Source organism: Mobula birostris, chromosome 11, assembly GCF_030028105.1.
Source record: "Mobula birostris isolate sMobBir1 chromosome 11, sMobBir1.hap1, whole genome shotgun sequence".
In the NCBI taxonomy this organism is placed as follows: Eukaryota; Metazoa; Chordata; class Chondrichthyes; order Myliobatiformes; family Myliobatidae; genus Mobula; species Mobula birostris.
In genome coordinates, this window is record NC_092380.1 from 47238299 (window position 1) to 47526656 (window position 288358).

The 288358-nt window shown below is 48.6% G+C and overlaps 2 protein-coding genes and 1 pseudogene across 12 annotated transcripts in view; 2 read left to right on the forward strand and 1 right to left on the reverse strand.

Moving 5' to 3' along the window:
* Nucleotides 1–35050: 35050 nt before the first annotated feature.
* Nucleotides 35051–35348, forward strand: LOC140205497 (protein transport protein Sec61 subunit beta pseudogene; annotated as a pseudogene).
* A 7225-nt stretch (nucleotides 35349–42573) lies between these two features.
* Nucleotides 42574–200551, forward strand: LOC140205058 (uncharacterized). 3 transcript variants are annotated; one of them, XM_072272179.1, is made up of 8 exons: nucleotides 42574–42634; nucleotides 77810–77975; nucleotides 79922–80055; nucleotides 81209–81343; nucleotides 88698–93269; nucleotides 182198–182296; nucleotides 189342–189420; nucleotides 195429–200551. In XM_072272179.1, exons 2-8 carry the CDS (start codon nucleotides 77848–77850, stop codon nucleotides 195715–195717), a joined length of 5436 nt encoding a protein of 1811 aa, XP_072128280.1. In that variant the 5' UTR covers nucleotides 42574–42634; nucleotides 77810–77847; the 3' UTR covers nucleotides 195718–200551. The 3 variants fall into 3 exon arrangements, with proteins under 3 accessions (XP_072128280.1, XP_072128279.1, XP_072128281.1); XM_072272178.1 differs by lacking the exon at nucleotides 42574–42634 and adding an exon at nucleotides 57664–57810; XM_072272180.1 differs by lacking the exons at nucleotides 42574–42634; nucleotides 81209–81343 and adding an exon at nucleotides 57664–57810.
* A 28286-nt stretch (nucleotides 200552–228837) lies between these two features.
* The window catches only part of LOC140205059 (excitatory amino acid transporter 2-like), a 351029-nt gene continuing 291508 nt past the window's right edge, over nucleotides 228838–288358 (reverse strand). For 8 of the 9 annotated variants that reach the window (XM_072272184.1, XM_072272188.1, XM_072272185.1 and 5 more), the window contains 10 exons: nucleotides 274179–274325; nucleotides 272770–272922; nucleotides 264878–265128; nucleotides 261490–261655; nucleotides 254486–254612; nucleotides 252122–252355; nucleotides 249360–249554; nucleotides 245577–245711; nucleotides 238414–238642; nucleotides 228838–234527 (listed from right to left, as the gene is read on the reverse strand). In XM_072272184.1, the coding sequence (XP_072128285.1) occupies nucleotides 234453–234527; nucleotides 238414–238642; nucleotides 245577–245711; nucleotides 249360–249554; nucleotides 252122–252355; nucleotides 254486–254612; nucleotides 261490–261655; nucleotides 264878–265128; nucleotides 272770–272922; nucleotides 274179–274325 (1712 nt within the window). In that variant the 3' untranslated portion in view covers nucleotides 228838–234452. The remainder of the gene's footprint in view (nucleotides 234528–238413; nucleotides 238643–245576; nucleotides 245712–249359; nucleotides 249555–252121; nucleotides 252356–254485; nucleotides 254613–261489; nucleotides 261656–264877; nucleotides 265129–272769; nucleotides 272923–274178; nucleotides 274326–288358) is intronic. The other variant, XM_072272189.1, reaches the window with a different exon arrangement.

A 288358-nucleotide genomic window follows, 5' to 3' on the forward strand; every position in this document is an offset into this window, starting at 1 on the left:
TACAGGGAGAGTGATGCGAGGGGGTGTGGGTTCGGGAGATTGATGGTAGGGGGAGTAGGTACGGGGAGAGTGATGGGACGGGGATTAGGTACGGGGAGAGTAGTGGGAGTGGGTACGGGGAGAGTGATGGGGGGAGTGGGTAATGGGAGAGTGATGAGGGAGGAGTGGGTACGGGGAGCGTGATGGTAGGGGGAGTGGGTACAGGGAGAGTGATGGGAGGGGAGTAGGTACGGGGAGACTGATGGGAGGGGCAGTGGGTACGGGGAGAGTGATGGGAAGGGGAGTGGGTTCGGGGAGACTGATGGGATGGGGAATAGGTACGGGGAGAGTGATGGGAGGGGGAGTGGGTACGGGGAGAGTGATGGGAGGGAAGTGTGTACGGGGAAAGTGATGGGTGGGGAGTAGGTACGGGGAGAGTCATGGGGGGGAGTGGGTAATGGGAGAGTGATGAGGGGGGGTGGGTACGGAGAGTGTGATGGGAGGGGGAGTGGGTACAGGGAGAGTGATGGGAGGGGAGTAGGTACGGGGAGACTGATGGGAGGGGCAGTGGGTACGGGGAGAGTGATGGGAAGGGGAGTGGGTTCAGGGAGGGTGATGGGAGTGGGAGTGTGTACAGGGAGAGTGATGGGAGGGGGAGTGGGTACAGGGAGAGTGATGGGAGCGGGAGTGGGCATGGGGAGGGTGATGGGGTAGTGGATACGGGGAGACTGATGGGACGGGGACTGGGTGTGGGGAGAGTGATGGGACGGGCAGTAGGTACGGGGAAAGTGATGGGAGAGGGAGTAGTTAAGGGGAGAGTGATGGAGGACGAGTTGGTACCGGGGGTGTGATGGGAGTGGGAGTGGGTATGGGGAGAGTGATGGGAATCGGGGTGGGTACGGGAAGTGTGATCGGGGTTTGGATACTGGGAGAGTGATGGGAGTGGGTGTGGTACGGGGAGAGTGATGGGATGGGGATTGGGTTTGGGCAGAGTGATGAGAGTGGGAGTGAGTTCGGGGAGAGTGATGGGAGGGGGAGTGTGTACAGGGAGAGTGATGGGACGGGGAGTTGTTACAGGGAGAGTGATGGGAGTGGGTGTGGTACAGGGAGAGTGATGGGTGTGGAGCAGGTACGGGGAGACTGATGGGAGGGGGTGGGTACAGGGAGATTGATGGGAGGGGGAGTAGTTACGGGGCAAGTCATGGAGGGGGGAGTGGGTACGGGGAGAGTGATCGGAGCGGGAGTGGGTACGGGGAGAGTGATGGAGGTGGTGTTGATATAGGGAGAGTGATGCGAGGGGGTGTGGGTTCGGGGAGATTGATGGTAGGTGGAGTAGGTATGGGGAGAGCGATGGGACGGGGAGTAGGTACGGGGAAAGTGATGGGAGTGGGAGTGGGTTTTGGGAGAGTGATGGGATGGGGAGTGGGTACAGGGAGAGTGATGGGACCGGGGACTGCGTACGGGGAGTGTGATGGGAGGGGAGTAAGTATGGGGAGAGTGATGAGTGGGGGAGTAGGTACGGGGAGAGTGATGGGACGGGGAGTAGGTACGGAGAGAGTGATGGGTGGGAGAGTGGGTTCGGGGAGAGTGATGGGATGGGGAGTGGGTACAGGGAGAGTGATGGGACCAGGGACTGCGTACGGGGAGTGTTATGGGAGGGCGAGTGGGTACGGGGAGAGTGATGGGAAGGGAGTAGGTATGGGGAGAGTGATGGGTGGGAGAGTAGGTACGGGAGAGTGATGGGAGGGGGAGTGTGTATGAGGAGAGTGATGGGAGGGGGAGTGGGTACGGGGAGAGTGATTGGAGGGGAAGTGGGTACAAGGAGAGTGATGAGAGGGGGAGTAGGTAAGGGTAGAGTGATGGGAGGGGAGTAGGTACGGGGAGAGTGATGGGTGGGAGAGTAGGTACGGGAGAGTGATGGGAGGAAGAGTGTGTATGAGGAGAGTGATGGGAGGGGAGTGGGTGCAAGGAGAGTGATGAGAGGGGGAGTAGGTAAGGGTAGAGTGATGGGAGGGGAGAAGGGTCGAGGAGAGTAATGGGTGGAGTAGTAGGTAGGGGAGAGTGATGAGAGGGGCAGTGGATATGGGGAGACTGATGGGATGGCGAATAAGTTCGGGGAGAGTGATGGGAGCGGGAGTGGGTATGGTGAGAGTGATGGGAGGGGGAGTGGGTACGGGGAGAGTGATGGGTGGGGAGTAGGTACGGGGAGACTGATGGGAGGGGGAGTAGGTACGGGGAGAGTGATGGGAGGGGGAGTGGGTATGGGGAGATTGACAGGAGGGGGAGTAGGTACGGGGAGAGTGATGGGAGGGGGAGTGGGTACAGAGAGAGTGATGGGAGGGGGAGTAGGTACAGGGAGAGTGATGGGAGGGGGAGTGGGTACGGGGAGAGTGATGGGTGGGAGAGTAGGTACGGGAGAGTGATGGGAGGGGGAGTGTGTATGGGGAGAGTGATGGGAGGGGGAGTGTGTATGAGGAGAGTGATTGGAGGGGAAGTGGGTACGGGGAGAGTGATGGGAGGGGGTGTGGGTACGGGGAGGGTGATGGGAGGGGGAATAGGTACGGGGAAAGTCATGGAGGGGAAGTGGGTACGGGGAGAGTGATGGGAAGGGGAGTGGGTACGGGGAGAGTGATCGGAGGGGGAGTGGGTACCGGGAGAGTGATGGGAGGGGAGTAGGTACGGGGATACTGATGGGAGGGGCAGTGGGTACGGGGAGAGTGATGGGTGGGGGAGTGGGTTCGAGGAGAGTGATGGAGTGGGAGTGTGTACAGGGAGAGTGATGGGAGGGGGAATGGGTACGGGGAGAGTGATGGGAGCGGGAGTGGGCATGGGGAGAGTGATGGGGTAGTGGATACGGGGAGACTGATGGGACGTGGTCTGGGTGTGGGGAGAGTGATGGGAAGGGCGGTAGGTACGGGGAGAGTGATGGGAGAGGGAGTAGTTAAGGGGAGAGTGATGGGAAGGGGAGTGGGTACGGGTAGAGTGCTGGAGGGCAAGTTGGTACCGGGGGAGTGATGGGAGTGGGAGTGGGTATGGAGAGAGTGATTGGAATCGGGGTGGGTACGGGGAGAGTGATCGGAGTTTGGATACTGGGAGAGTGATGGGAGGGGAGTAGGTACGGAGAGAGTGATGGGATGGGGAGTGGGTATGAGAGTGATGGGAGGGCGAGTGGGTACGGGGAGAGTGATGGGAAGGGAAGTGGGTTTGGGCAGAGTGATGGGAGGGGGAATAGGTACGGGGAAAGTCATGGAGGGGAAGTGGGTACGGGGAGAGTGATGGGAAGGGGAGTGGGTACGGGGAGAGTGATCGGAGGGGGTGTGGGTACCGGGAGAGTGATGGAGGTGGTGTGGATACGGGGAGAGTGATGGGTGTGGGTGTAGGTACGGGGAGAGTGTTGGGGGGGAGTGGGTATTGAGAGAGTGATGAGAGGGGGAGTGGGTACGGGGAGCGTGATGTGAGGGGGAGTGGGTACAGGGAGAGTGATGGGAGGGGATTAGGTACAGGGAGACTGATGGGAGGGTGAGTGGGTATGGGGAGAGTGATCAGAGGGGTAGTAGGTACGGGGAGAGTGATGGGAGGGGAGTAGGTACGGGGATACTGATGGGAGGGGCAGTGGGTACGGGGAGAGTGATGGGTGGGGGAGTGGGTTCGGGGAGAGTGATGGAGTGGGAGTGTGTACAGGGAGAGTGATGGGAGGGGGAATGGGTACGGGGAGAGTGATGGGAGCGGGAGTGGGCATGGGGAGAGTGATGGGGTAGTGGATACGGGGAGACTGATGGGACGTGGTCTGGGTGTGGGGAGATTGATGGGAAGGGGAGTGGGTACGGGTAGAGTGATGGAGGGCAAGTTGGTACCGGGGGAGTGATGGGAGTGGGAGTGGGTATGGGGTGAGTGATTGGAATCGGGGTGGGTACGGGGAGAGTGATCGGGGTTTGGATACTGGGAGAGTGATGGGAGGGGAGTAGGTACGGAGAGAGTGATGGGATGGGGAGTGGGTATGAGAGTGATGGGAGGGCGAGTGGGTACGGGGAGAGTGATGGGAAGGGGAGTGGGTACGGGGAGTGTGACGGGAGGGGATGTGGGTATGAGGAGACTAATGGAGGGGGGTGGGTACGGGGAGACTGATGGGAGGGGGATTGAGTACAGGCAGAGTGATGAGAGAGGGAGTAGGTACGGGGAGAGTGATGGGGGTGAGAATGGGTACAGGGAAAGTGATGGGAGGCGGAGTAGCTACGGGGAGGGTGATGGGAGGGGGGGTCGGTACACGGAGAGTGATGGGAGGGGGAGTAGGTAGAGGAGAATGATGGGAGGGGAGTATGTACGGGGAGAGTGATGGGAGGCGGAGTGGGTACGTGGAGAGTTATGGGAGCGAGAGTAGGTACAGGGAGACTGATGGGAGGGGGAGTGGGTTCTGCGGGAGTGATGGGAGGGGCAGTGGGTATGGTGAGAGTGATGGGAAGGGGACTGTGTATGGGGAGAGTGATGGGTGCTGAGTAGGTACGGGGGATGTGATGGGAGCGGAGTAGGTACGGGGAGAGTTTTCGAGTTGGACTGTTTATGGGGAGAGTGATAGGAGGGGAGTAGGTATGGGGAGAGTGATGGGTGGGGAGTAGGTATGGGGAGAGTGATGGGAGGGGGAGTAGGTACGGGGAGAGTGATGGGAGGGGGAGTGGGTACAGAGAGAGTGATGGGAGGGGGAGTAGGTACAGGGAGAGTGATGGGAGGGGGAGTGGGTACAGGGAGAGTGATGGGAGGGGGAGTATGTACAGGGAGAGTGATGAGAGGGGGACTAGGTACAGGGAAAGTCATGGAGGGGGTGTGGGTACGGGGAGAGTGATGGGAAGGGAAGTGGGTATGGGGAGAGTGATCGGAGGGGGAGTGGGCACGGGGAGAGTGATGGAGGTGGTGTGGATACGGGGAGAGTGATGGGAGGGGGTGTGGGTTCGGGGAGATTGATGGTAGTGGGAGTAGGTACGGGGAGAGTGATGGGACTGGGAGTAGGTATGGGGAGAGTGATGGGAGGGGGAGTGGGTACGGGGAGAGTGATGGGAGCGAGAGTAGGTACGGGGAGACTGATGGGAGGGGGAGTGGGTACGGGGTGAGTGATGGGATTGGGAGTAGGTACGGGGAGACTGATGGGAGAGGGAGTGGGTACGGGGAGAGTGATTGGAATCGGGGTGGGTACGGGGAGAGTGATCGGGGTTTGGATACTGGGAGAGTGATGGGAGGGGAGTAGGTACGGAGAGAGTGATGGGATGGGGAGTGGATATGAGAGTGATGGGAGGGCGAGTGGGTACGGGGAGAGTGATGGGAAGGGAAGTGGGTTTGGGCAGAGTGATGAGAGTGGGAGTGGGTTCGGGGAGAGTGATGGGAGGGGGAGTGGGTACGGGGAGTGTGACGGGAGGGGGTGTGGGTATGAGGAGACTAATGGAGGGGGGTGGGTACGGGGAGACTGATGGGAGGGGGATTGAGTACGGGCAGAGTGATGAGAGAGGGAGTAGGTACGGGGAGAGTGATGGGGGTGAGAATGGGTACAGGGAAAGTGATGGGAGGCGGAGTAGCTACGGGGAGGGTGATGGGAGGGGGGGTCGGTACACGGAGAGTGATGGGAGGGGGAGTAGGTAGAGGAGAATGATGGGAGGGGAGTATGTACGGGGAGAGTGATGGGAGGCGGAGTGGGTACGTGGAGAGTTATGGGAGCGAGAGTAGGTACAGGGAGACTGATGGGAGGGGGAGTGGGTTCTGCGGGAGTGATGGGAGGGGCAGTGGGTATGGTGAGAGTGATGGGAAGGGGAGTGTGTACGGGGAGAGTGATGGGTGCTGAGTAGGTACGGGGGATGTGATGGGAGCGGAGTAGGTACGGGGAGAGTTTTCGAGTTGGACTGTTTATGGGGAGAGTGATAGGAGGGGAGTAGGTATGGGGAGAGTGATGGGTGGGGAGTAGGTACGGGGAGAGTGATGGGAGGGGGAGTGGGTACAGGGAGAGTGATGGGAGGGGGAGTATGTACAGGGAGAGTGATGAGAGGGGGACTAGGTACGGGGAAAGTCATGGAGGGGGTGTGGGTACGGGGAGAGTGATGGGAAGGGGAGTGGGTATGGGGAGAGTGATCGGAGGGGGAGTGGGCACGGGGAGAGTGATGGAGGTGGTGTGGATACGGGGAGAGTGATGGGAGGGGGTGTGGGTTCGGGGAGATTGATGGTAGTGGGAGTAGGTACAGGGAGAGTGATGGGACTGGGAGTAGGTATGGGGAGAGTGATGGGAGGGGGAGTGGGTATGGGGAGAGTGATGGGAGCGAGAGTAGGTACGGGGAGACTGATGGGAGGGGGAGTGGGTACGGGGAGAGTGATGGGAGGGGCAGTGGATACGGGGAGATTGATGGGAAGGGGAGTGGGTACGGGGAGAGTGATGGGTGGGGAGTAGGTACGGGGAGAGTGATCGAGGGGGACTGTTTATGGGGAGAGTGATGGGAGGGGGGTAGGTACATGGAGAGTGCCTGCCAGCCAGCCTCACTGACTGAATGCATTGGATGAGGAGGCCAGTACTGGAGAGACAGTAATGAAGGAGTCTGCTGTTAGTGACTGTGATTAGGAGAAGTTCCATCACGCTGGGGGTGGTGGTGAACCTTTGGAATTCTGAACTTGGGAGGGATATGGGTCTCAGTCATTGAATTAATTCTGTAGACAGAATGCTCGACCCTGTGCAATTATAGAATCAAGTGATCTGGGAAAATATTGCCAAGTTAAGTCAGTCATGACCTTAATGAATGGTGGAATGGTTTGAAAGGCTAGATAGCAAAGTCCTCATCGTATTTTTTAATGTTTTTATGTAATGTTGTGTCAGATGCTGATCTCGAAGCCTTTGCTCTTATCATCTGCAGTTTACAAAGAGAATGGATTGTGAGGCGGTGCACTTGATATTGGGAAGGGAGCTGGATAGTTTGAGGCCTGCTGTTCTGGTTCGTGTATCCTGCCTCCCCTTGCTCCACAAGACGGGCGAGAGCATTTCAGGGACTGCTGAGAGACTGCTTTGACCATCAGGATTGAACCTCAGGCAGCACGTGTATGTTAGGAGTGGTGAATGTAAAGTTTGCAGCACATCTCACTGTATCAGGGTCAGGGAGCAGAAGGGTGACTGAATATTCGGGCTGTCTTCTGGTTGGTTGGGATGGTTGCTCGGTGACAGACCACAGCATGCTGGGAGGAGGCGGGTAATGAAGATTCACTCTGTGACCTTGTGAAGTCTTTTTTATTTCAAAAATAAACTTTAATCATATAAAATATAAACAAGAAATGCAAAACAGTGTGTGGCATTATTTATATTCATAATGTCTGTACATCCACAAGGTCGTCTGGTGTGTACATTCAAAGTGTTTTCTGATCTGTACATTCCAGGAGACCATAGGAGCAGAATTAGGCCATCGAGGCTGCTTCACAACGTCATCTGGACTGTACGTTCACAGTGCCGGGCAGTCTGTACAGTCAATGTCATCTGCTCTTTACATCTACAGTGTCGTCCATTCTGTACATTCGGTATTGTGCAGTCTGAATGTAATGTGGTCCTCTCTATATGTACACAGAGTCATCAAGTTGTTACATTCTGTGTGGGAAGCACCAGTGCCACTCCCATAGCCTCTCAACAACTTTTGCAAGCATATTGCAACAGGGCATAGCCGCTCCATGTCCGGTGGGGGCAGGAGCTCAGACTGATCTTCAGACAACACTGAGCCTGACGGGAGAAACTACCTCCTCCTGAAGCCTTCAACTTACTCCTGACCCTCTATAGCAGACATGAAACACCACCCTCACCTTTGACCTTTGTCCACCAAGGCCTCCAGTGGATTGCTGGTTACCTGGAGGGCAGCTCCTCCCTTGCTGGCTTGTCCAGGTAAAGATCGTTTCCTGAGTAGCTGCTAGCTGCTCCACCACAGTACATGACCCTTAGAGTTGCAGAGCAAGTTATAGCAGTGCTGGCACACAGTGAGCACAGCCAATGGCACCCGTGCACAGTGCCCGAGCAATAAAGTGATTAACTTGTGGGATGGTTGCTCCATTGTAGTATTGGTTGCTCCATGTGAATATTAACGAGGAGATGCGCAGGGATTGTAGTGCCACGTGAATATTAACGAGGAGATGTGCAGGAGACATTGTAGTGCCACGTGAATATTAACGAGGAGGTGTGCAGGGAGTCACAATCGGAATCAGATTTATGAACACTGACAAATGTTGTGAACTGTGTTGTTTTGTGGCAGCAGTACAGTGCCAGATATAAAATGAAAAATAGTAGGAAAGAGGAATATTGAGATAATGTTCAGGGGTTCCAAGCCATTCAGAAATCTGACAGCAGAGGGGAAGAAATTGTACCTAAATCATTGAGTATGGTTCTTCATGCTCCTGTATATCTCCCCCACTGATAGCAATGAAAGAACATGACTCCCACCGAAAATGCAGACACTTTCCAAAAGGTGAACCCAATTATCTCTATCGCCCCTTGCTGTTTCAGGACAACAGCCAACACATTGGGTGCGGTCAAAGTGCTTCTGTGGTTTAGCCCAGCAGTGGTAGAGCGCTGCCTTACAGCCGCAGTGACCCTGGTTCGATCCCGGTTTGGGGTGCTAATGTGTGGGGTTCGCACATTCTCCCTGTGACCGCGTGGGTTTCCCCAGCTGCTACCGGTTTCTCCCATGTCCCAAAGGCAATGTAGTTGGGAGGTTAACGGGACTTTAGTGAGTGGCAGAGCCCAGGAGAGACATGACGGGAGATAAAATAGTACGCTGAGGGTCTGGCGGTTTGAGCTATATGACTGAAATCACCAACTTCATAACCAAGAAGCCATTCTGTCGGAGAACCCATTCCATCATTTGATGTCAAAATCAGAATCAGGATCAGCTTTATAATCACTGACATATGCTGTGAAATCTATTGTTTTTGCCAGCAGAACATTCATCATCAGGTGCCATGCCCAGTTTGAGCTTTGACATATGTAAAAAAAACTGTAAGTTACAACAATAAATAAATTGTGCAGAAGATGAATAGCAAGGTAGTGTTCCTGGTGTTCCTGGAATATTGAGATACCTGATGGCAGAGGGGAAGAAGCTGCTGGTAAAACATTGAGTGTGGGCCTTCAGGTTCCTGTTCCTCTTAGCCAGTGGGAGTAACAAGAAGAGGGCATCTCCCAGATGGTGAGGGGCTTTAGTGAAGGATATCACTTCCTTGAATCAGCCCCTTTGAAGAAGTCTCTGATGGTGGGGAGGCCGTGACTGCGATGGAACTGGCTGGATCTGCAACCCTCTGTGGCGTTAAAGAACAGAGGAGGGAGTCGCGGGGGGGTGGTGCAGTGATGGAAAATGCAGCTGCGGAGGTGAACAGAGGCCGCGCATCACTGAGTGACAGAGGTACGCGGGCCTAGATCTGAGAGTGTGGGCTAAGTGGTGAGACGAGCTGAGCAGGTTCTCCACCTCAAAGGGACATTGTTCCCCTGTGCTCCTGCCTCACCTCTCTGCAGAGCCCAGCATCCACACGCATCAGCTCATGGCCACCCGCTCACTGCTGCGGGGTGCCAAAGCAGACTGAAATAATTGCGCTTAGCAACGGGCCGTTTTCCTTTGCAATTTCAATATGAATCCAACTCTTGTTCATTTAGCTGATAGAAAGGAAGCACTAAGCAGTCATTTGTTTATTGACTGGAAACTATTCAGTCTTGTATATCATCCCGGCGGGAACAAAGTGCTGTTTCTGAACAGCATGATAAAGCACAAATCTGACTTTGTGAGATCACTGTAAATATTATACAGGGTTACTACATAAAACAAACAGCACTTCCAGGATTTCCTTAATAAACAAGCCCCATTTATTTCTGCAGGGCTGATCTCGGCTATAGTCAGAACTGCCGGTGTCAGACGCTGCAATGAAAACGATTACCCTGGAGACGAGAGAGACTGTAGATGCTGGAATGTGAGACAGAAGCAAAGCTGACGGGCAGCACCTGTGGGGTAGCGAAGGAGTTGTCAATGCCTTGTGTCGAGACCCTGCATCAGAATTGTTACCTTTATGTCCGCTGTATTGGTTCTGCAGAGTTTACGTAGTCCATGATCAAAGGGCACAGAATGAGGCCCTTCGGCCCACCATGTTGATGCTGACCATCAAGCACCTGTCCACACTAACCCCACTCACCACCACGTGTTCCACAGCCTTCTATAGTTTGGCGAGTGAAGTGCTCATTCAGGTTTTGTCTCAGCTGCCTGAGGAAGTAACAGAATACGTACAATTACTGCATTTAAAAAGTACTCGGACAAGTACACGGACATGAAAGCTTTCGAGGGATCTGGGCCACTCCACATGGTTAGGCAGCTCGTTGGGCATGGGCGAGCTGGTGAAAAAGCCCGATTCTGCGCTGTGCGACTCCGTTACTCTACAATGTTGTGAGAGTCTCAGCTTCATCAGCACTTGTCCACCTGGGTGGCCCTGTCACCCTCAGCCGGCCCCTCTCTGTGGTAACTCAACATGAACTGAGCTGATTTCCAAGCCCTGGTGACTAGGACATCCCCTGGTCAGAGAACCACAGTGCTACATACCCACCCATCACACTCTGAAGACAACATTGCAGCCCATCCAAGACCTCACTTTTATTTTATTTCCATATCTTCCTTATCAGGAGGCCGTTCAGCCCATTGACCATACCAGATCATATGGATAGATAACACATCAATCCCAATTCCCTCTCATATACCCCCCGCCAGCTCCACCCTGATTCCTGAGCCAAACTGAGGGCAGTTTACAGGGGTCAATACCAACTCACACGTCTTTGGAATGTGCGAGCAGAGCCCTCAGGGGTCACAGGTAGAGACGTGCACACGCTGCAAGGACAATGGCTGAGGCAGGATCAAACCCGGGGTCTTTAGTGCAGGGGGGGCAATGGCGTTACTGTGCTACACCAGTGGAGACAAGGGTCTCAAAGCATCCTTGGCTGTTCTACAGCCCCATCATGGGAACAACAAACTCAGGCACCATGAGGTGTGCATACAGAATGTGTGTGCTTCTCCACATGCGGAGATGCACTCAGATAGGCTTTGTTTTACCTGGATCCCTGATAATCTCCTCCCACAGTAATCTCCAGCAGTGGGGCAGCAGTTAGATGATAACTATCATCTTTCGATGATGATACACAACCGCACACAAGACCATAGAGTCCGTGGACATCCAATTCGTAGAAATCACAGTGCAACCATCTCTTGGGGTTTATAGAATAATAGAATGGGGCCCCTTTGGCTATTTTTTTCGAAGCTGACCATAATGCCTATCTCATGCAATATGCATATATCTCTCTACACATTTCCTTATAAGACCATAGGGTATACGAGCAAAATTAAGTCCTTCAGGCTTTGAATTTGCTCTGTCATTCAGCCACAGCTGATTTTTATTCAACGCATTTTCCACTTTCTTCCTATAATTCTTAAACCCCCTACCAATGAAGAACCTATCAAGCTCTGCCTTAAACATACCTAATGACTTGCCCGCCACAGCTGTCTGTGGCAATAAGTTCCACAGATTCACCTCCCTCAGGTTGAAGAGGTCCCTCCTGATCTCAGTTCTAAAGGGAAAATCCTTTATTCAAAGCTATGCCCTCGGAACTTAGACCCTGCTACTAATGGAAGTATCCTCACCATGTTCACTCTATCCAAGCCTTTCAGTATCTGGTAGTGTTCACATGAGATTCCCCCCCCCCCCCCAGTCTCTGAACTCCACTGAGTACAGGCTCAGTAGGCCTAGCAATATCAAGCACGCACTGCCCCCCCCCCCGCCCATACATGAGGTCTTTCATTCCTGGGATCATTCTTGTGAACTTCCTCTGGACCCTTGGCAGGGCCAACACATCCGTCCTTAGATACAGGGCTCAAAGTTGCATTGATATTCCATAGGAAGTCTGGTTGATGTTTTATAAGGCCTCAACAATACTGTACATCCTTGTTTTTATATTCCAGTCCTCTTGAAATGAATTTTAACGTTGCATTTGCCTTCTTTACCATTGACTCAACCTGAAAATTAACCTTGAGGGAATGCCGAACCACGGCTCCCAAGTTCCTTTGCATCTCAGATTTCTGAATTCTCTCTCCATTTAGAAAATAATCTATACCTTTATTCTTTGTAGCAAAGTACATAACCCCAACCTTCACTATACTGTTATTCCATCTGCCACTCCTTTGCCCACTTTCCTAACCACTTTCTGCAAACTCCAATAGCTCCCTCCATTCATATTGGTATCCATGGTAAGCTTAATGATCATCCAGACCATTAATCTACTAAGTGAACAGTTGCTGAACCCTGCAGAACTCAAATGGTCATCAACAACCAAGCTGGAAAACACCCCTTTATCCCCTTTCTGACTTCTTCCAGTCAGCCAACCCATGCTTGTATCTTGCCTCAACATCTTAGGCTCTTATCCTTATCTTAGAAAGATAGAACATAGAAACATAGAAAACCTACAGCACAATAACCATATAACAATTACAGCACGGAAGCAGGCCATCTCGGCCCTTCTAGTCCATGCCGAACACTTACTCTCACCTAGTCCCACCGACCTGCACTCAGCCCATAACCCTCCATTCCTTTCCTGTCCATATAGCTATCCAATTTCACTTTAAGTGACAATATCGAACCTGCCTTCGCCACTTCTGCTGGAAGCTCGTTCCACACAGCTACCACACTCTGAATAAAGAAGTTCCTCCTTATGTTACCCCTAAACTTTTTGCCCCCTAACTCTCAACTCATGTCCTCTTGTTTGAATCTCCCCTACTCTCAATGGAAAAAGCCTATCCACATCAACTCTGTCTATACCCCTCATAATTTTAAATACCTCTATCAAGTCCCCCCTCAACCTTCTATGTTCCAAAGACTAAAGACCCAACTTGTTCAACCTTTCTCTGTAACTTAGGTGATGAAAGCCAGGTAACATTCTAGTAAACCTTCTCTGCACTCTCTCTATTTTGTTGACATCTTTCCTATAATTCAGTGACCAGAACTGTACACAATACTCCAAATTTGGCCTTACCAATGCTTTGTACAATTTTAACATTACATCCCAACTCCTATACTCAATGCTCTGATTTATAAAGGCCAGCATACCAAAAGCTTTCTTCACCACCCTATCCACATGAGATTCCACCTTCAGGGAACTATGCACCATTATTCCTAGATCCCTCTGTTCTACTGCATTCTTCAATGCCCTACCATTTACCATGTATGTCCTATTTTGATTAGTCCTACCAAAATGTAGCACCTCACACTTATCAGCATTAAACTCCATCTGCCATCTTTCAGCCCACTCTTCTAACTGGCCTAAATCTCTCTGCAAGCTTTGAAAACCTACTTCATTATCCACAACGCCACCTATCTTAGTATCATCTGCATACTTACTAATCCAATTTACCACCCCATCATCCAGATCATTAATGTATATGACAAACAACATTAGACCCAGTACAGATCCCTGAGGCACACCACTAGTCACTGGTCTCCAATCTGACAAACAGTCATCTGCTACCACTCTCTGGCGTCTCCCATCCAGCCACTGCTGAATCCATTTTACTACTTCAATATTAATGCCTAACGATTGAACCTTCCTGAATAACCTTCTGTGTGGAACCTTGTCAAAGGTCTTACTGAAGTCCATATAGACAACATCCACCACTTTACCCTCTCACTTTCCTAGAAACCTCATCAAAAATTCAATAAGATTTGTCAAACATGACCTTCCACACACAAATCCATGTTGACTGTTCTTAATCAGACCCTGTCTATCCAGATAATTATATATACCATCTCTAAGAATACTTTCCATTAATTTACCCACCACTGACATCAAACTTACAGGCCAATAATTGCTAGGTTTACTCTTAGAAATGTAGGTCCCTTACAGTCAGAAACAGGTGAATTGATCATGGGGAACAAGGACATGGCAGACCAATTGAATAACTACTTTGGTTCTGTCTTCACTAAGGAGGACATAAATAATCTTCCGGAAATAGTAGGGGACAGAGGGTCTAGTGAGATGGAGGAACTGAGGGAAATACATGTTAGTAGGGAAGTGGTGTTAGGTAAATCGAAGGGATTAAAGGCAGATAAATCCCCAGGGCCAGATGGTCTGCAACCCAGAGTGCTTAAGGAAGTAGCCTAAGAAATAGTGGATGCATTAGTGATAATTTTTCAAAACTCTTTAGATTCTGGATTAGTTCCTGAGGATTGGAGGGTGGCTAATGTAACCCTGCTTTTTAAAAAAGGAAGGAAAAAGAAACCAAGGAATTATAGACCAATTAGCCTGACATCAGTGGTGCAGAAAATGCTAGAGTCAGTTATCAAAGATGTGATAACAGCACATTTGGAAAGCGGTGAAATCATCGGGCAAAGTCAGCATGGATTTGTGAAAGGAAAATCATGTCTGACGAATCTCATAGAATTTTTTGAGGATGTAACTAATAGAGTGGATAGGAGAGAACCAGTGGATGTGGTATATTTGGATTTTCAAAAGGCTCTTGACAAGGTCCCACACAGGAGATTAGTGTGCAAACTTAAAGCGCACAGTATTGGGGGTAAGGTATTGATGTGGATAGAGGATTGGTTGGCAGACAGGAAGCAAAGAGTGGGAATAAACGGGACCTTTTCAGAATGGCAGGCAGTGACTAGTGGGGTACTGCAGAGCTCAGTGCTGGGACCCCAGTTGTTTACAATAAATATTAATGACTTAGACGAGGGAATTAAATGCAGCATCTCCAAGTTTGCGGATGACACAAAGCTGGGCGGCAGTGTTAGCTGTGAGGAGGATCCTAAGAAGATGCAGGGTGACTTGGATAGCTTAGGTGAGTGGGCAAATTCATGGCAGATGCAATTTAATGTGGATAAATGTGAGGTTATCCACTTTGGTGGAAAGGACAGGAAAACAGATTATTATCTGAATGGTGGCCAATTAGGAAAAGGGGAGGTGCAACGAGACCTGGGTGTCATTGTACACCAGTCATTGAAAGTGGGCATGCAGGTACAGCAGGTGGTGAAAAAGGCGAATGGTATGCTGGCATTTATAGCGAGAGGATTTGAGTACAGGAGCAGGGAGGTACTACTGCAGTTGTACAAGACCTTGGTGAGACCACATCTGGAGTATTGTGTGCAGTTTTGGTCCCCTAATCTGAGGAAAGACATCCTTGCCATAGAGGGAGTACAAAGAAGGTTCACCAGATTGATTCCTGGGATGGCAGGACCTTCATATGATGAAAGACTGGATCGACTTGGCTTGTACTCTCTGGAATTTAGAAGATTGAGGGGGGATCTTATTGAAATGTATAAAATTCTAAAGGGATTGGACAGGCTTGATGTAGGAAGATTGTTCCCGATGTTGGGGAAGTCCAGAACGAGGAGTCACAGTTTGAGGATAAAGAGGAAGCCTTTTAGGACTAAGATGAGGAAAAACTTCTTCACACAGGGAGTGATGAAACTGTGGAATTCTCTGCCACAGGAAACAGTTGAGGCCAGTTCATTGGCTATATTTAAGAGGGAGTTAGGTATGGCCCTTGTGGCTAAAGGGATCAGGGGGTATGGAGAAAAGGCAGATACAGGGTCCTGAGTTGGATGATCAGCCATGATCATACTGAATGGCGGTGCAGGCTCGAAGGGCCAAATGGCCTACTCTTGCACCTATTTTCTATGTTTCTATGTTACTAATCATTTTAAAACAATGGAACAACATGAGCAATACACCAATCATCTGGCATCATTCCCATTTCTAATGACATTTGAAATATTTCTGTCAGAGCCCCTGCTATTTCTATAGTAACTTCCCATAAGGTCCTAGGGAATATCCTGTCAGGTCCTGGAGACTTATCCATTTTTATATTCCGTAATAGCACCAATACTTCCTCTTCTTTAATCATCATAGTTTCCATAACTTCCCTATCTGTTTCCCTTATCTTACACAATTCAATATCCTTCTCCTTAGAGAATACCGAAGAAAGGAAATTGTTCAAAATCTCCCCCATCTCTTTTGGTTCCACACATAGCTGGCCACTCTGATTCTCTAGGGACCAATTTTATCCCTCACTATACTTTTGCTATTAATATAACTGTAGAAACCCTTGGATTTATTTTTACCTTACTTGCCAAAGCAACCTCGTATCTTCTTTTAGCTTTTCTAATTTCTTTCTTAAGATTCTTTTTACATTCTTTATATTCCTCGAGCACCTCAATACAGGCCTTTCAGCCCACAAAGATGTGCCATATAGGTCCCTTACCCATAGCCCTCTATTCTTCTAAGCTCCATGTACCTATTTGAAAGTCTTTTAAAAGACCCTATCGTATCCGCCTCCACTAACGTTGTCAGCAGCCTATTCCACGTTCTCACCACTCTCTGCATAAAATACTTACCCCTGACATCTCCTCTGTACCCACTCCCAAGCACCTTAAACCTGTGCCCTCTTATGGCAGCCATTTCAGCCCTGGGAAAAAGCCTCTGACTATCCACACGATCAATGCCTCAAATGCCTTCTGTGTAGAAGCCTCACATAATAGCAATTGCTCAGTGCCATTCCTTCAAGGAAAGGCTTCAATTTGGAGACCCCAGCACATACCATTCCTTTGCTCATGCATAATGAGATCCCAGAACATACCATTCCTTTGCTCATGCATAATGCCAGGCCAATGTGGCTGTGCGTCTCCTGTAGGGCTATCAGGAAGTGCAGAGGACGTGACAGCAGACTGGGAACCTGAATGCTGGTCTTCTCATCACTATCTAGATTAAAGTCTGTCACGAGCCTTGTGGCCCATCAGGCTGGTGCTTATGCTGATTTCCGTGGAGTGAAGCGACTGAGAGTACAAATCTCCCCTCCCACACCCCCCCAACCCCAGATAGGACACCAGTCTATCACGAGGTTAACCTCCAGCACTTTTGCCGGTACCCATTCTCAGCTAGGTAGACTGGAGCATTGTGTGGTTAAGTGCCTTGCTCAATGACACAAGCGTTGCCCCGGCCGAGGCTCGAACCCACGACCTTCAGATCGCTAGTCCAACATCCTAATCACCCTAACATCACTGCCTGGTTCGGAAATTGCACCATCTCGGATCGCAAGACCCTGCAGCGGATAGTGAGGTCAGTTGAGAAGATCGTTGGGGTCTCTCTTCCTGCCATTAGAGACATTTACACCACACGCTGCATCCGCAAAGCAAACAGCATTATGAAGGACCCCACACACCCCTCATACAAACTCTTCTCCCTCCTGCCATTTGGCAAAAGGCACCGAAGCATTCGGGCTCTCACAACCAGACTATGTAACAGTTTCTTCCCCAAAGTCATCAGACTCCTCAATACCCAGGGCCTGGACAGACACCTCTATTTATTTATAATTATAAACCTACTGCCCTCTATTGTGCATGTTGTCTTGTTTATTATTTCTTGTAATGCTTGCACTGTTTTGTGCACTTCATGCAGTTCTGGGTAGGTCTGTAGTCTAGTGTAGTTTTGTGTTATTTTTTACGTAGTTCAGTGTAGTTTTTGTATTGTTCGTGTAGCACCATGGTCCTGAAAAACGTGGTCTCGTTTTTACTGTGTACTGTACCAGCAGTTATGGTCAAAATGACAATAAAAAGTGACTTGACTTCACTTGACCACATGCCACACATCGCTATCTAGATCCATCCAGTAACAAGTTTGCATTGCTCACAGCAATGGTCAAGATTAACTAGAACATTTTATCTTATGTCTTAAAAGTTGCTGGTGGAATGCAGCAGGCCAGGCAGCATCTATAGGAAGAGGTACAGTTGATGTTTCGGGCCAAGACCTGAAACGTTGACTGTACCTCTTCCTAGAGATGCTGCCTGGCCTGCTGCCTTCACCAGCAACTTTTATGTGTGTTGCTTGAAATTCCAGCATCTGCAGAATTCCTGGTGTTTGTGTTATCTTATCTCTTGTCACTTTTGTACTTGGTAGTAGACTTTTCTGCCTCTCTGACAACAGGATGTGGCTTCTGTAGATGGGCTGGGGAGTTGCGGGTGGGGGAGAAGACGAATTGGTAATGCTTCTTCATTTACTGAGCTGGTGTCAATGGTCCAGGAGAATTTTGTCACTGGTTGAATCAAAGAGTTGCCATTGTTCTCCAGTGAATGTCTAACACCCCACTGATGGATGGAGGTGGCCTAAATACACAAGTTACTTTTGCAATGAACAAAAGCAACAAGCCTCTTCTTTTTCTCTCTCGTTTATATTCAGCGAGCGAAGGGTCCTGGCTGGGCTGGCAGAGATGCAGTATGATTAAAGAATATCTATAGACGAGCTCTACAGGGAGAGGCCGGCTCCCTTCCAAACTGGTACAATCACATCGAAAGAACTTTTGTCCTGCTCCAGCATTTTATCATAGCAGGAATACTGTGCACTGAACCTCTGACTGGGCATTTCCGTTAGGCTGAACAGAGCTCTGTGCAGCAAGTTAGTCTAAAGTCAACCAAACCTGCGTGGATAGGACATAGAGTATAATAGAGTACAGCACAATACAGGCCTTTCCCACCCATGATCCATAGCAAACACAATGCCAAATTAAACTAATGTCACAAAGATTCTAGCAGATAAACCATGGAGAGCATTCTGACTGACTGCATCACTCACTGCCTGGTTTGCAAGCCCCAATGCACAGGATCAGACGAGACTGCCGAGAACTGTGGCTTCAGCCAGCTGCACAAGGAGCATAGGACTTCCCACCACTGAGGGCATCTTCAAATGATGGTGCTTCATTTAGGACTCTCACTGTGCTCTCTTCTTCTTCTTTTTTTACTTTTTTTATTGCAACACCAAAAAATTACATTCAATACAACCAGTTGCCAATTATATTTTGACTGTTTAACCCAGCCACCCCCCAACCTTCATCACCATCCCCCCTCCACCTCTTTCTCAACCCCACCCCCTTCTCCACCCCTCTCTCCCCCCCATCCCTCTCCCCTCCATCAACCAACTGAATAGTAGTGCATACACAGACAAAACATTCCTATTTTAACAAAAGATCTTTTAAGTTAGATATCAAATTTGTCCACATTAAGATTGTGTTTGGTCGTGCATCATTTACTCTTGCTGATGAAAGCTTCAGATAAGAAATGTCCAAAAAGTTCCGAAGCCAGTGAGTATTTGAAATATCACGGGGAGGTTTCCAACGCTGGACTACAATCTTCTTAGCTGCAATCAGGCCTGCCAGCCAGATTTTGCATGTTTTTTCCGTAAGGGAAAGGTGGGAGTCATCATTTAGAAGATGTACAGTGGGGTCCATTGGTAATTGTACCCCTGTTAGTTCTGTCAGAGTACTGATAACCTTCCCCCACAAATCAAAAACCCCTGGACATTCCCATACAACATGTATAAAAGAGCCAATGCTCCATGGAGGCAAAATGAGCAATAAGGGTCGGGAACCAGTCCCATTTGATGTCTAATTCTCGGTGTTAAATATGCTCTATGACAAAATTTCAAGTGTATGTACTGATGATTTGGGTTTTTCGAAGCGCCGGCAGCATTATCCCAAATCGCATCCCAGTCTAAGTCTTGTCCCAATTCAGATATGTCTCTATCCCAGGCTTTCATTCCTGGTGACTATGCTCTCTTCTCATTACTACCACGGGGGAGGAGACACAGGAAACCGAAGACCCACACTCAACAATTTAAGAACAGTTCTTCCCCTCTACCATCAGATTTCTGAACAGCCCACAAACCCATGAACACTGCCTCACTAATCCTCTCTTGCACTTGGTACTTTTTCTTTATTATTACATTTTAATTTTTTTGTCCTGCCCTGCCATAAGACAGCAAATTTCATGACACATATCAATGAAAATAAACCTGAGTCTGATTCTAAATCCCCTCTGCCTGCACTTGATCCATATCCTTCCATTCACCTGCATGTATCTGCTTCCCCTGCGACTCCAGTCTGCCCGATCCCGACACCTACCGCTCTCTGACTGAAAACCTGCGCCGCACATCTCTTTAAAACTTGCCCCCTTTCACCTTAAATGTATGTCCTCTTCTGCCCTGGGATAAAGATTCTGACTGTCTATTTCATAACTTTATATACTTTGATCAGGTCTCCTCTGAGCCTCTGACACTCCACAGAAAACAATCCAAGTTTGTCCAATCTCTCATTATAGCTCATAGCTTCTAATCCTGCTGAGCCTTTACTGAAGCCTCTCCAAAACCTCCACACCCTTCCTGTGAAGGGGCAACCAGAATTACATACAATACTCCAAGTGTAGCCTAACTGAAGTTTTATATAGCTGCATTGCAACATCCTAGAATGTTCCATGAAATCCAAGCTGAGCTTGCGTCCAGATTACATCAGATTGCAACAATCTTTTGGGATTGTTTTAAACAAAAATCATCCACTGTAGCTGGTCCAAGTGAGATTTAAACAAGTTGGAGGATGTGGTGGTGGATGAGGGAGCACAGTGGTATCATTATCTGAAGATCCTCGTTTTATGGGTGGTGAGGTTGTTATCAAACTACTAAGAGATTTACGCAGTTATGTCATTATATAAGCTGCAGAACTGTAGGGATACAGGTGGTGTTGCCACTGTGTTAACTAGAGAATGATAGATGTTGTGGTATTGCGGGAAGAAATTATATCGATGTTAATTATATTACCTTATTTTATGTAAGCAACCGGAAATTACTTACAGTGGTGGTTATCCATCATATCCGACAATGCCAGGAAATCTTTGCAGGAGAGTTTTTAAAGTTGAAAACCTGCTGCACTAGGGCAGTTCCACTCTCTTGACCTTGGAAGTCCGGGTCCAGTGCTATGAGTAGTTGGCACAACTGGGGTCTCCCTTGGTTACTGTGGATGACCATGACTTCTCTTGTGCCTTGCCGTGCCCTTCGCTCTCCATCAAGCGAGGCAGAACCACCTTCCTGGCCGTTGAATCTCAAAGTAGATCTCATTCTCCCAGTCCGCCAGAGCTTGCTTACAGAGATGCCTTTTAATATAGTATCAGACCAATTGGGCCGAATGGCCTGTTTCAGAGTTGTGACTCCAATATTATTCAAACAGGCAGAGTTAACAGTTATGTGGTCTCTGAATACCAGATATGTACAGTGATACAAGGCATTATTATCATTATAACTGGGATTATACAGTATGTAGATTAAATATCATACAGAACATCAAAGCATCAGACACAATGATATCAATATGTACTGTATTGCAACAGGTAATTGGGCCATTGTGAGATGCCCCCAGTGTGTAGTTCACTGGTAGAACCTGGGGGAGAATGGCGAGAGTAAGAAATAAGACGAGTGTAAATGGGTGACTGATGGTCAGCACAGGCCTGATGGGCCGAAGGGCCTATTCCCCCCCCCATCACTCTATGGGACTGTAACTCTAAGTATGCGCAAAATATCTTCATATGTGTAATTTGCATCAGATTTCCAAGGCTGAGAATCAAAACAAAACCTGCAGACGAAGCAGATGCAAATGGTGCAGAGGATGACAGGAGGTTTCCACGGTTTGTACACTCAGCCAGCTCCACCGTCAAGGACATCGTCTGTCATTAGGGACCCTCGCCACTCGAAACCTGCCTTTTCCCACTAGTACCATCAAGGCTGATATACAGGAGTCTGAAGACACACACTCAATGTTGCAGGAACAGCTTCTTCCTCACTGTCGTCAGATTTCTGAACGACCCATAAGCTCATGATCACTACTTCACTCTTCCACTTTTGCGCTATTTGTGTGTTTTAACTTTTTGTAACTTATCATAGAACAGTACAGTGCAGTAGAGAGCCTTTGACCCATAACCTTCAAACCTACTCCAAGATTACATTAACCTTTCTCTCCTACGTTATCATCCATTTTTTCATCCACGTGCTTATGTAAAAGTCTTCTAAATGTCCCAAAACCTCTACCATCACTCCTAACAGTGCATTGCTCACACCACACTTAACCCTTGACATCATTCCATGCCTTCCTCCGACCATCTTAAAATGGTGCCCTCTCATATTAGTTATTGCTGCCCTGCCAAAGAGATGCTGGCTGTCCTCTCTGTCTACGCCTCTTATAGTAATGTTTTTATCCCTTGCACTCTACTGCTGCCCCGAAACATATTTCATGACCTATGTCAGTGATGATAAATCTGATTCTGACATCTAAAGTAAAAACAGGAGATGCTGAAAATACCCAGCAGATCAGGCTGCTTCTGTGGGAAGAGAGACAAATTAATGGAGAGTCTTCATCCAGAAAAGATTAACGACTTCACTTCTCACAGATACAGACTGACCTGTTGAGTATTTCCAGCACTCTCTGGTTTTGTTTGAGTTTTTCATGCACCTTTAAACTCACTCTTGTTGCTTTTCTGCTATATTTGATCCTTCGTCCTCTGTGTGGTGTCTGTACGTGTCATTGCTGCACAACACCGCTCTGTTCTCCTCCTACCTTCACGCACTCTGATGTCAACTTCAGAGTCAAAGTTCTAACAGTTCTAACAGTTATTGTAGGTTTCTAACCAGGAATCATGGCACCATTACAGACCTGGACTGCCAGTCTTACAGATCTTTTTTCCCATCTCCTTACAAACTAGAAGAATGCCATTGGGCCCATCAACTCTAAGCCAACTCCATAGCCAACTCTCATAGTCGCTTTCCCCACTTCCTCTCCTATAACCAAGTCTCTCTCGTGCCACCATCAACTCCTCCCTCATTGTCCCACCATGTGCTTTAGACCAGAATACTTCACAGTCTTTGGAGTGTGGAAAGAAACCCGAGCACCTGGGAGAAACCCAGACGGGCAGCGTCAGAGTTCGGGGTCAAACCTGGGTGTCCGGAGCTGTCAGGAAGCTGCTGTGAGCACTGCGCTGCCTGTTCAGTTTGATCCTTGGGGACGGAAGATGCTGGTGCGGGGGTTGTGGAGAACCCTGACAAACACTTGGTGACTGACACTTTGTTCCTCTGACGATGTTCCATGAGAAAGGCAGGAGCCTCTTGCTTACAAAGAGCTCCTTTGTAACCACAGTGTTCATGATGCAGCCTTGGTGTGGAGGCAAACAGCACGGCAACTTTACTCATGTCAGTGCTTCCCAGAACGCAGAACTACCACTGAGTAGATATTCAACCAAGTAACAGATCAGAGGTCACAGCCATGACCCACCCAGAAGTATCACCAAGGAGTCCTGTGTCAAAACATCTTTCCTCAAGGAGATTGTGTACCCTTGAGGAACTAGCACTCTGTGCCTTCATTTCAGTCCTAACTGTTCCAGTACTCAGTAGCAAACACGCCATCCTTGAGCTCATATCAGACTCCTGAATGACTTTTATTACCCCATTATTAACCTATAAAACCTCCCATATCCCCCCATCCCCACACCTCGCCACAATCCCAACAGAGGCATGCACTAACTTCTAATGCCAAGCTATCAGGCTTCCCCCATGAGGTTGGCGCAGTGGCACAGCTGGTAGAGCCCGTGCCTCATGGGTCCGGAGGACCAGCTTCAATCCTTTGAGCAAGAGTGCCGTGCTAAGTGGTGCTTAAACAATGCTGTCTTGCCTCCTGAACTACAGATGCTTGAAATCTGAAATCAAAACAGAAAATGCTGCTAACACCCAGCAGGTCAAGCAGCATCTGTGGGAAGAGAATTAGAGTTAATATCTTAGATTGGAGACCCTCTACCTTGCCCCTTCAAGTTTCTATATTTTTCAATCAAGTCCTGCCCCCCACCCCCACTCTTCCTATAAGACACCCCAGCGATCCTGGTCACTGCGGGAACTGGATCATGTCGTCTTTGGTCATCAGAATGTATGCAGTCTTTGGTTTTCATTCCTGTAAATTTGATCCCATCTTTTTTGATCCCAAAAGAACACATCAGCAATAGTTCTCAAAGGTGCCCTCAGTGTGAAGATAAGGCTTTGTCTTCAAGCTCTTCACCCAGAGAGTGGTGACTATCTGGAATGCACTGCCCGAGAGAGCGAATGAGACTAGATCACTGACAGCATTTAAAAAGTTTCTAGACAACCATTTGAGCCACTTAGACGTAGAGGTATGGGCCAAGTGCTGGGCGATGGGATTAATAGGGAAAGGTGGGCAGCATGGAATGACTGGGCTGAATGGCCTTTGAATCATTCTCAGTGATTCAGTGATGGTCACTCCTGGCTATGCCACTCGAGCAGGTAGATCTTGCCACAGAGCTTTGGCAAGGGTAGGGTCATGCAGAATTTTGCCTCCATCTACTCCAGACTCAGTCAGACCACCATCTCCCTCAGGCCTCATCCAGTTCAGTCACTGGTGCCACCTGTTGCGAGATACTACCCCCATTCCTGAGTACGTCCTTCTCTGCTGCTGGTTGCAGTCGGTATGGAGGAGTTCTGAGGAAGGGAGTCAGCAGGGTAGAATCAGCCCATGTTTGCATGCTGGGAGTGATACTTCACAGGACTTTGTGTGAGTGGTGAAAATTCCTACTATCCACCAGCTAACCTTGGAACAGGACAGCCCAGAAGTTGTCACTAGCTGAAAGCAACAACTCATGAAGTGTACCAGTGCCACATTGTTGTCTGCCAAGTCTCTGGGACATCTCACCAAGACTTAACATTGCTAAGGCACAGACAGTATGCTCAAGCAGAAAGTGGCATAACAGCAATGGGATGATCTCTTGTGCTAGTCACTCAGGAATAAACGTTGTCCAGCAGCTGGAACTCTTTCCTATGTTTTTCCAGACAGTCCCATGGGAATTGTTCTCACCAACCAGTGGGAACAGCAAGTAAAACCACTGCCTCACATCCCCAGTGACCTAGTTTCAACCCTGTTCTCGGGTGCTGTCTGTGTGGAATTTGCACGTTCTCTGTGATCATGCGGATTTCCTCCAGGGGCTTTGGTTTCCTCCCATAACCCTAAGACTTAAGTTGGTTGGCCAGTGTAAATTGCCCTGTGTGTGTAAGCGAGGGGCTGAGCCTGGTAAGAAGTTGGTGGGAATGTGGGGAGAATAAAATTAATTTTAGAACTGGATCGTTGCTTCGTTATGTGCCGTATCGTATGACATGGGCCATCATAGTCTTTCCATGTCCATGATTGTTCTTGGCAAATTTTTCTACAGAAATGGCTTTGCTATTGCCTTCTTCTGGCCAGTGCCTTTACAAGACAGGTGACCCCAGACATTATCAATACTCTTCAGAGATTGTCTGCCTGGCATCAGTGGTCGCATAACCAGGACTTGTGATCTGCACCGGCTTCTCATACGACCTGTTCCCATGGCTTCACATGACCCTGGTCAGGTGCTAAGTAGCACTACACGTTGCCCAACGATGACCTACAGGCTAGTGGAGGGAAGGAGCACCTTACCCTTCCTGTCTCCATCCTGCCATGCTAAGTACAGGACAAGCGTAGATATTAATAGTCACTGACTTGGTGGGTACAACTCTAGAGAGTAAAAGGGAGCTTAATTTACTAGCTGAAGATAAAGCTCTTGGTCTAGAAAGCAGCATGAGATAAAGCAGAGGCAAGGTGCTGTTAAGGGGATTCTGAAAGATCACAGCAGTGAGATGGACCATAAGACCATAGGAGCAGAATTAGGGGCATCCTTCTATTCAGCATCTGTACCCTTGGGTCCTGGACTCTCCCACTGTTGGAAACATCCTTTCCATGTTCTATTTAGATCTTTCAATGAAATTCCCTTACATCCCTCTAAACTTCAGCAGGTACAGACCCAGAACCATCGACTGCTCCTTATGTGTTAACCTTTTCATTCTCGTGAACTTCCTCTGGACCGTCTCCAATACCAGAACATCCTTTCTTGGACATGCACCAAAAACTGCTCACAGTCCACAGTGGGATGCAGTTGGCCCAGGACAGCTGACCATTTGCTCAACAAAGTGGGACAAACCAGACAGGGCAGCTTATTACCCCATTACTCACGATTTGACTTTGTCACGCAGAGAGGAATGACACTGGGGAGCAAGTACCAGAGTGGGACGACAACCAAAACATGGTAGAAGATCAGAAATCTGGTCCACAGTGGTCATGGGGAAGGATCCATCTTTGTTCCCTCTTCTGTCTCTTCCACATTGGTTCAGGTGAGGACCATCATCTTAAGCAGGACCTCTTCTTCTTGGTTTCAGCTTGTTGGCCCCTTCAAGATTCAGAGTGCTCCCCAGGCATACGTGAGTCAGTACAGCAAGATTGACATTCGATACTGAATCATGGTCTCAGCAACAAGCACAAAATGCTGGAGGAATTCAGCAGGTTAGACAGTATCTATGGACAGTATCTATAGACAGTATCTATGGACAGTATCTATTAAACAATGTCTTTTAGACAGTATCTATTGGACAGTATCTATAGACAGTATCTATGGAGAGTATCTATTAGACAGTATCTATTAGAGAGTGTCTATTAGACAGTATCTATGGACAGTATCTATTAGACAGTATCTATGGACAGTATCTATGGACAGTATCTATTAGACAGTATCTATGGACAATATCTATTAGACAGTATCTATGGACAGTATCTATTAGACCGTATCTATGGACAGTATCTATGGACAGTATCTATTAGACAGTATCTATGGACAGTAGCTATGGACAGTATCTATTAGACAGTATCTATGGACAGTAGCTATAAGACAGTATCTATTAGATAGTATCTATGAATGCTGGAGGAATTCAGCAGGTTAGACAGTATCTATGGAGGACCAAGATGTATTACCAGAACTGGAAAGGAAGGAGACAGAAGCCAGAATAATTAGGTGGGGGAGAGGGAGAAATGCAAACTGGCAGGTGACAGGTGTGAATCTGTATGTTGAAGAGCCGCAAAGCAGCAGAGATTTCTGCACAAGGGTGGCTCAGTTGGGACTGAAACTCCAGATATGGTCTCCCAATGCTCGGCAGGTCCAATTCCATTTAGCAATCAACTTTACGTTCCAGTTGAAGTATGACACATGCTTCCTGTGCTGTGCAATGGAAATTTTAGTGGAAGACTTGAACACCGATGACCATATGAATATGCTAATAAATAGGCTTGACCCTTTATTTGAAGGGGGAAAAGGATCAGATTTATGAGGTATTTTCAGACTTTGACAAAATTTATTGAGACAATTCTAAAAATATGGCTGATTATATTATTGTTTTTGAACAAAAGTACAGTTGCTTGCGTAAATACAAAATGGAACTTCCTGACACTGTATCATCTTTTAAATTGTTGCCTACTGCTCAGGAGTTCAGGAAACAAAGATCAGATTATATTTCTATTCTAAAGCAGATAATTGACAGCTGTGAGTCATGCTAAAAGTTTGGAAAGCCCAAACCCAAGCCTACAGGTGGTCTGCCACTAGCAAGTAAGTACAATGAAACAGTAGCCATAGACCTACATGAACTGGAGCAAGGAGTGTGGTATCTCCACATCATTGAAGAGTTCACATGTTTCAGTTCTGGTAGCATCGTAAATACAAAGAAACTCTCAGAGACAGTAAAACACTTCATCCATTCCTGGATAAGTGACAATAGGCCACCTCAGAAAGTATTCAGTATTAATGATAGTGAATTTAACAATGATGATTTCAGAGATAGAGCAGAGAACTTTAACATTGAAACAAAGACAGCAACAAAGCATGGAGTGACACAATCAAACACTTACTGAAATAATGCTGAAGGTAAAGAAAAGCAAAGACTGTGATTGGAACAGTCCTGGACTGTGCCCTTTTGGTGAAGAATGCCATGCACAATGTTCATGTCTATAGCCCATATCAGCTGGTGTTCGGCCAGAATCCAAACCTTCCCTCTGTACTGGTTGACAGACCACCTGCTCTGGAGGACACTACTTAAAGAATGAGTAGGTTGGGGAACATAGAAAACTTGCAGCACAATACAGTCCCTTCGGCCCCCAAGGCTGTGCCGAACATGTCCTTAACTTAGAACTACCTAAGCTTTACCCATAGCCCTCTCTTTTTCTAAGCTCCATGTAGCCATCCAGGAGTTTCTTAAAAGACCCTATCATTTCGGCCTCCGCCACCACTGCATATTCCACGCACTCACCACTCTCTGTGTAAAAAAACTTACCCCTGATATCTTCTCCGTACCTACTTCCAAGCACCTTAAACCTGTGCCCTCTCATGCTAGTCAGTTTAGCCCTGGGGAAAAGCCTCTGACTATCCACATGATCAATGCCTCTCAATATCTTGTACACCTCTATCAAGTCACCTCTCATCCTCTGTCGCTTCAAGGAGAAAAGGCCGCGTTCACTCAATCAATTCTCATAAGGCATGCTCCCCAATCCAGGCAACATCCTTGTAAATCTCCTCTGCACTCTTTCTATGGTCTCCACGTCATTCCTGTAATGAGGCAACCAGAATTGAGCACAGTACTCCAAGTGGGGTCTGACCAGGGTCCTATATAGCTGCAACATTACCTCTCAGCTCTTAAAATCAATCCCACGATTGATAAAGGCCAATGCACCGTATGCTTTCTTAACCACAGAGACAACCTGCACAGTAGCTTTGAGTGTCCTATGGACTCGGACCTTTGTGTCATCAGCAAATTTTTTAACTCATCCCTCCACTTCCTCATCCAGGTCATTTATAAAAATCACAAAGAGTAGGCGTCCCAGAACAGGTCCCTGAGGCACACCACTGGTCACCAGCCTCCATGCAGAATATGACTCATCAACAACCACTCTTTTTTTTCTGTGGGCAAGCCAGTTCTGGATCCACAAAGCAATGTCCCCTTGGATCCCATGCCTCCTTACTTTCTCAATAAGCCTTGCATGGGGAACCTTATCAAATGCCTTGCTGACATCCATATACATTACATCTACAGATCTACCTTCATCAATGTGTTTAATCACATCCTCAAAAAATTTAATCAGCCTCATAAGGCACAACCTGCTTTTGACAAAGCTCTGCTGACAATTCCTAATCATATTATGCCTCTCCAAATGTTCATAAATTCTGCCTCTCAGGATCTTCTCCATCAACTTAACAACCACTGAAGTAAGACTCACTGGCCTATAATTTCCTGGGCTATCCCTACTCCCTTTCTTGAATAACGGAACAACATCCACAACCGTCCAATCCTCCGGAACCTCTCCCATCCTCAATGATGATGCAAAGATCATTGCCAGAGGCTCAGCGATCTCCCCCCTCGCTTCCCACAGTAGCCTAGAGTACATCTTGTCCAGTTTCAGTGACTTATCCAACTTGATGCCTTCCAAAAGCTCCAGCACATCCTCTTCCTTAATATCTGCATGCTCAAGCTTTTCAGTCCACTGCAAGTCATCCCTGCATATTTCAGCTCTGCTTGCATCAAGGAAGGGTTTCACTGAAGCCAAGTGTTCAGAGAGAATTCGAAGAGCACTGAGGGCACAGATCCGTCCTACAAATGACAAATTTGACACAGGGGACAAAGTGTCTTACAAAAGAGCAGACTGTACAGAATAGAAAGGTCCTGGAGTTGTCTTTGGTCGGGATGGAGCTGCGGTGTCGGTGAGACATGGAGGTACATATGTGAGAGTGCATCATAAAGCACAAACTGAAGGCCATCAGAACGACAAGGAGAATAACACAAAAAATGAAAAGCATTTACCTGATACACGGTCACACAGCACAGACAGGGATGAGGAGAGTGCAGCTAAGGACCCAACAGAGTTGCCCAACAGTGGCACAGACAGTATGGAAGAGAGTGCAGCTGAGAACTCAACAGTCTTGCCTAAACAGAAATTACCGCATGTGCAAAGACAACACTCTTAAAACAGGACAAACTGAGATTTGTAGACCAAAACACTGGTATCTCATACAAAGCCGAAGTCTTAGAACGAGTGGGCAAAGTCACTAGGAGAAACAAAAGTTGGAACAACTCGAATGACCTAGAACCAGCCACAGTCACTGGCACTGCAGGACCAGTCGACATGTCATGTGTAGACAGATTTCATATTCAATCAAGTATAGGTGAGGCTGGACCATCTGAGAAATATCAAGATGAAGATGCCCTAGTAACTAAGGAGGTGTCGTTTGAATCTGCAAAACAGAATGAAATCAGTAGTTGAAGATATAATGGAGTGTTTGAGGATGCCAGAGATATTGGCCAAAAGACTGTGTCCACAAGTTGGGTGTGTACCCTGAAAGAAACTCTGACGGGAATTACATCAAAAGCATGCTGGTGGGCAGAGGTTTTGAGGAACGGAACATAAAAGAACTCCAAAAACACTCACCAACTGGTGCATCAGAGTCTCTCCGACTAGTTCTCACAGTGATTTGTCAGAAGCATTGGCAACTCCATTGCATGGACATAAAATTTACATTCTTACAGGGAATGGAGCTGTCATGTGACATTTACATTGAACCCCTGCCTGAAGCCAGAAGTGAAGGAACACTGTGGAAATCAAAAAGTATGTGTATGGTGTAGCAGATGCATGACTCTACTGGTATAAAAAGGTTAAGGAAATAACGTTGAAAACAGGTGGAAAGATGTCACAAGTGGATCCAGCAGTTTTTTATTGAAAAGATTCAGGATATCATGTGATTGGAATACTTGCCTGCCATGTAGATGACTTCATATGGCGAGGTTCACAAAATTTTGCCGCAGCAGTTATCCCTTAGCCTTTCAGGTTGGTCGGGAGGAACATGACAGATTCTGCTGTGTAGACAACCTTGCTGTTGACGGAACTGTACAACTGAACCAAGAAGTCTTCAGAACCAAGGAACCCACGTGCCACACAACAGGACGCACCCTTCAGTGAAGCTGAAGTTGAGCAGCTTAGGTCAGATTCTATGAGTGGCAAGACAGAGCAGATCTGACATCATGTTGGATGCCTGCAACTTGGCATCCAGCACAAAAAATTCCACAGTGCAAACTTTACATGAGGCAAACTAGATAGTGCATAGAATTCAATCTGAAAAAATAGTCTTGAAGGTTCAAGAACTTGGAAAAGATGGCTCACTATGGCTTGTTGTGATGCCTCACTTGGAAATCTCCATTGTACTGTGGGGAGAAAAGGGAAGATTTTCTCCTCTCTATTGGCAATCAAAAAGGATCTGAAGAGTTGTACGGAGTACGCAGGCAAGAGAAAACCTTGCAATGTCTTATGGCATGGATAATGCTGTTTATCCAACCACATTCTATTCTGAGCTTCTCCATGGTGACCCAAAGAAGAACGGTCTACAATTAACTTGTGTCGCAGACTCTTTGTTTGATGCCATCAAATCCACCATGTCAGTTACAGAGAAGGGGCTTCACCTAGAGATAAGCAGCATCAAAGAACTTGTCCAAGCGCTGAAATTCATCACGTGCTATGGTCAACTACTAAGGAACAACGAGCTGACTGTTTCACAAAGAAGGGAGCTCCAGCTCTTGTGCTGCTAAAGGCATGCAGTGAAGGCATTTGATACCTTCAGAATTGTATTAACTTCAAGGGTTAGAATTAATTTCTGTATCCTAATGGACATTTGAATTGTCTTTACATTTTTTTCAAATTAATTTTCTTTAATATATACATAAAAAGGATGGGAGATTTTTGAGCTCTGTTCATTTGGACTATATAAGCATTTAGTACACATGGAACGCTCTCCCTGTTATACAGTCCTGACCCTCCAGGCAGACTATGGCCTTTGTCAGAGCTGGGGAGCAGCCAATACCTGCCAAAAGAACATCTGCAGGCATTCTGACCTCTGCAAGGGACTGGCAGCTGTTGGTGGACCTCGAAGGGCAGCTGAATATCCCCAACCATATCGCAGCCACCACCCTGCGACCAGACATTGTCCTAGTGTCTGAGTCTACTAAGCAAGTGGTGCTGCTGGAGCTGACAGTCCCATGGGAAGATAGCTTGGAAGAGGCCTTTGAAAGGAAGCTCTCCAAGTACACAGCACTGTCAACAGGCTGGATGGAAAGTGAGGTGTCTCCCAGTGGAGGATGGTTGTAGGAGATTCGCAGCCCGTTCCTTAGCTAGATCCTTCAGCATTTTGGGCATCGAGGGAGAGAAGAAGAGGAGAGCCCTCCGCAGTACCACCCATGCGGCAGAGAGGGCCTCAAGGTGGCTGTGGCTCAAAAGAGGGGAGCCATGGAGTCATAAGTAGTTAGCCATCTGGACACAAGCTGGGGTCTGATCAGCCCCGGCTGGGTCACCTGGAGGAGGTTGTATGATGTTGAAAGACCCGAAACACCCGATGATTCCAGGAACATCACTGAAGGTGTGTCCAGAGGCATCAATAGATGTATATACTCAGGACAGGTATAGAAATAGGAGAAGTTTAGAGGGATATGGGCCAAATGTGGTCATGGAATTAGCTTAAATGCTCAAAATGGACAATTTGGGCTGATGAGCCTGCTTCCGTGCTGTGTAACTCTGTGAAAGACCCAAGGCATTGATATATTATTCCCCTGTAGCTTCGGTTTTGATTACTAATAATCAAAGATCTCTCTTTTTTCAATTATTTCGGGGTACTAGGCAGGGATGTCCTCTTAGTCCATTATTATTTGATATTGCTCTAGAACCTTTAGCAATTGCTATTTGAGATTCACCTAATATTCTTGGTATTACCCGTGGGAATGAGTTACATAAGTTATCACTATATGCAGACGATTTGTTATTATATATTTCCAAACCTGAGAAATCCATTCCTGCAGTTTTACCCTTGTTGGCTCAGTTTAGTCATTTTTCTGGTTATAAATTGAACCTTAATAAGAGTGAACTTTTTCGGCTAAATATGCAGGTTCCAATTTATGGATGTTTACCATTTAGATTGGTTACCCACTATTTTACTCACTTAAGGGTTAATATTACAAAAAAAGCTAATTTTTTACCTTTAATTGATCAGATTAAACATCTGTTTACTAAATGGTCACCAATGTCTTTGTCATTGATAGGTTGGATTAATGCTATCAAGATGATTATTTTACCTAAATTCTCATATTTATTTCGAGCGGTGCCAATCTTTATTCTGAAATCCTTTTTTGATAATGTTGATTCTAAAATTTCTTCATATATATGGCAGAATAAAAATCCTAGAAAAGGTAAATGATATTTACAGCAGTCTAAAAAGGAGGGAGGTCTGGCACTGCCGAACTTTAGATTTTACTATTGGGCAATTAATATTCGATATTTAAAATTTTGGACATGGGACTTGAACATAATTTCAAGTCCACATTGGGTAAATCTTGAATGTAAATCTGTACAAGAGTTTTCACCGGGTTCCACTTCGCTTCCCTTTGCTCTTTCTAAATTGCATAAACAAATGGATAATCCAATAGTTAGATATACTTTACGAATATGGTTTCAATTTTGAAAATTTTTTGGGTTGAATCAATTCATTCTAGCAAGCCCTATTACATCTAATTTTTTTCCAACCCTCTATTATGGATCAAACCTATTTGCCTAGATCCCATTTCTTTAGATATTTACAGATTAGAAACTTTTTAAATACTGTTCTTCCTACCTTTCCGAATCTATATCCAACAGATATTTTGGAAAAAGTTTTAGATTTAAACCCTTTTCAGACAAAGCATAGCCTTTGTCATCATGCCATGGCTGAATCTTTATGCACTGGAGCACGCCAGGGACAAGGGAGGGGAAATATGTATGTTACCGGGGGTGGAGGAGCTTCACCATGATCCAGATAAAGAGTCTCGACCTGAAATGTCGATTCTCAGTTTACCTCCACAGATGCTGCCTGACCCACTGAGTTCCTGCAGCAGTTTGTGCGTAGCTGCACAGCAGCCCGATGCGAGCACCATCACCTCAGCCCTGTGTGCACTTTGACAGCTTTCTCACAGTACTGCAGCATGTGTGGTTACAGGTGGGAGGCTGTGAAGCTCAGTAGTATGATCTCTGCTGAAGCTGCCAAAACCAACACTAGACATGTCTTCTTTACGCTCCGTGCGCTACAAATTGACTGGCAGTGGTATTTGTGTGGACACCGCATAGATGTGTCGATGATACACTTTGCATTAGAAGTGCTTTGACAGTTTGAGTATTTATACAAGTTTCAACCTAAGCCTGGCCTCAGTCCATTTGGAGAGGTACAGTGAGGCCCCTTCATTGCAGCCAAGTGCTCTTGTTTGTGGTTTCCTTGTTAACACATTGAACTACAAAGACATGGTGTCATAGTCAAGACCACTGGGGTCTTCAGTGTTGTGTACTGATGATCCTATTTGAAGGTCAGCTTCAAACTTACATTTGTTTTCGATTTTGGCTCTCTTTGTAGGGATCCTTAAAAGTGACCCTGTGGGGCTCTACAGGGTGTTGTTCTGGTCAGCACATTACATGAAAGATGTGGTTACATTGGAGAGTGCACCAGGATGTTTTGTATGCCTCCAGCATTTTGTGTGTTTTACTCTAGATTTCCAGCATGTACAGAATCTCCTGTAATCTCCTGAATATTTCCTGGATTGGGGGACTGTAGTTATGGGAAGGGATTGTTTTCCCTAGAGTGAAGGAAGCTGAGGGGTGGTTTGATTTAAGATTGGGAGCGATACAGGTAAGGAAGATAGTCAGAATTTTTTCCTCATGGTAGAATCTCAAACACAAGAGAGCGAGGGTTTAATGTGAGAGGACAGAGCTTTAAAGGGGATTTGAGGGGTCTGTTTTTTACACAAAGGTGTGGTTGATATCTGGAATTCATTGCCAGAGGAGGTGGTGGAATCAGATACAATGATGCACAAAATTCTGGAAGAACACAGCAGGCCAGCAGCATCTGTGGAAAAAAAGTATAGTCGATGTTTCAGGCCAAAACCCTTCAGCAGGACTGAAGAAAAAAGGCTGAGGAGTCTGACAGCAGGGAAGCAGTGAGAGAGAGTTTCACCGAACACGTAAAGAGACAAACACGCAGACACAGACTTAAACCTCCTTAAAATCCAACATTTTAGATAACGCAAAGAAAGTGTAAGCAGATCAATCAATCTCTATTGACAACTATGATCACTTGGAGGTCATGTGGATTGCTAGCAAGGTTTGGTGAAGAGTTCAAAAGGATTTTCACATGAAGATTCACATTCATGTTTTCCATCTGTACCGTACATTGAGGTACATCAGCAGTTAAAGTATCTGTTAAAAAAACTCTTGAAGGACCAGCGGCTGTGGATCCTGCAAACAGCAATGTTATTATGCCTGGAGCAGCAGCAAGCACAACAAATGTTGGTGCTTCCAGCCAATCACCTGGTAAAGCTGTGGCTCCCTGGGCTGCTGGTGCTGAATCAACAGTGAGACAGAGCAAAGGTAGCCATACTGAGGTGAGCCGAGCTGGTCGAACCATCCCGAAGGGTTCTGGGGCAATGTGGCAGTTCCATACAGAGGATCCTCCCGGGCTAAATGTTGGGCCTGTTCCAGTACTTGCTATGAGCCTCCTGTTAATCAATTCAGTTTTTTGTACAGCACATCTGGGGCTAATACACCTATTCATAGAGCTAACTTCAGCAACCTTCTCCAGAATCGACTTAATGTTTTCATTCATCCTGGACCAAATACCCATTTTTCATGAGAACTGGTTTTTGACACGTTACATCCTGCATTTCCTTATCTAAATTGAAGTGAAAATCCTCTAAAGTCTGTGTGTGACACCTAGGTCCTTTTCCTATTTTCAGTAAGGAGAATTGCTGCCATAATGTTAGATTTCTGAAGTCTTTTTAGAAAGTTTCTTTCCGAACTTTGCTTCATATTTTTGTAAAGCAGATTACTAATATTCTCCATTACAGAAACAAGTCTCAGTCATAGAAATGGATGAGCTAGCCTTTACTTATCCCTTGTTTTATACCTTCAAAGTCACCAAATTATGAAATAATTGAAGATGAGAATGAGTATTCAACTATTAGTTTCTCTCTCTTTCTGGCTATCCATCCCATAGGATGATGATGGTTCTTTTCAGTCAGTTAGTGGGGTTGATGATACCCCACCCCTCAGAAAGGAACAGCGTGTGCGTGAGTGGATTTTAGGTGAGTAGGGGGTTGCACAGGTCCAGACCCACCCTCTCAACATCCCCTCCCGGATCCAGTGGCATAGTGGGGTCCAAGCCGGCTGGGGGAAGTTCTGTTGCAGTGAATGGCCTGACCGAACTTCGATGCAAGGGATGCCCTTTCTGTGCTTCACGGCATGTGTTTGCTAGATGGCCGTTGACCCTACGAGAGGGTTCATCCACCCTTTGACAGGTCTTGTTTTTTGTCCTGCAGGGTGTCTAGCCACCCTCCTCACCAGGCAAGCCTGGTGGGGGAGCCGGTTTAGTCGCTAACCACCCGACCATGCGACAGGTGGTACTGAGTTACATGGTACCAGTAGCACTCAGGCGAGTGACCTGACTAACAACTATTAACTATTAGTTTAAAGCAACATTGAATAATGAAGCTTAACTGCTTCAAATCAGAATCAGGTTTAATATCATCAGCATACATCGTGAAATTTCTTAACTTTGCGGCAGCAGTACAATGCAATACATAATTATAGAGAAAAATACTGTGAATTACAGTAACTACATATATAGTAGTTAAATTAAGTAAGTAATGCATAAAATGGAAATTTAAAAAAGTAGTGAGGTAGTGTTGATGAGTTCAATGTCCATTCTTTGAACATTTAAATCTTTAAACATTTCAAAGGTACACACGCCCAAGTGTCCTGTCTTTCAGACACAATGATACGGCCACAACACCTCATGTTACGGCCATGTTGCATGGAAGGAGGTCATTCAGCCACTGGGTTTGCACCGATCATGAACCCATTTACTCTAAGGTATTCCATTCTCCTCGCATCCTCAACAACCCCACACCCCCAGATTCCACCACTTAGCCTCACACATAGGCGATTTACAGTGGCAATTTAACCTTCCAACTAATCTCACAATGCTTGAAATTGGGAGGAAATTACCAATACACCTGGGGAATTACACGTGATCACATGAAGAACTCAGTCAGCACCTGAGGTCAGGATCGAACCCGGACGTCTGGAACTGAGAGGCAGCATCTCTGCCATATATCTTACGATTCCCCTGTCCATTCGTCCCTCCCCACTGATCTCCCTCCTGGTGCAAGTGGAACAAGTCCTACACCTGCACATTTGCATCCTCCCTCATCTCCATTCAGGGCCCTAGACAGTCCTTCCAGGTGAGGTAACACTTCACCTGTGTGTCTGTCGTCATCTACTCCCAGTGCGGCCTCCTCTATATTGATGAGACCCAACATAGATTGTGGGACTGCTTTGTCTCGAACCTTTGCTCTGTCCACAACAAGCATAATTTCTGCCACAATGCAGCCATTCCTCTGTTGAAGTAGTGACACCTCACATTCTATCTAGTAGCCTCCAACCTGATGGCATGAACATCAACTTCTCCAACATTCGGCAATTTCTTTATTCCCCTTCCGCCTTCCCTCTTCTTCTACTCCCCACTCTGGCCTCTTACCTCTTTCGCTCACCTGCCTATCTTGTCTCTCTGGTGTCCTTCCCCTCCCCTTCCCTTTCTCTCATAGTCTATGCTCCTCTCCTACCAGCTTCCTTCTTCTCCAGTCCTTTGCCTTTTTCCACCTATTTTCTTACTTCATTCCCCTCCTTCATTCAGCTGGCTTCACCTATCACCTTCTAGCTTGTCTTCCTTCCTGTCCCCCACCACCCTATTCTGGCATTTTCCCCCTTACCTTCCAGTCCTGAAGAAGGGTCTCAGCCTGAAATTATTAACTGTTTATTCACTTCCATAGATGCTGCCTGTGCTGCTGAGTTCCTCCAGCATATTGTGTGTGTTGCTCAGGATTTCCCAGTGGCCAGCTATGTCCACTCCAGGCTCATCCCCATTCTGATATATTGACACACGGCCTCCTCTACTGCCAAGATGAAGCCACTCTCAGGTTGGAGGAGCGACAGCTCATATTCCTCCGACCTGATGGCATGCTCATTGATTTCTCCCCCCCTTCCACTTCTCTTCGTTTCCATTCCCCATTCTACACCCCTTTTTGACTTTGTCTTTTCCTCACCTGCCTATCACCTCCCTCTGGTGCCCCTCCTCCTTCCCTTTATTCTATTCTCCACTTTCCTCTTGCAACAAATTCTTTCTTCTTCAGCCCTTTACCTTTTCCACCTATTACCTCCCGCCCCCAGCTTCTCTCTTCATCCCCTCTCCCCCATCCACCTACCTGGTTTCCCCTGTCAATTTCGTTTTTCTTTTCATAAGACCATAAGACAAAGGAGTAGGAGTCGGCCATTCGGCCCATGGAGTCTGCTCCGTCATTTTATCATGAGCTGATCCATTCTCCTATTTAGTCCCACTCCCCCGCCTTCTCACCATAACCTTTGATGCCCTGGCTACTCAGATACCTAATGGCATTTTTACCCTAACAATAGAACTTGAACTTCAACTACCTCAAAAACATTGACTGCCCACTAGTTCTTTTCTTATTTACTCAGATTTTCTATTCTCAGAAGCAATTCAATTAAACTATCAAACACAAGCTCCGTCTCTGAACCGATAAAATGCCTTGGCCCAAAACACCAGCTGTTCATTTCTCTCCATAGGTGCTGCTTGGCCTGATGAGTTTCTCCAGCACTCTGTGTGCGTTTCTCCCTCTCTGAAACCATTTTGCCCTCCCTTGTCATGCCATTCTTCCCCAAACCCTTCTCTGCTACATACACAATATGCTGGAGTGTGGCCAAGTGGTTAAGGTGGGAAATGAAAGCTGGTGTTTTGGGCTTTATCGGCTCAGAGATGGAGATTGTGTTTGATTGTGTTTGAATTTTGAAAACTGTCTAATAATGCATTCAATATTTGTGTTTAGAACCCTGGGCAGTAGTCCATGAAACACAGGGTTTCCGCAACTTCCAATCAGTAATTCCTCCAGTACTTTTGATTTGTAATAGTAAATACGTTGGGTCTCTTGTTGTTATTTCTCATTTATTTTATCTCCTGTTGTGATAACAGAAGCAAAATATGCTACCCTGCAATGAACTGTTGTTGAGCTCATAAAGAAAGCTGATGGTGCAGCACCATGAAATCAGCCAAAAGGACATCTCAAGCAGAGCTAGAGCTGAAAGAAGCCAGCCGGGTTCCCAAGGGAACAGGGCCCTCGCTACACAGTTGAAATTAGCTTGCTGTGCTGTGGCTGGAGAAGGGCATCGTAACATGTTGTGTCTAAGTATATACAAACAGAAGTATTAGTAGCAAGAGCAGTGGCTTGGCTCTTTAAACCTGTCCCTACCATAATCTGTCCATAACCTCCTCATTCACCTGGTCACTCCAATCGAAGGAGACTGAGCTATGCAAGGCACCCCACCCCTATTCCAACAAATTTCCACAGAAGCACCATCGAGTGTGTCCCGTCTGGCCGCATCGTTGTGTGGTATGGAAACTGTGCGTAACAGCGCTTAAGACCCTAAAGAGGATAGTATAAACCACCGAGAGGATTACTGGGGTCTCCCTTCCTCCTATTTAGGACATGTGTCTGGAGCGTTGTATTCAAAAGGCATGAAACATTTTTGAGGATCCCTACCAACCATCACACAATCTATTTGACTCACTATTGTGCGGAAGAAGGTACAGGAGTATCTGCACTAGGACTGTCAGACTGGGTAAGAGCTTCTTCCAGGAGGCTGTGTGACTGATGAATACTCTGCCACCACCAAGGTCTCATCACTACTTCTTATTTACCGTACTGGTTACAGGTTACAGGTGTTGCATACTTCATTTGGAATTATATTTTATTAACATATTTGTGACAATATGTGTTGTGGCTAGGTGCTGCGTGTGATATATGTACTGTGGGCAAGCCAAGAACTTTTTTTCATTTGCTGGTATATACAGTTTGTATATGTTCCTTAAAGTTGTTATAGACAGGGGTGGTAATGGGGACAAGCTCCCACTACCTATTGAATGCTCCCAAAGGCAGGCAGCTCAAATAGCCTCTGACAACCAAGTCCAGCTCCTGGCCTTTGCATGTGGCTTAGCCTGGCAGAACTGCTTCTACTGACAGGAGAAAGGACAAAAAGGCAGGTTACTAGCTCCTTCGAACCAGTTGCTTCGGGCAGATGGGGTTCATTAGCCGTGGTTGGCAGCTCATCTAGGAGAAGGAAAACTCTGATCTCAAATCTCTGCTGCCTTGCGGCGATACCCGCTCATGGGGAGGGCTTCAGGAGTAAACCCTGAGGGAAAACTCTGGAGCTGGAGTCCCTGAGGGAGTCGTATATTGAGTTCAATGCTGACTGGCAACTCCTGCGATGCTGCTGGTGCCAAACTGTATGGGTCTCTGCCGTTCCTTTGGCTTCATCAGATGTGTGGAGAGGGGGAGCTTGCTACATGGGCAACAGCTCGCTGTCCAGCTTGTACTGCCCAGGCTTGTGCATCTGGACAGTTAGGAGACAATATCCATGGTCAGCTCTGACTGACAGCAGCCCTCACCTCACCTCAATCACAGTTTGTATCGTCTGATGAGAATAAACATGAACCTGAACGAGCTTGAACTTATCGTTCCTCATCTAATGTTGGTAGACGAGCCTTGAGACTGCAGATACGGGACTCTGGAGCTACACATTATCTGCTGTAGTTCAACTGCTGACTTCATCCAACATATTGCTTGTTGCTTAATATGGATTGGTGCATCTTCAAGCAGTGTCCCGTGAGATCAACTGATGGCTGCCAGCTTGTGAGATGGTGGACATGGCAGACAGCTGCTGCTGATCTTCCCGTAAGCATGTTGTTAATTTCCATTGTCGGCTGTTCTCCAACATGTCAGTCAGCAAATGGGAAAAGACTGAGGAAGAATCATCCCTTCAATCCACACTCCCCAACGCAGCTGGTAACAATGCCTGCACAGACTCACCAAGGCAGCTGGTAACAATGCCCGCACACACTCACTAAGGCAGCTGGTAACAATGCCCACACACACTCCCCAAGGCAGCTGGTAACAATGCCCGCACACACTCCCCAAGGCAGCTGGTAACAAGGCCCACACACACTCCCCAAGGCAGCTGGTAACAATGCCCACACACACTCACCAAGACAGCTGGTAACAATGCCCACACACACTCACCAAGGCAGCTGGGAACAATGACCGCACACACTTCCTAAGGCAGCTGGTAACAATGCCCACACACACTCACTAAGGCAGCTGGTAACAATGCCCACACACGCTCCCCAAGGCAGCTGGTAACAATGCCCACACACACTCCCCAAGGCAGCTGGTAACAATGCCCACACACACTCACCAAGACAGCTGGTAACAATGCCCACATACACTCCCCAAGGCAGCTGGTAACAATGTCCACACACACTCACCAAGGCAGCTGGTAACAATCCCCACACACACTCAACAAGGCAGCTGGTAACAATGCCGACACACACTCACCAAGGCAGCTGGGAACAATGCCCAAACACACTCCCTAAGGCAGCTGGTAACAATGCCCACACACACTACCCAAGGCAGTTGGTAACAATGCCCAAACATTCTCACCAAGGCAGCTGGGAACAATGCACGCACACACTCTCTAAGGCAGCTGGTAACAATGCCCACACACTCCCCAGGGCAGCTGGTACAAATTCCCACACACACTCACCAAGGCAGCTGGTAACAATGCCCGCACACACTCCCTAAGGCAGCTGGTAACAATGCCCACACACACTCCCCAAGGCAGCTGGTAACAATGCATGCACACTCTCCCCAAGGCAGCTGGTAGCAATGCCCGCACACACTCCCTAAGGCAGCTAGTAACAATGCCCATACACACTCACCAAGGCAGCTGGTAACAATCCCCACACACACTCAACAAGGCAGCTGGTAACAATGTCCACACACACTCACCAAAGCAGCTGGTAACAATCCCCACACACACTCAACAAGGCAGCTGGTAACAATGCCTGCACACACTGTCAGTGGGCTGAGAGAGTCTGCCAGGAAGAAGGAGAGAGCTCCCAGATTCATTCAGAAAACTGAAGACCTGGGGCAGGAGGCAGATGGGGTGAGGATGGGTGCGGTTCCAGAGACCACCAGGACTATCAGTGAAAAGCCTGCCAGGAGGTGTTTGAGATTCTGATCGTGGACACACACACACACACACACACACACACACACACACACACACACATATACGTGTACATATGTACCCTTAATGCATCCACACCCACTTTCCTCCAATCAAACTTAACCTGTCTAAGCAACAGTATAAAAAAGTCTCCCTCTTTAATGTGATGCCATCTTGTCCTTAAAGAATACCATTCCGACTATTTATTTTGCAAGTAAATATATTCATTGCAGTTCATTAAATATTTCTTTAAACATTTACAGCCATATATTTTAATCTATTTAATCATTTAAGAATCTTCTTTTTTACATATATCAATTCCAGTGCATGAATAAAGTTCATTCACATGACGATCTTTCTTCATTACCATGTCAATGTTAGGTTGTTGCACAATACAAAGGAAGACGTTTCAAAATATTTTTGCCCTGAATTGATCTTGCATGGATTCCTGGAAACTACTCGGGATGTGTGGAGATCAAAGTTTGGCACAAGTATTGCTGTAACTTTTTTTAAAACCTGACTAGTTGTTGGTTTAATACTTAACACTGACTATCTCACTAGTACTTTTGTAAAAACATTCAATCTATCTTCTACCTAAGTATTTTTGTTTATAGTTATCGGGGAATCTTGCTATTGAGGAAAGCCACCCTGTTCATAGGAGAAGAAATAATGACTGCAACTCTTCAAAAATTGTTGATTTGAAGGAGGTACACAAAATATATTTTACTCTGATGGAGAGAGTGAGAGAGATTGAGAAATAGGAGATGGAGAAGGGGAGGTTAATGAGACAGAGCGAGAGAAAGATTTGAGTGGGATACTATTGAGAGAAGGGGAAATAGAGGGCAAGTGTGTGTGCGTGTGTGTGTGTGTGTGTGTGTGTGTGTGTGTGTGTGTGTGTGTGTGTGTGTGTGAGAGAGAGAGAGAGAGAGAGAGAGAAACTGTTATCACAATGGTGGGGCATTGGGAGCAAGGGTGGACCCAAATGCAAGACACATCTTGTGAGGTTACTTAGATTTAGTTTATTGCTCATGCCAGGAGAGCTAGGCAGGAGCTGGAGTGGCAAACTGGACAAGGACTCAGGACTACTACTAGGCTGGGACTAGGAGTCTGGGCTAGGACTCAGAATTGGATTCCAGAACTAGAGGAGACATGAAGAGGCTAGGGTATGGACTCCGAGCCAGAGACTAGGCAAGGACCCAGTACCTGGGTCTTGCCTCGGGCTCAGACCCTAGAACCAGCCATGGACATGACACGGGCTAGGGAGAGGAGGAACATGGAAAACAGAGCCTCGGTCTCGGGGAGCAGGTACATGTAACCATGGACACATACACAGAACACAGAGTTGGGACCCCTCCTTGGGTACAGGACATAAGGCTGGGACTCATGACCTCTGCGGGGCAATGGCAAGACGGCCTGACTTACCCCATGGAGGCGAGGACAAGACAAGGCAAGACATGACCCCCTGTGGGGCAATGGCAAGACAGCCTGACTTACCCCATGGAGGCTAGGACAAGACAAGACAAACACCAAAGAACAACACAGTTCCTATCTAGCTCTGGCGATAGAACTAGACCGAGGTGCAGGGGAGGGCTACAGACGAGGGCTAGAGGCGAAAGGGGCAGAGAAGGGATTCAGACAGGGTGGCAGGACAGGAATCACAGACTGCCAGGGCCAGGACTTGACTAGGTACTTGGATGCCGCCAGGGCCAGGACTTGGACTTGGACGTGGTACTTGGAGGCCGCCAGAGCCAGGATGTGGTACCTGAATGCCGCCAGGGCCAGTACTTGACTTGGTACTTGGAGGCCGCCAGGACCAGGACTTGGACGTGGTACTTGGATGCCGCCGGAGCCAGGACATGGTACTTGGAACCAACAGGTAGTAGCGAGCTCTAGACTCGGCCCAAGAACAGTAGACAGCGGCTCCTGATTCTCTCCAGTGGGTTAACTGACTTACCCACTTTGATGAAGAAACTTTGCAGGCTCGATTCGGCGAGGTAACTGGACAGGGTTGCTCCGGTGAGGAAGGGCAAATTACCGGCACTCGCTTCGGCAGAGACTAAGCTTGCTCCGGCCAGATGACATCGGCACACCGTACTTTTGATGACCTTGCAGACGCTCCTGTGCCGAACGGCTGAAAGCTGGAGACTATAAACTACCGGTTCAGCCGAGCGTTAATTGCCTCCGATCACCAAAGCCGAGGGACACGGGAAAACAGGGAATCAACAGTCCAGATCGTAACATAAACAAGGTAAATTTAAAGGGACCCCGATCCGGACCGTGACAGTACCCGCTTCCCAATGGGAGCCTCCAGGCGACCAACAGATTTGCCTGTATTATCGATGACCTGGGTGGTGGGTGGGGGGGATTTGGCCAGCGGGCAAAACAGAACAACAACACCTTGACTTTCAGGCTGACAAGAGTTTGGAAAAAACAGTTTGTGTCTGCTGGGTCCATGTTTGGCGAGAGCGTTCTGTCACAATGGCGGGGGCATTGGGAGCAAGGGTGGATCCAAATGCAAGGCAGATCTTGTGAGGTTACTTGGATTTCGTTTATTGTTCGATATCAGGAGAGCTAGGCAGGAGCAGGAGTAACGAACTGGACAAGGACTCAGGACTACTACTAGGCTGGGACTAGGAGTCTGGGCTAGGACTCGGAATTGGATTCCAGAACTAGAGGAGACTTGAAGAGGCTAGGGTATGGGCTCTGAGCCAGAGACTGGGCAAGGACCCAGTACCTGGGTCTTCTCGGGCTCGGACCCCAGAATCAGGCAAGGACATGACATGGGCTAGGGAGAGGAGGAGCATGGAAAACAGAGCCTTGGTCTCGGGAGAGCAGGTACATGGAACCATGGACACATACACAGAACACAGAGTTGGAACCCCTCCTTGGGTACATGACATAGGGCCAGGACTCACACATATAACAGAGAGCTGGGACCCCTCCTTGGGTACAGGACATAGGGCCGGGACTCACACATATAACAGAGAGCTGGGACCCCTCCTTGGGTACAGGACATAGGGCCGGGACTCACTCACAGAACAGAGATCCGGAACCCCACCTTGGGTACATGACATAGGGCCAGGACTCACACATATAACAGAGAGCTGGGACCCCTCCTTGGGTACATGACATAGGGCCAGGACTCACACATATAACAGAGAGCTGGGACCCCTCCTTGGGTACAGGACATAGGGCCGGGACTCACTCACAGAACAGAGATCCGGGACCCCACCTTGGGTACATGACATAGGGCCGGGACTCATGACCCCTGCGGGGCAACGGCAAGACGGCCTGACTTACCCCACGGAGGCGAGGACAAGACAAGACAAGACATGACCCCCCACAGAGCAATGGCAAGACAGCCTGACTTACCCCATGGAGGCGAGGACAAGACAAGACGAATACCAAAGAACAACACAGTTCCTATCTAGCTCTGGCGATAGAACTAGACCGAGGTGCAGGCGAGGGCTACAGACTAGGGCTAGAGGCGAGAGAGGCAGAGAAGGAATTCAGACAGGGGGGTAGGACAAGAATCACAGACCGCAAGGGCCAGGACTTGACTAGGTACTCGGATGCCACCAGGGCCAGGACCTGACGTGGTACTTGGATGCCGTCGGAGCCAGGACTTGGACTTGAACTTGGTACTTGGATGCCGTCGGAGCTAGGACTTGGACGTGGTACTTGGAGGCCGCCAGGGCCAGGACTTGACTTGGTACTCGGATGCCGCCAGGGCCAGGACTTGACTTGGTACTCGGATGCCACCAGGACCAGGACTTGGACTTGGACGTGGTTCTTGGATGCCACCGGAGCCAGAACTTGGACTTGAACTTTGTACTCGGATGCTGCCAGGGACAGGACTTGACTTGGTACTTGGAGGCCGCCAGGGCCAGGAAGTGGACGTGGTACTTGGATGCCGCCAGGGCCAGGACTTGGCCTTGGACGTGGTACTTGGATGCCGCCAGAGCGAGGACGTGGTACTTGGGTGCCACCAGGGCCAGGACTTGACTTGGTACTTGGAGGCCGCCAGGGCCAGGAAGTGGACGTGGTACTTGGATGCCGCCAGGGCCAGGACTTGACTTGGTACTCAGATGTTGCCAGGGCCAGGACTTGGACTTGGATGTGGTACTTGGATGCCGCCGGAGCGAGGACGTGGTACTTGGATGCCACCAGGGCCAGGACTTGACTTGGTACTCAGATGCCGCCAGGGCCAGGACTTGACTTGGTACTCAGATGCCTCCAGGGCCAGGACTTGGACTTGGACGTGGTACTTGGATGCCGCCGGAGCCAGGATGTGGTACTTGAATGCTGCCAGGGCCAGGACTTGACTTGGTACTCAGATGCCGCCAGGGCCAGGACTTGACTTGGTACTCAGATGCCGCCAGGGCCAGGACTTGACTTGGTACTTGGATGCCGCCAGGGCCAGTACTTGACTTGGTACTTGGAGGCCGCCAGGACCAGGACTTGACTTGGTACTTGGATGCCGCCGGAGCCAGGACGTGGTACTTGGAACCACCGGGTAGTGGAGAACTCTAGACTCGGCCCAGTACCAGTAGACAGTGGCTCCTGATTCTCTCCGGCAGGTTAACTGACGGACCCACCTTGATGAGGAAATTTTGCAGGTCGCTTTGGTGAGGTAACTGGACAGTGTTGTTCTGGTGAGGAAGGGCAAACTACCGGCACTCGCTTCAGCAGAGACTAGGCTTGCTCCGGCCAAATGACATTGACACACCGTACCTTTGATGACCTTGCAGACGCTCCCGCGCCGAACAGCTGAAAGCTGGAGACTATTAACTACCGGTTCAGCCGAGCGTTAATTGCCTCCAATCACCAAAGCCGAGGGACACAGGAAAACAGAGAATCAACGGTCCAGATTGTAACATAAACAAGGTAAATTTAAAGGGACTCCAATCCAGTCGATGACAAGTGTGTGTGTGAGAGAGGGAGAGAGAGATAAAGTGTGTGTGTGTGTGTGTGTGTGTGTGTGAGAGAGAGAGAGAGAGAGAAAGGGAGATAGACAGGGAAATGTGTGTGTGTCTGTGTCTGTGTGTGTGAGAGAGAGAATGCATGTGTAAGTGTGAGAGGGTGAGATTGAGAGAGAGAAAAGGGAAAGGTAAAAGAACGAAAGGTGAATGAAGGATAAGAGCAAAGCAGAGCAGCAGTGAGGAATTGGGACAGACAGCAAGGATGAAATGAAAGAACCAAGAGGAAGATGAAAATGCATGGAGAGTACCAGGACAGCGGGGCAGAGAGCTCAAAGGATACAAGGAGCAATAATGCTGCACTTCTTCAAATACTTCTAGTTTGTCAAATGTGACCTCTCTTTTATGAACCTACATCTGATCAGATAAGTTTTCATGATATTTTCAGTCTTCAGGGGTTTTCCAAAAACAGATACTTGTATCATATTTCTCTTATCCCAGGTTTCCTTCTCTCCACTTTCTTAACTATCTGAGAAAAGTGCACAACTTTCTAGTCTAAAACATTTTGCTCCCAAAGGAGATATGTGTAAGCATATAATTAATGCATCTGCAATATTCTCATCCGCTTCCCTTAATATCCTGACATGGATACTGTCTGATCCTCAGGGGCTCCTAATTCTTTTGGTACCATAATTTTCTATGACTACTTTTTGTATTGAGACAAGTTTTGTTAAGTGCCTATCCTTGGTCAGATACTAATTTCTCAGGATGTCCAGGCTGCTCTTCTCTCTACTGATACAAAACAATCATTACCTCTGGCACCGTTCTGTTCTCTCTATACCCATGACTGTGTGGCCAGGCATAGATCAAATGCCATCTATAAATTTACTGATGATACAACCATTGTTGGCAGAACCCCAGAAGGTGGCAAGAAGGCATACAGGAGTGAGATTTACCAGCTAGTTGAGTGGTGCCACAGCAACACCCTGGCACTCAACATCAGTAAGACCAAAGAGCTGATTGTGGACTTCAGGAAGGATAGGACAAAGGAACACGAGTGATCAGAAATGGAGAGAGTGAGCAGTTTCAAGTTTGTGGGTGTCAAGATCGCTGAGGATCTAACCTGATCCCGACATATCGATGCAGCTATAAAGACAGCGGCGATACTTCATCAGGAGTTTGAGGAGATTTAATTTGTCACTAAAACACTCAAAAACCTCTACAGATATACCACAGGAGCATTCTGACAAGCTGCATCACTGTCTGGTACGGGGGTAGGGGGCTTCTGCACCGGATCGAAAGATGCTACAGAAAGTTGTAAAACTAGTCAGGTCCATCATAGGTACTAGCCTTCATAGTATCCAAGACACTTTCAAGGAGCGATGTCTCTGAAAGGTGACATCCATTGTTAAGGACCCCATCACCCAGGACATACCTTCTTTCCCTTGTGACCATCAGGAAGGAGGTACAGAAACCTGAAGGCACAAACAAACAATTCAGGAACAGCTTCTTCCCCTCAGCAATGCAATTCCTAAATAGACATCGAAAACCTGAAGACAAATAATAATAATAATAAATACTTTATTGATCCCAAGAGGAAAATTCTTTCGTAACAGCAGCAACTTTTAAAAACACACTTAGCAGTGTGCAAATTTAACTAATAATAAAGTACAGAATAATAATGTACACAATAATAATTTACCAATGTGCAATAATAATGTGCAAAATAATAAAGCAGAGATTATTATACTGTGATGTGTGTTCTCCTGTTGCACAGAGATGAACTGTTGGATATGCTTATTGCATATGGTAGAAAGATTTTCTGTAACAATCCTTGTGACAGCAGAGCTGAATGAGTTTGTTTGAAAGGGTGTTCCACTGCTTATTGACAAGGTCATAGTGGATGGGCCAGATTGTCCATAATGGATAACAGTTTGTTTAGTGACCTCCCCACCACTAACCACTAACTCAGAAGTGTCCAGGTTGCAGCCTCATTTTTTTTTATAATTTCTGTTTTTGCACTATTTTAAACTTAACTAATATGTGTATATATATATACATACATACACATACTTACTGTAATCGATTTACTTATTTGTTTTTTCACTATATTGTCATGTATTGCATTGCAGTGCTGCTGCTAAGTTAACAAATTTCATGACATATGCTGGTGACAATAAACCTGATTCTGATTTTCTTGGTTTTATTTATAATATTGCAATATTCTGAGGGGGTCAGTTGCTCTTAAATACTTGGTTACTTTATTTATAATATATTTACGTTCACTCTATCTCCATTGCAACGTTTTGAAATTCCTCGTGTTTCTGACCAGCTTTGAGATGGCTGTACTTGTTGCTCTTCAAACGTGATTGTGTGAGGGGACTAGGAAAGTATGATGCAGACCACGTATGAATGCATGGGACATTTTAAGAGTCATCGATGGATACAGCATTGGAAAAGGCCTTTTGGCTTAAGATCCGCACTGACACGAAGCACCCATTTAAATAATCATGTCTGAACCTATCTTATTCCTCCCATGTTTTCAACATCCTCTCTCTCCAGATTCTACCACTCACTAATGCACCAGGGACAACTTGCTGTGGCCAATTAACTGCTCAAGCCAGACATCTTTGGGATATGAGGGGAAGCTGAAGCATCTGGAGGGAACACATCGGGCCTCAGGGAGAGCATGCAAACTCCACACAGAGAGCATGTGGTCAGGGTTGAAGTGGAGTCACTGAGGCTGTTAGGCATCAGCTCTAACTGCTGTACCACTGTTGTTAGTAATCTATGATTCCTCAGCAAGGATTAGTTGATGCACTGTTAATCGACTAGCCTCCCCTGTCCCAGAGTCCATGGGTTAAAGAGGGCGAATGTCTGATCAACAGAAAAAGACTCTTTTGCATCAAAGTGAACACAGATCTCTACAAAGTGATCTAAGTTAATTACAAATATAAAACACAAAATAATTGATTGCATAAGTATTCACCCCCTTCAAATCAGTATAAGTAGATGCACATTTGGCAGCAAGTACAGCCTTGTGTGTGTGGATAGGTCTCTATCAGCTTTGCACATCAGGACACTGCAATTTTTCCCCATCCTTTACAAAGCTGCTCAGGCCCTGTCGGATTGCATGGGGATCATGAGTGAACAGCCCTTTTCAAGTTCAGTCACAAATTCTCAATTGGATTGAGGTCTGGACCCTGACTTGGCCACTCCAGGACATTAACATTGTTTTTAAACCATTCCTATGTAGCTTTGGCTTTATGCTTGGGATCATTATCTTGCTGGAAAACAAATCTTCTCCCAAGTCGCAGTTATCTTGCAGACTGCGTCAGGTTTTCCTCTAGAATTTATATATTTTGCTGCATTCATTTAGTCTGATGGCCAAAAAGCTAAATGTCGATTTCATCAGACCATAGAACCATCTTTCATCTATCTTCAGAGTCTCCCACATGCCTTCTGGCAAACTCTAGCCGAGATTTCATGTGAATTTTTTTCAAAAGTGGCTTTCTCTTTGCCACTCTTCCATAAAGCTGTGACTGGTGAAACACACAGGCAACAGTTGTTGTATGCACAGTCTCTCCCATCTCAGCTACTGAAGCTTGTAACTCATCTAGAGTTGTCACAGGTCTCTTGGTAGCCTCCCTCACTAGTCCCCTTCTTGCAGTCACTCAGTTTTTGAGGATGGCCTGCTCGAGGCAGATTTACAGCTGTGCCATATTCTTTCCATTTCTTGATGATTGAATTAACTGTTATTCAGTGACTTGGAAATTTTCTTGTATCCACCTCCTGACTTGTGCTTTTCAATAACCTTTTCACAGAATTGTTTAGAATGTTCTTTTTCCTTCATGACCAATTGGCTGCACCAGTAATGATTTGGTGTGTCATATTAAAGAGGTGGGGGTTATATTTGTAACTGATCTATAGATCACTTTGTGAAGATTTGTCTTCACTTTGACACAAAAAAGTCTTTTTCTCTTGATCAGTGTCAAAAAAGCCAAATTAAATCCACTGTGATTCAATGTTGTAAACCAATAAAACATGAAAAGGGGGGTGAATACTTTTTGTAGGCACTGCATATATGAAATAGTTCATTTAAATAAGTAATGCAAAAAATTCATGAGTAGTGTTCATGGATTCAATGTTCATTCAGATGGCAGAGGGGAAGCCTCTGTCTGTGAATCATTGTGTGTGTGCCTTCAAGCTCCTGTCCCTCCTCAATGAGAAGAAGGTACAGTATGTTCGGGGTAATGGGGATTGTTAATGATGGATGCCGCATTTTTGAGGCTTCACTCAAAAATGCAACAGAATGCAGAATTTTGTGTTACAGTTTTCGAAAAAAGTACCAGCACATGTAGACAAATAGGGTGCAAAGGCTACATTGAGGTTGATTTGGGAGATGGTGAGCTTTCATTGTGTGGGATTAGTGTAGGAAAGACATCACAGCCCGCATGCACGAGGTGGGTTGAAAGGAATGTTTTCTGTGCTGTACGATTCTATGAGCCTATATAACAAGGGCAGTTCTTGCTGAGACTTAGCCAGGGTGGAGGATCATCATGTAGAAAGTGAGTGCCCAGTAGGTATTTGTCATACCTAACTCAGTAACATCCTGCACAAGCTATTACAATACCATGCAAACAAACGTCACCTTGATAGTAATCATTAGTGGGCTCCCACACCTTAATACACTTACAGTAAACTTCAAAAAAAACTGTTGACTTCACCGTTACCTTGGCAAGTGGGAGCCACACCTCTAGGGTGGGATGGCCTGACTGATTTAAAGGTAGGAGGTGTTTGGATGTGTCTGACTACACTCCTGGGTATCAGAAGTAGCCGTTCACAGATAATCCATCAAAGGAAGGAGCTTTACAGTCATGACTCACCCTCTGCCTGCGGTGGTTGGTGGCGTTGAGAGACTGCTCACCTGCTCTGCACGTAAGGTTATAAGATCTAGCAGCAGATTTAGGCCATTCAACTATAGATGATTTTCTTTCTCTTTTTCTCAATGCCATTCTTCTGCCTTCACCCTTACTGTCAAGAGCCTATCAAATTCCTGCCTTAAATACACCCCAATGATCAGGTCTCCATGACAACAAATTCCACAGATTCAACACCCTATAGCTGAAGAAATTTCTCCTCATCTCAATTCTAAAAGGATGTCCCTTAATTCAGAGCCATGCTCCAAGTTTAGTCTACTCTATAAAAGGCTGGCCTTGTTGGTTCATTGTGTGGTCCTTCCCATCAGGTTCAAACTTTCTCTGCTGTCTGGTGGTCAGATGAATTCTGTCCTGACGTGACTGCCCATATGGTCTGTCAGTTACAAGAATTCCAGCTCCGAGCGGGTCAAGTGAAGTTTGAGTGATTCAGCTGTGTGATGACTGTCAGGGGTTCTGAGGGAGTCCCCCATTTGTGAAGAAGCTTTCTCTCGGATCAGCCATGCAGAGGCACTGCAGAGGGCTTGGCTGGGGTTATTGTAGGACCCTCACTCTGGAGGCAGCATCTCTAGGAAGAGGTACAGTCGACGTTTCAGGCCGAGACCCTTTGTCAGGACTAACTGAAGGAAGAACTAGTAAGAGATTTGAAAGTGGGAGGGGGAGGGGGAGATCCAAAATGATAGGAGAAGACAGGAGGGGGAGGGATGGAGCCAAGAGCTGGACAAGTGATTGGCAAAGGGGATATGAGAGGATCATGGGACAGGAGGCCCAGGGAGAAAGAAAAGGGCGGGGGGGAAACCCAGAGGATGGGCAAGGGGTATAGTCAGAGGGACAGAGGGAGAAAAAGGAGAGTGAGAGAAAGAATGTGTGTATAAAAATAAATAACGAATGGGGTACGAGGGGGAGGTGGGGCATCAGCCGAAGTTAGAGAAGTCAATGTTCATACCATCAGTTTGGAGGCTACCCAGACGGAATATAAGGTGTTGTTCCTCCAACCTGAGTGTGGCTTCATTTTTACAGTAGAGGAGGCCGTGGATAGACATGTCAGATAAGTGCCAGGAGGGAGATCAGTGGGGAGGGATGGGGGGGACGAATGGACAAGGGAGTTGCGTAGGGAGCGATCCTTGCAGAAAGCAGAGGTGGGGGAAGGGAAAGATGTGCTTAGTGGTGGGATCCCTTTGGAGGTGGCGGAAGTTACGGAGAATAATATGTTGGACTCGGAGGCTGGTGGGGTGGTAGGTGAGGACCAGGGGAACCCTATTCCTAGTGGGGTGGCGGGAGGATGGAGTGAGAGCAGATGTGCGTGAAATGGGGGGGATGCATTTGAGAGCAGAGTTGATAGTGGAGGAAGGGAAGTCCCTTTTTTTAAAAAAGGAGGACATCTCCTGGAATGAAAAGCCTCATCCTGAGAGCAGATGCGGCGGAGACAGAGGAATTTCGAGAAGGGAATGGCATTTTTGCAAGAGACAGGGTGGGAAGAGGAATAGTCCAGATAGCTGTGAGAGTGAGTAGGCTTATAGTAGACATCAGTGGATAAGCTGTCTCCAGAGACAGAGACAGAAAGATCTAGAAAGGGGAGGGAGGTGTCGGAAATGGACCAGGTAAACTTGAGGACAGGGTGAAAATTGGAGGCAAAGTTAATAAATTCAATGAGCTCAGCATGCATGCAGGAAGCAGCGCCAATGTAGTCATCGATGTAGCGAAGGAAAAGTGGGGGACAGATACCAGAATAGGCACGGAACATAGATTGTTCCACAAAGCCAACAAAAAGGCAGGCATAGCTAGGACCCATACGGGTGCCCATAGCTACACCTTTAGTTTGGAGGAAGTGGGAGGAACCAAAGGAGAAATTATTAAGAGTAAGGACTAATTCCGCTAGATGGAGCAGAGTGGTGGTAGAGGGGAACTGATTAGGTCTGGAATCCAAAAAGAAGCGGAGAGCTTTGAGATCTTCCTGATGGGGGATGAAAGTATATAGGGACTGGACATCCATGGTGAAAATAAAGCAATGGGGGCCAGGGAACTTAAAATCATCGAAAAGTTTAAGAGCGTGAGAAGTGTCACGAACATAGGTCGGAAGGGATTGAACAAGGGGTGATAAAACAGTGTCGAGGTATGCAGAAATGAGTTCGGTGGGGCAGGAGCAAGCTGAGACAATAGGTCTGTCAGGACAGGCAGGTTTGTGGATCTTGGGTAGGAGGTAGAAACAGGAAGTGCGAGGTGTGGGAACTATAAGGTTGGTAGCAGTGGATGGGAGATCCCCTGAGCGGATAAAGTCGGTGATGGTGTGGGAGACAATGGCCTGGTGCTCCTTAGTGGGGTCACGATCGAGGGGTAAATAAGAGGAGGTATCCGCGAGTTGTCGCTGTGCCTTGGCAAGGTAGAGGTCAGTGTACCAGACTACAACAGCACCCCCCTTATCGGCGGGTTTAATAATAAGGTTAGGATTAGTGCGGAGGGAGTGGAGAGCAGAGCGTTCCAAAGGAGTGAGGTTGGAATGGGAACAAGGTGCGGTGAAGTCCAGCACCTGCAGAATTTCTGTTCTCTGGATCCATCCTGTTTGCTTCCCGGAGATGGCGAGATGCAGGGCCAACACTGCCAGACTCCATTGTACCCCTTGTCTCCCTGCTCCCCCTGTGAACATTCTCTGGACTCAGTGCCCACTCCTCCACTAATGATTCAGCTCCTTTGTTCTCTCTGCACTCTGGCCAGTGGATTGGATCATCATATTCTCCACAATTGGTGCTGTCCTCACCCGCATCTCCTTCACTTACTGATCACCCCCGCACACCCCATCTCACCCCAGTCAGTCCTTCCAGATGAGGTAACACTTCACCTGCAAATCTGCTGGGGTCATTTATGGTACCCAGTGCTCCCGATGCAGCCTCCTCTACATTGATGAGATCCATTGTAAATTTGAGGGCCATTTCATAGATCACCTCAGCTCCATCTGCCTAAAGTGAAACTCCCTGGTAGCCAAACATTTTAATTCCGACTCCCATTCCTGTTCCAACATGTCAGTCCATGATGAGCCAAGATGAAGCTGCCCGCAGGGTGGAGGAGCACACCTTATATTCCGTCTGGGTAGCTTCCAACCTGATGGCATGAATATCAATTTCAAATTCTGGTTTAAAAATTTCCTCCCCCTCTCCTTCTTCCATTCCCCATCATGGTCTCTTAGCTCTTCTCACCTGCCTATCACCTCCCCCTGGGACCCTTCCTCCTTTTCTTTCTCCTCTCCTATCAGATTCCTTCCTCTCCAGCCCTTTACCTTTCCTACTCACCTATCTTCACCTATCACCTTCTGGTTATCCTCCTTCCCCTTCCCAACCTTTTTATTCTGGTGTCTCCTCCGTTCCATTTCAGTTCTGAAGAAGGGTCTTGGCCCAAAACATCGACTGTTTATTCATTTCCATAGATGCTGCCTGACCTGCTGAGTTCCTCCAGCATCTTGTGTGTGTTACTTTGGATTTCCAGCATCTGCAGACTTTCTGGTGTGTATCATGTACCTGTCCAAGTACCGTTTAAATATCACTAACATACCTGCCTCAACCACATCAGTGGCAGCTCGTTCTATATAAATACCATCTCTGGGTGAGAAAATTACCCCTCAGGCTGCCCTTCACCTTCTCTCCAATATCAAACAGCCTCTGAAGAGGCCTTCAGTTCTGGTCCTGGGGTAATTCATGTCAGTGCCATCCTGAGACTCGAGTAGTGATCACCTTCTCCCAATCTCTCACCACCCAAGCTTTGAATCCTGTAGCATAACCCTGCTGCCCATTTCATTAAAGCATACTTGTACACCGGGTTAACATCCCTTTTTAACCTCTCTGGCTCAGGGCCCATCTTTGATTAGGCCTCTGAAATTGCTTACCTCCATACAGTTGACGAATAAACTCTTCCAGCTTGGTACAGATATCGGGGTTATGGTTGGTTGTTTGTCCATCGTTGACATTGATGAGGACCTCGACACCATTATGATGGTGTCAAGACTAGCGCGTGATTTGGATTTAAGTGAGGGAGAGTTGCACAGCGTCAGCCTCACTGTCTCTTCCAAATTCCCATCTGGATCCAGTGGCAAGACAGAGTCGAGATGGCTAGAGATGGGACTAGGCGCAGTGGATGACCAGGACGTCTTCTGTGTCTTGTCCTGCTCTACACATTCCACGACGCTTGCGTTTTGATGACAAACTCTGCCATCTTCATCAGATGGTGGAGCTTGTCATTGAAACGTTGGTCATAATCGATACCTGTACCTGGCTGGAAGCCCGAGAAAAGTTTATTCGTCATATATGCTGGGAAAGCGTTGGATCTTCTCTCTGTCCCGATGATTTTGGAAATGCTGGAAAGGCTCAGAGTACACCTGTGGAGAGTGAATCAGAGTTAACATTTCAATTCCAGCTGAACCTTTTCTGCTTTTGAGGCATTCCCCCGCCATGTTACTCACATGGTGAGGCTGCACTGTAGTGGCTTGCTTTCATCTCTTATTGCCCCCGATTCTGAACGTGAGGGTACATTTCTGTTCCCAGGGGGTTGTCCTCAGCTCAGAAGAGACCCACAGCCTGGAAAATTGTGGCTACAGCCTGAGTAAAGGCAGAGCGAAACAACCTGACAACCTGGAGCAGACAGAGCGAAACAACCTGACAACCTGGAGCAGACAGAGCGAAACAACCTGACAACCTGGAGCAGGCAGAGCGAAACAACCTGACAACCTGGTGCAGGCAGAGCGAAACAACCTGACAACTTGGTGCAGACAGAGCGAAACAACCTGACAACCTGGAGCAGGCAGAGCGAAACAACCTGACAACCTGGAGCAGGCAGAGCGAAACAACCTGACAACCTGGAGCAGGCAGAGCGAAACAACCTGACAACCTGGAGCAGACAGAGCGAAACAACCTGACAACCTGGAGCAGGCAGAGCGAAACAACCTGACAACCTGGAGCAGACAGAGCGAAACAACCTGCCAACCTGGTGCTCGGAAGAGGAAGAACAAGCTTGGTGAGAACTCCCATTGATCATGATCAGTGTGTGGGTGTCACCTGCAAGGCTGGTGTTGCCTATCACCGCCTTGGTGCCCAATATCTCCTGCGACAAGTTCAATACTATCAAATAATTGTGTTGAGAATACTTAAGAATCAAATTGGCGTCCCAACTGGACTAAGGTAACTAACTACGACACTACTCCTACAAAAACAGCAGAGCACTCGACACATTCCAGCAGCTTCGTGGTCAGTTCTTTTAACACCAGTCTTTCGATTATTTTAGAGATGAACTCAGTCATCTGTTGTGGGACCTGACTCCACATTAATGCACGTGTCCGGATCACCCATCCAGTGATGTCGGAGGAAGACTGAGTGAAGCTCTCTCCACTGCTGCATGCAGGGGAGTGTCTGCTCTTGACCTTTCTAAGAGGTCAAGAGCGGTCACAAGGCTGTTTCTCTACCATGAAAGGAAGTCCATGACCCTGAAGTACTGATAGGACCTTGGAATCCAATACAATAAAACAACAAATGAACCCGATGTAAAGTAGATATCCAGGCATGCTCGCCGTTTTTAACGTTAGCACGTGTTAACTCAGCATCAGCAGGCAGACAGGTGTGTATACCTGTGGTGTATTGCTTGATAGATCTCTGCTGGATGTCCAAGTTCCCTGATACTGTTCTTGTTAAATAGTCAGAATTTGTTTTGGCTGCTGTGTATAAAGAGAAGTGTGTGTGTTTGTGAGAGAGACAGACAGACAGAGAGACAGAGAGAGAGGGAGAGTTCTTATTTTGGTGACTGTAAACCTTACATCACACCCTCCTTCCCACCCCTCCCTGCTCCCTTCAGTCAGAATAAAACCAAGTTTAGAACAAATTCAACTCACTAGAGGACAGTGTAGAGGAGCTGGGGACTGAGAAATCATTCACACTTCAGTTTCTCAGCCTGGAAGCAAGGGGAATCTGCTGACAGCTTCAAGCATGCTACACTGGCTGTTTATGGGAGCTTTGGGATCATTACTGGTGGCAAATTCCTCCTGCATTCAAGGTAGGTGACTCCTGGCTGTAGACTTACCAGAGAAAACACCTTTCCCTTCCTTTTGAATGGGGAGGGTAATGCTGTACTGTTGGGGGAGGCTGAAGAAGTGACAGCAGTGCATACTTTTAATTACCTCAGTTGTTAGTAAACTTCATTGCTTTCTTGTACTTACTTTGCAAATGTTTTGCAAATTATGGAAGTTGATTTCAATGGATCTATTAACAAACTCCTTCGAACAATGAGCAGTTCAGAGCAAGCACGGCGGGTGATGAACCTGGCAATGCTGACAGGACAGTGAATGTTCGATCAATATTCGAATGTAAAAATGAAGAGAAGATGTGCCAAAGGAAATTGTGGTAAACTAAAAGATGTTCTGTGCCTCAGAGGCTCTTTAATTGTGGTACGATCAATGCTTGAGAAAATGTTACCATAGAACCTGCAGAAAATTTGGCAACTTCTCGATTAACGCCCAGGAAACAATTCAGAGTCGAGTGAAAGGGAAAATGACAAATAGTCCACCACTCCCTCATGCTCTCATTTCTAGGGATTCAGAACGCCATCACCTTCCACACGAAGTATGAAGTAAATACCCCTGCCCCTCACTACCTTTTTCTGAAAAAAAGTGTGGTGTTTGCTTTTTCACCCCTTTCCAACATACTGAGGAATGGCCCCTGTAAACATGTCCATTTCTGTCTGCGATCCCCTGGAATATGAACTGTTGGATTTGAACTGGCCTTTTCCCCAAATCTAAGCAACCTCGCCCTGATTGCCCCAGGGAACGAAGGAATATCCCCTATCTCCATTGGGCAGAGGGAGGACCGGGCTTCCCTAACCTACAAGAAAGGAGTTTGTCATGGCCCAAGCCGGGCTCAGGGGTAATGGTAGACTGAAATAGGATTTAGAACATCGACCGATATGGGACCCTTTGCCTCCAAAGTTGTGCCACCCTTTTAATCAACTCCCTAACTCCTTAATTAATCTAAACCTTCTTTCCTACGCAGCTCATAACCATTCTTTTTTTCTTTTACCCATGTGGACATCTCTTAAATATCCCTGGTGTTCGTCTAACACCACCCTGAGCAGTGCCTTCCAGGCAGCTACCACCGTCTGTGTAAAAAAAACAACCACCTTTTACATCACCCCTACATTTTCATCCACTGAGCCAAAAAGGATGTCCTCTGGTATTAGCCATTGCCACCCTGAGCAAAAAGCACTGTCTCCCCACTCTGTCTTTGCCTCATGATCGTATACACCTCTATCAAGTCTTTTGCTGCAAAGAAAAAAGTCCTAGTGTGCTCAGCCTTTCAGATGGACAGGCTGCAATTCTGAAGCCGATCTTGCTGCTGTCCATTCAGCCATTGGTTCTCCAGCACAGGCGTGACGCTGGTTACTGGCAAGGCTTTAACGTCAGCATAGTCAGTAAGTTCCTGTAAATAGTTAAACCCGTGGCTGAACTCCTGGTGATGAGTAAGAGATTACTGCCCCCTAGTTTACTGGTGGAGTTGCTAACCTGCTGCTGCTGCTGTTTAACCTCTGATCGTTTAAATGTTTAAATCTGTTTCACACAGTGATTGGTTAGTGTGGCCATGACTTTGCTGGTGGTCCCCAGACTCTCAACCTCATTTCTTCCCAGTCTCTCCTCTTCAGAGGTGGGAAAACAGCAAGTCATTCTGAGGGTGCAGGGCAAGATCAGCAACTTTGATATGGCTGTTGAGGTGTATAAGATCATAGAGGCAAGGACAGAGTGTTGGGACAATGTTTTTTGCTCAGCATGGCAATGGCTAATACTAGAGGACATCCTTTTTGGGTCAGTGGATGAAAATTTAGGGGAGATGTCAGAGGTGGCAGTTTTTTTTTACACAGAGTGATAGCTCCCTGGAATGCACTGCTCAGGGTGGTGTTAGACGAACACTAGGGATATTTAAAGCTGTTCAAGGCAAGTCCACTGTGCCCAGTGCAGCATCTCCAAAATCGTCCAGCACCCTGGGGTCTTAGTAGGGATGTGTGTCCCACCGGGATTCTTGGACACTGCTCTGGAAGGACGGCAGCAGCCGCGGGGGATTTGGGATCAGCTCAGCTGCCTGGCCGTTGCTGCTGTTTGTCAGGGTAGATATTAATGTGGGTTCCAGCCAGCCTTGCGCCATTTGTCCAGCAGCACAATACACTGGGACCCTTTCTTTCCACAGCTGAATGAATAATCTCCTCTACCCACCCACCTTTCCCCCTTGGCTGGACTCGTCTCCCCACACCTCCTTATTCCGGCTGTTACCACTTTCTTTCCAGTCCTGAAGAAGGTCTCATCCGGAAATGTTGTCTGCCCATTTCCCTCCATAGACACTGCCTGACCTGCTGAGAGTTACTGCCATTTGTGTCTGTTACTCTAGATTTCCAGCATCTGTAAAATCTCTTCTGTCAAAGTTTTCCAGAGTGGCTTTGTCTGGGAATACCGTGTAGAGCAATCCCACCGCACTTATCTGAGAGTGATGATGGATTACATCTCAGAAGGTAGCTACATATGGTACACTATTTATGTACGTGTACATACACTTAAGGACAATGTGTACCATGTGGTCTGATGTCTGATACATTATTGCTCCAGCCACGCCTGGGAGCTGGTTGTTCTTCACCTTCAGTGAAGGATATTGGTTAGAAGCTCATACTGTCACTGCCTTACTAGAAGATGCTACATTGGTGACAAGGACTAAACTTTGCTTTGAGGAAATAACTAGAATCAATCAGAATCAGTCAGGTTGATTGTCATGGACATACAACATGAAGTTTGTTGTTTTGTGGCGGCAGTACAAAAAGATAGTGTTCACGGGTTAATTCAGAAATTCAGAAATCTAATAGCAGGAGGAAAGAAGCTACTCCTAAAGCATTAAGCGCGTGTCTTTAGGCTCCTGTACCTCCTTTCTGATGGTAGCAATGAGAGGAAGGCATGTCCTAGGTGATGTTGGTCCTTAATGATGGATGCCACCTTCCCGAGACACAGTGTTTTGAAGATGTCCATGATGGCGTGGAGGTTTGTGCTTGTGATGGAGCTGACTGTCGACACCCCTCTTTCAATGCTGTGATTTGAGGCATCCGTATCAGGCAGTGATGCAATAAATCAGAACACTTTCCGTGGGATATCTGTAAAAAATTGCTTGAGTTGTTGGTGTCATGCCAAATCTCTTCAAACTCCTAATGAAGGATAGCCATTGGGAATCCAGGGGGTGTGAAAGGAAATGGAGTTTTTTTGACTGGACAGCAATGCTACAGGTTGTGGGCATGGAGGGTGTTAACAAGCCAGGAGGAAACAAGTGGCCAGGAACGCCCATAGGTGCCCCCTGGCCTGCTGACTTCCTCCAGCACTTTGTGTGTGGTGCTTGGATTTCCAGCGCCTGCAGATTTCCTCTTGTTTGGGGTATGAGTGGTAACTAGTTTGCTCTGTACAGGGAGTGAGTGAAGGTGCTCTGAATGAATTTCCTGAGGGAGGATACAGAATGGAGCAACTCATCAGTGCAGCTCATCAGTTATAGCCCCAGCGACCCAGGTCTGATCCTGACCACCAGCTCTGTCCGTGTGGAGTTTGTAGGTTCTCTCTGTAGCTGAGTAGTTCTCCCATTTCCTTCCAAATTCCAAGTGTGTGTGGAAAGGTTAATTGGCCACAGGCCACTGGCCTCGAACTGAGAGGCTCAATGGCCTCCTTCTGTGTCCCTCCAAGAAGCAATATGACAAATGGAAACTGTGCAGACCGCAGGAGAAGTTTCTGATGAGGATGTAAGAACGACTTTGAAGGGCCATTGTAATCCTGCACCCTCTGAGATTTCCGAGAGCTGTGTACTTGATATGTGCAACCAGGCACCAGCAGAGAAGAGTTAGTGATACATTGTCAGGTTGCAGACACAGGCAGGACCACCACTGCACAGAATCCAGCGGAATCATTGGACCTGAGGTTTGAAGAGGAATGTGGAATTCTACAAGCTAGGAAAAGGTATTGTGGAATGGGAAACAGCTTCACTCGGGACATGACCCAGGAGCAAAACGGTTTCCTCTCTGCGGCTGGAACCTGTTGACACTGCAAGTGCTTTGGCACAGGGTGGTGGCTCACATGACAGCCAAAGAGTTAGGGTTCAGCAACCATCCTCGAGCTCAGGATATCCTCCAAGGTGGCTTATCTACTGCCAGTGAGGATGACTGTTCACTACGTTGGTCCTTCAAGAAGGCAACTGCCGAGAATGGGTGGGCGCTTCCATGCAGGTTAGTCAGGGCATGGATTAGTATCTTTGGGGAATGATACACATGCTGGAAACTGAGTGCAGAGAGGAACCAGGCCTCTCAAATGGAATGTTTTGCAGAGGGATATTGAAATTGCTGGATAATTAAGACCATAAGAATATAAGGTATAAGAGCAGAATTAGGTTTCTGCTCCCCCATTCAATCATTGCTGATTTTAATTTCCCTATCTCAATCCGATTCTCTCACTTTCTCTCTGTAACCTTTAACCCCTTTATCATTGAAGAACCTATCAGCTCTGACTTAAATGATGGGCTCCATAACCCTCTATGGAAAAGAATTACACAGGTTCACTACCCTCTGGCTGAAAATTTCTTCCTCATCACATCTCATTCCTTCATTCTGAAGCTGCAGCCTCAGATCCTAGACTCTCCTACTGCTAGAAACATCATCTCCGTGTCCACTCCATCTGAGTGTTTCAGCATGTGGTGGGTTTCAATAAGCTCCCCCTCATCCTTTGGAGGTCCATCAAGTGGAGACCCAGGGGCATCAAGTGCTTCTCTCACGTTAAGCAAAGTGAGGGCAGAGAACAAGATAAGTTAAGTTAAATCAAATCAAATTCAAGTTTAATCATTTAACCGTACATGAATACAGCTGAATGAAACAGTGTTCCTCTGGGGCCAAGGTGAATAACATACACAGCACGTTCAAAACAAAAAAAAGGGCAAGTTATGCAGGCAGTCAGCTTGGACAGAACCCTTGATTGCCTGCTGTCTGGATCCAAAAATGGCCACTTTCACCAGGCCCAGGAACCAACTGGCCAGGAGATCTCCTAACCCACCCACCCCGCCTCCCCCTCCCCGCACTAGGTGACCAAAAACCAGGAGCGTGAGGCCATAACTCGGAGTATTTCCCCTTCACATAGTCAGATTGAGGCTGCAGCTTCTCACACTCTGCATATACATGGTACACTGACTAGGCCGTGTGTGCTGAAGGCAGATGACGTTGTGCTGTGTGGGAGACTGGAGATCCTGCTTCCGGATCAGTACACTGTAGCTGAGGAGCAGCCACAAGAGGCTGGGAGGGCCCTGGTGGACACTGGAACATGCCCAGGGAGGGAAGGTCAGAGCGACAAAAGAGAAAGGAAGGAAGGGAGTCTCAGTCAGAAGCTGATGCACAACGGCACGTGCATGAGGGCAAGAAGGCAGGCAGGAAGCAAACTCTGAAGATGAAAGATAGACTGCAGATGCTGGAATCTGGAGCTCCCACAAAATACTGGACATATTCAAGGGGTCAGGCAGCATCTATGGAGGAAAATGATAGTTGACGTTTCAGGTCAAGACTTTTCATCTGGAACACCGACTGTCATAGAGTCATAGTAGACTGCAGCACAGAAACAGGCCCTTCGACCCATCTAGCCCATGCCAACCTGTTTCTTTTGCCTAGTCCCATCTACTCGCACCTAGATCATAGCCTTTCATATTCCTCCCATTCAAGTAGCTATTCAAATGTCTCTTTAAATGGTGCAATCAAACCCACTCCTACCACCCCTACTGTCACCCTGTTCCCAACCTCAGCGGAAAAAGCCAGCATGTGTTTACCCTACCTATACCCCATATAATTTTGTACATCCTTGTAAGACTTCTCCTCATTCTCCTAGGCTCCAGGGAATAAAGTACTCACCTGTTCAACCTTTCCCTATAGCAATCCTCAAGTCCTGGCAAATTTTCTGGGCCCTCTTTCAAGCTTTCATGTAGGTAGATGGCCAGAACTGCACACAACACTCTAAATTTGGTCTCACCAACATCTTATACAAAGTCAATATAACCACTATATTCAAGGCTCTGATTTATGAAGCTCTTCTTACCACCCTGTCTACCTGTAACACCACTTTCAAGGAATTATGGATCTGTATTCCCAGATGCTCTTGTTCAGTGCGGTACCATTCACTCTGTAAGCCCTACCCTAGCTTGCCCTATCAAAGTGCAATGGCACACATTCGACTGTTTGTTTCTTTCCATAGATGCTGCCTGGCCTGCCTTTTGGGTATTGCTTCAGGAAGAAAATTTTGTTAGGAAATTGTTATTATTGTGCTCAGGAACAGAAATAGTCAACTAGTTAATGATTGAAAAGAAACGAACAGTTATTGTTGTTCGTGGTCTATTAACAGAAGTATGAAGATGGGTGGGCGTACCTTTAAGAGCAATGAATGCCACGTGATATCACTTTCCTTGCATCATTGCATGAGCCACTGCTGTTTCTCAATTATTGTTGGACATCACAATTATTATTTGGCTAGAGGTTCTGTCTCTTTCCTTGCTTTACTAGGAAGCAATATAGAAGAACATATGGGCACTACACCACTAAGACCAAGGGTCAAACTGGCTTAGAAACTGGGGAACTCTGCTGTGTGTTCCCCAGGCATCAACTGTGTGTGCTCTGCCTTTGACTGGTAACTGCCAGCTGAACCCTGTAATTTTTCTCAATGCTTTTGGTCTCACACACTGCTCCTCTGTCCCTCTCTCTGCAAAGTCCAGGGAACTAAAGAACACAAATATGTCCCTGTCCATCAGAATTCTGACACTGTTCTTCACTGTTGCCATAAGCACTTCAGTCCGTCTGGAGTCTTGACTTAAGCCTCAGCTGTGTTGGAGCTCAGAAAACTGACTGGAGTTCACAAAGCGTTCCAGGACAGACTCAACGCAGACAGAATCCAGCCTTGGGTTTCAGAGAAGTTCACTTCTGAGCTTATACTGAATCTGTGAAACCATGGAATATTTCAAATTCTCCTGTATGTGAGTGCAGCCACCCAGAACAGATCCCACAAATATGAAGGAAATACATGGTCTTCCTGAAACAAACATCCAGCTAAGAGTGTAAACTTGTGGGTTGTTATACTAGTTGCTCTCCAGCTACTCAGGAAGATTAGTGAACATTTCAATCTTTCAGTCCAAGAAGGTTTCACAGGACCTCACAACGTATTCAGGGAACCATGACCAAAGTGCAAAAAAAATGCTGGAAGAACTCAGCAGGTCAAGTAGTATCTTTGTAGGTAAAAGATGTAAGTCAACATCTCAGGTCAATGCAAGTCCACTGTGCCCAGTGCAGCATCTCCAAAATCCCTCAGCAGTGGTCAGTCCTCCCCTCCCACAACAGGCTGGAAGTGAAAGCAGAATTGCCTCCCACATCAACACTTCAAATCATCTAAATTTTCCAAAGGGTTAGTCCATTTAATGAAATCATTCCTGTTTTCATATCATTTTTCAAACTCATTGTCAAAATGTTTAATATTTACTTTTAAAACAGAGCCAAAAGGACAGACACAGAAACTTGATAACTGGAGCCCATGGGAGAGGCAGATGCTCTCAAGGTTTCGAAATATGCTTCCATTTTGGGAGGGCACCTGTGGTTTATTTTGAACCCAGATAATATAAAACACACAGGGAGACATGAGAAGACAGAGCAGATTGGATGCAATTAACTGGTTTACTGAACTCTCCAATGACCCTATACCGATGCTCTATGCCATACCCTTATGTAGACCACTTTGTTTTTCCTTTTTTCACATCAAAGAGTGATTTAGACATACATATGATTTATAGATTTTTACCTATTCAAACATTTTCTAAACCACTTCAGTGATCTCAATGAAACTTGTTGGCACTGTATCCATCTGTTGATAAGGAAAGTGTTGCTTATTGACTCAGTTTAGTAGAATCTTGTGCCTCTACGTCTAAAGCCTCCATTGGATCAACCTCTGGAACGCCCTAGTAAACACAGAACTCTTTGACGTCCTCATCCTGGACTCTCCCTGGAGCTATGTGATTCACATACATGCTTCCAACTTGATCTATTTTCACCAGAGTTACTCCTGGTGATATATTCTTCACCCACCAGTCCAATGGGCCGTTGCCAATCACTGGATTTGCCAGGTGTTGTTAATACACAACTCCACCATTTTCTTTCAATTCTTTCTTTCTATGGCTCAAATCATGAACTCAACTTTGTTCAGAATTTCCTACCTATTGGTAACTCAGCAGGGCTATAATAGTTTCCATGGAATCATGGAGAGACACATCATGGAAAAGGGCTTTTGTCCTCTGAGTCCACCCCAACCGTCAACCACCCGTTTACATTAACTCAACGTTAATCCAATTCTCTCCACATTCTGTCATCTTCTATCACACACATACACACAAACTCACTCCCACACACACTCACACTCACTCCCACGCACACGCACACTCACTCCCACACACACTCTCAGCAATTTAAACAGCTAATTAACTTACTGAGGGAGGAAATCTGTCACAGGGTGATAATGTCCACTGCACACAGACAGTTCCTGAGGTCCGGACTTAACCAGGTTCTCTGACTCTGTAAGGCACCATCTCTACCACTGCACCACCCTAATTCTGAAATGCTGGTGGGACAGAAAAATGTTGGCTGGTTGATGTCTCCTTGGCATCTCTAGTTTCTTCAGCTATTCAGTAATTCTCACTGATCATTTGACTCTGTGACAGAAGCCTGTATGTGACACAATTTTGCTTCATGAAGCACTCAGACTGAAATATGCACAACTGGAATTAATGAAGTTGGAAGTTATGTTTTATTTGTAAATGATAAGGTGGGGGGGGGTGCTTGATCTGAGGTTAGTTCTTCTACTAAACCATGATATGTGAAAATGAATCTCTGTTCTTTGAGAGTAAGCTCTGTTATAGTACGGGACTGAGCACAGAAACACAAAAACCTTACAGCACAATACAGGCCCTTTGGCCCCATAATGCTGTGCCAAACGTACTTACTTCAGAAATTACCTAGGGTTACCCATAGCCCCCTATTTTTCTAAGCTCCATGTAGCCATCCAGGAGTCTCTTAGAAGACCCTATCATATCCGCCTCCACCACCGTTGCCGGCAGCCCATTCCACACACTCACCACTCTCTATGTAAAAAAAATTTACCCCTGACATCTCTGTACCTACTTCCAAGCACCTTAAAACTGTGTCCTCTCGTGCTAGCCATTTCAGCCTGTGGAAAAAGCCTCTGACTATCCACACGATCAATGCCTCTCATCATCTTATACACCTCTATCAGATCACCTCTCATCTCCGTTGCTCCAAGGAGAAAAGGCCGAATTCACTCAACCTATGCTCCCCAGTCCAGGCTATGTCCTTGTAAACCTCCTCTGCACCCATTCTATAGTTTCCAAATCCTTCCTGTAGTGAGGTGACCAGAACTGAGCACAGTACTCCAAGTGGGGTCTGACCAGGGTCCTATATAGCTACAACATTACCTCTCGGCTCTTTGTCTTCTATGTGCAGACCAATTCTGGATCCAAAAAGCAAGGCCCCTTGGATCCCATGCCTCCTTACTTTCTCAATAAGCCTTGCATGGGGCATCTTATCAAATGCCTTGCTGAAATCCATATACACTACATCTACTGCTCTACCTTCATCAATGTGTTTAGTCACATCCTCAAAAAATTCAATCAGGCTCGTAAGGCATGACCTGCTTTGACAAAGCCATGCTGACTACTCCTAATCATACTATGCCTCTCTAAATGTTCATAAATCCTGCCTTTCAGGATCTTCTCCATCAACTTAGCAACCACTGAAGACTTACTGTTCTATAATTTCCTGGGTTATCTCTACTCCCTTTCTTGAATAAGGGAACAACATTGGCAAACCTCCAACCCTCCAGAACCTCTCCTATCCCCATTGATGATGCAAAGATGATTGCCAGAGGCTCAGCAATTTCCTCCCTCACCTCCCACAGTAGCCTGGGGTACATCTCATGCAGTCCCGGTGACTTATCCAACTTGATGCATTCCAAAAGCTCCAGGACATCGTCTTCCTTAATGTTTCACCATCACCTAATTTGAATATATTAAGTGACCATTTCCCTTCTTACATTAATCATTGCAGGTTCTTTGAAAATACATTTCACCTTAAACCCAATTTGAGTGTATTAAGTGACCTTCTCCCTTCTCGCAGTAATCAATGCACATTCTTTGGAAAGATCTTGCTAACAGTTTCCATTTCTAAGGCTTTCTTCACTGCAGTCTTGACCAATAGTGCTGTCACCTAGGAACCATTTATCATCTTTATCTAATTCTGCTCAATTAACTAAACCTCAGCCCTCCGCTATCCTGTTCACATTGCCAGAAAATTCAGAGAGAAGCTTCTGTTCTCTCAACACCACTAGGATGACAACTCTGTGTCCCCACTTGATAGAGCAGAAATCTATAAACAAGTTACCCCGATATGCGTGGCAGGGAACATGTTGGAGCCTATTATTCTTCTCAGGGTCGGTACAGAGTTGTGGCCTTACAGTGTTCAGTCTGCAACCCCACAGTGTTAAACACACTATTCAATCTGACGTGTCTGTGTGGAGATGCTATGTTCTCTCTCTAAGCATGAGTCACGCTATTCAATCTGACGTGTCTGTGTGGAGATGCTATGTTCTCTCTCTAAGCATGAGTCACGCTATTCAATCTGACGTGTCTGTGTGGAGATGCTATGTTCTCTCTCTAAGCCTGTGAGTTACCCCCAGGTACTTCAGTTTCCTCCCATGCCCTAAAGACATACATATTGAGAAGTTAATTGGCCACTGAAAGTTGCCCCTAGCGTGCAGATGAGTGGCAGATTCTAGAGCAGGGTTGAAGACAATGCAGAAATGAAACAAAATGCAGAATAAAAAATGAGATTAAATAAAAAAGAGAATGCAGAATGTTTAAAAAATGGAATGAATGTAGGATTTGAATAAACTGGTGGTGGATCTTCAGCGCTGACTTAATGGGCCAAACATCCTGATTTCATGTTGTATCTTTCCAGGAGCTTGGCACATCAACAGCTCATATCATTGATCATAGTAAATTTTAATGACTTTACCCGCTACTTGTCTGATAGAGTCCAACTTATTAAAGGGCTTTCTCATAAATCTGTTTTTGTTCGGTCTCCTTATGCGTCTGCTTAGCTACCATAGTTACTGTGAATAGAAAATCTTCTTCTGATGTCATTAGTTGCAATGTGTGGAAAAGTAGACTCCATGTGTCTGAATTCTCATATGGTAACTTTTCCACACATCTAGTCCAGTTGGTTCAACCTTTTTTAATTAGATTGTGATAAGAGAATACAGTAGTCTTCAAGCAAAAATGGGTCATTATAAAGGAAAGGGAAAGTAGAATAAATGAGTAAGAAATATAGAAACATACTGTAAAAACTTCACAGTATGTAAAATGCAGAAAAGGAAAACAGATACAAAATGTTGGAAGAGCTCAACAGGTCAGGCACGTCATCAGAAGATAAAGATGAGAAAAATCTGATGTGGGTCTCAGACTGAGCCAGGAGAAACCATATTGGAGGATAAAGAATTGACAAAGAAATTATCCATGCATTCTGTGTCGGTCTTCAGGGAAAAGACTTAGAAACCCTTTTGGAAACAGTGGGGTAGAGCAGGTCAGAGTGAATTAGGAACCAAAAGGAACTAAATTAGTGAGAAAATATTGTGGAAATTATGAGGACTGAAAGAGAATAAGTGCCCTGAACAAGATGAGCAGGGTTTTGACTATGGAGACGATGGACACACTGGTTGTCATCTTCCAAAATTCCGGAGATACCAGACAGTTCCCACACATTGGAAAGTAGCAAATGCAATCCCAACGTGTAAGGAAGGAAGGAGAAAGGGAGATCAGGGATCTATAGAGCAGTTAGTCTGAAATGTTGGAGCCTAATAGTATTCTTTTCAAGTTCAACTTCAAGTTTGTCAGTCAACCATACACAAGAGTCCAGCCAAACGAAACAGCATTCCTCCGGGGCCAAGGTCTAACACACAGCACACTGCACACACAATACATATCGTTATGATGGCAGAAAAACATACACTCACAAAATAATTGAGCCCAAGTCTCTGGGCGTCTCGGCCTGTAGATTGATGGTGCATAGATCTTGTCCTGGAGCCATGTGTCTGCAAGAATGAACACGTAGCAGTTCCTCATCATGCAGTTGTGCAGCCGCAGATGAACGCAACCCAGCCTGTCTTCCACCGAGCAAAAACTGGACAGCAGCACCCAGAGGAAAGGCCAGCCTCCAGCCCAGCACGGACTCCATCACTCTCCCACACCCCCTCCAGTGTCTTCTTCTGCAAAGAGCGACTCCGTGGCATGAGGGCCTGATCCATGCAATAACCGAGGCCACCCGGCTCCCTGACCATCCGTCTCACCAATGAACCAGTGAACCGGACTTGTAGTATTCTACATGGCCAATATCCAGCTGTGTCTTAAGAAAAACATCCAAGTCAACCATTGTCACCGTTTGTTGGGCCGCATAGTGCCTCTGGTGCCTTCCTCCTTGTAGCGGGCAACGGCACGGTGTGTAACAAATTCAGCTCCACTGCCATCGAGCAACTCACCAGTCTGGCAGGCCTGCAACATTTGACATTTGATATTCTTAATATCCACAATATCTTGCAATCGCACAAAAGATGCAAAGGACGAACAATTACACCTTTGTTTGAGCCCGGAAAGACCAAAGTGACCAAGTGCACCGCCATCTTCCCTGAGGTGTCTTGCTTCCATCGTAGGCCTTTGGGCACTGAGCCAATGTGGGGCCTCCTAAAGAAATCCACCTCACCACAGAACCAGCACATTAAGGTTATTAGCGCACTGAGGCAGAACAAGGCAAAACAATAGCAATGCAGAATAAAGTGTAACGGCTGCAGAGAAAGTGCAGTGCTGGTAAACAAGAAGGTTCAAGGTCATAACAAGGTCGATTGTAATGTCAAGGCTCCATCTTATCATACTAGGGAAACTAGGGAATGATTTAATGATCATTAGATCAGGATAAAGACTATCCTTGAGCCTGATGGAATGTGTTTTCAGCTTTTTGTATCTTTGGCCTAATGGGAAAGGACAGAAATGACCATGACCGGGTGGGTGAGGTCTTTGATTTTGTGGGGTGCTTTAGTGAGGAAGCAAGCAGTGTAGACAGAGTCCATGGAGGAGAGGCTGCTTTCCGTGATCTTCTGAGCTCTGTCCATAATTCTCTGCAATTACAAGCAGTCATGAATTTGTGGATGGCTACATACGTGAAACCAGAGACCTTTACAGGTAGCATCGTGGTTAGCGGAACATCTTACAGCAACTGGGTTCAATTCCTGCCGCTGCCTGTAGGAATTTGTACATTCTCCCCGTGACTGTGTGAGTTTCCTCCGCGTGGTCTGGTTTCCTCCCACAGTCCAACGACGTACCAGTTGGTATGATAATTGGTCATTGTAAATTGTCCTGTGATTAAGTTAGAATTAAATTGGAGGATTGCTGGGCGGCGAGGCTCAAAGGGCTGGAAGGACCTACTCCATGTTGTAGCTCAATCAATCAATCAATCAATAAATAGTTCTGAGTACATCTTGTGTTCAGTGCTCTAGTGCTCTTCTGGACTGTGAACTGAATGACAAGCTCACTTGTTGTTTCCTCAATGAATGAATCTTGCCAATCACAAACAAGAGATGCTGGAAAGTAAGGAGGCATGGGATCCAAGGGGACATTACTTTGTGGTACCAGAACTGGCTTGCCCACAGAAGGCAAAGAGTGGTTGTAGACGGGTCATATTCTGCATGGAGGTGGGTGACCAGTGGTGTGCCTCAGGGATCTGTTCTGGGACCCCTACTCTTTGTGATTTTTATAAATGACCTGGATGAGGAAGTGGAGGGATGGGTTAGAAAATTTGCTGATGACACAAAGGTTGAGGGTGTTGTGGATAGTGTGGAGGGCTGTCAGAGGTTACAGCGGGACATTGATAGGATACAAAACTGGGCTGAGAAGTGGCAGATGGACATCAGCACAGATAAATAGGATGGCAGAATATATTGTTACTGGTAAGACTCTTGGCAGTGTGGAGGATCAGAGGGATCTTGGGGTCTGAGTCCATAGGACACTCAAAGCTGCTACACGGATTGACTCTGTGGTTAAGAAGGCATATGGTGCATTGACCTTCATCAATTGTTGGATTGAGTTTAAGAGTTGAGAGGTAATGTTGCAGCTATAGAGGACCCTGGTCAGACCTCACTACTGTGCTCAATTCTGGTCGCCTCACTATAGGAAGGACATGGAAATCATAGAAAGGGTGCAGAGGAGATTTACAAGTATGTTGCCTGGATTGGGGAGCATGCCTTATGAAAATAGGTTGCGTGAACTCGGCCTTTTCTCCTTGGAGCGACGGAGGATGAGAGGTGACCTGATAGAGGTGTATAAGATGATGAGAGGCATTGATCGTGTGGATATTCAGAGGCTTTTTCCCAGGGCTGAAATGGCTAACAAGAGAGGGCACAGTTTTAAGGTGCTGGGGAATAGGTACAGAGGAGACGTCAGGGGTAAGTTTTTTTTTATAAACACAGAAAGAGGTGAGTGTGTGGAATGGGCTGCCAGTGGCAGTGGTGGAGACAGAAATGATAGGGTCTTTTAAGAGGCTCCTGGATAGGTACATGGAGCTTAGAAAAATAAAGGGCTATGGGTAAAGCCTTGGTAGTTCTAAGGTAAGGACATGTTCAGCACAGCTTTGTGGGCTGAAGGACCTGTATTGTGCTGGAGGTTCTCTATGTTTCTATGTTTCTATGAAATCCAGAGCAACACGCACAAAATGCTGGAGGAACTTAGCAGGCCAGGTAGCACCTGTGGAAAAGAGTAAACCGTTGATGTTTAGGGCTGAGACCCTTCATCAGGACTCAACCAATCTAGCTTGTGTTTTTTCTTAAACACACAGGATCTCTCACCTACGTTTTTGTGCATTACTTTAATATCTGGTGGGTGAGGTGAAAGGTTGACTGTTATTAGTGTTCAGAGGGATATGCGCATCCCCGTATACAAAGCATTGAAAGTTAGAGTATAAGTACAACAATAAATAAGGTAGACATATTTTATATAGGTCTTTATTTCAAAATAACTTGAGTGCAAGAACAGAGGTGTTTTGCTCCAGTTGGTGAGAGTGAACATGGTAAACTGACCAGATTGTACATTGGCCTCGCATCCTGTCCTAGTGCAGAATGTACTTGTGATAGACGGTGTACAATGAACATTCACCAGTTTGATTCATGGGAGTGTTGGTTTGTTGCAAGAGGAAATATGGATCCTGAGCATTCTTAACAGTTGAAGCACAAGCAATGATCTAATGAAATCATCTTTTTTATGGGTCTTAACAATGTATAGATATCTGGATAATGTGTCTTCTGGCAGGGATATCCTGATATGAAGTCACAATCCCAGAATGAAGGGCTGGACATTCAGGATGGAGATGGGAGGAAATCTCTTCACCTCACAATTTGTGAGTGTTAGAAGATTTTTATATGTTAAGGAGGAGTAAAATTGCAGCCAGGACTTGTTAAGAGGCTGGGCAGGGGTTAGAGGATGAATGGCCTTCTCCAGCTTTTATTTCTTATGCTGCAATGTTCTCATACTGTGCATTTCTGATGCCCAAGAGGCTATCTACGGTTGCTTGCATTGGCCATACAGTCCCAGTACCACAGGAGCCAGTATAGCTGATCACACTGTCCCATTACTATAGGATGCAGTATAGTTGCTCACATTGTCCCATTACAGACTCAGTACTACAGGAGCCAGTATAATTGCTCACACTACACACATCAAAAATGCTGGTGAATGCAGCAGGTCAGGAAGCATCTATAGGAAGAGGTACAGTCGACGTTTTGGGTCGAGACCCTTCGTCAGGGTCTCGGCCCGAAACGTCGACTGTAAGTCCTGTCGCAGGGTCTTGACCCGAAACGTCAACTGTACCTCTTCCTATAGATGCTGCCTGGCCTGCTGCGTTCACCAGCAACTTTTATTTGTGTTGCTTGAAATTCCAGCATCTGCAGATTCCCTCGTAATTGCTCACACTGTCCCATTACGGTCTCAGAGTCCCATTACAGTCCCAGTACTACCGGAGGCAGTATAGTTGTTCACCCTGTCCCATTATGGTCCCACTACTACAGGAGCCAGTATTGTTGCTTACGCTGTCCCATTACTGTCCTAGTACTGTAGAAGCCAGTATAGTTGCTCACACTGTCCCGTTACGGTCCCACTACTACAGGAGCAAGTATAGTTGCTCATACTGTCCCATTGCAGAATCAGTACTACAGGTGAATATAATAGCTCACACTGTCCCATTACAGTCCCAGTATCACAGGCACCAGTATAGTTGCACACACAGTCTCATTACAGTCCCGGTAACAACAGGAGACAGTATAGTTGCTCACGCTATCCCATTACAGTCCCAGTACTACAGGAGCCAGTATAATTGTTCACGCTGTCCTATTATGGTTCCAGTACTACGGAAGCCAGTATAGTTTCTCACATTGTTCCATTACAGAGCTAGTACCACAGGAGCCAGTACAATTGCTCACACTATCCCAGTGCTGCAGGAGACAGTAGAGTTGCTCACACTGTACCATTATTGTCCCAGTACTACAGGAGCCAGTTTAATTGCTCACACTGTCCCATTACAGACCTCGTACTACAGGAGCCAGTATAATTGCTCTCATTGTCCCATTACAGGACCAGCACTATAGGAGCCAGTATAATTGCTCATACTGTTCCATCACAGCCCCAGTACCACAGGTGCCAGTATAATTCCTCACACTGTCCCATTACAGTGCTGCAGGAGCCCCTATAATTGCTCACACTGTCCCATTACAGTCCCAGTACTACAGGAGTGAATATACTTGCTCTTACTGCCCCATTATGGTCCAGTACAACAGGAGCTTGTGTAGTTTTCACTCTGTCCCATTACGGTCCCAGCTCTATGGGAGGCAGTATAGTTGCTCTCACTGTCCCATTACAGTCCCAGTACTGCAGGAGCCAGTATAGTTGCTCACACTGTCCCATTACAGTCCCAGTACTGCAGAAGCCAGTTCAGTTGATCTAACTGTCCCATTACAGTCCCATAACTAAGGGAGCCAATATAGTTGCTCACACTGTTCCATTACAGACCCAGTGCTACAGGAGCAAGTATAAGTTCTCACACTGTCCCATTATGGTCACATTGCTACAGGAGCCAGTATAGCTTTCATAAGCAAACACGAGGAATACTGCAGATGCTGGAAATTCAAGCAACACACATCAGAGTTGCTGGTGAACTCAGCAGGCCAGGCAGCATCTCCAGAAAGAGGGACAGTCGATGTTTCGGGCCGAGACCCTTCGTCAGGACTAACTGAAAGAAGAGCTAGTAAGAGATTTGAAAGTGGGAGGGGGAGGGGGAGGGGGAGATCCAAAATGATAGGAGAAGACAGGAGGGGGAGGGATGGAACCAAGAGCTGGACAGGTGATTGGCAAAGGGGATATGAAAGGATCATGGGACAGGAGGCCCAGGGAGAAGGAAAAGTGGGGGGGGGGGGAACTCAGAGGATGGGCAAGGGGTATAGTCAGAGGGACAGAGGGAGAAAAAGGAGAGAGAGAGAAAGAATGTGTGTATATAAATAAATTACGGATGAGGTACGAGGAGGAGGTGGGGCATTAGCAGAAGTTAGAGAAGTCAATGTTCATGCCATCAGGTTGGAGGCTACCCAGACGGGATATAAGGTGTTGTTCCTCCAACCTGAGTGTGGCTTCATCTTTACAGTAGAGGAGGCCATGGATAGACATATTTAATTCCACATCCCATTCCCATTCTGATATGTCTATTCATGGCCTCCTCTACTGTAAAGATGAAGCCACACTCAGGTTGGAGGAACAACACCTTATATTCCGTCTGGGTAGCCTCCAACCTGATGGCATGAACATCGACTTCTCTAACTTCCACTAATGCCCCACCTCCCCCTCGTACCCCATCTGTTATTTATTTATATACACACATTCTTTCTCTCTCTCTCCTTTTTCTCCCTCTGTTCCTCTAACTATACTCCTTGCCATCCTCTGGGTTTCCCCCCTCCCCCTTTTCCTTCTCCCTGGGCCTCCTGTCCCATGATCCTCTCGTATCCCTTTTGCCAATCACCTGTCCAGCTCTTGGCTCCATCTCTCCCCCTCCTGTCGTCTCTTATCATTTTGGATCTCCCCCTCCCCCTCCCATTTTCAAATCTCTTACTAGCTCTTCTTTCAGTTAGTCCTGATGAAGGGTCTCGGCTCGAAACGTCGACCGTACCTCTTCCTAGAGATGCTGCCTGGCCTGCTGCATTCACCAGCAGCTTTGATGTGTGTCGCATAGCTTTCATACTGTCCCATTACATTCCCATTACTGAAGAAGCCAGTATAGTAGCTCACACGGTCCCATTATTGTCCCAGTACTACAAGAGCCATTATAGTTGCTCACACTGTCCCCATGCAGTCCCAGTACTATGGCAGCCAGTATAGTTGCTTACTCTGTCCCATTACAGACCTAGTATACAGGAACCAGTATAATTGCTCACACTGTCCCATTAAGGTCCCACTAATACAGGAACCAGTATAGTTTTCATACTGACCCATTACATTCCCAGTACTGTGGAAGCCAGTATAGTTGCTCACACTGTCCCATTGCAGTCCCAGTACTATGGGAGCCAGAATAGTTGCTCACATTGTCCCATTACAGGCCCAGTACTACAGGAGCCAGTACAATTGCTTACACTGACCCATCACAGCCACCACACTACAGGTGCCAGTATAATTCCTCACTGTCCCATTACAGTCCCAGAACTAAGGGAGCCAATATAGTTCCTCATACTGTCCCATTACAGACCCACTACTACAGGAGCCAGTATAGTTACTCACACTGTCCCATTACGGTCCCAGTACTGCTGGAGCCAGTATATATGCTCTCACCGTCCCATTACGGCCCTAGTACTACAGGAGCCAGTATGGTTTTCATACGGTCCTATTACGTTTGCAGTACTACTCGAGCCAGTATAGTTGCTCACACTTTCTTATTACGGTCCCAGTACTACAGGAGTGTATAATTGCTCACACTGTCCCATTACGGTCCTAGTAGTACGAGAGCTAGTATCATTGCTCACACTCTCCCATTATTGTCCCAGTACTACAGGAGCCAGTACAGTTTTCACACTGTCCCATAATGCTCCCAGTCCTGCAGAAGCCAGTATAGTTGCTCACACTGTCCCATTACGGTCCCAGTACTACAGAAGCCAGTATAATTGCTCACACTGTCCCATTATGATCCCAGTACTACAGGATCCAGTGTAATTGCTCACACTGTCCCATTACAGTCCTAGTACTGCAGGAGTCAGTATAGTTGTTCATGTTTTGGCACTGCAATTCCCTTACCAGTGGTCATCCACGGTTGCTTAGTCCAGGTCTTGATTTGGTTTCTTTATATACTGACTGCCATCACCCAGTGTGAGGAGGTCTCACAGACCTGTTTGCTGGAAATGAGCACAATCACGAGTGACCTGCTGAAATGACATGGAATTGGAGATACACAGTAGTGATTGAAACATACAGTGACAAAGAACAGGGTCATTGCAATTGCCCAGAAATCAACTGCAAAATGAAGAGAAATTGAAAATAAATTTAAAAATAGAGTTGCTGGGCAATTATATGCAGGATAATGTTTGAAAAAGGCAGAGATTATTCATCTTTAGTTATCCACTATTAGGGGTATGCATCAATTATCTATGGACAGTATGTATCTGAGATAATCCAGCTACAATGAAGCATCAGCGCAGTATATCCATGTGTACCTGAGATCATTTTGAGCCTGGGCCAGTTCTGGGTTCGTGTGTAGCTCAGGTGCCTGTACTTAGAGATGATAGGGTGAAGTGGTTGGGCATGATCAGGAGCAGTGAGCCTGACACAGCCTCATTTTGTGCTTCCAGATGTGGAAAGGGACAGCAAACACCACGAGGTTGTTCATATGGAGTTAAATGGTCGCTACCAACTGGATTTCAAGGCTGCAGCGAACCTCTGCCGTTCCTGCGGGGCCACCTTAGCCACACTGGAACAGCTGAAAAGGGCGCACGCAGTAGGCTTTGAAACGTGCAGGTAAGCAGGGCTCAGGGTGGAAAAGGGAACCATCTTTGTATCAGGATAGCGCAGTCACACCGACCCCTGCTGGTGAACGAAGGGATTGTCAGTGACAGCTTGTGAAAAGCAGCAGGATTACTGGACTGTGCCAAGCATACACGAGAAGATTAGCAGCTCCGGCATCACGCAGTTCCTATTGGAGTCAGAGAGCTGTACACCATAGAAACAGATCCTATGTCCCACCACACCTACGCTGACAATCGTGCCTACCTATACCAATCCAACTTGCCCGCACCAATTCCAGGTCCTTTTATGCTTTGCTCATCATCCAGGCACTTGCCAAAACACTTCCGACTGTTCCTACTTCCCCCTGACCCACCTCCCACCGCCTGGCTGCTCATTCCATATAACAGCTACTCTTTATGAAAACCCTGACCCTTCAGATCTGCTTTAAACCTCCCCCCCTCATCATTAAGGACCCTCAACGTGTGGGACATGCCCTCGCTTCATTAGTACCAATGGGGGGAGGAGGTTCAGGAACCTGAAGCTCACACACGAGGGAGAACAGCTTCTTCCTTGTTGCCATCACATATCTGAATGGTCCATGAACCCACGCACGCTACCGCACTATTCCACTGTCACATTACATATTTATTTATTGTATTCTATAGTCATAATTTCAGGTCTCGCACTGAACTGCTGCCACAAAGCAACAAACTTCAGGGCATAAACTAGTGATAATAAACCTGGCTCTGATTCTGATTAAACTTATGGCTCTTAGTCCCACCCGATGGGTTAAGGTTAGGCTTAGGCTCCCTCACTGGGCCCAACCTAATAAACAGTTTTCGCGCTGAATTGACAGCTCCTAAGTAATGGTCACACCAGATGGGAGGAAACAGTCCCAAAGAGTGCAGAGGGGTTTTTACCCTACCATGCCTCAACTGTGTGCAAATCCAGAGAGAGACATAAACACAAGGTACCTCAGTTGCTCTGCCTGCTTCAGCAACTCCATCAGTCATCGTCCCCCTGCATTTTATAGATCTTATCAGCACAGCGGTCTGAATCATCTCAGGCCCCTTCCCTTAGAGTTACAATAGCAACTGTTTCACACGCTCAGTTCCTGGCGCTGTACTTAAAGTGAAGGAGGGAGTTCAGCATCTGAATGGAGCCCTAAAATCCCTTGTCATCATGATCGGGGGGGGAGGGAGGGGGGGAGAGAGAGGGGGCGGGGGGGTGGAGAGAGAGAGGGAGAGGGGAGAGAAATGGAAGGAGAGGAATTAAGAGGTGGGGAGAGATGAAAGATGGTGTAAGGAAAAGGGGGAGTGAGAGAGGGAAAAGAAAAAAGAGGGGGAAAATAGATGAGGGGGAAAGGGAAAGAAAGAGCGAAGGAGAAGGATAGTGAGTGGAGGAGAGGGGCAGGAAGAGAGAGGGAGGTTGAGGGTGAGAGAGAGAGAGAGAGGAAGAAATAAGGAAGAAAATATTGAACAAAGAAGAGAAGGGGAGGGGGGGGAGAAAGAAATAGAAATTTCAAATAGTAATTTATTAAGCCCATCTCCCCTACTGGGACATAGGGTGCTGTCAGTATCTGGTCAGAATCCTCTGTCCCGGGTCAGTCTATCATGTTAACCCCTGGTATAATCCATCTTCTTGCTGCCAGCTTCAAGGTCACATCGCCAGGTGTTCTTTGGCCAACCTCTCTTCCTCTTCCCATGTTAGCATTTGCCTGGTGATGTTGGTACATGGCTTGTGCAGCTGACAATGTTACCCTAACTCTATTCACACGCTCAGCCCTTCCCCCCATTTGGCAGTGCCCACGTGCCCCAGCGCCTCAGGTTTCCGTGGCGTCACATGGACTGAGGGTTCAGTTGACAGATGAGGGGCGAGGGATGAGGGAGGTGGGGAAGGCTGTGGGTGAGTTCTCCACAGTGACACTGCATTAAGTGCTGCTTTGCCTTGTTGCTCAGGTATGGCTGGATCCAGGAGCAGTTGGTCGCCCTCCCTCGGGTGCAAGCTCACCCCTCCTGTGGGAAAAACATCACCGGGGTCCTCACCATTTCAAGACCACTGAGCTCAAAGTATGACGTCTTCTGCTATAAAGGTGGGTGATGACTTTTCCGCAAAGGTATCTGAAGGGGAAGCTCAGCTCATCGTCAAAAGGGAGCTGAGATAGATTCCATTATGAAATAGCCTGGTGGAGTGACTCACTGATTCCAAAGAGATGGGGCGAGAGGGCTCCGTTTACAAAGGGATTTAATGTAAAGGGAATGAGGGGGGAGAGTCATTTTAAAGGGATCCAATGAACAGGGTCACTGGTTATTAAGAGTTTTGTTTGGGGGCACTCACTCATTATAAAGGCACCTGTTAAAAGAAAATCCTTCTTACCACAGATCCATTGCAGACTGTCCTGGTGTACAGGGGTCTGATAGGGCCATTCTCTCACTTTAAAGGGATCTGATGCAGACACTCCCTCACAAAGGAGGGATACAACAAGGTGACTGTTTCAGGATAGAGAGGGAGGAAGAGACAGCATAAAAGGATGTGATGGGGAGAGGGGGTGTAATAGTGTGATGGGGGTCGTGTTGGGGAAACATTCTCCGTATTAGTGTAAAGCTATTGAAGATCTGTTCTCAGATGAATAATAATTATTCACCCCTTCAGAAATGTAAGCGGCTCATTCTGTGTGTACTGGGAGGCAGGGGGCCGAAGCAACTCTGTGCACGTGTGTATCTGTACGTGTGTGCAGAGTGCGCGTGTAAATTTGTGTGTGTGTATATTTATGTATGTATATATCTGTGCATGTGTGTGTGTGCGTGTGTGTGTGTACGTGTGTGTGTGTGTGAGTGCATGTGTGTCTGTGTGTATGTGTCAGTGTGTGTCTATGCGTGTGGCTTTGTGTGTGTGCCTGTGTGTGTGTGTGTGTGTGTGTGTGTATGTGTGTGGCTTTGTGTGAGTGTGTGTCTGTGTGAGTGTGTGTGTGAGAGTGTGTGAGTGTGTGTCTCTGTGTGTGTGAGTGTGTGAGTGTATGTGTATCTTTGTGTGAGTGTGTGTCTGTGTGTGCGGGTGTCTTTGTGTGAGTGTGTGTCTGTGTGTGTGAGTATGGGTGTGCCTTTGTGTGAATGTGTGTGTGAGACTGTGTGAGTGATGAGTGGGGTGTAGACTTGGTGTGGGTAGGGTCGGAGGTGGGTGTATTGGGCTTGTGGGCAGACTGGAGTGTGGATATCAACACTGAACAGTGATTTTCTATCATTCAGATGACAAAAACTGTACCTTGGAGAATTCACCTACAGACATATCTACTATTCCACCCCACCCAGCGGAAATTGGGAAACAGAACTTTCCAACCCTCTCACAGAACAGGATGTCCACCAGTTTACCGACCGTCACAGGTACCTCCGGAACTTGAACATCTCTTTCAGATATTCCTGATTCCCGTTGCCTGTGACTGCCGAGCATGGTGGATTACGGAAGTCTGTCATTCTTTCCACTATTATGTAGCACATCTAAAATTTCATTCACCGCATCTTGCCAGTCTGATGCAGATTTGAAATGTACAGTATGAGGGGGGAGCCACAAACAGAATGGTCCAAAATGATCTGCTGTGTGTAATGGACATTGTTAATCGTTTAGAGACAGGTTCATCTGCTATGTGTACAGTGGAGAAGATATGTACAGGTACCTCTGTGTGTGTGTGTGTGTGTGTGTGCACGCGCACACATGTGTGTTTGTCACTAAGGAATATTCCCTTTCAACAGTACCATCCCATCATCTATATTGATTAATAATATCCATTAACCATGTAACAGATCACATTCATCTATAATGTAAAGAGACACATCAACCTGCTCACTCTGATTCCCCCATGTATAAATACTGGTCAATATCAACCCTAGCTCTTCTGTGACATGTATAATAGACGACTGGCCACTATGATCCAACACTGATCTGTTGTGTTGGTATGTACACTCACAATGGCATGCAAAAGTTTGGGCACCCCTGGTCAAAATTTCTGTTTCTGTGAATAGTTAAGCAAGTAAAAGATGACCTGATTTCCAAAAGGCATAAAGTTAAAGATGACACATTTCTTTAACATTTTAAGCAAGATTACTTTTTTATTTCCATCTTTTTCAGTTTCAAAATAACAAAAAAAGAAAAGGGCGTGAAACAAATGTTTGGGCACCCTGCATGATCAGTACTTAGTAACACCCCCTTTGGCAAGTATCACAGCTCGTAAACGCTTTCTGTAGCCAGCTAAGAGTCCTTCAATTCTTGTCTGGGGGATTTTTGCCCATTCTTCCTTGCAAAAGGCTTCTAGTTCTGTGAGATTCTTGGCCCGTCTTGCATGCACTGCTCTTTTGAGGTCCATTGTGGATTTTGGGGTGTGTTTAGGATCATTATCCTGTTGTAGAAGCCATCCTCTTTTCATCTTCAGCTTTTTTACAGATGGTGTGATGTTTGCTTCCAGAACTTGCTGGTATTTAATTGAATTCATTCTTCCCTCTACCAGTGAAATGTTCCCTGTGCCACTGGCTGCAACACAAGCCCAAAGCATGATTGATCCACCCTCCCGCCCCATGCTTAACAGTTGGAGAGCTGTTCTTTTCATGAAATTCTGCACCCTTTTTTCCCCAAACATACTTTTGCTCATTACGGCCAAAAAGTTCTATTTTAACTTCATCAGTCCACAGGACTTGTTTCCAAAATGCATCAGGCTTGTTTAGATGTTCCTTTGCAAACTTCTGACACTGAATTTTGTGGTGAGGACGCAGGAAAGGTTTTCTTCTGATGACTCTTCCACAAAGGTCATATTTGTGCAGGTGTCGCTGCACAGTAGAACAGTGCACCACCACTCCAGAGTCTGCTAAATCTTCCTGAAGGTCTTTTGCAGTCAAACGGGGGTTTTGATTTGCCTTTCTAGCAATCCTATGAGCAGGTCACTCGGAAAGTTTTCTTGGTCTTCCAGACCTCAACTTGACCTCTGCCATTGCTGTTAACTGCCATTTCTTAATTATATTACAAACTGAGGAAATGCCTACCTGAAAAAGCTTTGCTATCTTCTTGTAGCCTTCTCCTGCTTTGTGGGCATCACTTATTTTAATTTTCAGAGTGCTAGGCAGCTGCTTAGAGGAGCCCATGGCTGCTGATTGTTGGGGCAAGGTTTGAGGAGTCAGGGTATTTATAAAGCTTTGAAATTTGCATCACCTGGCCGTTCCTAACAACGACTGTGAACAAGCCACAGCCCTAACAAGCTAATTAAGGTCTGAGACTTTGGTAAAAGTTAACTGAGAACTCAAATCTCTTGGGGTGCCCAAACCTTTGCATGGTGCTCCTTTCCTTTTTTTCACTCTAAAATTGTACAAAACAAAAATAACACACTAATCTTGCTTAAAATGTGAAAAGAATGTTTCATCTTTAACTTTATGACTTTTGGAGATCAGTTCATCTTCCACTCACTTAGCTATTCACAGTAACAGAAATTTTGACCAGGGGTGCCCAAATTTTTGCATACCACTGTAGGCATGCAGACTTACAAAGACTGTAGGTTGTGTACAACAGTTGTACAGACACACCATGTTAGTGGTTTAGTGTCAAAGGCAACGTTGCCTCACGGTGATTGAGTCTGTGTGGCAGAGAGAATGCAGGTATCATGTTTGTGAATAAAGAAAATGAGAGACATACAGCAATTGCACCTGTGTGGTTTCTTTGGAAGGATTAGCAAGGAGCTTCAGCAATGATAGGGTCTATGTAATGAAAAATACAAACACACAGTGACTGACGTTTGTGTGTAATGAGCACACTAGGTTCAAAGGGATTGAGTTCAGTGAAATGAGTATTACAAACACACAGCGAAGTAATTAGTCTGTAGTAGGAACTACAGGCACACAGTGATAGTGGTTTGTGTCTAGTGGGAACTACAAGCACACAGTTATACTGGTTTCTGTGTAGTGAGTACAATAGACACACAGTGATAATGGTTTCTGTGTAATGAGTACAACATACACGCACATAGTGATTTGTGTGTAATGAGTACAACAGTCACACAGTGATGGTGGTCTGTGTGTAATGAGTACAACAGTCACAGAGTGATAGTGGTTTGTGTGTAATGGGAACTACAGTCACACTGTGAGTGTGGTTTGTGTGTAATGGGTACAACAGAAACACAGTGATAGATTAGATTAGATTATGAAGACACACAGTCCTCTTTATTGTCATTTAGTAACGCATGCATTAAGAAATGATACAATATTTCCTCCGGTGTGATATCACAAAACACAGGATAGTGGTATGAACTTAGGGGCATTTATAGATGCACAATGATAGTGCTTTCTACATAGTTTCTATTACAGACGCACAATGATTATAGTTTTCTCTGTCCTAGGCACTAGAAGCACACACTGATAGTGGGTTGTGTGTAGTGAGTATGACAGACGCACAGTGACTGTGGTTTGTAGGTAGTGAGTACTACAGAGCCATAATGATAACGACGCACACAAAATGCTGGAGCAACCTAGTAGGCCAGGCAGCATCTGCGGGAAAGAGTACAGTCGATGATTCAGGCTGAGACTCTTTTCAGGACTGGAGAAAAAAGCTGAGGTGTGGCTTTAAAAGGGAGAGAGAACCACCAGGTGACAGGTGAAACCTGAACAGGGAGAGGTAAAGTGAAGAGCTAGGAAGTTGATTGGTGAAAGAGGCAGAAGGCCATTAAAAAAAGAAAAAGGGGAAAAGGGGACGGGCAATAGTAAAGGGCAGGGGCTTTACCGGAAGTTGGAGAAATCAGTGTTCATCCCATCAGGTTGGAGGCTACCCAGATGAAATATAAGATATTACTCCCCCAACCTGAGTGTGGCCTCACTGCAACAGTAGAGAAGGCCATGGGTCGACTGGGAGTGGGAAGTGGAATTAAAATGGGTAGCCATGGGTGATCCCACTTTTTCCAGCAGACGAAGTGTTGGTGCTAGGCGACATGGTCTCTCAATCTACATTGGGTCTCCCCAATATACAGGAGGCCAACCCAGGAGCACAGGACACAGTAGGTACACCAACAGACTCATAGGTGAAGTGTTGCCTCGCCTGGAAGGACTGTTTGGGGCCCTGAATGGTAGTGAAGGAGGAGGTGTAGGGGCAGGTGTGGCACTTGTTCTGCTTGCAAGGATAAGTGCCAGGAGAGAGATCAGTGGGGAGGGATGGGGGGGACGAATGGACAAGGGAGTTGCATAGGGAATGATCCCGACAGAAAACAGGAAGTGGTAGAATCCCATTAGAGATGGCGGAAATTGTGGAGAATTATGTGCTGGACGCGGAGGCTTGTGGGATGGTGCATGATTCCTCTTCCCAGTCCCATTCTCCAGCATTTCTGTGTGCATTGCTTGAATTTCCAGCATCTTCAGATCTTCCCTTGCTTGTGTTGGATTAAGGCAAACAATGATATTGGTTTGTGTGTCACAATAGAGTGCTGGGAACGGACCCAATTGCAAGACACAGACACTGAAGTACAAGGAACAGGACTTGACTAGAGTAGGGACGTGACAGGATTCAGGCAAGGAGCAGGAACAAGAACGCAGAGCTGGGCTAGGGAAAGTGGAACCAGGACTAGGAACCATGGACTAGGAGACAAGGCTTGGACTCCGAGCCCGAGACTGGACAAGAACTCAGAACCTGGGTCTTACCTCGGGCTCTGACCCCAGAACCAGGCAAGGACATGACATGACTTGCGGCTGGGGTCTAGGGTCTTGAGCTTGGCTGCGGGATCCTCGAGGCTTGGGATCTTGGGTCTTGAGCTTGGCTTGGGGTCTTCATCTTGAAATGCAGAGGCTGATAACTCGGAGTCTGGAGCTGAGAGACAGACTGGGAACTGAACATCATCATAGAGCCAGGACTTACCCTTCAACAAGCCAGGACTCATCTTTAACACAACACAAACATGAGACAGGACAGAACATAGACAGAGCCGGGACTTACCTTACGACAAGCTGGGACTCAACTTCATCTCCACACCAAGGTGGGACAGATCTCTCCATCAGGTAACGGCAGAACGGCCAGACTTACCCAACAGAGGCAAGGACAAGACAAGACAGATCCCCCCGCAGGGCAACGGTAAAACAGCCAGGCTTACCCCACAAAGGCAAGGACAAGACAAGACAGATCCCCCTGCAGGGCAACGGCAAAATAGCCTGGCTTACCCCACAGAGGCAAGGACAAGAAGAGACAAACACCAAAGAACAACAGACAGTTCCATCTCTGCTCCGGGGACACTTTGAGTCTCAGTTTGGCCAGCAACCTCAGCTGGCTACGGAAACAGCTGAATCCATACCACAAAGACCACTCCAATGAGTGGCAACAAGGATCTGTGAAGCAGTGGTCCTCCAACCAGGTCTGGAGATCACAAATGTTTTCACTAGCTTTCCATCAGCAAGTTGTTCCAAGGGGAACTGACAAGACAAACCAGCAGCCCACACTCAATCCCAAGGCTACTTATATTGCAAGGCCAAAGATGGGAATCAGATGCCTACGATTAAGTCAAACAAGGGACAGCTGGAAGACCCAGAGTCCTGAGTCCACGGACCAGACCGTGAACCCGAATGCAGATTTCATGGACCGGACCATGACAGTACCCCCCACTATGGGAGCCTCCGGGCGACTGAAGAGGCTCTCCAGGACTAAGGACAACTTGGGCGGGTGGGTGGGAGGTTTCGGCACTAGGGAATCCTAGATGGCGAGAGTTCATCTCCGGTGTCTGTGTCGCTGGGTCCATGGTTGGCTGGTTCGTTCCGTCTCAATAGGGTGCTGGGAACGGACCAATTGCAAGACACAGACACTGAAGTACAAGGAACAGGACTTGACTAGAGTAGGGACGTGACAGGATTCAGGCAAGAAGCAGGGACAAGAACGCAGAGTCAGGCTAGGGAAAGCAGGACCAGGACTAGGAACCATGGAGTAGGAGACGAGGCTTGGACTCCAAGCCCGAGACTGGACAAGGACCCGGAACCTGGGTCTTGCCTCAGGCTCGGACCCCAGAACCAGGCAAGGACATGACATGGCTTCAGGACAGGACGTGGCTGGGGTCTAGAGGACTGAGCTTGGAAACAAGACAAGGCTCAGACTCCAAGCCCGAGACTGGACAAGAACTCAGAACCTGGGTCTTACCTCGGGCTTGGACCCCAGAACCAGGCAAGGACATGACACGGCTTGAGGCTGGGGTCTAGGGTCTTGAGCTTGGCTGCGGGATCCTCAAGGCTTGGGTTCTTGGGGCTTGGCTTGGGATCTTCAAGGCTTGGGTTCTTGGGACTTGGCTTGGGATCTTCAAGGCTTGGGTTCTTGGAGCTTGGCTGCAGGATTGTCAAGGCTTGCAATTGGGTCCGTTCCCAGCACCCTATTGTGACAGAATGAACCAGCCAACCATGGACCCAGCGGCACAGACACCGGAGATGAACTCTCGCCATCCAGGATTCCCTAGTGCCGAAACCTCCCACCCACCCGCCGAGTTGTCCTTAGTCCTGGAGAACCTCTTCAGTCGCCCGGAGGCTCCCGTAGAAGGGGGGGGTACTATCATGGTCCGGTCCGTGAAGTCCGCATTCCAGTTCACGATTTGGTCCATGGATGCAGGAGTCTGGGTCTTCCAGCTGTCCCTTGTTTGAGTTAATCATTGGCACCTGATTCCCATCTTTGACCTTGCAATATAAGTAGCCTTGGGATTGAGTGTGGGCTGCTGGTTTGTCTTGTCAGTCCCCCTTGGAACAACTTGCTGATGGAAAGCTAGTGAAAGCATTTGTGATCTCCAGACCTGGTTGGAGGACCACTGCTTCACAGATCCTTGTTGCCACTCGTAGGAGTGGTCTTTGTGGTATGGATTCGTCTGTTTCCTGGGCCAGCTGAGTGGCTGCTAGCCACTCCAAGCTAGGTAGGGATCAGGCTATTTCCGTAGCCAGCTGAGGTTGCTGGCCAAACTGAGACTCGGAGCTTCCCTGGAGCAGAGATGGAACTGTCTGTTGTTCTTTGGTGTTTGTCTCTTCCTGTCCTTGTCTCTGTGGGGTAAGCCAGGCTGTTTTGCCGTTGCCCTGCAGGGGATCTGTCTTTGACCCACAATGTTGTGTCGACTTTTTAACGCACTCTCAGATCAATTTAATCCTTCCCGCCTAAAAGCCCCCCACTTTACTAATGTTATGTGCCTATTTAAGAGTTTCTAATGTCTCTAATAATCTGCCTCTACCACCACCCCTGGCAGGACATTCCACACATCCACCACTCTCTGTGTGAAGAACTTATTTCCCCATGACTTCCCTCCAATCACTTCAAATGCAAACATTATGTGTGCACTAACTATTTACGCCCTCAGAAAAAAGGTCTCTGGCTATCCACTCCTATCAATGCCTCATATCATCTTGTACACCTCCATCAGCTCACCTCTCATCCTCCACCTCTTCAAAGAGAAAAGCCACAGCTTGCTTAACCTGTCTTCAAAAGACATGCCCTTTAGATCATGCAGTGTCCTAATAAATCTCCTCTGCACCCTCTCTAAAGTTTCCACATACTTTCAATAGTGAGAGGATCAGCACTGAACACAATACTCTAAATGTGGTTTAACTAGGGTTTTAGAGAGCTGCAATATTACCTTGTGGCTCTTAAACTCAATCCCCTGTCAACAAACCATACAAATTCTTAACAACCCTATCAGCTTTTGTGGCATCTTTGAGGGTTCTATTGAAATAGAAACTAATTTTTGTGCTCTTCTTTCATTTTAAACAGAGCGAGAATCGACAACAGTTCCATTGGCAGAGGACCGTGGGATTTTTACTGGCACCACAGTGCGAGCGGATGGACCCTTTGCACCAGTGCAGACTGATCCCTGGTCTACCTCAGTGCTCCCACTATCGGAAGCATTCACAGAATCGGCTTCCCCCAATGTGCGGCTGACCAGACTAACATCCACCACAGCTCCAGGATTGACAAGGAAAGCTATCCTCTCACCCACAAGGCCAGAACATCTGTTAAACAGCCTCTCTGGATCTCCAAGTACAAGAACGAACACCACAGAGGTGGTGGACGGCTCAGAGTCTGCTGCAGGGGGAGAGCCATACACTGAGTCAGCAGGCCAGACTCCATTGACCTGGGATGACCACATGACAAAACTTACCTCAGGGACAGACATTCCCTCCATTGGGACGACTGGTCTACCCTCTTCTCCATCTCTGCTTCTCGACGACAGCCTACAAGTTAGCTTTGGCACCGAGGCGGAACTGCAAGCCAACCGTGTAACAGAAGTCCCATTTGCTGCAGAGTTGCAAAGCGAGCCAGAGGTGGAATTTACAACCATCAGGAGCACCACTCCTGCTTCCCCTCTGGCCTCAGACAACAGCCCTACACTTGCTGCAGCCCAAGAAAGGGAAGGGCACCCTGAGTTCGTCAGTGAAGTGCCATCAGTGAAGTATCAATCAGATACAGTCTTATTGACCACGGGTAGAACCACTCCCCCTTCCCCTCCCACTGCACGTGTGGACAACAGCCTCAGAAACAACACGGAGGTATACAAGCCCAAGGATGAATCAGAGAGTTTGGATTTCAGGGATTTCTCAGAGTATCAGCTCAGTACTGAAGGTGATCCTGAAAGTGCTTCTGGTCTTTTCACGTCACAGGCCCCTGAAACCACAGGCAGACCAACAACAAGACAACACCTGCATCAGGACAGGAAACCCTCAATCACAGTGACTCCAAATCCATCTGAACTACCTGAGCAAAGTGCTAGCAGCACTGGGATTTCTGACATGGAGGTCCTCCTGGATCACTGGCCATCTGGAACACCAGGCTGGATGGAAATTCCCTCCAGTTCAATATCCCCTGAGTTCACAGTGGAGAGTGGGAGTACTCCCGAAAGCTTAGGGCCTACTCACTTCTCCTTTGACTTAGCACCTGTTACCGTGCTAGATGCAACGTGGACACCTTCCAGATCACCCTCTCCTGAGCCCAGGGACCCACCTGCAGACAGTGGGAGTACTTCTGAAAGCTTAGGGCTTACTAACCTCTCCTTCAACCCTGTGGTTGTCACTGTGCCAGGTGTTACATGGGCATCTTCCAGCTCACCCTCTTATGAACCCAAAGACCCACCTACAGACAGTGGGAGTACTTCTGAAAGCCTAGGGCTTACTAACCTCTCCTTCAACCCTGCAGCTGTCACTGTGCTAGATGCAACTGGGGCACCTTCCAGCTCACCCTCTCCTGAGCCCAGAAACCCATCTACAGACAGTGGGAGTACTTCTGAAAGCTTAGGGCTTACTAACCTCTCCTTCAACCCAGTGGCTGTCACTGTGCTAGATGCAACGTGGACACCTTCCAGATCACCCTCTTCTGAGCCCAGAAACCCACCTACAGACAGTGGGAGTACTCCTGAAAGCTTAGGGCCTACTGACTTCTCCTTTGACTTAGCACCTGTTACCACGCTAGATGCAACGTGGACACCTTCCAGATCACCCTCTTCTGTGTCTAGGGGCCCACCTGCAGACAGTGGGAGTACTTCTGAAAGCCTAGGGCTTATTAACCTCTCTTCTGATTCAGCGGCTGTCACTGTGCTAGATGCGACGTGGACACCTTCCAGATCACCCTCTTCTGAGCCCAGAAACCCACCTACAGACAGTGGGAGTACTTCTGAAAGCTTAGGGCTTACTAACCTCTCCTTCAACCCTGTGGCTGTCACTGTGCCAGGTGTTACATGGACATCTTCCAGCTCACCCTCTTATGAACCCAAAGACCCACCTACAGACAGTGGGAGTACTTCTGAAAGCTTGGGGCTTACTAACCTCTCCTTCAACCCTGCAGCTATCACTGTGCTAGATGCAACGTGGACACCTTCCAGATCACCCTCTTCTGAGCCCAGAAACCCATCTACAGACAGTGGGAGTACTTCTGAAAGCTTAGGGCTTACTAACCTCTCCTTCAACCCTGCAGCTGTTACTGTGCTAGATGCAACGTGGACACCTTCCAGATCACCCTCTTCTGAGCCCAGAAACCCACCTGCAGACAGTGGGAGTACTTCTGAAAGCTTAGGGCTTACTAACCTCTCCTTCAACCCAGTGGCTGTCACTGTGCTAGATGCAACAGAGGCACCTTCCATCTCACCCTCTTCTGAGCCCAGAAACCCATCTACAGACAGTGGGAGTACTTCTGAAAGCTTAGGGCTTACTAACCTCTCCTTCAACCCTGTGGTTGTCACTGTGCCAGGTGTTACATGGGCATCTTCCAGCTCACCCTCTTATGAACCCAAAGACCCACCTACAGACAGTGGGAGTACTTCTGAAAGCTTAGGGCTTACTAACCTCTCCTTCAACCCTGCAGCTGTTACTGTGCTAGATGCAACGTGGACACCTTCCAGATCACCCTCTTCTGAGCCCAGAAACCCACCTGCAGACAGTGGGAGTACTCCTGAAAGCTTAGGGCTTACTAACCTCTCCTTCAACCCAGTGGCTGTCACTGTGCTAGATGCAACAGAGGCACCTTCCATCTCACCCTCTTCTGAGCCCAGAAACCCATCTACAGACAGTGGGAGTACTCCTGAAAGCTTAGGGCCTACTGACTTCTCCTTTGACTTAGCACCTGTTACCACGCTAGATGCAACGTGGACACCTTCCAGATCACCCTCTTCTGTGTCTAGGGGCCCACCTGCAGACAGTGGGAGTACTTCTGAAAGCCTAGGGCTTATTAACCTCTCTTCTGATTCAGCGGCTGTCACTGTGCTAGATGCGACGTGGACACCTTCCAGATCACCCTCTTCTGAGCCCAGAAACCCACCTACAGACAGTGGGAGTACTTCTGAAAGCTTAGGGCTTACTAACCTCTCCTTCAACCCTGTGGTTGTCACTGTGCCAGGTGTTACATGGGCATCTTCCAGCTCACCCTCTTATGAACCCAAAGACCCACCTACAGACGGTGGGAGTACTCCTGAAAGCTTGGGGCTTACTAACCTCTCCTTCAACCCTGCAGCTATCACTGTGCTAGATGCAACGTGGACACCTTCCAGATCACCCTCTTCTGAGCCCAGAAACCCATCTACAGACAGTGGGAGTACTTCTGAAAGCTTAGGGCTTACTAACCTCTCCTTCAACCCAGTGGCTGTCACTGTGCTAGATGCAACAGAGGCACCTTCCATCTCACCCTCTTCTGAGCCCAGAAACCCATCTACAGACAGTGGGAGTACTTCTGAAAGCTTAGGGCTTACTAACCTCTCCTTCAACCCAGTGGCTGTCACTGTGCTAGATGCAACTGGGGCACCTTCCAGATCACCCTCTCCTGAGCCCAGAAACCCATCTACAGACAGGAGCAGTACTCCCAAAATCTTAGGGCTTACTGACTTCTTCTTTGACTTAGCACCTGTTACTGTGCTAGATGCAACAGAGGCACCTTCCAGCTCACCCTCTCCTGAGCCCAAAGACCCACCTACAGACAGTGGGAGTACTTCTGAAAGCTTAGGGCTTACTAACCTCTCCTTCAACCCTGTGGTTGTCACTGTGCCAGGTGTTACATGGACATCTTCCAGCTCACCCTCTTATGAACCCAAAGACCCACCTACAGACAGTGGGAGTACTCCTGAAAGCTTGGGGCTTACTAACCTCTCTTTTGACTCAGCGGCTGTCACTGTGCTAGATGCAACAGAGGCACCTTCCAGCTCAACTTCTTCTGTGTCTACGGGCCCACCTGCAGACAGTGAGAGCACTCCTGAAATCTTGGATCTTTTGGATCAAAGCACGGGGTTAAGTAGTGAGTTAAGTCTGGCTGCCTCAGCCTCTGCAGAGACGTCTGTCCCATTTGGAGAAAGTGGGAGTACACCTGATGTACTGAACTCAGAGACACAGGAGACTGCAACGAGATTTTCCCGAGAGATTACCATAAATATTGAACTGCTGACAGAGCCCACCAACCAACCTCCTGACATTAACACGCCGAAGAGGACGTTCGACCCCCCAGTGGGATCCACTCTGCAGGCTGTCGGTTTTGACCTGACCTGGTCTGTGAGACCCCCTGACCAGTCCTCTGCTGTTGCCATGCCCTTTGTCACTACCCAGGAGCCACTGACTTCCACTCTGCCTCCTTCAGCGGAAGGGCCCCCCACTGTCCTATCGACCACTGCCAAGAAGAAGGGCGTGCTTGAGATGGTAAACCAGATAGAGACCTCTCCACACACCACAGTTCAACCAAAACACACCAGTCCTGAGCTGTCGGGCACCACCAAAGTCTACTCCAACTCTTTCTTTGGACCAACCACTTCATTACCTATAACAACCAGCCAGGAGTACCAAGTGTCATCCTCTACAGTGGGACAAAATCAGAAAGGTGAGCTTGCCTTATGGAATCACTGAACAATAGGCTTGTCTGTTGCCCCATACAGTCCATTCAGCATAGTCTTTTGACTACTGTTATTTATTTAATTATTACCTTGGTATTTCTGTGCTGTAGAGTTCTGTTTCACTGTAGGTAGTTTTGCTAAGAATGCAGAATATGTTCCTAAGAATCCTCAGGCTACTGAAAGTAATGTTAAACAGGACAGACAATGTACTAGGGGAACTCAGGCAGCACCGATGGAGGGGAATAAACAGTTGACGTTACAGGCTGAAGCTCTTCACCAAGACTGGAAATGTATGAGGCAGAAGCTGGAATAAGAAGGTGGAGGTAAGGTAAGGAGGATAAGCCGGTAGGTGATAGGTGAGACCAGGTGAGTGGGAAGCTGGGTGGCTACATGAGGGAGGATGAAATGTAAAGTTCAGAGGGGATGGCTGGAAGAGATGAAAGGGTGAAGAAATCTATTAGGAGAGGATATTGGACTATGGGGAACAAAGGGAAGTTGATGGGCAGGTGAACACCCCAGAAGGGGTGAAGAGAGGTGTAACCAGAATGAGAATTGCCCCCCCCCCCACTTCTCACTTCATTCCTCCTCGCCCACCCAACCACCCAACCACCTTCCCTCTCACCTGGTCTCACCTCTCAGCTGCCAGCTTGCACCCCTTCCCCTCCCCCCACTTTCTCATTCTGGCTTCTGCCCCCTTGCTGTAGAGTCCTGATGAGGGTTCTTTGTCCGAAGCATTAACCTCCCATTTCCTTCCTTAGATGCTGACTTCCTCCAGTGTATTTTACGTGTGTCTTAAGATTTCCAGCATCTGCAAATTCTCTTGTGTTTATAATAGGATAGGCTGCAAAGTGCAGATTTATACAGGCTTTCCAGTCCGTTAGCCAGTAGGGCTGGTCGTTACCATCTGAGGGGAATAACACTCAGAGTGATTTTTGGCAAGGTATACATCTCTAGAGTTAGAAAATATGTGACAGCATTGCACCAGTGGTAGCTTTATGTGTGCTATCATGCAGTTTATAACACTACCCTAAAATAAGCATTTCTGAAAAGTGGCCAATATAAAGTACAACATATATATTCAACCGAATGACATTTTGTCATCAACATTGAAATTTGTCACAATGATAGCTGAGTTCAAGCACTTTTCATCAAATGTTGCTATAAAATTCTACATTGAAAACTATGTCATTGGTGGCACTGGCAGTACAGTGCCCAATTTCAGTAGAGTGATTCATTTCATTTTTAGAAAACTATTTGTTTTTTATTTTGGAAAGGTCAATAAAAATTCTAGGGCACATATAATCACGTGGATTTGTAGAGAATTTATTCAGAAATTCAAATAAGTTATCACTTTTTGTGTATATTCCATATTGACATCAGTACAGCAGAAAATGTTACCCCCCCCCCCCCCAAAAGGTAAAAAACCTCATTTGGAGAGATTTCTGGAGTTTTATCAATGTCATGATATTTTCCATATTGTTGCATCAAATCAAAACAATGTTAAGCTTTTGTCATAGCATATAGAATTACAGTACAATAATTCAAATGTGGGGTTCCACACAGACATAACCTAGGCCCCACTTGGTTGTAAAATGAATATATTTAATCAAAGACTTTGTTTTCCATACTTTCATAACTTATTAATAATTATAATAATTTTTTAAGTCTTCCACATCTTCCACATCTTCATCTAAACTTTCCACACTCTGAGGTGGATGTCTGGTTCTCACAGTCTGCCAGTCTACACATGTCAGTACACCTGAGACCATTTGCAACACACATACATCTTGGGAGTGAACATTTTTTTGGACAGTTACAGGCCAGTAGATCCAGGATGGCATTGGGTGCTGGCTGGCCTTCCATCCAGTGCACCAACAACTGTTCAGCTTCCTCTTCTCTCTCCATCTTCCATCCTCTGCCAACAGGGCTTGGCACTTGTGGGTCCTTCTCCAAACATCTTCTCCATATACCAGCCTGGTAGTTGGCTCGCTGTGCATGTTTTGTTAAGCAGTCCTCACATGGTGGGAGTTGATGACTTTCGATTTCACCTTTTTTGGCACAGAAAAGGTGATACCTGAGCTCATTGACCTTGGTCAGGGGTCCCCAACCTTTTTTGCACCGCGGACCGGTTTAATATTGACAATATTCTTGTGGACCGGCCGACCGGGGGTGGTGTTCAAGTAGGGTTAAACTCACCTCAACGTGTCTTTTACAGTTACGGTTTCCAACTTTCTCACTCCCAAATAAGGGACAAAAGTAGCAGTCAAATCCCAGGACACTTTACCCCAGGAAAGACTACCATGACCACGAAGCCTTGCGCGGGCACCTGTGTGCGCATGCGTGACGTGCACATGTGATGTGCACATACGAGTACGTGCTGACTCCCCCCCCCATAAATCGATTTTGCCTTCATCATCCCGACTATACTGTACATACATTATTTCTACTTTATATAGGCTGTGTATTTATCATATCATTCCTGTTTTTACTATATGTCAGTGTTACTTATTTTCGGTTTTATGTGTTATTTGGTATGATTTGTTAGGTAATTTTTGGGGTCTGGGAATGCTCACAAATTTTTCCCATATAAATTAATGGTAATTGTTGCTTCACTTCACACCATTTCGGTATGAATGGTTTCATAGGAACGCTCAACCTTAGCAGGGTAAATATGGGACAAACCAATTTAGCCCAATATACGGGATGTCCTGGCAAATACGGGACAGTTGGCAACCCTATGTTCAAGTTCAACAGTGTGTGACAGGGGATAAGGAAAGGTGCAGCTGACTCATATCTTTTCCTCACGGCCCGGTGCTGGTCCGCGGCCCGGTGGTTGGGGACCGCTGACCTTGGTGGTCGATGCTTTTGGGGCATACAGGAGACATGTAAATGCCTCCAGTTTGTCCATCAGTTATGGGGAGAGGGCCCATTCCTGACCCAACTCTAAGAATGTGTCCTGAGTTTCCCTGTTGCTGGTTTTAGGACACTTGTCTTCCCTTTGCCTGCAAAAGCGCTTACAGTGTCACATCCTGTATATGCGTGCAACCCGATGAGAGCCCTACAAACCTCAATGCCAACAGTGGCAACAACCTTCCCGATATCTACAAGCCTTGTACGGGTTCCAGTGCCACACTTCTGGAACAATGGGGCCTCAATCTTGTCACAAAATGCTAAAGAAATGATAAAGACATCTAGGTCTTCTGAGCAGATCACTACAAATTGGTATCCCTCTCTTGTGGCATGGGCAGCAAGGAGAAGTAGGCGGCCATCTGCTTCTTGTTGACACTGAAGAGCTGACACCTCCTCACTGTCTTGAAATGTGATTCTGTAACATTTGTCATTAACAGTTGCATACAGAATCTTCTCCTGTAGCTTTGCTCTGTACTCAGCCTTCCTCCATTCATGGACTATGAAGCTAATGAGACTATTTTTGTTACTGACTTTGGTCAGGAAGCTCCTCCACTGCCTCACCATCTGTGTGCCTGTGATACTTTGCAACTCATGACCTGGCTCTTCACCCCGTAGAGATCTTTCACTATTCTTGATAGAGATCTCCTTGTATGTGTTGAACACAACATCTATTCTGCTACTCTGACTGCCTTCCCTCAGAGCCATACATAGTCATAGTCATACTTTATTGATCCTGGAGGAAATTGGTTTTCATTACAGTTGCACCATAAATAATAAATAGTACTAAAACCATAAATAGTTAAATAATAATATGTAAATTATGACAGGAAATAAGTCCAGGACCAGCCTATCGACTCAGGGTGTCTGACCCTCCAAGGGAGGAGTTGTAAAGTTTGATGGCCACAGGCAGGAATGACTTCCTATGACGCTCTGTGTTGCATCTCGGTGGAATGAGTCTCTGGCTGAATGTACTCCTGTGCCCAACCAGTACATTATGTAGTGGATGGGAGACATTGTCCAAGATGGCATGCAACTTGGACAGCATCCTCTTTTCAGACACCACCGTCAGAGAGTCCAGTTCCATCCCCACAACATCACTGGCCTTACGAATGACCCCACAACATCACCCAGAATTGTTGTGGCAACATCTCTGAAAGTAGCTTGATCACCTCTCACTCTTTGGACCAAGTTCATTCCATCAACCACTGTAGCAGTTTCCTGGGAGTTGCTCTTCTACTGCTACATTTTTCTGCAAGGTTGTGGCTAAAGTAGCTTTAATTGTCTTTCTCAGTGATCCTTCTGGTGTGGACAGGGCCCAGGGCAATGGTCCAAGGGGATGAGAGAGGATATCCTCCATACGTAGACTGCGCCCTTGTGCCATCACTATGATGCGTCCAGACAAAGACCTGTCTGCTTTCAAGATGATCGCCCTCCCATTTGATTTCACTTCTCTCTTCTTACACATATCACTGAATGTTTTCAGCTTGTTGGTTTTCATTGAGTCATGGAACTTCTTTGCTGGTGGGTCTTCCCCTCGTCTATCATCCTTGAAGGTGGCATATCATTGCTCACCAATCTCATATGCCTTCATCAGGTCGGAGGCAGTGTCCTTGGGGGCTGCCTTTGCCGTAGAGATGCTAATGGGTTGACCCATTCACGTATGAGGCTAGCCACTGCTGAAACTGCTTCCTCATCTTGCTGGATTCTTGGCCGCTGTAGCTCTGCAAGACAAAGCTCTGATTTGTTGCCTTGCACCATCTCCCTTAACTGTCCCAGGAACACACTGCGGTGCTCAGCTGTTATGTAGTAACGCTTGATAGCTCCAGCATTCAGGTTGAACCATGACGTGCCTCCAGGAGTCTATGTGTCTTTGTTCACTGTGGCTTCAATAGCCTGGTCCACAGGGATCTGCCCAAAGGGGTTGTTACTTGACAGCTGCACTGAGAGTTGGCCTGTCTTGAAGGCCTCACACACAGAAGGGTTCTTCTCTGGGAGGTTCATCATCTGAGCAAAGTAAGGGTCAGGTACCTGGCATAATTCATCTTATCATAGGCAAAGCACCATAGGATCACAGAAAGATACCACCACTGCAATGCTATCACATGTTTTCTAGCGCTAGGGGTGTATACCTTGCCAAAAATCACTGTAAGAATTATGCCCCCCAGCTGGTACCGGTGGCCCAAATTTGGGGTCCTGGCTCACGGACTATTCTCAATCACACTTTAACCAATGCAGTTCTCATAATGTTATTTAGTGTTCATCATTCGTGTTACACAAACATACTTTTGAGCAGAACTACCTGTAAACACCATCTTCATTGCTGATGATGATAGCTTTCAATTCATAATGATCAGTAATTCAACCCCTTCTCCTATTGTTGTAAAATCTTCTGTTGCTGTATTCCATAAAAAGCATTCCATCTGAATGCATTAAGGCTTGGAGTGCTAACTGTTCTGCACATGACCACAGGAAACTGCGGAAAGTTGCAGATACTGTTCAGCAGATCGCAGAAACCAGCCTCTGCTGCATGGATTCTGCCTGCACTTCTTGCTGCCCAAGTAAAGCAGCATCATCAAAGATCCCCCCACTCCAGGCATGGACTTTTGCTCTTCTCCACTCCCATTCGCCAGAAGATACAAAAGCCTGAAAGCTTGTACCGCCAAGCACAGGACAGCTTCAATGCTGCTGTATAAGACAACTGAATGGTTCCCTATACAATAAGTTGGACTTATATCCTCACAGTATACCTCATAATGATCTTTCACCTTACTATTTACCTGCACTCCACTTTCTCTGTGGCCATTACACTTCATTCTGCATTCTGTTATTGATATATTTTGTTCTGCCTCAATGGTCTGTGTAATGAATTGATCTGTTTGTACACCCAAGTAAAGCAGCATCATCAAAGATCCCCCCACTCCAGGCATGGACTTTTGCTCTTCTCCACTCCCATTCGCCAGAAGATACAAAAGCCTGAAAGCTTGTACCGCCAAGCACAGGACAGCTTCAATGCTGCTGTATAAGACAACTGAATGGTTCCCTATACAATAAGTTGGACTTATATCCTCACAGTATACCTCATAATGATCTTTCACCTTACTATTTACCTGCACTCCACTTTCTCTGTGGCCATTACACTTCATTCTGCATTCTGTTATTGATATATTTTGTTCTGCCTCAATGGTCTGTGTAATGAATTGATCTGTTTGTACAGCATGCAAGACAAGCTTTTCACTGAACCTCGGTCCGTGTGACAATAATAAACCAATTCAATACATTTTATTTCAATTCAGTTCAATTCAATTCATTCATTTCATTTCAATGCAATTTAAAGCAAATGCATCTTCCTGCAGAGCCTGCATTCGACACTTCCCTTGTTCTTTAAATGTTGCTGAACACCAGCCTTCTGGTTCCTGCTGTAACTCCTGCCACCCTGACCTCGTTCTTCACTCCTGCTCACTAACGACCCTCTCCTTCACAATCAGCTCTATCATTACTCACATATGTCAAGAATCATGTTGCTTTGTGAAAGCAGTACAGTGCAAGAAATAAAAATTACTAAAAGTTACAATTAAACAATCAATAAATAAATAAACAAAAGCTGCAAGAGAGGAAGAGCGAGGTAGTCTTCATGGGCCATTCAGAAACCTGATGGCGGAGGGAAGAATGAGTCTTCAAGTCCCCGTGTCCCCTCACCAATGGTGGGAACGAGCATTTCCAAGTTGGTGAGGGTCCGCAATGGCAACCTTCCTCTTCAGGAACTGCGGTCTCCACTCCCTCCCTAATGGATTTCTCTACAGTTGTTTGTTAATATTGTCCACCAGACCCATACCTCCACTCCTTGGAAATACTGCTTCTCCTACAAGAACACATGGAAATAGAAGCAAGAATGGGCTCAACCCCTCAAGCCAGTAGCTGACCCTTCACTCCTCGTTAACCCCGATGCCCCTCCCCAACCCTACACTCATTAACCCTGATCCTACTCCACCACCCCTTCACTCCTCATTAACCCTGATCCCCCTCGCAACACCTTCACCCCTCGTTCACCCCGATCCTCCTCCCATCCCGACACTCATTAACACTGATCCCCCCCATCCCAACACTCATTAACTCCACACCTCCTCCCCATCCCCTTCACTCCTCAATAACCCTGATCCTCCTTAACCAGCCCTTCACTCCTCGTTAACCCCAATTCCCCACATATTCACTCCTCATTAATCCCGATCACTCTCCCCCTCACCTTCACTCCTCATTAGCCCCGATACTCCTCACCTTACCTTCACTCCTCATTAACCCTGATCCTCCTCACCTTACCTTCACTCCTCATTAACCCTGATCCTCCTCGCCAGCCCATCACTCCACAGTAACCCCGATCCCCCACATCTTCACTCCTCATTAACCCCGATACTCCTCCCCCACCCCTTCATTCCTCATTAACCCCGATCCTCCTCCCGTCCCCTTCACTCCTCATTAACCCCGATGCTCGTCCCCTCCCCATCACTCCTCATTAATCCTGATCCTCCTCCCCTCCCCTTCACTCCTCATTAACCCCGATCCTCCTCCACTCCCCTTCACTCCTCATTAACCCCGATCCTCCTCCCCTCCCCTTCACTCCTCGTTAACCCCGATCCTAGTCTCCAGCCCTTCACTGCTCATTAACCCTGATCCTCCTCCCCTCCCCTTCACTCCTCATTAACCCCGAACCTCCTCTCCACCCCCTTCACTACTCATTAACCCCGATCCTCCTCCCCTCCCTTTCACTGGTCAGTAACCCTGATCCTCCTCCACCAGCCCTTCACTCCTCGTTAACTCCGATCCTCCAAATCTTCACTCCTCATTAACACCGATCACCGTCCCGCTCACCTTCACTCCTCATTAACCACGATCCTCCTCCACTCACCTTCACTTCTCATTAACCCCGATCCTCCTCCCCTCCCCTTCACTCCTCATTAACCCCGAACCTCCTCTCCACCCCCTTCACTACTCATTAACCCCGATCCTCCTCCCCTCCCTTTCACTGGTCAGTAACCCTGATCCTCCTCCACCAGCCCTTCACTCCTCGTTAACTCCGATCCTCCACATCTTCACTCCTCATTAACACCGATCACCGTCCCGCTCACCTTCACTCCTCATTAACCCCGATCCTCCTCCCCTCCCCTTCACTCCTCATTAACCCCGATCCTCCTCTCCAGCCCTTCACTCCTCATTAACACTGATCCTCCTCCCCTCCCCTTCACTCCTCATTAACCCTGATCCTACTCCCCTCCCCTTCACTCCTCATTAACCCCGATCCTCCTGCTCTCCCCTTCACTCCTCACTAACCGTGATCCCCCTCCCCTCCCCTTCACTCCTCATTAACCCTGAACCTCCTCTCCACCCCTTCAGTACTCATTAACCCCGATTCTCCTCCCCTCCCCTTCACTCGTCAGTAACCCAGATCCTCCTCCACCAGCCCTTCACTCCTCAGTAACTCCGATCCCCCACATCTTCACTCCTCATTAACCCCGATCACCATCCCACTCACCTTCACTCCTCATTAACCCCGATCCTCCTCCCCCACCCCTTCACTCCTCATTAATCCTGATCCTCCTCTCCAGCCCTTCAATCCTCGGTAACGCTGATCCTCCTCCACCAGCCCTTCACTCCTCGTTAACCCCGATCCCCAAAATCTACACTCATTAACTCCGATACTCCTCCCCTCCCCTTCACTCCTCATTAACTCCGATCACCCTCCCCTCCCCTTCACTCCTCATTAACCCCGACTCCCCTTCACTCCTCATTAACTCCGATCACCCTCCCCTCCCCTTTGCTCCTCATTAACCCCGATCCTCCTCCCCGCCCCTTCACTCCTCATTAACCCCAATCCTCCTCCCCTCCCCTTCACTCCTCATTAACCCCGATGCACCTCCCCTCCCCTTCACTCCTCATTAAGCCCTATCCTGCTCCCCTCCCCTTCACTCCTCATTAACCCTGATCCTCCTCCCCCTTTCACTCCTCATTATCCCCGATCATCCTCCCCTCCCCGTCACTCCATATTAACCCCGATCCTCCTCCCCTACCCTTCACTCATCATTAAATCCGATCCTCCTCCCCTTCCCTTCACTCCTCATTAACACCGATCCTCCTCCACTCCCCTTCATTCATTAACCCCGATCCTACTCCCCTCCCCTTCACTCCTCATTAACCCCGATCCTCCTCCCCTCCCCTTCATTGGTCAGTAACCCTGATCCTCCTCCACCAGCGCTTCAATCCTCGTTAACCCCGATCCCCCACATCTTCACTCCTCATTGACCCCAATCCTCCTCCCCTCCTCCTCACTCCTCATTAACCCCGATCCTCCTCCCCTCCCCTTCACTCCTCATTAACCCTGATCCTCCTCCCCTCCCCTTCACTCCTCATTAACTCCGATCCTCCTCCCCTCCCCTTCACTCCTCATTAACCCCGATCCTGCTCCCCACCCCTTCACCCTCATTAACCCCGATTACCCTCCCCCTCACCTTCACTCCTCACTAACCCCGATCCTCCTAATTGACCCAAACTTCCTCCCCCACCCCTTCACTCCTCATTAACCCCGATCACCCTCCCTCTCACCTTCACTCCTCATTAACCCCGAGCCTCCTACCCTCCCCTTCACTCCTCATTAAACCTGATCCTCCTCCCCTCCCCTTCACTCCTTATTAACACCAATCCTCCTCCCACCCTTCACTCCTCATTAACCCCGATTCTCCTCCCCTCACCTTCACTCCTCATTAACCCTGATTGTCCTCCACTCCCCTTCACTCCTCATTAACCCCGATCCTCCTCCCATTCACTCTTCATTAACCGCGATCCTCCTCCACTCCCCTTCACTCCTCTTTAATGCCAATCCTCTTCCCTCCCCTTCACTCCTCATTAACTCTGATCCTCCCCTCTTCTTCACTCCTCATTAAATCCGATCACCCTCCCTCTCACCTTCACTCCTCATTAACCCCGAGCCTCCTACCCTCCCCTTCACTCCTCATTAAACCTGATCCTCCTCCCCTCCCCTTCACTCCTCATTAACCCCGATCCTCCTCCCACCCTTCACTCCTCATTAACCCCGATTCTCCTCCCCTCACCTTCACTCCTCATTAACCCTGATTGTCCTCCACTTCCCTTCACTCCTCATTAACCCCGATCCTCCTCCCATTCACTCTTCATTAACCGCGATCCTCCTCCACTCCCCTTCACTCCTCTTTAATGCCAATCCTCTTCCCTCCCCTTCACTCCTCATTAACTCTGATCCTCCCCTCTTCTTCACTCCTCATTAACTCCGATCACCCTCCCCACCCCTTCACTCCTCATTAACCCAGATCCTCCTCCACTCCACTTCACTCCTAGTCAACCCCGATCCTCCTCCACTCCCCTTCACTCCTCATTAACCCCAATACTCCTCCCACCCTTCACTCCTCATTAACCCCGATTCTCCTCTCCTCCACTTCACTCCTCTTTAACCCAAATCCTCCTCCCCTCCCCTTCACTCCTCATTAACCCTGATCCTCCTCAACTCCACTTCACTCCTCATTAACCCCGATCCTCCTCTCCGACCCTTCACTCCTGATTAACCCAAATCCTCCTGCACCAGCCCTTCAGTCCTTATTAACCCCGATCTCACAACACATCTTCACTCCTCATTAACCCCGATCACCCTCCCCTCCCCTTCACTCCTCATTAACCCCGATCCTCCTCCACTCCCTTCACTCCTCATGAACCCCAATACTCCTCCCCTCCCCTTCACTCCTCATTAAACCCGATCCTCCTCCTCTCCCTTCTCTCCTCATTAACCCGGATACTCCTCCCCTCACCTTCACTCCTCGTTAACCCCGATCCTCCTCCCCTGCCCTTCACTCCTCATTAACCCCGATTCACCTCCACTCCCTTCAGTCCTAATTAACCCCGATCCTCCTCCCTTCCCATTCACTCCTCATTAACACAGATCCCCCTCCCCTCCCCTTCACTCCTTATTAAACCCAATCCTCCAAACCTCCCCTTCACTCCTCATTAACCCCAATCCTCCTCCCCTCCCCTTCACTCCTCATTAACCCCGATCCTGCTCCACTCCCCTTCACTACTCATTAATCCTGATCCTCCTCCCCTCCCCTTCACTCCTCATTAACCCTGATCCTCCTCCCCTTTCACTCCTCACTATCCCCGATCATCCTCCCCTCCCCTTCACTCCTCATTAAACCCGAACCTCCTCCCCTCCCCTTCACTCCTCATTAACCCCAATCCTCCTCCCCTTCCATTCACTCCTCATTAACCCCAATCCTCCTCCCCTCCTCTTCACTCCTCATTAACCCCGATCCTCCTCCTCTCCCCGTCACTCCATATTAACCCCGATCCTCCTCCCCTACCCTTCACTCATCATTAAATCCGATCCTCCTCCCCTCCCCTTCACTCCTCATTAACACCGATCCTCCTCCACTCCCCTTCATTTATTAACCCCGATCCTCCTCCCCTCCCCTTCACTGGTCAGTAACCCTGATCCTCCTCCACCAGCCCTTCACTCCTCGTTAACCCCGATCCCCCACATCTTCACTCCTCATTGACCCCAATCCTCCTCCCCTCCTCCTCACTCCTCATTAACCCCGATCCTCCTCCCCTCCCCTTCACTCCTCATTAACATCGATCCTCCTCCCCTCCCTTCACTCCTCATAAACCCCAATACTCCTCCCCTCCCCTTCACTCCTCATTAACCCCGACCCGCCTCCCCTCCCCGTCACTCCATATTAACCCCGATCCTCCTCCCCTACCCTTCACTCATCATTAACTCCGATCCACCTCCCCTCCCCTTCACTCCTCATTAACCTCGATCCTCCTCCCCTCCCCTTCACTGGTCAGTAACCCTGATCCTCCTCCACCAGCCCTTCACTCCTCGTTAACCCCGATCCCCCAGATCTTCACTCCTCATTGACCCCAATCCTCCTCCCCTCCTCTTCACTCCTCATTAACCCCGATCCTCCTCCCCTCCCCTTCACTCCTCATTAACACCAATTTCCACCCCCTCTCCTTCACTCCTCATTAACCCCAATCCTCCTCCCCTCCCCTTCACTCCTCACTTACTCCGATCCTCCTCCCCTTCCCTTCACTGCTCATTGAGCCCAATCCTCCTCCCCTCCCCTTCAGTCCTCATTAACCCTGATAATCCTCCCCTCCCCTTCACTCCTCATTAACTCCGATCCTCCTCCCCACCCTTCACTGCACATTGACCCCGATCCTCTTCCCCCTCCCCTTCACTGCTCATTGACCCCAATCCTCCTCCCCTCTCCTTCACTCCTCATTAACCCCGATCCCCCCACATCTTCTCTCCTCATTAACACCGATCCTCATCCCCCACCCGTTCACTCCTCATTAACCCCGATCCTCCTCCACCTGCCCTTAACTGCTCATTAACCCCGATCACTCCCTCACATCTTCACTCCTCACTAACCCCGATTCCCCCACATCTTCACTCCTCATTAACTCCGATCACCATCCCCTCCCCTTCACTCCTCATTAACCCCAATCCTCCTCCCCTCCCCTTCACTCCTCATTAACCACAATCCTCCTCCCCTCCCCTTCACTCCTCATTAACCCCGATCCCCCCACATCTTCACTCCTCATTAACACCGATCCTCCTCCCCTCCCCTTCACTCCTCATTAACCCTGATCCTCCTCCTGCACCCCTTCACTCCTCATTAACCCTGATCCTCCTCCCCTCCCCGTCACTCCTCATTAACCCCGATCCTCCTCCCCTCCCCATCACTCTTCATTAACCCTGATCCCCCTCTCCTCCCCTGCACTCCTCATTAACCCTGATCCTCCTCCCCTCCGCTTCACTCCTCATTAACCCTGATACTCCTCCCCTCCCCTTCACTCCTCATTAACTCCGATCCTCCTCCCCATCCTTCACTGCACATTGAGCCCAATCCTCCTCCCCTCCCCTTCAGTCCTCATTAACCCTGATACTCCTCCCCTCCCCTTCACTCCTCATTAACTCCGATCCTCCTCCCCACCCCTCACTGCACATTGACCCCAATCCTCCTCCCCTCCCCTTCACTCCTCATTAACCCCGATCCCCCCACATCTTCACTCCTCACTAACCCCGATTCCCCCACATCTTCACTCCTCATTAACCCCGATCACCATCCCCTCCCCTTCACTCCTCATTAACCCTGATCCTCCTCCCGCACCCCTGCACTCCTCATTAACCCTGATCCTCCTCCCCTCCCCGTCACTCCTCAACCCCGATCCTCCTCCCCTCCCCATCACTCTTCATTAACCCCGATCCTTCTCCCCTCCCCTTCACTCCTCATTAACCCCAATACTCCTCCCACCCTTCACTCCTCATTAACCCCGATTCTCCTCTCCTCCACTTCACTCCTCTTTAACCCAAATCCTCCTCCCCTCCCCTTCACTCCTCATTAACCCTGATCCTCCTCAACTCCACTTCACTCCTCATTAACCCCGATCCTCCTCTCCGACCCTTCACTCCTGATTAACCCAAATCCTCCTGCACCAGCCCTTCAGTCCTTATTAACCCCGATCTCACAACACATCTTCACTCCTCATTAACCCCGATCACCCTCCCCTCCCCTTCACTCCTCATTAACCCTGATCATCCTCCCCTCCCTTTCACCCGTCATTAACACCGATCACCCTCCCCTGTCACCGTCACTCCACATTAACCCCGATCCTCCGCCCCACCCCTTCATTCCCCATTAACTCCGATCCTCCTCCCCACCCCATCACTCCTCATTAAACCCGATCCTCCTCCGTCCCTTCACTCCTCATTAACACGGATCCTCCTCCCCTCACCTTCACTCCTCATTAACCCCGATCCTCCTCCCCTCACCTTCACTCCTCATTAACCCCAATCCTCCTCCCCTCCCCTTCACTCATCATTAACCCTGATCCTCCTCCCCTCCCCTTCACTCCTCATTAATGCTGATCCTCCTCCCCTCCCCTTCACTCCTCATTAACCCCGATCCTCCTCCCCTCATCTTCACTCCTCATTAACCCCGATCCTCCTCCCCTCCCCTTCACTCATCATTAACCCTGATCCTCCTCCCCTACCCTTCACTCCTCGTTAACCCCGATCCTCCTCCCCTCCACTCCTCATTAACATCGATCACCCTCCACTCCCCTTCACTCCTCTTTAATGCCAATCCTCTTTCCTCCCCTTCACTCCTCATTAACTCTGATCCTCCCCACTTCTTCACTCCTCATTAACTCCGATCACCCTCCCCACCCCTTCACTCCTCATTAACCCAGATCCTCCTCCACTCCACTTCACTCCACATTAACCTCAATCCTCCAACCCTCCCTTTCACTCCTCATTAACCGTGATGCTCCTCCCCTCCCCTTCACTCCTCCTTTTCCCCGATCCACCTTCCCTCCCCTTCACTACTCATTAACCCTGATCCTCCCCCCCTCCCCTTCACTCCTCATTAACCCTGATACTCCTCCCCCTTTCACTCATTAACCCCGATCTTTCTCCCCACCCCTTCTCATTAACCCCGATCCTTCTCCCCTCCCCTTCACTCCTCATTAACCCCGATCCTCCTCCACTCCCCTTCACTCCTTATTAACCCCAATACTCCTCCCACCCTTCACTCCTCATTAACCCCGATTCTCCTCTACCCCACTTCGCTCCTCATTAACCCAAATCCTCCTCCCCTGCCCTTCACTCCTCATTAACCCCGATCCTCCTCACCTCCACTACACTCCTCATTAACCCCGATCCTCCTCTCCGACCCTTCACTCCTCATTAACCCCAATCCTCCTGCACCAGCCTTTCACTCCTTATTAACCCCGATCTCACAACACATCTTCACTCCTCATTAACCCCGATCCTCCTCCCCTCGCCTTCACTCCTCATTAACCCCGATACTCCTCCCCTCCCTTTCACCCCTCATTAACACCGATCACCCTCCCCCTCACCGTCACTCCCCATTAACCCCGATCCTCCGCCCCACCCCATCACTCCTCATTAACCCCGATCCTCCTCCCCTCACCTTCACTCCTTATTAACCCCTATCCTCCTCCCTTCCCCTTCACTCATCATTAACCCCAATCCCCTCACATATTCACTCCTCATTAACTCCGATCACCCTCCGCTCCCCTTCACCCCTCATTAACACCGATCCTCCACCCCTCCCCTTCACTGCTTATTAACCCCAATCCTCCACACCTCCACTCCTCATTAAACTCCTCCCCTCCCCTTTACTCCTCATTAACACTGATCCTGCTCCCCTACCCTTCTCAGTAACCCCAATCCTCCTCTCCGCCACTTCAATCCTCATTAACCCTCATCCTCCTCCCCTCCCCTTCACTCCTCATTATCACCGATACTATTCCCCTCCCCTTGACTCCTCATTAACCCCGATCCTCCTCCCCTCCCCTTCACCCCTCATTAACCCCGATCCTCCTCTCCCCCTTCACTCCTCATTAACCCTAATCCTCCTCCCCTCCGCTTCACCCCTCATTAACCGTGATCCTCCTGCCCTCTCCTTCACTTCTTATTAACCCTGATCCTCTTCCACTCCCCTTCACTCCTCATTAACCCAGATCCTCCTCCCCTCTCCTTCACTCCTCATTAACCCCATTCCTCCTCCCCTCCCCTTCACTCCTCATTAACAGCGATCCACCACATCTTCACTCCTCATTAACACCGATCCTCCTCCCTCACCCCTTCACTCCTCATTAACCCTGATCCTCCTCCCCCACCACTCCTCATTAACCCTGATCCTCCTCCCCTCCCCTTCACTCCTCATTAACCCCGATCCTCCTCCCCCACCCCTTCACTCCTCATTAAACCCGATCCTCCTCCCCTCCACTCCTCATTAAGCCCAATCCTCCTCTCCTCTCCTTCACTCCTCATTAACACCGATCCTCCTACCCTCCCCATCACTCCTCATTAACCCCATTCCTACTCCGCTCCCCTGCACTCCTCATTAACCGCGATCCCCCCACCCCTTCACTCCTCATTAACCCCGATCCTCTTCCCCTCCCCATCACTCCTCATTAACCCTGATCCTCCTCCCCCACCCCGTCACTCCTCATTAACCCCGATCCTCCTCCTCTCCTCATCACTCCTCATTAACCCTGATCCTTCTCCCCTCCCCTTCAACTCATTAACTCGAAACACCCTCCCCTGGCCTTCACTTCTCATTAACACCGAACCTCTTCCCCTCCCCTTCACTCCACATTAACCCCGATCCCCATCCCCTCCCCTCACTCCTCATTAACCCCGATCCTCTTCCCCACCCCTTCACTCCTCATTAACCCCAATCCTCCTCCCCTCCCCTTCACTCCTCATTAACCCCCATCCTAATCCCCTCCCCTTCACTCCTAATTAACCCTGATTCTCATCCCCTCCCCTTCAACTCAATAAGTCCGAACACCCTCCCCTGCCCTTCACTCCTCATTAACCCTGAACCTCTTCCCCTCCCCTTCACTCCTCATTAACCTCCATCCTCCTTCCCTCCCCTTCACTTCTCATTAACCTCCATCCTCCTTCCCTCCCCTTCACTTCTCATTAACATCGATCCTCCTCTTCTCCCCTTCACTCCTCGTTAACCCCGATCCTCCTCCCCTCCCCCTCACACCTCATTAACCCTGATCCTCCTCCCCTCCCCTTCACTCCTCATTAACCCTGAACCTCTTCCCCTCCCCTTCATTCATTAACCGCGATCCTCCTCCCCTCCCCTTCACTCCTCATTAACTCCAATCCTCCTCCCCTCCCCTTCACTCCTCATTAAACTCAATCCTCCTCCCCTCCCCTTCACACCTCACTAACCCCGATCCTCCTCCCCTCCCCTTCACTCCTCATTAACCACGATCCTCCTCCCCTTCCCTTCACTCCTCATTAGCCCCCATTCTCCTCCCCTCCCCTTCGCTCCTAATTAACCCTGATCCTCCTTCACTCCCCTTCACGTCATTAACTCCGATCACCCTCCCCTGCCCTTCACTCCTCATTAACCCCAAACCTCTTGCCCTCCCCTTCACTCCTCATTAACCACGATCCTCCTCCCCTCACCTTCACTCCTCATTAACCCCAATCACCCTCCCTTCCCCTTCACTCCTCATTAACCCCCATCCTCCTCCCCTCCACTTCACTCCTAATTAACCCTGATTCTCATCCCCTCCCCTTCAACTCAATAAGTCCGAACACCCTCCCCTGCCCTTCACTCCTCATTAACCCTGAATCTCTTCCCCTCCCCTTCACTCATTAACCGCGATCCTCCTCTCCTCCCCTTCACTCCTCATTAACCCCAATCCTCCTCCCCTCCCCTTCACTCCTCATTAACCTCCATCCTCCTTCCCTCCCCTTCACTCCTCATTAACCCCGATCCTCCGCCCTTCTCCTTCACTCATCATTAACCCCAATCCCCCCCACATCTTCACTCCTCATTAACTCCGATCACCCTCCCCTCCCCTTCACTCCTTATTAACCCCAATCCTCCACACCTCCACTCCTCATTAACCTCCTCCCCTCCCCTTTACTCCTCATTAACACTGATCCTGCTCCCCTCCCCTTCACTCCTCATTAACCCTGATCCTCCTCCCTTCAAATTCACCCCTCATTAACCGTGATCCTCCTCCCCTCCCCTTATCTCCTCATTAACCCCAATCCTCCTCCCCACCCCTTCACTTCTCATTAACCCCGATCCTCCTCTCTGACACTTCACTCCTCATTAACACACATCCTCCTCCCCTCCCCTTCACTCCTAATTAACCCTGATCCTCCTCCCCTCCCCTTCACCTCATTAACTCCGATCACCCTCCCCTGCCCTTCACTCCTCATTAACCCCAAACCTCTTCCCCTCCCCTTCACTCATTAACTGTGATCCTCCACCCCTCCCCTTCACTCTTCATTAACACCGATCCTTCTCCCCTCCCCTTCACTCCTCAGTAACCCCGATCCCCCTACCCTCCACTTCTCTCCTCATTAACCCTGATCCTCTTCCCCTCCCCTTCACTCCTCATTAACCCCAATAATCCTCCCACCCTTCACTCCTCATTAACCCCGATTCTCCTCTCCTCCAATTCACTCCTCTTTAACCCAAATCCTCCTCCCCTCCCCTTCACTCCTCATTAACCCTGATCCTCCTCAACTCCACTTCACTCCTCATTAACCCCGATCCTCCTCTCCGACCCTTCTCTCCTGATTAACCCAAATCCTCCTGCACCAGCCCTTCAGTCCTTATTAACCCCGATCTCACAACACATCTTCACTCCTCATTAACCCCGATCACCCTCCCCTCCCCTTCACTCCTCATTAACCCTGATCCTCCTTCCCTCCCCTTCACTCCTCATGAACCCCAATCCTCCTCCCCTCCCTTTCACCCGTCATTAACACCGATCACCCTCCCCTGTCACCGTCACTCCCCATTAACCCCGATCCTCCGCCCCACCCCTTCATTCCCCATTAACTCCGATCCACCTCCCCACCCCATCACTCCTCATTAACCCCGATCCTCCTCCGTCCCTTCACTCCTCATTAACACGGATCCTCCTCCCCTCACCTTCACTCCTCATTAACCCCGATCCTCCTCCCCTCCCCTTCACTATCATTAACCCTGATCCTCCTCCCCTCCCCTTTACTCCTCATTAATGCTGATCCTCCTCCCCTCCCCTTCACTCCTCATTAACCCCGATCCTCCTCCCCTCACCTTCACTCCTCATTAACCCCGATCCTCCTCCCCTCCCCTTCACTCATCATTAACCCTGATCCTCCTCCCCTACCCTTCACTCCTCGTTAACCCCGATCCTCCTCCCCTCCACTCCTCATTAACACCGATCACCCTCCCCCTCACCTTCACTCCTCATTAACCCCAATCCCACCACATCTTCACTCATTAACCCCGATCCCCCCATATCTTCACTCCTCTTGAACCCTGATCACCCTCCCCCTCACCTTCACTCATTAACCCCGATCCTCCTCCCCTCCCCTTCACTCCTCATTAACCCCGATCCTCCTCCCCACCCCTTCACCCTCATTAACCCCGATTACCCTCCCCCTCACCTTCACTCCTCATTAACCCCGATCCTCCTAATTAACCCAAACTTCCTCCCCCACCCCTTCACTCCTCGTTAACCCCGATCACCCTCCCTCTCACCTTCACTCCTCATTAACCCCGAGCCTCCTACCCTCCCCTTCACTCCTCATTAAACCTGATCCTCCTCCCCTCCCCTTCACTCCTCATTAACACCAATCCTCCTCCCACCCTTCACTCCTCATTAACCCCGATTCTCCTCCCCTCACCTTCACTCCTCATTAACCCTGATTGTCCTCCACTCCCCTTCACTCCTCATTAACCCCGATCCTCCTCCCATTCACTCTTCATTAACCGCGATCCTCCTCCACACCCCTTCACTCCTCTTTAATGCCAATCCTCTTCCCTCCCCTTCACTCCTCATTAACTCTGATCCTCCCCTCTTCTTCACTCCTGATTAACTCCGATCACCCTCCCCACCCCTTCACTCCTCATTAACCCCGAGCCTCCTACCCTCCCCTTCACTCCTCATTAACCCCGATCCTCCTACCCTCCCCTTCACTCCTCATTAACACCAATCCTCCTCCCACCCTTCACTCCTCATTAACCCCGATTCTCCTCCCCTCACCTTCACTCCTCATTAACCCTGATTGTCCTCCACTTCCCTTCACTCCTCATTAACCCCAATACTCCTCCCACCCTTCACTCCTCATTAACCCCGATTCTCCTCTCCTCCACTTCACTCCTCATTAACCCCGATTCTCCTCTCCTCCACTTCACTCCTCTTTAACCCAAATCCTCCTCCCCTCCTCTTCACTCCTCATTAACCCTGATCCTCCTCAACTCCACTTCACTCCTCATTAACCCCGATCCTCCTCTCCGACCCTTCACTCCTGATTAACCCAAATCCTCCTGCACCAGCCCTTCAGTCCTTATTAACCCCGATCTCACAACACATCTTCACTCCTCATTAACCCCGATCACCCTCCCCTCCCCTTCACTCCTCATTAACCCTGATCATCCTCCCCTCCCCTTCACTCCTCATTAAACCCAATCCTCCTCCCCTCCCTTTCACCCGTCATTAACACCGATCACCCTCCCCTGTCACCGTCACTCCCCATTAACCCCGATCCTCCGCCCCACCCCTTCATTCCCCATTAACTCCGATCCTCCTCCCCACCCCATCACTCCTCATTAACCCCGATCCTCCTCCGTCCCTTCACTCCTCATTAACACGGATCCTCCTCCCCTCACCTTCACTCCTCATTAACCCCGATCCTCCTCCCCTCACCTTCACTCCTCATTAACCGCGATCCTCCTCCCCTCCCCTTTACTCATCATTAACCCTGATCCTCCTCCCCTATCCTTCACTCCTCGTTAACCCCGATCCTCCTCCCCTCCACTCCTCATTAACATCGATCACCCTCCACTCCCCTTCACTCCTCTTTAATGCCAATCCTCTTCCCTCCCCTTCACTCCTCATTAACTCTGATCCTCCCCTCTTCTTCACTCCTCATTAACTCCGATCACCCTCCCCACCCCTTCACTCCTCATTAACCCAGATCCTCCTCCACTCCACTTCACTCCTCGTCAACCCCGATCCTACTCCCTCCCCTTCACTCCGCATTAACCTCAATCCTCCTCCCCTCCCTTTCACTCCTCATTAACCGTGATGCTCCTCCCCTCCCCTTCACTCCTCCTTTTCCCCGATCCACCTTCCCTCCCCTTCACTACTCATTAACCCTGATCCTCCCCCCCCTCCCCTTCATTCCTCATTAACCCTGATGCTCCTCCCCCTTTCACTCATTAACCCCGATCTTTCTCCCCACCCCTTCACTCCTCATTAACCCCGATCCTCCTCCACTCCCCTTCACTCCTCATTAACCCCGATTCTCCTCTCCCCCACTTCGCTCCTCATTAACCCAAATCCTCCTCCCCTCCCCTTCACTCCTCATTAACCCCGATCCTCCTCACCTCCACTACACTCCTCATTAACCCCGATCCTCCTCTCCGACCCTTCACTCCTCATTAAGCCCAATCCTCCTGCACCAGCCTTTCACTCCTTATTAACCCCGATCTCACAACACATCTTCACTCCTCATTAACCCCGATCACCCTACCCTCCCCTTCACTCCTCATTAACCCTGATCCTCCTCCCCTCGCCTTCACTCCTCATTAACCCCGATACTCCTCCCCTCCCTTTCACCCCTCATTAACACCGATCACCCTCCCCCTCACCGTCACTCCCCATTAACCCCGATCCTCCGCCCCACCCCATCACTCCTCATTAACCCCGATCCTCCTCCCCTCACCTTCACTCCTTATTAACCCCTATCCTCCTCCCTTCCCCTTCACTCATCATTAACCCCAATCCCCTCACATATTCACTCCTCATTAACTCCGATCACCCTCCCCTCCCCTTCACCCCTCATTAACACCGATCCTCCACCCCTCCCCTTCACTGCTTATTAACCCCAATCCTCCACACCTCCACTCCTCATTAAACTCCTCCCCTCCCCTTTACTCCTCATTAACACTGATCCTGCTCCCCTACCCTTCTCAGTAACCCCGATCCTCCTCTCCGCCACTTCAATCCTCATTAACCCTCATCCTCCTCTCCTCCCCTTCACTCCTCATTAATCCTGATCCTCCTCCCTTCCACTTCACCCCTCATTAACCGTGATCCTCCTCCCCTCCCCTTCACTCCTCATTAACCCCCATCTTCCTCCCCTCCCCCTCACTCCTCATTAACTCCCATCCTCCTCCCCTCCCCTTCAGTCCTCATTAACCTCGATACTCCTCCCCTCCCCTTCACTCCTCATTAACCTCGATCCTCCTCCCCTCCCCTTCACTCCTCATTAACACCGATACTATTCCCCTCCCCTTGACTCCTCATTAACCCCGAACCTCCTCCCCTCCCCTTCACCCCTCATTAACCCCCATCCTCCTCTCCCCCTTCACTCCTCATTAACCCTAATCCTCCTCCCCTCCGCTTCACCCCTCATTAACCGTGATCCTCCTGCCCTCTCCTTCACTTCTTATTAACCCTGATCCTCTTCCACTCCCCTTCACTCCTCATTAACCCTGATCCTCCTCCCCCACCACTCCTCATTAACCCTGATCCTCCTCCCCTCCCCTTCACTCCTCATTAACCCCGATCCTCCTCCCCCACCCCTTCACTCCTCATTAACCCCGATCCTCCTCCCCTCCACTCCTCATTAAGCCCAAACCTCCTCTCCTCTCCTTCACTCCTCATTAACACAGATCCTCCTCCCTTCCCCATCACTCCTCACTAACCCCATTCCTACTCCGCTTCCCTGCACTCCTCATTAACCGCGATCCCCCCACCCCTTCACTCCTCATTAACCCCGATCCTCTTCCCCTCCCCATCACTCCTCATTAACCCTGATCCTCCTCCCCCACCCCTTCACTCCTCATTAACCCCAATCCTCTTCCCACCCTTCACTACTCATTAACCCCGATTCTCCTCTCCTCCCCATCACTCCTCATTAACCCCGTTCCTCCTCCCCTCACCTTCACACCTCATTAACACCGATCAACATCCGCCTCACCTTCACTCTCCATTAACCACGATCCTCCTACCCTCCCCTTCACTCCTCATTAACCCCAATCCTCCTCCCACCCTTCACTCCTCATTAACCCCGATTCTCCTCTCCTCCCTTTCACTCCTCATTAACCGCGATCCTCCTCCCCTCCCCTTCACTCCTCATTAACCCCGATCCTCCTCCCCTCCCCTTCACTACTCATTAACCCCGATCCTCTTCCCCTCCCCTTCACTGCTCATTAACCCCAATCCTCCTCCCCTCCCCTTCACTCCTCATTAACCCCTATCCTCCTCCCCTCCGATTCACTCCTCATTAACCCCAATCCTCCTCCCCTCCCCTTCACTCATCATTAACCCTGATCCTCCTCCCCTACCCTTCACTCCTCGTTAACCGCAATCCTCCTCCCCTCCCATTCACTACTCATTAACCCCGATCCTCCTACCCTCCCCTTCACTCCTCATTAACCCCAATCCTCCTCCCACCCTTCACTACTCATTAACCCAGATTCTCCTCTCCTCCCCATCACTCCTCATTAACCCCGTTCCTCCTCCCCTCACCTTCACACCTCATTAACACCGATCACCCTCCGCCTCACCTTCACTCTCCATTAACCCTGATCCTCCTCCCCTCCCCTTCACTCCCCATTAACCCCAATCATCCTCTCCTCCCCTTCACTCCTCATTAACCCCGTTCCTCCTCCCCTCACCTTCACTCCTCATTAACACCGATCACCCTCCGCCTTCCTTCACTCCCCATTAACCCCGATCCTCCTCCCCTTCCCTTCAATCCTCATTAACCCCGATCCTCCTCCCCACCCCTTCACTCCTCATTAACCCCGATCCTCCTCCCCTCCCTTCACTCCTCATTAACCCCAATCCTCCTACCCTCCCTTTCACTCCTCATTCACCCCGTTCCACCCCCCTCCCCTTCACTCCTCATTAACCCTGATCCTCCTCCCCTCCGCTTCACCCCTCATTAACCGTGATCCTCCTGCCCTCTCCTTCACTTCTTATTAACCCTGATCCTCTTCCACTCCCCTTCACTCCTCATTAACCCCGATCCTCCTCCCCTCTCCTTCACTCCTCATTAACCCCATTCCTCCTCCCCTCCCCTTCACTCCTCATTAACAGCGATCCACCACATCTTCACTCCTCATTAACACCGATCATCCTCTCTCACCCCTTCACTCCTCATTAAGTCCGATTTCTCCTCCCCTCCCTTTCACTCCTCATTAACCCTGATCCTACTCCCCCACCACTCCACATTAACCCTGATCCTCCTCCCCTCCCCTTCACTCCTCATTAACCCCGATCCTCCTCCCCCACCCCTTCACTCCTCATTAACCCCGATCCTCCTCCCCTCCACTCCTCATTAAGCCCAAACCTCCTCTCCTCTCCTTCACTCCTCATTAACACAGATCCTCCTCCCCTCCCCATCACTCCTCACTAACCCCATTCCTACTCCGCTCCCCTGCACTCCTCATTAACCACGATCCTCCTACCCTCCCCTTCACTCCTCATTAACCCCAATCCTCCTCCCACCCTTCACTCCTCATTAACCCCGATTCTCCTCTCCTCCCTTTCACTCCTCATTAACCGCGATCCTCCTCCCCTCCCCTTCACTCCTCATTAACCCCGATCCTCCTCCCCTCCCCTTCACTACTCATTAACCCCGATCCTCTTCCCCTCCCCTTCACTGCTCATTAACCCCAATCCTCCTCCCCTCCCCTTCACTCCTCATTAACCCCTATCCTCCTCCCCTCCGATTCACTCCTCATTAACCCCAATCCTCCTCCCCTCCCCTTCACTCATCATTAACCCTGATCCTCCTCCCCTACCCTTCACTCCTCGTTAACCGCAATCCTCCTCCCCTCCCATTCACTACTCATTAACCCCGATCCTCCTACCCTCCCCTTCACTCCTCATTAAGCCCAAACCTCCTCTCCTCTCCTTCACTCCTCATTAACACAGATCCTCCTCCCCTCCCCATCACTCCTCACTAACCCCATTCCTACTCCGCTCCCCTGCACTCCTCATTAACCCCGATCCTCTTCCCCTCCCCATCACTCCTCATTAACCCTGATCCTCCTCCCCCACCCCTTCACTCCTCATTAACCCCGATCCTCCTCCCCTCCACTCCTCATTAAGCCCAATCCTCCTCTCCTCTCCTTCACTCCTCATTAACACCGATCCTCCTCTCCTCCCCTTCACTCTTTGTTAACCCCAATCCTACTCCCCTACCCTTCACTTCTCATTAACCCCCATCCTCCTCCCCTCCCCTTTACTCCTAATTAACCCTGATCCTTCTCCCCTCCCCTTCAACTCATTAACTCGAAACACCCTCCCCTGGCCTTCACTCCTCATTAACACCGAACCTCTTCCCCTCCCCTTCACTCCACATTAACCCCGATCCTCCTCCCCTCCCCTCACTCCTCATTAACCCCGATCCTCTTCCCCACCCCTTCACTCCTCATTAACCCCAATCCTCCTCCCCTCCCCTTCACTCCTCATTAACCCCCATCCTCCTCCCCTCCCCTTCACTCCTAATTAACCCTGATTCTCATCCCCTCCCCTTCAACTCAATAAGTCCGAACACCCTCCACTGCCCTTCACTCCTCATTAACCGTGATCCTCCTGCCCTCTCCTTCACTTCTTATTAACCCTGATCCTCTTCCACTCCCCTTCACTCCTCATTAACCCTGATCCTCCTCCCCCACCACTCCTCATTAACCCTGATCCTCCTCCCCCACCACTCCTCATTAACCCTGATCCTCCTCCCCTCCCCTTCACTCCTCATTAACCCCGATCCTCCTCCCCCACCCCTTCACTCCTCATTAACCCCGATCCTCCTCCCCTCCACTCCTCATTAAGCCCAAACCTCCTCTCCTCTCCTTCACTACTCATTAACACAGATCCTCCTCCCCTCCCCATCACTCCTCACTAACCCCATTCCTACTCCGCTTCCCTGCACTCCTCATTAACCGCGATCCCCCCACCCCTTCACTCCTCATTAACCCCGATCCTCTTCCCCTCCCCATCACTCCTCATTAACCCTGATCCTCCTCCCCCACCCCTTCACTCCTCATTAACCCCAATCCTCTTCCCACCCTTCACTACTCATTAACCCCGATTCTCCTCTCCTCCCCATCACTCCTCATTAACCCCGTTCCTCCTCCCCTCACCTTCACACCTCATTAACACCGATCAACCTCCGCCTCACCTTCACTCTCCATTAACCACGATCCTCCTACCCTCCCCTTCACTCCTCATTAACCCCAATCCTCCTCCCACCCTTCACTCCTCATTAACCCCGATTCTCCTCTCCTCCCTTTCACTCCTCATTAACCGCGATCATCCTCCCCTCCCCTTCACTCCTCATTAACCCCGATCCTCCTCCCCTCCCCTTCACTACTCATTAACCCCGATCCTCTTCCCCTCCCCTTCACTGCTCATTAACCCCAATCCTCCTCCCCTCCCCTTCACTCCTCATTAACCCCTATCCTCCTCCCCTCCGATTCACTCCTCATTAACCCCAATCCTCCTCCCCTCCCCTTCACTCATCATTAACCCTGATCCTCCTCCCCCACCCCTTCACTCCTCATTAACCCCGATCCTCCTCCCCTCCACTCCTCATTAAGCCCAAACCTCCTCTCCTCTCCTTCACTCCTCATTAACACAGATCCTCCTCCCCTCCCCATCACTCCTCACTAACCCCATTCCTACTCCGCTTCCCTGCACTCCTCATTAACCGCGATCCCCCCACCCCTTCACTCCTCATTAACCCCGATCCTCTTCCCCTCCCCATCACTCCTCATTAACCCTGATCCTCCTCCCCCACCCCTTCACTCCTCATTAACCCCAATCCTCTTCCCACCCTTCACTACTCATTAACCCCGATTCTCCTCTCCTCCCCATCACTCCTCATTAACCCCGTTCCTCCTCCCCTCACCTTCACACCTCATTAACACCGATCAACCTCCGCCTCACCTTCACTCTCCATTAACCACGATCCTCCTACCCTCCCCTTCACTCCTCATTAACCCCAATCCTCCTCCCACCCTTCACTCCTCATTAACCCCGATTCACCTCTCCTCCCTTTCACTCCTCATTAACCGCGATCCTCCTCCCCTCCCCTTCACTCCTCATTAACCCCGATCCTCCTCCCCTCCCCTTCACTACTCATTAACCCCGATAATCTTCCCCTCCCCTTCACTGCTCATTAACCCCAATCCTCCTCCCCTCCCCTTCACTCCTCATTAACCCCTATCCTCCTCCCCTCCGATTCACTCCTCATTAACCCCAATCCTCCTCCCCTCCCCTTCACTCATCATTAACCCTGATCCTCCTCCCCTACCCTTCACTCCTCGTTAACCGCAATCCTCCTCCCCTCCCATTCACTACTCATTAACCCCAATCCTCCTCCCACCCTTCACTACTCATTAACCCAGATTCTCCTCTCCTCCCCATCACTCCTCATTAACCCCGTTCCTCCTCCCCTCACCTTCACACCTCATTAACACCGATCACCCTCCGCCTCACCTTCACTCTCCATTAACCCTGATCCTCCTCCCCTCCCCTTCACTCCCCATTAACCCCAATCATCCTCTCCTCCCCTTCACTCCTCATTAACCCCGTTCCTCCTCCCCTCACCTTCACTCCTCATTAACACCGATCACCCTCCGCCTTCCTTCACTCCCCATTAACCCCGATCCTCCTCCCCTTCCCTTCAATCCTCATTAACCCCGATCCTCCTCCCCACCCCTTCACTCCTCATTAACCCCGATCCTCCTCCCCTCCCTTCACTCCTCATTAACCCCAATCCTCCTACCCTCCCTTTCACTCCTCATTCACCCCGTTCCACCCCCCTCCCCTTCACTCCTCATTAACCCTGATCCTCCTCCCCTCCCTTTCACTCCTCATTAACCCCGATGCTCCTCCCCTCCCCTTCACTCCTCATTAACCCCGAACCTCCTCTCCTCCCCTTAACTCCTCATTAACCCCGATCCTCCTCCACTCCCCTTCACTCCTCTTTAACGCCAATTCTCTTCCCTTCCCTTCACTCCTCATTAACTCTGATCCTCCCCTCCCCTTCACTCCTCATTAACTCCGATCACCCCCTCCCCTTCACTCCTCATTAACTCCGATCACCCTCCCCACCCCTTCACTCCTCATTAACCCAGATCCTCCTCCACTCCACTTCACTCCTCGTTAACCCCGATCCTACTCCCCTCCCCTTCACTCCGCATTAACCTCAATCCTCCTCCCCTCCCTTTCACTCCTCATTAACCCCGATGCTCCTCCCCTCCCCTTCATTCCTCATTTACCCCGATCCTCCTTCCCTCCCCTTCACTACTCATTAATCCTGATCCTCCTCCCCTCCCCTTCACTCCTCATTCACCCCGTTCCACCTCCTCACCCCTTCACTCCTCATTAACCCCGATCCCCCACCCCTTCACTCCTCATTAACCCCAATCCTCCTCCCCTCCACTCCTCATTAAGCCCAATCCTCCTCTCCTCTCCTTCACTCTTCATTAACACCGATCCTCCTCCCCTCCCCATCACTCCTCATGAACCCCATTCCTACTCCGCTCCCCTTCACACCTCATTAACCGCGATCCCCCCACATCTTCACTCCTCATTAACCCTAATCCTCCTCCCCTCCGCTTCACCCCTCATTAACCGTGATCCTCCTGCCCTCTCCTTCACTTCTTATTAACCCTGATCCTCTTCCACTCCCCTTCACTCCTCATTAACCCCGATCCTCCTCCCCTCTCCTTCACTCCTCATTAACCCCATTCCTCCTCCCCTCCCCTTCACTCCTCATTAACAGCGATCCACCACATCTTCACTCCTCATTAACACCGATCATCCTCTCTCACCCCTTCACTCCTCATTAAGTCCGATTTCTCCTCCCCTCCCTTTCACTCCTCATTAACCCTGATCCTCCTCCCCCACCACTCCTCATTAACCCTGATCCTCCTCCCCTCCCCTTCACTCCTCATTAACCCCGATCCTCCTCCCCTCCCCTTCACTCCTCATTAACCCCGATCCTCCTCCTCCACCCCTTCACTCCTCATTAACCCCGATCCTCCTCCCCTCCACTCCTCATTAAGCCCAAACCTCCTCTCCTCTCCTTCACTCCTCATTAACACAGATCCTCCTCCCCTCCCCATCACTCCTCACTAACCCCATTCCTACTCCGCTCCCCTGCACTCCTCATTAACCCCGATCCTCTTCCCCTCCCCATCACTCCTCATTAACCCTGATCCTCCTCCCCCACCCCTTCACTCCTCATTAACCCCGATCCTCCTCCCCTCCACTCCTCATTAAGCCCAATCCTCCTCTCCTCTCCTTCACTCCTCATTAACACCGATCCTCCTCTCCTCCCCTTCACTCTTCGTTAACCCCAATCCTACTCCCCTACCCTTCACTCCTCATTAACCCCGATCCCCCACCCCTTCACTCCTCATTAACCCCAATCCTCCTCCCCTCCACTCCTCATTAAGCCCAATCCTCCTCTCCTCTCCTTCACTCTTCATTAACACCGATCCTCCTCCCCTCCCCATCACTCCTCATGAACCCCATTCCTACTCCGCTCCCCTTCACACCTCATTAACCGCGATCCCCCCACATCTTCACTCCTCATTAACCCTAATCCTCCTCCCCTCCGCTTCACCCCTCATTAACCGTGATCCTCCTGCCCTCTCCTTCACTTCTTATTAACCCTGATCCTCTTCCACTCCCCTTCACTCCTCATTAACCCCGATCCTCCTCCCCTCTCCTTCACTCCTCATTAACCCCATTCCTCCTCCCCTCCCCTTCACTCCTCATTAACAGCGATCCACCACATCTTCACTCCTCATTAACACCGATCATCCTCTCTCACCCCTTCACTCCTCATTAAGTCCGATTTCTCCTCCCCTCCCTTTCACTCCTCATTAACCCTGATCCTCCTCCCCCACCACTCCTCATTAACCCTGATCCTCCTCCCCTCCCCTTCACTCCTCATTAACCCCGATCCTCCTCCCCTCCCCTTCACTCCTCATTAACCCCGATCCTCCTCCTCCACCCCTTCACTCCTCATTAACCCCGATCCTCCTCCCCTCCACTCCTCATTAAGCCCAAACCTCCTCTCCTCTCCTTCACTCCTCATTAACACAGATCCTCCTCCCCTCCCCATCACTCCTCACTAACCCCATTCCTACTCCGCTCCCCTGCACTCCTCATTAACCCCGATCCTCTTCCCCTCCCCATCACTCCTCATTAACCCTGATCCTCCTCCCCCACCCCTTCACTCCTCATTAACCCCGATCCTCCTCCCCTCCACTCCTCATTAAGCCCAATCCTCCTCTCCTCTCCTTCACTCCTCATTAACACCGATCCTCCTCTCCTCCCCTTCACTCTTCGTTAACCCCAATCCTACTCCCCTACCCTTCACTTCTCATTAACCCCCATCCACCTCCCCTCCCCTTTACTCCTAATTAACCCTGATCCTTCTCCCCTCCCCTTCAACTCATTAACTCGAAACACCCTCCCCTGGCCTTCACTCCTCATTAACACCGAACCTCTTCCCCTCCCCTTCATTCCACATTAACCCCGATCCTCCTCCCCTCCCCTCACTCCTCATTAACCCCGATCCTCTTCCCCACCCCTTCACTCCTCATTAACCCCAATCCTCCTCCCCTCCCCTTCACTCCTCATTAACCCCCATCCTCCTCCCCTCCCCTTCACTCCTAATTAACCCTGATTCTCATCCCCTCCCCTTCAACTCAATAAGTCCGAACACCCTCCACTGCCCTTCACTCCTCATTAACCATGAACCTCTTCCCCTCCCCTTCACTCATTAACCGCGATCCTCCTCCCCTCCCCTTCACTCCTCATTAACCCCAATCCTCCTCCCCTCCCCTTCACTGCTCATTAACCCCGATCCGCCTCCCCTCCCATTCACTGCTCGTAAACCCCGATCCTCCTCCCCTCCCCTTCACTCCGCATTAACCCCAATCCTCCTCCCACCCTTCACTCCTCATTAACCCCGATTCTCCTCTCCTCCCTTTCACTCCTCATTAACCGCGATCCTCCTCCCCTCCCTTTCACTCCTCATTAACCCCGATCCTCCTCCCTCCCCTTCACTCCTCATTAACCCCAATCCTCTTCCCACCCTTCACTACTCATTAACCCTGATTCTCCTCTCCTCCCCATCACTCCTCATTAACCCCGTTCCTCCTCCCCTCACCTCACTCCTCATTAACCCCGATCCTCTTCCCCACCCCTTCACTCCTCATTAACCCCAATCCTCCTCCCCTCCCCTTCACTCCTCATTAACCCCCATCCTCCTCCCCTCCCCTTCACTCCTAATTAACCCTGATTCTCATCCCCTCCCCTTCAACTCAATAAGTCCGAACACCCTCCACTGCCCTTCACTCCTCATTAACCATGAACCTCTTCCCCTCCCCTTCACTCATTAACTGCGATCCTCCTCCCCTCCCCTTCACTCCTCATTAACCCCAATCCTCCTCCCCTCCCCTTCACTGCTCATTAACCCCGATCCGCCTCCCCTCCCCTTCACTGCTCGTAAACCCCGATCCTCCTCCCCTCCCCTTCACTCCGCATTAACCCCAATCCTCCTCCCACCCTTCACTCCTCATTAACCCCGATTCTCCTCTCCTCCCTTTCACTCCTCATTAACCGCGATCCTCCTCCCCTCCCTTTCACTCCTCATTAACCCCGATCCTCCTCCCTCCCCTTCACTGCTCATTAACCCCGATCCTCTTCCCCTCCCCTTCACTCCTCATTAACCCCAATCCTCTTCCCACCCTTCACTACTCATTAACCCCGATTCTCCTCTCCTCCCCATCACTCCTCATTAACCCCGTTCCTCCTCCCCTCACCTTCACACCTCATTAACACCGATCAACCTCCGCCTCACCTTCACTCTCCATTAACCCCGATCCTCCTCCCCTCCCCTTCACTGCTCATTAACCCCGATCCTCTTCCCCTCCGATTCACTGCTCATTAACCCCAATCCTCCTCCCCTCCCCTTCACTCCTCATTAACCCCTATCCTCCTCCCCTCCGATTCACTCCTCATTAACCCCAATCCTCCTCCCCTCCCCTTCACTCCTCGTTAACCGCAATCCTCATCCCCTCCCATTCACTACTCATTAACCCCGATCCTCCTACCCTCCCCTTCACTCCTCGTTAACCCCAATCCTCCTCCCACCCTTCACTACTCATTAACCCAGATTCTCCTCTCCTCCCCATCACTCCTCATTAACCCCGTTCCTCCTCCCCTCACCTTCACACCTCATTAACACCGATCACCCTCCACCTCACCTTCACTCTCCATTAACCCTGATCCTCCTCCCCTCCCCTTCACTCCCCATTAACCCCATTCCTCCTCCCCTCACCTTCACTCCTCATTAACAACGATCACCCTCCGCCTTCCTTCACTCCCCATTAACCCCGATCCTCCTCCCCTTCCCTTCAATCCTCATTAACCCCGATCCTCCTCCCCACCCCTTCACTCCTCATTAACCCCGATGCTCCTCCCCTCCCCTTCACTCCTCTTTAACGCCAATTCTCTTCCCTTCCCTTCACTCCTCATTAACTCTGATCCTCCCCTCCCCTTCACTCCTCATTAACTCCGATCACCCCCTCCCCTTCACTCCTCATTAACTCCGATCACCCTCCCCACCCCTTCACTCCTCATTAACCCAGATCCTCCTCCACTCCACTTCACTCCTCGTCAACCCCGATCCTACTCCCCTCCCCTTCACTCCGCATTAACCTCAATCCTCCTCCCCTCCCTTTCACTCCTCATTAACCCCGATGCTCCTCCCCTCCCCTTCATTCCTCATTTACCCCGATCCTCCTTCCCTCCCCTTCACTACTCATTAACCCTGATCCTCCTCCCCTCCCCTTCACTCCTCATTCACCCCGTTCCATCTCCCCACCCCTTCACTCCTCATTAACCCCGATCCCCCACCCCTTCACTCCTCATTAACCCCGATCCTCCTCCCCTCCACTCCTCATTAAGCCCAATCCTCCTCTCCTCTCCTTCACTCTTCATTAACACCGATCCTCCTCCCCTCCCCATCACTCCTCATGAACCCCATTCCTACTCCGCTCCCCTTCACACCTCATTAACCGCGATCCCCCCACATCTTCACTCCTCATTAACACCGATCCTCCTCCCCACCCCTTCACTCCTCATTAACCCTAATCCTCCTCCCCTCCGCTTCACCCCTCATTAACCGTGATCCTCCTGCCCTCTCCTTCACTTCTTATTAACCCTGATCCTCTTCCACTCCCCTTCACTCCTCATTAACCCCGATCCTCCTCCCCTCTCCTTCACTCCTCATTAACCCCATTCCTCCTCCCCTCCCCTTCACTCCTCATTAACAGCGATCCACCACATCTTCACTCCTCATTAACCCCGATCCTCCTCCCTCACCCCTTCACTCCTCATTAACCCCGATCCTCCTCCCCTCCACTCCTCATTAAGCCCAAACCTCCTCTCCTCTCCTTCACTCCTCATTAACACAGATCCTCCTCCCCTCCCCATCACTCCTCACTAACCCCATTCCTACTCCGCTCCCCTGCACTCCTCATTAACCGTGATCCCCCCACCCCTTCACTCCTCATTAACCCCGATCCTCTTCCCCTCCCCATCACTCCTCATTAACCCTGATCCTCCTCCCCCACCCCTTCACTCCTCATTAACCCCGATCCTCCTCCCCTCCACTCCTCATTAAGCCCAATCCTCCTCTCCTCTCCTTCACTCCTCATTAACACCGATCCTCCTCTCCTCCCCTTCACTCCTCGTTAAACCCAATCCTACTCCCCTACCCTTCACTTCTCATTAACCTCCATCCTCCTCCCCTCCCCTTCACTCCTAATTAACCCTGATCCTTCTCCCCTCCCCTTCAACTCATTAACTCGAAACACCCTCCCCTGGCCTTCACTCCTCATTAACATCGAACCTCTTCCCCTCCCCTTCACTCCACATTAACCCCGATCCTCCTCCCCTCCCCTCACTCCTCATTAACCCCGATCCTCTTCCCCACCCCTTCACTCCTCATTAACCCCAATCCTCCTCCCCTCCCCTTCACTCCTCATTAACCCCCATCCTCCTCCCCTCCCCTTCACTCCTAATTAACCCTGATTCTCATCCCCTCCCCTTCAACTCAATATGTCCGAACACCCTCCACTGCCCTTCACTCCTCATTAACCATGAACCTCTTCCCCTCCCCTTCACTCATTAACCGCGATCCTCCTCCCCTCCCCTTCACTCCTCATTAACCCCAATCCTCCTCCCCTCCCCTTCACTGCTCATTAACCCCGATCCGCCTCCCCTCCCCTTCACTGCTCGTTAACCCCGATCCTCCTCCCCTCCCCTTCACTCCTCATTAACCCCAATCCTCCTCCCACCCTTCACTCCTCATTAACCCCGATTCTCCTCTCCTCCCTTTCACTCCTCATTAACCGCGATCCTCCTCCCCTCCCCTTCACTCCTCATTAACCCCGATCCTCCTCCCCTCCCCTTCACTGCTCATTAACCCGGATCCTCTTCCCCTCCCCTTCACTCCTCATTAACCCCAATCCTCTTCCCACCCTTCACTACTCATTAACCCCGATTCTCCTCTCCTCCCCATCACTCCTCATTAACCCCGTTCCTCCTCCCCTCACCTTCACACCTCATTAACACCGATCAACCTCCGCCTCACCTTCACTCTCCATTAACCCCGATCCTCCTACCCTCCCCTTCACTCCTCATTAACCTCAATCCTCCTCCCACCCTTCACTCCTCATTAACCCCGATTCTCCTCTCCTCCCTTTCACTCCTCATTAACCGCGATCCTCCTCCCCTCCCCTTCACTCCTCATTAACCCCGATCCTCCTCCGCTCCCCTTCACTGCTCATTAACCCCGATCCTCTTCCCCTCCTCTTCACTGCTCATTAACCCCAATCCTCCTCCCCTCCCCTTCACTCCTCATTAACCCCTATCCTCCTCCTCTCCGATTCACTCGTCATTAACCCCAATCCTCCTCCCCTCCCCTTCACTCATCATTACCCTGATCCTCCTCCCCTACCCTTCACTCCTCATTAACCCCGTTCCTCCTCCCCACACCTTAACTCCTCTTTAACCCCGATCCTTCTCCCCCACCCCTTCACTCCTCATTTTCCCAGATCCTCCTCTCCTCCCCTTCACTCCTCATTAACTCCAATCCTCCTCCCCTTTCCTTCACTCCTCATTAACCCCGATCCTCCTCCCCTCCCCTTTACTCATTAACCCCGATCCCCCCACATCTTCACTCCTCATTAACACCGATCCTCCTCCCCACACCTTAACTCCTCTTTAACCCCGATCCTCCTCCCCCACCCCTTCACTCCTAATTAAACCCCATCCTCCTCCACCTGCCCTTCACTCCTCATTAACCCCGATCCTCCTCCCTTTTCCCCTTCACTCCTCATTCACCGCAATCCTCCTGGCCTCCCCTTCACTCCTCACTAACACCCATCCTCATCCGCTCCCCTACACTCTTAATTAACCCTGATCCTCCTCCCCTCCCCTTCACCTCATTAACACCGATCACCCTCCCCTGCCCTTCAGTCATCATTAACCCCGAGCCTCTTCCCCTCCCCTTTACTCCTCATTAACCGCAATCCTCCTCCCCTCCCATTCACTACTCATTAACCCCAATCCTCCTACCCTCCCCTTCACTCCTCATTAACCCCAATCCTCCTCCCACCCTTCACTACTCATTAACCCCGATTCTCCTCTCCCCCCATCACTCCTCATTAACCCCGTTCCTCCTCCCCTCACCTTTACTCCGCATTAACACCGATCCTCCTCTCCTCCCCTTCACTCCTCATTAACCCCGTTCCTCCTCCCCTCACCTTCACTCCTCATTAACACCGATCACCCTCCGCCTCACCTTCACTCCCTATTAACCACGATCCTCCTCCCCTCCCCTTCAATCCTCATTAACCCCGATCCTCCTCCCCTCCCTTCACTTCTCATTAACCCCAATCCTCCTACCCTCCCCTTCACTCCTCATTAACCCCAATCCTCCTCCCACCCTTCACTCCTCATTAACCCCGATTCTCCTCTCCTCCCCTTCACTCCTCATTAACCCCGTTCCTCCTCCCCTCCCTTTCACTCCTCATTAACCCCGATCCTCCTCTCCGACCCTTCACTCCTTATTAACCCAGATCCCACCCCACATCTTCACTCCTCATTAACCCCAATCACACTCCCCTTCCCTTCACTCTTCATTAACACCGATCCCCCTCCCCTCCCCTTCACTCCTCATTAACCGTGATCCTCCTCCCCTCCCCTTCACTCCTCATTAACCCCAATCCTCCTCCCCCACCCCTACACTCCTCATTAACCCAGATCCTCCTCCCCTCCCCTTCACTCCTCATTAACCCCGATCCTCCTCCCCTCCCCTTTACTCATTAACCCCGATCCCCCCACATCTTCACTCCTCATTAACACCGATCCTCCTCCCCACACTTTAACTCCTCTTTAACCCCGATCCACCTCCCCCACCCCTTCACTCCTCATTAACCCTGATACTCCTCCCCTCCCCTTCACTCCTCAATAACCCCGAACATCCTCCCCTCCCCATCAGTCCTCATTAACCCTGAACCTCCTCACCTCCCCTTCACTCCTCATTAACCCCGATCCTCCTCCGCTCCCCTTCACTCCTCATACACCGCAATCCTCCTGGCCTCCCCTTCACTCCTCACTAACACCCATCCTCATCCGCACCCCTACACTCTTAATTAACCCTGATCCTCCTCCCCTCCCCTTCACCTCATTAACACCGATCACCCTCCCCTGCCCTTCACTCCTCATTAACCCCGAACCTCTTCCCCTCCCCTTTACTCATTAACCGCAATCCTCCTCCCCTCCCATTCACTACTCATTAACCCCGATCCTCCTACCCTCCCCTTCACTCCTCATTAACCCCAATCCTCCTCTCCTCCCCTTCACTCCTCATTAACCCCTTTCCTCCTCCCCTCACCTTCACTCCTCATTAACACCGATCACCCTCCGCCTCACCTTCACTCCCCATTAACCCCGATCCTCCTCCCCTCTCCTTCAATCCTCATTAACCCCGATCCTCCTCCCACCCTTCACTCCTCATTAACCCTGATCCTCCTCCCCTCCCCTTCACTCCTCATTAACCCCAATCCTCCTCCCCTCCCCTTCACTCCTCATTGACCCCGATCCTCCTCCCCTCCCCTTCACTCCTCATTGACCCCGATCCTCCTCCACCTGCCCTTCACTCCTCATTAACCCCAATCCCTCCCACACATTTTCACTCCTCAGTAACATCGATCCCCCCCACATCTTCACTCCTCATTAACCCCGATCACCATCCCCCTCACCTTCACTCCTCATTAACCCCGATCCTCCTCCCCCACCCCTTCACTCCTCATTAACCCAGATCCTCCTCCCCTCCCCTTGACTCCTCATTAACCCAGATCCTCCTCCCCTCAACTTCACTTCTCATTAACACCGATCCTCCTCCCCTCCTCTTCACTCCTCATTAACCCTGATCCTGCTCCCCTCCCCTTCTCTCCTCATTAACTACGATCACCCTCCCTTCCCCTTCACTCCTCATTAATTCCGATCACCCTCCCCTTTCCTTCACTCCTCATTAACCTTGATTCTCTTCCACTCCCCTTCACTCCTCATTATCCCCGATCCTCCTCCCTCTCACCTTCACTCCTCATTGACTCCGATTCTCCTCCTCTCCCCTTTACTCCTCAATAACCCCAATCCTCCTCCCCTCCCCTTCACTCATTAACCCCGAACCCTCCACATCTTCACTCCTCATTAACACCGATCCTCCTCCCCCACACCTTAACTCCTCTTTAACCCCGATCCTCCTCCCCTCCCCTTCAATCCTCAATAACCCCGATCCTCCTCTCCTCCCCATCAGTCCTCATTAACCCTGAACCTCCTCCCCTCCCCTTCACTCCTCATTAACCCCAATCCTCCTCCCTTTTCCCCTTCACTCCTCATAAACCCTGATACTCCTCGCCTCCCCTTCACTCCTCATTCACCCCAATCCTCCTCCCCTCCACTCCTCACTAACACCCATCCTCATCCGCTCCCATTCACTCCGAATTGACCCTGATCCTCCTCCCCTCCCCTTCACCTCATTAACACCGATCACCCTCCCCTGCCCTTCACTCCTCATTAACCTTGAACCTCTTCCCCTCCCCTTTACTCCTCATTAACCCCAATCCTCCTCCCCTCCCCTTCACTCCTCATTAACCCTGATGCTCCTCCCCCTTTCACTCATTAACCCCCGATCCTTCTCCCCTCCCCTTCACTCCTCATTAACCCCGATCCTCCTCCACTCCCCTTCACTCCTCATTAACACCGATCCTCCTCCCCACACCTTAACTCCTCTTTAACCCCGATCCTCCTCCCCCACCCCTTCACTCCTAATTAAACCCCATCCTCCTCCACCTGCCCTTCACTCCTCATTATCCCCGATCCCTCCCACACATCTTCACTCCTCAGTAACCCCGATCCCCCCCACATCTTCACTCCTCATTAACCCCGATCACCATCCCCCTCACCTTCACTCCTCATTAACCCCGATCCTCCCACCCCACCCCTACACTCTTCATTAACCCAGATCCTCCTCCCCTCCCCTTCACTCCTCATTAACCCAGATCCTCCTCCCTTCTCCTTCACTCCTCATTAACTCTGATCCTCCCCTCCCCTTCACTCCTCATTAACTTCGATCACCCACCCCACCCCTTCACTCCTCATTAACCCAGATCCTCCTCCACTCCACTTCACTCCTCGTCAACCCCGATCCTACTCCCCTCCCCTTCACTCTGCATTAACCTCAATCCTCCTCCCCTCCCTTTCACTCCTCATTTACCCCGATCCTCCTTCCCTCCCCTTCACTACTCATTAACCCTGATCCTCCTCCCCTCCCCTTCACTCCTCATTAACCCTGATGCTCCTCCCCCTTTCACTCATTAACCCCGATCCTTCTCCCCACCCCTTCACTCCTCATTAACCCCGATCCTCCTTCCCTCCCCTTCACTACTCATTAACCCTGATCCTTCTCCCCTCCCCTTCACTCCTCATTAAGTCCGATTTCTCCTCCCCTCCCTTTCACTCCTCATTAACTCTGATCCTCCTCCCCCACCACTCCTCATTAACCCTGATCCTCCTCCCCTCCCCTTCACTCCTCACTAACCCCGATCCTCCTCCCCCACCCCTTCACTCCTCATTAACCCCGATCCCCCACCCCTTCACTCCTCATTAACACCGATCCTCCTCCCCACCCCTTCACTCCTCATTAACCCCGATCCTCCTCCCCTCCCCATCACTCTTCATTAACCCTGATCATCCTCCCCCACCCCTTCACTCCTCATTAACCCCGATCCTCCTCCCCTCCACTCCTCATTAAGCCCAATCCTCCTCTCCTCTCCTTCACTCCTCATTAACCCCGATACTCCTCCCCTCCCCTTCACTCCTCATTAACCCCAATCCTCCTCCCCTCCCCTTCACTCCTCATTAACCCCAATCCTCCTCCCCTCCCCTTCACTCCTCATTAACCCCTATCCTCCTCCCCTACGATTCACTCCTCATTAACCCCGATCCTCCTATCCTCCCCTTCACTCCTCATTAAACCTGATCCTCCTCCCCTGCCCTTCACTCCACATTCACCCCAATCATCCTCCCCTCCCCTTCACTCCTCATTAACCCCGATCCTCCTACCCTCCCCTTCACTCCTCATTAACCCCAATCCTCCTCCCACCCTTCACTCCTCATTAACCCCGATTCTCCTCTCCTCCCTTTCACTCCTCATTAACCGCGATCCTCCTCCCCTCCCCTTCACTGCTCATTAACCCCGATCCTCCTCCCCTCCCCTTCACTCCTCATTAACCACAATCCTCCTCCCACCCTTCATACTCATTAACCACAATCCTCCTCCACCCTTCACTACTCATTAACCCCGATTCTCCTCTCCTCCCCATCACTCCTCATTAACCCCGTTCCTCCTCCCCTCACCTTCACACCTCATTAACACCGATCACCCACCGCCTCACCTTCACTCTCCATTAACCCCGATCCTCCTACCCTCCCCTTCACTCCTCATTAACCCCAATCCTCCTCCCACCCTTCACTCCTCATTAACACCGATTCTCCTCTCCTCCCTTTCACTCCTCATTAACCGCGATCCTCCTCCCCTCCCCATCACTCCTCATTAACCCTGATCATCCTCCCCCACCCCTTCACTCCTCATTAACCCCGATCCTCCTCCCCTCCACTCCTCATTAAGCCCAATCCTCCTCTCCTCTCCTTCACTCCTCATTAACCCCGATCCTCCTCCCCTCCCCTTCACTCCTCATTAACCCCAATCCTCCTCCCCTCCCCTTCACTCCTCATTAACCCCGATCCTCCTCCCCTCCCCTTCACTGCTCATTAACCCCGATCCTCTTCCCCTCCCCTTCACTGCTCATTAACCCCAACCCTCCTCCCCTCCCCTTCACTCCTCATTAACCCCTATCCTCCTCCCCTCCGATTCACTCCTCATTAACCCCGATCCTCCTATCCTCCCCTTCACTCCTCATTAAACCTGATCCTCCTCCCCTGCCCTTCACTCCACATTCACCCCAATCATCCTCCCCTCCCCTTCACTCCTCATTAACCCCGATCCTCCTACCCTCCCCTTCACTCCTCATTAACCCCAATCCTCCTCCCACCCTTCACTCCTCATTAACCCCGATTCTCCTCTCCTCCCTTTCACTCCTCATTAACCGCGATCCTCCTCCCCTCCCCTTCACTCCTCATTAACCCCGATCCTCCTTCTCTCCCCTTCACTGCTCATTAAACCCGATCCTCCTCCCCTCCCCTTCACTCCTCATTAACCACAATCCTCCTCCCACCCTTCATACTCATTAACCACAATCCTCCTCCCACCCTTCACTACTCATTAACCCCGATTCTCCTCTCCTCCCCATCACTCCTCATTAACCCCGTTCCTCCTCCCCTCACCTTCACACCTCATTAACACCGATCACCCACCGCCTCACCTTCACTCTCCATCAACCCCGATCCTCCTACCCTCCCCTTCACTCCTCATTAACCCCAATCCTCCTCCCACCCTTCACTCCTCATTAACACCGATTCTCCTCTCCTCCCTTTCACTCCTCATTAACCGCGATCCTCCTCCCCTCCCCTTCACTCCTTATTAACCCCGATCCTCCTTCCCTCCCCTTCACTGCTCATTAACCCCGATCCTCTTCCCCTGCCCTTCACTGCTCATTAACCCCAATCCTCCTCCCCTCCCCTTCACTCCTCATTAACCCCTATCCTCCTCCCCTCCGATTCACTCCTCATTAACCCCAATCCTCCTCCCCTCCCCTTCACTCATCATTAACCCTGATCCTCCTCCCCTACCCTTCACTCCTCGTTAACCGCAATCCTCCTCTGCTCCCATTCACTACTCATTAACCCCGATCCTCCTACCCTCCCCTTCACTCCTCATTAACCCCAATCCTCCTCCCACCCTTCACTACTCATTAACCCCGATTCTCCTCTCCTCCCCATCACTCCTCATTAACCCCGTTCCTCCTCCCCTCACCTTCACACCTCATTAACACCGATCACCCTCCGCCTCACCTTCACTCTCCATTAACCCTGATCCTCCTACCCTCCCCTTAACTCCTCATTAACCCCAATCCTCCTCCCACCCTTCACTACTCATTAATCCCGATTCTCCTCTCCTCCCCATCACTCCTCATTAACCCCGTTCCTCCTCCCCTCACCTTCACACCTCATTAACACCGATCACCCTCCGCCTCACCTTCACTCTCCATTAACCCTGATCCTCCTCCCCTCCCCTTCAATCCTCATTAACCCCGATCCTCCTCCCTCCCTTCACTCCTCATTAACTCCAATCCTCCTACCCTCCCCTTCACTCCTCTTTCACCCCGTTCCACCTCCCCTCACCTTCACTCCTCATTAACCCTGATCCTCCTCCACTCCCCTTCACTCCTCATTAACCCCGATCCTCCTCCCCTCCCCTTCACTCCTCATTAACCCCGAACCTCCTCTCCTCCCCTTAACTCCTCATTAACCCCGATCCTCCTCCACTCCCCTTCACTCCTCTTTAACGCCAATTCTCTTCCCGTCCCTTCACTCCTCATTAACTCTGATCCTCCTCTCCCCTTCACTCCTCATTAACCCCGATCCTCCTCCCCTCCCCTTCACTCCTAATTAACCCCGATCCTCTTCCCCTCCCCTTCACTGCTCATTAACCCCAATCCTCCTCCCCTCCCCTTCACTCCTCATTAACCCCTATCCTCCTCCCCTACGATTCACTCCTCATTAACCCCGATCCTCATATCCTCCCCTTCACTCCTCATTAAACCTGATCCTCCTCCCCTGCCCTTCACTCCACATTCACCCCAATCATCCTCCCCTCCCCTTCACTCCTCATTAACCCCGATCCTCCTACCCTCCCCTTCACTCCTCATTAACCCCAATCCTCCTCCCACCCTTCACTCCTCATTAACCCCGATTCTCCTCTCCTCCCTTTCACTCCTCATTAACCGCGATCCTCCTCCCCTCCCCTTCACTGCTCATTAACCCCGATCCTCCTCCCCTCCCCTTCACTCCTCATTAACCACAATCCTCCTCCCACCCTTCATACTCATTAACCACAATCCTCCTCCCACCCTTCACTACTCATTAACCCCGATTCTCCTCTCCTCCCCATCACTCCTCATTAACCCCGTTCCTCCTCCCCTCACCTTCACACCTCATTAACACCGATCACCCACCGCCTCACCTTCACTCTCCATTAACCCCGATCCTCCTACCCTCCCCTTCACTCCTCATTAACCCCAATCCTCCTCCCACCCTTCACTCCTCATTAACACCGATTCTCCTCTCCTCCCTTTCACTCCTCATTAACCGCGATCCTCCTCCCCTCCCCATCACTCCTCATTAACCCTGATCATCCTCCCCCACCCCTTCACTCCTCATTAACCCCGATCCTCCTCCCCTCCACTCCTCATTAAGCCCAATCCTCCTCTCCTCTCCTTCACTCCTCATTAACCCCGATCCTCCTCCCCTCCCCTTCACTCCTCATTAACCCCAATCCTCCTCCCCTCCCCTTCACTCCTCATTAACCCCCATCCTCCTCCTCTCCCCTTCACTCCTAATTAACCCTGATTCTCATCCCCTCCCCTTCAACTCAATAAGTCCGAACACCCTCCCCTGCCCTTCACTCCTCATTACCCCTGAACCTCTTCCCCTCCCCTTCACTCATTAACCGCGATCCTCCTCCCCTCCCCTTCACTCCTCATTAACCCCAATCCTCCTCCCCTCCCCTTCACTCCTCATTAACCCCGATCCTCCTCCCCTCCCCTTCACTGCTCATTAACCCCGATCCTCCTCCCCTCCCCTTCACTGCTCATTAACCCCGATCCTCTTCCCCTCCCCTTCACTGCTCATTAACCCCAACCCTCCTCCCCTCCCCTTCACTCCTCATTAACCCCTATCCTCCTCCCCTCCGATTCACTCCTCATTAACCCCGATCCTCCTATCCTCCCCTTCACTCCTCATTAAACCTGATCCTCCTCCCCTGCCCTTCACTCCACATTCACCCCAATCATCCTCCCCTCCCCTTCACTCCTCATTAACCCCGATCCTCCTACCCTCCCCTTCACTCCTCATTAACCCCAATCCTCCTCCCACCCTTCACTCCTCATTAACCCCGATTCTCCTCTCCTCCCTTTCACTCCTCATTAACCGCGATCCTCCTCCCCTCCCCTTCACTCCTCATTAACCCCGATCCTCCTTCCCTCCCCTTCACTGCTCATTAACCCCGATCCTCCTCCCCTCCCCTTCACTCCTCATTAACCACAATCCTCCTCCCACCCTTCATACTCATTAACCACAATCCTCCTCCCACCCTTCACTACTCATTAACCCCGATTCTCCTCTCCTCCCCATCACTCCTCATTAACCCCGTTCCTCCTCCCCTCACCTTCACACCTCATTAACACCGATCACCCACCGCCTCACCTTCACTCTCCATCAACCCCGATCCTCCTACCCTCCCCTTCACTCCTCATTAACCCCGATCCTCCTCCCACCCTTCACTCCTCATTAACACCGATTCTCCTCTCCTCCCTTTCACTCCTCATTAACCGCGATCCTCCTCCCCTCCCCTTCACTCCTTATTAACCCCGATCCTCCTTCCCTCCCCTTCACTGCTCATTAACCCCGATCCTCTTCCCCTGCCCTTCACTGCTCATTAACCCCGATCCTCCTCCCCTCCCCTTCACTCCTCATTAACCCCTATCCTCCTCCCCTCCGATTCACTCCTCATTAACCCCAATCCTCCTCCCCTCCCCTTCACTCATCATTAACCCTGATCCTCCTCCCCTACCCTTCACTCCTCGTTAACCGCAATCCTCCTCTGCTCCCATTCACTACTCATTAACCCCGATCCTCCTACCCTCCCCTTCACTCCTCATTAACCCCAATCCTCCTCCCACCCTTCACTACTCATTAACCCCGATTCTCCTCTCCTCCCCATCACTCCTCATTAACCCCGTTCCTCCTCCCCTCACCTTCACACCTCATTAACACCGATCACCCTCCGCCTCACCTTCACTCTCCATTAACCCTGATCCTCCTACCCTCCCCTTAACTCCTCATTAACCCCAATCCTCCTCCCACCCTTCACTACTCATTAATCCCGATTCTCCTCTCCTCCCCATCACTCCTCATTAACCCCGTTCCTCCTCCCCTCACCTTCACACCTCATTAACACCGATCACCCTCCGCCTCACCTTCACTCTCCATTAACCCTGATCCTCCTCCCCTCCCCTTCAATCCTCATTAACCCCGATCCTCCTCCCTCCCTTCACTCCTCATTAACTCCAATCCTCCTACCCTCCCCTTCACTCCTCTTTCACCCCGTTCCACCTCCCCTCACCTTCACTCCTCATTAACCCTGATCCTCCTCCACTCCCCTTCACTCCTCATTAACCCCGATCCTCCTCCCCTCCCCTTCACTCCTCATTAACCCCGAACCTCCTCTCCTCCCCTTAACTCCTCATTAACCCCGATCCTCCTCCACTCCCCTTCACTCCTCTTTAACGCCAATTCTCTTCCCGTCCCTTCACTCCTCATTAACTCTGATCCTCCTCTCCCCTTCACTCCTCATTAACCCAGATCCTCCTCCACTCCACTTCACTCCTCGTCAACCCCGATCCTCCTCCCCACCCCTTCACTCCTCATTAACCCCGATCCTCCTCCCCTCCCTTCACTCCTCATTAACCCCGATCCTCCTCTCCGACCCTTCACTCCTTATTAACCCAGATCCCACCCCACATCTTCACTCATTAACCCCAATCACACTCCCCTTCCCTTCACTCCTCATTAACCCCGATCCTCCTCCCCTCCCCTTCACTCCTCATTAACCGTGATCCTCCTCCCCTCCCCTTCACTCCTCATTAACCCCAATCCTCCTCCCCCACCCCTACACTCCTCATTAACCCCGATCCTCCTCCCCTCCCCTTTACTCATTAACCCCGATCCCCCAACATCTTCACTCCTCATTAACACCGATCCTCCTCCCCACACCTTAACTCCTCTTTAACCCCGATCCACCTCCCCCACCCCTTCACTCCTCATTAACCCTGATCCTCCTCCCCTCTCCTTCACTCCTCAATAACCCCGAACATCCTCCCCTCCCCATCAGTCCTCATTAACCCTGAACCTCCTCCCCTCCCCTTCACTCCTCATTAACCCCAATCCTCCTCCCTTTTCCCCTTCACTCCTCATAAACCCTGATCCTCCTCCGCTCCCCTTCACTCCTCATAAACCCTGATCCTCCTCCGCTCCCCTTCACTCCTCATTCACCGCAATCCTCCTGGCCTCCCCTTCACTCCTCACTAACACCCATCCTCATCCGCTCCCCTACACTCTTAATTAACCCTGATCCTCCTCCCCTCCCCTTCACCTCATTAACACCGATCACCCTCCCCTGCCCTTCACTCCTCATTAACCCCGAACCTCTTCCCCTCCCCTTTACTCCTCATTAACCGCAATCCTCCACCCCTCCCATTCACTACTCATTAACCCCGATCCTCCTACCCTCCCCTTCACTCCTCATTAACACCAATCCTCCTCCCACCCTTCACTACTCATTAACCCCGATTCTCCTCTCCTCCCCATCACTCCTCATTAACCCCGTTCCTCCTCCCCTCACCTTCACACCTCATTAACACCGATCACCCTCCGCCTCACCTTCACTCTCCATTAACCCTGATCCTCCTACCCTCCCCTTAACTCCTCATTAACCCCAATCCTCCTCCCACCCTTCACTACTCATTAATCCCGATTCTCCTCTCCTCCCCATCACTCCTCATTAACCCCGTTCCTCCTCCCCTCACCTTCACACCTCATTAACACCGATCACCCTCCGCCTCACCTTCACTCTCCATTAACCCTGATCCTCCTCCCCTCCCCTTCAATCCTCATTAACCCCGATCCTCCTCCCTCCCTTCACTCCTCATTAACTCCAATCCTCCTACCCTCCCCTTCACTCCTCTTTCACCCCGTTCCACCTCCCCTCACCTTCACTCCTCATTAACCCTGATCCTCCTCCACTCCCCTTCACTCCTCATTAACCCCGATCCTCCTCCCCTCCCCTTCACTCCTCATTAACCCCGAACCTCCTCTCCTCCCCTTAACTCCTCATTAACCCCGATCCTCCTCCACTCCCCTTCACTCCTCTTTAACGCCAATTCTCTTCCCGTCCCTTCACTCCTCATTAACTCTGATCCTCCTCTCCCCTTCACTCCTCATTAACCCCGATCCTCTTCCCCTCCCCTTCACTGCTCATTAACCCCAATCCTCCTCCCCTCCCCTTCACTCCTCATTAACCCCTATCCTCCTCCCCTACGATTCACTCCTCATTAACCCCGATCCTCCTATCCTCCCCTTCACTCCTCATTAAACCTGATCCTCCTCCCCTGCCCTTCACTCCACATTCACCCCAATCATCCTCCCCTCCCCTTCACTCCTCATTAACCCCGATCCTCCTACCCTCCCCTTCACTCCTCATTAACCCCAATCCTCCTCCCACCCTTCACTCCTCATTAACCCCGATTCTCCTCTCCTCCCTTTCACTCCTCATTAACCGCGATCCTCCTCCCCTCCCCTTCACTGCTCATTAACCCCGATCCTCCTCCCCTCCCCTTCACTCCTCATTAACCACAATCCTCCTCCCACCCTTCATACTCATTAACCACAATCCTCCTCCCACCCTTCACTACTCATTAACCCCGATTCTCCTCTCCTCCCCATCACTCCTCATTAACCCCGTTCCTCCTCCCCTCACCTTCACACCTCATTAACACCGATCACCCACCGCCTCACCTTCACTCTCCATTAACCCCGATCCTCCTACCCTCCCCTTCACTCCTCATTAACCCCAATCCTCCTCCCACCCTTCACTCCTCATTAACACCGATTCTCCTCTCCTCCCTTTCACTCCTCATTAACCGCGATCCTCCTCCCCTCCCCATCACTCCTCATTAACCCTGATCATCCTCCCCCACCCCTTCACTCCTCATTAACCCCGATCCTCCTCCCCTCCACTCCTCATTAAGCCCAATCCTCCTCTCCTCTCCTTCACTCCTCATTAACCCCGATCCTCCTCCCCTCCCCTTCACTCCTCATTAACCCCAATCCTCCTCCCCTCCCCTTCACTCCTCATTAACCCCCATCCTCCTCCTCTCCCCTTCACTCCTAATTAACCCTGATTCTCATCCCCTCCCCTTCAACTCAATAAGTCCGAACACCCTCCCCTGCCCTTCACTCCTCATTACCCCTGAACCTCTTCCCCTCCCCTTCACTCATTAACCGCGATCCTCCTCCCCTCCCCTTCACTCCTCATTAACCCCAATCCTCCTCCCCTCCCCTTCACTCCTCATTAACCCCGATCCTCCTCCCCTCCCCTTCACTGCTCATTAACCCCGATCCTCCTCCCCTCCCCTTCACTGCTCATTAACCCCGATCCTCTTCCCCTCCCCTTCACTGCTCATTAACCCCAACCCTCCTCCCCTCCCCTTCACTCCTCATTAACCCCTATCCTCCTCCCCTCCGATTCACTCCTCATTAACCCCGATCCTCCTATCCTCCCCTTCACTCCTCATTAAACCTGATCCTTCTCCCCTGCCCTTCACTCCACATTCACCCCAATCATCCTCCCCTCCCCTTCACTCCTCATTAACCCCGATCCTCCTACCCTCCCCTTCACTCCTCATTAACCCCAATCCTCCTCCCACCCTTCACTCCTCATTAACCCCGATTCTCCTCTCCTCCCTTTCACTCCTCATTAACCGCGATCCTCCTCCCCTCCCCTTCACTCCTCATTAACCCCGATCCTCCTTCCCTCCCCTTCACTGCTCATTAACCCCGATCCTCCTCCCCTCCCCTTCACTCCTCATTAACCACAATCCTCCTCCCACCCTTCATACTCATTAACCACAATCCTCCTCCCACCCTTCACTACTCATTAACCCCGATTCTCCTCTCCTCCCCATCACTCCTCATTAACCCCGTTCCTCCTCCCCTCACCTTCACACCTCATTAACACCGATCACCCACCGCCTCACCTTCACTCTCCATCAACCCCGATCCTCCTACCCTCCCCTTCACTCCTCATTAACCCCAATCCTCCTCCCACCCTTCACTCCTCATTAACACCGATCCTCCTCCCCACACCTTAACTCCTCTTTAACCCCGATCCACCTCCCCCACCCCTTGACTCCTCATTAACCCTGATCCTCCTCCCCTCTCCTTCACTCCTCAATAACCCCGAACATCCTCCCCTCCCCATCAGTCCTCATTAACCCTGAACCTCCTCCCCTCCCCTTCACTCCTCATTAACCCCAATCCTCCTCCCTTTTCCCCTTCACTCCTCATAAACCCTGATCCTCCTCCGCTCCCCTTCACTCCTCATAAACCCTGATCCTCCTCCGCTCCCCTTCACTCCTCATTCACCGCAATCCTCCTGGCCTCCCCTTCACTCCTCACTAACACCCATCCTCATCCGCTCCCCTACACTCTTAATTAACCCTGATCCTCCTCCCCTCCCCTTCACCTCATTAACGCCGATCACCCTCCCCTGCCCTTCACTCCTCATTAACCCCGAACCTCTTCCCCTCCCCTTTACTCCTCATTAACCGCAATCCTCCACCCCTCCCATTCACTACTCATTAACCCCGATCCTCCTACCCTCCCCTTCACTCCTCATTAACACCAATCCTCCTCCCACCCTTCACTACTCATTAACCCCGATTCTCCTCTCCTCCCCATCACTCCTCATTAACCCCGTTCCTCCTCCCCTCACCTTCACACCTCATTAACACCGATCACCCTCCGCCTCACCTTCACTCTCCATTAACCCTGATCCTCCTACCCTCCCCTTAACTCCTCATTAACCCCAATCCTCCTCCCACCCTTCACTACTCATTAATCCCGATTCTCCTCTCCTCCCCATCACTCCTCATTAACCCCGTTCCTCCTCCCCTCACCTTCACACCTCATTAACACCGATCACCCTCCGCCTCACCTTCACTCTCCATTAACCCTGATCCTCCTCCCCTCCCCTTCAATCCTCATTAACCCCGATCCTCCTCCCTCCCTTCACTCCTCATTAACTCCAATCCTCCTACCCTCCCCTTCACTCCTCTTTCACCCCGTTCCACCTCCCCTCACCTTCACTCCTCATTAACCCTGATCCTCCTCCACTCCCCTTCACTCCTCATTAACCCCGATCCTCCTCCCCTCCCCTTCACTCCTCATTAACCCCGAACCTCCTCTCCTCCCCTTAACTCCTCATTAACCCCGATCCTCCTCCACTCCCCTTCACTCCTCTTTAACGCCAATTCTCTTCCCGTCCCTTCACTCCTCATTAACTCTGATCCTCCTCTCCCCTTCACTCCTCATTAACCCCGATCCTCTTCCCCTCCCCTTCACTGCTCATTAACCCCAATCCTCCTCCCCTCCCCTTCACTCCTCATTAACCCCTATCCTCCTCCCCTACGATTCACTCCTCATTAACCCCGATCCTCCTATCCTCCCCTTCACTCCTCATTAAACCTGATCCTCCTCCCCTGCCCTTCACTCCACATTCACCCCAATCATCCTCCCCTCCCCTTCACTCCTCATTAACCCCGATCCTCCTACCCTCCCCTTCACTCCTCATTAACCCCAATCCTCCTCCCACCCTTCACTCCTCATTAACCCCGATTCTCCTCTCCTCCCTTTCACTCCTCATTAACCGCGATCCTCCTCCCCTCCCCTTCACTGCTCATTAACCCCGATCCTCCTCCCCTCCCCTTCACTCCTCATTAACCACAATCCTCCTCCCACCCTTCATACTCATTAACCACAATCCTCCTCCCACCCTTCACTACTCATTAACCCCGATTCTCCTCTCCTCCCCATCACTCCTCATTAACCCCGTTCCTCCTCCCCTCACCTTCACACCTCATTAACACCGATCACCCACCGCCTCACCTTCACTCTCCATTAACCCCGATCCTCCTACCCTCCCCTTCACTCCTCATTAACCCCAATCCTCCTCCCACCCTTCACTCCTCATTAACACCGATTCTCCTCTCCTCCCTTTCACTCCTCATTAACCGCGATCCTCCTCCCCTCCCCATCACTCCTCATTAACCCTGATCATCCTCCCCCACCCCTTCACTCCTCATTAACCCCGATCCTCCTCCCCTCCACTCCTCATTAAGCCCAATCCTCCTCTCCTCTCCTTCACTCCTCATTAACCCCGATCCTCCTCCCCTCCCCTTCACTCCTCATTAACCCCAATCCTCCTCCCCTCCCCTTCACTCCTCATTAACCCCCATCCTCCTCCTCTCCCCTTCACTCCTAATTAACCCTGATTCTCATCCCCTCCCCTTCAACTCAATAAGTCCGAACACCCTCCCCTGCCCTTCACTCCTCATTACCCCTGAACCTCTTCCCCTCCCCTTCACTCATTAACCGCGATCCTCCTCCCCTCCCCTTCACTCCTCATTAACCCCAATCCTCCTCCCCTCCCCTTCACTCCTCATTAACCCCGATCCTCCTCCCCTCCCCTTCACTGCTCATTAACCCCGATCCTCCTCCCCTCCCCTTCACTGCTCATTAACCCCGATCCTCTTCCCCTCCCCTTCACTGCTCATTAACCCCAACCCTCCTCCCCTCCCCTTCACTCCTCATTAACCCCTATCCTCCTCCCCTCCGATTCACTCCTCATTAACCCCGATCCTCCTATCCTCCCCTTCACTCCTCATTAAACCTGATCCTCCTCCCCTGCCCTTCACTCCACATTCACCCCAATCATCCTCCCCTCCCCTTCACTCCTCATTAACCCCGATCCTCCTACCCTCCCCTTCACTCCTCATTAACCCCGATCCTCCTTCCCTCCCCTTCACTGCTCATTAACCCCGATCCTCCTCCCCTCCCCTTCACTCCTCATTAACCACAATCCTCCTCCCACCCTTCATACTCATTAACCACAATCCTCCTCCCACCCTTCACTACTCATTAACCCCGATTCTCCTCTCCTCCCCATCACTCCTCATTAACCCCGTTCCTCCTCCCCTCACCTTCACACCTCATTAACACCGATCACCCACCGCCTCACCTTCACTCTCCATCAACCCCGATCCTCCTACCCTCCCCTTCACTCCTCATTAACCCCAATCCTCCTCCCACCCTTCACTCCTCATTAACACCGATTCTCCTCTCCTCCCTTTCACTCCTCATTAACCGCGATCCTCCTCCCCTCCCCTTCACTCCTTATTAACCCCGATCCTCCTTCCCTCCCCTTCACTGCTCATTAACCCCGATCCTCTTCCCCTGCCCTTCACTGCTCATTAACCCCAATCCTCCTCCCCTCCCCTTCACTCCTCATTAACCCCTATCCTCCTCCCCTCCGATTCACTCCTCATTAACCCCAATCCTGCTCCCCTCCCCTTCACTCATCATTAACCCTGATCCTCCTCCCCTACCCTTCACTCCTCGTTAACCGCAATCCTCCTCTGCTCCCATTCACTACTCATTAACCCCGATCCTCCTACCCTCCCCTTCACTCCTCATTAACCCCAATCCTCCTCCCACCCTTCACTACTCATTAACCCCGATTCTCCTCTCCTCCCCATCACTCCTCATTAACCCCGTTCCTCCTCCCCTCACCTTCACACCTCATTAACACCGATCACCCTCCGCCTCACCTTCACTCTCCATTAACCCTGATCCTCCTACCCTCCCCTTAACTCCTCATTAACCCCAATCCTCCTCCCACCCTTCACTACTCATTAATCCCGATTCTCCTCTCCTCCCCATCACTCCTCATTAACCCCGTTCCTCCTCCCCTCACCTTCACACCTCATTAACACCGATCACCCTCCGCCTCACCTTCACTCTCCATTAACCCTGATCCTCCTCCCCTCCCCTTCAATCCTCATTAACCCCGATCCTCCTCCCTCCCTTCACTCCTCATTAACTCCAATCCTCCTACCCTCCCCTTCACTCCTCTTTCACCCCGTTCCACCTCCCCTCACCTTCACTCCTCATTAACCCTGATCCTCCTCCACTCCCCTTCACTCCTCATTAACCCCGATCCTCCTCCCCTCCCCTTCACTCCTCATTAACCCCGAACCTCCTCTCCTCCCTTTAACTCCTCATTAACCCCGATCCTCCTCCACTCCCCTTCACTCCTCTTTAACGCCAATTCTCTTCCCGTCCCTTCACTCCTCATTAACTCTGATCCTCCTCTCCCCTTCACTCCTCATTAACCCAGATCCTCCTCCACTCCACTTCACTCCTCGTCAACCCCGATCCTCCTCCCCACCCCTTCACTCCTCATTAACCCCGATCCTCCTCCCCTCCCTTCACTCCTCATTAACCCCGATCCTCCTCTCCGACCCTTCACTCCTTATTAACCCAGATCCCACCCCACATCTTCACTCATTAACCCCAATCACACTCCCCTTCCCTTCACTCCTCATTAACCCCGATCCTCCTCCCCTCCCCTTCACTCCTCATTAACCGTGATCCTCCTCCCCTCCCCTTCACTCCTCATTAACCCCAATCCTCCTCCCCCACCCCTACACTCCTCATTAACCCCGATCCTCCTCCCCTCCCCTTTACTCATTAACCCCGATCCCCCAACATCTTCACTCCTCATTAACACCGATCCTCCTCCCCACACCTTAACTCCTCTTTAACCCCGATCCACCTCCCCCACCCCTTCACTCCTCATTAACCCTGATCCTCCTCCCCTCTCCTTCACTCCTCAATAACCCCGAACATCCTCCCCTCCCCATCAGTCCTCATTAACCCTGAACCTCCTCCCCTCCCCTTCACTCCTCATTAACCCCAATCCTCCTCCCTTTTCCCCTTCACTCCTCATAAACCCTGATCCTCCTCCGCTCCCCTTCACTCCTCATAAACCCTGATCCTCCTCCGCTCCCCTTCACTCCTCATTCACCGCAATCCTCCTGGCCTCCCCTTCACTCCTCACTAACACCCATCCTCATCCGCTCCCCTACACTCTTAATTAACCCTGATCCTCCTCCCCTCCCCTTCACCTCATTAACACCGATCACCCTCCCCTGCCCTTCACTCCTCATTAACCCCGAACCTCTTCCCCTCCCCTTTACTCCTCATTAACCGCAATCCTCCACCCCTCCCATTCACTACTCATTAACCCCGATCCTCCTACCCTCCCCTTCACTCCTCATTAACACCAATCCTCCTCCCACCCTTCACTACTCATTAACCCCGATTCTCCTCTCCTCCCCATCACTCCTCATTAACCCCGTTCCTCCTCCCCTCACCTTCACACCTCATTAACACCGATCACCCTCCGCCTCACCTTCACTCTCCATTAACCCTGATCCTCCCACCCTCCCCTTAACTCCTCATTAACCCCAATCCTCCTCCCACCCTTCACTACTCATTAATCCCGATTCTCCTCTCCTCCCCATCACTCCTCATTAACCCCGTTCCTCCTCCCCTCACCTTCACACCTCATTAACACCGATCACCCTCCGCCTCACCTTCACTCTCCATTAACCCTGATCCTCCTCCCCTCCCCTTCAATCCTCATTAACCCCGATCCTCCTCCCTCCCTTCACTCCTCATTAACTCCAATCCTCCTACCCTCCCCTTCACTCCTCTTTCACCCCGTTCCACCTCCCCTCACCTTCACTCCTCATTAACCCTGATCCTCCTCCACTCCCCTTCACTCCTCATTAACCCCGATCCTCCTCCCCTCCCCTTCACTCCTCATTAACCCCGAACCTCCTCTCCTCCCCTTAACTCCTCATTAACCCCGATCCTCCTCCCCTCCCCTTCACTCCTCATTAACCCCAATCCTCCTCCCCTCCCCTTCACTCCTCATTGACCCCGATCCTCCTCCCCTCCCCTTCACTCCTCATTAACCCCAATCCTCCTCCCCTCCCCTTAACTCCTCATTAGCCCCGATTCCCCACATCTTCACTCCTCAGTAACACCGATCCTCATCCCCCACATCTTCACTCCTAATTAAAACCCATCCTCCTCCACCTGCCCTTCACTCCTCATTAACCCCGATCCCTCCCACACATCTTCACTCCTCAGTAACCCCGATCCCCCCCACATCTTCAATCCTCATTAACCCCGATCACCATCCCCCTCACCTTCACTCCTCATTAACCCCGATCCTCCACCCTCACCCCTTCACTCCTCATTAACCCAGATCCTCCTCCCCTCCCCTTCACTCCTCATTAACCCAGATCCTCCTCCCTTCCCCTTCACTTCTCATTAACACCGATCCTCCTCCCCTCCTCTTCACTCCTCATTAACCCTGATCCTGCTCCCGTCCCCTTCTTTCCTCATTAACTACGATCACCCTCCCTTCCCCTTCACTCCTCATTAATTCCGATCCTCCTCCCCTTCCCTTCACTCCTCATTAACCCCGATCCTCCTCCCCTTCCCTTCACTCCTCATTAACCCCGTTCCTCCTCCCCTCACCTTCACTCCTCATTAACACCGATCACCCTCCACCTCACCTTCACTCCCCATTAACCCCGATCCTCCTCCCCTCCCCTTCACTCCTCATTAACCCCAATCCTCCTCCCCACCCCTACACTCCTCATTAACCCCAATCCTCCTCCCCACCCCTACACTCCTCATTAACCCCGATCCTCCTCCCCTCCCTTCACTCCTCATTAACCCCGATCCTCCTCCCCTCCCTTCACTCCTCATTAACCCCGATCCTCCTCCCCTCACCATCACTCCTCATTAACCCCGATCCTACTACCCTCCCCTTCACTCCTCATTAACCTTAAACCTCTTCCCTTCCCCTTCTCTCCACATTAACCCCAATCCTCCTCCCCTTAACTTCACTCCTCATTAACCCCGATCCTCCTACTCTCCCCTTCACTCCTCATTAACCCCAATCCTCCTCCCACCCTTCACTCCTCATTAACCCTGATTCTCCTCTCCTCCCCTTCACTCCTCATTAAATCCGATCCTCCTACCCTCCTCTTCACTCCTCATTAACCCCAATCCTCTTCCACACTTCACTCCTCATTAACCCCTATTCTCCTCTCCTCCCCTTCACTACTCATTAACCCTGATCCTCCTCCCCTCCCCTTCACTCCTCATTAACCCTGATGCTCCTCCCCCTTTCACTCATTAACCCCGATCCTTCTCCCCACCCCTTCACTCCTCATTAACCCCGATCCTTCTCCCCTCCCCTTCACTCCTCATTAAGTCCGATTTCTCCTCCCCTCCCTTTCACTCCTCATTAACTCTGATCCTCCTCCCCCACCACTCCTCATTAACCCTGATCCTCCTCCCCTCCCCTTCACTCCTCATTAACCCCGATCCTCCTCCCCCAGCCCTTTACTCCTCATTAACCCCGATCCCCCACCCCTTCACTCCTCATTAACCCCGATCCTCCTCCCCTCCACTCCTCATTAAGCCCAATCCTCCTCTCCTCTCCTTCACTCCTCATTAACACCGATCCTCCTCCCCTCCCCATCACTCCTCATTAACCCCATTCCTACTCCGCTCCCCTTCACTCCTCATTAACCCCGATCCTCCTCCCCTCCCCATCACTCCTCATTAACCCTTATCCTCCTCCCCCACCCCTTCACTCCTCATTAACCCCGATCCTCCTCCCCTCCACTCCTCATTAAGCCCAATCCTCCTCTCCTCTCCTTCACTCCTCATTAACACCGATCCTCCTCTCCTCCCCTTCACTCCTCATTAACCCCGATCCTCCGCCCCTCCCCATCACTCCTCAGTAACCCCGATCCCCCCCACATCTTCACTCCTCATTAACCCCGATCACCATCCCCCTCACCTTCACTCCTCATTAACCCCGATCCTCCTCCCCTCCCTTCACTCCTCATTAACCCCGATCCTCCTCCCCCACCCCTTCACTCCTCATTAACCCAGATCCTCCTCCCCTCCCCTTCACTCCTCATTAACCCAGATCCTGCTCCCCTCCCCTTCTCTCCTCATTAACTACGATCACCCCCCCTTCCCCTTCACTCCTCATTAATTCCGATCACCCTCCCCTTTCCTTCACTCCTCATTAACCCTGATTCTCTTCCACTCCCCTTCACTCCTCATTATCTCCGATCCTCCTCCCTCTCACCTTCACTCCTCATTGACTCCGATTCTCCTCCTCTCCCCTTTACTCCTCAATAACCCCAATCCTCCTCCTCTCCCCTTCACTCATTAACCCCGAACCCCCCACATCTTCACTCCTCATTAACACCGATCCTCCTCCCCCACCACTCCTCATTAACCCTGATCCTCCTCCCCTCCCCTTCACTCCTCATTAACCCCGATCCCCCACCCCTTCACTCCTCATTAACCGCGATCCCCCCACATCTTCACTCCTCATTAACACCGATCCTCCTCCCCACCCCTTCACTCCTCATTAACCCCGATCCCCCACCCTTCACTCCTCATTAACCGCGATCCCCCCACATCTTCACTCCTCATTAACACCGATCCTCCTCCCCACCCCTTCACTCCTCATTAACCCCGATCCTCCTCCCTTCCCCATCACTCCTCATTAACCCTGATCCTCCTCCCCCACCCCTTCACTCCTCATTAACCCCGATCCTCCTCCCCTCCACTCCTCATTAAGCCCAATCCTCCTCTCCTCTCCTTCACTCCTCATTAACCCTGATCCTCCTCCCCTCCCCTTCACTTCTCATTAACCCCCATCCTCCTCCCCTCCCCTTCACTCCTAATTAACCCTGATCCTTCTCCCTTCCCCTTCAACTCATTAACTCGAAACACCCTCCCCTGGCCTTCACTCCTCATTAACACCGAACCTCTTCCCCTCCCCTTCACTCCACATTAACCCCGATCCTCCTCCCCTCCCCTTCACTCCTCATTAACCCCGATCGTCTTCCCCACCCCTTCACTCCTCATTAACCCCAATCCTCCTCCTCTCCCCTTCACTCCTCATTAACCCCCATCCTCCTCCCCTCCCCTTCACTCCTAATTAACCCTGATTCTCATCCACTCCCCTTCAACTCAATAAGTCCGAACACCCTCCCCTGCCCTTCACTCCTCATTAACCCCGATCCTCCTCCCCTCCCCTTCACTGCTCATTAACCCCGATCCTCCTCCCCTCCCCTTCACTGCTCATTAACCCCGATCCTCTTCCCCTCCCCTTCACTGCTCATTAACCCCAATCTTCCTCCCCTCCCCTTCACTCCTCATTAACCCCTATCCTCCTCCCCTCCGATTCACTCCTCATTAACCCCAATCCTCCTCCCTTCCCCTTCACTCATCATTAACCCTGATCCTCCTCCCCTACCCTTCACTCCTCGTTAACCCCGATCCTCCTCCCCTCCCCTTCACTCCTCATTAACCCGATCCTCCTATCCTCCCTTTCACTCCTCATTAACCGCGATCCTCCTCCCCTCCCCTCCACTCCTCATTAACCCCGATCCTCCTCCCCTCCCCTTCACTGCTCATTAACCCCGATCCTCTTCCCCTCCCCTTCACTCCTCATTAACCACAATCCTCCTCCCACCCTTCACTACTCATTAACCCCGATTCTCCTCTCCTCCCCATCACTCCTCATTAACCCCGTTCCTCCTCCCCTCACCTTCACACCTCATTAACACCGATCACCCTCCGCCTCACCTTCACTCTCCATTAACCCCGATCCTCCTACCCTCCCCTTCACTCCTCATTAACCCCAATCGTCCTCCCACCCTTCACTCCTCATTAACACCGATTCTCCTCTCCTCCCTTTCACTCCTCATTAACCGCGATCCTCCTCCCCTCCCCTTAACTCCTTATTAACCCCGATCCTCCTCCCCTCCCCTTCACTCCTCATTAACCCCTATCCTCCTCCCCTCCCCTTCACTCCTCATTAACCCCTATCCTCCTCCCCTCCGATTCACTCCTCATTAACCCCAATCCTCCTCCCCTCCCCTTCACTCATCATTAACCCTGATCCTCCTCCCCTACCCTTCACTCCTCGTTAACCGCAATCCTCCTCCCCTCCCATTCACTACTCATTAACACCGATCCTCCTACCCTCCCCATCACTCCTCATTAACCCCGTTCCTCCTCCCCTCACCTTCACACCTCATTAACACCGATCACCCTCCACCTCACCTTCACTCTCCATTAACCCCGATCCTCCTCCCCTCCCTTCACTCCTCATTAAGCCCGATCCTCCTCCCCACCCCTTCACTCCTCATTAACCCCGATCCTCCTCTCCGACCCTTCACTCCTTATTAACCCAGATCCCACCCCACATCTTCACTCATTAACCCCAATCACACTCCCCTTCCCTTCACTCCTCATTAACCCCAATCCTCCTCCCCTCCCCTTCACTCCTCATTAACCGTGATCCTCCTCCCCTCCCCTTCACTCCTCATTAACCCCAATCCTCCTCCCCCACCCCTACACTCCTCATTAACCCCAATCCTCCTCCCCTCCCCTTTACTCATTAACCCCGATCCCCCCACATCTTCACTCCTCATTAACACCGATCCTCCTCCCCACACCTTAACTCCTCTTTAACCCCGATCCACCTCCCCCACCCCTTCACTCCTCATTAACCCTGATCCTCCTCCCCTCCCCTTCACTCCTCAATAACCCCGAACATCCTCCCCTCCCCATCAGTCCTCATTAACCCTGAACCTCCTCCCCTCCCCTTCACTCCTCATTAACCCCAATCCTCCTCCCTTTTCCCCTTCACTCCTCATAAACCCTGATCCTCCTCCGCTCCCCTTCACTCCTCATTCACCGCAATCCTCCTGGCCTCCCCTTCACTCCTCACTAACAACCATCCTCATCCGCTCCCCTACACTCCTAATTAACCCTGATCCTCCTCCCCTCCCCTTCACCTCATTAACACCGATCACCCTCCCCTGCCCTTCACTCCTCATTAACCCCGAACCTCTTCCCCTCCCCTTTACTCCTCATTAACCGCAATCCTCCTCCCCTCCCATTCACTACTCATTAACCCCGATCCTCCTACCCTCCCCTTCACTCCTCATTAACCCCAATCCTCCTCCCACCCTTCACTACTCATTAACCCCGATCCTCCTCCCCTCCCCTTCACTCCCCATTAACCCCGATCCTCCTCTCCTCCACTCCTCATTAAGCCCAATCCTCCTCTCCTCTCCTTCACTCCTCATTAACCCCGATCCTCCTCCCCTCCCCTTCACTCCTCATTAACCCCAATCCTCCTCCCCTCCCCTTCACTCCTCATTAACCCCCATCCTCCTCCTCTCCCCTTCACTCCTAATTAACCCTGATTCTCATCCCCTCCCCTTCAACTCAATAAGTCCGAACACCCTCCCCTGCCCTTCACTCCTCATTACCCCTGAACCTCTTCCCCTCCCCTTCACTCATTAACCGCGATCCTCCTCCCCTCCCCTTCACTCCTCATTAACCCCAATCCTCCTCCCCTCCCCTTCACTCCTCATTAACCCCGATCCTCCTCCCCTCCCCTTCACTGCTCATTAACCCCGATCCTCCTCCCCTCCCCTTCACTGCTCATTAACCCCGATCCTCTTCCCCTCCCCTTCACTGCTCATTAACCCCAACCCTCCTCCCCTCCCCTTCACTCCTCATTAACCCCTATCCTCCTCCCCTCCGATTCACTCCTCATTAACCCCGATCCTCCTATCCTCCCCTTCACTCCTCATTAAACCTGATCCTCCTCCCCTGCCCTTCACTCCACATTCACCCCAATCATCCTCCCCTCCCCTTCACTCCTCATTAACCCCGATCCTCCTACCCTCCCCTTCACTCCTCATTAACCCCAATCCTCCTCCCACCCTTCACTCCTCATTAACCCCGATTCTCCTCTCCTCCCTTTCACTCCTCATTAACCGCGATCCTCCTCCCCTCCCCTTCACTCCTCATTAACCCCGATCCTCCTTCCCTCCCCTTCACTGCTCATTAACCCCGATCCTCCTCCCCTCCCCTTCACTCCTCATTAACCACAATCCTCCTCCCACCCTTCATACTCATTAACCACAATCCTCCTCCCACCCTTCACTGCTCATTAACCCCGATTCTCCTCTCCTCCCCATCACTCCTCATTAACCCCGTTCCTCCTCCCCTCACCTTTACACCTCATTAACACCGATCACCCACCGCCTCACCTTCACTCTCCATCAACCCCGATCCTCCTACCCTCCCCTTCACTCCTCATTAACCCCAATCCTCCTCCCACCCTTCACTCCTCATTAACACCGATTCTCCTCTCCTCCCTTTCACTCCTCAATAACCGCGATCCTCCTCCCCTCCCCTTCACTCCTTATTAACCCCGATCCTCCTTCCCTCCCCTTCACTGCTCATTAACCCCGATCCTCTTCCCCTGCCCTTCACTGCTCATTAACCCCAATCCTCCTCCCCTCCCCTTCACTCCTCATTAACCCCTATCCTCCTCCCCTCCGATTCACTCCTCATTAACCCCAATCCTCCTCCCCTCCCCTTCACTCATCATTAACCCTGATCCTCCTCCCCTACCCTTCACTCCTCGTTAACCGCAATCTTCCTCTGCTCCCATTCACTACTCATTAACCCCGATCCTCCTACCCTCCCCTTCACTCCTCATTAACCCCAATCCTCCTCCCACCCTTCACTACTCATTAACCCCGATTCTCCTCTCCTCCCCATCACTCCTCATTAACCCCGTTCCTCCTCCCCTCACCTTCACACCTCATTAACACCGATCACCCTCCGCCTCACCTTCACTCTCCATTAACCCTGATCCTCCTACCCTCCCCTTAACTCCTCATTAACCCCAATCCTCCTCCCACCCTTCACTACTCATTAATCCCGATTCTCCTCTCCTCCCCATCACTCCTCATTAACCCCGTTCCTCCTCCCCTCCCCTTCAATCCTCATTAACCCCGATCCTCCTCCCTCCCTTCACTCCTCATTAACTCCAATCCTCCTACCCTCCCCTTCACTCCTCTTTCACCCCGTTCCACCTCCCCTCACCTTCACTCCTCATTAACCCTGATCCTCCTCCACTCCCCTTCACTCCTCATTAACCCCGATCCTCCTCCCCTCCCCTTCACTCCTCATTAACCCCGAACCTCCTCTCCTCCCCTTAACTCCTCATTAACCCCGATCCTCCTCCACTCCCCTTCACTCCTCTTTAATGCCAATTCTCTTCCCGTCCCTTCACTCCTCATTAACTCTGATCCTCCTCTCCCCTTCACTCCTCATTAACCCAGATCCTCCTCCACTCCACTTCACTCCTCGTCAACCCCGATCCTCCTCCCCACCCCTTCACTCCTCATTAACCCCGATCCTCCTCCCCTCCCTTCACTCCTCATTAACCCCGATCCTCCTCTCCGACCCTTCACTCCTTATTAACCCAGATCCCACCCCACATCTTCACTCATTAACCCCAATCACACTCCCCTTCCCTTCACTCCTCATTAACCCCGATCCTCCTCCCCTCCCCTTCACTCCTCATTAACCGTGATCCTCCTCCCCTCCCCTTCACTCCTCATTAACCCCAATCCTCCTCCCCCACCCCTACACTCCTCATTAACCCCGATCCTCCTCCCCCTCCCCTTTACTCATTAACCCCGATCCCCCAACATCTTCACTCCTCATTAACACCGATCCTCCTCCCCACACCTTAACTCCTCTTTAACCCCGATCCACCTCCCCCACCCCTTCACTCCTCATTAACCCTGATCCTCCTCCCCTCTCCTTCACTCCTCAATAACCCCGAACATCCTCCTCTCCCCATCAGTCCTCATTAACCCTGAACCTCCTCCCCTCCCCTTCACTCCTCATTAACCCCAATCCTCCTCCCTTTTCCCCTTCACTCCTCATAAACCCTGATCCTCCTCCGCTCCCCTTCACTCCTCATAAACCCTGATCCTCCTCCGCTCCCCTTCACTCCTCATTCACCGCAATCCTCCTGGCCTCCCCTTCACTCCTCACTAACACCCATCCTCATCCGCTCCCTTACACTCTTAATTAACCCTGATCCTCCTCCCCTCCCCTTCACCTCATTAACACCGATCACCCTCCCCTGCCCTTCACTCCTCATTAACCCCGAACCTCTTCCCCTCCCCTTTACTCCTCATTAACCGCAATCCTCCACCCCTCCCATTCACTACTCATTAACCCCGATCCTCCTACCCTCCCCTTCACTCCTCATTAACACCAATCCTCCTCCCACCCTTCACTACTCATTAACCCCGATCCTCCTCCCCTCCCCTTCACTCCCCATTAACCCCGATCCTCCTCTCCTCCCCTTCACTCCTCATTAACTCCGTTCCTCCTCCCCTCACCTTCACTCCTCATTAACACCGATCACTCTCCGCCTCACCTTCACTCCTCATTAACCCCGATTCTCCTCTCCTCCCCTTCACTCTCCATTAACCCCGATCCTCCTCCCCTCCCCTTCACTCCTCATTAACCCCAATCCTCCTCCCCTCCCCTTCACTCCTCATTGACCCCGATCCTCCTCCCCTCCCCTTCACTCCTCATTAACCCCAATCCTCCTCCCCTCCCCTTAACTCCTCATTAGCCCCGATTCCCCACATCTTCACTCCTCAGTAACACCGATCCTCATCCCCCACATCTTCACTCCTAATTAAAACCCATCCTCCTCCACCTGCCCTTCACTCCTCATTAACCCCGATCCCTCCCACACATCTTCACTCCTCAGTAACCCCGATCCCCCCCACATCTTCACTCCTCATTAACCCCGATCACCATCCCCCTCACCTTCACTCCTCATTAACCCCGATCCTCCTCCCTCACCCCTTCACTCCTCATTAACCCAGATCCTCCTCCCCTCCCCTTCACTCCTCATTAACCCAGATCCTCCTCCCCTCCCCTTCACTTCTCATTAACACCGATCCTCCTCCCCTCCTCTTCACTCCTCATTAACCCTGATCCTGCTCCCGTCCCCTTCTTTCCTCATTAACTACGATCACCCTCCCTTCCCCTTCACTCCTCATTAATTCCGATCCTCCTCCCCTTCCCTTCACTCCTCATTAACCCCGATCCTCCTCCCCTTCCCTTCACTCCTCATTAACCCCGTTCCTCCTCCCCTCACCTTCACTCCTCATTAACACCGATCACCCTCCACCTCACCTTCACACCCCATTAACCCCGATCCTCCTCCCCTCCCCTTCACTCCTCATTAACCCCAATCCTCCTCCCCACCCCTACACTCCTCATTAACCCCGATCCTCCTCCCCTCTCTTCACTCCTCATTAACCCCGATCCTCCTCCCCTCCCTTCACTCCTCATTAACCCCGATCCTCCTCCCCTCACCATCACTCCTCATTAACCCCGATCCTACTACCCTCCCCTTCACTCCTCATTAACCCCGATCTTCCTCCCCTCCCCTTCACTCCTCATTAACCTTAAACCTCTTCCCTTCCCCTTCTCTCCACATTAACCCCAATCCTCCTCCCCTTAACTTCACTCCTCATTAACCCCGATCCTCCTACCCTCCCCTTCACTCCTCATTAACCCCAATCCTCCTCCCACCCTTCACTCCTCATTAACCCTGATTCTCCTCTCCTCCCCTTCACTCCTCATTAAATCCGATCCTCCTACCCTCCTCTTCACTCCTCATTAACCCCAATCCTCTTCCACACTTCACTCCTCATTAACCCCTATTCTCCTCTCCTCCCCTTCACTACTCATTAACCCTGATCCTCCTCCCCTCCCCTTCACTCCTCATTAACCCTGATGCTCCTCCCCCTTTCACTCATTAACCCCGATCCTTCTCCCCACCCCTTCACTCCTCATTAACCCCGATCCTTCTCCCCTCCCCTTCACTCCTCATTAAGTCCGATTTCTCCTCCCCTCCCTTTCACTCCTCATTAACTCTGATCCTCCTCCCCCACCACTCCTCATTAACCCTGATCCTCCTCCCCTCCCCTTCACTCCTCATTAACCCCGATCCTCCTCCCCCAGCCCTTTACTCCTCATTAACCCCGATCCCCCACCCCTTCACTCCTCATTAACCCCGATCCTCCTCCCCTCCACTCCTCATTAAGCCCAATCCTCCTCTCCTCTCCTTCACTCCTCATTAACACCGATCCTCCTCCCCTCCCCATCACTCCTCATTAACCCCATTCCTACTCCGCTCCCCTTCACTCCTCATTAACCCCGATCCTCCTCCCCTCCCCATCACTCCTCATTAACCCTGATCCTCCTCCCCTCCCCTTCACTCCTAATTAACCCTGATCCTTCTCCCCTCCCCTTCAACTCATTAACTCGAAACACCCTCCCCTGGCCTTCACTCCTCATTAACACCGAACCTCTTCCCCCACCCCTTCACTCCTAATTAAACCCCATCCTCCTCCACCTGCCCTTCACTCCTCATTAACCCCGATCCCTCCCACACACCTTCACTCCTCAGTAACCCCGATCCCGCCCACATCTTCACTCCTCATTAACCCCGATCACCATCCCCCTCACCTTCACTCCTCATTAACCCCGATCCTCCTCCCCTCCCTTCACTCCTCATTAACCCCGATCCTCCTCCCCCACCCCTCCACTCCTCATTAACCCAGATCCTCCTCCCCTCCCCTTCACTCCTCATTAACCCAGATCCTGCTCCCCTCCCCTTCTCTCCTCATTAACTACGATCACCCCCCCTTCCCCTTCACTCCTCATTAATTCCGATCACCCTCCCCTTTCCTTCACTCCTCATTAACCCTGATTCTCTTCCACTCCCCTTCACTCCTCATTATCCCCGATCCTCCTCCCTCTCACCTTCACTCCTCATTGACTCCGATTCTCCTCCTCTCCCCTTTACTCCTCAATAACCCCAATCCTCCTCCTCTCCCCTTCACTCATTAACCCCGAACCCCCCACATCTTCACTCCTCATTAACACCGATCCTCCTCCCCCACACCTTAACTCCTCTTTAACCCCGATCCTCCTCCCCCACCCCTTCACTCCTCATTAACCCTGATCCTCCTCCCCTCCCCTTCACTCCTCAATAACCCCGATCCTCCTCCCCTCCCCATCAGTCCTCATTAACCCTGAACCTCCTCCCCTCCCCTTCACTCCTCATTAACCCCAATCCTCCTCCCTTTTCCCCTTCACTCCTCATAAACCCTGATACTCCTCGCCTCCCCTTCACTCCTCATTCACCCCAATCCTCCTCCCCTCCCCTTCACTCCGAATTGACCCTGATCCTCCTCCCCTCCCCTTCACCTCATTAACACCGATCACCCTCCCCTGCCCTTCACTCCTCATTAACCCCGATCCTCCTCCCCACCCCTACACTCCTCATTAACCCGGATCCTCCTCCCCTCCCTACACTCCTCATTAACCCCGATCCTCCACCCCTCCCCTTCACTCCTCATTAACCCCGATCTTCCTCCCCTCCCCTTCACTCCTCAGTAACTCTGATCCTCCTCCCCCACCACTCCTCATTAACCCTGATCCTCCTCCCCTCCCCTTCACTCCTCATTAACCCCGATCCCCCACCCCTTCACTCCTCATTAACCGCGATCCCCCCACATCTTCACTCCTCATTAACACCGATCCTCCTCCCCACCCCTTCACTCCTCATTAACCCCGATCCCCCACCCTTCACTCCTCATTAACCGCGATCCCCCCAAATCTTCACTCCTCATTAACACCGATCCTCCTCCCCACCCCTTCACTCCTCATTAACCCCGATCCTCCTCCCTTCCCCATCACTCCTCATTAACCCTGATCCTCCTCCCCCACCCCTTCACTCCTCATTAACCCCGATCCTCCTCCCCTCCACTCCTCATTAAGCCCAATCCTCCTCTCCTCTCCTTCACTCCTCATTAACCCTGATCCTCCTCCCCTCCCCTTCACTCCTCGTTAACCCCAATCCTCCTCCCCTACCCTTCACTTCTCATTAACCCCCATCCTCCTCCCCTCCCCTTCACTCCTAATTAACCCTGATCCTTCTTCCTTCCCCTTCAACTCATTAACTCGAAACACCCTCCCCTGGCCTTCACTCCTCATTAACACCGAACCTCTTCCCCTCCCCTTCACTCCACATTAACCCCGATCCTCCTCCCCTCCCCTTCACTCCTCATTAACCCCGATCGTCTTCCCCACCCCTTCACTCCTCATTAACCCCAATCCTCCTCCTCTCCCCTTCACTCCTCATTAACCCCCATCCTCCTCCCCTCCCCTTCACTCCTAATTAACCCTGATTCTCATCCACTCCCCTTCAACTCAATAAGTCCGAACACCCTCCCCTGCCCTTCACTCCTCATTAACCCTGAACCTCTTCCCCTCCCCTTCACTCATTAACCGCGATCCTCCTCCCCTCCCCTTCACTCCTCATTAACCCCGATCCTCCTCCCCTCCCCTTCACTGCTCATTAACCCCGATCCTCCTCCCCTCCCCTTCACTGCTCATTAACCCCGATCCTCTTCCCCTCCCCTTCACTGCTCATTAACCCCAATCTTCCTCCCCTCCCCTTCACTCCTCATTAACCCCTATCCTCCTCCCCTCCGATTCACTCCTCATTAACCCCAATCCTCCTCCCCTCCCCTTCACTCATCATTAACCCTGATCCTCCTCCCCTACCCTTCACTCCTCGTTAACCCCGATCCTCCTCCCCTCCCCTTCACTCCTCATTAACCCGATCCTCCTATCCTCCCTTTCACTCCTCATTAACCGCGATCCTCCTCCCCTCCCCTTCACTCCTCATTAACCCCGATCCTCCTCCCCTCCCCTTCACTGCTCATTAACCCCGATCCTCTTCCCCTCCCCTTCACTCCTCATTAACCACAATCCTCCTCCCACCCTTCACTACTCATTAACCCCGATTCTCCTCTCCTCCCCATCACTCCTCATTAACCCCGTTCCTCCTCCCCTCACCTTCACACCTCATTAACACCGATCACCCTCCGCCTCACCTTCACTCTCCATTAACCCCGATCCTCCTACCCTCCCCTTCACTCCTCATTAACCCCAATCGTCCTCCCACCCTTCACTCCTCATTAACACCGATTCTCCTCTCCTCCCTTTCACTCCTCATTAACCGCGATCCTCCTCCCCTCCCCTTAACTCCTTATTAACCCCGATCCTCCTCCCCTCCCCTTCACTCCTCATTAACCCCTATCCTCCTCCCCTCCCCTTCACTCCTCATTAACCCCTATCCTCCTCCCCTCCGATTCACTCCTCATTAACCCCAATCCTCCTCCCCTCCCCTTCACTCATCATTAACCCTGATCCTCCTCCCCTACCCTTCACTCCTCGTTAACCGCAATCCTCCTCCCCTCCCATTCACTACTCATTAACACCGATCCTCCTACCCTCCCCATCACTCCTCATTAACCCCGTTCCTCCTCCCCTCACCTTCACACCTCATTAACACCGATCACCCTCCACCTCACCTTCACTCTCCATTAACCCCGATCCTCCTCCCCTCCCTTCACTCCTCATTAAGCCCGATCCTCCTCCCCACCCCTTCACTCCTCATTAACCCCGATCCTCCTCTCCGACCCTTCACTCCTTATTAACCCAGATCCCACCCCACATCTTCACTCATTAACCCCAATCACACTCCCCTTCCCTTCACTCCTCATTAACCCCAATCCTCCTCCCCTCCCCTTCACTCCTCATTAACCGTGATCCTCCTCCCCTCCCCTTCACTCCTCATTAACCCCAATCCTCCTCCCCCACCCCTACACTCCTCATTAACCCCAATCCTCCTCCCCTCCCCTTTACTCATTAACCCCGATCCCCCCACATCTTCACTCCTCATTAACACCGATCCTCCTCCCCACACCTTAACTCCTCTTTAACCCCGATCCACCTCCCCCACCCCTTCACTCCTCATTAACCCTGATCCTCCTCCCCTCCCCTTCACTCCTCAATAACCCCGAACATCCTCCCCTCCCCATCAGTCCTCATTAACCCTGAACCTCCTCCCCTCCCCTTCACTCCTCATTAACCCCAATCCTCCTCCCTTTTCCCCTTCACTCCTCATAAACCCTGATCCTCCTCCGCTCCCCTTCACTCCTCATTCACCGCAATCCTCCTGGCCTCCCCTTCACTCCTCACTAACACCCATCCTCATCCGCTCCCCTACACTCTTAATTAACCCTGATCCTCCTCCCCTCCCCTTCACCTCATTAACACCGATCACCCTCCCCTGCCCTTCACTCCTCATTAACCCCGAACCTCTTCCCCTCCCCTTTACTCCTCATTAACCGCAATCCTCCTCCCCTCCCATTCACTACTCATTAACCCCGATCCTCCTACCCTCCCCTTCACTCCTCATTAACCCCAATCCTCCTCCCACCCTTCACTACTCATTAACCCCGATCCTCCTCCCCTCCCCTTCACTCCCCATTAACCCCGATCCTCCTCTCCTCCCCTTCACTCCTCATTAACCCCGTTCCTCCTCCCCTCACCTTCACTCCCCATTAACCCCGATCCTCCTCCCACCCTTCACTCCTCATTAACCCCGATTCTCCTCTCCTCCCCTTCACTCTCCATTAACCCCGATCCTCCTCCCCTCCCCTTCACTCCTCATTGACCCCGATTCTCCTCCCCTCCCCTTCACTCCTCATTAACCCCAATCCTCCTCCCCTCCCCTTAACTCCTCATTAACCCCGATTCCCCACATCTTCACTCCTCAGTAACACCGATCCTCATCCCCCACCCCTTCACTCCTAATTAAACCCCATCCTCCTCCACCTGCCCTTCACTCCTCATTAACCCCGATCCCTCCCACACATCTTCACTCCTCAGTAACCCCGATCCCCCCCACATCTTCACTCCTCATTAACCCCGATCACCATCCCCCTCACCTTCACTCCTCATTAACCCCGATCCTCCTCCCTCACCCCTTCACTCCTCATTAACCCAGATCCTCCTCCCTCACCCCTTCACTCCTCATTAACCCAGATCCTCCTCCCCTCCCCTTCACTTCTCATTAACACCGATCCTCCTCCCCTCCTCTTCACTCCTCATTAATCCTGATCCTGCTCCCCTCCCCTTCTCTCCTCATTAACTACGATCACCCTCCCTTCCCCTTCACTCCTCATTAATTCTGATCACCCTCCCCTTTCCTTCACTCCTCATTAACCTTGATTCTCTTCCACTCCCCTTCACTCCTCATTATCCCCAATCCTCCTCCCTCTCACCTTCACTCCTCATTGACCGATTCTCCTCCTCTCCCCTTCACTCATTAACCCCGAACCCCCCACATCTTCACTCCTCATTAACACCGATCCTCCTCCCCCACACCTTAGCTCCTCTTTAACCCCGATCCTCCTCCCCCACCCCTTCACTCCTCATTAACCCTGATCCTCCTCCCCTCCCCTTCACTCCTCAATAACCCCGATCCTCCTCCCCTCCCCATCAGTCCTCATTAACCCTGAACCTCCTCCCCTCCCCTTCACTCCTCATTAACTCCAATCCTCCCTTTTCCCCTTCACTCCTCATAAACCCTGATACTCCTCACCTCCCCTTCACTCCGAATTGACCCTGATCCTACTGCCCTCCCCTTCACCTCATTAACACCGATCACCCTCCCCTGCCCTTCACTCCTCATTAACCCCGATCCTCCTCCCCTTCCCTTCACTCCTCATTAACCTTGAACCTCTTCCCCTCCCCTTTACTCCTCATTAACCCCAATCCCCCTCCCCTCCCCTTCACTGCTCATTAACACCAATCCTCCTACTCTCCCCTTCACTCCTCATTAACCCCAATTCTCCTCTCCTCACCTCCACTCCTCATTAACCCCGTTCCTCCTCCCCTCACCTTCACTCCTCATTAACACCGATCACCCTCCACCTCACCTTCACTCCTCATTAACCCCGATCCTCCTCCCCCACCCCTTCACTCCTCATTAACCCAGATCCTCCTCCCCTCCCCTTCACTCCTCATTAACCCAGATCCTGCTCCCCTCCCCTTCTCTCCTCATTAACTACGATCACCCTCCCTTCCCCTTCACTCCTCATTAATTCCGATCACCCTCCCCTTTCCTTCACTCCTCATTAACCCTGATTCTCTTCCACTCCCCTTCACTCCTCATTATCCCCGATCCTCCTCCCTCTCACCTTCACTCCTCATTGACTCCGATTCTCCTCCTCTCTCCTTTACTCCTCAATAACCCCAATCCTCCTCCTCTCCCCTTCACTCATTAACCCCGAACCCCCCACATCTTCACTCCTCATTAACACCGATCCTCCTCCCCCACACCTTAACTCCTCTTTAATCCCGATCCTCCTCCCCCACCCCTTCACTCCTCATTAAACCTGATCCTCCTACCCCACCCCTTCACTCCTCATTAACCCTGATCCACCTCCCCTCCCCTTCACTCCTCAATAACCCCGATCCTCCTCCCCTCCCCATCAGTCCTCATTAACCCTGAACCTCCTCCCCTCCCCTTCACTCCTCATTAACCCCAATCCTCCTCCCTTTTCCCCTTCACTCCTCATAAACCCTGATACTCCTCGCCTCCCCTTCACTCCTCATTCACCCCAATCCTCCTCCCCTCCCCTTCACTCCGAATTGACCCTGATCCTCCTCCCCTCCCCTTCACCTCATTAACACCGATCACCCTCCCCTGCCCTTCACTCCTCATTAACCCAGATCCTCCTCCCCTTCCCTTCACTCCTCATTAACCCCGTTCCTCCTCCCCTCACCTTCACTCCTCATTAACACCGATCACCCTCCACCTCACCTTCACTCCCCATTAACCCCGATCCTCCTCCCCTCCCCTTCACTCCTCATTAACCCCGATCCTCCTCCCCACCCCTACACTCCTCATTAACCCCGATCCTCCTCCCCTCCCTTCACTCCTCATTAACCCCGATCCTCCTCCTCTCACCATCACTCCTCATTAACCCCGATCCTCCTACCCTCCCCTTCACTCCTCATTAACCCCGATCTTCCTCCCCTCCCCTTCACTCCTCATTAACCTTAAACCTCTTCCCTTCCCCTTCTCTCCACATTAACCCCAATCCTCCTCCCCTTCACTCCTCATTAACCCCGATCCTCCTACCCTCCCTTCACTCCTCATTAACCCCAATCCTCCTCCCACCCTTCACTCCTCATTAACCCCGATTCTCCTCTCCTCCCCTTCACTCCTCATTAACCCCGATCCTCCTACCCTCCTCTTCACTCCTCATTAACCCCAATCCTCTTCCCACCCTTCACTCCTCATTAACCCTGATTCTCCTCTCCTCCCCTTCACTCCTCATTAACCCCGTTCCTCCTCCCCTCACCTTCACTCCTCATTAACCTTGATCCTCCTTCACTCCTCATTAACCCCGATCCTCCTCACCTCCCCTTCTCTCCTCATTAACCCCAATCACCCTCCCCTCCCCTTCCCTACTCATTAACCCCGATCCTCCTCCCCACTCCTTCCCTCCTCATTAACCCCGATCCTCTTCCCCTCCCCTTCACACCTCATTAACCCTGATCCTCCTCCCCTCCCCTTCACTCCTCCTTAACCCCGATCCTCCTCCCCACTCCTTCCCTCCTCATTAACCCCGATCCTCCTCCCCTCCCCTTCACGCCTCATTAACCCTGATCCTCCTCCCCTCCCCTTCACTCCTCATTATCCCCGATCCTCCTCCACTCCCCTTCACTCCTCATTAACCCCGATCCTCCTCCCCTCCCCTTCACTCCTTGTTAACCCCGATCCTCTTCCCTTCCCCTTCACTCTTCATTAACCCCAATCCTCCTCCCCTCCCCTTCACTCCTCATTAACCTCGATCCTCCTCCCCCCTTCAGTCCTCATTAACCCCAATCCTCCTCTCATCCCCTTCACTCATCATTAACCCTGATCCTCCTCCCCTCCCCTTCACTCCTCATTAACCCTGATCCTCCTCCCCTCCACTTCACTCCTCATTAACCCCGATTCTCCTCCCCTCCCCTTCACTCCTCATTAACCCCGATCCTACTCCCCTCCCCTTCACTCCTCATTAACCCCGATCCCCCTACATCTTCACTCCACATTAAACCCGATCCTCCTCCACCAGCCCTTCACTCCTCATTAACCCCGATCCCCCCATCTTCACTCCTCATTAACCCCGATCCCCCCATCTTCACTCCTCATTAACCCCGATCACACTCACCCTCACCTTCACTCCTTGTTGACCCCGATCCTCCTCCCCTCCCCTTCACTCCTCATTATCCCCGATCCTCCTCCCCTCCCCTTCACTCCTCATTAACCCCAATCCTCATCCCCTCCCCTTCACTCCTCATTAACCCCGATCCTTCTCCCCTCCCCTTCACTCCTCATTAACCCGGATACCCCACATCTTCACTCCTCATTAACCCCGATCACACTCCCCCTCACCTTCACTCCTCATTAACCCTGAACCTCCACCCCTCCCCTTTACTCCTGATTAACCCCAATCCCCCCACATCTTCACTCCTCATTAACCCCGATCCTCCTCCACCAGCCCTTCACTGCTCATTAACCCCGATCCCCCCACATCTTCACTCCTCATTAACCCCGATCACCATCCCCCTCACGTTCACTCCTCATTAACCCTGATCCTCCTCCCCTCCACTTCACTCCTCATTAACCCCGATCCTCCTCCTCTCACCATCACTCCTCATTAACCCCGATCCTCCTACCCTCCCCTTCACTCCTCATTAACCCCGATCTTCCTCCCCTCCCCTTCACTCCTCATTAACCTTAAACCTCTTCCCTTCCCCTTCTCTCCACATTAACCCCAATCCTCCTCCCCTTCACTCCTCAATAACCACGATCCTCCTCCCCTCCCCATCAGTCCTCATTAACCCTGAACCTCCTCCCCTCCCCTTCACTCCTCATTAACTCCAATCCTCCCTTTTCCCCTTCACTCCTCATAAACCCTGATACTCCTCACCTCCCCTTCACTCCGAATTGACCCTGATCCTACTGCCCTCCCCTTCACCTCATTAACACCGATCACCCTCCCCTGCCCTTCACTCCTCATTAACCCCGATCCTCCTCCCCTTCCCTTCACTCCTCATTAACCTTGAACCTCTTCCCCTCCCCTTTACTCCTCATTAACCCCAATCCCCCTCCCCTCCCCTTCACTGCTCATTAACACCAATCCTCCTACTCTCCCCTTCACTCCTCATTAACCCCAATTCTCCTCTCCTCACCTCCACTCCTCATTAACCCCGTTCCTCCTCCCCTCACCTTCACTCCTCATTAACACCGATCACCCTCCACCTCACCTTCACTCCTCATTAACCCCGATCCTCCTCCCCCACCCCTTCACTCCTCATTAACCCAGATCCTCCTCCCCTCCCCTTCACTCCTCATTAACCCAGATCCTGCTCCCCTCCCCTTCTCTCCTCATTAACTACGATCACCCTCCCTTCCCCTTCACTCCTCATTAATTCCGATCACCCTCCCCTTTCCTTCACTCCTCATTAACCCTGATTCTCTTCCACTCCCCTTCACTCCTCATTATCCCCGATCCTCCTCCCTCTCACCTTCACTCCTCATTGACTCCGATTCTCCTCCTCTCCCCTTTACTCCTCAATAACCCCAATCCTCCTCCTCTCCCCTTCACTCATTAACCCCGAACCCCCCACATCTTCACTCCTCATTAACACCGATCCTCCTCCCCCACACCTTAACTCCTCTTTAATCCCGATCCTCCTCCCCCACCCCTTCACTCCTCATTAAACCTGATCCTCCTACCCCACCCCTTCACTCCTCATTAACCCTGATCCACCTCCCCTCCCCTTCACTCCTCATTAACCTTAAACCTCTTCCCTTCCCCTTCTCTCCACATTAACCCCAATCCTCCTCCCCTTCACTCCTCATTAACCCCGATCCTCCTACCCTCCCTTCACTCCTCATTAACCCCAATCCTCCTCCCACCCTTCACTCCTCATTAACCCCGATTCTCCTCTCCTCCCCTTCACTCCTCATTAACCCCGATCCTCCTACCCTCCTCTTCACTCCTCATTAACCCCAATCCTCTTCCCACCCTTCACTCCTCATTAACCCTGATTCTCCTCTCCTCCCCTTCACTCCTCATTAACCCCGTTCCTCCTCCCCTCACCTTCACTCCTCATTAACCCTGATCCTCCTTCACTCCTCATTAACCCCGATCCTCCTCACCTCCCCTTCTCTCCTCATTAACCCCAATCACCCTCCCCTCCCCTTCCCTACTCATTAACCCCGATCCTCCTCCCCACTCCTTCCCTCCTCATTAACCCCGATCCTCTTCCCCTCCCCTTCACACCTCATTAACCCTGATCCTCCTCCCCTCCCCTTCACTCCTCCTTAACCCCGATCCTCCTCCCCACTCCTTCCCTCCTCATTAACCCCGATCCTCCTCCCCTCCCCTTCACGCCTCATTAACCCTGATCCTCCTCCCCTCCCCTTCACTCCTCATTATCCCCGATCCTCCTCCACTCCCCTTCACTCCTCATTAACCCTGATCCTCCTCCCCTCCCCTTCACTCCTCATTAACCCTGATCCTCCTCCCCTCCACTTCACTCCTCATTAACCTCGATCCTCCTCCCCCCTTCAGTCCTCATTAACCCCAATCCTCCTCTCATCCCCTTCACTCATCATTAACCCTGATCCTCCTCCCCTCCCCTTCACTCCTCATTAACCCTGATCCTCCTCCCCTCCACTTCACTCCTCATTAACCCCGATTCTCCTCCCCTCCCCTTCACTCCTCATTAACCCCGATCCTACTCCCCTCCCCTTCACTCCTCATTAACCCCGATCCCCCTACATCTTCACTCCACATTAAACCCGATCCTCCTCCACCAGCCCTTCACTCCTCATTAACCCCGATCCCCCCATCTTCACTCCTCATTAACCCCGATCCCCCCATCTTCACTCCTCATTAACCCCGATCACACTCACCCTCACCTTCACTCCTTGTTGACCCCGATCCTCCTCCCCTCCCCTTCACTCCTCATTATCCCCGATCCTCCTCCCCTCCCCTTCACTCCTCATTAACCCCAATCCTCATCCCCTCCCCTTCACTCCTCATTAACCCCGATCCTTCTCCCCTCCCCTTCACTCCTCATTAACCCGGATACCCCACATCTTCACTCCTCATTAACCCCGATCACACTCCCCCTCACCTTCACTCCTCATTAACCCTGAACCTCCACCCCTCCCCTTTACTCCTGATTAACCCCAATCCCCCCACATCTTCACTCCTCATTAACCCCGATCCTCCTCCACCAGCCCTTCACTGCTCATTAACCCCGATCCCCCCACATCTTCACTCCTCATTAACCCCGATCACCATCCCCCTCACGTTCACTCCTCATTAACCCTGATCCTCCTCCCCTCCACTTCACTCCTCATTAACCCCGATCCTCCTCCTCTCACCATCACTCCTCATTAACCCCGATCCTCCTACCCTCCCCTTCACTCCTCATTAACCCCGATCTTCCTCCCCTCCCCTTCACTCCTCATTAACCTTAAACCTCTTCCCTTCCCCTTCTCTCCACATTAACCCCAATCCTCCTCCCCTTCACTCCTCATTAACCCCGATCCTCCTACCCTCCCTTCACTCCTCATTAACCCCAATCCTCCTCCCACCCTTCACTCCTCATTAACCCCGATTCTCCTCTCCTCCCCTTCACTCCTCATTAACCCCGATCCTCCTACCCTCCTCTTCACTCCTCATTAACCCCAATCCTCTTCCCACCCTTCACTCCTCATTAACCCTGATTCTCCTCTCCTCCCCTTCACTCCTCATTAACCCCGTTCCTCCTCCCCTCACCTTCACTCCTCATTAACCCTGATCCTCCTTCACTCCTCATTAACCCCGATCCTCCTCACCTCCCCTTCTCTCCTCATTAACCCCAATCACCCTCCCCTCCCCTTCCCTACTCATTAACCCCGATCCTCCTCCCCACTCCTTCCCTCCTCATTAACCCCGATCCTCTTCCCCTCCCCTTCACACCTCATTAACCCTGATCCTCCTCCCCTCCCCTTCACTCCTCCTTAACCCCGATCCTCCTCCCTACTCCTTCCCTCCTCATTAACCCCGATCCTCCTCCCCTCCCCTTCACGCCTCATTAACCCTGATCCTCCTCCCCTCCCCTTCACTCCTCATTATCCCCGATCCTCCTCCACTCCCCTTCACTCCTCATTAACCCCGATCCTCCTCCCCTCCCCTTCACTCCTTGTTAACCCCGATCCTCTTCCCTTCCCCTTCACTCTTCATTAACCCCAATCCTCCTCCCCTCCCCTTCACTCCTCATTAACCTCGATCCTCCTCCCCCCTTCAGTCCTCATTAACCCCAATCCTCCTCTCATCCCCTTCACTCATCATTAACCCTGATCCTCCTCCCCTCCCCTTCACTCCTCATTAACCCTGATCCTCCTCCCCTCCACTTCACTCCTCATTAACCCCGATTCTCCTCCCCTCCCCTTCACTCCTCATTAACCCCGATCCCCCTACATCTTCACTCCACATTAAACCCGATCCTCCTCCACCAGCCCTTCACTCCTCATTAACCCCGATCCCCCCATCTTCACTCCTCATTAACCCCGATCCCCCCATCTTCACTCCTCATTAACCCCGATCACACTCACCCTCACCTTCACTCCTTGTTGACCCCGATCCTCCTCCCCTCCCCTTCACTCCTCATTATCCCCGATCCTCCTCCCCTCCCCTTCACTCCTCATTAACCCCAATCCTCATCCCCTCCCCTTCACTCCTCATTAACCCCGATCCTTCTCCCCTCCCCTTCACTCCTCATTAACCCGGATACCCCACATCTTCACTCCTCATTAACCCCGATCACACTCCCCCTCACCTTCACTCCTCATTAACCCTGAACCTCCACCCCTCCCCTTTACTCCTGATTAACCCCAATCCCCCCACATCTTCACTCCTCATTAACCCCGATCCTCCTCCACCAGCCCTTCACTGCTCATTAACCCCGATCCCCCCACATCTTCACTCCTCATTAACCCCGATCACCATCCCCCTCACGTTCACTCCTCATTAACCCCGATCCTCCTCCCCTCCCCTTCACTCATTAACCCGGATCCTCCTCTCCTCCCCTTCACTCCTCATTTTCCCCAATCCTCCTCTCCTCGCTTTCACTCCTCATTAACCCTGATCCTCCTGCCTTCCCCTTCACCCCTCATTAACCCTGATCCTCCTGCCTTCCCCTTCACCCCTCATTAACCCTGATCCTCCTCCCCTCCCCTTCACTCCTTATTAATCCCGATCCTCCTCCCCTCCCCTTCATTCCTCATTAACCTCGATCCTCCTCCCCTCCCCTTCACTCCTCATTAACCCCAAATATCCTCCCCTCCTCTTCACTCCTCATTAACCCTGATCCTCCTCCCCTCCCCTTCACTCATTAACCCTGATCCCCCCACGTCTTCACTCCTCATTAACCCCGATCACCGTCCCCCTCACCTTCACTCCTCATTAACCCCGATCCTCCTCCTCACCCCTTCTCTCCTCATTAACCCTGATCCTCCTCCCCTCCCCTTCCCTCCTCATTAACCCTGAGCCTCCTCCCCTCCCCTTCAATCCTCACTAACCTCGATCTTCCTCTCTTCCCCTTCACTCCTCATTAACCCCGATCCTCCTCCCCTCCCCTTTACTCCTCATTAACCCCGATCCTCCTCTCCTATTCCTCACTCTTTTTTAACCTCTTTTATTACATCACCCCACTTAATATTGGTACCTTTTCCTTATTTCACGTTCCATTCGGCACAATCTTCACTTCATTTTGTATGAGTATCAGCAGTTCTTTCCCTTTACTTGTACTTAATTCCTGCTTATTTTCCCTCTTTCATTGTGGTTAATATTGTCTCTCTCCTCCCAGTCTTTTCCTCTATTATGCAAGTACTGGGCTTGATGACAGCTGAGCATCATGCTTTGTTAGGGAATGTGTTACCTGGCCTGCAATCATAGGTGGTCAGACGCAGACACACTTGCCAGGGGTGTGCAGATTCTGAAGTTAAGGGGCAGGCTACACTGTGGGTAGGTCGAGTCATTGCATCAAATGACAAGTGGAGTTGCTGCCTCTCAATATCAAAACAAGGATGTAATGTTGAGGCTTTGTAAAGTGTTGGTGAGGCCTCATTTGGAGTATTGTGAGCAGTTTTGGGTCCCTTACCTTAGAAAGGATGTGCTGAAAATGGAGAGGTTTCAAAGGATTGAATGGCTTCTCATATGAAGAACGTTTCGTGGTTCTGGGCCTTTATTCACTAGAATTCAGAAGAATGAGGGGTGACATCATTGATACCTATCGAATGGTGAAAGCTCCTGGGCCCTCAGAGGCTTCATCTTCCTCTCACCCCAACCCTCCCCTCTCCACCGACACTACCAGCCTCCCACCCCCTCCCCCCTCTGATCCCAGCTCTCATCCGCGCCAGGTCTTTACCATCCCCTCCGACCTTCAACTCTCTGAGGCAGAACACTCTGTCATCAATAAGGGCCTCTCCTTTGTCCCCCTTCGCCCACACCTCAGCGAGTTCCACGTGCACCATGACGCTGAACTCTCCTTCCGCCGGGTCTGTCTTCGAGCCCACTTCTTCGGCAAAGACTCTCCCACCCCCACCAATGACCCCTTCGCCCATCTTCAACCCTTCTCTTCTTCACCCCCCTCTGGTCTTCTGCCTGCCCTGGATCTCTTTATCACTAACTGCCGACGGGACATCAACCGTCTCGACTTCACCGCATCTTGTTCCCATTCCAACCTCACTCCTTCCGAACGCTCTGCTCTCCACTCCCTCCGCACTAATCCTAACCTTACTATAAAACCCGCCGATAAGGGGGGTGCTGTTGTAGTCTGGTGCACTGACCTCTACCTTGCCGAGGCACAGTGACAACTCACGGATACCTCCTCTAATTTACCCCTCGATCGTGACCCCACTAAGGAGCACCAGGCCATTGTCTCCCACACCATCACCGACTTTATCCGTTCAGGGGATCTCCCCTCCACTGCTACCAACCTTATAGTTCCCACACCCCGCACTTCCTGTTTCTACCTCCTACCCAAGATCCACAAACCTGCCTGTCCAGGTAGACCCATTGTCTCAGCTTGCTCCTGCCCCACCAAACTCGTGTCTGCATACCTTGACACAGTTTTATCCCCCCTTGTTCAATCCATTTCTACCTATGTTCGTGACACTTCTCACGCTCTTAAACTTTTCGATGATCTTAAGTTCCCTGGCCCCCACCGCTTTATTTTCACCATGGATGTCCAGTCCCTATATACCTCCATCCCCCATCAGGAAGGTCTCAAAGCTCTCCACTTCTTTTTGGATTCCAGACCTAACTAGTTCCCCTCTACCACTACTCTCCCTCGTCTAGCAGAATTAGTCCTTACTCTTAATAATTTCTCCTTTGGTTCCTCCCACTTCCTCCAAACTAAAGATGTAGCTATGGGCACCCGTATGGGTCCCAGCAATGCCTGTCTTTTTGTTGGCTTTGTGGAACAATCCATGTTCCAATCCTATACTGGTACCTGTTCCCCTACTTTTCCTTCTCTATATCGATGACTGCATTAGCGCTGCTTCCTACACGCATGCTAAGCTCGTTGACTTCATTAACTTTGCCTATAACTTTCACCCTGCCCTCAAATTACTTGGTCCATTTCTGACACTTCCCTCCCCTTTCTAGATCTTTCTGTCTCTATCTCTGGAGACAGCTTATCTACTGATGTCTACTATAAGCCTACTGGCTCTCACAGCTATCTGGACTATTCCTCTTCCCACCCTGTCTCCTGCAAAGATGCCATCTCCTTCTCGCAATTCCTCCGTCTCCGCCGCATCTGCTCTCAGGATGAGGCTTTTCATTCCAGGACGAGGGAGATGTCTTCCTTTCTTAAAGAAAGGGGCTTCCCTTCCTCCACCATCAACTCTGCTCTCAAACGCATCTCCCCCATTTCACGCACATCTGCTCTCACCCCATCCTCCCGCCACCCCCACTAGGAATAAGGTTCCCCTTGTCCTCACCTACCACCCCACCAGCCTCCGGGTCCAACGTATAATTCTCCATAACTTCCGCCACCTCCAAAGGAATCCCACCACCAAGCACATCTTTCCCTCCCCGCCCCTGCCTTCCGCAGGGATTGCTCCCTACACGACTCACTTGTCCATTTGTACCTCCCATCCCTTCCCACCAATCTCCTTCCCAGCACTTATCCTTGTAAGCAGAACAAGTGCTACACATGCCCTTACACTTCCTTCCTAACCAACATTCAGGGCCCCAGACAGTCCTTCCAGGTGAGGCAACACTTCACCTGTGAGTCGGCTGGGGTAGTACTGTGTCCGGTGCTCCCAGTGCGGCCTTCTATATATTGGCGAGACCCGACAGAGGTTGGAGGAACAACACCTTATACTCCATCTGGGTAGCCTCCAACCTAATGGCATGAACATCGACTTCTCTAATTTCTGTTACTGCCCCTCCTCCTCTTCTTACCCCATCCCTTATCTACTTATCTATCTATCTATCTATCTATCTATCTATCTATCTATTTATTCCTTTTCTTTCTCTCTTTTCTCCCTCTATCCCTCTCACTATATCTTCCTCTGGTGTTCCCCTCCCCCTTTCTTTCTCCCTGGGCCTCCTGTCCCATGATCCTCTCATATCCCTTTTGCCAATCAACTGTCCAGCTCTTGGCTCCATCCCTCCCCCTCCTGTCTTCTCCTAACATTTCAGATCTCCCCCTCCCCCTCCCCCTCCCACTTTCAAATCTTCTACTATCTCTTCTTTCAGTTAGTCCTGACGAAGGGTCTCAGCGCGAAATGCTGACTGTACTTCTCCCTATAGATGCTACCTGGCCTGCTGCTTTCACCAGTATTTTGTGTGTGTGTTGAATGGTGAAAGGCCTTGATAGAGTGGATATGGAGGGGATATTTCCTATGGTGGAAGAGTCAAAGTCCAGAGGACACAGACTCGGAATAGAGGAGCACTCTTTTAGTACAGAGATAAGGAGAAATTTCTTCAGCCAGAGAGTGGCAAATCTGTTGAATTCATTGCCACAGGCAGCTGTGAATGCTAAGTCGTTATATATATTTAAGGCAGAGGTTGATAGATTCTTGATTGGCCAGGGAATGAATGGATATGGAGATTGGGGCTGAGAGAAGAGATGGATCAGCCATAATGAAATGGTGGAGCAGACTCAATGGGCCAAATGTCCAAATTCTGCTCCTATATCTTCTGGTTCAAATCTGACCTCGGGTCTTGTCTGTGTGTATCTTATACCTTCTCCCCTATGTGTTTCTAGTTTTCTCCTCTATTCCAAATACTTGCGGGTGGGCAGGTTATTTAGCCACCGTAGATTTCCCCTGGTGTGTGGGTGAGTGGTGGAATCTCAGACTCTATCACTCCCTGAACCAGAAACACTCAGCAGATCAGGCAGTATCTGAGGCGAGAGAAACATGTTTAATGTCTCAGGTTGAAGATACATTGCTAAAAATGATTGTGGACTTTAGAAAGGGTAAGACGAAGGAACACATACCAATCCTCATAGAGGGATCAGAAGTGGTGAGAGTGAATAGCTTCAAGTTCCTGGGTGTCAAGATCTTTGAGGATCTAACCTGGTCTCAACATATCGATATGTTATAAAGATGGCAAGACAGTGGCTATTATGAAGAGATTTGGCATGTCAACAAATACACTCAAAAACTTCTATAGTTGTACTGTGGAGAGCATTCTGACAGGCCGCATCACTGTCTGGTGTGGAGTGGCTACTGCTCAGAACCGAAAGAAGCTGCAGAAGGTTGTAAATCTAGTCAGCTCCATCTTGGGCACTAGCCTACAAAGTACCCAGGACATCTTCAGAGAGCGGTGTCTCAGAAAGGCAGCATCCATTATTAAGGCATGCCCATTCTCACTATTACCATCAGGTAGGAGGTACAGAAGCCTGAAGGCACACACTCAGCGATTCAGGAACAGCTTCTTCCCCTCTGCCATCCAATTCCTAAATGGACATTGAATCCTTGGACACTACCTCACTTTTTAAAAATATACATTATTTCTGTTTTAGCACTTTTTTTATCTGTTCAATATACGTAATTGGTTTACTTGTTTATTTATTATTAATTTTATTTTATTATCTTTTTTTCGCTCTGCTAGATTATGTATTGCATCCAACTGCTAAATTAACAAATTTCACGTCACCTGCCGGTGATAATAAATCTGATTCTGATTCTGACTTCTGACAAAGGGTCTGGGATCTGAAACACCTCCTCTATTTCTCTCTCCTCAGATGCTGCCTGAACTGTCGAGTGTTTCCAGAATTCTCTGATTTTAACTCAGATTTCCAGCATCTGCAGTTTTCTTTTGATTTTGAGTGCACAGCTGCTGGGCATGTTTGAGGGGTAAAAGTACATGGCTGGCTGGTGGAGATTGCTTTGTGTGAGATGTGGGAATTCTAGGAGAGCTCGCAGCCTTCTGGATTACCACATCTGCACCAAGCTTCGGCTCCTCAGAGGATGTGTGAAGGTGCGTTACTGAACTGGAGCTGTAGCTCGATGACCTTTGCTCATACAGGAAAATGAGGAGGTGATAGATAGGAGCTACAGGGAGGAAGTCACCTCTAAGTTGCAGGATGCTGGTACCTGAGTGACTGTCAGGAGAGAGAAAGAATTGGGCAGTCAGTGCAGAGTACTCCTGTGGCTGTTCCCCTCAATAATTAGTATATTAATTGGGGTGCTGTTAGGGGGAATGACCTACCAGGTGAGACCTGCAGTGAATGGGTCTCTGGCACTGTTACTCAAAAGCGAAGGGAGGAGAAGAGAACTGCAGTAGTGATGGGAGCTTTCACAGTCAGGCAAGCAGAACTGAGATTCTGTGGACGGGATGGAGGCACCCAGGTGGTATGTTGTCCCCCAGGTGCCAGGGTCAGGGATGTCTTGGGTTGGGTCCATGGGGGAGGGTGAGCAGCTAGAAGTCTTGGTACATATTGGCACCAATGACACAGGCCGGGAAAAGAAGGAGGTCTTGAAGAGAGATTTGAAGAAGCTAGGTAGAAAGCTGAAAAGCAGGAGCTCAAGGTAGTAATCTCTTGGTTGCTGCCTGTGCCACGCAGCAGTGAAGGTCAGAATAGGATGATTTTACAGATGACTACATGTCTGAGGAACTGGTGCAATGGATTTCTGTATCATTGGGATCACTTCTAGAGAAGGTAAGACCTGTACAAGAGGAACAGGTTACAGCTGAAGCCGAGGGGGACCTTGCAGGCAGGTTTGCTAGGGATGTTGGGGAGGGTTTTAACTAATTTGGCAGGGGGATGGGAAACTGGGTGATAGGGCTAAGGATGGGGCAGTTGGTTTACAAACATAGGCAATGTGCAGTGAGACTGTCAGGAAGTACAGGCAGATGATCGGGCAAAATTGCAGCCAATGAGATGAGTTGAAGTATAACAGGCAGACAAAATCAAAAAGGGTGATGAATACAGGATTGAAGGTTTTATATTTGAATGCACACTGTATACGGAATAGGTAGATGATTTTAGCATAGTTAGAGCTTGGCAGGTGTGACGTGTGGGCATCACTGAGTCATGGCTGAAAGATTACAGTTGAGAGCTTAACATCCAAGTATACACATTATATTAAAAGGACTGCCAGGTAGGCAGAGGGGGTAGTGTGGCTCTGTTGGTAATAAGTGAAATGAAATCTTTTGAAAGAGGTAACATAGGATCGAAAGATGTAGAATCGTTGTGGGTAGAGTTAAGAAACTGCAAGGGTAAAAAGACTCTGATGGGAGTTATATACAGACCCCCAAACAATAGCCAGGATGTGGGCTACAAATTACAGATTGAATTAGAAAATGTATTACAAAAGAGAAATGTCACGATAGTCATGGGGGATTTCAATTTGGAGGTTGGTTGAGAAAGTTCAGATTGGTGCTGATTTTGGATCCCAAGAGAGAGAATTTGTAGAATACCTGTGAAATGGCTTTTTAGAGCAGCTTGTGGTTGAGCCCACTAGGGGATCAGCTACTCTGGATTGGGTGTTGTGTAATGAACCATATTTGATTAGGGAGCTTAAGGTAAAGGAACCTTTAGGTGTCTATGATCATAATATGATATAATTCACAGTGTAATTTGAGAAAGAGAAGCTAAAGTTAAATGTATTAGTATTACAGTGGAATAAAAGGGATTTACTGAGGCATGAGAGACATACTAGCCAAAGTTGATTGAAAGGGTACACTAGCAGGGATGATGGCAGAGCAGCAATAACTGGACTTCCTGGGAAAAAATTGGTGGGCACAGGATAGATATATCCCAAAGAAGTAGTATTCTAAAGGCAGGAGGTCACAACTGTGACTGACAATGGAAATCAAAGCCAACATATGAACAAAAGAGAAGGCATATAATAGAGCAAAAATTAGTGGGAAGTTAGAGGATTGGGAAGCTTTAAAAACTAACAGAAGGCAACAAAAAGTCATAAGGAAAGAAAAGATGAAATATGAAGGTAAGCTAACCAATAATATCAAGGAGGATACCAGAGGTTTTTTTTATTAAATGCAATCATGAACAATAGCCAGATCAGAAATGCTGATCAAGCCAACTAGTTCCCGAAGAGAACTCTGATAGGCCAATCAGATAGTTCACTGCTGCTCAGCGATAGAACACAAAATAGGCACAAGGGTCACTAGCCCCTGTACCCCAGAAACACACCTGAGCGGTGCAGCGGAGGTATGTACGATGCATGACCTGATATGAAAGCATCATGTTGACTCATAACAGATTGTGTTTACGGTGGAACAGCTTGGTCAAGGATGGGATGATCAGCGCAGATGAGCAAATTATACCTCCTCTACCCCTTTTTTCAGATATATGAATAGAAAAAGAGAGATGAGAGCAGATATTGGGCCACTGATAAATGATGCTGGAGAGGTTGTAATGGGGGATAAGGAATTGATGGACGAACTGATTAATTATTTTGCATCTGTCTTCACCGTGGAAGACACTAGCAGTATGCCGGGTGTTTGAGAACGTCAGAGGGCAGAAGTTAGTGCAGTTGCTATTACAAACATTTGTACTTGGTGCTTAGGAATCTGAAAGGTCTGAAGGTAAGTCACCTGGACCAGATGGACTACACCCCAGCATTCTGAAAGAGAAAGCCGAAGAGATTGTGGAAGCAATTTCAATAATCACCCGATCCAGACAAACTTATGGAGGACTGGAAAATTGTCATTGTCACTCCACTCTTCAAGAAGGGGGAGAAGCAGAAGGAAGGAAATTATAGGCCAGTTATTCTGACCTCAGTGGTCGGGAAGATGTTGGAGTCGAGTATTAAGGATGAAGCTTCAGGGTAACTGGAGGCACACGATAAAATAGGCTGTAGTCAGCATGGTTTCTCTAAGGAAAAACCTTGCCTGACAAATCTGTGGGGATTCTTTGAAGAAATAACAAGTAGGATAGATAAATGAGAATTGGTAGATGTTGTGTACTTGGATTTTCAGAAGGCCTTTGACAAGGTGCTGAAGGGCCCATCGTATTACAGGAAATATACTAGCATGGATAGATCATTGGGTGATTGACAGGAGGCAAAGGGAGCCTTTTCTGATCGGCTGCCAGTGACTAGTGGTGTTCTGCAGGGGACACTGTTGGGACCGCTTCTTTTCATGTTGTATGTCGATGATTTGGATGATGGAATCGATAGTTTTGTGGATGATGTGAAGACAGGCAGGAAGGCTGCAGAGGATCCAGTCAGATTAGGAGGATGGGCAAAGAAGTTGCAGATGAAATACAGTATCAGGAAGTGTATAGTCACACACTTTGGTAAAAGGAATAAAAGTGTAGATTATTTTTCAAATGAGGAGAAAATCCAAAAATCCGATGTCCAATGGAACTTGGGAGTTTACATGCAGGGTTTCCTAAAGGTTAACTTGCAGTCTGTGGTGAGGAAGGCAAATGCAATGTTAGTATTCATTTCAAGGGGACTAGAAATTAAAAACAAGGATGTAATGTTGCGACTTTATAAAGCACTGGTGAGGCCTCACGGAGGATTGTGAGCAGTTTTGGATTCCCTGACTAAGAAAGAATGTGCTGACTTTGGAGAGGGTTCAAAGGAGCATTTGATAGCTCTAGGCCTGTTTTCGCTGGGATTTAAAAGAATGGCGTTGAGGGATATCATTGAAACCTATCAAATTTTAAAAGGCCAAAATAGAGTATGTTTCCTGTAGTGGGGGAATCTGGAACCAGAGGGCACAACCTCTGAAAAGGGGGACATCCATTTGGAACAGAGATGAGGGTGATCTTCTTTAGCCAAATGGTAGTGGACCTGCAGAAATATTTTCCACAGGTGGCTGTGGAGGTCAGGTCTTTGATTATATTTAATGGGGAGGCTAATAGATTCGTGATAAGTCAGTGTGTGAAAGGTTCTGGGAGAAAGAAAGAGAATGGGGTTGAGAGAGAAATGGGTCAGCCATGGCAGAACAGATGGGCTGAATGGCCTAGTTCTGCTCCTATGTCTTATGGTCTTATAATAAACTAACCAGCTGTGCTGCAGCCTGTCTCTCTGTGGTGAAGGGCAAAGTTTCTCAGTGACAACTAGTGTCAGCAGTTTATGAATCTGTCCATACAGCTCACACACTCTCTTGTGGCTTCCCCTCTCTGTTTGATAAACCCAACCATTTGATGGCTCTAGACCTGTACACTCTGGAGTATGGTGTACTGTGAGCAGTTGTGGGCTCCATATCTAGGAAAGGATGTGCTAGCAGGGACCGGAGGAAGTTTACGAGAGTGTTTTCGGGAAGGAAAGTGTTAATGCATGAGGAGCCTATGAATGCTTTGGGCCTGTACTCGCTGGAATCTAAAAGAATGAGGGCTAACTCATGGAAATTTTACCAAATATTGAAAGGCCTGGATAGAGTGGATGTAGAAGGAATATTTCCAATGGTGGGAGAATCTAGGACCAGAGAGTACAGCCTCAGAATAGAAAAACATCCTTTTAGAACAGAGTTGAGGAAGAGTTTCTTTAGCCTTATTAGCCTTATTTGATTGATAAATCTGTGAATTCATTGTCACAGACAGTTGTGGAGGCCAAGTAGTCCAGTAATTACTACTCTGGTGGTTCTGTTACTCAGCTTTCTACCTAGCTCTCTAAATTCTCTTTTCAGGACCTCTTTGCTTTTCCTTCCTCTGTCATTGGTACCAAGACATCTGGCTGCTCTCCCTCCCTGTCCAAAATGCTGAGGACGTGAACCAAGTCATCCCTGACCCTGGCAGCTGGGAGGCAACATACCATTCGGGTGTCCCTTTTATGTCTACAGAGCCTCCTGTCTGTTCCCCTGACTATTGAGTCCCCTATCACTGCCACTCCTCTCTTCTCCCTCTTTCCCTTCTGTACCACGGACCCATGCTCAGTGCCTGTAACCCGGTCTACATGGCATTCTCCTGAGGGGTCATCCCCCACAACAGTATTCAAGATGGTATGCTTGTTATTGAGGGGAATGGCCGCATTGTGCTCTGCACAAACTGCTATCCACATTTCCATTTCTGCTGACAGTCACTCAGCTGCTCAGCTCCTGCAATTTAGGGGTGACTACTTCCCTGCAACTCTGATCGATTTTCTCCTCACTCTCCAGTACAAGGCGAAGGTTATCCAGCTGCTGCTCCAGATCCCTAACATGGTCTTCAAGGAGCTGCAGCCAGATGTACTTCATGCAGATGTAATTCCCCAGGAGACTCTGGGTCTCCCAGGACTCCAACATCCAGCATGAAGAACATACAATAGCCATTTACTATACTAGGTACGGCAAGAGAGAAAAAGGGAAACTTGTCCAGAGCCAATGCCTCTTTCGAGCTGAATCCTCCTCTGAGCCAAAGCCTGATGCTCCTACTCTCACCACTGGCCTACTCCCAACAACGGCCACCCTGCTTGTCCCTTCTGTACTTTTAAACAAGCATCACCGACCTCGTCGCTGTGGCTTGCTCCTGTCGCTGACTGGGCTGCCGGAATGATCCGGAACGTCCGCAAAGGTCTCCTTTTCAACAAGTGCCGCCAACCTGGGAGAAACCTTGTCGCTGTGGTTTGCTCCTGTCGCTGATTGGGCTGCTGGAATTCACTCGCCTACCTTACCAGGAGCAAATTACGGTGGCCAGTTAACCTCCCATCTCACTCGTCTTTGGGATGAATGGTGAAACTGCTCACAGGGGGAACCACGCAATCACAGGGTGAATGTGCAAACTCTGCACAGATGGCACCATTGGGTGGGCTGACCCAAGCTAAAAAATAGGATGTCCTTGTTCAGATGGAGATGGGGAGATGGAGAGATGGAGATGGGGAGATGGAGAGATGGGGAGATGGAGATGGGAAGATGGGGAGATGGAGATGGGGAGATGGGGAGATGGAGATGGGGAGATGGAGATGGGGAGATGGGGAGATGGAGAGATGGGGAGATGGGGAAAGGAGTGGGGTAGGGGAAAAGAGAAACAAAGAGGAAAAGAGGGGGAGACAAAAGGAGAGAGAAGTGTGAGAGAAACAAAGGGGGACAGATAAAGAAGAGAAGAGAGAAATAGAGAAAGGCAGAGAAAGAGAAAGAGAGTGAAGAAGCAGAGGGTGAGAGAGATGGTGGACGAGAGAGAACAAAAAGGGAGAGAAACAGATCAAGATAGACAAGAGAGAGAGAGACAGAGAGATACAGAATTATAGAGAGCGATAAGCCAAGTGGATTTTGAAACAAAACAGTAACCTCTGAGGGGAGACGTGCTGATGAAATGTTTGTGCATGAGGATTTTCACATCACTGGAACTATGAGGGAGGATTGCAGTTTGGATCTCACAAATCCATGTCCTGGGGTCTCAGGAGATGCAACTTAATTTGCATTTGGGTTCAAGTATTTTTCGGTTGATATGAGTTATTTGCAAAATCTCGCCCCTTTAACCTGGAATTCATTGTTTTTTTTTAAATCCCTCTTGTCTCAAGCTCAGCCTAGCACCACTAAGAAATCAGATAACAGAAAACTGAAAACAGAGCAGCCAGAACCAACAGCTATGGGAAAGACTTCTCCTGAAGCACCGCTGGGTAAGAAACTCACTCACATTAAACCTCTCCACAGTTCTCCACTCCTTCTGGTCAAACTTTTCCAAAAAGTCCATCTTCACTGAACTGAGGGGACACCTAACTCAGTTAGCCAGGAGAGAGCTTGAACCCTGAGCTGAACGCATTGGCCAGCATGTCGTGTCCCTGAGGTTTGTTGAGGAACTCATTACCCCTCTGCAATGCCTTTACACTCAGGGTCATCTTGTGAAAGCATTGGAACTGCTCAAACGAACTGGGCACATCTGAGAAGCAGAGCCAATCTCTCCAGTTGAAGAACTTTGCATAACTCTGATTTGTTGAAATCCCATTATGCTATGCAAAGACCCCAGCCAACCTCCCCCACACTCTTGTGTGGAGTCCACACCACTCCTGTTGGGAAACACCATCTCTCACAGGGAGGCCCATTGCCCACTGACTAGGTTTTGCTGGGAATCTCCGTAGCCCACTGCCCCATTCCTGCAGGAAACCCTATGACCCACTGACTGGTTCCTGCTGAGAAGCCCTATCATTCCCTGACTGGTTTCTGCTGAGAAGCCCTATCATTCCCTGACTGGTTCCTGCTGAGAAGCCCTATCATTCCCTGACTGGTTCCTGCTGAGAAGCCCTATCATTCCCTGACTGGTTCCTGCTGAGAAGCCCTATCATTCCCTGACTGGTTTCTGCCGGAAGCCCCACTATTCACTGACTGGTTTCTGCTGAAAACCTCATTGACCAAATACACGTTCCTAGCGGGAAACCCCACCAGACATTGACTAATTTTCCGTCGGGAAATCCACTGTCCAGTTCCTACTGTGAAGCCCATCACCAGCTATCCACGCTCTTCCCTCACACCCGAGCTCAGAGAAGGTGTCAGCAGCAGAGGGTGATGGAGATGGACATAGAGTTTATAGAACTAAGGCAAAACTGCAACGAGCTGATAGACTGTGTACAGATTACAGTGGAATAGACACTTACTATCTTGAGGCAAATTAGTGTGGAGAAATCCTCAATGCCTGACAAGGTGTTCTTTCGGACCTTGTGGGAGACTAGCCCAGCAACTGCAGAGGCCCTCGCAGAGGTATTTAAAATGTCATTAGTCATAGCTGAGTTCCTGGAGGACTGGAGGATAACTAATATGTCACGGTCCTAATTGGATATTCCCTGGTCCCCCTTAAATTTCCTTTGTGTCATGATGGGGACCGTTGACTCCTTGTTTTCCTTTAATTCATTGCTTCCCCCGTGTTTCTTGGGCTCTGTAATTAAAGGCACTTGATTCTCAGCTGAACCAGCAGTATTTAGTGTCGGGCTTACAGCTGCTCGGGGCTAGACCGTTACCTGACGTCACCTCACGTCACCGAAGCAAGTGCGAGCAAGTCACCTTGCCGGAGCGAACCAAATCTTCTCCCCGAAGGGAGTGCCAGTAAGCCGTCTCTCCTTGCCGGAGTGAGCCCGTCAAGTTACCGCACCTGAGTGAGTCCGCTATGCTACCTCTCCTGAGCAGGTCCGTCAAGTTAACCTGCTGGAGTGAGTTTGGAACCGCTGTCTGTAGTTCTGGGGCTGAGTCGAGAGCTCGCCGCTACTTGGAGCCACTTCGTGACAAGATAAAAGAACTGTCTACTGTTGTGTGGTTTTGTCTCTTTGTGTCCTTGTCTCTGCTGGGTAGGTCCAGCCGTTTGCTGCTACCTTGAGTTGAGAACTGTCTCTGTGTCCTCGCCCCCGCAGGGTAGGTCCTACCATTTACCGCTACCCTGATTAGGGGAACTGTCTCTTCGTGTTCTGTGTTCTGTGTCCTGCATCCAAGAAGAACCCTGGCTCTGTGTCCTGCATCCCCAGTCCCTGTGCAAGTCTGGGTCCCGAGTCCCAGGCCAAGCCCAGGCCCTGAGTTCCATTCTAAGTCTAGGTTCCCAGCCCAACTCCAGCCATGCATATTCCCGCTTCTGCTTCATTCACTCCTTGATGTCTCTCTGTACAATCCTTGCTTCCCTGCTTTCCTAGTAACTATTAATAACTCTATTTTTGTTAACGCTACAAAATGTGTTTGTGTCCTGCATTTGGATCCACCCATGCTCCACACTTATGACATAATATTGTTCAAGATAAGCTCTATGAAAAAGTGAGGACATTGTAGGCAGGTGTGCCTGATATCAGTAGTGGGTAAATTATTGGAAGGTATCCTAAGGGACGCATATATAGGTATTTGGACAGCCAGAGCCTGAATAGGGATAATCTACATGGCTGGTCACATCTAACCAATCTAATAGTTTATTGAGGATGTTACCACAGGGAAGTTGATGAAGGCAAGACAGTGGACATTGTCAACATGGACTTTAAGAAAGTCTTTGACAAGGTTCCACACAAGAGCCTTATCAAGAAGGTACAGTTGCTTGGCATTCAGGATGTGGTAGTAAATTGGATTAGACAATAGCTTTGTAGGAGAAGCCAGAGAATGATAGTAAATGGTTGCCTCTCTGACCAGAGGCCTGTGACTAGTGGAGTGCGGCAGGGATTGGTGCTGGGTCCATTGCTGTTTGTTATCCAAATCAATGATCTGGACGATTATGTGGTTAACTGGATCAGCAAATATGTGGATGACACCAAGATTGGGGGTGTAGTGGACTATTGGAAGATATTTGGAAGACTATTAGTGTATTGGAAGACTATCAGAGCTTGCAATGGGGTCTGGACCCAGCTTGAAAAATAGCAGATGGAATTTACTGCAGACAAGTGTGAGGGGTTGAACAAACCAGGTTAGGACTAACAGTGAATGGTAGGACATTGACAAGTGTGAGGGGTTGAACAAACCAGGTTAGGACTAATAGTGAATGGTAGGACATTGACAAGTGTGAGGGGTTGAACAAACCAGGTTAGGACTAACAGTGAATGGTAGGACATTGACAAGTGTGGTAAAACAGTGGGAATACAGATCCATAATTCTTTGAAAGCGGTTTCACAAGTAAACAGGGTCATAAAGAGATCTCTAGGCACATTGGCCTTCATAGATCAAAGTATTGAATACAAAAGTTGGAATCTTATATTGAAGTTGTCTAAGATGTTTGTGAGATTAAATTTGGAGTATTGTGTGTTGTTCTGGTCACTAACCTACAATACAATGTAGATATCCTTTGAAAGGGAGAATAAAACTACACCGGTGAGAATCCCTGCAGCATCTGCTGACCCTGTGATCTCTGTCTCAGAGGCTGATGACAGAATATTTTTCCTGAGGGTGAACACTCACAAGGCGTCAGGCCCTGATGGTATACCTGTAATGGCATTGAAAACCTGTGCCAACCAACTGGTGGGAGTGTTCAAAGACATCTTCAGTCTCTCACTGCTGCAGTCAGAGGTTCTCGCCTGCTTCAAAAGGGCAACAATCATACCAGTGCCCAAGAAGAGTCGCCTTAATGACCGTCACCCAGTTGCACTCACATCTACTGTGATGAAATCGTTTGATTGGTCACAGCCAGTTGGCCATGGTCAGAATCAACTCCTGCCTAAATAAGGAGCTGGACCTCCAGCAATTTACCCATCATCTCAAAAGGTCTATAGTGGATGCAGTTTCACTGGTTCTCCACTCGGCCTAGGATCACCTGGACAGCGGCAATACTTACGTTATCTATGTCAGGCTGCTGTTTATTGACTACATCACAATCATATCCTCAGTACCTCCCTCTGCAACTAGATCCTTGACTTCCTTACTGGGAAATCACAGTCAGTGCAGATCAGAAATAACATCTCCTCCTCTCCTCGCTGACAGTCAACGCTGGCGCACCTCAGGGGTGTGTGTTTAGTCCACTGCTTTACTCTCTCCACGCTCATGACTGAAGTCTACAAATTTGCCGATGACACAGCTGTTGCTGGCAGAATCTCAGATGGTGACGAGGAGGCGTACAGGAGTGAGACAGATCAGCTGGTGGAGTGCTGTTGCAGAAACAACCTTCCACTCAGCATCAGTAAGACCAAGGACTTGATTGTGGACTTCAGGAAGGGAGGGTCAGAGGAACACATGCCATCCACATTGAGAGATCAGCAGTGGAAAGGGTGAGCAGTTTCAAGTTTCAGGGTGTCAACATCTCTGAAGATCTAGCATGATGCAAATATAAAAGCACACAGTGGCTTTATATTTTAGGAGCTTGAGGAGATTTGGTATGTCTCCAAAGCCCCTCACGAATTTCTACAGATGTACCATGGGGAGTAATCTAACTGACTGCATCACCATGTGGAGGGGCCACTGCACAGGATCGAGAAAAAGCTGCAGAAAGTTGTAAACTCAGCCAGCTCCATCATAGGCGATAGCTGCCCCAGCATCGAGGGCATCTTCAAAAGATGAAGCTCTAAGGGATGGCATCTATCGCTAAGGACCCCCTTCACCCAGAACATGGTCCCTTCTCACTACTACTATCAAGGAGGAGGTACAGATGCTTACTACACACACTCAATGTGTTAGGAATACCTTCTTCTGCACCACCACCATATTTCTGAATGGACAACGAACCCATGTACACTACCTCACTACCTTTTTTCCCTCTCATTTTGCACTACTTACTTAATTATATGTATGTACCTGATTGTAATTTATAGCTTTTTATATATTGTAACATACTGCAGCCGCAAAACAACATATTCCAGCCAGTGTTTCTCTGTACTCTTTCAATCTGACTCAGTAAGATTGAAAGAGTACAGAGAAACATCACAAGGATGTTGTTGTAACCTGAGGATCTGTGTTATAGAGAAAGGCTGAATAGGCTAGGAGAGGTTTGTTTAATAGATGTATACAAAATTATGAATAGTGTAGACAGGGTAAAGGCAAAAAGGCTTTTTCTACTGATTTGGGTGAGAATAGAGTTAGAGGTCATAGGTTAAGTGTGAAAGGTGAAATATTTAAGGGGAACCTAAGGGAGAACTTCACTTCTTCACTAGAGGGTGGTGAAAGTATGGAACTTTCAAAAGTGGAACCAGCAGGAGTGCAAGGACTGATTGCAGAGGCTCGGGACTGGTTCATGTTGTATGTGTTCCTGGATTCTGTTTACTTTCTTTTTTCCTGGTTTTGAGTGGTTTGGTGCACTTCAGTGAAGAATACTTGCTCAGAAACCTGCAGTGGGCTAGCAATGTGACACTGAACGGAACCAAACTAAACAGTACTGGACTCCTGCTCTGACGTTTGCAATTCTATGTGTTGTCCACTTGCTTTTTGCCATTTGCACAAATTCTTCTTTTTTGTGGGTAGGGTGTCTGATGGTTTTTTTGAATGGGTTCCATAATGTTTCTTTGTTCTGTGGGGCCTGCAGAAGGACAAATCTCAGAGTTGTATTCTGTGTGCATATTTTGATAATAAATGTACTTTGAATGTGGGTTTGGTTTCAACATTTAAGAAAAATTTGGATTCATACATGGATGGGAGGGCTAATGGGGGCTATGGTCAAGGTCAGGATCGATGGGACTAAGCAGCACGACAGTTTGGCATGGACTAGATGGGCCGAAAGTCACTTTTCTGTGCTGTAGTGTTCTATGACTCCATAGTTTCCAGCAAAGGTCAGTCACTGGGTGATGAGGATCCTATCAGTGTCCATGAGGATCTCCAGAGGTTACAGTGATTGGGTGTTGGGGATTATGGAATCTAAGTATCACTGGATAATGGTATTCCCATCCGAGGGAAATAACTAAACAATGAAACTCCCATTGGATCTACCTCTGGCTGGTCATGATTCCAACATGGAGCATTTGCTTAGATCCAGCAGCAGTGTCACGGAATTTCATAAATCCCAGCAGAAACCACTCATGAGTGATAAACATTCCAATAGGATGTATCACTGGGGGATGAGGATCTTAACCAAAAAACTTCACTGAGTGATTAATATCCCACTGGACCCAATTACTAGTGTTGAGTGATGAGCTGTACTTCCCAGCAGGTGTTGCCCCAGGAGTAGTCGCTGGGTAATGAAGATTCTCAGTAGGAATGCCACTGAGTGATTGGGTACCCACCATTGCCAACAAGCATGAGATGGCAACTTACCATCCATTCCAACTCAGAGTTGCCTTGCTTCTCCTGAGCTGTGGCAGCCACCTTGGGAAGCAAACACATTCCAGAATCTCCCTAGGAAACTCTGATGATCTGCCATCCAGCTGCTTGGAAATCCATACAATCCAATATAAGGCTCACTCAATGGTCCAGAGGATTATCCAGGAGCTCAGAGGGTGAGCTGGGGGTCCATATTGCATCTGGGGTGTGCAGCTAGAGCTTGACTCTAGACTCTAGACTGCCAGGGGTCAGGGACATGAGTGGGGTTGTAGTTGGAGTCGGGATCCAGAGTGCTTGTGTATTTTACACTCCCTTTAAAGTCCCTGGATTCGCTGGAAAATGCATTCTACTGCTCTGTAATTCAAATGCATCATAGCTTGCCATGGCAACTGCTCTGTCAGAGACTGCAAAAAAGGTTGCAGATACAGCTCAGCATTCCACGAAAGTATACCTCTCCTCTCAACAACAGAATCGAAATCCCAACCCACCGCATACATTCTCTCTTCTCCCACCTCCCCAATCCCACCGGGCAAAAGATGCAGAAGCCAGCTAGTACATACACCAGGCTCAAGCCTGCTTCAATCTCACCGTTACAAGACTATTGAACAGTCCCCTTATGTGATGAGATGGACTCCTGACCTCACAGTCTACCATCTTATGGCCTTGCACATTACTATCCTGCACTACACTGCACTTTCCCTGTAACTGTAACACTCTATTCTACATTCTGTTATCGTTTCCCCTCGTACTACTACAGGGTACTGATGTGTTGAAATGATCTGTATGGATAGCATGCAAAACAAAGTTTTTCACTGTACCTTAGGACATGTGACAAGAATAAACGAACTTACCAATTAATGAGTAAAGAAAGCAAAATAACAGTATGGGAATAACATCCAGCAGTCCAGCAGCACCAAAATCCCAAGGGGGGCAGATGATCAGAGTTCTGTTCGCATTGCTGGCTGTCAAGAGTGGTGTGCTGTTAATGAGTGTTCTGGGCTACAGTTGGTGACCTTCTCCTGTCTTTTCCAGACTGGCTGATCGTAACGGCAATAGTGGTGTCTCTGCTGATCATCCTGCTTGGGGGAGTGATGATCATCTACAGCAAAAGGTGAGCTGGGGCAAAATGGACGGAAGTTGGGGGCAGCCCTGCCTTGGGGACATGGTCCCCAGTTTGAAGAGGTCCACGATTCTTGTGGGCTGGAGGAAAGGTGGACAAAGTCTCTCCTGGGGCATGGAGTCAGGGCAACCTCCCTAATGCAGCACAGAGCTGCGAGCCATGACATAAGGCAGGGAACAGAAGCCGGAAATGATCCCAAGCTAAGGAAACTGAGAGTCCTTCTGTGGGCCTAATCCCAATAGACGAAGCAGGATCATTTCTGAAACTTCAGTAGCTCACTAATCCCAACAAGGACAGTGAATGCAATTGGAGCTTTAAATTTAAAGGGGAATTTAAAGGAATATAGAAGCAGGAGTAGATTTCTCAACCCCTCAGTTCTCCTCCACCATTCAAAAAGCTCAGAGTTATCTTTTATTTCAGCTCTACCTTCTTTCTCTTTTCTCCCATCCCATAATATCAACACATATCTTCTCTCTCCTGAGCACACACTGCGACTGAGCCTTCACAGACTGCATTGGTGGAGAAGTTTCTTCTCATCTCAGTCCTGATCCCTTATTGTGAAACTGTGTCTACTGGTTCTAGAGATCTCAGCTCGGGGGAACATCATTCCGGCATCCATGTTGCCACACTTCCCTTCAGCCATCCAGTTTTTGAACCAACAGGCAAAACCTTAATCACTATAGTTTAGCAACACTATGACCACTTTGCACCAAAAAGGACTTGTCTTTTTATTCTAATTGTGTTCTTTCTTGTAAAAGTTGTGTATAATTTAGATTTAACTTTTTCATGAATCAAATGCATCTGATGCTATGTGCCTGTGATATTGCTGCAAGTAAGTTTTTCATTGCACCTGTGCATTTGTGTACTTGTGCATGTGACAATAAACTCAACTTTGACTCTGTAACTCCTGAAATTGCACTCTACTAAATATCAGAGTGCAGGTCCAGTCGACTTAAACTCATTTCTTGTGACAACATCCGTCCATCCCACCCAGCACAGTGCCGAAAGTAAACTGGAGAACCTCCGTGGCATGCCATCAATCACAAGTACCTCCTTCCTATCATGGGGTTAGACGTGTAAGTGCAATTGTGAAGAAAGCACAGCAGTGTCTTTACCTCCTTAGGAGTCTGCGGAGGTTCAGCATGGCATCTAAAACTTTGATGAACTTCCATATATGTGTGGTGGAGAGTGGTTACATCACAGCCTGGTATGGAAACATCAAATGCCCTTGAATGGAAAATCCTACAGAAAATAGTGGGCCTGTCGCTCCCCGCCGTTGAGCACATCTACATGAAGTGCGGTCGCAGGAAAGCAGCATCCATCATCGAGGACCCCCACACCCAGGACCTGCTCTCCTCTGACTCCTACATTAGGAAGAAGATACAGAAGACTCAGGACTCACACCAGCAGGTTCAGGAATAGTTAATACCCCTCAACCATCAGGCTCTTGAACCAAAAGGGATAATTACACTCAACATCACTTGCCCCATCAATGAAATGTTCCCACACCCTATGAACTCACTTTCAAGGACTCTTCATCCTAGGTCCTTGATATTTACTGCCTATTCATTTATTATTATTTATTTATTTTTGTATTTTCACAGCTTGCTATCTTTTGCACAGAACACGCAAGTTGGTGTGGTCTTTCATTGATTTTATTATGGTTACTATTCTATTTTGGATTTATTGAGTATGTGCACAAGAAAATGAATCTTGGGATTGTATATGGTGACACATATGCACTTTGATAATAAATTTACTTTGAACTTAGAGATAATATTCAAGTTCGCTTGCTGAATGTCTTTACTCTTGTAAAAAAACATATCTTGCAATAGAGATATTTACATACAATGGGCAGATCTTTCCCACAGTGCAGTGATGGTGCAACATGTAATTTCATTCCCAAGAAATCGGCAAGGAATCTTGGAAAGGATCTGAGACAATGGCAGAGCCATCTGAATGAATGGATGTGAATGTGGGAGGAATAATCAGAAAGTTTGCCGATGAGACAAAAGTTGGAAGGTTGTCTAAGGCTACAAGAGGATGTAGATCAGATGGAAAGATAGACCATTGACAGGTGGAATTTAATCCTGACAAGGGCAAGGTGATGCATTTTGGGAAGTAAAGTCCATGTAGAACATGGTATGATAAATGGTTGGGCACTAAATAAGGTCGATGAACAGAAAAAACGAGGGGTTTAAGTCTATAGTTCCCTTAAAGCAGCAACACAGATCAATAGACTGGTAAAAAAGGCATATGGCAGTCTTGCCTTCGTAGGTTGGGACCTAAAATCTAAGAATTGTGTTATGTTGCAACTATACAAAGCACAGCGTGTGGGGTATTATGTGCAGTTCTGCTTGCCATACAGAAGGAAGGGTGTAGCTGCACTGAAGTGAGTGCGAGGTGACACTCCAACGTTGCTTGGACTTTGGTTATGGGAAGAGATTGACACCTCATGGAATTAGTGTAGATGGACATAAAGGCCAGCATTAACATAATGGGCTGAAGGGCCTGTCTCTGTACTGTTCAATTCTATCATTCTATCACTTTGTGATCTCTGGTCAAAAGCAAGCTGACAATGAAAATTCCATGGGAAGAAATGCAAAGTAGAATCATTAGACTTGAAGTAAGTTCTGTGCCAGCCAGTCCATTCTGGGCATATAGCTCAGTTGATGGAAATGTAAACAGTACAGTCAGGAACCTACCGAGTGTGCGGCCAACTACAGATGTGAAGTCTGTACTCTGTACTCACAACAGGTGGCAGCTGGATGGGATATGTAGATACAGAAAGCAGATCTTGGCAGAGATAGAGACTATGGTTCTTCACCTACTGGGTATCAATCTTGGTGTGTGTATGTGTGTGGGGAGCTGAGCCAGACAGGAGCACCTGTCTGGGATCCACAGCCTCTGAATAAGGTCCTGAAGAGGAAACATCACCCAGCAAAGAACAATGAAGATATCCTGCCAGATTTGAGGTGCTTCAATGCCAAGAGTGGACTTTATATATTGCGCTCGGAGCTGAGAGTTTGTTTCCTATGACCTGCAGTGGTCCTCTAGGGGATTTCAGTGTCGGCAGATGACTCAGTGATCTGCATCTGCATCTCTCCTGAGCAGTTCCACAGTGGATCAGAGGTCAAAAGGACCCTGGTGAGAAATGGTTATGTCTCTAGAGAAGGACAGAGTGCCTCAGAGCCAAGATTGTCCATGGGAGGAAGAGGTGGACATTAGGATGGAGTGGAGAGAGAACAGTTAAAGTGCAGCATGTAGAGAGTGAAGTTCAAATGGATTTTGTTCTTCACGGATCAGCTGCTTTTGGAGACAAGCTGAATCCAGATGTAGCAGAAGTGAAGGCAGTGACGGAAATGGTGTTCCTGACGGTTGTGTTCTAGGGTCGACAAGTTTACCTGCTGAGTGGAACTAGAGGAGAGGACCAGGAGGAACGTTGGATGGACATCCAGGAGCGGCCAGTCCATCAGATGCTAGAGTTGGTCAGCACAGGGCCAGTGAGGACGCAAGCAGGCACTTCAGACTGGGGCTTGAAGCAGCCAGAGCCCCAGGCATTGTCCAGCAGTGTTTACAAGTTGGGCTCTGAACAATACTGAGCAGACACTACCGGTCCCACCGAGGCTTTTTTCCATCAGCATGCCAACACTCCTGATAAATATATTGAATGGGTGGAAGAGAGTTGCCATCTGTCCTCTCAGCAGTCCTCACAAATGTTTACAGGGACTTGCAGTCAGGTGCCTTGCAATTCCCATACCAGACGATGATGCAGCTAGTCAGGGCACTTGATGGCATTCCTGGTTGAGGTGGGGACAAGCCTCACTCACTTCAATCTCCTCAGGAAGAGGAGAGGCTGCTGTGCTTTCTTGACCAAAGAAGTGGTGTTGAGAGACCAGGTGAGATCGTCCATTATGTGAACTCCCAGAAACTCTGTGCTTCTAATTGTCTCCACGGAGGAGCTGTGTATGTGCAGTGACAACTGGATTAGCCTGCACCTCCCCACCTCCTTGGTCTTGTCGAAGTTGAGACTCAAGCTGTTGTGTCTGCACCGTTCTACCAGGTGCTCTATGTCCTCTCTATATGCCTTCTTGTCGTTGTCGTTGGTAACACCAACCTACCACCGTTGTGTCATCAGCGCCCTTGATGGCTCGCTTTGAACTAGATCTAACAGTACAGTCATGCACCAGCAGTTGGCTGAGCATGCAGCCCTGGGGGCTGCCAGTGCTAAGAGTGGTGGAGCTAGAGATGTTTCTGTTAACACAGACTGACTGCGACCTTTCTGTCAAAAAGCCCAGGGTCCATTTACAGAGAGAGGTGTTATGACCCAATGAGGAAGGTTTACCTCACCAGGTTCTGAGGGATTATCCTATTAAATGCCGAGATGAAGTTGATAAACAGCGTCCTAGCATATGAGGCACCATTTTCCAGGTGGGACAGTACAGAGTAGAGAGCAGAGGCTATGGCATCATCAGTGGACCAACTTGAGTGATAAGCGAACTGGAATGGGTCCAATGAAGCTGGAAGATGGGACTTAATGCAACCCATAGCCAGCTGCTCACAGCAGTTCATCATTGTTGAGATCAGAGCCACTGGACAGTAGTCGTTGGGGCAGTTTACTGTCACCCTCGTGGCCACTGGGATGACATGGTCACTTTGAAGTCTGAGGGGGAAGTGGTCTGCTCCAGGGAGACGTTGAAGATGCTTGTTAGAACCTCTGTTAACTTGGCTGTACAGTCCCTCAGCATCTGACCACGTACATTATCAGGCCCCACAGTTTTACTTAGGTTGACTCTGGCTAAGGTCGTTCTTACGTCAGCTGCAGCCAGACAGAGTGCCTGTTCCTTGGGGGGGGAAAGGAAGTTGGGGGGGGGGCTTCGTCACCGGCATGTCATTCCGTGCATCAAACTGAGTGTAAACAACGTTCAGGAAGAGAAATTTCACTGACATCGATGTGCTGTGGTCTGAAAGCCCTATCACATGTGCCTCATGCCTCTCGTGGCACAGAAATGGCTGTGTAATCTCTGTGAGTAAGGTAGTTCTATCTTGTTGATGGCATGGAAAAGCACAGCTCAGGCTGACCTGGAACTGCCTTATCCCCTAATATGTCAGCAGGATCCTGATCTCTCAGCTGTACCCAGACCTGCGCTGTCAGCCATGACTTCTCATTTCCCCTACATATTTAAATGTGTTTAATGAAGATGATGTTCTCAATACACTTCTCTATGTAGCCGGTCACAGGTATCGCATATTAGATTAATTTGGTGGTCATAGGCGGCCTCTTCCCTGAACATCCCCCAGGAGAGTTGATGGGCTTGTGTGAAAAATAAATTATAAGGTATAAGGGAAAGGGACTAATTGGATTGCTCTGCTGGTGGTCAGCATGGATACAATGGGTTGAATAGCCTTCCCATGTGCTGTTCCTTGAACTCTCTCTCATCCCTGTGTTCCCTGTATCTTCCTACTACAGGGGTCTCCTGGTATTTGCAGACTCTTCATGTGGAGAGACTTTCTGTACTACTTGATCTCTGCATATGTGAGCTTGACACTTTTCCAGGGTTTTCTTTTTGCTGGATTAGTCTGAACCCGCTATGTAGTTTGTATTGTCTGGGCTGTCTATGCTACCTGGGCTCTTTGCATTATCTAGGGCCTCTGTATTTTCTGAGGTCCTCCTCTATTTCCCAGTTTCCCTGATCCCACTATATTCCCTGGACTCTCTGCATTCCCTGGTCTTCCTGCATTCCCTAAATTATCTGTTCCTTGAATTCATTGTGCCACCTAGCTTCTCTGTATTCTTACATTCTACCTATCTTCTTTATTTTCTGATGTTTCAGTGTCCTCTGATGACCAGTTACTCTGTCTCGCCTCTCTGAAAAGCTAATTCATCCTCGTTATTATCTTGGCTGCAATTCCAACAGTGATCTTTGACACTGAACAGCATTTCCATTACTGGAACAATATTTAAAGTAACATGTCTGCAACTGTGTTCTTGTTGTCAGGTTGTGCGGAAGGAAGAAAAGCTTGACAATAACCAAGCCAGGAGAGGATGGTGTCTCAGCCATGGAGAAGGGAGCCAACAATGGGAGAGAGGAAGATGCGTCTAGACAAGGTGAACTGAAAGCTGAGACAAAAGGATCTGACGAGTGGATCCAGCTGATTGATAAAGAGAACTTGGACATCACTCCTGAATCTACAGAGGCCACCAAGCTAATGAGAAGGGATGAATCTGGAGAACTGCCCAATATAGAGGTGACAGCAACAACACAGGATCAAGAGAACAGGAGTTAAGCGGGAAAGGAGATGGTATCGGGAACCATTCCTCTTGTCCCCACACTCTCTCAATGTCACTGACTTGGTGCAAACATACTAAATCAGCCTTTTTGATCAGCCCTGTGCAATGCCACTTAGTGCCAATATTCATGGTTTGCTTGAAGCACTATCAGACCGTCCTAAGGAGAGACATTTTGGTTTTCCTGTCGAACTGATGCACTGTTGTATTGTTCCCATCTGTTCCCATCCTTGTGTCGAACCATCTGGCCTTTCTCCAAACTGTGCTGCTCTTGTTTAGAACCATTTCACGCCAGTGTTGGACAAAGCTGCTCTCCAGTCGGGTCAAGCCTTTGTGACATCAGGCAATGCTACCCTTGTGTTTGGTAGGGATGCCTTTCCGTTGGATTGCATCGCTCTTATGCAGGGCTAATTCACTTTGGTGTCAGACCCTCATGCTGTTGTGTGCATGCAATGTATCTTTGTGAAGACCTTTAGCCTTCCTACCCCAATTATCTTCTCCCCTCTGGATTTCCACCTAAACAATGGTGGTTGCTCTTGAGGGACAAGGAGATGAACACACCCTCGTTATGATGTACAAAGATACAGGAGGAATGGAAATCATTGGGTCTACAGTCAGCTCTTCCCCCTCCTTTAGATGGCAGGTTGAGAATGCTGTGTACTGGGAGAGACTAGGGCTCTTGTGCAGGGGTGAGGGAATGCAGGGGAGGGCGCAGTCAGCCCAGCTACCTTGCCCAGTCAGAAAGTAAATTAAGAATTAAAATGTAGCTCTACTTGGGACTCCACACATTCAATATTGGACTCAGGACTAGTCCCTTGTGCATGCAGTACCTTTGCATTCATGAAATGAAGTTTGACTTCATTCCAGTGAGTCCATTACCAGAAAGAGTTAAAGCAGAATAACTTGACTTGGGATGGTTCCATAAAAATGCAATGTTAACTATCCTCCTCTGGGATTGAACCTATTTTCTCTGCAAAGGTCCAGATTTATAAACCCGGGAACTCTTCATCCAATTTCAGCTGTTAATTCATGGGAACCTACTGGGAGCAAATTGGCAATCTGATAATTAATTCTGTGAAAGTGGCAGGAACTAAATGGAACATAGAATGTTGCTCTGAAGAAAGCCTTACAGGATATTGTTTAGCAGAGACAATAGTTCAGAACTGAGGGCATTGGTTGACCACTATAGATTTTATCTGAGGTATAGATGATGCTGCTTGTCTGATAAAGAGAACCTGCTCACCCATTCCTGCCACCAAAGGAGCATTTGCCATAACTGAAATCAGTCAGCAGTTGATCAATTCCACAGCTATCACTAACCATTCTCAATTTAGGGATTGTCACATTCTGCAATTAATAGACAAATTGCTCATTTCTCACTGCCAATTGGTAAAGTGTCTAATTCCTGCAACCTAATGGTAACTTGTCCAAATTCTGAATCTTATCAGTCAAATGATCTGTTCCAGAACCAAGCAGTGACGTGATCCAGTGCCAAAATGGATTTAGGGTATTTCAAGTAACACAACCAATCAATAATGTGAAAAGTGTGGTTTATATTTAAACAGCACATTTCTTGTACAACATCCCAAATCACTTTATAGATGATGATGTCTCATTATTTTAAAGAATTTTCCTATGTACAGCAGGAAAGCAAGCTGCTAATTTATGCACAAGTTCCCACAGTGGGAGTGGTTATGTATTTAATAGTGATGTTATTCCACTCTCACATCAATCTGAAGGTGCTCTTTGATCACATCAGCATTGTGTCCCAGTGCCACACCTGTTTGGCTATGTTCAGGTGTCGAGACACTTGGCCAGCAGGGAGTCACATTCATAAACAGCAAACTCCCTATTCCCACAGCTGATTATTAAGAGGTCCCATTTTCACAGTCCAACTTGATGGTAAAGATCTTATTCCCTGATCTAATCAACAAAGCATTCCTTTCTCATAAAATGATTTGCAAAGTTTCATTCCTTGAATTATTCATTGGAGTGTTGCAGTGTGCTGCTGATTCACAAGGTAAGTCATTCCCACAGCTGGTTTATTCCCATTCTCATGACCCATCAGTCATTTATTCACTTAACTAGTTGAGTGCCCAGTTCCCTCAGCTGATCCAGAAGAAAACAAGATCTACCCCAAGTTCCAGAAAATGATAAAGATCCATCTGTGTAGAGGAGTCGTTTATTGATGAACTCTGCCAGCCTCAAACATCCAGTACTATTGAAACATGAAGGGACCATTTCATCCAGCTGCAAGCTGTAGAGGCTGTATCCCATGTTGTCAGAAACAAAGGCCTTATCTGTTATTAGGTATGCAAGATGGGTACTGAATCAGTCAGATAATATGAACATATCCTGTCTCAGTTTCTCCCTTTTCCCCACCATCTCCTCTCGCCAACTGCTAGCCATTGCATGCCCTTCCCATCCATACCCTTCTTTCCTTCCTTCCATCTTCACTTTCTCCCTTCTGACCTACTTTCCGCCTTGTTTCCCCTAATGTGGGCCTTACTCCTCTCCCCTCACTCCCCAGTCCTCCAGCCATTCACCTCTCTCCTCAACCCTTACCACAGTCTGGGCCATCCTGCTCAACCCCACATCCCCCACTGCCTGCATCCCACCCACTCCTCTACCCTCACCCCCCACACAAACCCTCCTCCCAAGCCGCTACACTTACCCCATTTACTAACAAACTTACTGGGATCATCCTGCCCACCCTTTGCATTCCCTGGCCTCCATCACAATCCAAAGCCATCCCATATGGACAACCCCAACTCCCCCAACATTATTTACAACCTGCCATCTGTCCCTCTTTCATTGCTCAATGGTGATTATCACTTTGGGCTTCAACTCAATGGTGAATGCCAACTGTCTCAAGCATGTTCGTCAGTGGGTGGCTAGAAAGAGATTGACTGCCCACAGATAATTGGCACCCATTCACTGTACTGTATATATTACTATGCTCATCCCAGGCACAGACTATCACTGTTTCAATGGCATATTTATTCAAAACAATTCATAACCTGTACAGTACTTGATTCATGGAACCATTTGGATAAAGGAAAACAATTCACACACATATGCGTTTGTGATTTTGTGTAGGGGTGTGCGTGTGCGTGTGAGAGAGAGGGGAGAGATGACTGCTTGAATCCTACAGACTGGTGTCTTCCTAATCTGTTCAAGGCCAATCTGCATATTTCTGAACTAGCATGAAAATTGTAAACTCCCTGGGGATGTCTTGTAATCTGCAGGCAGTAAAGAGAAACTTCCGGCGGCCTGCTGTCAGTCAACACATTGAGAATGAATTCTCACCACATTTTCTTGGGATACTTAGTAACAAAATGAAAGCGGGAATATTGACTACTTTTGAGACACGAGACTGTAGGTGCTGGAGGAACTGCGCAGGTCAGGGAACATTCATGGAGAGAAATGGACAATTTCAGGTCAGGTTCCATCATCTGGAATTATCCATCTCCAGATGAAGACTTGTGACCCGGGAGGTCAACTGTCCATCTCCCTGCTGAGTTCCTCCAGTGTTTCGAATGCGACAGCAAGGGCTGTGATCTGTTTGCTTTTGAATGACCTGGATGATGGAAAGTTTAGAGGACAGTGATGTCTTGTGTTCCTCAGATACTGTTCTGTAGATAGTTACATGTTTATTTCAGTTGTGTATAGAAATATTGCTTAGGCAGAAATTTCCTAATGGACTGGATTTGCAGTAGCATAATTACATTTATTATTTACAAGACAAACATATTTAAAACAACACAAGCACTGAAGACAAAGAGATAGAAATATTCACTAGGTCAGACTGCATTCAGTGGGAAAAGGACTTAACATACCGGTTAGTTACTCAGGTGCAGGACAGATGGCAGCTGGGGATTCACGGGCTAAGGTTGGCCAGAGCTGACCCGGAGATGAGCAGGAGAGAAGCTGCTCAGTTACAAAATAGACACAAAGGGCTGAAGGTGCTGGAATTGGAAGCAACAAACAATCTACTCGACCACTGACCTCCTCCAGTCGATCGCTTGTTGCCCAATTAGAAGAGCTCTGCTAGACATCCCAAAGGAGGCAAGTATTTCAGCTAACGTTCTTCAAGGATATAGATATAACAGTGGAGGAAGATTTGGAAGCATGGGGCATGGGGGAGGATTACCCTGGAGACAGAGGAAGACAACTAACATGAACTCACTATGGCTCTAGTGAAAGAGTAGCTCAGTGCGTGATTAAAGAGAAACCCCCCGAGAGTCTCTGTTGGCATGTACACTGAACCATCCAGAACAAATTCTTCCCAAATTTTCCTGGGATACTTGTATTAGCAACAGAATAAAAGCAAGAATATTAAGTACTTGTTAACAGACAAAATTGTGTTCAACATATCTGATTGTTCCAAATGAAATGAAATATGAACAACTGTGTGTCTATTGGCATTTCCATATTCCGTTACAATATAGGAGACCATTTCATCAACGCCAGCTCACAGTGCAATTCCAGCCTCCACTAATATTCCCAGTAACCTCTTCTCACTTCCCCATCACCCCCCACATCCCCATCAGATTCGACTGCTTACCTACACACTCAGAATCATTTACTGAGGCCAAATAACCTGCTGGTTTTGAGGTTGTAGGAGGAAACTGTTGATTATTTGCTGTTCCCTGGCAACCATCTCTGCTGCTTTCACTGCTTTACAGATAAACTGAGAAATAACATTAAGCGTGACATGATGAGATACAAATATTTATTTTGGGTCTTTTGTGTATTTTAATTGGATTCCATGAAATTGATAAGCCTCTATTGTGTGTCTATTAGTCTGAGTTTCACAACTCCATTGGAACAGATAGGGTTATGTATTTATATTAAATTCACTCATTGTGAAAACTGCGAGTTTCATTAATTTTTGATGAGAATTGTTAAAGTCACTGCCGCAGTTCTGTGCCCTTCTTTCTTTTTCTTGATCTGTTTCTGCCTGTCTATGTGTTTGGTCCTCACCACTTCTGGCAGTGTACATAACTGATCTGAGTGACAGTGGGAATATTCGATCCCAGTTTGTTGGATTGTGATGGGAAGATGAATTCTGGCTGAGATCAGTTTGTTCAGTGCACCAACACAGCCTCTGGTGGACTGAAGAAAAAATAGAAGACTTTCTACTTGGCATAAAGCTCAAAATTTACCAAGCAGCATTGACCCCTGACTTCCTATGCATCTCTGAGAGCCGAACTGCCTACCACAGGGTATCTCAAAGTACCGGGAAAATGCCAATGCTAGTGGCATAAACTTTGGCAAGTTCACTGCACAGATAAGAAAACTAACATCTATGTCCTCTGCCAGGCCAACATCTCCTGTACACTCAGTTGCCTTCATTGGACTGGGCACTTTAGAAACATAGAAAATAGGTGCAGGAGTAGGCCATTCGGCCCTTCGAGCCTGCACCGCCATTTATTATGATCATGGCTGATCATCCAACTCAGAACCCCACCCCAGCCTTCCCTCCATACCTCCTGACCCCCGTAGCCACAAGGGCCATATCTAATTCCCTCTTAAATATAGCCAATGAACTGGCCTCAACTGCTTCCTGTGGCAGAGAATTCCACAGATTCACCACTCTCTGTGTGAAGAAGTTTTTCCTAATCTCGGTCCTAAAAGGCTTCCCCTTTATCCTCAAACTGTGGCCCCTTGTTCTGGACTTCCCCAACATTGGGAACAATCTTCCTGCATCTAGCCTGTCCAATCCCTTTAGGATCTTATACGTTTCAATCAGATCCCCCCTCAATCTTCTAAATTCCAACGAGTACAAGCCCAGTTCATCCAGTCTTTCTTCATATGAAAGTCCTGCCATCCCAGGAATCAAGCTGGTGAACCTTCTTTGTACTCCCTCTATGGCAAGGATGTCTTTCCTCAGATTAGGGGACCAAAACTGCACACAATACTCCAGATGTGGTCTCACCAAGGCCTTGTACAACTGCAGTAGTACCTCCCTGCTCCTGTACTCAAATCCTCTCACTATAAATGCCAGCATACCATTCGCCTTTTTCACCACCTGCTGTACCTGCATGCCCACTTTCAATGACTGGTGTATAATGACACCCAGGTCTCGTTGCACCTCCCCTTTTCCTAATCGGCCACCATTCAGATAATAATCTGTTTTCCTATTTTTGCCACCAAAGTGGATAACTTCACATTTATCCACATTAAATTGCATCTGCCATGAATTTGCCCACTCACCCAACCTATCCAAGTCACCCTGCATCCTCTTAGCATCCTCCTCACAGCTAACACTGCCGCCCAGCTTCGTGTCATCCGCAAACTTGGAGATGCTGCATTTAATTCCCTCATCCAAGTCATTAATATATATTGTAAACAACTGGGGTCCCAGCACTGAGCCTTGCGGTACCCCACTAGTCACCGCCTGCCATTCTGAAAAGGTCCCGTTTATTCCCACTCTTTGCTTCCTGTCTGCTAACCAACTCTCCACCCACACCAATACCTTACCCCCAATACCGTGTGCTTTAAGTTTGCACACTAATCTCCTGTGTGGGACCTTGTCAAAAGCCTTCTGAAAATCCAAATACACCACATCCACAGGTTCTCCCCTATCCACTCTACTAGTTACATCCTCAAAAAATTCTATGAGATTCGTCAGACATGATTTTCCTTTCACAAATCCATGCTGACTTTGTCCGATCATTTCACTGCTTTCCAAATGTGCTGTTATCACATCCTTGATAACTGACTCCAGCAGTTTCCCCACCACCGATGTTAGGCTAACCGGTCTATAATTCCCCGGTTTCTCTCTCCCTCCTTTTTTAAAAAGTGGAGTTACATTAGCCACCCTCCAATCCTCAGGAACTAGTCCAGAATCTAACGAGTTTTGAAAAATTATCACTAATGCATCCACTATTTCTTGGGCTACTTCCTTAAGCACTCTGGGATGCAGACCATCTGGCCCTGGGGGTTTATCTGCCTTCAATCCCTTCAATTTACCTAACACCACTTCCCTACTAACATGTATTTCGCTCAGTTCCTCCATCTCACTGGACCCTCTGTCCCCTACTAATTCTGGAAGATTATTTATGTCCTCCTTAGTGAAGACAGAACCAAAGTAGTTATTCAATTGGTCTGCCATGTCCTTGCTCCCCATAATCAATTCACCTGCTTCTGTCTGCAGGGGATCTACATTTGTCTTTACCAGTCTTTTTCTTTTCACATATCTATAAAAGCTTTTACAGTCAGTTTTTATGTTTCCTGCCAGTTTTCTCTCATAATCTTTTTTCCCCTTCCTAATTAAGCCCTTTGTCCTCCTCTGCTGAACTCTGAATTTCTCCCAGTCCTCAGGTGAGCCACTTTCTCTGGCTAATTTGTATGCTTCTTCTTTGGAATTGATACTATCCCTAATTTCTCTTGCAGCCACGGGTGCACTACCTTCCTTGATTTATTCTTTTGCCAAACTGGGATGAACAATTGTTGTAGTTCATCCATGCAACCTTTAAATGCTTGCCATTGCATATCCACCGTCAATCCTTTAAGTGTCATTTGCCAGTCTATCTTAGCTAATTCACGTCTCATACCTTCAAAGTTACCCCTCTTTAAGTTCAGAACCTTTGTTTCTGAATTAACTATGTCACTCTCCATCTTAATGAAGAATTCCACCATATTATGGTCACTCTTACCCAAGGGGCCTCTCACGACAAGATTGCTAATTAACCCTTCCTCATTGCTCAAAACCCAGTCCAGAATAGCCTGCTCTCTAGTCGGTTCCTCGACATGTTGGTTCAAAAAACCATCCCGCATACATTCCAAGAAATCCTCTTCCTCAGCACCTTTACGAATTTGGTTCACCCAATCTACATGTAGATTGAAGTCACTACTTGACACTAGACCTTCAAAACAGACACTTTTGTCCAAGTTCCGTCACTGAGAGAGATGCCCGGGTAGACAGAGAAAAAGGTTCAAGGATGTGACCAAAACCTCCTTGAACAAGTGCATCATTCACATGAACTCCTGGCCACCTCTAGCCCCTGACAATTCAAAGGGAAGAAAGACCATTCAGCATTGGTTTTGTGAGCAACTAGTCCATGCATTGGAACACATCAGGGTAAACAGGAGTAGGAGTGCCCCCACTCACAAACTAATCTATCCCTCCCCATTCATCACATCAGACGCCTCCTCCCCTGTCAGTAGAAGGGCAGCACACACAACTGCTGGAGGACCTCAGCAGGCCAGACAAATAAAGAGCAGACTTTCAGCTGAAATCCTTCATCAGGACTGGAAATAAAGGGGGCAAAAGCCAGAATAAGAAGGCGGGGAGAGCAGAGGAGGGCAAGCCGGTAGGTGATAGGTGAGCCCAGGTGAGGGAGAAGGTGGGTGGGTTAGGAAAGAGAGGTGATATGAGAAGCTGGGAAGGCATACATTGGTGAAAGTGGTAAAGGGCTGAAGAAGAAAGAACATGATAGGAGAGGGTAGTGAACCATGGAATAATAGGAAGGAGGTGGGGAACTAGGTGGAGGAGATTGGCAGGTCATGAGGGCAGGGGAAGGGAAGAGAAGGGGTGAGAGGGTCACATGAATGAGGGAAACAAAGGAGAGCGGTTAAAAGAAATCAATGTTGATACCATCCTGTTTGAGACGACCAAGATGGAACGAGGTGTTGCTCTTTGAACCTGTATCTGTCCTCATTATGGTAGAGGAGGCCATGGACAGATATGCTGGTGTGGGAATGGGAAGTGGAATTGAAATGGGTGGCCGATGGGAGATATTGTCTGTTAGAGTGGACACAGCAAAGATGTCGAACAAAGTGGTTGCCAATTGGTGTCGGCTCTGCCGCAACATTTGTGTCTCCATCTGTAGAAGAATCTGTGATTCCTTCACCGGCCTCATCGTTCACCTCAGAACCCATGTGGAAACAAATCATCCTTTGTCCTAAGAAGAGGAGACTCCATTTAATTCATGTATGGATAATGAATGCGGACAGCAAACACAAATGAAAAATGTGAAAATAGGTTGAGTAGCCAAGACTTCTAAAGTTGAAAATAACAAACTGGATCATTGATGACCGAGGGAGAAGAGTGATACACTCAGATCTGATAGGTGAAAAGTTTTGATGATAATTTGATTCATTCAGGTCCCAGCTTTAATTGGTAGCGTGGTCACATTCGAATCGGTGAGGGAGGTCTCAAACAGTTCTGGGAACGGGAGATTTTTGAAAAGGAGCTTTTGCAAGATTTCAGCTTTTTTCAGAAGCACAGTCATGGTTCCTTGGCAAAGGCAAATAAAAATAATGCAGGGACAAGCAGTGTGGTAGTTTTTTTGGAGCAGTCTTTGTGTGAAAGGATCAGAGTTAGAGTGGGAAGACTTCGAGAACAGGGCGAGGTAAGTATCTGATGAGTTTCTTCTTCATCTGGAATTGCATAGTTAGAGCTATGCGGATGGTTGTGTTTTTTTGTGTGAGATGTGGGAATTCCGGGAGACCTCCACCCTTCCAGATAACCACATCACCAGCTGTACGGTGCATTGACTCTCCCCCTTCCCCTCCCTCAGCTCAGCATTCCAGGGTTCCGTTGTTTTAGACGTGACAGAGTGGGAGGGATTAAAGGAGAAGGGGTCGTGTTACTATTCAAGGAAAATGTCACAGTCGTGCTCAGTCAGACAGACTGGTGAACTCGTCCAGTGAAACATTATGGGTGGAACTGATTAATAAGAAAGGTATGGACATATTAATGGAGCTAATTTACAGACTACCCAACAGTCCAACGGATTCAGAGGAACAAATTTGTAGAGAGATTGAATAGAGTTGTAAGAAACATAGGGGTATTAGAGTAGGTGATTTTAATTTTCCACGTATTGACTGGAACTCCCATACTGCAAAGGGACTAGCTAGGATAGCATTTGTTAAAGTGTTCAGGAAGGTTTTCTTAATCAGTACATAGAAGTCCCAACGAGAGAGTGCAATACTTAATCTGCTATTAGGGAATGAGACAGGGCAGGTGACAGAAGTTTGTGCAGGCAAACTTATACAAAAAGATAGGTCTGGTCTGGCAAGTGTGGATTGGGACAGGCTGTTTTCTGGCGAAAATGTATTTGGTAAGGGGGAGGCCGTCAACAGTGACATTCTGAGAGTACAAAGCTTGTATGTGCCTGTCAGGATAAAAGGTAAAGATAACAGGTGCAGGGAACCTTGGTTTTCAAGAGGTATTGAGGCCCTGGTTAATTAAAATAAAGGAAGCACATTGCAGGTATAGGCAGGTAGGAACAAATGAGGTTTTCATGTGTATAAGAAATACAAGAGAACTCTTAAGAAAGAAATCAGCAGGGCTAAAAGAAGGCATCAGGTTGCCTTAGCAGACAAGGTGAAGGAGAATCCCAAGGGATTATACAGATATGTTAAGAGCAAAAGGATTGGAAGGGACAAAATTGGTCCTCTGGAAGATCAGAATGGCAATCGATATGTGGAGCCAAAGGAGATGGTTGGGGGGGGGGGAATCTTAAATGAATTTTTTGCATCTGTATTCACTCAGGAGATGGACACAGTGACTATAGAAGTGAGGCAAAGTGGCATCAACTTCATGGACCCTGTACAGATTACAGAGGAGGAGATGTTTGCTGCCTTGAGGCAAATTAGGGTGGATAAATTACTGAAAACTGTAGGTGATCCTTTCACCCTGTATCTATAGGACTCTACAACTCCTCAAGTATATAAGTATATGGTTGTATTGCCCATCTGTATTTTGCACCATTACTTTTTAATGCACATTTTGTGTTCTTTTTTTACCTCAATGCTTACTTTTTGTATTTTAAAGTATACATTTCCAACTGGGCATCCTTACAACAATAATTTCCTTCAGGATAAATAAAGTTTTCTTACCTTATCTTTTCTTATCTTATCTTAAATCCCCAAGGCCTGACAAGGTGTCCCTAGGACCCTGCAGGAGGCAAACGCAGAAACTGCCAGGCCCCTAGCAGAAATACTTAAATCGTCCTTAGTGACAGCTGAGATGCCAGAGGATAGGAGGATAGCCAATGTTGTTCCACTGTATAAGAAAGGTTCTAAAAATAAACTATGAAATTATAGGCTAGTGAGAAAGTTATTGTAAGATATTCTAAGGGACCTGATATGAGTATTTTGACAGACATGGACTGATCAGGGATAGTCTGCATGTCTTCATGCTGGTAGGTTGTGATCAACCAAAGCAATGGAGTTTTTTTTTGAGGAAGTTACCAGGAAAGTTGATGAAGGCAAGGCAGTGGATGTTGTCTACATGGACTTTAGCAAGGCATTTGACAAGGTCCCACAAGGGAGGTTGGCCAAGACGATTCAGTTGCTCAGCATTCAAGAGGTAGTAAATTGGATCAGCCATTGGCTTCACGGGAGAAGCCAGGGAGTAGTAGTAGGCCGCTGCCTGTCTGACTGGAGGCCTGTGACTAGTGGATCAGTGCTGGGTCCGATGTTGTTTGTCATCTATATCAATGGTCTGGGTGGTAATGTGGTAAATGGGATCAGCAAATTTACAGATGACACTAAAATTAGAGTGTAGTGGACAGTAAGGAAGACTATCGTGCCTTGCAGTGGGATCTGGACCAGCTGGGAAAATGGCAGATGACTTCAATGCAGACAAGTGCGAGGTGTTGCACTTTGGTAAGAGCAGCCAGAGTAGGTCTTACACTGTGAATGACAGGGCACTGAACAGTGTGGTAGGACAAAGGGACCTGGGAATACACGACCATAATTCATTGAAAGTGGCCTCATAGATAGATAGGGTCATAAAAAAAGCTTTTGGCACATTGGCCTTCATAAATCAATGTATTGAGTACAGGAGATGGGATGTTAAATTGAAGTTGTATAATACACTGGTGCGGCCTAATTTAGAGTACTCTGCAGTTTTGGTCACCAACCTACAGGAAAGATGTAAATAAGGTTGAAAGAGTACAGAGAAAATTTACAGGGATGTTACCAGATCTGGAAGAACTGAGTTACAGTATATGGAAAGACTGAATAGACCGCAGACTACAAGATATAGCAGCAGAATTAGGCCATTTTGCCTGTTGAATCTGCTCCACCATTTCGACTGATCCAATCTTCCTCTCAGCCCCGATCTCTTGCCTTCTCCCCGTGTCCCGACATGTCTTGACCAATCAAGAATCTATCAACCTCTGCCTTAAATATACATAAACACATGGCCTCCACAGCTGCCTGTGGAAAGGAAGTCCACAGATTCACCTCTCACTGATTAAAGAAATTTCTCCTCCTCTCTGTTCTAAAAACATTACACTCTATTCTGAGGCTGTGACCTCTGGTCTTAGACTCACCCACCATAGGAAACACTCTCTCCACATCGACTGGATCAAGGCCTTTCACCATTCAATAGGTGTCAATGAGGTCACCCGTCATTCTTCTGAATTCTAATGAGTACAGACCCTGAGCTGTCAAACACTCTTCATATGACAAAGCATCAATTCCATCATCCAAATCATTGACATATAAAGTAAAAAGAATCGGTCCCAACACAAACCCTAGTAGAACACCACTAGTCACCTGCAGCCAATCACAAAAGGCTCCCTTTATTCCCACTCCTTGCCTCCTGCCAGTCAGCCACTGTCTTATCCATGCTAGAATCTTTCCATGAGCTTGTAGCTTGTTAAACAGCCTCATGACTAGCACCTTGTCAAAGGCCTTCTGAAAATCCAAATACACAGCATCAACCAATTCCCTTGCTTAAAAAATTATTTTTTCAAAAAATCCCACCGATTTATCAGGAAAAATTTACATTTGAGGAAACCATGCTGACTATGGCTTATTTTATCATGTGCTTCCAAGTACCCTAAGATCTCATCCTTAATAATCGGCTCCAACATCTTCCCAACCACTGGGGTCAGACTAACTGACCTATAGTTTCCTTTCTTCTGCCTTTCTCCCTTCTTGAAAAGTGGATTGACACTTGCAATTTTCAGGTCTTCCAGAATCATTCCGGAATCTTGTGATTCTTGCAATTTTCAGGTCTTCCAGAATCATTCCAGAATCTTGTGATTCTTAAAAGATGATACTAATGCCTCCACAATCTCCTCACCTCTTTCACAACTCTGGGGTGAACACCATCTGGTCCAGGTGACTTATCTACCTTCAGACCTTTCAATTTCCAAAGAACCTTCTCTATAGTTATGGTAAGACCGTAAGACTATAAGACATAGGGGCAGAATTAGGCCATCTGGCCCATCGAGTCTGCTCCGCCATTCAATCATGGCTGATCCTTTTTTCTATCCCCTCCTCAACCCCAGTTCCCAGCCCTCACCCTGTAACCTTTAATGCCAGGTCCAATCAAGAACCTATCAATCTCTGCCTTAAATATACCCAATGACCTGGCCTCCACAACTGCATGTGGCAACAAATTCCACAAATTCACAACCCTTTGGCTAAAGAAATTTCTCCGCATATCTGTTTCGAAAGGGCGCCCCTCTATCCTGAGGCTGTGCCCTCTTGTCCTAGACTCTCCCACTATAGGAAACATCCTTTCCACACCTACTCTGTCTAGGCCTTTCAACATGCGAAAGGTTTCAATGAGATCCCCCTCATCCTTCTGAATTCCAGCAAGTACTCACATTCCTCGTATGATAACCCTTTCATTCCTGGAATCATCCTTGTAAAACACCTCTGGACCCTCTCCAATGCCAACACATCTTTTCTTATATGAGGGGCCCAAAACTGTTCACAATACTCAAGGTGAGGCCTCACCAGTGTCTTATAAAGCCTCAGCATCACATCCTTGCTCTTGTATTTTAGACCTCTTGAAATGAATGCTAACATGGCATCTGCCTTCCCCACCACTGACTCAACCTGCAAGTTAACCTTCAGGGTGTTCTGCACAAGAACTCCTAGGTCCCTCTTGCATCTCAGATTCCTGGATTTTCTCCCCATTTATAAAATAGTCTGCACATTTATTTCTACTACCAAAATGCATGATCATGGATTTTCCAACATTGTATTTCATTTGCACTTTCTTGCCCATTCTCCTTATCTAAGTCCTTCTGCATCCTACCTGTTTCCTCAACACTACCTGCCCCTCCACCAATCTTCATATCATCTGCAAACTTGGCAACAAAGCCATCTATTCCATCTCAATCATTTATATACAGCATAAAAAGAAGTGGTCCCAACACCAACCCCTGTGGAACACCACTAGTCACTGGCAGCCAACCAGAAAAGGATACTTTTATTCCCACTCACTGCCTCCTACCAATCAGCCAATGCTCTAACCATGTTAGTAACTTTCCTGTAATACCATGGGCTCTTAACTTGGTAAGCAGCCTCATGTGTGGCACCTTGTCAAAGGCCTTCTGAAAGTCCAGTTATACAACATCCACTGCATCCCCTCTATCTATCCTACATGTAATTTCCTCAAAGAATTCCAACAGGTTTGTCAGGCAGGATTTTCCCTGAAGGAAACCATGCTGACTTTGTACTATCTTGTCCTGTGTCACCAAGTACTCCATCACCTCATCCTTAACAGTTGACTCCATCATCTTCCCAGCCACTGAGGTCAGGCTTTATACACCTCACCACTCCTGAGACCTGGATCTTCCACCATACAGCTGGTATTTTCCACAGTGAAGACTGATGCAAAATACTTACTCAGTTCATCCGCTATTTCCTTGTCCCCATTACTACCTCCCCAGCAGTCCGATATCTACTCTCACCTCTTTTATACTTCATGTATCTGAAGAAACTTTTGGTATCCTTTTTAATATATTAGGTTAGAACTTTATTCATAGAAACCATAGAAACTACAGCACAGAAACAGGCCCTTTGGCCCTTCTTGGCTGTGCCGAACCATTTTCTGCCTAGTCCCACTGACCTGCACATGGACCATATCCCTCCATACACCTCCCATCCATGTACCTGTCCAATTTATTCTTAAATGTTAAAAAAGAACCCGCATTTACCACCTCGTCTGGCAGCTCATTCCATACTCCTACCACTCTCTGTGTGAAGAAGCCCCCCCTAATGTTCCCTTTAAACTTTTCCCCCCTCACCCTTAACCCATGTCCTCTGGTTTTTTTCTCCCCTTGCCTCAGTGGAAAAAGCCTGCTTGCATTCATTCTATCTATACCCATCATAATTTTATATACCTCTATCAAATCTCCCCTCATTCTTCTACGCTCCAAGGAATAAAGTCCTAACCTATTCAACCTTTCTCTGTAACTGAGTTTCTCAAGTCCCGGCAACATCCTTGTAAACCTTCTCTGCACTCTTTCAACCTTATTTATATCCTTCCTGTAATTTGGTGACCAAAACTGAACACAATACTCCAGATTCAGCCTCACCAATGCCTTATACAACCTCATCATAGCATTCCAGCTCTTATACTCAATACTTCGATTAATAAAGGCCAATGTACCAAAAGCTCTCTTTACGACCCTGTCTACCTATGACGACACTTTTAGGGAATTTTGTATCTGTATTCCCAGATCCCTCTGTTCCACTGCACTCCTCAGTGCCTTACCATTAACACTGTATGTTCTACGTTGGTTCATCCCTCCAATGTGCAATACCTCACACTTGTCAGTATTAAACTCCATCTGCCATTTTTCAGCCCATTTTTCCAGCTGGTCCAAGTCCTTTGCAGGCTCTGAAAACCTTCCTCACTGTCTACTACACCTCCAATCTTTGTATCATCAGCAAACTTGCTGATCCAATTTACCACATTATCATCCAGATCATTGATATAGATGACAAATAACAATGGACCCAGCACTGATCCCTGTGGCACACCACTAGTCACAGGCCTCCACTCAGAGAAGCAATTCTCTACCACCACTCTCTGGCTTCTTCCATCAAGCCAATGTCTAATCCAATTTACCACCTCTCCATGTATACCTAGCGACTGAATTTTCCTAACTAACCTCCCATGCAGGACCTTGTCAAAGGCCTTACTGAAGTCCATGTAGACAATATCCACTGCCTTCCCTTCATCCACTTTCCTGGTAACCTCCTCGAAAAACTCCAACAGATTGGTCAAACATGACCTACCATGCACAAAGCCATGTTGACTCTCCCTAATAAGTCCCCGTCTATCCAAATGCTTGTAGATTCTGTCTCTTAGTACTCCCTCCAATAACTTACCTACTACTGACGTTAAACTCACCGGCCTATAATTTCCTGGATTATTTTACGATCCTTTTTTAAACAATGGAACAACATGAGCCACTCTCCAATCCTCCGGCACTTCACCCGTAGACAGCAACATTTTAAATATTTCTGCCAAGGCCCCTGCAATTTCAACACTAGTCTCCTTCAAGGTCCGAGGGAACACCCTGTCAGGTCCCGGGGATTTATCCACTTTAATTTTCCTCAAGACAGCAAGCACCTCCTCCTTTTCAATCTGTACAGTTTTCATGGTCTCACTACTTGATTCCCTCAATTCCATAGATTTCATGCCAGCTTCCTTAGTAAATACAGATGCAAAAAACCTATTTAAGATCTCCCCCATTTTCTTTGGTTCCGCACAAAGCTGACCACTCTGATCTTCAAGAGGACCAATTTTATCCCTTACAATCCTTTTGCTCTTAATATACTTGTAAAAGCTCTTTGGATTATCCTTCACTTTGACTGCCAAGGCAACCTCATGTCTTCTTTTAGCCCTCCTGATTTCTTTCTTAAGTATTTTCTTGCACTTCTTATACTCCTCAAGCACCTGATTTCTATACATTTCATACAACTCCCTCTTCTTCTTTATCAGAGTTGAAATATCCCTTGAGAACCAAGGTTCCTTATTCCTATTCAATTTGCCTTTAATCCTGACAGGAACATACAAACTCTGCACTCTCAAAATTTCCCCTTTGAAGGCTTCCCACCTACCAATCACATCTTTGCCAGAGAACAACCTGTCCCAATCCACGCTTTTTAGATCTTTTCTCCTTTCTTCAAATTTGGCCTTCTTCCAGTTCAGAACCTCAACCCTAGGACCAGATCTATCCTTGTCCATGATCAAATTGAAACTAATGGTGTTATGATCACTGGAACCAAAGTGCTCCCCTACACAGACTTCGTCACTTGCCCTAATTCGTTTCCTAACAGGAGACCCAATATTGCATCCCCTCTAGTTGGTCCCTCTATATATTGATTTAGAAAACTTTCCTGAACACATTTTACAAACTCTAAACCATCTAGACCCCTAACAGTATGGGAGTCCCAATCAATGTATGGAAAATTAAAATCCCCTACCACCACAACTTTATGTTTCCTGCAGTTGCCTGCTATCTCTCTGCAGATTTGCTCTTCCAAGTCTCGTTGACTATTGGGTGGTCTGTAATACAATCCCACTAATGTGGCCATACCTTTCCTGTTTCTTAGCTCCACCCATAAGGACTCAGTAGACAAGCCCTCTAATCTGTCCTGCCTGAGCACTGCTGTAATATTTTCCCTAACAAGCAATGCTACTCCCTCACCTTTCATTCCTCTGCCTCGATCACATCTGAAACATCTGAACCCTGGAATATTAAGCTGCCAGTCCTGCCCCTCCTGTAACTAAGTTTCACTAATTGCTACAACATCATAATTCCACGTGTCAATCCACGCCCTCAACTCATCCGCCTTCCCCGCAATACTCCTAGCATTGAAATATATACACCTCAGAAGACTTTTACCACCACTCACAACCTTTCTATCAGCAGATTTGCTTAAACTTTCAACATCATTTATTTTCACCCCAGCCACACTGTCAGCTCTGGCACTCTGGTTCCCATCCCCCTGCAAATCTAGTTTAAAGCCTCCCCAATAGCACTAACAAACCTCCCTGAAAGGATATTGGTCCCCCTGTGGTTCAAGTGTAACCCGTCTCTCTTGTACAGGTCCCACCTGCCCCAGAAGAGGTCCCAATGATCCTGAAATCTGAAACCCTGCCCCCTACTCCAGTTCCTCAGCCACTTGTTCCTCCTCCAGAGCATCCTATTCCTACCCTCACTGGCACGTAGCACAGGTAGCAATCCTGAGGTTACCACCCTCGAGGTCCTGCTTTTCAACTTCCTACCAAGCTCTCTATACTCACTGTCCAGGACCTCCTCACTCTTCCTTGCTATGTCATTGGTACCGATGTGCACCACAACATCTGGCTGATCACCCTCCCTTGGGACATTCCTTGGGACATTAAAGATCAAGAGGAGATGTGATAGATGTATATAAAATTATGAGGGGTATAGATAACGTAAATGCAAGCAGTCTTTTTCCACTGAGGTTGGGTGGGACTACAACTAGGGGTGATGGGTAAAGATGAAAGGTGAGAAGTTTAAGGGGAACACGAGGGGAAACGTCTTCAACCAGAGGGTTGGAAGAGTGTGGAATGAGCTGCCAGCACAAGTAGTGCATGCAAGATCAATTTCAACATTTAAGAGAAGTTTGAATAGGTGCATGGTTGGTAGGGGTATGGAGGGCTCTGGCCCCAGTGCTGGGTGATGGAAGTAGTCAGCTCAATTGGCTTGGCATGGACCAGATGGGCTGAAGGGCCTGTTTCTGTGCTGTACTTTTCTATGCTGCTATGACTCTATGACTATGATAGGGCAAAATTGCAGTCAGTGGGATGATTGCAATGTAAAAGTTGGACAGAATCGAAAGGGGTGACAAATACAGGTCCGAAGCTGCTATTTTGGAATTCACACAGTATACAGAATAAGATAGATAATCTGGCAACACAGTTAGAGATTGGCAAGTATGACATTGTGGATATTACCCAGTTATCACTGAATGAGTATCATAGTTAGGAGCTTGACATCCAAGGATACACATTGTATTGAAAGGACCGGCAGGTAGGCAGAGGGGGTGTCATAGCCCAGTTGGTTAAAAATGAAGTCAAATCCTTAGAAAGAAGTGACATAGAATTGTAACACATAGAACCTTTGTGGGTAGAATTAAGAAACTGCAAGGGAAAAAAGACCCTGATGGGAAATATAGACAGGCCCCTGAACAGTAGTTAAGATGTAGGATATAAATTACAAAGTGAGAGAAAAGGCATGTAAAAAGAGCAATGTTACAATAGTCATGGGATTTCAGTATGCAGGTTAAATGAGAAAATCAGGTTGGTGCTGGATCCCAAGAGAAAGAATTTGTAGAATGCCCATGAGGTGGTTTTTCAGAGCAGTTTGTGATTGAGCCTGCTAGGGGATCAGCTATTCTGGATTGAGTGTTGTGTAATAAACCTGATTTGATTAGGGAGCTTAAGGTAAAGGAACACTTAGGAGCCAGTGAACATAATATGATAGAATTCACCCTACCATTTGAGAGGGAGTAGCTAAAAATCAGATGTATTAGTATACAGTGGAGTAAAGAGGATAAGAAAGCCATGGGAGAGGAGCTGTCTAAAGCTGGTTGGAAGGGGACATAAGCAGGGATGATGGCTGGAGTTTCTGGGAGTCATTTCAAAGGCACAAGATAAATATATTCCAAAGATGAAGTAGTATTCTAAAGGGAGGACGAGGCAATCATGGCTGACAAAGGAAGTCAAAGCCAACATAAAAGCCAAAGAGAGGTTATCTAATAGAGGAAAAATTGGTAGGAAGGTAGAGGACTGGGAAACTTTTAAAAATCACCAGAAGGCAACTAAAAAGCTATAAGGGGGAGAAGATGAAATATCTACCCAATAATATCAAAGAGGATACCAAAGAGGTTTTTTTTTAAGATATACAAGGAGTAAAAGGGAGGTAAGAATAAATATTGGACATTTGAGAGGTAGTGATGGGGACAAGGAAATGGCAGATGAACTGAATAAAGATTTTGCATCAGTCTTCTCTGTGGAAGACACTAGCATTATGCCAGAAGTTCAAGGGTTTCAGGGAGCAGACATCTGTTACTAGGGAGAAGGTGCTTGGGAAACTGAAAGGTCTGAATAAGTCACCTGGACCAGATGAACTACACCTCAGAGTTCTCAAGGAAGTAGCTGAACAGATTGTGGAGGCATTAGAAATGATCTTTCAAGATTCACTAGATTCTGGAATGATTCCATGGACTGGAAAATTGCAAACATCACTCCACTCTTCAAGAAGGGAGTGAGGTAGAAGAAAGAAAATTAAAAGCTAGTTAGTCTGACCTCAGTTGTTGGGAAGATGTTGGAGTCAATTTTTAAGAATGTAGTTTCATGATAACATAGGCCAAAGTTAGCATGGTTTCCTTAAGGGAGAATCTTAACTGACAAGTCTGTTAGAATTCTTTGAGGAAATAACAAGTATGATAGACAAAGGAGAATTGATGGATTTTATGTACTTGGATTTTCAGAAGGCCATTGACAAGGTTCTGCACATAATGCTGAACAAGATAAGGGCACAAGGCATTTAGAGGAAAGATATTAGCATGGATAGAGCATTGGCTGATTGGCAGGAGACAAAGAGTGGGAATAAAGGGAGTCCTTTCTAATTGGCTGCAGTTGACCAGTGGTGTTTTGCAGGGATTGGTGTTGGGCCAGTCTATCAGGGATAAAGCCCTCCCAACCATTGAGCACATCTACATGAAATGCTGTGGCAGCAAAGTAGCACCCATTATCGGTGAACCCCAACACCACCCAGGTCATGCTCTACTCTTGCTGCTGCCATGAGAAAGAAGGTGCAGGAGACTCACACCACCAGGTTGAGGAACAATTACTACCCCTCAACCATCAGGCTCTTCAACCAAAAGGGATAACTTCACTCAGCTTCACCTGCCCAATGACTGTAACATTCCCACAGTTAATGGACTCTTTCAAGGACTCTTCATCTTCTGTTCTTTCTTTTTGTTCTTGCACACTTTGTCATCTTCACCACACTCTGTTATTATTATCCTATAGATTTACTCTGTATGTCCACAAATACATGAATTTTTAGAGTTGTATGTGGTGACATACATATACTTCGGTAACAAATCTACTTTGAATCGCTTCTTTTTAGATTGTATGTCAATGATTTGAAGACAGATGGAGAGGCAGGTTGTGTTGAGGAAGCAGAGAGGCTGCAGGAGGACTTAGATTAGGAGAATGGGCAAGGAAGTTAACAAATGGATTGCAGTGTCAGGAAGTATACATCATGCATTTTGGTGGAAGGAATAAAAGCATAGACTATTTCTAAGTGGGGAGAAAATTCAAAAATCTGAGGTGCAAAGGAATTTAGGAGTCCTCGTGCAGGTTTCCCTTAAGATTAATTTGCAGGTGAGGAAGGCAAATCCAATGTTAGCATTCACTTCAAGAGGACTAGAATATATAACTGAGGATGTAATGCTGAGCTCTTACTTGGAGTATTGTGAGCAGTTCTGGGCTCCTTATTTAAGAAACTATGTGCTGACTTTGGAGAGGGTTTAGAGAAGGTTCACAAGAATGATGCAGGTATGAAATACTATCATACAAGATGCAGTTGATGGCTCTGGGCCTTTACTTGCTGGAATTTAGAAGAATGAGGAGGGATTAGATTAGATTAGGTTATGAGGACACGCAGTCCTCTTTTATTGTCATTTAGTAATGCATGCATTAAGAAATGATACAATATTCCTCCGGTGTGATATCACAGAAACACAGGACAGACCAAAACTGAAAAACTAACAAAAATCACGTAACTATATTATAGTTACAACAGTGCAACAATACCATAACTTGATGAAGAACAGGCCATGGCACAGTGAAAAAGTTCAAAGTCTCTCGAAAGTCCCACATCTCACGCAGACAGGAGAAGGAAGAAAACTCTCCCTGCCATGCCCAATCACAGCCCGACTCTGAGTCGTCGGAAAACTTCGAGCTCTGATCAGCCCTCCGACACCAAGTACCGAGCACCATCTCTATCCGAACACTTCGACCTTCAGTTGCCAGCAGCAGGCACAGCCGGGGATTTTGGATCTCATTGAAATCAAATGTAGAAAGGCCTAAATAGTGAATGGGGAGAGGATGTTTTCTATAGAGGGGGGTCTAGGACCAGAGGTACAACATCAGAATAGAGGGATGTCCATTTAGAACAGAGATTAGGGTAATTTCTTTAGCCAGAAGGTAATAAATTAGTGGAATTCATTGCCATGGGCAACTACAGATGCCAGGTCATTGGGTTTATTTAAGGTGGAGGTTGATAGGTTCTTGATTAGTCAGGGTATGAAAGGTTATGGTGAGCAAGCATGAGACTAGGGGTGAGAGGGAAATGGATCAGCCATGATGAAAAGGTGCAGCAGACTCAATGGGCCAAATGGCCTTATTGTGCTCCTATGTCATATGGTCTTATGGATCTGTCCTTGGGTCTTTTTCTTAGGGCTGGCCAGTTACAAACTTGATGAGATTCAGTATATCAATGACAGTTGCAAATTTCTACAGATTTACTGAACTTCAAACTTTCTGCATTTTCACTCAAAGAGTTGAACTGCACATGCATGTAACAAAAGCTGTATAACTCATCGTCTTCTACCTTAGGCCACGAACTTATCAATCACCCTTGCTGTGGACCACCTGGAGGTTCAAAGCACTCTCATTACATGCACGTGCAGCTCAACTCTTTGAGTGATAATGCAGAAAGTTTGAAGTTAATAACTCATCTCCTTCTACCATAGGCCACGAACATATCAATCACACCTGCTGTGGACCATTTCTACAAAGAAGGGATCCGTATGCTGTATGACCGCTGGACTAAGTGTGCACATGTAGGAGGGGACTATGTTGAAAAATAAATGTGCTAGGTTTTCTAAAATTGACTCCTCCTACCTTAGGCCACAAACTTATCAATCAATTCTCGTAGTACAACCGTGGCTGACAAGAAATCAAAGCTAATGAAAAAGCAAAAGAGAGGGCATACTACAAAGCAAAAATTAGCAAGAAGATAGAGGATTGCGAAACTTTAAAAAACCTACAGAGAACAACTGAAAGAATCATTAGGAGGGTAAAGAAGAAATATAAAGGCAAGCTAGTAAACAATATCAAAGTGGATATCAAAGTATGTAAAAAATAAAAGATGTGAGAGTGGATATAAAACAGTTAGAAAATGATGCCGGAGAAATAATAACGGGAGACAAGGAGACAGCAGATGATCTAAATGAGTATTTTGCATCAGCCTTCACTGTGGAAGGCACTAACAGCATGCCAGATGTTGAAGGGTGTGAGGGTAGAGAATTGAATGCAGTCACTATTACAAGGGAGAAAGTGCTCAAGAAACTGAAAGACCCAAGGGTACATAAGTCACCCGGACCAGATGAACTGCACCCTCGGGTTCTGAAAGAGGTAGCGGTAAGGATTATGGAAGCATTAGTAATGATCTTCCAAAATCATTGGATTCTGGCATGGTGCCAAAGGACTGGAAAATTGGAAATGTCACTCTTTAAAGAAGGAGGGTGGTAGCAGAAAGAAAATTATAGACAAGTGAGCCTGACCTCAGTGGTTGGGAAGATGTTAGAGTCAGTTGTTAAGGATGAGGCTATTGAGTACTTGGTGACACAGGACAAAATAGGACAAAGTCAGCATGGTTTCCTTCAGGGAAAATCCTGCCTGATGAACCTGTTGGAATTCTTTGAGGAGATTACACGTAGGATAGATAGAGGGGATGCAGTGGATGTTGTATATCTGGACTTTCAGAAGGCCTTTGACAAGGTGCCACACATGAGGCTGCTTACCAAGTTAAGAGCCTATGGTATTACAGGAAAGTTACTAACATGGTTAGAGCATTGGCTGATTGGTAGGAGGCAGTGAGTGGGAATAAAAGGATCCTTTTCTGGTTGGCTGCCAGTGACTAGTGGTGTTCCACAGGGGTTGGTGTTGGGACCACTTCTTTTTATGCTGTATATAAATGATTTAGATGATGGAATACATGACTTTGTTGCCAAGTTTGCAGATGATATGAAGGGGCAGGTAGTGTTGAGGAAACAGGTAGGCTGCAGAAGGACTTAGGAGTATGGGCAAGAAAGTGACAAATGAAATAGAATGTTTAAAAATGCATGGTGATGCACTTTGGTTGTAGAAATAAATACATAGAAACATACATAGAAAATAGGTGCAGGAGTAGGCCATTCGGCCCTTCGAGCCTGCACCGCCATTTATTATGATCATGAGCAGACAATTTTCTAAATGGGGAGAAAATCCAAAAATCTGAGATGCAAAGGGACTTAGGAGTCCTTGTGCAGGTTTCTCTAAAGGTTAACTTGCAGGTCGAGTCAGTGGTGAGGAAGGCAAATGCAATGTTGCATTCATTTCAAGAGGTCTAGAATACAAGAGCAGGGATGTGATGCTGAGGCTTTATAAGGCACTGGTGAGGCCTCACCTTGAGTACTGTGAACATTTTTATGCTCCTTGTCTAAGAAAAGCTGTGTTGGCATTGGCGAGAGTCCAGAGGTGGTTCACAAAGATGATTCCGGGAATGAAAGGGTTATCATATGAAGAGCATTTAATAGCTCTGGGTCTGTACTTGCTGGAATTTAGAAGGATGAGGGGGGGATCTCATTGAAACCTTTTGAATGTTGAAAGGCCAAGGCAGAGTAGATGTGGAAAGGATGTTTCCCATGGTGGGGTAGGCCCGAACAAGAGGGCGCAACCTCAGGAAAGAGAGGCGTCCATTTAAAACAGAGATGTGGAAAAACTTCTTGGGTGGTGACCTCAGCTGCTGACCGTACCACCCTGCACCCCCCATCAAAACTGCATCAGACAGTCCGAGGCTTGGCTGGCTCTGGCAGGGTGATAAAACACCTTCCCCATGGCAGCCATGAATTTCCCCGAATCCAAACAAACCACCAACCTTCATTCCCAATGTGTGATGGCCCAGGCCAGGGCTCTTCCAGTCAGAAGAGAGATAATGAAACACCTTTCCACACTCCAAATAGAACTGGGATGGCTCGAGTTCGAACACTAATGAACATTGAATGCGGAGGCAGTGGCAAGAGCTGGGTCACCGGCGAATCTCGCTGGGGTTGGGATACGTACGGCTCCTCAGAGTGACTGATTGCCTCCTTGCGAAAGATGACAAATGACTACCTGGAGGTCTTGTATCTCCAGGCTCTGTCTGGAAATCCTCTCGCTGTGGCTGGCCAAAGTGGACAAAAGACTCTGATAGCCCACACTGGCTCAATCGTATTGTGACCGGAGTCCTTGGCAAGGATGGTTTGGACTCAAATGTTGGAGTATCTGAGGCTAGGATTGCGACATGGAATAAAACTGAGCACAAAACTAAGTGCTAGATGATATCTCTGGTTGGACTTGTGATTGAGTGCTGAGGATCCATTCAAGTTCCCTTTAAACATTCAATTCTTGGCCCCCAAAACATGTTTGCCAATTAGCTGGACAGTCCTGAACCCTGAAAGGGGCTGCGTCAGCTATCCATACCCCGGAGAGTTAGTGTCTAAACCCTGGAAGCTGGTGCGGTTGTGTGCATCTCTTAACAACCTCTTAAAGAGAGCCCTACTCCAGCACATCAGAAACCTGCCTGTGACACCATCACTGACCTCATTAACTCTGGAGAACTCCCATCAACTGCCACCCAGTTCATAGTTCCCTTACCTCACACTGCTCGCTTCTACTTCCTACCCAAGAGCCATGAACCGGACTCTTCAGGTAAGTCTATTGTCTCTACCTGCTCCTGCCCCACTGAACTAGTGTCCTCATTTCTCAATTCCATTCTATCTCTCTTCGTTCAGTTCCTTCCCGCCTACATCCGTGACTCTTCTCATCCTCTCGATCTCCTCACTAACTTTCAATTCCCTGACCCTGACTGCTTTATTTTCAAAATGGATGTCAACTCCCTATACATTTCTACCCCCATCAAGAAGGCCTTAAAGTTGTCTGCTTTTTTCGCAATAAAAGAACCAGCCGTTTCGCACCCCCGCCCCCACCACCATCCTCTATGTGGCAGAACTGGGCATCACCCTCAATTTCTGCTTCAGCTTCACCCCCCGTTATTCAGACTTGAGAAGTAGTCAAGACCACTTGTGTGGGCCCCAGCTATATTTGCCTTTTTGTTGGCTACATAGAACAGTCCACGTTCCAATCCTTCTCTGTAATGCTTCCCACCTCTTTCTCCGCTACATTGATGACTGCATTGGTGCTGCTTCGAGCACCAATGCTGAGCTTGTCAATTTCATCAACCTTGCCTCCAAATTCCACTGTGCCCTTAAATTCACTTGGTCCCTTTCTGACACCTTCCACACCTTCCTTGCTCTCTCTGTCTTCAACTCTGGGGACAAACTGTCAACCAACATCTTTTGTAAACCTACCAGTTCCCATGGTTATCTTGACTAATCCTCTTCCCACCCTGTCTGCTGCAAAAATACTATACCCTTTTCTCAACACACACAAAATGCTGGTGGAACGCAGCAGACCAGACAGCATCTATAGGAAGAAGCACAGTTGATGTTTCAGGCCAAGACCTTTCGTCAGGACTAACTGAAAGAAGAGATACTAAGAGGTTTGAAAGTGGGAGGGGGAGGGGGAGATCCGAAATGATAGGAGAAGACAGGAGGGGGAGGGATAGAGCTAAGAGCAGGAAAGTTGATTGGCAAAAGAGATACAAGGCTGGATGGGAGGCCTAGGGAGAAAGAAAGGGGGAGAGGAGCACCAGAGGGAGATGGAGAACAGGCAAGGAGTTATTGTGAGAGGAACAGAGAGAGAAAAAAGACAGAGAAAAAAGGGGGTGGGTAAATAAACAAACAAACAAACAAACAAATAAATAAGACTGGGAGACAATTTCGCTGAAGACCTACGCTCTTAGGGATAGTATCAATTCCAAAGAAGAAGCATACAAATTAGCCAGAGAAAGTGGCTCACCTGAGGACTGGGAGAAACTCAGAGTTCAGCAGAGGAGGACAAAGGGCTTAATTAGGAAGGGGAAAAAAGATTATGAGAGAAAACTGGCAGGGAACATAAAAACGGACTGTAAAAGCTTTTATAGATATGTAAAAAGGAAAAGACTGGTAAAGACAAATGTAGGTCCCCTGCAGACAGAAACAGGTGAATTGATTATGGGGAGCAAGGACATGGCAGACCAATTGAATAATTACTTTGGTTCTGTCTTCACTAAGGAGGACATGAATAATCTTCCAGAAATAGTAGGGGACAGAGGGTCCAGTGAGATGGAGGAACTGAGCGAAATACATGTTAGTAGGGAAGTGGTGTTAGGTAAATTGAAGGGATTGAAGGCAGATAAATCCCCAGGGCCAGATGGTCTGCATCCCAGAGTGCTTAAGGAAGTAGCTCAAGAAATAGTGGATGCATTAGTGATAATTTTTCAAAACTCGTTAGATTCTGGACTAGTTCCTGAGGATTGGAGGGTGGCTAATGTAACTCCACTTTTTAAAAAAGGAGGGAGAGAGAAACCGGGGAATTATAGACCAGTTAGCCTAACGTCGGTGGTGGGGAAACTGCTGGAGTCAGTTATCAAGGATGTATTAACAGCACATTTGGAAAGCGGTGAAATGATCGGACAAAGTCAGCATGGATTTGTGAAAGGAAAATCATGTCTGACGAATCTCATAGAATTTTTTGAGGATGTAACTAGTAGAGTGGATAGGGGAGAACCTGTGGATGTGGTATATTTGGATTTTCAGAAGGCTTTTGACAAGGTCCCACACAGGAGATTAGTGTGCAAACTTAAAGCACACGGTATTGGGGGTAAGGTATTGGTGTGGGTGGAGAGTTGGTTAGCAGACAGGAAGCAAAGAGTGGGAATAAACGGGACCTTTTCAGAATGGCAGGCGGTGACTAGTGGGGTACCGCAAGGCTCAGTGCTGGGACCCCAGTTGTTTACAATATATATTAATGACTTGGATAAGGGAATTAAATGCAGCATCTCCAAGTTTACGGATGACACGAAGCTGGGGGGCAGTGTTAGCTGTGAGGAGGATGCTAAGAGGATGCAGGGTGACTTGGATAGGTTGGGTGAGTGGGCAAATTCATGGCAGATGCAATTTAATGTGGATAAATGTGAAGTTATCCACTTTGGTGGCAAAAATAGGAAAACAGATTATTATCTGAATGGTGGCCGATTAGGAAAAGGGGAAGTGCAACGAGACCTGGGTGTCATTATACACCAGTCATTGAAAGTGGGCATGCAGGTACGGCAGGCGGTGAAAAAGGCGAATGGTATGCTGGCATTTATAGCGAGAGGATTTGAGTACAGGAGCAGGGAGGTACTACTGCAGTTGTACAAGGCCTTGGTGAGACCACACCTGGAGTATTGTGTGCAGTTTTGGTCCCCTAATCTGAGGAAAGACATCCTTGCCATAGAGGGAGTACAAAGAAGGTTCACCAGATTGATTCCTGGGATGGCAGGACTTTCATATGAAGAAAGACTGGATGAACTGGGCTTGTACTCGTTGGAATTTAGAAGATTGAGGGGGGATCTGATTGAAACGTATAAGATCCTAAAGGGATTGGACAGGCTAGATGCAAGAAGATTGTTCCCGATGTTGGGGAAGTCCAGAACGAGGGGCCACAGTTTGAGGATAGAGGGGAAGCCTTTTAGGTCCGAGATTAGGAAAAACTTCTTCACACAGAGAGTGGTGAATCTGTGGAATTCTCTGCCACAGGAAGCAGTTGAGGCCAGTGGATTGGCTATATTTAAGAGGGAGTTAGATATGGCCCTTGTGGCTACGGGGGTCAGGGGGTATGGAGGGAAGGCTGGGGCAGGGTTCTGAGTTGGATGATCAGCCATGATCATAATAAATGGCGGTGCAGGCTCGAAGGGCCGAATGGCCTACTCCTGCACCTATTTTCTATGTTTCTATGTTTCTATCCACCAGAGAAAGCAGGATCTCCCAGTGGCCACACATTTTAATTCCACGTCCCATTCCCATTCTGATATGTCTATCCACGGCCTCCTCTACTGTAAAGATGAAGCCACACTCAGGTTGGAGGAACAACACCTTGTATTCTTTCCGGGTAGCCTCCAACCTGACAGCATGAACATTGATTTCTCTAACTTCCATTAATGCCCCCCCTCCCCTTCTTACTCCATTATCTATCTATCTATCTATCTATCTATCTATTTATTTTTCTCTCTCTGTCCCTCTCACAATAACTCCTTGCCTGCTCTCCATCTCCCTCTGGTGCTCTAGAAGGAGCACTTGACAGTTCTGGGTCTGTACTTGCTGGAGTTTAGAAGAATGAGAGGGAATCTTATTAAAACTTATTGAATATTGAAAAGGTAGATAGAGTGAATGTGGAGAGGATGCTTCCTTTAGTTGGTGAGTCTAGGAACAGAGGGCAGAAGGATGTCCCTTTAGAACAGAGGTGAGGAGGAATTTCTTTAGCCAGAGGGTTTTATATCTTTGGAATTCATTGCATGGATGTCATCGGGTATATTTAAGGCAGAGGTTGACAGGTTCTTAATTAGTAATGGTGTCAAATGTTAGAAGGATAAGGCAGGAGAATGGGACTGAGAGCGATAATAGATGGAATGGCACACCAGACTTGATGGCTCCTATGTCTCGTAGTCTTTTTGACTTATGAAGGGTGTCAGCCCAAAATGTCCATTTCGCAGATGCTACTGAGTTCCTCCAGCATTTTGTGTGTGCATCCCTGGATTTCCAGCACTTGCAGTATCTCTTTATGTTTTCTTATATATCCTGTCTCTTAGAATAAACCTGATTCTGTTTCTGATTCAGATCTGATGTAAAGTCCTCAGCCTGTAACACTAATACCATCTTCCCACTTGCTGAGTATTTTCATTATTCTTGCTTACTTCTGGATTTCAGTGACTGCAGTGTTCTACAGCACATAGTTCCAACAGCGATATTTTTCTTCCCCTCCCTTGTCCTCCTTACAGCTGCTCAAGGCACATCTGCTGTGACTGCAAAGCCTTCATCACCCTCTCGCCCCTTTAACGTGACACTATATTGATTTACCCTGCCTGTTATATCCATAAAGATACACTTTTCCAGAGTTACCGAGGCACTGTCTCAGACTCAGCTGCCAATGAATAACGTTTGGGTGGACAGGGATCATGTCATTTCAACTCATATTTTTACTTTGTGGTGCACCAGCTCTAGGTCTGCCATGCCCATCCAAAGCTCCCGGTTGCCAGCCATTTTAATTCCCCTTCCCACTCCCCCACCAATGTCAGTTCTGAGCCTCGGCCTCAGCAAGGGGGAGGATAAGCAAAATTTAGAGGAGCAGACCCCATATTCCATCTGCCTAGTCTGCAGGAAAGTGAATTCTCCACCTTCAGGTGACTGCTCTCTCTCCATCCCTTTTCTGAATTGTCCATGAAGACAACTTCATTTTTCCTCTTTTGCACTGTGCATTTATTTCTGTGGCAGTGATTTACATCTCGCACTGTACTGCAGCAGAAACACAAATTTCACAACATACAGTATGTTTGTGATTTGAAAATCTGATTCTCTCTCCTGAACTCCCCAGTTCCCTCTACACCCACTCCAACCCTGTTTCTTTCCTGTCCTCCACCCACTCTATCTGCCCATCATATACACACTCCTCCCACTGGGCCCCTTCCCAGACCAATCCCACCTGCCCACCCCACCTCCCTCCTTGGTTCCATGATCCACCTTCCTCTCCAATCAGATTCCATCACCTGCAGCCCCTTGTTACCTCCATCTGGTCACTGTTGCCATTTCCACTCTACTCTCCTATCAGCTCTCCTCACCAGGCTTGCCAGGTGACAGAAGTTTGGGTAGGGAACACTTTGCACCTAGTGACCACAATGCCATTAGTTTCAAAATAAACATGGAGGAAGATAGAATCTCAACCTGCAGACCAGACCTAAGTTGGAGAAGGGTCAATTTTGATGGTATCTGAAGGGATTTGGCAAGTGTGAATTGGGACAGGCTGTTTTCTGGCAAAGATGTACTTGGTAAGTGGAAGGCCTTCAAAAGTGACTTTTTGAGAGTACAAAGCTTTTGTGTGCCTGTCAGAATAAAAGGTAAACATAATAGGTTTGGGGAACCTTGGTTTTCAACAGATATTGAGGCCCTGGTTAACGTAAAAAAGGAGGTGCGTAGCAGGTATGGGGTATAAGAAATACAGGAGAACATTTAAGAGAGAAATCAGGAGGGCTAAAGGAAGGCATGAGGTTGTCCATGCAGACAAAGTGAAGGAGAATCCTAAGGAATTCTACAGATATGTTAAGAGCAAAAGGAATGCAATACAAAACTGGTCCTCTGGAAGATCAGAGTGGCAGTCCATGCATGGAGCCAAAAGAGTTGGGAGAGATCTTAAATGAATTTTTTGCATCTGTATTTACTCAAGAGATGGACACAGAGTCTACAGACGTGAGGCAAAGCAGCATCGACTCCATGGACGCTGTACAGATTACAGAGGAGGAGGTGTTTGCTGCCTTGAGGCAAATTAAGGTGGATAAATCCCCAGGGCCTGACGTGGTGTTCCCTCAGACCCTGTGGGAGGCGATTGAAGAAATTACAGGAAGCCCTAGCAGAGATATTTAAATCTTCCTTTGTGACAGTTGAGGTACTGGAGGTAGCTCATTTTGTTCCACTGTATAAGAAGGGCTCTAAAAATAAACTACGAAATTATAGGCCGGTAAGCCTGACATCAGTAGTGGGAATGTTATTGGAAGGTATTCTAAGGGACAGAATATTTAAGTTTGGATAGACCTGGTCTGATTACGGCTAGTCAGCATGGCTTTGTGCACGGTAAGTCATGTCTAACCAATCTTATAGTCTTTTTGAGGAGGTTACCAGGAAAGCTGATGAAGGCAAGGCAGTGGATGTTTCCTACATGGTCTTTGGCAAGGCATTTGACAAGGTCCCGCATGGGAGGTCAGTCAAGAAGGTTCATCCACTTGGCATCCAAGATGAGGAAGTAAATTGAATTAAACAGTGACTTTGTGGGAGAAGCCAGAGACTGGAGAACTGTGACTAGTAGAGTGCCGCAGGGATCAGTGTTGGTTCTGCTGTTGTTTGTCATCTACGTCGATGATTTGGATGACAATGTGGTTAACTGGATCAGCAAATTTGGGATGACACTGACATTGAGGGTGTAGTGGACAGATAGGAAGATGATCAGAGATTGCAGTGGGATCTGGACCAGCTGGAAAAATTGTATCAAAAATGGCAGAGGGAATTTAATGCAGACAATTGTGAGGTGTTGCATTTTGGTAGGACTATCAGGGTAGGTCTTACACAGTGAATGATAGAACACAAATGAGTACAATAGAGCAAAGGGATATGAAAGTACAGGTCCATAATACATTGAAAGTGGTATCACAGGTACATGGGGTCATAAAGAAAGCTTTTGGCCCATTGGCCTTCATAAATCAAACTATTGAGTACAGGAGATGGGATATTATGTTGAAGTTGGATAAACATTGGTGAGGTCTAATTTGGAGTATTGTGTGCAGTTTTCATCACCTACGTACAGAAAAGATGTAAATAAGGTTGAAAGAGTACAGAGAAAATTTACTAGGATATTGCTGGGACTGGAGGACCTGAGCTATAATGAAAGATATGAATAGGTTTGGATTTTATTCCTTGAAATGAAGAAGAATGAGGGTGGATTTGATAGAGGTATAAAAAATTATGAGTGCTATAGATCAGGTAAACGCAAGTAGGCTTTTTCCACTGAGGCTGGGTGGCACTACAACTAGAGATCATGGGTTAAGGGTGAAAGGGCAAAAGTGTAAGGGGAACATGGGTGAAACTTGTTCTCTCAGAGGGTGGTGAGAGTGTGGAACAAGCTGCCAGAGCAAGTGGTGCATGTAAGCTTGATTTCAATGTTTAAGGTTTGGATAGGTACATGGTGGTGGTGATAGGAGAGCTTTGGTCTCTGTGTAGATCCGTGGGACGAGGCAGTTTAAGTGATTCAGCATGGATTAGCTAGTCCGAGGGGCCTGTTTCTGTGCTGTACTTTTCTCTGAATCTATGACTCCAAATAGAATAAGGCCCCAAGTTAAAAGCTTACAAAAGTTTACAGAAAAAATGAATTTCTTTTGAGAAAGTACTGTTGAAAATGACAAAAACCTAAACCTTTACCCATCCTTTGAAGGGTCTCCAGCCTGAAACTTTTCTTTCTCTGAAGTTGCTGTCCGGCCGGTTGAGTATTCATCTGTTCTGTGTTTTTTATCAGGTTTCTGGCATCTGCATCTTACGTTGATTTTGTTTTTTTTATCCCTCCCCCCGCCCCCCAATGGATGGAATGCATGCCAGAAATGTATTGCAAGAACAGGAATTAAAGAAAAACACTGAATCTCATTCTTCAAACCGAAGTGCCAATAAACATTTATTAGACTTTTCTGTAAACTTATATAACACCAAAAATACAGCACAGTGTGAAATAATCCAGTTGTGTCTCTGCCCTTTGATACATAAAGAATGCAGGTTTATCGACAAGACTCTCAACACAGACAAAAATGACGACAGAGGACAAAAAAATTGAAAATCTTTTATATTAAAACAACTAAAAACAGAGATGTTTAACCGAGGAAATTAGTTCTAACCATGTCTCCATGTCCCATTCACTTCAACCCATGATCTAGTGAGTACAGAGAGAGGCTCAATCCGTTGGTCAGCCAACACTGAGACACTGTACTGACAGCAAAGGGGAGTTCACCTGTAGGGAACGGGCAAACATAGGGGGGATATGCCGGGGGGGGGACTGAGAAGGAGAGAATGGGAAAGGATGGGGGAGAAGAATGGGAGAAATGGGTCAAGAGGTTAGAAAATGCAGAGGATGTGACATGCTGGGGTGAGGAAAGGAGAGTGGAGAAGTGGAAAGGAGAGACTGGAGAGAAGAGGAAGAGAAACTGGCAAAAGGATGGGACAATGGCAGGGGAGGGGAGAAGAAGTGAAGACCAAGGGTGGAGGAGAAGAATGGGTCAAGATGAAGAGAGAGGAGAAGAAGCAGTTTGGCGAGGATGGAAGGGACAGGGGAGAAGGAACGGGATGAGGAGAGCGGAGTGCCGTGGGTGAGGATGGAGGGGAGAAAAGAGGGAGTGAGGGAGGGGGTGAAAAGAAGGAGGAAAGAGGGAAGCTGACAGCTGAAGATGTGCATGGAATGGCCAGTCCCAGTGTTCCATGACTGATGCAGAATGGTTTATTTTTCTTGCTGGTAGATTTAATGGGTTTGTTAAGAAAAAGTGACAGGAAATAAGAGAAAAAACATTAGACCAAGCGACAAGATTCATCCAGACTGCAGAATTTCCAGAAGTTAGTTAGAGCACTCCCAAAATAGATGTGTTAGGAAGGTGGGAGGTGCTGACTCAAAACCTCCAGAAATGTGTTCAGCTTTAGTACTGTTGAACCCATAAATGCTCCGTGTCTGCTTAATGTTAAATATTGTAGACAGTTCTGGCCTCCCTAAACAAGGAAGGATATACTTGCCAGAAAGGAAGAGCAACAAAGTTTCACCAGATTGATTTCCAGATAGGTAGGATGGAGGTTTTAGTCCCATGAGAAGAGATAATACAGAAGTTAGAGGAATGAGAGTTGATTTGTTTAATAAATACACATTCTTACAAGTGTTAGAGAATATATGGAAGAATATTGTTTTCTCAGGCTGAGGTGTAAGGAACCAGGGGTCACAGTTCTAAAATAAAGGCTTGGCGATTTGGGAGAGGGAGCAAAGATTTCATCAACCAGAGGATATCGCTTCTTTCAACTCTCAAGACAGAGATTGAGAGACTTCTGGATGTGGGGCTAGTGTAGGAGTGTGGGACTGAAGTGAAAAAAAGGCAACTTACTGAATTGGGAGGTAGGCACGCCAGGTGGAATAACCTATTCTTTCTTAAACAGTTGTGTTGGGGATCTGAGATAGAGATCTCTGTAGAAATTCCAGCCCAAAGGATGCATTGGTTATCTGAACCAATGAACAGTAAGCAGGTCCAGGATTGCAGTTCCTACCTCCAGCAAGTCTAAACCTGTCATATTCTGAGAAATGTCCCTTTACTTCACCAAAGCTACCAGAAAGAGGACTCCAATGGAATGGAATAACTGGCTGTTGAGTAGATAAGTGCTTCATGCAATACTTAAAGTAAAAGAGGGATTTGCAGCCAGGTGGACTGGAGCAAGTCCTTCTTGGACACTGAGTTGTACTCCACTAAGATCCTGAGAGCATCACAACATGAGGCCACATCCCAAGGAGAGGGAAGCAAGACTTCCATAATAAAAACAGAACCATCAACCCCTAAGAAGTTTGCTCAGAACTGTATGAATGCTCTGTGCCAGCAGTTTGGATCAAAGCCTGGGAGTATTACATCATTTTCTTTGAAACAGATTGCAGATCAGCCCAGCATGGTGCTTCTTCACAGCAACATGGTACATAAGCACCTGAGGGATACTAAAGATTGCTATGGAAACTGCACCAGCAAGTGTTCTGCAGCTCCTCTGACACCCCGGGTGGAAACTCTTCAATCCTCCGGTTCACTAGTACGGGGAAAGCCAAGCCCGCAGGTTAAACTCGGAGGCATTTCTAGCAGTGGTCTGGAACCCTGGGTTGACAAGCACCAGAGTATCGTCTAAATGACTTGCAGAGATCCTTTGCAAGTTAGTTTTTAATTGAATAAATTATCATAGTATGTCAGGAGACACTCAGCGTGTCAGTCAGCATCTGCGGAGAGAGAAGCTGAGTTAATGTCTCGGGTCAACGACCTTTGATTGGTTCCTCCCTCCATGCATGCTGCCTGACCTGTTGAGTATTTCCTGCCTCTCCTGCCTTCATTTAAGATGCCTGTTTTTGCTTAATACATTCTCTAAAAGTTTGCTGGAGATCAGAGAAGGGCAAGAGGCAGAGGGGCAGGATACAGGGAGCGATGGGGGAGGAGGAGGAGGCTAGGAAGCTGTGTGACATGGCTGGAAGTGAAAGCTTTTGTAGGGACAGTACATCAGATTGGAAGATATACTTGACCGCTGCACATTTCTTCACTGCATGACTTTTATCCCATCTGCCAATTTGTTATTGATTTGACAATGCTCTCCCCTCCTGCTCCAAAAATGTTAGTGTTCCACATTATTCTTGGCTAGCTTGCCCCATTCATACTTGGCAAGGCATCCAAGCAACCAACACCACTCCCAGTCCAGCCCAGCTGGCATATGGTTCCTATCCAACCGTGGAGTGGGCTGCAGCAGTGTTTCCATCAAACTATCCACAAGGACAGAAATGTGCTATTCAGCAATGGGAATAATTCACGACACGAGTCAAAAATCTTCTCATCTTCCAATCTCTCATGGCTGTGTAATCCAGTGTATTGCATATTTCAATCCATTGACTGTTTTTAATCACACACACACACACGCGCACACACACACACACACACACACACTTCCTACACCTGCAAAACTTTAACTATCAAAAGGCATACAGAATTCTTTTAAGGATTTGGAAAGCTGAAGTTAAAAGGTTACAAGAACATATAAAAATTATGGCATAAAAACTAAGAACAATTAACACCCAGTGTCACCCGATTGCTTCAAAGTAGTATGTGTACTAAATATCATGCAAAGTTTACGTTAGACACAAGTACAAAATTTAATTATAGTCCACAGTAATGAAACAGCTCAAGGAGACACTCTGAGAAAGTAGCAAACCAGTTAACACTGAACAGCATGAACCATCCATAAAGCAAATTCTAATTTGCTTAAGGGATTAGTATCTGGGAGGTTCTTCCATCTGTGAAATCTCTCAGCAGAGGGCTTCGAAATCTAAATGCACAGACTGTAATATAGTCTTCCCTGTTCCACAAGATGAACGACCTTTGAAATAAAAATTCACAATCCACCCTCCTGCATATGAGGGTTATCCTGCTCAGGGAGAATCAACTTCTGGGATCCTTGTGTCTGCATTTGCCAAGGATGTCAGCAGAAGAGATTCCCGAACTGGATACCTTCCTTTGTATTTCAATCGGACATTGGGTATCATTTGGCACTCTTGTGAACTTCGAGACATGGGAACTGGCAGAGAGAAAAGGTTTGACAGAAGACTTGTGCTTGTCCATGGTGCTTAAAGTCAAAGGCAGTGTCTGGGGCCTGTGAACATTAACTCCACATCATTCTACCCAGTGCCGACAGACTCTATCAATAATAAAACATTCACAGTTGAGAATGGCACCTTTACCCTTCTTGGGCTCGGGGGCCACATGTTGCCTGCTGTTATTGCAAGGGATGAGGAGTCAAGTGGGAAGGGTTTACAGGTAACAAAGGATTCACCTCCATTCCCCAACCTGTGAAGGTAACTCAGACCTTAGCCAAACTGGATCACTAGTTGTGGGTCAGGCTTCCAACAGGAGGCACCTAAGCTTCCAGTCAGCGATCAAGAGCGCTGTGGGTAGGTTTTTCATTGCACCTGTGCATACATGCCCAAGTGCCTATGACAGTAAACTCATCCATGACTTTGACTTAGGGATCTGTTTGGATAAGATAGACACAAAATATTGGGTTGGTGTGGAATCTGCCACCAACACCTCTTTGTTCCCCAGGGGTTACTGTTTGGACAACTCAACAACAGGGTCACCAGAGAACTCTGCTCTGCTGGGGACTTGAACGGGAGTCTGGCTCATGCCGTTCAAAGGTTACTCAGGGGTCAGTCCGAAAGCAATGCCCACAACCACTTCCCCCCACCCCCATCACCAACTTTGGCGATGGCCCTTGCAGAGCCCACCAAGTTTGAGCGAATAGCGAATGACCTTCAGCCGTGAGGGGGGAGGCCAGCTCCTTCTTGTCCCAAGAGATGACGGCGTGTGGGCAGGATACTTGGACCACTGGAAGCAAAGGAAAGGCTGGGCCTACGGGTGCACGAGTGTCTTTCTCACTTTCCTCCGGCCTTGCTCCTGCTGCTGGAAGGTTAAACTCTGTCCCTCTTGGCTCCCTATTAAGGGTGTCAAAGTTTGTGGGGAGAAGGCAAGAGAATGGGGTTGAGAGGGGGGATAAACTGGCCATGATCAAATGGCCGAGTAGACTTCTGCTCCTACGTCTATAGGTCCAAGGGGAGCCCAAAAGGAAGGAAGCTAGTGCAAATTTTCTGGTACTTCCCCTGTGGTTTCTGAACGTGTAGGGATTCGAGACATGAAGGGGATTGCCGTTGCTCTAAGGCTGGAAGGGTGGAGATTATTTTCCACCCTGCTGGCTGAGTGTCAGGCACTGACCCACACCCTGCATCTCTGAGGCTTGTCCTGTGAGCAGGTCTTTGGCTTTGCCTGTCAGCTGACACTACTGCATTGAGGCACATTTCCCAGAGCGGAGGGTGAGGGATCTGTATTTCCTCTGAGGGGAGCGGAGCCGGGGAGTACATCACTGGACTAACGCACTTGCGGATCTTACTAATGGCAGTGTGTCACTCATTAAACCAGATCACTTCCCTGAGAATGGCCTGCACCAACCAGTCAGGTGAAAATCATGTGCTTAATTGCAATACAAGTTGGCAAGATCCAACAGAGCAAATAGAAGGGGGATAAAGCCTGGATGCTCGACAATGTAATTACCTTCCCTAACAACACAGGCAACCCACGTTACTCTCAGGCAGGGTGAGGCACAAACATCGTGCCTGGGCTGGTGCAGTTCTTGTGCTTAGCTTTGCAAACTTCCTTCTTCCAAATGGGCTCCTTTCCCTCTCCTTCCTCTTTCTTGAATGACTGTGTGAAAACCTGTAAAGAACTACACAGTAACTGGTAAAAACCCCAGGTGTCCCCTTCACCAGCTCTCTACTTGGACCTTGCACTAACCACATTTACATAAAAGTACGAAAGAAGTTTTTTTAAACATGTTATTGTTTGCTTTTTTTTTCCTTTCAGATAAACGGTTTCAGCAGAAGCAAGCTTCAGGAGTTGGAGGGGAGGGAAGAGAGGGGTGATGGGGGCACATAGGTGATGGGATCGGGTTTTCCCCACTCTCCTCAGCTCTCCCGGTTCCAAGGTTCTTCCTCAACAATTGTGTAGTTGGCAGCTGTGCCATTGTTAGCCATGGTTACCTGGGGAAGTAATTACGAGGGAAGTCTAACTCAAGGGAGCAAAGCATAGGAAACAGCGAGAAATACAGAAGCCAAGAGAGTGAGGACAAACTCAAAGCATTCAAAGGAAACCCCTTCCTTTTGAGGAGACACTCTCTACTCACCCACCATTGGGAAGATTACAGAGGAGAAGGCTTGAGGGCCAGATTGACTTCTGTTCATTACCCCAGCAGTTTCAACATCAAAACTACGGGGCTAGAGGTGATTTGGGACAACAGTGTAACATGGATAAGCCAATCATCATACATCACTCCCATCTCTACCAATGCTTGGTTAGGAATGGAGGGATGTATGAATCACCCTCATCCAAAAAAAAATGCCTGTTCAGCTTTCTGAATCTCCTCCCCTTTCATTACCCTTTAGAACAGCTCTTCAAAGAAACTCAAATCCACCTCACTCTACTACCTTTTCTACCTCTTACATTCATGGAACACTGACCATTCTCACCTCCTCAGATAGTGGGCCTTATCGACTAGGCTGGGCAATCAACAGTTTGGGAAGAATGTCCTTCAGGACATGGAACTGAAGAACTCGGCTGACCAAACATGAGGGTATCCATCGTTCTTGAACTGTACAGTAATCATAGGACTTTGTTTGAAGCTATGAAATTCGTTTCTGGGAGGTTTTGATTACATAGATTTCTGCAGTTTCCTCAGGTTATAAGGATCAGGCCCAATCCTACTGCAACTCAGCAGCCAGAAAAGGAAGGACTAACAAGTTAATAGATTGTTAAGAGTAGAATCCTGAGAGGGGGAAAAGGTATCTGCACATTCCTCAAGGTAGTGGGACAGGTAATTTCAGTGGATAAGGAGTATTAGGGGATTTTCTTTTCTTTATTGGGCAAAGCATGGAATTTAAAAACACACACAGCTTGAGTACTTCCAGTCAGTCCAGTGAAGGAAGAACGTGGGAGGATTATAAGGATATTACCAAATCTCGTGAATTTTAGCTGGAATGAAAGATTGCTTGAGCTGCAGCTGTTTTCTTTAGAACAGAGGAGACTGAAGCAAGATTTAATCAAGCTATATGCACTTCTGTTGATCTTAACTATAGTGGTCACTTGAATGGAATGGTGGCTGCTTGTGAGAGCGATGGAAACAGAAACCAGCAATGGATATTGACCTGACATTTTGTAACCTAGGAGGGCAGACTGGGAGACTAGAAGTTATATAAAGCAAATAATAAGGAGTGTAAGGCTCTCGATGTGAAGGTCTACAGGTCCCTGAAGGATTTATATTTTGGTCAAAATGGTACAAAGGTCCTGCTCCTATTCTACACATATCCAGGATTATGTGGGGAACTGATTTCTGTGTAAGATATTGTGCGGGACGACAGGTTGGGTAAGCCACTATTCATGTTGTCAAGGCCAACTAGACCCAGGTTGGTCCAGTTCAAGTTGTTGCCTTTTTGTGTTTCTGCTTGCTGAGACCTAGGTGACTACCTGCTTAGGGAGACACTGCCTAGTCCCTCACACCTAGCCAGTGACTGGGAGGTGACTCACATCATCATTAATGAGGAGGGGGCTTTGAAAGTTTGTACTTCTAAGGATGTTGACTCCTGTTCCATTGTCACAAGAGATTCTGCAGATGCTGGAGACCTTGAGGAGCATTCAGAGATGCTGGAGGAACTCACTGGATCAGCCAGCATTTACAGTATGGGGCAGAATAAACAGTCGACGTACTGATCCTGATGAAGGGTCTCCGCCCAAAATATCAACTGTTTATTCCCCTCCATAGATGCTGCCTGATCTGCTGAGTTCCTCCAGCATCTCTGAATGCCCCTCAAGGTGTGTGTTGCTCAGCCTCCATTGTGTTGCAAATTGCTCACATTAGACTCAGAAAGAAATCGATCTTTTCAGGCGTGCGTCATTTTGTAAGGGAACAAGACGGCTTAAAGTTGAGCAACTTTGATGAGGTGAGGTGAAGGAAGATCTCAGTGACAAGGCACAGAGCAGTAACCCAAACCTTGCCGTGGAACTGAACTCTGGAATTGGTTTAGGTTTGACACACTGAAGCCAGTCTCATCTTCTGAGGATGGGTTGGGGAAGGGTGTGTGCTATTATTATAAACTCCCTCAGTCATTTCTCAGAGTTATCTGTATGAAAAGGAAGAATTGAGTTGAAGTAGATTTGAGTTTAATTCACCAGAAAATAAAATGCTTTGAATTTCTCTTGGCTGCAAGTAGCAACCTGCTCCTCTTGCAGCTTGTATCGCATTGACGCACCCCTCCCGTGCCAGAATGTATACCCCAAAGTCCCAGCACCCCACAAGAGACAGAAGGACAGGAGACATTACAGGAGAGTTACATGCATTAGTGCATTACAGACATGCAGCAGATAAAACGCAGGGAGAGAAAAGATGGCATCATGCAACTGTTTACATTACATGTATATTAACAGAACAAATGTGATGAGCATGATTTATATGTACATAGTGTCTCTGTACCCCAAAAGACCAGGCAGGCGAACGGCGCTTCATATGGGCAGGCCATGAAATCTCTGACCCCTTGCTGGTACCTATACTTGTCTCACATAGATTCTTACTGCAGGATATAGGAGGCTCTAGATTCAGTTAGCCGCAGGGCTGTTAGATACAGAGTTACTCTCAGTCCAATCACCAATACCTTGTCCTTCAGCTCCAGACCACTGGAATTGGCCTGACTGCATTGCCTCACCAGACACAGCTGACCTCCTTCTAAAGTCACTGCAGCCCCATTCATCAACCAGCACTCCCCACACACACCCACAGGCTCAGCCCTGCCCTCCTTAACTACAGCACTTATCTTGATTTCTTATTCTCTGCAGCCTCATCACCAATAACCAAATGCCCATCAGCCAGCTCCCCCAGTCGACCAACATCCTGACCCCTCCATCCTCAATCAGACAACCATCCAATCGCTCAGCACACCAAACTCCCATTAGCCAATAACCCTAAGTACCCTCCCAATCCCTGATGAACTCCCTAACCCTTCACCAAACACCCCTATCACCCAACACCACATTACCCAATACCTCTAATCCCTCAGAGATTGTTCATCTCCCACAGTCACCCGTCACCCTCAATCATCTTGACCCTCTATCACCCAACACCCCAAATTGGTCACCCAACTCCCTCTTCAACCAACCCCTTCTCCAAATGCATCACCTCCACCCAACCCACTGATCAACTCCACTACTCCTACTTCTTTGCCACCCTCCAACTCCGCCCCTCTCACCCACACCACTAACCTCCATTGCCATTTACAATCAAAACCTCCACTGCCTATAGTGAGACTATGGTCCATGATCTCTGCTCCATCAGTGTCTGACGACCATAGCTTCCAACACCATGTACTCTCTTCATCACTAATGCACTCAGGCTAACAGTTAAGTGACTACCTCCTGCTATGGACACCTTGTGAAGTAGAGGCAAGAGGCAGGGAGCGTTGAATTGGCCCAAAGCCTTCTTAGATACGAACTCCCCTTATTAAATCTGTTGCAATTTACCTCTCCTTCCTTGCTGTGTGAAAGCTTCCAGCGTTAAATATATACAAACATCTCAATAAATTAAGTGGCATAATTTACATTAATTGGCATAAAAATACTTTAATCTAAATATGTTTCACCTATAAATTTTCACAAGCCTTTTTCAAAAAGCTTTAAGTGCTGCAGCCTTAAAGTGTGTCCTCTGGAATAGGTTAACAGGCCAGAGTATTGTACCACTACCTTTGCCAACGCTACCAATGTTCTAGCCACAGTGACTGTTGGGGTATACAGTGACCACTACAACAACAGCAGGAAATGGAGATAACTGGAAACAAGCAGGCGTTGTTAAATGCAGGTCTCGATATCTGTATATGTGAAATATACCTTGTCCTCTTCTGCCTGGACAGAGTTGTCTGAGTAATTGGGCTGGCTAGAGTTGTTCTCATGGTGGGTCTTCATGCCTTCATTCACAAACAATGTTTTGGGCAACCTCCCATCCTCGAGCAAGGCATGCTGGGCATCAATGTTTGCCAGCTCTTCCTTCGACAGGTGGTAGACGATGCCAGCCCCGAATGAGTCACCGACAACATTCACTGAGGTCCTCATCCTGTCCCTGCAATATAATGGTCAACAAGGCACGGTCAGCCTTTCTCACTTTCCGGTTACTATGGCAACCAAGCCTGAGGAAACCCAGGGCTGGTAGCATCTCTGCTGGAACCTCTTGTCGTGAAGTGCTTTGAGCTCCAACAGAAATTGATAGATTTTTGGATATAAAAGGAATCAAGGGATGAGAGGTCACTACAGGAAAGTAGAGTTGAGGCAAAAAGATTAATTTCTGTGTTGTTTTTCAGGACTTCAAAACATCCAAATGTACTGCTGAAGTGTAGGCACTATGGTAATGCAGGTAAGGGACCACTTAGTTTACACATAATAATACAACTGTCTGACTTAGTATTTTGATTAACAGACCTGCTATAAATGCTCCTCAGAAGTTACTGGAACTTTTAAAGAATGCCCAGCAATATTAGGAAGAACGAAGTCTCTCTAATCCCTTTCGGAAAACTCAGCCCTATTATCTTAGTAATTTCCCTTTGAAGAGCAAACCATTCAATATGGTTTGCAGACTGTTGGAGGACTAAAGGCTGATTTATACTTGTGCGTACTAGCTTGCACCATAGCCTATGCAAGTGGGCTATGCCGTTGTGAGCATTTATACTTGTGCGTTGGTGTGTCTGCATCACTCTGCAATTCACCGCCTAAACACTAGTTGGCGGTGGGGTTTCTATGCCACGGTGTTGAGTTTCTTCGTGTTGAAACTCAACACGGAGAAACTCAAACTTCAAACAATGGCCACTAAAACTGAAGGAGGGTGAATTTTCTGTGCTTGTTCGGCCACTGAGAGACATGGACGAGGAAATGCATTTCAAATCTTTTTGGATGTCGGCAGGTAGATTTGACAATTTAGTTCATCGTCTCCAACCATTTCGCATCAGTGTATACACAGTATACTCAGAGACTGGCAATCACCATTCGAGTTTTAGCTTTGGGTGGAAGTCAACAGGCTGTAGCAGCTAGCTACAAACTGGCATCAAGCACAGGGTCCTCCATAATTTCAGAGGTCTGTAAAGCTTTATGGAAAGCATTGCAGCCAGAGTTCCTTCCCTGCCTCTCAGTCGCCCAATGGGAAGCTATTGCAGCGTAGGAGGAAATGCGATGTTACCAAGCAGACCAATCACAGTTGTTGCGGTCTACGTCGCCGCGACACATAGTTACATTTTGGGAGAGGTGCGCGTTAGGCTACGGCATAGGGTTCAGCGTAGATACAGTGTAGGGTTCACAGCTACGCCATACCTATGGCATACATTTGACGCTCAAGTATAAATCAGCCTTAAGAAGCAAATTCTTTCCAGGAGGAGACAGTGTACCATGAGTAAGCGGAGTGTGAAAGGCTACAGCCTCTATTTGAATATTTGAAGTGTCTACTCTTTAGGTCCTTTAGGCACTTCTGCCCCAGGCTCCTGAATTTTGGTCACCTGATGCAGAGGGGGCGGGGATGGGTTAGTGGGATATCCCCTGGTTAGTTTGCTTCAGGGCCTGGCCAAAGTGGGCATTTGCACGACCAGCTGATGGGCAGTTGAGAGTTCTACACAAGGTGACTGCCTGCCCCTCTTTCAGAGTTTACTATATATTCTGTAGTCACCCGGTATTTTCTGAAAGCTCATTGTTCGTTAATGATAACCACAAAGCTAGCGGGCTGTTGTAAGGATCCAAGAAACACACACAAAATACCGGAGGAACTCAGCAGGCCAAGCAGCATCTATGGAAAAAAAGTACAGTCGGCGTTTCAGGCTGAGACCCTTCAGCAGGACTGGAGAAAAAATGCTGAGGAGTAGATTTAAAAGGTGGGGGGAGGGGAGAGAGAATCACCAGGTGATGGGTGAAACCGGGAGGGGGAGGGGTAAAGTAAAGAGCTGGGAAGTTGATTGGTGAAAGAGATACAGGGTTGGAGAAGGGGGAGTCTGATAGGCGAGGACAGAAGGCCCTGGAAGAAAGAAAAAGGGGGAGGACCATCGGAGGGAGTCAATAGGCAGGCAAGAAGATAAGGTGAGAGAGGGAAAAGGGGATGGGAAATGGTGGGGGGGGGGCATTACCAGAAGTTTGAGAAATCGATGTTCATGCCATCAGGTTGGAGGCTACCCAGATGGAAGATAAGGTCTTGTTCCTCCAATCTGAGTGTGACCTCATCACGACAGTAGAGGTGGCCATGGACTGACACATCGGAATGGGAATGGAAAGTGGAATGAAAATGGGTAGCTTCTTCTGGCATGAACATCGAACTCTGCTGACATGCAGAGTTTAAACACTTGAAAACTGGGTTGCTATTCCTTCTCTGGCAGATTTGCTGTTCAGAGTGTCAGTGATGAATGGGACCAGGGATAGTTAATGATTGAGTAATGCTCAGTGATATGAGGGGTTGGAGTCTCAGTAACACTTCGACTGACGATTCTAATTTATTTTAAAGTCTGTCCATATCAGTCTGAATTGTGCCTAGTGATCCTACATTTGTCGTTCAGGGTGGCAGGAGGAAGCAGTTTGAGGTGCTTTGCAGCTTTTGGGTGGATGTTGTGTGTGTAGGTGTAGAGAGTAAGTGTTAGTTAGGATTAAGGTATGGGTTGGCGCTAGACTGAAGCTAGAGCAGCGGTCCCCAACCACCGGGCCGCAAGGAAACGATATGATTGGGCGATAGGAGTCAGCGGCACCTTTCCTCGTTCCCTGTCACGCCCTGTTGAGCTTGAACGCACGCGAGGTCATTACCCGCGCGTCATCCATGTCAGCGCGGGAAGGAGATCAACTCCTCGAGCTTGCAAATGACGGCAGGCTGAAAAGTATGTTTGACATAACATCTCTGCCGGCATTCTGGATCAAAGTCAAGGCTAAATATCCTGAGATAGTCAGGAAAGCACGGAAAACGTTGCTTCCATTTCCAACATATCTCTGCAATGAATGCAATGAAAACTAAATTGCAGAATAGACTGGACATAAGAAACCCCCTTCGAGTGTCACTGTCTTCCCATCACCCCTCGATGGCAATGTCTTATTGCAGGAAAACAAGCCCAGGGCTCCCACTGATTCAGCGATATTGGTGCGTTGCAATGATCTTATATGTTTATACGAGGAAAATATGCGCTGTGTGTTTAATATCCAAACGTTACTTAAAATGTTATGATGCTATTATAAGTGACTTATATAACCATGTAACAATTACGGCATGGAAACAGGTGATCTCGCCCCTTCTAGTCTGTGCTGAAAGCTACTCTCACCTAGTTCCACCGACCTGCACTCAGCCCATAACCCTCCATTCCTTTCCTGTCCATATACCCACCCAATTTTTCTTTGAATGATAATATCGAACCTGCCTCTACCACTTCTACTGGAAGTTCGTTCAACACTTCAAGCTCCCCTGTCCTCCCCTGATAATTGTCTTATCGCTATATTCATGCTAGGAAAATATGCGCTGTGTGTTTAATATTAAATTCTTTAGATAAAGCCTTTCAGAAACGAAATTGAGTGTATTAGCCACTTATCACCTATATTCCGGTCGTGATTAACACCCACCACCACCACCCCCCCGCCGCCGCCGCCGCCGCCGCCGCCGCCGCCGCCGCCAACTCGGCAAACACAATTTTTAAGAAATTGGCACGTAAACACATACGCAAAGTTATGCATGCGCACTGGTGCCCGTGCAAGGCTTCATGGTCATTGTAGTCTTTTTCGGGTTAAACCCAACGTATTTGACTGTTACTCTGGTACGTTGGCAACCCTACCCTACCCCCCCTCCCCCCCCGGGTCGGCCAGTCCGCAATAATATTGTCAATATGAAACCGGTCTGCAGTACGAAAAAGGTTGGGGACCCCTGAGCTAGAGCCATGAGCAAGAGCAGATTCCCAGAGGTTGATAAGGATATAATTCTGCCAAAGGAATTAATTGACTTGGAACTGTTCACAAGTGAGGTAAGCGTTCCTAATCCTCCCTTTGCCCATTGTAACCTATAACCGTCTCTTCCACGAGGACTGCTTGGTCAATGCCCACATGTACTGGGCCATTTAACTCCTACTCTCATTGCAGCTTTGTCAGGGCAACCTACTCCGACTGGTGGTGCCATCATGCGTCCGCCCCAACAGTTCACTATGCTTTAGAGATGCAGTCAAGGTATCATCTGCCTAACCGGTGGACGGTTATGGGGAGATGTGACGGGGTCCTGAATTACCCCTATGAACTGTACTTTTGAAAAGAGAGAGAGAGAGTTATTTAACACAAACACTTAGTTAAAAAGAGAGAGAGAGACAAAGACTGCTCACAGTTTGTTTATACTTTCTACAAGGATATCACCTGCTTGTACGTTCTTACAGACAGAGAAGGGAGGAGCTGTTTGAGTGACAGTTGGTATTCAGCATGGTGAGATAAATAGAAGGTCAGATGATAGACCTCAGACACATGGTTTTGGACACTGAATGGGCATTGTTGTGCCCACAGAAAAAGTGGGTTTTGGAGGATCGATCAGTGGCTCTCGCAGTGTGAGAAAGGCGTGACCGGTGGGGAGTTAGTTGTGTGTCCAACCCTCGCCTGGGTTGATGATTCCACCACAGAAAAACAGCCCCCTTTGTTGTGGTCCCAGTCGGTGACTTCTAAAGGATTTTGGAGGACAACGGGAAGATCAGTGGTGTCAGCTCACCTGAAGACTCAGATCTCTCCTCTCTCTCTCTCTCTCTACATCACTACTCAACTCAATACCACAAACTGAACTTTACTCACCATCGTAAGACTGTATCTATTTACCCCTAGACTTGAAGAAGCTTGGTTTTCATATATTTCCACACTTACTTATATATAATCATTGCTAACCTGTTTGATATATCTGATTTATATTACTGTATTGCGTAGTTACTAATAAATACTATTAGTTAATAACAATACTGGACTCCAAGGTGCTTTCCATTTCTGCTGGATCTTTAACCCATCACAGGGTATGTGACAGGAGAGATCGGCTTACTTCTATGAGAAAGGATGAGAGCATCCACTGAGCAACACAGTGAACAGGAGAGGCTCCAGGCTGTTCCAGTAAAGCACTGGGACAATATATATTGCCACTACTTCCTCCACTTGATAGGCCCACAAAACAACAAATCCACTGAGGTTTCATCCAATCCACAAGGTGGCCTGCAGAAAATTGAGAACATCTTCAAGTCACGATTTCTCAAAGAGGCAGCATCTATCACCAAAGACCCTCACCATCCAGGACATGCCTTCTTCTCATTGCTACCATTGGAGAGAAGGTACAGGAGCCTGAAGACCCAAGCCAAGAATTCAGTTTTTTCCCCTCTGTCATCAGATTTCTGAACAGTCCATGAACCCATGAACACTATCCTGCTATTCAATTCTTGAAGTTAAACCACCCCATTGAGCCATTTTGATTCATCCTATCAAGTACATTCCCTTTGTTCTACAATACCTCCACTATCTTCTAATCCAGGGGTCCCCAACCTTTTTCGCACTGCGGACCGGTTTCATATTGACGATATTCTTGCAGACCGGCCGACCAGGGGGTGGGGGGGGGGTGGGGGGGGTGGTGGTGGTAGGGTTGCCAACGAACAAGAGTAGCAGCCAAATACGCTGGGTTTACCCCGAGAAAGACTACAATGACCATGAAGCCATGCGCGGGCACCAGTGCGCATGCGTGTACGATTTTTTTCTACAAATCGTTTTTGCAGATTCTGTTCGCGGTGGGGGGGGGGGGGGGGTGAATCACAACCGGAATATCGATGATAAGTGGCTAATACACTCAATTTCATTTCTAAAAGGATTTATCTAATTAATTTAATATTAAACACACAGCGCATATTTTCCTCGCATGAATATAGTGATAAGTCAGATATCAGGGGAGGACAGGGGAGCTTGAAGTAAGTGTTGAATGAACTTCCAGTAGAAGTGGTAGAGGCAGGTTCGATATTATCATTTAAAGAAAAATTGGATGGGTATATGGACAGGAAAGGAATGGAGGGTTATGGACTGAGTGCAGGTCGGTGGAACTAGGTGAGAGTAGCGTTCGGCACGGACTAGAAGGGCCGAAGTGGCCTGTTTCCGTGCTGTAATTGTTTTTATGGTTCTATCAGTAACATTTTAAGCATCGTTTGGATATTAAACACACAGCACGTATTTTCCCCGTATGAACATATAAAATCATTGCAACACACCAATATCACTGAATCAGTGGGAGCCCTGGGCTTGTTTCCCTGCAACAAGACGGTCCCATCGAGGGGTGATGGGAGACAGCGATATTCGAAGGGGGTTCCTTATGTCCAGTCTATTCTGCAATTTAGTTTTCATTTCATTCATTGCAGAGATATGTTGGAAATGGAAGCAATATTTTCAGTTCTTTCCTGGCTATCTCAGGATATTTAGCCTTGATTTTGATACAGAATGCCAGCAGAGATGTTATGTCAAACATACTTTCCAGCCCGCCGTCATTTGCAAGCTCGAGGAGTTGATCTCCTTCCCGCGCTGACATGGATGACGTGCGGGTAATGACCTTGCGTGCGTTCAAGCTCAACAGTGGGTGTGACAGGGAATGAGGAAAGGTGCAGCTGACTCATATCGCCAAATCATATCGTTTCCTCGCGGCCTGGTAGCGCATGCTTTGCGGCCCGGTGGTTGGGGACCGCTGTTCTAATCCACCAAAACTAACCTGTATTTCTCTCTTTCCCAGTTTTACAAAAGGTCACAGACCCAAAACATTGATTCTTTCCAGATATGATGCCTGACCTGCCGAGTTTTCCCCTCAGCAGTTGTTTTTATTTCAGATTTCTGTCATCTCAGAGTCAGAATCAGAATCAGGTTTATTATCACTGGTATGTGACATGAAATTTGTTAACTTATCTGCAGGGATTGGTTCAATTTTTTTCCTAAGTGAAGAGGCCCAAGTTTTGGAATGAAATTCAGGGTAAAAGAAACTTACCCAAAGGACTTTCAATAGGGATAGTTTTACTTACAGCAGCCAGTCCACGGCGACGAGCAGGCTGATATCTTGTGTGGGGAGTCCAACAGCGGTGAGAATCAGCAGCATGGTGACCAGTCCTGCACTGGGAATGCTAGCGGCTCCAATGCTGGCCAAGGTTGCTGTCAAACTGCAAAACAATCATGAATGAGAGTCTCTTTATCAGAGGCAGCCATGCGCTTTGTTCACTGGTGTCCTGGTCTCTGCAGAGTAGCGGCAGATGGTGCTACTATTTACAGGATGCACTGCAGCAACCTCACGGAGACAGTGGTTTCCAAACCCACCACCTTTACCAGCGATAAGGAAAAGGGCAGGAAAAGCACGGGGACACTACCACCTGACAGTTGTCCTCCTAGATTCTCACCGTCAAGTCTTGGAAATATTTTGCGGTTCCTCCACCTTTACTGGGTCAAGATTCTCTATTTGCTGACAATCTTTTTAATGTTACAAAACTGCTTCACTCTTACTCTAGCTATTGACCTCTCTAGAGTCTGCATTATGATTGATAGTTCCGAATGGTTCATCTCAGATAAGTATTTCCATGGCCTCAGTTCAGTACCTCACCCTGCTTTCTACCATGGTTTCCAACCACAAATGTTTTTGCATCTGACCCTTTTCTTATATGCCCTTACCCCCCTTCATTTCACCAACAGAGCAAGGACCCAAATATTACCACACTATGCTGTTGGATGCTCCTCCTCAAACCCTGCCGTTTAAGACAGAGCTGAGGTGAAATGTTTTCACACAACAACTGGTGGATTTTTGGAATTGGAGTCCAAGATTCATAGAGTTATCTAGCGTGGACCCAACTCATCCATGCCCACCAAGTTGTCCACCTGAGCTAGTCCCATAAACCTGCATTTGACCTATATCCCTCTCAGCTATGTTCAACAACACTTCAGACCTGATGCCATCAGGTTCCTCAACCAACCTGAAAAACGCTAATTCCATCTCAGACTATATTTCTCTCAATGTGCACTAATGTCGAGCACCTCCACTCCAATCATCACAAGCAGAATTTCCCACTGGTTCTACATTTTACTTCCCATTTCCATTCCTGTTCTGACATGTTAGCCCACGGCCTCCTTTTGTGCTAAGTTAAGGCCACCCTCAGGGTGGAAGAGTAAACACCCTATATTCCATCTTGGTAGTCTCAAACCTGACGGTATAAATATCGATTTCTCCTTCTGGTAAAAAAAAATTCCCTTCCCCACCCCTCTCCCTATATTTCCCACTCTGGCCTTTCACCTCTTCTCTCCTGCCTACCACTTCCCCTGGGTCCCCTCCTTCTCCCCTCTCTCCTATGCTCCACTCTCTATCAGATTGCTTCTTCTCCAGCCCTTGACCTTTCCCACCTGCCTGGCTTCACTTAACACCTTCTAGCTATCCTCCTTCCCCTCCCCCCACCTCTTTATTCTAGCGTCTTCCCCCTTTTTGCTCAGTCCTGAAGAAGGGCCTCAGCCCAAAACGTCAACTATTTATTCACTTCGTGGATGCTGCCTGACCTACTGATTTTCTTCTGCATTTTGTGTGTGTCGCTCTGGATTTCCAGCATCTGCTGTCTTTCTCGTGTTTATAATGCCATCACGATTATTTTTGTTTACTTTGTCATGTCGCCAATGTATAATTTATGTTAATTTAAACTGATCTAATTTATGTTTGTAACAAATTGTGCTGTTGTTGCAAAAAGCACAGCTCATTTTCTAGTTTCTGCTCGCTCCTTTTTTGTTGTTTTTTTTTGGTGCAATTTTTGATTGGCAAAGGATTGGCTCGGTGGTCTGAGGTTAAACACCAAAGCACTTGTTTGAAGCTGATCTGAGCAGGAATGAATTTGCTTTGACGGTTTTGATGATTTCTCGTTTGGTGTTTTATATTCTGTATTTTCTCATTCATTTTTATTTTTGCCATTTGCATGATTTGGTTTTTTTTTGTGCATTTGGGGTTTGATGATTTTCTTTGAACGGATACCATGGTTTGTTTTGTGGCTGTTTGCGGGTGATGAATCTCAGGGTTGTATACTGCATACGTACTTTGATAATAAATAAATGTACTTTGAATCTTTGAGTTTTCTTAGCACTTAAAAGGTATGGATGCCCATAGCAATAAAACTTGACCCTTTCCTTTCGTGAACCTGCCTGTTCTTTCATGCAATCACCGAGTTCATTCCAAACTCAGTTTTCTGGACATTAATGGAATCCAGGAAAATGGAGACAGGACAGGAAGAAGTAGTTGGGGTTAAAGATAACACTATAATGTTGAATGATGAATCAGGTTTGAGGGCTGAACAGTCTACTCTCTCTTTTACTGTGTTCCTATACCAAGGCATCTCTCCACATAATCCAAAAGCTTCCTCAGTCAGCAGTGACTTGCTAATTAAGATCATTTGTAAAGAAACAAACATTTCTAGCAGCCTGACTCTCAGTTATAGTTAGTAACTGTCTGTCAGATAACAACCACTAGCAAAAATGGTGCTGTGGTTATGAGAAAATTTCTTCCCCCAAGCCTTTTGTTAATTTATGTTCAGTATCAGTTCTCTGAACGAACTGTAGGCTGATGCTCTACCCTAAAGGAGCTTACAAAAGAGCAATTAAATCAAAGAGTGAAAGGTCCTTTGGACTAACCAATCTACACCAATCAAAATCAAGCTAGTCCCCTTTGTACACATTTGCTCCATATTCCTCTAAACATTTTATATCCACACGTCTGCCCAAGTGTGTTTGAATTGTTGGAAAGTTGGAATGGAGGAAGGCACATGTGTGTGATGTTCGCCCTCTCTCCCTCTCGCTCAGTGCTCCAGAGGGAAGGTCCCTGTGTCCAAAAGGTCTCTCTTTCTCCTCGATGCTGTTAGAGGATAGTACCAGAGTTCTGGGTCTGCGGTTTATGGACTGGATTGTAGCTCACGTGGACTCTCTCGATTTTATATTCTGTGTTTTCACTCATTCTTTCTTGCTGCTGTTTGCATGACTTGTTTGTTCTTTGCAGGTGGTCAGGAGAGCGGGGAGTTGATGCTCTTGTTACCATTTGCCCGATTTGGATTTTTTTGTGCATGAGGGGGTGGGGTTGATGTTTTTCTTTGAACAGCTTCCATGGTTTTCTTTGTTTCATTGCTATCTGGGGAAGATGAATCTCAGAGGTGTATACTGCATACATACTTTGATAATAAATGACCCTTGAACCTAATATACCTGCCTCAATCACTTCCTGTGGCAGCTCATTTCACATAGGGACCAGCATCTAGATGAAAAATAATGCCACTCAGGATTGTATTGAACCTCTCCCCTCTCAGCTTAAATCTGCACCCTCGAGTTCCTAATTCCCCAACCCTGGGAAAAACACCCTCTGCGTTAACCCCATCTACAGAAAGCCTCTCATGATTTTATACACCCCTGTAAGATCACCTCTCATTCTCCTATGCTCCCAAAAGTCCTAGTCTGTTAAACCTCCCCCCTCACTCAATCCCTTGAGCCCTCGCAACAGCATCCAATGAAAACAGCTGCTCGTATGAAGCTCACAGGGTGAACAGTAAACCGAGTAACAACAAATAAATCTAGTGAAAAGCATAAACAGTGTAACGATGCAAAGAGATTTGTGCTGTTGACCTCACAGAGAAGGTGGAACTGGCGTTTATTTGCATGGTGCTGATGAAAATTGGTTTGAATTCTCTTTTCACACTGCCTACACATGCAGTACAAAGGCAGGGTGTGACTGACAGAGATGAACCCCCTCAACCTTGACCTCTCGAGGGGAGGGTACAGGGCAGTGGCGGCTTCAAACGCACCTCACAGTCACTATCTGTCCCGCATCCAGCTGGATATTGTTCATTTGGGCGATGAAAATGGCAGCCACAGCCTCGTAGAGGGCAGTTCCATCCATGTTGATGGTGGCACCAACTGGAAGAACAAACCGGGTCACTCGCTTGTCAATGCCCAGGTTCTCCTCCAGGCAGCGGAAAGTGACGGGCAGGGTCCCAGCACTGGAAAACACAAATGAAGCCCATCAGCTTCCTTACCCCCGTGCCCCCATGGCCTGTCCCTTCCTCACTGGTTAACGCAGACTGCTTTAGCTCTCTGTCGACCACCAGGCCTTTCATTACCCCCAAGGCACAGCACAAAGTGTTCAGGCTCTCCCCTGCTCACTGCAGTGTCCTGCTCTGTGTATGCTGTTCTCACCACTGTACACCCACCCTTGCTTCCTGCTCCCAATTCACAAAGTCTGCGCTCACTCTTTCAGGCAACCCCTGCCCTTCCCCACCCATGCTCGCGTCCCCTTCTCCACTCCACCCTGCTCCCCTGTCATATTCCACTCCCCGCACAGTCCTCCACAGCTTTCTACCCACCTCCTCTGCTCCACACTCTCCCTCGGCCTGCCTCCTCACCTTCCCCCACAGCTCCCTCACTCATTACAGCATGAAAACACACCCTTCCCCCACAGCTCCCTCACCCATTACAGCATGAAAACACACCCTTCCCCCACTGCTCCCTCACCCATTACAGCATGAAAACACACCCTTCCCCCACTGCTCCCTCACCCATTACACCATGAAAATAGACCCTTCCCCCACTGCTCCCTCACTCATTACAGCATGAAAGCACACCCTTCCCCCACTGCTCCCTCACCCATTACAGCATGAAAACACACCCTTCCCCCACTGCTCCCTCACCCATTACAGCATGAAAATAGACCCTTCTCCCACAGCTCCCTCACCCATTACAGCATGAAAACAGACCCTTCCCCCACAGCTCCCTCACCCATTACAGCATGAAAACACACCCTTCCCCCACTGCTCCCTCACTCATTACAGCATGAAAGCACACCCTTCCCCCACTGCTCCCTCACCCATTACAGCATGAAAACACACCCTTCCCCCACTGCTCCCTCACCCATTACAGCATGAAAATAGACCCTTCTCCCACAGCTCCCTCACCCATTACAGCATGAAAACAGACCCTTCCCCCACAGCTCCCTCACCCATTACAGCATGAAAACACACCCTTCCCCCACTGCTCCCTCACCCATTACAGCATGAAAACACACCCTTCCCCCACTGCTCCCTCACCCATTACAGCATGAAAATAGACCCTTCTCCCACAGCTCCCTCACCCATTACAGCATGAAAACAGACCCTTCCCCCACAGCTCCCTCACCCATTACAGCATGAAAACACACCCTTCCCCCACTGCTCCCTCACCCATTACAGCATGAAAACACTCCCTTCTCCCACAGCTCCCTCACCCATTACAGCATGAAAATACACCCTTCCCCCACTGCTCCCTCACCCATTACAGCATGAAAACAGACCCTTCCCCCACTGCTCCCTCACCCATTACAGCATGAAAACACACCCTTCCCCGACTGCTCCCTCACCCATTACAGCATGAAAACTGACCCTTCCCCCACTGCTCCCTCACCCATTACAGCATGAAAACAGACCCTTCCCCCACTGCTCCCTCACCCATTACAGCATGAAAACTGACCCTTCCCCCACTGCTCCCTCACCCATTACAGCATGAAAACACACCCTTCCCCCACTGCTCCCTCACCCATTACAGCATGAAAACTGACCCTTCCCCCACTGCTCCCTCACCCATTACAGCATGAAAACACACCCTTCCCCCACTGCTCCCTCACCCATTACAGCATGAAAACACACCCTTCCCCCACTGCTCCCTCACCCATTACAGCATGAAAACTGACCCTTCCCCCACTGCTCCCTCACCCATTACAGCATGAAAACAGACCCTTCCCCCACTGCTCCCTCACCCATTACAGCATGAAAACTGACCCTTCCCCCACTGCTCCCTCACCCATTACAGCATGAAAACACACCCTTCCCCCACTGCTCCCTCACCCATTACAGCATGAAAACTGACCCTTCCCCCACTGCTCCCTCACCCATTACAGCATGAAAACACACCCTTCCCCCACTGCTCCCTCACCCATTACAGCATGAAAACACACCCTTCCCCCACTGCTCCCTCACCCATTACAGCATGAAAACTGACCCTTCCCCCACTGCTCCCTCACCCATTACAGCATGAAAACACACCCTTCCCCCACTGCTCCCTCACCCATTACAGCATGAAAACACACCCTTCCCCCACTGCTCCCTCACCCATTACAGCATGAAAACTGACCCTTCCCCCACAGCTCCCTCACCCATTACAGCATGAAAACAGACCCTTTCCCCACAGCTCCCTCACCCATTACAGCATGAAAACAGGCTCTTCAGCCCAACTTGCTCAGGCTGACTAAGTTCCCACCTACTTGAATCTTGCACATATCCCTTTAAATGTTTGCTACTTTCCCAAATGTTCTTGAAATATTATAACTGCACCCACTTTTAACACTCCTTCTGGCAGCTCCTTCCCTCTGCGTGGAAAAAATAGCTTGCCCCTCAGGTCCCCTTTAAACCTGTCCTTTTTCAGCTTAAACTGATTTAGACTCCCTTACTCTGCGAAGATGGGTGTGCCTATCGATAGAATCTATGCCTCTCATAATCTTGCAAACCTCTTTCAGGTCACCCAACAGATAGGACTGTACCTGGATGCTGTCCCAAGTGCAGTGATCCAGGCCTGGAAGATGCCTGCTAGGAAGGAGAAAGGGTTTTTCCTGGTCATCGCAAAGTACATCAGTGGCAAGATTATGCCTCCATGGATGATAAGCCCAGTGATTACTGTCACCATGTACATGCCCAGTTGCTTTGCAACCACCTCCAGGTCTTCGATGGCCACAATCTTCCCACAAATCAGACAAGCGATACCCAGGGGCGAGTACCTTAATAACACAACAGAGAAAATTAAGGGTTAGGGAGGTACTGTATCAGGTACAACGCTGGGCAACAACGTCACATCTGGGACAGCTGTGGATTTGAGGGCTGTAGCAGGAGACTTAATTAAAACCTGCACAGATGGAAATGTATCTGTCCACCTGACCAATTCACTTTTGAAGGGGCGGGTATAAGAACGCAGAAATATTGCGTGGAATTCCAAGAATTTTTTTTTAAAAGGCCTTTGACAAGGTGCCACACATGAGGCTGCTTAACAAGATAAGAGCCCATGGTATTACAGGAAAGATACTAGCATGGACGGAAGATTGGCTGACTGGCAGGAGGGAATGAAAGGAGACTTTTCTGATTGGCTGCTGGTGACCAGTGGTGTGCCACAGGGGTCGGTGTTGGGACCACTTCTTTTTACGTTACGTGTCAGTGATCTGGATGATGGAATTGATGGCTTTGTGGCCAAGTTTGCAGATGATACGAAGATAGGTGGGGGGTAGGTAGTGATGAGGAAGGAGGGAGGCTACAGAAGGATAGATTAGGAGAATGGGCAAAGAAGTGGCAGATAGAATACAGTGAAAGAAAGAGAGGGAGTAAGAGAGGGAACATGAGAGAGAAAGGAAAGAGATTGAAAGAGAGAGGGTGAGGGAGAGGGGATATAGAGAGATAGGGAAGGAAGAAAGAGAAAGAGAGAGAGAGACAGAAGGGGAGAACAAGGATGAGCATGAGTCACTGAGGATGAAGTGTAGATGGTATTAAATAGGATTTATCAAGAAAACTGTGCAGTTCTATGAGTTAACTTACATGCTACTTATTGACCGACAGCTCATTTGCACATAATACTCTCGCTTAGAATGGTTGGAGGTGCAAAAATTGCAGGAGGGTTTTACAGACCACTTTGTCATTTAATTTGATTAAGAATCCTTCCCTTCCTTCACCCTGCTCCCAGTACCATCACTAAAAGCACCAACTGATTTCTGTCTTGGAGCATAGAATTGGGTGATAAGACCCCTCAGCATTATGGAGGCAGTGTTACGGATGTCTACAAAGCCCTGTGTGAGTAGATGCTGCTCTTTGCTGGGTTTAATCTTTGGAAAGCAGTAAAGAATTTTCTCAACAGGACCCAAATGAGTGAAAACTAGATTATGAAGGAAATTAGTAGGGGAATGAATCTACTGGAGGAACTCAGCAGACTGAGCAGCATTTGCTTTGGGTTCGAATCCTGCATCAGGAGAGGTGAGATGGCCAGTATAAAGGGGGGGGGGGGGTGGAATTGCTCTGTCATCGGGAAACGGATGATACCCACCACACAGATCTGTGCATTAGGACACTTCTCACCCCCAACCCAACTAATACTCAGTCCTCCTCCCTTAGGCAAACCCTATTCACTAACTTAGCAACATAACGACCATTTTCATTATCTTGCAACAAAATGGACTTAGCTTTTTTCTTCTAATTGTTCTGTCTTGTAAAAAGTGTGTATAATTTATGTTTTTTTCCCTCATGAATGCTGATTAATTGACTCAATGTGGCTGTGATGCTGCTGCAAGTAAGTTTTTCATTGCACCTGTACATTTTGTGCAAAAGACAGTAAACTAGTCCTGATGAACCTGTGCTGCTCAAAGTTCTCATGACTCACCAACTGAAGATCCTCCCAATCTTATTAGATTAATTGTTGAGTGATCAAGTGTTACACTAACTGGATGCTGTGGATTTCACTATAAATTCACTCCTTGGTCCACTCTTAGATCTCACAATCTATTTTATTATGATCTTGACTTTTATCGTTTACCTGCACTACACTTTCTCTTTTACACTTCATTCTGCCTTCTGTTATTGTTTTACTTTACATTACCTGAATATACTGTTGAATGATTTGATCTGAATACAAGACAAGCTTTTCACTGTATCTAGATATATGTGACAATAGTAAACTAACACCAATAATGAACGTCAGTAATCGCTTGACCCAATGTGAGACTTTGATAATCAATGAGTAAAGAAAATGCATGAGGCAAGGTACATAGCTTAATTTCAGACTGAATAGGGCCAGTTTGTGAGGGACATGAGGTTGCAGCAACAACAGATTCTATGGCTGTTTGAATAATGAGTGATCTTGTAGCTCTTACCACATGATCATGATCACCAGCTTCATGACGATCTCATTGAGGATGTTGAAGAATTCCACCATCAGCTGTGCCCTCTCCCCCATTTTCCCCATGGCAATACCAAAGGCAATGAAGAACCCAATCACACCTGTAATATTGTGAGACAGAATAGGCAAGCCATGAGTGGCCATGGGTTTATAAATCCAATCTGGTTCGCCACATACACAGCCAGTCCAGTAACATATGGGCAAGTACCTCAAACTGGTCCTGAGGAGCCAGACCCAACACAAGCATGACTTACAAACTACAGACAGGGGAATGTGGCCAAAGATTGGGTTGAAGACAAGGCTCAGAGTGCCAACAATGATGACGAGGATAGAAACAAAGACCTGAGGAAGGGAATTGCAGAGTCTTTAGTCATGGCTGCTGAAGGCAAGACGGTTTTTGCTGACTAATTAAAATCCTGCGGCGGCCCGCACACACGGGACTCGAACCGCCATTGGGAGCCGCGGGCAGACATGCGGTAGCGCGTTTGGAACTACCTGCTCAGGGTGGACCTTCCAGGGACAGTCTGACGTCACGTCCGCCCCGCGGGTCGCAGGGGACCATGGGAGGGGAGATTTAAGCGCGCGATTTTGAATCAGTAAAGGCGTTCTGAGTTCAGCTGTCTCTGCCTCCGTGTGTTTCTTTAGTAGCGCGTTTGCGTGTGACTATATTGGTGACCCCGACGTTCCAGACGGCATCTGGAGCCAGCAACTCAGCGGCCAGCCATGAGTTTGAGCAACTCACACAACACAGTCTCTCTGAAGCTCCTGACTTTCTGGGCCACTCAGCCCCACGTTTGGTTCGAGCAGGCTGAGGCCCAGTTCAATATCAGAGACATCACAGCCGACGCCACGCGGTAATACTATGTGGTCAGCACACTCGACCAGGAGACGGCGGGCCGGATCATCGACTTCCTACGCCAGCCACCAATGGAGGACAGGTACACTGAGCTTAAGGCGCTCCTGATCCGTACCTTCGGAATCTCCCGCCGCGAACGGGCCTACACATGGACGGCCTGGGCGACTGCACACCATCCGAGCTCATGAATGATATGCTGGCGCTCATGGACGGCCATAAGCCGTGCCTTTTATTTGAACAGTTGTTCCTCGAGCAAATGCCAGAGGACATCCGCCTCCTCCTCACAAGTGACGATTTCAGCGACCCATGTAGGGTTGCGGCAAAGCAGACGTCCTTTGGCAGAGCAAGCAACATGGAGCAGGCTCCACTGGCCTAGCCATGATTGCACGCCCCAAAGCCCAGGCTCCGCAACCGAAGCCATCGAGACCCACGGGGGAAAAGACGATAGTTCGGAACAATGGTGTTTCTATCACCAAAGATGGGGCTCAGGCACGCGCCACTGCCGTCCACCATGTGCTTTTCCGGGAAATACCGGGGCCAGCCGTTGCTAATGGCTACGACGGTTGGCCACCAAGACAGCCTCCTGTACCTCTGGGACCAACATTCCGGGCAGCGCTTCCTGGTAGACACCGGGGCCGAAGTCAGCGTACTCCCCCTCCTCGAACATGGACACTTGTAACGCGGTCCCAGGCCCCGAACTCACCGCTGCAAATTGCACCAGTATTCAGACATACGGCCTGTGAACTATCTCACTGCATTTCGTGTCCAGCCATTTCACTTGGACTTTCACGTTGGCAGCGGTGTCACAGCCACTACTAGGGGCAGATTCCCTACGAGCCAACTGCCTCCTGGTCGACCTAAAAGGCTGGCGTTTGGTCCACGCCGAGATGTTTCAGACTTTCCAGCTCGGAGAAGACAAGCTACAGGCCCTCCACCTGGATTCCGTGACCCTCTCGGGTAACGAATTCACCAGGGTGTTGGCGGAATTCCTCTCCATAGTCACCCCGCAGTTCTCCATGGCTGACCCCAAGCACGGTGTGCAGCACCACATCCCTACGCAAGGACCGCCGCTGCACGCCCAAGCTCGCAGCTCCCACCCGACAAGCTCCACCTCACCAAGGAGGAGCTCCGTAAGATGGAAGAGATGGGAATTGTATGCCGCTCAGACAGTCCGAGGGCATCCCCGTGCACACGGTGCCCAAGTCCGCAGGAGGATGGAGGCCCTGTGGAGACTACAGAAGGCCTCAACGACGCCACAACCGCCGACCCCATCCGGTACCCCACATCCAGGACTTCACGGCAAACCTGCACGGAGCGACCATCTTCTCGAAAATCGACCTGGTCAGGGGATGCCATCAGATCCCAGTGCACCCCGACGACGTGCCCAAGACAGCCCTCATCACCCCATTCGGCATGTTCGAATTCCTGAGGATGCCTTTCGGTCTCAAGAATGCAGCCCAAACTTTCCAAAGGCTCATGGACTCAGTGGGACGCAGCCTGGATTTCGTTTTCATTTACTTGGACGATATCCTGGTGGCCAGCAGTTTGCACCAAGAGCATGTGGCACATTTGCGCCAGCTCTGCCAACGCCTGAGCGACCATGGACTGGCAATCAATCCGGCAAAGTGCCAGTTCGGGCTGACGGAGATCGATTTCTTGGGCCACAGAGTCAACCGACATGGCGCAGTTCCCCTACCGGACAAGGTCCAGGCCATCTGCCAGTTCCCCAAGCCCAGCACGGTCAAGGGCCTGCAGGAGTTCGCAGGGATAGCCAACTTTTATCATCGGTTCGTGCTGGCGGTGACACACATCATGAGAACCTTGTTCAGCCTGATGGCCGGCAAGGCCAAAGAGGTGGCATGGGACGCGGAGTTCACGGAGGCACTCGAGCAGGCCAAGGAGGCGCTGGCAAAGGCGGCCCTCCTAGTGCACCCGAGAATCGATGTACCCACGGCACTCACAGTTTACGCTTCCGACACGGCAGTCAGCGGAGTCCTGGAGCAGCTCGTCGAGGACCAGTGGCGACCACTCGCTTTCTTCAGCCGGCACCTACGGCCACCAGAGGTGAAGTACAGCGCTTTCGACAGGGAGTTGCTAGCGCTCTACCTGGCTGTCCGGCATTTCCGGTACTTCCTCAAGGGAAGTGAGTTCACCACTTATACGGACCGCAAGCCCTTCACCTTCACACTGGCCAAGGTATCGGACCCACGGTCGGCTCGGCAGCAGAGGGACCTGTCCTTTATTTCAGAATTCACCACGGACGTCCACCACATCGCAGGGAAGAACAACGTCATCGCCGACACACTGTCTCGCCTCTGCCTTCACTCAGTAGGGATATTGTCCTCAGGAATAGACTACGCAGCAGTGGCGGAAGCACAACGGTCGGACACCGAGATCCCAGCTTACCACACTGCCGTTTTGGGGCTCTAGTTGGAGGATGTTTCCATCAGCCCGGCAGCGGATCGACTCCTGTGCGACGTGTCTACTGGCAAATCCCGACCCGTGGTACCAGCAGCATGGAGGCGTTGGGTGTTCGACACGCTGCACGACCTGGCCCACCCGTCTGTCTGGGTGTCCATCAAGCTGGTAGTGGACAGATTCGTCTGGCACGGTTTGAGCAAACAGGTTGGACACTGTGCCAGGACCTGCGTACACTGCCAGACCGCCAAAGTCCAGTGGCATGTGAAGGCTCCCCTCCAGCAGTTCCAGCCAACGCATGGGAGATTCCAACACATCCACGTGGACATCGTCAGCCCGCTGCCAGTCTCCCGGGATGCCAGGTATATCTTTACCATGGTAGACAGGTTCACCAGATGGCCGGAAGCCGTACCGCTGGCAGACACGTCCACTGAGTCCTGCGCCAGGACGCTCATTGCAAACTGGATTGCCAGATTCGGCCTCCCGACAGACATCACCTCCGACAGAGGGGCACAGTTCACGTCTGGTTTGTGGACAGCACTGGCGCAGCTCCTGGGCACCCAACTGCATCACACCACAGTGTACCATCCCCAGTCCAATGGTTTGGTAGAGTGATTCCACCGGCATCTCAAGTCGGCCCTGATGGCGCACCTCAGGGGCCCCAACCGGACAGATGAGTTTCCCTGGGTCCTACTGGGCATCCGCACAGCCCCCAAGGAGGACCTGGGCACCTCCTCAGTGGAATTGGTCTACGGCGCCCCCCCTGACGGTCCCAGGAGAGTTTGTACCAGAGGCCCGAGGTTCGGAAGAAACTCCAGCAGCAGCGGTGCTAACGAGGCTGCGGGACAAAGTAGGGACCCTGGCACTGGTCCCAACCTCCAGGCATGGTCCCACGCCATCTTCACCCCTAAAGACCTCCCAGACTGTGAGTACGTTTTTATTTGCAGGGGCATGCGCAGGTCACCTCTACAGCGGCCGTACGAGGGACCCTTCTAGGTGATTTGGCACAATAGAACCATGTGTGTCATGGAGGTGGGTGGCTGGGAAGAGACTTTTACAGTGGACCGCCTCAAACCGAGCAACCAGTGAGGGGACTCGAACCGCCATTGGGAGCCGCGGGCAGACACGCAATAGCGCATTTGGAACTACCCGCCTGGGACGGACCTTCCGGGAGCAGTCTGATGTCATGTCTGCCCCGCGGGTCGCAGGGGCCCATGGGAAGGGAGATTTAAGCGTGCGATTTTGAATCAGTAAAGGCATTCTGAGTTCAGCTCTCTCTGCCTCCGTGTGTTTCTTTAGTAGCACGTTTGCGCGTGACTACAATCCATGACTTACAGGACCAGAACTGGAAAGTCTGAGTAGGATCTTCAAACTGCTAATAATACTTAACCACCACAATAAAACAGTCCCTGATATCCATCCTGCCCCATTGTAACCAGTAGAGTTTCCTCCAACAGGCAGCTGGGGTTATTTCTAATGAGAAGTATCTTTAACAGATAGTTTCAGTAATAGGCTGTTCCCATCACAAGGGGTTTGTAATGGACGGTTTTGTTTAATTGGTTGTTTCAGATGGAGGAGGTTCCTCGAGGGCACTTTCAATAAATGGAATTTTCAATGAAGGGAGTTTTCAAGAACAGGAAGCACTCCCTGCCTGAAGATGGGGAAAGTTAGCCAGGGTTCCTATTTATACTGTTTCCTGTTGGGAACAATGGAAAGTGGTGTTGACAGGAGGAAACAAAGTCAATGCTTAAAGAGAAGGAGCCAGAGGGTGAGCAACAGCACGGTCAACACAACATAGAGACAAAGGATTGTGCCTGTGTAACACACATCAGAGATGCTGGTGAACACAGCAGGCCAGGCAGCATCTCTAGGAAGAGGTACAGTCAATGTTTTGGGCCGAGACCCTTCGTCAGGACTAACTGAAGGAAGAGCTAGTAAGAGATTTGAAAGTTGGAGGGGGAGGGGGAGATCCAAAATGATAGGAGAAGACAGGAGGGGGAGGGATGGAGCCAAGAGCTGGACAGGTGATTGGCAAAAGGGATATGAGAGGATCATGGGACAGGAGGCCCAGGGAGAAGGAAAAGGGGGAGGGGGGGAAACCCAGAGGATGGGCAAGGGGTATAGTGAGAGGGACAGAGGGAGAAAAAGGAGAGTGAGAGAAAGAATGTGTGTATAAAAATAAATAACAGATGGGGTACGAGGGGGAGGTGGGACATTAGCGGAAGTTAGAAAAGTCGATGTTCATGCCATCAGGTTGGAGGCTACCCAGACGGAATATAAGGTGTTGTTCCTCCATCCTGAGTGTGGCTTCATCTTTACAGTAGAGGAGGCCATGGTTAGACATGTCAGAATGGGAATGGGCTGTGGAATTAAAATGTATGATAAAAGATCCTGCTTTCTCTGGCGGACAGACTGTAGGTGTTCAGTAAAACGATCTCCCAGTCTGCATCGGGTCTCGCCAATATATAGAAGGCTACATCAGGAGCACTGGACGCAGTATATCACCCCAGCCAACTCACAGATGAACTGTCGCCTCACCTGGAAGGACTGTCTGGGGCCCTGAATGGTGGTAAGGGAGGAAGTGTAAGGTCATGTGTAGCACTTGTTCCGCTTACACGGATAAGTGCCACGAGGGAGATCAGTGGGGAGGGATGGGGGGGACAAATGGACAAGGGAGTCACCTAGGGAGCGATCCCTGCGGAAAGCAGAGAGAGGGGAGGGAAAGATGTGCTTAGTGGTGGGATCCCGTTGGAGGTGGCGGAAGTTGCGGAAAATGATATGTTGGACCCGGAGGCTGGTGGAGTGGTAGGTGAGGACCAGGGCAACCCTATTCCTAGTGGGGTGGCGGGAGGATGGAGTGAGAGCAGAAGTGCGTGAAATGGGGGAGATGTGTTTGAGAGTAGAGTTGATGGTGGAGGAAGGGAAGCCCCTTTCTTTAAAAAAGGAGGACATCTCCCTCGTCCTGGAATGAAAAACCTCATCCTGAGAGCAGATGCGGCGGAGACGGAGGAATTGCGAGAAGGGGATGGCATTTTTGCAAGAGACAGGCTTCTCCCTGGGCCTCCTGTCCCATGATCCTCTCATATCCCCTTTGCCAATCTCTGTTCAGCTCTTGGCTCCATCCCTCCTCCTCCTATCTTCTCCTATCATTTTGGATCTCCCCCTCCCCCTCCCACTTTCATGTCTCTTACTAACTCTTCCTTCAGTTAGTCCTGACAAAGGGTCTCGGCCTGAAACGTCGACGGTACCTCTTCCTAGAGATGCTGTCTGGTCTGCTGCATTCACCAGCAATTTTGATGTGTGTTGCTTGAATTTCCAGCATCTGCAGAACTCCTCTTGATTGCACCTGTGTAGCTAGCTGGTGAACGTGTCAGTGCCCTTCTCCAAGACAGAGTACTGAGGTCCCTCGTATCTCCCTCCACACTCAAAGACGTGTTTATGACTGACTGTCTCTTGTTATTGCTACCTCAGGAAGAAAATGAGCATTCCCTTCTCCATTTGTGCCCCTGTGGGCAGCAATGTAATAATGCTCTTGATTCCCATGTTCTCCATGTGTGCTGCATGGCAGGGCCTGGCCAGCACCACAAGGGCTGTGGGCAGGAGTGGGGACAGCTCAGCAGCTGCGGAATGAGACGAATATGCTCCCATCTAAGGTTTCTGGCCCACTGTTAGATACAGAAGTGTGAATGTTGAGATGACTTCACCCAGCACATTCATCCCATCCTTGAACTGCAACTTCTTGGTGATGGTGTAGCTGGGTCCTTGTGGCTCTCCCAGGGTGTCGTTCGCCACTTCCAGTATGATCGCTGAGATGTTGGCAGTGTTCTGATCCTCTGGGGGATTCTCCACTTTCTTGATAACTGTTTGTATCTGTTGGGAGGGACCAGAAGAGGACAACTAATTAAGCACATCCTAGATCATAAACATTGTGGTCCTGACAGATTCTAACCCGTTGCTCAGGAGGGGCAGGGAGCTGTTGGGAGATGGTGCTGTTTTTAGGGTAAATCATGCTAACAAATACACATACAAACTTATAAACAGGGAGCAACAGTCCCTCAAGCTTGTTCCACCATTCTCGACTGCAACCTCGACTCTACTCCCTCACCTACCCCAGTAACACATCACCCCCTTGCTTTTTAGGAATATATCTACCCCTGACTTAAAAATTGTTCAAAGATTCTGCCTTCATTGCCCTTTGATGGAAGGTATTTCCAATGACTTAGAACTCATCTTCCCACCATCTACCCGTCATCCTTCACCCTCCTTGGTCCACCCGTCACCTACCAGCCCCTGCGTCACCCCTCCTTGCTCCTGTTTATACTGCCTATCTTCCTCAAATTGGGATCAGAAATATCATCTCCTCCTCGCTGACAACCAACACCAGTGTACCTCAAGTAGCATGCTTAGCCTGCTGCTCTGCTCTCTCTACATCCATGACTGCGTGGCTCTGCACAGCTCAAACAGCATCTATAAATTTGTCGATGACACAACTGTTGCTGGCAGAACCCCAGATGCTGACGAGTAGGTGTACAGGAGCGAGATACATCAGCTGGTTGGGTAGTGTCACAACAACAACCTTGTACTCAACATCAGTAAGACCAAGGAATTGATTGAGGACTTCAGGAAGGGGAAGTCGAGGGAACACACACCAGTCCTCATCGAGGGGCCAACAGTGGAAAGGGTGAGCAATTTCAAGTTCCTAGGTATTACTCTTTCTGAAGATCTATCCTGGGTCCAACAAATTAATGCAATTATGAAGAAGGCATGCCAGTGGGGACTTTGAGGAGAATTGGTATGTCACCAAAGACTCACAGATGTACCGTGGAGAGCATTCTGACTGGTTGCATCACTGTCTGGTATAGGAGGGCCACTGCACAGGGTCACAAGAGGCTGCAGCAGGTTGCAAACACAGCCAGCTCCATCATGGCAACCAGCCTTCCCAGCAGTGGGGACATCTCCAAAAGGCAATGCTTCAGAAAGGCATCATCCACCACGAGGGACCCTCATCACCCGGAACGTGCTCTCTTCTCATTATTGTCATTAGAGAGGAGGCCCAAGAGTGTGAGAAAACATACTGACCGTTGTAGTGACAGCTTCTTCCCCTCTGCCATCTGGTTCCTGAACTGACAATGAATACTACCTCACTATTTTTGCACTACCTATTTATTGTTTTTATATTATTTCTTACTTAATTATTAATTTTTTTTGTCTTGCACTGTGCTATGGCCACAAAACAACAAATTTCACAAATACGTCAGTGATATTAAACCTGATTCTGATTCTATGTGTAGGGACTCAACCTGAAACATTGACAATTACCCCACCCCTCCCCCAAACAGATGCTGCTTGACCTACCCTACCGAGTTCCTCCAGCAGTTAATGTTTCTCCACATAAGTGTTTGTGTCATTCCAGATATTAGTCTGGCATTGCTTCCTGTACATTAACATCCTTCCTTAAACATGAGGACCATTGCTACGCACAGTACTCCAAATATGTTCCTAATATTCTGGATGTGCATCTTCAAGCTCCTGTACCTTCTCCCTGGTGATAGTAACATTAAGAGGGCATGTCCCGGATGGTGAGAGTCCATAATGTTGGATGCTGCCTTGCTGGGGCACTGCCTTTTGAAGATGCATTCGATGGTGGAGAGGTTCGCTGCTCCCACTGCTCAATAAAATCCCTTTATCATTTCAAATATCACCCTTCAATCTTCAACACACTTGCAATCCATACTCCTAGTTTACTCCCATTTGCCCTGATACCAGTCTGCCAGGAGTTTGGATGAACTGATTTACTTCCAAAGCACTATGAACCAATCTTAAGCAGTGAGTGCTGCTTTATGTTATAGGGTGATGGCTTGCAAGCGGGGTTAGTATGGGGAGCAGCTCCTCAGTCTGAGAGGAGCTCAGAGTGATTCATTTCTAAAGGCTGCCCTGCACAACTCTGCTCTCCCCCATTCAAGTGTTTCAGTGGAAGCTCTGGGCCACGTTGCTACAGGAGTCTGATATCTGCTTTAGGACCAGCAGGGTCTGTTTGATGCTCTATATAACGCTGTCATTAGAGTCATAGTTTCATACATTGAGATCATGACCATCAGACACTAATCCCACTTTGTTCTCCTCACAGTAACATCGTCTACCCTCCCCACCCCTCCCAGATTCTGTCAGTCACCCACAAACTGGGGGCCATTTATAGTGGCCAATTAACCTATATCCTGCATTAGTCAGGGGAATGTGGGAGGAGACAGAAGCACCAGAAAAATATCCATACAGGCACGGTGAGAACCATTGTCTCACAGTCCCAGTGACTTCACAGATAGCACAGATATCAGGATCGAACTTAGGTCACTGGAACAGTGAGGCAGAAGTTCTACTGCCTGCACCATTGAGCCACCCCTAATGAGGCAAAACTTCAAATCTATGATTACAGGAATCTGTATTTATAGGCTTTAACTTATCTACATTTTATATCAGCCGTTTCCACTTGTGCAGCTCATTTCCTTTAGGGATATTTTTGGCTCTCAATATTTTCAAATCACACTACAAATTTCTTATTATCAAGGAGGTAGGGTCAAAGGCTTTGGTTCTTGCCATCTATACCATTGCACATCAGACATAAAATAAAATCCAACAACTCCCTCTTCTATCTCTAGGTGTCCCTGTCTTTCCCTGCGGACACTCTCCGCTATCTGCCTTGACTTGAATCGCCAGATGCCTCTTGGCTTGTGAGGCACTCTCTACTTTGCTCTTCCAGAGGTTCTCACTCCCAGTACAAGGATTTGCATCAACACAGGTAATCCTAAACCTAAAACAGTCAAAACAAATTATCTAGGAATCATTTACACCTCCTCCATGCAGAGCAATTGCGGTAAATAAGCCTTCACAACTCTCCCGCAGCCAGCATGACTACCTTTCTCTTAGTGTTTGCCCAATTACAGACACTTGTGTTGCCTTCCCCAGCCTTCCCACGATGTAAAGTTTCCAAGCTGAACCATTAACTCAGTTTCTCTCTTTGCAGATGCTGCCTGACCCATTGGGTGTTTCCAACGTTCCCTGCAGTTTGCTTTTCAAAATAAATTGCTAGTTTCTTACCTGCTGAAAACAGGCTTGCACCAGGTTTTCAGGAAAGAGGTTTCGGATGAGATCCAGGAATGCGTCCAGGCTGGACACCTCATCGTTCTTCTTCCCTTCTCCTAACTGCATCTTCAGCGCAGGGTTTCCAGGGTGAATAACCAGCACGAGGATCACGCCGAGCACAGCTGCAATGATGGTGGTGGACATATAGTACACCATGGCCCTGGTCCCAAGGCGCCCACTGGCCTTGGCATCAAGACCAGACAGACCTTGTAAAAGGTGAAAAACACAGCTTTAAAATAACACATTGGTACTGGGTGGGTATCCACCAACAGATATTATTAAACATCTGCACAATTATTAAACATTATCATGAACATTCCTTTATTTTTATTGGATTGCCATCTCCAATGGGATCTCACCACCAAGCACACCATTCCCCCCACCCCCACTTACTGCTTTCCACAGGGATCGCTCCCTACCCATTTTCCCTTGTCCATTTGTCCCTCCCCACTGATCTCCCTCAGATACTTATCCTTGCAAGCAGAACACGTGCTATACTTGGGTGTATGGGGCATCAGGGAGGGGTAGCACCTCTGGTGGGGGAACATATCGTGTCCTTTTCAGGGCAGTTAGTCCACCTTTGGTCCCCACCTGGCACTCAGCCCTCACCTGTGGCTCCCCGTAGCCATTTGCATGCGACAGCGGCCACACCCCAGGCAATGGCTTCGACAAGCCGGCTAAACCAGGTGAGGGTAGCCAATGGGTCTCAAACCCTCGGTGAGGTAGGGAGTTGTCTATCCCAGCATGTGAAGACAGACTTTGGCGGATTGAACGGACGAGACCAATGGAACGTCCAATGGTCAAGAAGGTGGTCTCTGCGAGCGTCGTGGAACGTGTAGAGCAGGACAAGACACAGAAGACGTAATGGTCATCCACTGCGCCTAGTCCCATCTCCAGCCGTCTCGACTCTGTCTTGCCACTGGACCCAGATGGGAATTGGGAAGAGAGAGTGAGGCTGACGCTATGCAACTCTCCCTCACTTAAATCCAAATCAAGCGCTAGTTTCGACACCATCGCTGGCTGGTGGTGCAGTGACATCAGCGCCGGATTCTGGGAGCGAAGGTTCCCGGTTCGAATCCAGTGGAGCCACTCCCGGGCATGCTTTCCATCCGTGCTGGGTTGAGTGTCGAGTTAGCAACTCGACCTCGTAAAAAGTACTAATGGTGTCGAGGTCTTCATCGATGACGATGGACGAACCTCATACTTGTCCCTATACCTAACAGTCCTTCAGTGTGAGGCGACACTTCACCTGTGAGTCTGTTGGGGTCATCTGCTGCATCTGGTGCTCCTAGTGTGGCCTCCTGTATTTCAGTGAGACCTGATGTAGATTGGGAGACTGCTTCGCCAAGCACCTATGCTCCATCTGCCGTAAAAAGTAGGATCTCCCAGTGGCCACCCATTTTAGTTCTAATTCCCATTCCATTCAGACATGTCAGTCCATGGCCTCCTTTAGTGTTGCAATGAGGCCACACTCAGGTTGGAGCGACGTCTGGGTAGCCACCAAGGTGAAAGCATGAACATCAATTTCTCAAATTTCCAGTGAATGCTCACTCCCCCTCCACCATTCCTTGATTCATTTCCTTCTCTCACCTTATCTCCTTACCTGCCCATCATCTCCCCTTCCCTTTCTTCCATGGTCTTCTACCCTCTCCTATCAAATTCCCCCTTCCCCAGCTATTTATCACTTTCACCAATCAACTTCCCAGCTCTTTACTTCACCCCTCCCCTCTCCCAGTTTCTCCTGTCACCTACCACCTTGTGCTTCTTCTTGTCCTCCGCCAACCTTCTTGCTCTGACTTCTCATCTTGTTTCCCAGTCCTGATGAAGGGTCTCGGCTCGGAACATCGACCATTTACCCTTCTCCATAGCTGCTACCTGGCCTGCAGAGTGTCCCCAGCACTATGTGTGTGTGGCTCTGGCTAAGGCTGGGTCTGGATTTCAGTGAGGTGCAGAGGATATATCCTGCACAGTCCTGGCTTTTGCTGATGACATGGTCCTCATGAATGATGCTCAGAAAGACATGCCTAAAAAACCCAAGCTCTCAGAGAGCTTCTGTAAAAGAACCTGCCTTGGGTTTAATCCTGAGAAGATGGATTCTATGTAGTATCTAAAAATAAGACATTTATTTTTAATTCTACTGATAATTAGCTATATAATAAAGGTAAAATTAATCTTATTAAGCCTGCTTTGGTACCAGCATTGACCCTTGAGTAGGGTGCCCTTTGAATGAGCATTGTGCTGAACTCAGGAAGTTGTCGTAGATTCCGGCAAGGTGATGGCATGACTGGTCACAGCGGCTTCTACAGGGTCAACAAAAGGTGCTGCTGTTCTACTTAAATGTACGTCAAATGATCGCAAGATCCTGCTAAATGTTAAGAACTCAGAGGACTGCAGGTCTACATCGTCAGTGAGTTGCTCGCTGGTGGAGATAACGAAGGAGCTGTGCAGTGTACTGCTGCCTGAGCTGATGGAGGCTTACAGTGGCCGTCGTGGTCGCTTGTCTTGTGATCGCACCACCCTTTTGGACATTGCTCATCTGGTACGGTGCAAGTTTGATTCGCTGATTTACTGGATGTGAGAAGGGGCAGATGAAGGAGGTCTAGTCCTCGGTCGGAGAGAGGACTCTGCGCCAAGCAGTGGTATCACCTGTTTGCAGCTGCTTGGAGGGGACGAAGCCATTGCACTTCACTGCGGGCGGCATGGCGCGGGCGCGGCACCCAGAATGGAGTCAGAACAGAGCTTCGCTCGGCAGAAGACAAGCTCTGCTGTGGCTGGCTGCAGATTTTTTGGCAGCACTCAATGGACTCAGACCTCAAGCTGCAGGTCTTTTGCTTTTCAGCCGCTGGAGGTGAGGCGTTCAAGCCATCAGGCTTACCAGGGGCGGCAACGGAAGATTTAAAATACACTGAGAGGTCTGCACTATATACATACATATTTGTCTGGTTGTGGTTTTACTAATATTCCATATGCACTTGTATATACGAGTACTGGGCCTCAAACTCACGGTGTCACCTAAATGGAGTCAGGGGCCAGTCAATCGATGGCTGGTGGGAGGGCTGGATTTTTTAATATTTATACACATGAATGTTTGTATATATACTGCATATTCTGCATTGTTGTATTTTTACAGATATTCTATATGGGTTTGTTGACTTGTACACATCAAGCCGCGGCTTCACGGGGGGAGGGGTAAGGTTAGCGGTTAGTGTTGGGACTTTTATTACGTGATTGTGATTTTCTGTGTGACTGTTGGTAACGTATCTTTGCACCTTGATCCCATAGTAACTCTGTCTCATTTGGCTGTAGTCACGAGTATTCATGTATGGTTAAATTAACTTGAATTGAACTGGATTGAAATGGAGTAGGAATTCCAATGATCTGCCAAGCCTTGTTTCCAAGGATGAATACTACGCCAGAGGACTCAAGTGCAGGACAGTGCAGTGGCACTCCATAATTCCAGCCGCCCCACGTTCAGTTCCAGCCTCTATGCTGCCTATGTGGAGTTTATACTTCCTCTCTGTGTGGGTTTCCTGGTCTCCCCCCACATCCCAAAGACACGTAGGCTGGTTAACTGAATGCCGTAAATTGCCTGTGGTATGCAGGTGAGCGGTGGAATCTGGGGGAAGCTAGTCGGGATGTGGGAAGAATAAGGAGGGGTAAATGTATGGTTGACGTTCAGCACAGCGTAATTACCTCCACACTGAATGACTATGTGTCTCAGGCAAAGTGATCACACTGTGTGGGTTAGGGGAAAGCCGGAGATTTTCTTTAATCATGAAATGAAGCATGATGAGACTATTGGACCAGCCAAGTCTGTGCTGGCTCTTTGTAATTTATTCCACTTCCAGACTTTTATTATAGCCCTATAGTTCTGTACTTCTTGATGTGATATATTTGAAAAGTTATTCCTGACTGCACCCACAGGCAGATCATTCCAGTCAGTGAAAACTTCCTGAGTCGATGGTGTTCTCCATCACCTCGGCTTCTTTCCTCAGCTAAAGGTGGCACGGTAGCGTAGTGGTTAGCAAGATGGTTTACAGTATCAGGGACCCGGGGTTCAAATCCCACTGCTGCCTGTAAGGAGTTTGTACGTTCTTCCCGTGACTGCATGGGTTTCCTGCTGGTATTCCGGTTTCCTCCCACAGTCTGAAGATGTACCGGTTGGTAGGTCAGTTGGTCATTATGAATTGTTCTGTGATTAGGCTCGGATTAACTCGGTGGACTGCTGGATGGTGCAGCTCGAAGGGCCGGAAAGGCACAGTTCACACTGTATCTCAATAAATAAATAAAATGTTTATTGATCCTTCTGCTAACACAGTTGTTACCTACTCTTTATCACATTCAGCAGCTCTAGTTAATCTCCGACATAACCAGGGAGAAAAGCCTTTGCTCCTGTCGTCACTCTGTTCTGCCACCATTCAAGTCGAGCTCTTCTGGATCCCATTGATGGCATTGGCCCAATTGTTGTGCACAGAAATGGACACACATTCTCACAGTGGCCTAACCAGTCACATAAAAAGATTCAGTAATACTCCTCTCTTCTGTTTTTAAATAAAAAAAGCAGCCCTGATGCTTTTCCCATTCATCCCGCCATTTTTAACAACTTTAACAATTTAAACAAAAATTGGGGGACCACTTGGTCAAGCACCTCCACTCCATCTGCCCAAAGCAGAATTTCTTTGTGGCCAACTATTTTAGTTCCTTTTCCCATTCCTGTTCCGTACATGGGCTTTGCTTGTGCCATGATGAAGCTATCTTCAGGCTGGAGGAGAAACACCTCATTTTCAGGTTAGACTCTAACCTGATGGCATGAGTATCGAATTCTCCTTCCGGCAAAGCATTCTTCCCTCCCTCTTCTATTCCCCACTCTGGCCTTCGATCTCATCTCACCAGCCTAACACTTCCTTCTGGTGCTCCGTCCCCCCCTTCCCTTCCTCCCATGGTCCACTCTCCTCTCCTGTCAGATTCCCCCTTCTCCAGCCCACCTGACTTCACCTATCACCTTCTAGCTGTCCTCTTTCCCCTCCTCCCACCTTTTTATTCCAGTGTCTTCCCCTTTGCTTTCTAGTCCTGATGAAGGATCTCAGCCCGAAATGTCGACTGTTTATTCATTTCCATGGATGCTGCCTGACCTGCTGAGTTCCTCCAGCATTGTATGTTTGTTGCTCTGGATTTCTAGCATCTGCAGAATCTCTTGTGTTTACTTTTAGCAACTTCTATCCCAACATCTCTAAATTTCAGTTTACAATGGTTAATTTTATTTTCTTCCTGTGCCAGAAAGTTTTGTGATGGTGGAGGCAAGAAAACTTACAATATTTACAAATTATCTGATGAATACTCAGAATCACCAAGATATAGAAAGTTACAAACTAAGTTGTGTTTAAATTGTCTTCATTTAATTTCTGGTTGTCTCAGTATAAGAAGAATGTGGAAATTTTAGAGAGAGTGCAAAGAATATTTATCAGGATGCTGCTTGGATTGGAGAACTTGTCTTATGAGGAAATGCTGAGTGAGTTCAGCCTTTTCTGTTTAGAGCGAAGGAGGATGAGAGGCAGTTTGATAAAGGTAAATAAGATTGTAAGAGGCGTGGACAGTGGTAATGGTCACATGAACTCACACGCACTGATACTCATGCACACAGATTCACATGCGTGAATACATAAGAAATTAAAGCTATACTGTTTAAAAGAATCTTAGATTTATATCATACATAAAGAGAAATGGCAGATGGAGTTTAACTCAGATAAATGTGAGGTGTTGCCCCGGTAGGGCAAATGCAAGGAGGCAATACACTGTTAAAGGCAAGACCCTAAACGGTGTAGCTGAGCAGAGATCTTGGGGTCTAAGTTCATTGAAAGTGGCTACACAGATCAATAGGGTGTTAAGAAACTGATGGAATGCTTGCTTTTATGAGTCACGGTATTGAGTTCAAAAGCCAAGAGTTATGTTGCAACTTTATGGAACTGTGGTTAGGCCACATTCTGGGCGCGCCACTATAGGAAGGATTTTGAGGTCTTGGAGAGGGTGAAGGAGAGGTGTACCAGGATGCTGTCTGGTTCAGAGGGCATGTACTATCATGGGATGCTAGATAAACTTGGTTGTTTTCTCTGGCGCAGTGGAGGACCTGATAGAGGTTTATAAGATTATGAGAAGCATTGACAGAGTAGACAAGGGTATCTGTTTCCCAGGTTTGAAATGTCTAATACCAGAGGGCATGCATTGAAGGTAGAAGAGGGTAGGTTCAAAGGAGATGTGAGGGCTAAGTTTTTACTCAGAGAGTGGGGGATGCCTGGAATGCGCTGCCTGGTGTGGTGGTAGAGGCAAATACATTGGAGGCTATTAAGAGGCATTTAGATAGGCTCATGAATATGAGGAAGATGGAGTGATTGGTAGGAGGGATTAGTTTTTGTTTTTTTTAAATTTAGTTTTTAGCTGGGTCAGCACAACACTGTGGGTTGAAGGGCCTGTTCCTGTGCTGTACTCCTCCAATGTTCTATTTTCTTAGACCCTTCGACCAATCACGTCAATGTCAATCATCTATACTATTCCCAGTTACCAGCACTTGGTCCTTGTACCTGAGTGATTCAAGTGCGTATTCAGAATAAATGTTGTGAGGGTATCTGTCTCCACTGTCTTCTCAGACAGTCCCTTCTGGATTCAAACCACCCTCTGTTTCCCTCAGGTCCCTACTAAATACTTACTCCTTCCTCTAAACCTATTGTGTAACCTCTGGCTTCAGACACATCTACAGTGGCAATATCTAAACTACTATCTGCTGGTCTGCACGTCGACAGGAATATTCAAACTAACCAGATTTTTTTAGAGCACAAGGTAATGTCGCAGCTCTGTAAAATCTGGTAAGGCCACATGGAGTATGTGGCTTCATTCTAAGCAGAGTGTGGAAGCATTGGAGAGGCTGCAGAGGGGATTGACCGGGATGTTGCCTGGATTGGAGAACATGCCTTACGAGCTAGGGGTTTCCTCTTTGAAGTGATGGAAGACTGGTAGATGTACATAAGATTCTGAGAGGTGTAGATAAAGTGGACAGAGAGGGCAGCAATGGCCAATACGAGAGGACGTCCCTTTAAGGTGAGTGGAGGAAGGTTTAGGGGAGATCGCAGAGGTACAGTAAGTTTTTTTTTACACAGAGTGGTAGGTGTTTGAAACACACTGTCATTGGTGGTGGTAGAGGCTGATATGATGGGGATATTTAAGAGACAGTTAAATAAGCAAATGGATGTAAGAAAAATGGAAGGTTATGGGCTGTGTAGGAGGGAAAGGTCAGATTGATTGTGGAGTAGGTTTACATAGAGCAGAATGACCTCAAGTACTGTTCTGTACTATTCTATGTTCTAAATGGGATTAATATAGATGTCTACTTGATAGTTGGCATTATCCTGGTAGGATAAGGAGCTAATAATAGCACAGCAAAAGGCTTTTAAGGCCATACCATTTGTTTTTAATACGCATCTCACGATACCAACGCTGTCAGTAAAATCATCTTCTCCTTATCCAGACTAGGAAAACCCCTCAGAATACTGGACAACACTGTTGAATTTCCCTTTAACCTCTGTTGGTCTCTCTAAACAACCTCATTCTCTCCCTCACTGAAGTGTGGGGCCCAGGATTGGTCAGATTCCTTCTGCAACCCAACCAGGTGATCTGTAAGCTCAGTGGAACATCCCTTCTTGTGGTCCTCTGTGCCCAGGGTTGACTGTAGCTGGCATTCTCCCTGGCTCTGCCATCATTGGCAGCTGCTGCTTGAGAAAGTGACCCTTGCTGGACTTCACCAACAGGTGCTCCCAAAGGTGGGTGCGTGCCCTAGAGGTGCAGCCAGTGTTTCTCACCTGTAATTAAACTGGAGATGATTAAAGGAAGGATGAGCATCTTCAGCATACGCATGAGGATGTCTCCGGGGAAGGCTATGATCATGACGATATCAGGATGAATGGGGGCTGCATATCGTAGCAGACATCCAGCAAAGGCTCCAAATATCACACCTGCAGAGGGAGACGGAGAGATCGTGGTTATGCCATGTAACAACTTCCCGAACTTCTCAAAATCCCGAGTATAAAAAGACATTGTAAATCAACTTGTGGTTAGCATATGGGTAAATAGGAAGGTTGCTGGGTGGTGCGCTCGTTGGGCCGGATGGATTTGTTCCACGCTGTACCTCCAAATAAATAAACTTCCCGGGGAACTCATGTTGAAGGAAAGTGCTGTTGAGGAAGAGGTTTGGAAAGGCAAAAAGACGCTGGGCTTCAGATTATAGTGAGCGAGTTCTGGAGTGGAGGCCTGAGCTGCAGAAGGCTCTATGGTCAAGGGCACCCTGAGCCAGCCATGTGCTCGGAAGATAACGGCTGTAGGAAGAGAATACAGGGAGGCATCTGGCAATGGGCAATGGGGGGATTCAAATCTGGTTTAACAAAAATCTACCGTATCTGAAGAATTAGAATGTGGAAGAGAGTTCTTTACTTGCATAAGTGGCCATAATCCCACCCTTCGACCTATATCCTGACACTCTCCTTAAATTATCATTATAGTTACTGACGGTGCTGCTGAACTGGGCTGGCCTCAGACATACCGTGGCCACCAGAGCAGGTCAGAGGCTGGATAAGCTGCATTCAGTGAATCACGTCCTGAACCCCCAGAAATTCACCACCATTAGCGAGGCGCAGTTGGGAAAGAGTTCCCTCCACTTGCTTGGGATGAATGCAGCTCCAACAAAACTGGAGAGGCTTTTCACAATCCAAAATATTAAACTTTTTTTTGACTAGCACCTAACTCATCACCCATTCATTCCCTCCACCACTAGTAGATCATGGTGGTGGTGTGTTCCATCTATGAGGTACATTGCAGCAACTCACCAAGGCTTTAATAACACCCCCTCCCAAACCCAACCCATACCTTCTATCAGAAGAACAAGGGCTCCACACCACTCTGTGGCAGTGAATTCCACTGATTCACCAGCTTCTGGCTGAAGAAATTCCTCCTCATCTCAGTTCTAAATGGACATCCTTTTATTCTGAGGTTATGCCCTTGGATATACCTTCTTTGAGTCTCCTTAATTATCAAATTACTTGTCGCCTTATTTATATAGTATAGCACAACATGACGTGGCCCATCCTTCCTATTCTCCATGATCCCCTGCTCCAAGCAAACTGCAGATTCTAGGAAAGCGTTGGAAATGCTCAGCAGGCGACAGGTCATATCTGGACTGTGCCTGCTCCTGGTCAGGCAGTGGAAGGCGACTCACCGAACACTGTGAGAGACAGCAGCAGGTTCTTCATCAGGTTCTTGCCCAGCCGCTTCCATAATGGCTGCCTGATCGGCGGCTTCTCCGTCGTCAGGTTGCACTCCTCCATCTGCACTTCCACGAGCTTGGACATCCTGGCAGTGCTGGCTGGGAAACAAAGCAGAAACTTGGTCACGATGATAGGCTCGACTCTGGTCCTGTGGGATGGTGAATCGGCCCAGGGGGCTCATTCCCATTCTTAGATTGTATGTCAGCATTATCTCATAACTGTAAGAACATTGACAACATTTGGCCCATCATGACCAAGGCAGATGAGAAAGAGCTACTCAGCTCATCCAATTCCTTACTAACTGTGGTGAGAGTTGCTGTGATCAAAGTCACCATTGAGAGAGGGAAGCTGGTCTTTATTCAGCACAAGCAGGCATCATTAGAGTCACAGATTCACAGAAAGGTACACCACAGAAACAGGCTCTTCCGCCCATCTAGTCCATGCTGAGCCACTTAAACTGCCTAGTCCTATCAACAGGCACTGGGACCATAGCCCTCCATACCCCTGCCATCCATGTACCTATCGAAACTTCTCTTCAACGTTGAAAACAAGGTTGCATGCTCCACTTGTTCCACGCTCTCACAACCCTCTGAGTGAAGAAGTTTCCTCTCATGTTCCCCTTAAACTTTTCAGCTTTCACTCTTAACCCATGACCTCTGGTTGTAGTCCCACCCAACCTCAGTGGAAAAAGCCTGCTTGCATTTACCTTATCCATACCCCTCATAATTAGGACACACTCTCAGTCAAGGTTCACAAGCTCAAAGGTACGTCACATTTTAATACCCTTAAAATCAAAGCTAACAATATCTGATACAATAAAATTACAATAGTTAAAATGACGTTGTTTCCTTCAATATTTTGGGTTGACAGTGTTTCTTTGCATTAGATATCTACAATGACAGATGCTTCTGAATATTCAAACACGTTAGTCACAAATAAATCACACAAATAGTCTAAAATCACTTGGGATCAGGAATCACAGACCTCAAAATTAATATCAGGCTGTCTCTAAGTACACAAATATCATAAGTACACAAAAACTATTGATTGCCTATTTCTGTGACCATGTTTGATATGCTAAATGACGACATCTGTCTGGTTTGTCAGCTTGAACTCGGTCGCAATGGTGTAAATAGTCATGTTATCTGGTTTGATGCAGGCCAATTAACACAAACCCATTGACTTAATATGTGGCTCAGGCATTGGTTTGACTCATGCTCACCATTTTGCAAACCATACCTCTTCGTCTGTGGGTATTTAATTTCAATTTACTGCTTGCCATTTAAGATAAAAGTTGAAGGCTAATTGCAGACTTCCTGAACTTAGAATTACATTAAAACGGAAGCCTGAATTTTGTTTAAATTAATATCTGCTATGACAAATAAACTCTCCTGGGGCTTCCAACCGCATACAGGTATTGATTTTGACCAATGTTTCACTGACAAACTCTGTCATCTTCAGCAGGGATAATGAAGATATTAGAGGTTGTCATCAAAACGTCAGTTAAAATTGATACCTGTACCTGGCTGGAAGCCCGAGAAGAGTTTTTTCGTCATATATGCAAGGAAAGCACGAGATCCTTTTTTAATATCTGCTATATTCACATAACTCCAGAATACTCCCTAACAGTTCTCCATTCCCCGTCCCTATCATCCGCTCAAGTAGCGAGTTCCAGACCTGGTGCAATCATAATCAACCGACCTTGTCCACTTTTCCAAGAAATTCCTAAATAAACGGTGACACTCAATTGACATACAGTCACAGTGACACCCCACTGACATAGAGTCACAGTGACACCCCATTGATATACAGTCACAGTGACACCCCATTGACATACAGTCACAGTGACACCCCACTGACATAGAGTCACAGTGACACCCCATTGACATACAGTCAGTGACACCCTACTGACATACAGTCACAGTGACACCCCATTGACATACAGTCACAGTGACACCCCACTGACATACAGTCACAGTGCCACCACACTGACAAAGAGTCACAGTGACACCCCATTGACATAGTCACGGTGACACCCCATTGACATACAGTCACAGTGACACTCCACTGACATAGACTCACAGTGAAACCCCACTGACAGACAGTCACAGTGACACCCCACTGACATACAGTCACAGTGAGACCCCACTGACATACACACAGACACCCCACTGACATACAGTCACAGTGACACCCCACTGACATACAGTCACAGTGACACCTCACTGACATACAGTACAGAAACACCCCATTGACATACAGTCACAGTGATACCCCACTGACATAGAGTCACAGTGACACCCCACTAACATACAGTCACAGTGACACCCCACTGATATAGAGTCACAGTGACACCCCATTCACATACAGTCACAGTGACACCCCACTGACATACAGTCACAGTGACACCCCAGTGACATACAGTCACAGTGACACCCCATTTACCTACAGTCACAGTGACACCCCACTGACATACAGTCACAGTGACACTCCACTGACATACAGTCACAGTGACACCCCACTGACATAGAGTCACAGTGACACCCCACTGACATAGAGTCACAGTGAAACCCCATTGACATACAGTCACAGTGACACCCCACTGACATATACACAGACACCCCACTGACGTACAGTCACAGTGACACCCCATTGACATACAGTCACAGTGACACCCCATTTACATACAGTCACAGTGACACCCCACTGACATACAGTCACAGTGACACTCCACTGACATGCAGTCACAGTAACACCTCACTGACATACAGTGCAGAAACACCCCATTGACATACAGTCACAGTGACACCCCACTGACATAGAGTCACAGTGAAACCCAATTGACATACAGTCACAGTGACACCCCACTGACATATACACAGACACCCCACTGACGTACAGTCACAGTGACACCCCATTGACATACAGTCACAGTGACACCCCATTTACATACAGTCACAGTGACACCCCACTGACATACAGTCACAGTGACACTCCACTGACATGCAGTCACAGTAACACCTCACTGACATACAGTGCAGAAACACCCCATTGACATAGAGTCACAGTGACACCCCACTGACATACAGTCACAGTGACACCCCATTGACATACAGTCACAGTGGCACCCCACTGACAAAGAGTCACAGTGACACCCCATTGACATACAGTCACAGCGACACCCCATTAATATACAGTCATAGTGACACCCCACTGACATACAGTCACACTGACACCCCACTGACATACAGTCACAGTGACACGCCATTGACATAGTCACAGTGACACCCCATTGACATACAGTCACAGTGATACCCCACTGACATAGAGTCACAGTGACACCCCACTAACATACAGTCACAGTGACACCCCACTGATATAGAGTCACAGTGACACCCCATTCACATACAGTCACAGTGACACCCCACTGACATACAGTCACAGTCACACCCCAGTGACATACAGTCACAGTGACACCCCATTTACCTACAGTCACAGTGACACCCCACTGGCATACAGTCACAGTGACACTCCACTGACATACAGTCACAGTGACACCCCACTGACATAGAGTCACAGTGACACCCCACTGACATAGAGTCACAGTGAAACCCCATTGACATACAGTCACAGTGACACCCCACTGACATATACACAGACACCCCACTGACGTACAGTCACAGTGACACCCCATTGACATACAGTCACAGTGACACCCCATTTACATACAGTCACAGTGACACCCCACTGACATACAGTCACAGTGACACCCCATTTTCATACAGTCACGGTGACACCCCACTGATATACAGTCACAGTGACACCCCACTGACATACAGTCACAGTGACCCTCCACTGACATACAGTCACAGTGACACCCCACTGACATACAGTCAGAGTGATACTCCATTGACATACAGTAACTGTGACACCCCACTAACATAGTCACAGTGACACCCCACTGACATACCGTCACAGTGACACCCCACTGACATAGAGTCACAGTGACACCCCACTGTCATAGAGTCAAAGTGACACCCCATTGACATAGAGTCACAGTGACACCCCACTGACATACAGACACAGTGACACCCCATTGACATACAGTCACAGTGACACCCCACTGACATAGAGTCACAGTGCCACCCCACTGACATACAGTCACAGTGACACCCCACTGACATAGAGTCACAGTGACACCCCATTGACATACTGTCACAGTGAAACCCCACTGACATAGAGTCACAGTGACACCACAATGACATACTCACAGATACCCCACTGACATACAGTCACAGTGACACCCCATTGACATACAATCACAGTGACACCCCATTTACATACAGTAAAAGTGACACCCCACTGACATACAATCACAGTGACACTCCACAGACATACAATCACAGTGACACCCCACTGACATACAGTCACAGTGACACCCCATTGACATACAGTCACAGTGGCACCCCACTGACAAAGAGTCACAGTGACACCCCACTGACATAGAGTCACAGTGACACCCCATTGACATAGTCACGGTGACACGACATTGACATACAGTGACAGTGAAACCCCACAGACATAGAGTCACAGTGACACCACACTGACATACTCACACACACCCCACTGACATACAGTCACAGTGACACCCCATTGACATACAATCACAGTGACACCCCATTTACATACAGTAAGAGTGACACCCCACTGACATACAGTCACAGTGACTCCCCATTGACATACAGTCACAGTGGCACCCCACTGACAAAGAGTCACAGTGACACCCCACTGACATACAGTGACAGTGACACCCCACTGACATAGAGTCACAGTGACACCCCACTGACATACAGTCACAGTGATACCCCACTGTCATACACACAGACACCCCACAGACATACTGTCACGGTGACACCCCAATGACATACAGTCACAGTGACACCCAATTTACATACAGTCACAGTGACCACACTGACATACAGTCAGAGTGACACTTCACTGATATACAGTCACAGTGAAACCCCACTGACATATTCACAGACACCCCACTGACATACAGTCACAGTGACACCCCATTGACATACAAGCACAGTGACACCCCATTTACATACAGTAAGAGTGACACCCCACTGACAGACAGTCACAGTGACACTCCACTGACATACAGTCACAGTGACACTCCACTGACATACAGTCACAGTAACACCTCACTGACATACAGTGCAGAAACACCCCATTGACATAGAGTCACAGTGACACCCCACTGACATACAGTCACAGTGACACCCCATTAATATACAGTCATAATGACACCCCACTGACATACAGTCACACTGACACCCCACTGACATACAGTCACAGTGACACGCCATTGACATAGTCACAGTGACACCCCATTGACATACAGTCAGAGTGACACCCCATTGACATAGTCACAGTACCACCCCATTCACATACAGTCACAGTGACACCCCACTGACGTAGTCACAGTGACACCCTATTGACATACAATCACAGAGAGACCCCATTGACATACAGTCACAGTGACACCCCACTGACGTAGAGTCACAGTGAAACCCCATTGACATACAGTCACAGTGACACCCCAATGACATACAGTCACAGTGACACCCCACTAACATACAGACACAGTAACCCTCCACTGACATACATTAACAGTGACACCCCACTAACATAGTCACAGTGACACCCCACTGACAGTAACAGTGACACCCCACTAACATAGACACAGTAAAACCCCACTGACATACCGTCACAGTGACACCCCACTAACATAGACACAGTGACACCCCACTGACATACCGTCACAGTGACACCCCATTGACATACAGTCACAGTGATACCCCACTGACATAGAGTCACAGTGACACCCCACTGACATAGAGTCAAAGTGACACCCCACTGACATAGAGTCACAGTGACACCCCACTGACATACAGACACAGTGACACCCCATTGACATACAGTCACAGTGACACCCCACTGACATAGAGTCACAGTGACACCCCACTGACATACAGTCACAGTGACACCCCACTGACATACTGTCACAGTGAAACCCCACTGACATAGAGTCACAGTGACACCACAATGACATACTCACAGACACCCCACTGACATACAGTCACAGTGACACCCCATTGACATACAATCACAGTGACAACCCATTTACATACAGTCACAGTGGCACCCCACTGACAAAGCGTCACAGTGACACCCCACTGACATAGAGTCACAGTGACACCCCATTGACATAGTCACGGTGACACTACATTGACATACAGTGACAGTGACACCCCACTGACATTGAGACACAGTGACACCCCAGTGACATACAGTCACAGTGAGACCCCACTGACATACACACAGACACCCCACTGACATACAGTCACGGTGACACCCCAATGACATACAGTCACAGTGACACCCAATTTACATACAGTCACAGTGACCCCACTGACATACAGTCAGAGTGACACTCCACTGACATACAGTCACAGTGACACCCCACTGACATACAGTCACAGTGACACCCCGCTGACATACAGTCACAGTGACACCCCATTGACATACAGTCACAGTGGCACCCCACTGACAAAGAGTCACAGTGACACCCCACTGACATAGATTCACAGTGACACCCCATTGACATAGTCACGGTGACACTACATTGACATACAGTGACAGTGACACCCCACTGACATAGAGTCACAGTGACACCCCACTGACATACAGTCACAGTGACACCCCACTGACATACAGTCACAGTGACACTCTACTGACATACAGACACAGTGACACCCCATTGACATACAGTCACAGTGACACCCCACTGACATAGAGTCACAGTGACACCCCATTGACATACTGTCACAGTGAAACCCCACTGACATAGAGTCACAGTGACACCACAATGACATACTCACAGACACCCCACTGACATACAGTCACAGTGACACCCCATTGACATACAATCACAGTGACACCCCATTTACATACAGTAAGAGTGACACCCCACTGACATACAATCACAGTGACACTCCACAGACATACAATCACAGTGACACCCCACTGACATACAGTCACAGTGACACCCCATTGACATACAGCCACAGTGGCACCCCACTGACAAAGAGTCACAGTGACACCCCACTGACATAGAGTCACAGTGACACCCCATTGACATAGTCACGGTGACACTACATTCTCATACAGTGACAGTGACACCCCACTGACATAGAGTCACAGTGACACCCCACTGACATACAGTCACAGTGCGACCCCACTGTCATACACACAGACACCCCACTGACATACAGTCACGGTGAAACCCCAATGACATACAGTCACAGTGACACCCAATTTACATACAGTCACAGTGACCCCACTGACATACAGTCAGAGTGACACTTCACTGATATACAGTCACAGTTAAACCCCACAGACATAGAGTCACAGTGACACCACACTGACATACTCACAGACACCCCACTGACATACAGTCACAGTGACACCCCATTGACATACAATCACAGTGACACCCCATTTACATACAGTAAGAGTGACACCCCACTGACATACAGTCACAGTGACACTCCACTGACAAACAGTCACAGTGACAGCCCGTTGACATACAGTCACAGTGGCACCCCACTGAAAAAGAGTCACAGTGACACCCCGACATAGAGTCACAGTGACACCCCATTGACATAGTCACGGTGACACTACATTGACATACAGTGACAGTGACACCCCACTGACATAGAGTCACAGTGACACCCCACTGGCATACAGTCACAGTGAGACCCCACTGACATACACACAGACACCCCACTGACAAACAGTCACGGTGACACCCCAATGACATACAGTCACAGTGACACCCAATTTACATACAGTCACAATGGCAACCCACTGACAAAGAGTCACAGTGACACCCCACTGACATAGAGTCACAGTGACACCCCATTGACATAGTCACGGTGACACTACATTGACATACAGTGACAGTGACACCCCACTGACATAGAGTCACAGTGACACCCCACTGACATACAGTGACAGTGACACCCCACTGACATAGAGTCACAGTGACACCCCACTGACATACAGTCACAGTGACCACACTGACATACAGTCAGAGTGACACTTCACTGATATACAGTCACAGTGAAACCCCACTGACATACTCACAGACACCCCACTGACATACAGTCACAGTGACACCCCATTGACATGCAAGCACAGTGACACCCCATTTACATACAGTAAGAGTGCCACCCCACTGACAGACAGTCACAGTGACACTCCACTGACATACAGTCACAGTGACACTCCACTGACATACAGTCACAGTAACACCTCACTGACATACAGTGCAGAAACACCCCATTGACATAGAGTCACAGTGACACCCCACTGACATACAGACACAGTGACACCCCATTGACATACAGTCACAGTGACACCCCATTAATATACAGTCATAATGACACCCCACTGACATACAGTCACACTGACACCCCACTGACATACAGTCACAGTGACACGCCATTGACATAGTCACAGTGACACCCCATTGACATACAGTCAGAGTGACACCCCATTGACATAGTCACAGTACCACCCCATTCACATACAGTCACAGTGACACCCCACTGACGTAGTCACAGTGACACCCTATTGACATACAATCACAGAGAGACCCCATTGACATACAGTCACAGTGACACCCCACTAACGTAGAGTCACAGTGAAACCCCATTGACATACAGTCACAGTGACACCCCACTGACATACAGTCACAGTGACACCCCATTGACATACAGTCACAGTGACACCTCACTGACATACAGTCACAGTGACACCCCACTAACATACAGACACAGTAACCCTCCACTGACATACAGTCACAGTGACACCCCACTGACATACAATCAGAGTGATACTCCATTGACATACAGTAACAGTGACACCCCACTAACATAGTCACAGTGACACCCCACTGACAGTAACAGTGACACCCCACTAACATAGACACAGTGACACCCCACTGACATACCGTCACAGTGACACCCCATTGACATAGAGTCACAGTGACACCCCACTGACATAGAATCAAAGTGACACCCCACTGACATAGAGTCACAGTGACACCCCACTGACATAAAGACACAGTGACACCCCATTGACATACAGTCACTGTGACACCCCACTGACATACAGTCACAGTGACACCCCACTGACATAGAGTCACAGTGACACCCCATTGACATACATTCACAGACACCCCACTGACATACAGTCACAGTGACACCCCATTGACATACAATCACAGTGACAACCCATTTACATACAGTCACAGTGGCACCCCACTGACAAAGAGTCACAGTGACACCCCACTGACATAGAGTCACAGTGACACCCCATTGACATAGTCACGGTGACACTACATTGACATACACTGACAGTGACACCCCACTGACATTGAGTCACAGTGACACCCCACTGACATACAGTCACAGTGAGACCCCACTGTCATACACACAGACACCCCACTGACATACAGTCACGGTGAAACCCCAATGACATACAGTCACGGTGACACCCCAATGACATACAGTCACAGTGACACCCAATTTACATACAGTCACAGTGACCCCACTGTCATACAGTCAGAGTGACACTTCACTGATATACAGTCACAGTGAAGCCCCACAGACATAGAGTCACAGTGACACCACACTGACAAACTCACAGACACCCCACTGACATACAGTCACAGTGACACCCCATTGACATACAATCACACTGACACCCCATTTACATACAGTAAGAATGACACCCCACTGACTTACAGTCACATTGACACTCCACTGACATACAGTCACAGTGACACCCCACAGACATACAGCCACAGTGACACCCCATTGACATACAGCCACAGTGGCACCCCACTGACAAAGAGTCACAGTGACACCCCACTGACATAGAGTCACAGTGACACCCCACTGACATACAGTCACAGTGAGACCCCACTGACATACACACAGACACCCCACTGACATACAGTCACGGTGACACCCCAATTACATACAGTCACAGTGACACCCAATTTACATACAGTCACAGTGACCCCACCGACATACAGTCAGAGTGAAACTCCACTGACATACAGTCACAGTGACAGCCGACTGACATACAGTCACAGTGACACCCCACTGACATACAGTCACAGTGGCACCCCACTGACAAAGAGTCACAGTGACACCCCACTGACATAGAGTCACAGAGACACCCCATTGACATAGTCACGGTGACACTACATTGACATACAGTGACAGTGACACCCCACTGGCATAAAGTCACAGTGACACCCCACTGACATACAGTCACAGTGATACCACACTGTCATACACACAGACACCCCACTGACATACTGTCACGGTGACACCGCAATGACATACAGTCACAGTGACACCCAATTTACATACAGTCACAGTGACCCCACTGACATACAGTCAGAATGACACTTCACTGATATACAGTCACAGTGAAACCCCACTGACATAGAGTCACAGTGACACCACACTGACATACTCACAGACACCCCACTGACATACAGTCACAGTGACACTCCACTGACATACAGTCACAGAGATACCCCACTGACATACAGTCACAGTGACACCCCATTGACATACACCCACAGTGGCACCACACTGACAAAGAGTCACAGTGACACCCCACTGACATAGAGTCACAGTGACACCCAATTTACATACAGTCACAGTCAACCCACTGACATACAGTCAGAGTGACACTCCACTGACATACAGTCACAGTGACAGCCCACTGACATACAGTCACAGTGACACCCCACTGACATACAGTCACAGTGGCACCCCACTGACAAAGAGTCACAGTGATACCCCACTGACATAGAGTCACAGTGACACCCCATTGACATAGTCACGGTGACACTACATTGACATACAGTGACAGTGACACCCCACTGACATACAGTCACAGTGATACCACACTGTCATACACACAGACACCCCACTGACATACTGTCACGGTGACACACCAATGACATACAGTCACAGGGACACCCAATTTACATACAGTCACAGTGACCCCACTGACATACAGTCAGAGTGACACTTCACTGATATACAGTCACAGTGAAACCCCACTGACATAGAGTCACAGTGACACCACACTGACATACTCACAGACACCTCACTGACATACAGTCACAGTGACACCCCATTGACATACAAGCACAGTGACACCCCATTTACATACAGTTGGAGTGACACCCCACTGACAGACAGTCACAGTGACACTCCACTGACATACAGTCACAGTGACACCCCATTGACATACAGTCACAGTGGCACCCCACTGACAAAGAGTCACAGTGACACCCCACTGACATAGATTCACAGTGACACCCCATTGACATGGTCACGGTGACACTACATTGACATACAGTGACAGTGACACCCCACTGACATAGAGTCACAGTGACACCCCACTGACATACAGTCACAGTGACACCCCACTGACATACAGTCACAGTGAGACCCCACTGACATACACACAGACACCCCACTGACATACAGTCACGGTGACACCCCAATGACATACAGTCACAGTGACACCCAATTTACATACAGTCACAGTGACCCCACTGACATACAGTCAGAGTGACTCTTCACTGATATACATTCACAGTGACACCCCACTGACATGCAATCACAGTGACACCTCACTGACATACAGTACAGAAACACCCCATTAATATACATTCATAGTGACACCCCACTGACATACAGTCACAGTGACACCCAATTGACATACAGTCACAGTGACACACAATTTACATGCAGTCACAGTGACACCCCACTGACAAACAGTCACAGTCACACCCCACTGACATACAGTCAGAGTGATACTCCATTGACATACAGTCACAGTGACACCTCACTAACATAGACTCACAATGACATCCCACTGAAATACAGTCACAGTGACACCCCACTGACATAGAGTCACAGTGACACCCCACTGACATATAGACACAGTGACACCCCACTGACATACAGACACAGTGAGACCCCATTGACATACAATCACAGTGACACCCTACAGACATACCGTCACAGTGACACCCCACTGACATAGTCACAGTGACACCCCACTGACATACAGTCACAGTGACACCCCATTGACATACAGTCACAGTGACACCCCACTGACATAGAGTCACAGAGACACCCCACTGACATACAGTCACAGTGACACCCCACTGACATAGAGTCACATTGACACCCCATTGACATACAGTCACAGTGACATTCTATTGACATACAGTCACAGTGACATTCCATTGACATACAGTCACAGTGACACCCCACTGACAAACAGTCACAGTGACACTCCACTGACATACAGTCACAGTGACACCCCATTGACATACAGACACAGTGACACCCCACTAACATAGAGTCACAGTGACACCCAATTGACATACAGTCACAGTGACTCCCCGTGACATAGAGTCACAGTGACACCCTACTGACATACTCACAGACACACCACTGACATACAGTCACAGTGACACCCCATTGAAATACAGTCACAGTGACACCCCATTTACATACATTCACAGTGACATCCCATTGACATACAGTCACAGTGACGCCCCACTGACATAGAGTCACAGAGACACCCCATTGACATACAGACTCAGTGACATTCCATTGACATACAGACACAGTGACATTCCATTGACATACAGTCACAGTGGCACCCCACTGACATACAGTCACAGTGACACTCCACTGACATACAGTCACAGTGACACCCCATTGACATACAGTCACAGTGACACCCGACTGACGTAGAGTCACAGTGACACCCTATTGACATACAGTCACAGTGACACTCCATTGACATGCAGTCACAGAGATACCCCATTGACATACAGTCACAGTGACGCCCCACTGACATACAGTCACAGTGACACCCCATTGACATACATTCACAGTGACACCCCATTGACATACAGTCACAGTGGCACCCCACTGACAAAGAGTCACAGTGACACCCCACTGACATAGTCACAGTGACACCCCACTGACATACAGTCAAAGTGACACCCCACTGACATAGAGTCACAGTGACACCCCACTGACATATAGACACAGTGACACCCCACTGACATACAGACACAGTGAGACCCCATTGACATACAATCACAGTGACACCCTACAGACATACCGTCACAGTGACACCCCACTGACATAGTCACAGTGACACCCCACTGACATACAGTCACAGTGACACCCCATTGACATACAGTCACAGTGACACCCCACTGACATAGAGTCACAGAGACACCCCACTGACATACAGTCACAGTGACACCCCACTGACATAGAGTCACATTGACACCCCACTGACATAGAGTCACAGTGACACCCCATTGACATACATTCACAGACACCCCACTGACATACAGTCACAGTGACACCCCATTGACATACAATCACAGTGACAACCCATTTACATACAGTCACAGTGGCACCCCACTGACAAAGAGTCACAGTGACACCCCACTGACATAGAGTCACAGTGACACCCCATTGACATAGTCACGGTGACACTACATTGACATACAGTGACAGTGACACCCCACTGACATTGAGTCACAGTGACACCCCACTGACATACAGTCACAGTGAGACCCCACTGTCATACACACAGACACCCCACTGACATACAGTCACGGTGAAACCCCAATGACATACAGTCACGGTGACACCCCAATGACATACAGTCACAGTGACACGCAATTTACATACAGTCACAGTGACCCCACTGTCATACAGTCAGAGTGACACTTCACTGATATACAGTCACAGTGAAGCCCCACAGACATAGAGTCACAGTGACACCACACTGACAAACTCACAGACACCCCACTGACATACAGTCACAGTGACACCCCATTGACATACAATCACACTGACACCCCATTTACATACAGTAAGAATGACACCCCACTGACTTACAGTCACATTGACACTCCACTGACATA

Coding starts and splice junctions, on each gene's coding strand:
- LOC140205058 (XM_072272178.1), top strand. CDS start 57,744: ATGCTACACTGGCTGTTTATGGGAGCTTTGGGATCATTACTGGTGGCA. Junction 80,056..81,208: donor TGACGTCTTCTGCTATAAAG/GTGGGTGATGAC, acceptor TCTATCATTCAG/ATGACAAAAACTGTACCTTG. Junction 189,421..195,428: donor ATGATCATCTACAGCAAAAG/GTGAGCTGGGGC, acceptor TCTTGTTGTCAG/GTTGTGCGGAAGGAAGAAAA.